Here is a 244,118-nt window from a genome sequence, read left to right as displayed (position 1 = left end):
ATGAATGGGTATTTCAAACCACGACTCAAACCATATTATCTCTCAGAACCATCACTACTAGTCCAGTAGATATGTGAAAAAGATGCTCGAATCTGGCAGAAAGTGTGAAATTTGGCATACAGGGGTATTTTTGGGCGCTGATTTCAAAAATTGCCGGCCCCAAGCGATTTGACCGTCGGGTCGGCCGCCATTTTGAAATCCAAGATGGCCGCCATGATAAATCATTACATGTGTAAATGTCAATTTCTTGAGTTTTACATGACATGTGACACTGAAATTTGGCATATAGGGGTATTTTGAAGCACTGATTTCAAATATTGCCGGCCCCCAGCAATTTGACCATTTGGTCGGCGGCAAAATGGCCGCCATCTTGAAATCAAAGATGGCCGCCATGATATAGTATTGCAATCATTTTCTCGAGTTTTATATGAACTGCGGTATTGAAATTTGGCATATAGGCTTAATTTGGGGTGCTGATTTCAAATATTGCCGGCCCCAAGTGATTTAACCATCGCGTCGGCCGCCATTTTGAAATCCAAGATGGCCGACCTGAGAAATCATTAATGTCAATTTCTTGAGTTTTACATGACGTGTGACACCGAAATTTGGCATACAGGGGTATTTTTGGGCGCTGATTTCAGAAATTGCCAGCCCCAAGCGATTTGACCATCGGGTCGGCCGCCATTTTGAAATCCAAGATGGCCGCCATGATAAATCATTAAATGTCAATTTCTTGAGTTTTACATGACATGTGACACTGAAATTTGGCATATAGGGGTATTTTGAAGCACTGATTTCAAATATTGCCGGCCCCCAGCAATTTGACCGTCGGGTCGGCCGCCATTTTGAAATCCAAGATGGCCGCCATGATAAATCATTACATTTGTAAATGTCAATTTCTTGAGTTTTACATGACATGTGACACTGAAATTTGGCATATAGGGGTATTTTGAAGCACTGATTTCAAATATTGCCGGCCACCAGCAATTTGACCATTTGGTCGGCGGCAAAATGGCCGCCATCTTGAAATCAAAGATGGCCGCCATGATATAGTATTGCAATCATTTTCTCGAGTTTTATATGAACTGCGGTATTGAAATTTGGCATATAGGCTTAATTTGGGGTGCTGATTTCAAATATTGCCGGCCCCAAGTGATTTAACCATCGCGTCGGCCGCCATTTTGAAATCCAAGATGGCCGACCTGAGAAATCATTAATGTCAATTTCTTGAGTTTTACATGACGTGTGACACTGAAATTTGGCATACAGGGGTATTTTTGGGCGCTGATTTCAAAAATTGCCAGCCCCAAGCGATTTGACCATCGGGTCGGCCGCCATTTTGAAATCCAAGATGGCCGCCATGATAAATTATTAAATGTCAATTTCTTGAGTTTTACATGACATGTGACACTGAAATTTGGCATATAGGGGTATTTTGAAGCACTGATTTCAAATATTGCCGGCCCCCAGCAACTTGACCATTTGGTCGGCGGCAAAATGGCCGCCATCTTGAAATCAAAGATGGCCGCCATGATATATTATTGCAATCATATTCTCCAGTTTTATATGAACTGCGGTATTGAAATTTGGCATATAGGCTTGGGTGCTGATTTCAAATATTGCCGGCCCCAAGTGATTTGACCATCGCGTCGGCCGCCATTTTGAAATCCAAGATGGCCGACCTGAGAAATCATTAATGTCAATTTCTTGAGTTTTACATGACGTGTGACACTGAAATTTGGCAAATAGGGGTATTTTGAGGCACTGATTTCAAATATTGCCGGCCCCCAGCAATTTGACCTCCAGGTCAGCGGCAAAACGGCCGCCATCTTAAAATCCAAGATGGCCGCCATGAAATATCGTTGCAATAATTTTCTCTAGTTTTGTATGAGCTTTGGTATTGAAATTTAGCATATACAGTGTAGGTGTAGTTTAGGGCACTTATTTCAAATAGTCTTACCACCAGGTCAGCCGCCATCTTGAAATCTAAGATGGCCGCCATGAAAATAACTAAAAATAATTTTCTTTGAAATTTTGCTCTGAACTTTGGCAAATAGAGTACCTATTTTTGGGTGCTGATTTCAAATATTGCCAGCCACAAGTGATCTGACCATCAGTTCAGCGGCAAGATGGCTGCCATGAAAAACCATATCAAAATAATTTTCTTGGATTTTACATTATATATGACACCAAACTTTGGCATACTGAAGTACGTGGCACTGGTTTTTGCCACCAGCAATGTAACCACCGGGTTTCGGCAAAATGACCGCCATGAATTAAAAGCAATGATAATTGTTTTGAGTTTTTTATGAACTCTGGCTCTGAAAGTTGTCATATAGGCATATATTTAGGCACTGATTATTGTCAGACCCCTGTTTGGTTGCCATTTTGAAATACAAGATGGCCGCCATGAAAGATAATTCGCCCAAGTCTTACGTATGGCCTTTAACACTTTAAATTTGGAGAAAAACTAGATCTTTGCATCCTTGATCAATGAAAAAAAACACAATAAATAGATGCTATTTTGAATTCCAATATGGTTACCAAGTTTGAATGATGTACAACATTATGGCACTGAAAACAAATCCAACACAACCACATCTTTGTCCGTTGCAAGGATTATAATACTTTGGCACCCTTAATTGCTGATATAGATGTTACGTAAGTATGAAGCACCATGAATACACAAACCAGCTAGCTTCTTCTGCAGTTACACATTTGAAGTGGCTTTGGTTGAATAATAACCATCCGGAACAATCCTTTTCTGTTGAGAGGCTGTAAATTATTTCTTTCAGTTTTATATGATCTGCAGTATTGCACTTTGACATATCGACGGAGTGCGGGGTGCTTATTTCAAACATTGCTGGCCCTCAGCGATCTGATCCCTGAGTCAGAAGCAAAATGTCAGCCATCTTGAAATCCAAGATGGCTGCCATTAAAAAAGATCATTGAAAATAAATCACTTTATCTAGTATCACGTAATGTATTATTTTAAAATTTGGCATCTAGGGATATTGAAATTGCCCCCAGTAATCTGTCCAATAGATATGCTGCAAAATGGCCACCATCTTGAAATCTAGAGAGGATAGACTGTCATGAAAATTCATTAAAATCATTTTCTTGGTTTTAAATAATTTGAGGCACTGCATTTTTGACATACAGGCAGGATTTTGGCCTGCTGGTTTCAGAATATTGCTCCATTAATTGTGATATTTTGTTACAAATCGACATGAAGAAAACTGCTCCAGACTTGAAGTACTGATGGTTATATAGTGGTATGATGATGATGATGATGAATTAATATCAATGATGGATGATAATAATACATATTTTATTGTTCAAAATAGAATTCAGTAACAGAAATGCTCCGAAAATTTATTTTGCCCATACCCTGTAGATCGTGAGCCCGGCAGCAACTTAGCAGCGCCACATCGGACATTGCTCTATCCCTTAAAAAGGGAAGTTCACCCCGGAGAAAAGTTTGTTGTAAAAACACAAGAAAATATGATATAAGAAATCCATCTAAGATATCAGAATTTTAAGTTTTTGATTTGTGACGTCATATACTGTACGAGCAGCTGCCCCATTATGTTGTGTGATATAAAATGCATAAATGGTTCATCATGGGTATTTTTTTTCTTTCTGGAGTGGGTGTGAAATCATTTGTTTGTTGATATACCGAGGGTTCAATAAAAAACATTTTCATTTTTTGAGGAGGCTACATTTCATTGATTTTTTGCCTAGCAAATAAATGATTGATAGCAATAATAAATGGATTACCATCAGTTATACCATACATTAATTCCGATTCGTGCTATCATATTGTACTTATTTTCCCCCACAATAATCAATATTTAGAACTAAGCTAGGTAATCATGTCCTTTGTGTCATGATGGGTCATATGGGAATTTAAAATGGCAGATAAAGTGTGTTATGTGTTATATGTTCATTATCTATCCATATTTGAAATTAACATACAATACAAGTTTTTGCTTCATACCAATTTACAGTGTCACAGGTAATGTAGAATTCAGGAAAACATTTTTGAAAGATATTTCGTAGTAGCCATCTTAGATTTCAAAGTGGCGGTCATTTTCAGCTGACCCGGTGGATCAATCACTGGGGCAGCAATATTCTAAAACCAACAGGCCAAAACCTGCCTGTATGTCTAAAATGCAGTGCCTCAAATTATTTAAAACTCAAGAAAATTATTTTAATGAATTTTCATGACAGTCGATCCTCTCTAGATTTCAAGATGGTGGCCATTTTGCAGCATATCTATTGGACAGATTACTGGGGGGAAATTTCAATACCCCCAAGATGCCAAATTTCAAAATAATACCTACGTTATAATTATGATACTTGATTTTTTTTATGGCAGCCATCTTGGATTTCAAGATGGCTGCCATTTTGCAGCTGAGGTATCACGGGCCTAAAACATATCCCATAGACTCGTGTGTTAAAGAGGCGCTCAAAAAAAAAATAAGGATGAAATTCAAGAATTAAATGTTTACTACCTGTCCAGTGGATAGGATATATGTCTGACATTCCATATCTGACCAGAAAAGGGTACCTCGACCAGCTCATTTTAAAAATAAATCGGCATTTATGAAGACTACACCTGACAGGATCAAATTCCTCACTTGAGGCAGTAAAATGGCAATACTTCTCCCGCCAGAATAAAAATAGTTCCAAAGTGGTGATATATCTTCCCAGTTTGAAAAAAGGAAGTTCAGTAAAGATACCCTCCCTAGAATAAGAGTTAGATTATCAATCATTTTCATTCATTTTTGTCAATCAGCAATATCAACATTTAAAATTTAAAATTAAATGGGTTGGCTCGAATGAATATTTTTGGCCGGTATAACCCTGACTCAGGGGATCAGATCGCTGAGGGCCAGCAATATTTGAAATAAGCTCCCCACACTACTTCTATATGTCAAAGTGCAATACCGCAGATCATATAAAACTCAACGAAATAATTGCAATATTTCTAAGGCAGCCAGCTTCGAATTCAAGATGTGGGCCATTTTTCCGCCGACCAATTGTCAGATTGCTTGGAGCAAGCAATTTTTTAAATGAACTCACCCAGATACCGATATACTACAAATTTCAGGGGCACATATTATGTAAAATTCAAGAAAATGAATTCAATGATTTTTCATGGCGGCCATTTTGGATTTTAAATGGCGGCTGACCCGATGGTCAAATCGCTTGAGGCCGGCTATATTTGAAATCAGCACCCCGATTTAAGCCTATATGCCAAATTTCAGTGTCACATATCATGTAAAACTCAAGAAAATGACATTTAACGATTTTTCATGGCGGCCATCTTTGATTTCGAAATGGCGGCCCTTTAGCTACTGACCAAGTGGTCAAATTGCTGGGGGCCGGCAATATTTGAAATCAGTGCCTAAAAATACCCCAACATACCAAATTTCAGTGTCACATGTCATGTAAAACTCAAGAAAATTACATTAATGATTTCTCATGGCGGCCATCTTTGATTAAAAATGGCGGCCGATGCAATGTTCAAATCACTTGGAGCCGGCAATATTTGAAATCAGCACCCCAAATTAAGCCTATATGCCAAATTTCAGTGTCACATATCATGTAAAACTCAAGAAAATTACATTTAATGATTTTTCATGGCGGCCATCTTAGATTTCAAAATGGCGGCCATTTAGCCGCTGACCAAGTGGTAAATTTGCTGGGGGCCGGTAATATTTGAAATCAGTGCCTAAATATACCCCAACATACCAAATTTCAGTGTCACACGTCATGTAAAACTCAAGAAAATGACATTAATGATTTCAAAATGGCGGCCATCTTGGATTTCAAAATGGCGGCCGACGCGATGGTCAAATCACTTGGGGCCGGCAATATTTGAAATCAGCACCCCAAATTAAGCCTTTATGCCAAATGTCAATACCGCAGTTCATATAAAACTCGAGAAAATGATTGCAATAATATATTATGGCGGCCATCTTTGATTTCAAGATGGCGGCCATTTTGCCGCCGACCAAATGGTCAAATTGCTGATGGAAGGTAATATTTGAAATCAGTGCCTCAAAATACCCCTATATGCCAAATTTCAGTGTCACATGCCATGTAAAACTTAAGAAATTGACATTTAATGATATTTCATGGCGGCCATCTTGGATTTCAAAATGGCGGCCGACCCGATGGTCAAATCGCTTGGGGCCGGCAATTTTTTAAATCAGCGCCCAAAAATACCACCGCATGCAAAATTTCACACTTTCTGCCAGATCCGAGCTTCTTGGCCATTTTTTGTCACATAACCGCTCCACTATACAGAAGCAGGGGCTTGATTTGAATGGAGTTTCATGATCTGATGGCATGATCTTAACAAGCATGGTATCATTTTAAAAGAATTAAAAGATCTTTTGAATGATATAAAATATGCATTGTGTAAACTTGGGAGTTGGGAGAAATTAATGGCCAAAGTCAGATTTCCAAACTTTTTTTTGCTCGTTTTGCAGCTTTTCAATTCAGACCTCATCCAACACTTTTGAATCCTACTCTTTTTGTGATGGCATGATCATAACAAGCATGGTATCATTTTAAAGAAAATTAAATGATCTTTTGAATGATATAAAATATGCATTGTGTAAAATTGGGACTTGGGAGAAATTAATGGCCAAACACAGATTTCCAAACTTTTTTTGAGGGGTTTATATATATATATATATATATACAACAAAAAAAGTAAGTCCCCCCTTAAACAAACATCAATAATTTCCGAACCAATGCGAGTTTTTAATATATTTTTACATGAGCTTGTAGGTAATTTTATAAGCTACCCTCTGAGTAAACGTTATGGACGTATTTCACTTCACGCTTCAGTGAGCACCGTCAGAAGGCAAAAATGTCACTTTTCAAAAGTCACAAGCCAAATATCATGACTTTGATTCCATTTTATTGGAACTAATTTTACATTCTCATCATAAAAAATAGTCAGAAGGCTTGTAAAAGGTACTCTCTAAAAGACGATACAACTTGTTTGGCTAAATTTCACGGTTGAATAAACACAAGTCCAAATTTGCTCTAATTGGATTTTTTACACATTTATATCAATAAAAATGATAGAATATGATGACAGTTATTTTTGGAAGAATTTCTTCAACAATATTCATTGTTTCACGGTTCAATGGACATTTATTGAAAACAAAAAAATACGATTTTCAAATATCATAGGCAAGTATTGGTTCATTTTGGGAACTGATCTTTTATCAACTTTTTCGTTATGTTCATGACCGATTAACATGCTTCAATGATTCAAACGCGTTTAATTAAATATCCACGCTTGAATGAACATGTGGAATGCGATTAGCTCTTTTTTACGTTATTGGAAAAAATGCAATTTGTTACTATGGATATCTGTCACAAACCTCCTTGCATAGTTCATTTGATTTGATTTTTATGAAAATCCCGATGTTTAATGCATCAGTGAGCACACAATATTCGACAATTATGCAAATGAGAAGAAAGTTCAAGGCCTTGGCCCCACTCTGTGTCGTATCGAATGGTTATTTTGGTGTGCGCGCCTTTTGGATAGTGTTACTCTGAAGCCATGTACGAAGTTTCATGAAATAACTATTGGCAGAAGTAACAAAAAACCGTCCATGAAACAAACCCTCATTTAATATTTGTTAAAATTTTGACTTCGTCTCTCATAGACTTGTGTACATTACGGGTGCACATGTTTAAAGGAGAATGAAACCCTTGAAACTAGCTGAATCCATATCAAAGAGAAAAATCAAAGAAACATATTGTTGAAAGTTTGAGGAAGATTGAATGAATAATAAGAAAGTTATGAGCATTTGAATATTGAGATCACTAGTGCCATGTAGATCCTCCCATCGGCAATGCGACCAAGATCTGTGATATCACACACGTACAACTCCCTCATTACTTTAGTACTTATTTCACTTATATTCTCACTTTTATAGAGTCTATCACAAGGTTATGTGTTTTCTTTATGAAATGACAAGTACAGAGGTTTCACAACATTATATCATTGATGAATCGTTTGTCATATGATCAGAATGAGCAAAAAGAGATGTTTTGGGGTATATTTTCAGTGTCCGAATGGGAGAGTTGTACGTGTGTGACATCACAGATCTTGGTCGCATTGCCAATGGGAGGATCTCCATAGCATTAGTGATCTCGACATTCAAATGCTCATAACTCTTTTATTGCTAGTCCTATTTTACTCAAAGTTTTGTTGATCTTATTCTTTGATTTTTCTGCTTTCACAAAAGCTAACTTGCTCCAAGAGTTTCATTCTCCTTTAAGAATAAGTAACCCCTTATTCAATATAGTGGAACTTTTTTTCACGGCTGTCTTTAGCAATGTCATTTGGTAGTAATGTTTATCAACCTATGGGCAGAATTCTGTGCAAAAATGAAATCGATTTGTTTATTTATGGATGAGTGAGCACGCATCAAAGTGGGAAAATGTGTATTTTCAATGTCACAGACTCATTTTAAACGGTAATAAAGTGAATATTGGGGGCAAATTCGGTTTCAAATTGCTATTGTTTTTATCATCCATCATTTCTATCACCACACACTTTCCGAACTTTAAACATTTTCATGGTTGAGCGAGCACATTCGAAAACTTAGGAATGGATGCTCTTTATACTGCATAAATGTATTCTTTTCCTAACAATTCCTCATGATCAGTTTAATCTATGGCCTCAGTGGTTGGTCCAGAATTAAAAAATGGGGGAGGGGCCTATAATCGGGGGAGCCACCAACATTTTCAAATTTTAACATGATCTAACAAGTTGTAGAGGATACTACCATAAACCCCTATGATGATACGTCACAATACAGGGGCCGGGGAAGGGTTTTCAAAGTGGGGGGGGGGAGGCTGGCCATGCAAAAAAATCACAATCGTATGGTCATTTTTACATTTGTACATGCTTTTGGAAAAAAGTGGGGGGGGGGGACTGAAGCTCCCCGCACAGCCCCCCCCCCCCCCCCGCTTCCGCGGCCCCTGCAATACATTGCGCTCACTCAACCATGAACATTATGATATCAAAATTGTGTGTGGAGTGGCTAAATGATGGATAGTAAAACAGCATAACACCATAAAATTCCCCTAAAGACAACATTTGCCCAACTTTGTATTTGCACAATCTGAAAAACGACTCTTGTGACTTTAAAAATTGTCATTTTTAATTCAATCTTTAATTACTCATGCATGACTCAACCGATCAATCTTATTTTTTCCCAGGAGTTGCTTAATGAGTGTAGAAAACCACCTACGGAATATAATATCTCAAAATAATTCCGTTCAAAAGTTACAGCAGTTTGATTTAGGGGGGACTTACTTTTTTTGTTGTGTATATATATATATATATATATATATATATATATATATATATATATATTCTGTATTGCTTACTCTGTAGCAAATGCCCAGATGTAACATACATTGGAGAAACCAGTACTAAATTTAGGACAGGATTCAATAATCACAGGTCTACTATCCGACAACACCGTGATGGTTTCCCGGTAGCTGAGCACTTCAACAGAGACAATCACTCAGTGATTTTGAGATCAGTGATCTTAAAATAGTTCTTTTCGGAGGAGGTTATAAGTCCGCAGAAGAAAGGAAACTCGCTGAGCTTCGAGCCATTATTCACAGCCGAAGTTTTCAGTATGGCCTAAACAAGGACTTGTCTTGGCTGGACAAATACAATTTTTATAAATAATTTCAGGAATTTCTCATAGGTTTATTATTATTATTATTGCTCTACTCTCCTCCATACACATTAACAGTTTATTTCAAGATAGAGTGATTTGGGAGGTCATTGTCACCTCTTTTTGTCGTAGTTTATTTTCTTGATACATAAGCCTTTATCCATTCTATTCTTGCACTTTCATGATTGTGGTGGTGTCATAAGTGATTGCGACATAACAATGATGTCCTCACGCGATAATTTGAACTTCAAAATAAACTGTTGGAACTAAGTACAATGCATTACCACTGTGCCTCATTAATATATATATATATATATATATATATAGCATTAGATGTGAAGATGCCGATGATTGTGCAAGTGCCCAATGCCATATATAAAGCAGAGCATAATCATACCTGTTGAATGCCCTGCTACAGGTTTCACACCCGAACTTGAGGCGAACTTCAGGCAGACTCTGCCTGAAGATCGCCTCAAGTTCAGGCGTGAAACCGCCGGCAGCAAACGTTTAACAGGTATATATATATATATATATATATATATATATATATATATATATGTATATATATATATATATATAAATGCATGTATGTGTGTTGCTTGGGTGTGTGTATTTAAATGCATGTAATTACGAAATAAAAAAGTGAAATTACTCCCACCTTTTGGTTTCATACTGATATTCATTTATATATATATATATATATATATATATAAATATACACACACAAACACACACACATACACCCTCACCCTCACACATACACACCCTCACACACACACACACATATATATATATGCAGCAATGGAGATACACACCTGAAAGTTGACCCTGAGTCAACCGACTTGAAGTCAATTTACTCAGAGTCATGTTCAGGACTTTTTTTGAGCTCGGAGAGTGTACTACGGGCGGCAATGGAGTGCTTTCACGATGGGAAACACAGTTGGGGGGTGTGATCGCTTATTAGAACAGCCACTACGTACATTCATAGACATGTTGTGTGTTCTGCGGAGCGAGAGCTGATTTTGTGAAATAGTGTAGTCTTATTCCAGGAACGAATAAATAACTATAAAAAAAAGAGTAAAATTTTGATTTTTTTTTTTTTTTGAATAATATGGTTCCAAGATTAATCAACAAAATATTTGTTCATTCAATTCAATTTGGATTACATCCAATTAAGTGTACTGAGGCCTAGATTAGTAGGGTTTCCAGGGCTGCAGTTGGGGGGGCAGTTGATATTTGAATTAACAATAAAAATGAAAACAAAGGTAGATCGACTTGATCTCGTGGTATACATAACATATCATAGATCCTGTCCATGTCTCAATTTTTTTTTTGGGGGGGGTGCAGTTGATATATTAATATAGCATAATACTCAGTATTATGATTATATTTCTTGATATAATGGACTAAAAGTGATGGAATGTTTTTGTACGGTGACTGGAGGTCACTCTCTGTAGTATTCACTTAACTTGATGTTGTTATGCCTCACTTCATGGATTTTCATGTTGAGATAACATTACCTCATCCCATACCCTGTCTATGACTTTTTTTTCAGCGGGGGGGGGGGATTGATATGATGATTTTGCATAAAACTGTTAATAAAACAACCTCAGTCGTGTGATTATATTCCTTCATGTAACTGACTAAAAGTGATGACATGTTTTTTAATTACATGACTTGAGGGTTTTGTGGGTAGTATTAACTTTACTTAAAGTTTTGGGTCACTTTATGGTTTTCATGTGTGTACATTGTCTAGAGACATTTAATTTATCCCGGCATGTCCGACATCCACGTATCATACCTACTCATTCTATTTTTTCCCATTTATTCATTTATTTATTTATTTATTTTTTATTTGGGGGGGGGGTTGATATTTAAAGACGCACATTCCTCGCCAGTAGTTCTGCAGCATGGAGACTTAACGCAGCAATGCCCACGCGATTTCGTGCGAATGGGACTGTGTGTTGTTATGACTCTCTTTGTGGATTTTCAGGACTAGATAACATTACCTTATATCCCTTAATATAATCAACTCAAATAGAATATATGTTTTAGTTTGCTGACTTGAGGTCAATAATGGTGGTATTCATCTAATACCTGAGGTTGTTATGACTCTCTTTGTGGATTTTCAGGAATAGATAACATTACGTTCTTCCCATATCCTGTCCATATCTTAATATAATATTTTTTTTTTTTTTGGGGGGGTGGAGCAGTTGGTATCTTACTTTAGCGTGAAACTGACCTAAAATATATAAAGTATCTAAAGTAAGATATCCCTCATTACAATCGACTCAAAGTGATGATATGTTTTAGTTTGCTGACTTGAGGGCAATAATGGTGGTATTCATCTTACCTGAAGTTGTTATGACTCTGTGGATTTTCAGGAATAGATAACATTACCTTATATCCCTTAATATAATCGACTCAAAGTGATGATATATTTTACTTAGCTGACTTGAGGTCCATAATGGTGGTATTCATCTTACCTGAAGTTGTTATGACTCTGTGGATTTTCAGGAATAGATAACATTACCTTATATCCCTTAATATAATCGACTCAAAGTGATGATATATTTTACTTAGCTGACTTGAGGTCCATAATGGTGGTATTCATCTTACCTCAAGTTGTTATGACTCTCTTTGTGGGTTTTCAGGAATAGATGACATTACGCTATTCCCATATCCTGTCCATATCTTAATATAATAGTTTTTTTTTGGGGGGTGGAGCAGTTGGTATCTTACTTTAGCGTGAAACTGACCTAAAATATATGAAGTATATAACGTAATATATCCCTCATTAAAATCGACTCAAAGTGATGATATGTTTTAGTTTGCGGACTTCAGGTCAATAATGGTGGTATTCATCTTACCTCAAGTTGTTATGACTCTCTTTGAGAATTTTTTTAGCGTTGCGGGGTGATGTGTATCGAAATCTGACATAGTTACCATATAGATCTAGATCTAGTATTTTAATTATGTTGAAAAATGTACAATTCAATGTCAATAGATCTACCAAGAATTGCCTCATCCGGCCTAGATCTACATTTTCAACTTGACAAATCAAATCAAATCAAATTAATCGACATTTTCATACATGCGCGCGCGCACGCACACACACACATACACACACAAACCTTTTGAAGAAAATATGGGGGATGGGCGGGGGGGGGGATGGGGGAACAGCAGCGCGCCCCACAAAGACACAAACCCTACCAGAAGTAGGCCTACGCCACTGTCAGTACACTTTATTGGATGTCAAAATTGACGAATCTTGGAAAATAAGCGTCGAACCATAATATCACACCACAGTTTGAACAACAAAAACAAAACCAAACAATTTTAGAGCATTGTTATAATTATTATTTTACTTATTTATTTATTCCTGGAATAAGACTACACAATTACTCAAAATCGGTTCTCGCTCCGCAGAGTACGCAGTAGGTCTATGCACGTACGTATAGTGGCTGTTCTAATAAGCGACCACAACCCCACATTAATCGATCTGCGTGGATCATTACAATGACAAATCTAGACTCATTATTTTGTTATTAACAAGCAATAACTCAAACCAGTTGAACAGTTATCAAGAAAACAGACAACATGTCAGAAAAATCAACTGAAAGAAACTGCAATCGTGATATAGCACTCCGTTGCCGCCCGCAGTACACTCTCTGAGCTCGAAACAATTCTAAGTCCTGAACATGACTCTGAGTAAATTGACTTCAAGTCGGTTGACTCAGGGTTAACTTTCAGGTGTGTATCTCCATTGCTGCATATATATACACAACAAAAAAAGTAAGTCCCCCCTAAATCAAATTGCTGTAACTTTTGAACGGAATTATTTTGAGATATGATATTTCGTAGGTAATTTTCTACATTCATTAAGCAACTTCTAGGGAAAAATGAGATTGATCGGTTGAGTCATGCATGAGTAATTAAAGATTGAATTCCATTTTTAAAAGTCACAAGAGTCGTTTTTCAGATTTTGCAAATACAAAGTTGGGCAAAAGTTGTTGTTAGGTGAATTTGATGATAATAATGCTGTTTTACTATCCATCATTTAGCCACTCCACACACAATTTTGATATCGTATGTTCATGGTTGAGTGAGCACAATATTGCAGGGGCCGAAGAAGCGGGGTGGGGGCTGGGGCCCTCCCCCGCACTTTTTTCCAAAAGCATGTACAAAAATGTGAAAATGTCATGGTCAGCCCCCCCCCCCCCAACTTTTGGCTAAGCCCCTCCCGCACACTTTGAAAACCGTTCCGCGGCCCCTGTATGGTGACGTATCATCATAGGGGTCTTTGGTAGTATCCTCTACAACTTGTTAGGTCATATTAAAATTTGAAAATGTTGGTGGCTCCCCCGATTATAGGCCCCTCCCCCATTTTTTAATTCTGGATCCACCCCTGATTTGTCCATAAATTAACCTGATCATGAGAAATTGTCAGAAAAAGAATACATTTATGCAGTATGAAGAGTATTCATTCCTAAGTTTTCGAATGTGCTCGCTCAACCATGAAAATGTTAAAAGTTCGGAAAGTGTGTGGTGATAGAAATGATGGATGATAAAAACAACAGCAATCAAAGTCACATTTGAAACCGAATTGTCCCCAATATTCACCTTATTACCCTTTAAAATGAGTCTGTGACATTGAAAATACAAATTTTCCCACTTTGATGCGTGCTCACTCATCCATAAATAAACAAATCGATTTCATTTTTGCACAGAATTCTGCCCATAGGTTGATAAACATTACTGCCAAATTATACTGTTAAAGACAGCCTTGAAAAAAAGTTCCTCCATATTGAATAAGGGGTTACTTATTCTTAAACATATGCACCCATAATGTACACAAGTCTATGAGAGAGGAAGTCATGATTTTAACAAATATGAAATAAGAGTTTGTTTCATGGACGGTTTTTGTTACTTCTGCCAACAGTTATTTAATGAAACTTCGCACATGGCTTCAGAGTAACACTATCCAAAAGGCACGCACACCAAAATAACAATTCTATACGGCACAGAGTGGGGCCAAGGCCTTGAACTTTCTTCTCATTTGCATAATTGTCGAATATTGTGTGCTCACTGATGCATTAAACATCGGGATTTTCATAAAAATCAAATCAAATGAACCATGCAAGGACGTTTGTGACAGATATCCATAGTTACAAATTGCATTTTTTCCAATAACGTAAAAAAGAGCTAATCACATTCCACATGTTCATTCAAGCGTGAATGTTTAATTAAACGCCTTTGAATCATTGAAGCATGTTAATTGGTCATGAACATAACGAAAAAGTTGATAAAAGATCAGTTTCAGTTACCTGAATGAAACAATACTTGCCTATGATATTTGAAAATCGTATTTTTTGTTTTCAATAAATGTTCATTGAACCGTGAAACGATGAATATTGTTGAAGATACTCTTCCCAAAAATAACTGTCATAATATTCTATCATTTTTATCGATAAAAATGTGTAAAAAATCCAATTATAGCAAATTCGGACTTGTGTTTATTCAACCGTGAAATTTAGCCCAAAAAATTGTATCGTCTTTTAGAAAGTACCTTTTACAAGCCTTCTGACTATTTTTCATGATGAGAATGTGGAATCAGTTCCAATAAAATGGATTCAATGTCATGATATTTGGCTTGTGACTTTTGAAATGTTACATTTTTGCCTTCTGACGGTGCTCACTGAAGTATGACGTAAAATACGCCCATAACATTTACTCAGATGGTAGCTTAAAAAATTACCTACACGCTCATGTAAAAATATATCAAAAACTCGCATTGGTTCGGAAATTATTGATGTTTGCTCAAGGGGGGACTTACTTTTTTGTTGTGTATATATATATATATGTATATATATATATATGTATATATATATATATATATATATATATATATATATATATATATATATATATGAGATCAATAGTATGGAGAGGGCCATAGCAAGGTCAATACCCGTCTTCATCAAGCTTTCGGGCACATGCCCTTCATTAGGATCTAAACCAATATATAAAATACAAAATATAGGCCTACTAATAACAATGGTAAATACAATGCAATGCAATATATAATGGAGATAAGTAATTATAGTCCATAAATAATAATCAATTATACATGCAAGGTAATGGTAAGTCAATACGTACGAAGTATAGAATATATAGTTACCGTAGGGTCCGTAAGTATAGTGTGTTGTTGACAGTAAAGTTAAGTGTGAAGTGAGGTCAGGTGTGCAGGGGTGAGTTCATTAAAGGGTGACGGGGGTCGTTTATTGGTCGGCGTTTATACCACGTGGTCTTAATGTTTTGAGTTTGTGTATCCAATGAGATTCCCTTTTCATGATGGTGTCGTGTTTCTTGTTTTTTACTATTTCGATGGCAGTGATGTTAATGTTGTGTACTGTATGCCCGGGAAGGTTAAAATGTATGGTGTATGGGAGGGTTTTGCTGTTAGGTTTGTTTTTGTCTCACCTGCATAGCAGAGTGAGACTATAGGCGCCGCTTTTCCGACGGCGGCGGCGGCGGCGACGGCGACGACGGCGGCGGCGGCGGCGGCGTCAACACCAAATCTTAACCTGAGGTTAAGTTTTTGAAATGACAGCATAACTTAAAAAGTATATGGACCTAGTTCATGAAACTTGGCCATAAGGTTAATCAAGTATTACTGAACATCCTGCCTGAGTTTCATATCACATGACCAAGGTCAAAGGTCATTTAGGGTCAATGAACTTAGACCATGTTGGGGGAATCAACATCAAAATCTTAACCTAAGGTTAAGTTTTTGAAATGTCATCATAACTTAGAAAATATATGGACCTAGTTCATGAAACTTATACATAAGGTTAATCAAGTATCACTGAACATCCTACATGAGTTTCACGTCACATGACCAAGGTCAAAGGTCATTTAGGGTCAATGAACTTTGGCCGAATTGGGGGTATCTGTTGAATTACCATCATAACTTTGAAAGTTTATGGATCTGATTCATGAAACTTGGACATAATAGTAATCAAGTATTACTGAACATCCTGTGCAAGTTTCAGGTCACATGATCAAGGTCAAAGGTCATTTAGGGTCAATGAACTTTGGCCAAATTGGGGTATTTGTTGAATTACAGCCATAAATTTGAAAGTGTGTTGGTCTAGTTCATAAAACTTGGACATAATAGTAATCAAGTATCACTGAACATCCTGTGCGAGTTTCAGGTCACATGATCAAGGTCAAAGGTCATGTAAGGTCAAAGAACTTTGGCCACGTTGGGGGTATTTGTTGAATTGCCATCATATCTCTATAAGTGTATTGGTCTAGTTCATAAAACGTGGAAATAAGAGTAACCAAGTATCACTGAACATCTTGTGCGAGTTATAGTAGTTTTCAAAATCAGCACTGCTGCTATATTGAATCGCGTGATGCAGGTGAGACGGCCAGAGGCATTCCACTTGTTATTGTAATTGGTTACTTATGATCTAGTGTTATTTAGTCGTGTGTATAGTGTTGTTTCAGTCTTTCCGACGTATTGCATGTTGCATTTAGTGCATGTTAGGAGGTAGATGACCCATGAGGATTTGCAGTTTATGTGATCGCGTATGTTGAATTTTTGTCCAGTGACTGAACTTGTGAATGTCGTTGTTTCTTGGATGTGATGGTGGAGTGAACATTTTTTTTCCTTTGCATTTGTAGAACCCTAGCTCTGGTGTTGACATGTCTGTGATAAAGGTGCATGTCGTGTCACTGGTGTTATGATTATGTGTTTGATTGTTTCTGTTGTGATTTTCTGTTTCCATTTGTGGTGATTTAGCGTTTACTAGTAAGTCGCGTAGTGATCTACTTCGGCGGAAGGATGTCATCGGGGCTCTGTGAAAGATGGTTTGCAGTGTGTCACTCTGTTCGATGAGTGGAGTTGATCTGCCTGTGATTGTTTGGATGAAAAGTAGACTTTCAGGTACATCTTTCTTTTTAATTCGTTGAGGTCTGCTTGTAGTTGAAAGTGGTCGATCTGTGATGGTGTTGGGCAAAAGGAAAGGCCTTTTGAGAGAAGAGAGATTTCAGCATCTGACAGGTTGTGGTCTGACAAGTTTACCCAGGTAACAATACAGCGTTGGACCAACGTTGGATCAACGTTGGGAATTTTTTTCCCAACGTTGCCTCAACGTTGGCAGGCCAACGTTGCATCATCGATAGAAGTGCACGCGCATACATCGTCAGACCAACAACATTTCCAACGTTAGTTCAACGTTGTCCAGCAACAATGTTTCAACGTTGTCTGGCAACGTTGATCCAATGTTGGCTAAATAGACAAATACAACATTGCTACAACGTTGGTAAGCAACGTTGTATCATCGATAGAAGTGCACGTCCATACATCGTCAGACCAACAACATTTCCAACGTCAGTTCAACGTTGTCCACCATCAATGCTCCAACGTTGGTATAATGTCGGCTGAGTCATCAATAACAGCGTTGCTGCAACGTTGATGGGCAACGTTGAAGCAGCGATGGACGTGCACTTGCATACATCGTCAGTCCAACTATGTTTACAACGTTGGTTCAACGCTGTCCAGCAACAATGCTCCAACGTTGTCTGGCAACATTGCTCCAACATTGTTACAACGTTGTCACAACGTTGCTCCAACATTGCTCCAACGTTATTCCAACGTATGGCAGTAATTAACAAAACATTAATTGGTTTCAAGGTGAAGTCCACCATTACAACTCTACACTCAAATCTTTATCATCATATGTCTTATCCTATCCTAAAATCCTACATCCTAATCCTATATCCTATTCCTATCATGCTACACCTATCCACTGTAACCTGTCATTGACTCCTATATATAGAGCAACTTTGCTATACTTGGCAGAATACAGTTAATATCATTTTCCACACTTAACCTTGAATATTTCACTTAGAATAATATGTTTTGATTATATATGATATGGTAATGGAGCCACATACTTTTCTGAAACTTTTCATGGTGGAAATATTGAATAAACATAAATACTCTAATTATTATAGCAATATTACCTAAAATTTTGGTCATTTACTGATGTAATGAATATTCATGAGTGCATAATCATTGTCCAGATGAGGCAGGTATGGCAGCGTTGGTCCAATGTTGGTCCAACGTTGGGTGACGTTGATCCAACGTTGGTATAATGTTGGTCCAATGTTGATGGAAAGTTGATTCAACTTTAGTCCAATGTTAGTCCAACGTTGGCGTAAACGTTGATTCAATGTTTGTCAAATATCGGTTAAATGTTGTTGTAACGTTGATTCTTTGTTGGTCTAATTCTAAACAAATCCAACGATGCGCCATCTCCATCAAACAGTTTTCAACACTGTGCCATCATCATCTGTAATCTGTTCATGATTCTATCAAAAAACATTACAACTATTATTACAGCTATTCATTTCTTTTCATTCTTTCTGTTACAAGTCTCTTCACATAATTAAGAGAAATCAAGATAATTACGTGTGATATTTATTGAGGCCTTTGTAGCATTCAAACTTTTTTGACATCCTCTTTTTCTCAAACAAGACTAATACCAAAAAAACATATGCATATGTAATAAAAATTAAGATGTATTACATTTTCTTGCGAGTTGCAATCTCTGTTTCTGTCTACAATTGTTTAATGACTCGGTATGCAATGCCAATTGCAACGTCAGTAATCATCACAAAAACTCACATGTGTAATTGCAGTCTCTCAGTATTTACAAAATCAAAAAAGGAGGTCGCGTAACTTGGCCTCACTCAGAGTAACGTAGCTACTGCCTACTGTAACTAAAGAGTGCCTCTTTTTTGTTAAGATAGAAGTCAACTGATATCTCAATATGCATGGCCATGGCCTAGTCTCGCTCGTGCCATAACTATTAAATGATATTTCAGCGTCAAGTGTAGCATGCCTCACATAGCAACTACAGATTTGACTGCAGTTGGAAAACACTCGGTCCAGGCTAGGCCAGGCAGGACCGACCAAGTCAATTCAAGGCAGCGTATAATAAATAAGGCAGGAATGCCAGGTAGCAAGTCATTTGGGTGATTTCAAGTACGGTGTACGGTGTTGAGTGCGTGAAAGGGCTGCTGAACTGAGCTCCAACACCAAGCGTAATATTATTTTTCATTGAAATGTATTAAAACTCTAATGATTTGCTCTCATCTTAAATGTAAAAGATAATTTTACGGAGATGGTTCGTCGTGTTCGCCCCCTGTTCGTAATAGCTACAGTTCATCAACACCAACACTGAACTTTAAATCACGATTCTCCCAATCCCTGGGGTACGTCGGTGTTGCTGAATGGGGAAATTGCTTGTACATCATCAACACCATGCAGCCACAGTGCAGTGTTGGGTTCAGCAGATGACAATCAACACCAGCCTTCAACACAAACTGCCGGAAATACACCATATTTTCCGAGGTCAATCTTAACACCAGCCTGATTCAAGTACGGTGTTGTCACAACACCAACACTAACCCAGGGAGCTCCGGCCCGCTCAGCGGGCCGGAGCCCAGGGGCTTACCGTGTAATTCACCATACCCACGGTAGTAGCGTGAAGTATGGTCTAAATAATTATCCGGATAAATAGTTAAAACAGAAATTAAGCACTTACCACGATTATATGGATGAAGGTCTAACGATTGGCAGCTTCCTGACATCGAGGTCTCAATCGGCCATTTTGTTTTGAATTCTGAAAGAGCTACCGCGACAGAACTTTTCGTTTTTTTAGGTTCCAGTCTGTGCCTCGATGTCAGGAAGCTGCCACTCGTTAGACCTTCATCCATATAATCGTGGTAAGTGCTTAATTTCTGTTTTAACTATTTATTCGGATAATTATTTAATATTTAGACCATACTTCACGCTACTACCGTGGGTATGGTGAATTACACGGTAAGCCCCTGGGCTCCGGCCCGCGCAGCGGGCCGGAGCTCCCTGGGTTACACTCACACGTATTGCCAGGTTAGTATTAGTATACTGCCCTTACAAAAAATTCCTGCAGTACTTTAGTGGTACTCTGTTGTACCTGTGTGATACTTCTGTCATACACGACGGTACCTCAGAATTACCACAGGACTTCTGTGGTATCACTCTGTGATAGTTCTGTCATACTTCTGTGGTACAGGAAAATATGAGAATTTCCTGCAATACCTTAATGGTACTCTATCGTACCTGTGTGATACTTCTGTTGTACAAAATTGTATATAGAATTACAACAGGACTTCTGTGGTATCACTCTGTGATAGTTCTGTCATACTTCTGTGGTACAGGAAAATATGAAAATTTCATGCAATACCTTAATGGTACTCTGTCGTACCTGTGTGATACTGCTGTTGTACAAAACTGTATATAGAATTACAACAGGACTTCTGTGGTATCACTCTGTGATAGTTCTGTCATACTTCTGTGGTACATAAAAATATGAAAATTTCATGCAATACCTTAATGGTACTCTGTCGTACCTGTGTGATACTTCTGTTGTACAAAACTGTATAAGGAATTACTACAGGACTCCTGTGGTATCACTCTGTGATAGTTCTACTTCTGTGGTACATAAAAATATGAAAATTTCATGCAATACCTTAATGGTACTCTGTCGTACCTGTGTAATACTTCTGTTGTACATAACTGTATACAATATCACTCTGTGATAGTTATGTCGTACTTCTGTTGTACATGAAAATTCTAAAATATCCTGCAGTACTTCTATGACAACCCTGCGATACTTCTGTTGTATATGAAAATTTTTTTAATTTCCTGCAGTACTCCTATTACTAAGCACTTCTATGGGAACCCTGTGATACTTCTGTGGTACATGAACATTTTGAAATTTCCTGCAGTACTCGATCCTATTAAAGACACTTCTATGAAAACCCTGTGATACTTCTGTGGTAAATGAAAATTTTGAAATTTCCTGCAGGACTCAATATAGGCACTTCTAAAATTCTATGGCAACCCCAGTGCTATACTTTCAAAATTTCCTGCGGTACTTCTCATGCAGCCACCCCAGAAATATGACTGAAACTGTATCACAGACGCTACTGGTTTATTTTCTGTGGTACAGTACATGAAAAAATTAGTTTCCTTCAGTACTTGTATGGAAGCCCTGTTTGTACCACAGACTAATTTTTTTATTTCCAGTGAGGGATTTATCTTTTTTTCAGTTTCGGGAGAGGTCAGTAGCGTATTGAGTCTTATATTTTTAGAAGGCCATATGGCTTAAAAGGGCACCATTCATTTTAAAAAGTACAATTTTTTATATGAAAATTTAATTTTGTGATAGCTAGATTGTGACATATAGGCCCTATTTCAAAATTATATTTCACCCTGTCCCATTGTGTAGGTCTATATCAGCGAGGGGGGGGGGTTATGCCTACTGAGACTCAGAGGTTTTAAGTTTGATAGCTTCTATTTCTACGAGAAAGGGTACTATACGTACTAGATCAAAACTAGGAGCAAAGCGCGAACTGAAAAATGCGAAAAATTATCGACCCCAAAATAGGCAACTTATATTTTGAGGACTATTGTTCGTTTTCAGGGTTATTTCTTTTTCATGCGCTCTTTTAAATTTCAATTATCATTTTTGTTTTGTTTGTTCGCCACTTATTTTTCATAAAAAACAGGATGAATAATAAAAAAATGACTATATTTAAAAGGGTACGTGTTGAAATATACAGGACACACCTAACACTCTTAGAGCTTAATGGTTGTGAGGAAGCCGGGTTGAATTTCAAAGAGATATTGTAATGAATAAAAATATAAGCATGAACGTATTATTCTACTTCATCCATCTCTTTCTAACAATACAAGAAAATAATTGAAGGGGAGGTCAACGCTAGAGATAATCAATAAATAGAGTAAAATTCACAAAACAAAATGCTTAAAATTTATTCAAAATCGGATGACAAATAACGAAGTTAAGTTGAATTTTAAGGATTTGCAATATTCCCATGAAACAGTTTTATTTAGGCATGTCTCATGAATATTCATTAGGTGGGCTGATGATGTCATATCCCATGTTCTTTTGTACAATATATGAAATTAGATTTATTCAACATATTTCTACCAAGAACTTAAACAATTGGAATGACGACTAATTAACCGCATTAGTTATTTAATGCAGCAACTTTACAATGGGGACACATTATTTACACATGTATTGAAAAAATAGATAATCATAATTTCATATCTAACATTAAAAAAGAAAAATGGGAATGTCACATCATCAGCCCACCAAATGAATATTCATGACGATGTGCACACTATCTGTTTTCACAAAATATTGATAAACAATTAACATAAGAAAGTTCAGCGTTGAATGTTGATTAAAAAATAAATCTCAGTTAAAATGCTATCTAAGATTTTGTTTTACACGTTTCATAACCAAGTTTTAATGCGATTCTGGCCCCTTAAAGTTTTTATTGCGAGAAAATACATTTTTCCAAGTTTCCCATCTATTTTTTTATTTATTTTTTTTTAGTAAAAAGGACCTATTTTCTTACAAATATATTATTATAAATAAAATTACTTCAATATTTGTTCTCCTATTCACAATATTTTTTACAGGTGGAATAGGATAAACTAAAAATAGGATATTTAATTTCCATTTTAAGGCCTATTTTTTGCTTTATATCCCCGGTTTATATCTTTGCCACCTTGCAATATGTTAGCCAGGCTGGTTTATATCTATTTCTTTTTAAATCAAATAAATTTGGATATTTTCAATCTATTTTTATGATGCGAAGCTATATATAGTTTGTAAATATGTTTTTTAATTGCAAGAACAATCTTGTATCTCTGTTCACATATGATGGCAGTTTATTTTGCTTCTTTTTTTCTAATTTGTATGAAGTTTGTATCTATATATTTTCAAACTATTTTCCATCCTTAAAGTGTCACAACCGATATCATATTATTTTTTACCTCGTTGGCAAAGTTATTATCTTTTCTTATGTTTCGCTTCAAAATGGTATCTTTATATTTGCTTGTCTTGCTCCTCCACCCCTTATCAAAATACCCTGCCGGCACTTGATCTAAGATTATTTTCTTTTACTACTTGAACCTTATAAAGGGATCTTTCCTTCGATCGCAAGAAAGGATAAAATGTGTGTTTTTGAAAAGAAATAAAATTAAAAATACATAGGATTGGAGCTGTGATTTTCCTCATTGCTTTCTTTGTCATCCTACTTGCATACTAGTAGGCCTATATAACATATTTTCAGTAAAATTGTGAGACATGTTTTTAAATCCTATCCTTATATTAAAAAAAAGAATAAAGAGAAAGAAAAAAATTAAAAGACATAGAAAAGAAAAAGAAAGGAAGAAGAAATAAATATTTGAATTTTACTTTATTCAATTCCTTTACGTTAATAATATGATATATAAATGATGGCGAAAATAGTCAAATTGTCTGGTTGCCAAGTAAAAAGTAAGACCCCCCCCCCCCCCCTCCGAGCTCCCCGTACAAACGCACGGACTGTACCGTATACGTGTTTCCGGTTCCGCCATTTGAAAAAAAACGTTCGTAACTGCTCAGCTGAACCCGAAGCTTGATGAAGAAGGCCGTCAATATTTCAACAAAAACTAACAGAATATGGATCAGATTCGGACAACGACTTCTTAAGACATTCACACAACAGGCTAAACAGTAAGTTAGATCAATTTTTCGTAGTTTGGCGCGGCATGCACTTAAATTTCTTCGACTTTTTAATCATTACCGTACGGCCACTGCACTGCCGTTGTTCCCGATCGCTTATCGGGTGGGGGCTGATCTGCGGTGTGCGCGGCCGGGGACGGCCAACGGCTGGCTAAGTTAGTAGTATATTGATGGCGGCGGTGAGGATGTTTGTATTGTCATGATTGTAGCCAGGTCAGGGGTGGGCGCTAATGCAGTTTCGCACCGGCCGATTAATACCAGCATACCTCATCACCAATATTTGTTCCCAAATGTCATGACAAGTCTCTCAGTCACATTTGAAGTCAATATATCCACCACTTTTCAAAATATCGTGATCGGGAATGGCTGTAGGCCTAGCCAGGCGGCTTCTAGAGAGTGAAAATCATTTACTAACGTAACTTCGTAAGGTCACTCTCATATGAAGCCAGGGATCCTTTCTCATATACCCACACAGAGGAAGCCAAAACTTGAAACTTTCACCCCCGGCCCCGAGATTTCTACTTTCCTTCTAAAAGATCTAGCCTAACGTTAGACCTAAATCATGTACATGGGATAAAACTTAATTTCCAACATTTCTACGCTCTCGTCGTTATTTTTGAAGAAGAAATTCATTCCAAAAAATGCGAAAAATATCATGATTAGACGGAAGAGACTTGCCCAATGTTTACGCCGCCATCTTGTTTTCTATTGTTCTTCGCCAACGTTACAGACGCGAACTTCGAGACCATGAACTCGATCTGATATTCTGAGTGACAGAGGTGGGATTTTATGGGGGTGGGGAATATAAAATTCATGCAACATCTTGATTTTTAAAAAGAATTAAAACTAATATTCTTACTTTACACAAAGTTTCATTTAGTTCCATGCTTTTATCAGTCTCAAAATTGGTGATTTAGAGCCAACATGAAGTTCCTCACACATATTTATAATTCGCTGCCGATTTCAAAACATTGCATGCGGATGCAATATTCGCGAGATACCGGGCCTGGTCTGACCCGACCGACCTCACACGCATGCGATGTATTGAATATTGATACGTGTGAGAAACTTCATGTTGGCTCTAAATCATCAATTTTGAGACGGATAGAGGCATGGAGAAGAACTGAAACTTTGTGTGCAGGAAGAATATTAGTTTTAATTTTTTTAAAGAGCGTGATGTTGCATGAATTTGATATCCCCCCCCCCCCCCATAAGATCCCACTTTTTGTCACTCGGAATATCAGATCGGCAGATCCAGTTCACGGTCTCAAAGTTTGGGTAGGTGGAGCGTAGTGTAGCAATAGTGAAGTGGAGTGGAGCCTGCACAAACTTCACTCGAGGTAGGCAATCCCACAAATTTAAAAGAGGTTTCTATAAAATCAAGTCCGGCCTTCTATGAACATGACAAACTTACGAAAAGATGTGAAGTCAATTCACCCTAAATATCATCAATATCCCTCAAATAGCTTCATTTAAGCACTAATTTCTCTTCCGGTTGATAAAATATGGATCCGTCTTTAATTTCCAAAATTGTTCGTCTAACTAGCTAAAGGACGCATGTTTTATCTACATATTAAAGACACTACATAGAAAAGACTAGGCACAAAGACTATTATACATGTAAATCGATGCAAAGCATTACGCGATGTCGGCAAAGTGCCCAATCTTCTTATTGTAAAGACTTTAGCGACAATAACAGACTGTGAGTAAGGTTAAAATGCTCCTCTACTTTTAATGTTTTCATTAGTGCTGTTGTCGGGAACAAAAATCCATGTCGACATGTCGCTTAAAAATTAATCCCGACATCGACAATGTCGACATGAAAAAGGGACCGTAATTTAGCCTGGGCTCCCTAACATAAAAAAAACGCATTCGATCGTGGAACAACACTCTCAATCAAATATATTCACCTTGACACGAGTGATATCCCCACACTAGATCTATATAATACAGGCTCAGTTCGGGAATTGAGCTTCCAAAATCACTGATTTAATCCACATTTTTTTTCTGGAGAATCAAGTTTTTGTACCAGGATCCGGTTTCGAAAGCATTGCTCAATAACACTCGTAGCCAATTTGAGAATCACCAATTACAACAGTGATCATTGCTGCAAACGCAAGCTCCTCAATTTGACAATGAAAAGTAATGAAAATCGACCGATAATTTCAGTATCACTTCCGCGGCGATCCGTGCAACGATCTCCAAACGAATGAAGGGAAGTTTTCTGTGACTTCGTGATATGAAGTAAGCGCTCAATTGCGGCAGTCACAACTTTGACAAAAACACGTGTTCGCTGCTGCTCACGTTTATGTGAAAAGTAATGCATTGAGGAGCAACGTATTATCAAGCACGGTGAATAGCGCGCAATGGGTACATATTTCCGTGGATGGGTACGGTGAATGCTACTCTCGCTATAACGGGATATCGAGGGCGGCTCGATCGGGCAGGCCGGCCCTGCACTGACGTATTTCTACTGCCGCACAGCTCGCAGATATTCTTTTTTCATTTAATGCGCTGCTAAGCTGAATAAACCTTTTAATTGCGCCAATTACTGTGGATAAATGCTTCTAACTTTTCAGCTAATCTTTACACTCGTGATTATAGGCTAGACCCCTTTTTATTTTATGTTTACATGTCGATGTGGGTGCGTGCATGTCGACATGTCGGAATTTTGAAAATCCTTCGTATGTCGACATCAATGTCGATATGAGGCCTATCGACAACAGCACTAGTTTTCATTGATTTTATGTTGAATATTATTAAAGAATATGACTCTTTGCACCTGAATTGTAACACTGAAATATGGAAATGAAGAAGTTTTATCATGTATTTTTATTACATCATGTATTTGTATTAACCTGCAAATAAAATTTTACTATGTCACTCAAATTCATTTCATTTCATTAAAGATTCAAAGAGGGATCTCTGGATGATCGAGCAGCAAGTCCAGCATTATGTGGGAAAGATACTACAGGTGTACACAGAAAAGGCCATGTTCTTGTACAAGACACGGTTGGAGTTCATAAAAGGTGATTATATAGGCATTCACTTCAGTAGATATTATAAAAATTTTACAAAATTAAGCAGATTGTATTCATGCAGTGGCATACAGTGTAATCCTTGTTAGAAGATGTAGATTTATTCTTCATTGTTTTATTAAAGAGTTTCAATATGTGCTTATGACAATTTGTTTGCATTATAAATTGTTTGTCACTCTTCGGCTTAGTTTGCTTTTATAAGCAAGAATATGCTAAGAGAGATAGCCGCAAGGACCTCATTATCCGATAGATATGTACTTGTGAAAAGAGATCTAGATGGGGGCAAAACACCTTATTTCTTGTATTTTTATGTTGTTCATGTTATCGTAATGGTATGTGTTTTTTTTTCTACAGATTAAGCTGCCTCGTGCTATACAGACTTGGATAAAAACAAGCTGTCCAATGAATGGTGACTACTCAAGAGGAGCCAGAAAGTCAACTAAAGCCAGGGTATTTTGGGAGTTGATATGGCCGGGGAAGGGGGGAGGGGGGGTTTCCAGGGCCCCCCCCCCTTCCTTGAGATCTTGACCGCACAATCGCGTCTAACATTGGCACATGGGTTGTCTAGGGCATAATTTACAAAATTAAATTGTAAATTATTTCACGCAAATTGTTAGTAAGTGATAATACTAATTTATGCGTAATTAGAATACAAAATCATACTTTTTCCTCTATTGCATTGACTTTGTACACAAAATCACGTTTTTGAGCAATTTTTGGTATGACATGTACTTACATAATGTCACGTTATTACAGAACCACGTACCGGGTGACACAAGATTGGTCTCAAAAGATGCACAAGACTAGAAAGAGGCATGTTTTAAAAAAATTGTGCGACAGCATGGTCGCAAAATTTTTGGAAGGGGGGGGGGGTCAAATTGGTCCAATTTAACTAAGGGTTAATAACTGGGAGGCTGTTAGCTGCCTTTTTACTTTCAAGTCTTGCACATCTTTTGAGACCAAATTTGTGATGCCTGGGTACGCTGTTCCGAAATTTCGCAACATTTTTATGTATTAAACCAACACAAATACTGTTTCTTGCTAAAAATTCACAATTAGTATACCAGTAATATACATTTATCAAGTCAAATTATTTAATTACATTTATAATCATAAAAGCTTTGATAAAGTATTAAAAAAAACAAAGAGTTGTATGTAGGCCTGGGACTTTCGGGTTTTTTCTCTTCGGGTACCCGTGGTAATTTTCGGGTGGGTACCTGAAAATCATGTCACTTGAAATATGACTGGTGGAAACACCCCATAGGTGACGTCATCAAGCCAATGCGATGCAAGCCAATTTATGAATGAAAATATAGTAAGCATGCGCATTGCAAGCCTCCCGTGCCCCACGCAGTATTCCATCGAAACAAGTTTCAATACTCTGTCACCTCGTACCAAAATCGACCTAGAATTCCACTTTCCTATATATCATATGAATTATAAAAGGTTTTCTCACCGATACTGCACAGGTAAGCAAATTTTTATTCTTGCTTTTCCGTCAAAATCTTACGAAGTAGCATCGATATTACATCGTGTTCGTGAGTTTGTATCGCTACGTGAACAAAGTCAATTGATTTCCGGGTTTCGGAGCGTCAAATGCGCCAGCCAATCACGATCGTGTTCCCATTTTCGGTTTATGATGAACTAAAAATGGTAACAAGAACGTGATTGGCTGGTGCTTCGTAGGTCGATTTTGGTATGAGGTGACAGAGTATTGCAGACTTGTTTTGACGTAATACTGCGTGGGGCTGAGGCTTGCAATGCGCATGCTTACTATATTTTCATTCATAAATTGGTTTGCGTCGCAGTACCTGGATGACGTCACTGCGCTGCAAAAGAAACATGGCGATGATTGAACGATCTCGGTCACATCATCATCACTTGAAAACTTGTATATTTATGGATATTTAGAGGGTAATTGGTGAAATTCAAAATGAGGCTTGTGTACTTTTGTAATGAGTTACAATCATGTCTTACACTACGCAATACAAATCAAATACATGTACATTATACTGGTGAGCAATTTTCGGGTATCGGGTATTGATTTTTCTACTCGGGTACCCGGGTTTTAGTCCCAGCCCTAGTTGTATGAAAATTTTCAAAAATAATGAAAGGTAAAAGAAAACAAGATTACAATGTCCATTGCAAGGGGGCTAGTCTAGCTATTCAGGATAATTGGGATTTTATTCAGTTTTTAATTGACATAACATTATGACAAGATCCCTCCAGTTAGTGTATAAACAGCACATGGCCATGATTGAAATTCATATAACATTAAAGTATGCAAACCAGGCAGCTACATGTACATGTAGGACTCACTGCTTGTCAATTCTATTGTCTGCCAGGGTCAAGTGACATACAGTGCACATGTATAACATGTGTGAAAGTACATAAGAAAATCAGCTTTTTATTTTTGTACTGTAACATTGGGTGAACTGGTGATCACTTTGGATATGATGCTCTTCATATTGGTTTATTTTATGTATATGAATTTTTGGATAATCATTAAGAATTAAAGCCATTTACTTAATATATGGAAGCATAAGCCCATCAAAGAACAGAATTATGTCATGTACAGCTAATTCATTTTGCGTGATATTACAATTGTAATTGTTTACTTGAGCAAGTAATTTGAATTGCTGCATGACCTAAACAATGACATGTTCCAATTCGAATAGTAACATGACCTAAAGAAGAGTTACTCCACCTCGATTGAGAGTGCTTATGTTAAATAATTGATGTTGCTACTTCAAATAATTGAGGTCAATCAAATTGGTCATAATTATTCAAGTCAATTTTGAGCTATATGTCATAATTAATTAGGTCATATACTAATTGAAATTACTAAATGACTCGAGTAGGTATGAATTCACATTGCCACATGACCTTAATTATTTTATGTAGCAACATCAAGTATTGAACGTCATTTAGTTATCAATTATGACATGTAGCAAATCAAATTACATGCCGCAATTTCGTGTTTATGATGGGCTCATGCTTACATTCATATATAACCCTTCAATACGTAGTTGGAGCAATTCTTAGACAAGAAGACTGTGTAAAATGATATGCCTATTCAATGTCAAAAAGGTTAATGTCTCAATAGATTTGATCTACGTTTTGGCAAAGTAATCTTATGTAAATATTTTTTCTAACCTATGGTGAACGTTCTAAATCATGTGAAATTCATTCAAAAATATCTTTTAGTATTTATGGACTTAAGTGAATTCTGAGCAAAATGAAGTGATTATGATTACGTTCATGTACTTTAAGTTTATACTGGTGATCAACACATCATGATTTCATCCCTTACTGTATGTGCACCATGCATTATCTGTACATGCAGAAGTGGTTATCCATTGTTTCATAACATGGTTGAGTAAAGGATGTTCTGCTTTTAGTATTAAGCCAATCGGGTGTTGACAAGAAGGGGAAAATGCAATTGCTCAGCTATTACAGTTTTTTTTGCAACCATAATACTGGTTAAGCCTTGGTTACATTCGCCGGCTCGTGGCCTTACGTCGAGTCAAAATTAACAGTCTTAATCATCCTTGTACCAGCTACTACCAGCTACACGTGGGTGGTTTGTACAGGAATACCTAAAACTGCTGATTTTGTCTCGCCGTAAGGCAACCGGTCAAGGAATGTGACCAAGGTATTAATAATAATCGCTTATTGTTGTGTTAGAGGGAAGGATTCTGGGTCGAATCTAGCTTTCTTTATGTGATCTCAAAATGGCAGCAATGTATGAATAGTGAAAGTAGTTCATGTGGCATCTCAATGTTCATGGATATAAATCTTTGTACATGTCTTATCCTAAAGATGAAATGTTACTGCATTATTCTAGCAGTCATTTATGATATCAAAGATGTTCTATACTGTGCATAGTACAGCTCATACATAATAAAGGTATGTGAATATGCTTTTAACGTCTTTGCAAATTTGTGGGTTTTTTCACGCCTCTTTTCATTAGTCAAGATGTCAAAGTTGTTGTGCTGGATCACAGGAAATTCTTACAAACTACTACGCCTAACAAACCAGTGCAGGACGGTGTCGTGAGAAAATCGCACAGACTACTACAGGACAATACCATAGGATTGTCACAGGAAATCAACAAGAATACCCCTGCAGGATTACCACAGTAAAGTATCACAAGAAGGCTGCAGGATGAGACCAATAATGCCACAGAAGATATCAAAGATCAGTATCACAGGAATACCACAGGACAGTACTGCAGGAATTGTCCTGCGGTAAGGTCTCTTGGTATTCCTGCAGTACTGTCCTGTAGTACTGTTCTGTAGTACTTTCCTGTGATACTGGTCTGCGGAATTCCTAAAGTACTGTCCTGTCATACTGTCCTGTGATACTATTTATCACCACAGGATAGTATCACAGGACAGTACTACAGGAATACCAGACCAGTATCACAGGACAGTACTACAGGAATACCAGACCAGTATCACAGGACAGTACTACAGGAATACCAGACCAGTATCACAGGACAGTACTACAGGAATACCAGACCAGTATCACAGGACAGTACTACAGGAATACCAGACCAGTATCACAGGACAGTATTACAGGACACAGTACCAGAAGCCTGCGGTACTCCTGTAGTACTGTCCTGCGATACTGTTCTGTAGTACTTCCCTGTGATACTGGTCTGCGGTATTCCTGTAGTACTGTCCTGTCATACTGTCCTGTCATACTATCCTGTCATACTGTCCTGTCATACTATCATGTGATACTATCCTGTGATACTATCCTGTGATACTGTCCTGTAGTACTAATAGTAGTGTGGTAGTGGTTGTAGCGGTTGTAGCGGTTGTGGTGATCGTGTCCTGTCATACTTCCTGCCATACTTATGCGGTTATTACCACAGGAAGTATCACAGGACACGGGCCTGTTGTACTCCTGTTGTACATTTCTGTAGTACCGTCCCAAATTACGTGCACGTAATTCCTGCAGTACTTTCCTGCGATACTTCCTGCAGTACATATCACAGAGTACTACAGGAATTTTTTGTAAGGGTGGGTTACACCAACACCAGATTTCAACACTGTACGTACTTGAATTTTGAAAATCATCCAATGACTGTTGCCTTGCCATTGGTATCGCATACTCGTTCCCACTCACACGTATTGCGAGGTTAGTATTAGTCACTCACACAAGCTAATTACGAGGTTAGTTAGTAATTTAGTATGTTATACTGTGCAGTGACTGGTGTTAAGTACTACTTTACTACTACTTACAGTACACGAATATACTTGCGTCGGACTGTACGCACACAGAAGCTGACTCCGGGATCTTTCGGAGGGGATCAATGGTTGCAGTTACCGATTATCTGCAAGTGCAAAGAAAATTCAACTGTAGATTGTAGGTCCTAAATATACAGCTTATAAGTACTGTTCCAGATCACTAGATATTCTGGAATTTACTTATCTATATCCACTATCCAGTCCAAATTCTGCCAGATTCTTCAAGTTCAAAATTGAAGGAAGCAGACTACACAGACATGACAGAAGGAGTCCGACGTCGCGACTAATTCTGCGCATCAGAATAGTATGGTATTTTTAAATAGGCACATTTGATGCTTGTATTTCCTTCTTCAATTTCTTCTAGTTATGTGACGGTAGGCCTATGACATATCTCGTACTTACTGTGAAAGGCCTTGCCAGCTGCAAAGGATCGACGAGGGCGTTTCTGGAAATTCTGGTCTTGAACTACATTTTTTTTCTTGTTTTTCTTCTTTATTTTCTATATTAATCGACACATTTGCATCCCCAGGTGCATGCAGCCTCTCTATTCTACCCCATCTTTATTTTTGTTTTCCCCTTAGACTTAGTTTTAGTTCCTCTTTCCCTTCCCATTATTTTCCTTCTCTCTCGATTTCTTTTCCCCTTATTGCTGGGGGATACCAAGGGTGACATGGATAGACAAGCAAACTTACTTGATCGACCCCCCCCCCCTTGGCCCCATTGGAAATTATGCCAGTAGTCTTGTCTTGTCTTGGGTTAAGTCGGCATATGCAGACTTGCTGTACTCCGCCAACTTTATCAATTATCAATTCTCCAATGAACCAGTTTCTAACGTTCTCAACACTGTGTATATTATGCCAGGATATTATGTTGACTGTCAAACAAATATCCAACAAACTATAGTTTCCAACATTGTGTCAATGTTAACTGTCCAATAAACTATTCCAATTACGCTGTCCACGTTGTGCCATTGTCCGTTGTTCAACAACTCTCCATCAAACTAGTTTCCAACTTTGTCAACGTTGTGCCATTGTCGACTGTCCAACAAATCTCCAAGAAAATAGTTTCCAACGTTGTTCCTTTGTCGGTTGTTCAGCAACTCTCCATCGAACTAGTTTCCGACGTAGTCAACGCTGTGCCTTTGTTGGCTGTTCAACACCTATCCAATCAAACACGCGTTTCCAACGTTGTGACGTTGTTGGCTGTCCAACAAATCTCCAACACACTAGTTTCCAATGTTGTGCCATTGTCTGTTGTTCAACAACTTTCCAACGTTGCCAACGTTGTGTCATCGTCGACTATCCTACTGATCTCCAATCTACCAGTTTCCAACGTTGTGCCAGTGTCAGTTGTTCAACAACTTTCCATCTAACTAGTTTCCAGCTTTATCAACGTTGTGTCATTGTATACTATCTAACTAATCTCCAATCTACCAGTTTCCAACGTTGTGCCATCGTCGACTATCCAACAAATCTCCATCGAACTAGTTTCTAGCTTTGACAACGTTGTGCCATAGTTGGTTGTTCATAACAACTTTCCATCGAACTAGTTTCCAACGTTGCCAACCTTGTGTCATCGTTGACTATCCAACTAATCTCCAACCTACTAATTTCCATCGTTGTGCCATTGTCGACTGTCCAACAACTCTCCAACTAACAAGTTTCCAACGTTGCCAACGTCGTGTCATTGTTGATTGTTCAACAACTTTCCAGCGAACTAGTTTCCAACGTTGCCAACGTTGTGTCTTTGCTGGCTGTCAACAACTATCCAATCAAACGTGTCTCCAACGTTGTGACATTGTCGACTGTCCAACAACTCTCCAACTTACTAGTCTCCAACGTTGTGCCATTGTCGACCGTCCAACAAATCTCCAACAAACTAGTTTCCAACTTTGTCAACGTTGTGCCATTGTCGGTTGTTCAACAACTTTCCAGCGAACTAGTTTCCAACGTTGCCAACGTTGTGTCTTTGCTGGCTGTCAACAACTATCCAATCAAACGTGTCTCCAACGTTGTGACATTGTCGACTGTCCAACAACTCTCCAACTTACTAGTTTCCAACGTTGTGCCATTGTCGACCGTCCAACAAATCTCCAACAAACTAGTTTCCAACTTTGTCAACGTTGTGCCATTGTCGGTTGTTCAACAACTTTCCAGCGAACTAGTTTCCAACGTTGCCAACGTTGTGCCTTTGCTGGCTGTTCAACAACTATCCAATCAAACGTGTTTCCAACGTTGTGACATTGTCGACTGTCCAACAACTCTCCGACTAACAAGTTTCCAACGTTGCCAACGTCGTGTCATTGTTGATTGTCCATCATCTTTCCATCAAACTAGTTTCCAACGTCGATTCAACGTTAATCCATCAAGTTTTCCCAACGTCCAACGACTTTCAAGTTTCCAACGTGGAGCCAACGTTGGCTTGTTACCTGGGTATTATCGTTGAGGGTTGACTCTGGTCTTCTTTTGAAGATGACGCATGGCTGGAGGCTGTATTGTTTATGTGTTGTCTTCTCCGTGTTTTGTATTTCTTTCTGTTGTATCTTCTGTTGACCTTTTGTTTCGTGTTGTGATTAGTCGTCTTTTGTCCAACTTTATAGCTTCCAATTAAGTTCTTGATGTCTTTACAAAGAGTTTCCGCTTGAGTTTCCGTTCCTTGTAAGTGTTAAGATCTTTGAACTTTCTCTCGATCTTGTCTTTAATAGAGTTCATTAGTATGGGCGGCCAAAAGGGCCAAAATTAACAGTTCGAGAAATATATATACACTCTTAAAAATAAACTAAAATGAAGAAATATTATATCTAAAAATAAAGAAATTTCAGAAATAAGGACAAACACAAAAACAAGACAATCTCAAAAAATAATAAGTGATAAAAAAATACAGAAATATCCATATAATTGAACACAATCACATAAATATATGTTCATATACAGAAAAAGAGAAAGTTTGAGAAACGTAAAGACATCCACAGAATTAAATACAACTTCAGAAATATAGACAACCGCAGAAATAAAGACAACTTGAGGAAAAATAGACTCCACAGAAATAAAGACATTTTCAGAAATATAGACAGCCAGAGAAATAAAGACAACCTCATAAATATAGACAACCTCAGAACTAAAGAAAACTTCAGAGACCTAAAAACTACAACAGAAATAAAGGCAACTTCGGAAATAGAGATATATCTGCGGGGATATCTGCGGAAATATAAGAAAAACGTACCACATAATTAAAGAAAACTTCGAAATTAAAAGAAATGCAGACATGAGGACAAACACAGAATTAAGCAAAGCTTCGGAGATAAAGATAACTGCAGAAATTAGGACATCTACAGAATTAAAGAAGGCTGTGTAGATACAGATAACCGGAGATACAAGGACAAACACGGAATTATAAAGAAAGCTTTGGAAATAATTCTATCTACGGAGTTAAAGAAAACGGCAAAAATAAGGTCAAAAACTCAAACAAACTGACAATAAAAGGACAAGAGAGGGCGTGCAGATACAGATAACCGGAGAAACAATACAACCACGGAATCGTAAACTGAAAGCTTCAGAAATAAGGACAACTACGGAGTTAGAGAAAACAGCAGAAATAAGGTCAAAAACTCAAACAAACTGACAATAAAAGGACAAGAGAGGGCGTGAATAAAAGCAGCACTTCTGATCGTCGATCACGCCGTCGCGTCCTGCGCCAGCAACCCTGCACTAGTCAGCACTGGTGCTACTGCTATCACGCCCCGCTGACCGCTGCCGGTTCCGCCTAGCTAGCCTAGCCTGTTCGACCGTTCGCGTTACACTTGCTGCTACAAATCTTCCTCGAGCTAATATGGAGTTACGAATCAACGATAATATAAGAATACGTGTTGCGGCACTTATATCGTATGTAGAAGCTGATGCAGGCAGCATTTGTTTCGATTCCATTCAGTACAAACTCGATAGCCTTTTCAAAGATGTATTGGAATATCGTGACTACATGATAAATTTTGATGGCGTGTCATCGGCATTGCTCCGTTCCAAACAAATCTTTGACAAGGCTGTGGATGCAGCTGTTGATAGACCAGATGCAAGGTCCATGTATCAACCTGAAACAACTTCAGCTGAAGGTGGTGTAGGGAGGCCTAAATTCCTGATATCAGCGGATCAACTCCGTTTCTTTGCAGGTAGGTCTAACGTTAGACCCCTACCCCTTAAATTCAAGACATTAATTAACCTCAATAATGTGGGCCTATCTAACTAAGACTGGGTATGATGGGGGGACCTAAAGCTACGCACTTTGTTTTCAAACAATAAAAACTATCCCAATTTTAATATTTCAACAAATATCTTTCACTAATTTGTGGCAAACATTCTAAAGATCATTAACCAAGAAGAAAATATCGCAAAACTCACTAATACGAAAATCCCGCCGTGTTTTCCGAACACCTCTTGATTTCGCCATGTTCGCCACCCGATGTAGAAGGGGTCCTAAAGCTACGCACTCGATTTATCATGCAAAAAAATAGTATTTCCTGTGCCTCAATTTCTAAAATATATTCATATTATCATAGGATAAAATGAAATTTAAGCGAATATAACTCCAAAATTCCGAAACAGTTATTGGTTTTCTCTGCATTTAGAGATTTACTGCAGCCTCTGTAGAAAAAATTGAATACATGTAGGAATCGTTCGTCACTCTGCAGTCACAGTTCCACACACAGAGTGCGCATTTGCCATAAAAACTGCGTGCGCGATGAGTGGTGCGTAGCTTTAGGACCCGCGCAGCTTTAGGACCCCCTACCATACATACACTACATGTTAACAAGTACTAACATTTCATTAGACCTGTACTATAGTATTACTAAGCAGGCCCCCCCCCACTTTTTTCCAAAACCATGATGTACAAAAACGTAAAAATGACCATACGATTGTGATTTTTGGCATAGTCAGCCCCCCCACTTTGAAAACCGTTCCGCGGCCCCTTCTACGACTACATGTATTAACTATTATCATGATTATGTAAATCTAAGACTAGTCTAAGCCTAGATCTAGGTCATTGTGGGTACCACTTACCAGTACTTGTAACTTTTTTAGTTGTACTGTGTAACCACCTTTTCATGTGTACTGAAAGAAACTTAGCACTACACACTGACACAACACATAGTAAAAACGAGTGTTATATAAATATGATTATTGTCACAAAAACAAAAAATCTCATCCATGAATTAGATCTAGATCTTGTGTCTTTTATTATTATCTTGCCTTGGCTGTCGGGTTGTTTTTTTATTCACAAGAACGCTCAAATTTTGAATTCTGAGCACATTCTTGCATGGCCCTCTAGCCTAAAGTATAATGGAATTGGTAAAAACCCACTCAAGGGTCCATTACATGCCATCGCGCACAGAAAAATCAAGCCATAGAAGTCGTGTGTTGTGGACGCCAGAAGTGGCGTCGCAGCACATGCGACCCACTAGTTAGAAATTCACTGCCAAATGCTGTTCTTTGTGCGAGGTTAATACTAATACTAACCTCGCACTGGTGTGAGTGGTTTAAACCAAGTCAATACACTAGTAGAGGGCCTCACAAAAATATGCTCAAAATTTAAGATCTTAGGCTTAGGCTTAGCTATCTTGGTGAATAAAAAACAACACAACACCCAAGATATAAATGAAAGCAGATCATTCATGTTTTTTTTGTTACAGTAATCATATTTTTTTTTTTTAGTATTGCCTTGGTTGTGTGCTGCCTACTGTAGTTTCTGTACACACAGGGTATTAGTATTACTAGAGCAGCACAAGGTTATTCATAACCTTGTGCATTAATTGTATGAGTGGTAGGTACCATTTTTCGTATGGGAGCATGGTTAGAAATAGAAGTATATCATATTCAGTAGGCCTATCACTATATTCTGTCATCACAACATTGACCAATTATCTGCAGCGCTAGTGTGCTTTCGCACCGGACGATGATAACCTGAATTTCATCCACACGGAGCATCGGAAACTGCTGCATTTTTACTTTGATCTCACTGTCGTCGTAACTGCCAAGTTCTCGGTAAGACTTCGCCAATTTGCCCTTAGCTGAAGGTTTCGATATGGACTGAAGTGTGTGTGTGTGTGATTTGAGTTTATACAGACGTGTACCAATCAGCTATGATTATTTACGTCTGGGACCAACCTTTAACGTCACCATTCGATAGACGTGACCAGGGCTCAAACCTCGAACCTCTGCATCAAATCGTAACTTTCCCAGCAATGCAGTTTGGATTAAAGGCACACGCCACAATGCCCAGTTAGCTAGGAGAGTTAGTTAGCTACCAGAATTTATAAGAAAGAACATGCGGGGCAATGCACAGGTGGACACCGCCGCATGTTCTTACTTAATTGTGGTAGCTACTTCAGTCCATATTGAAATACTGTCTAGTACAGCGAAAGCTAAGTCTTACCAAGAACTTGGAGTTACGACGGCGTTTAGATCGAAGTCGAAATGCAGCGGTTTCTGATGCGTGATGTGGATGAAATTCAGGTACATGTAATATGCCATATTCACCATTTCTCATCAATCCATATTATATGGATTGATGAGAAATGGTGAATAAATGTGGACTAAAATTGAGCTAAAATAAAAAGTAAATTAGTTCTCTATCATCGTCCAGTGCGAAAGCACACTAGCACCTTATCTGCCTCTAGTTAAGTTACTCATACAATCACAATGCACAAGGTTATGATATAACCTTGTGCTGCTTGACCACCCTGTGTGTAATTCAATTTGTCTGCATACATGAGTTCTTCCAACCCAATTTTCTCTGGTTTCCATCCACCTTTAAAATACATTGAAAATTTGTGATTGCATACATGCCCAAGAATTCTTCATTTTTATCAATTATTTCCTTTTTGTTTTTTATAATACTTTGCAGGAGACTTGCACTGTAATGTGAAAGACATTTCCAAATGTTTTAACGTCAGTGAAAGGACCATAAAAAGGCGTCTCCAGGAACATGGCATCTCCTTGAGGAGTCTATATAGTCGAATTGATGATAATGAACTAGATGAGAAGGTTGAATTCATCTTGCAGAATATGCCTATGGCAGGTGAGTTGGACTCAAGAATGAACCATCAATATTGGAGGTTGCATGTTCAATAGGCCAAATGAATGCATGATGGAGGTACCATAAGCTACACATTGTGTTTTCAAAGGCTAAAAAGTCAAACAATTCAGTATTCTATTCAAAGTTTATTCCTTTTATTAAATGCCATACAATAGTTGATTATGCAACTGTGTCATTTTTAATGAGCTAATGGTTTTACTGAACAAAGAGATAAAAAGATTATCTGAATATATTATTTGTCATAAGCTGGAAAAGTACAAGGGATGTGTTGACAGGCTCACCCAAGCTGCTGCGCAGACATGGTTACCGTCTAATTTTGCATTACTCGCAAGGCCAGATCTAGAGTTGTGGGGGGGGGGGCGATGTAAGCAAGGGATCGCTACAGTGGGCATGCCCGTAACTAGGGGGGGGTTCGAATGAACCCGCCCGCTTTTGAGCAGGGTCCGCTTGAAAACGTTTTTGCTTGTCAGGATTTTTTTTGTTAGGATTGAAAAAGGAGAGAAAACCTTTGTTTTGTTTGTTTTTTGCTTGTCAGAATTGAAAAAGGAGAGAAATTTTTTTTTTGCTTGTCAGGAAATTTTCCAAGTTTCCCTCCATGAAATCCTGGATCCGTGGCTGCCTATCCCGCTCAGTTGTTTAACTCCCTCAAAAAGGTCCACTAACTATTGCCAACTTTGAACCTCCCCATAAAAATCCTAGTTACGGCCTGATGGGGGGGGGGGGGGGAGGAAGAGGGTGGAGCTTTTGCATTTTTCAACATAAAATGATGCACTGCTTAGTGTATACACCCTTTACCCTCCCCAATTCTGATGTGGCTTGAGTTGTTTATCAAATTATGAAGAATGTTATTACAGTTATTAGCTGAAATCCAAATATAAAACTGGTATATGAAAAATTTTGTCAAACTCAAAGGTGCACAGACACAGCTCCCCCATCACCCAATAATACTGTTTTTATTTTTGGTTTAAGGATACAAAACTGTTGATGGATATCTCATATCCCAACATGTGAGAGTACAAAGACAAAGGATTCGAGATAGTCTGCATAGATTAGATCCACAGAGGCAAGAATTAAGATCCTTAACTGCTGTACGTCGTAGACATTACTCTGTTCAATCACCATTATCTCTTTGGCATATAGATGGTCACCATAAACTGATAAGGTGAGGATATTTATCATGGTAGATGTACTAACCACAATTTCTGTTTCATTATATTTACTTTGAAATTGACACTTCATGAATAAAAGAGGAGGAATTTTCCATGGGGAGGGGGGGGATTTGAAAAATGTACTTTGAGTTTTGCAGGAGCTAAATTAAGATGTGCACTAATTCAAAATGTGGGGTATGTTGCCTACATGTACATGTATTATAAGATCCTATTTCACCTCTGTACATGTAGTGAGCCCAAACATTCAAAAATGATTATTTTATTCTTAACTTTATATGATTACATTTTAGATTACATTACATCTATTTTATTTCTTTGAACTTCACACTTAGATGGCGATTTGTAACTCATGGTGCTGTGGATGGCTATAGTCGTGCCATTGTGTATCTTCGCAGCTCAGTGAACAACAGAGCTTCTACTGTGTTACAGCTCTTCAGAGACGCAGTTGTGAAGTGGGGATTACCTTCCAGAGTGCGTTCAGATCATGGAGGTGAGAACTTTGAGGTGGCCACGTACATGCTTGAGCACCCACTTCGGGGACCTGGCAGAGGATCCTTCATCACTGGGAGAAGTGTCCATAATTCCAGAATTGAGCGCCTTTGGCGGGACCTCCATGCACAAGTTACAAGTGGGTTTTACAACCTATTTAGGAGCTTTGAGAACCGGGGTATCTTAAATGTTGACAATGAGCTACATTTATATTGTCTCCATGTTGTATTCCTGCCACGAATCAATCACTGCCTGCAATGTTTTGTTGAAATGTGGAACAATCATAAGTTGAGAACAGCTAACAACCGAACGCCATTACAGATGATGGTATTGGGACTCCACTTCAACAGAGGAAGCACACTCAGCAATGAGCATTTTGACAACTTATGTGAGGTATGTACATGTAATGTGTTGGATGTTGAATAAATAGAGCAAGCTTTGTAAGAAATAATGCATGTTGTAGTGTATTCTAATAGAGCAAACTAAAATACTGTGATGGGGCATTAACATGGCTATTAAAGGTACATTCAGAGCATTTGAAGGAAAGAAACTGTTCCATGTTCTGTACACTGCCCTACTTTTACAAAATGAAGCAAGTGGCATGACATTGAAATCTAAGTTCTGATATTTCCATATTTCATGTAGTTGGCTCCTCTTCCTGGTCAAATTTTACCCATAAACACTCATTCTGCGAAAAGATGTATGTTAGGTAAAACATGATGACTTTCCATAGACATCAGTGTTAATGACAGACACATTTTACTCATTTACTGCAAATATCACTTTTGTCACTTGCTTCCTTTTTGTTAAAGTAGGGCATTACAGTTCCTCTATATTCCATTCAAAGTACATGTATGACCTAAAAAGGGTACCCAAAATACAACAACATTGCAACTGAAATAATTCCACCTGCATTCTACTGGAGACTATATATAACAACATATCAAAATCGAAGGTGTGGAAGGAACAGTGCTATTAAAGTTTACATGAATTCAAAATGGCTGCTAGTCAAGACTCAAGACCATCTTCCTTGTATGTCGTACAACTGAGACTTTATGGTCTTTATACCACTTTTTTCTGATCATGAAAGATATTTTTCACTTGTTTTTATAAGAATGGAGTTTTCTGTCCCTAATTACGGAAGCTAATTTGAAAGTGATTATCAATTATATTTATAAGTATAAATGATCTCTATTGTAGGTTGGAATAAGGTTAAAGCCAGATTAACACAGTCATTAGAAAAGAAGATAGTTTTGACCGAATAAAAAGATATGTTGTTCTCATGAACACTCATTTTGACTTGTGAGGTTTATTCATGTACAATGTATTTCAAGTGATAAAAGTCTCAGTTATTTACATAGTCATTGGTGTAGCTAGATTGAGGGGAAGGGTCCATCCCTCCTTCCAATTTTTGTATATATATATATATATATATAATATATATATATATATATATATATATATATATATATATCAATAAACCCTTTCACCGTTACAGGCACAGTCATCAACAAGTTATTTCATGTTCTGCCCAAGTTCCCCCTTTCCTTATAATCCAGTATCCTCACACAGCACTATATCTCTTGTGAAACCCAAGTCCTTTTAATCTTAGAAGTTAGAAAATAATTTTCACTACTCAAGTGCACTCGACATTCCTACTACCCTATTCCAATCCCCAGTCACGTATTTTGCATTCATGATTCCTTCCAATGTGGATGTTAAAAGGAATTACTTTTTTTAAAGCAGTTTTCATTCTGACCAACCATGATGTTTGAAATCAAATTTTGCATGAGTAGGATTACACCATTTTGCCTCTCTTACCTTTCCTTTCTCACTGCTCATCCTAAATCAATCAGATTAATCAAATTCAGGTTAATCAAACTGAAAGAAAATACCAACACCTAACACTTAACCCCTTTGTGTTGGCACCCCCCCCCCCCAAGATGTTTGCATACATTACATACTACTTTCAGGTTACATGTATATTGTGTAAATGATTGATTTTGGAGAAAATACCTGACATCAGTTTAAAAAATGCAAGTTTAAATGCATTGCTATTTTGTTTAAAGGGGGGGGGGGGGGGGTGGGGGGAGTTAAGCCCAAATCAAATACATGTACCTTCACCCTGCAAACATGAGTATTGACACCTAAATAAAGTCTTTATAAGTCTCAGATCCATACAGGCAAAAATTTGTTGGTTCATCTGAATGTGGGTCTTAGCACTTATTTTTTGGTTTTACAGTTGGAAGAAAGGAGGTGTGAAAGAGGTTCGTAATTAGTATAAGAGATAAGATGAGATACTTTAAATACTATCTCCCATTTCTTGAAATAGTTACATGTACATGTGGTTATGACTTATAACCACATGTGCATTATATCAGTGACATATAATGAGTATACAGACTTACATGAATAGTCTCCAGATTAATTATTTGCACGAATTACGTTATCTATACCAGTCTCATTCACATGTTTGGTGTCTAGAGCTAAGGTTTAGTGTTAGCCATCTCAGCTATGAAATTAAGAAGTTTGTCCTTATTGTTCCCTATATAACTGTGAAATTGCCTATTTTATCAAGATTTTGCATTTATGATGTTTTATTTCCAGGAAGAAGCAGCACATTATGGCATTGACCCAGACCTTGGTCACTTCGTAGCAGAAACTGGTGAAGCTGTGCAAATACCGGATACGCAATGCCCTATTCCACTATCTGAAGATCAGATGAGCTACCTCCATGAACAGTTGAGATGTGCGGATGAAGAGGACTCAAGTGGTGTCTTTAGTGACCGAGCATACCTTCGAGGTCTTGATGTTCTTGAAGGCTTTAATGAGGATTTCATAGAGTAAAGTTGTTAGCTCGCTTAGAATGCCTGTTACAGAATTCATGTAATATATTAAAACCCTATATAGCCGGGGGAGGGGGGGGGGGGCTAAGTCAGCCTCCACTCGACATTTTTTTGCGATAAGTCTGTGACGCAAAAAACTTGCGCCACAAGGTTTCATGACTATTTTTTCAAGTCTCAACTTTTGAGACCGAATTCGCAATGCCCGGCTACGCGTTTACAAAGGTTACGCATCATTTTACCAGTGCATGTTGGACTAAAAATTGCTCAGACATATGATTTCGTGTACAAACCCGATGTAAATTCTGTTTTTAGCCAAAATTTACAAAAGTATAAATATTTTTACATTCACTGGTTAAAAGCCATTAAAAATCAATGCTTTCTTATGATCGGAATCCTATTAAAAGAACAATGAAAAACAAAGTAAAAAAAAAGAGAGAATACATAGAAAAAATAAAAACGATAAAAGACATAATAGAAATTTGATGTCCCAATTTTTTTTCATTTATACATTTGATGAAAATAAAAAAAAGAGGGTCTAGACAAAAAAATAATATAATTTTTTGACAATCATTCAGGGATCTGCAGCACAAAAAATCATACTTAGGCATAAATCAGCATAATTAATTAGTTGAAAATAAATTTGAGTACATTTGGTAAAATTAAGGATACAATCTTGCAGATTACGTTGATGGTGATGCGCTTGCAGATTTTCGTCGCGATTTGGCCGAGATCAGAGGGGGGTGGCCAAAAAAGCCCCCCCCCCCCTGGCTATGCTATAACTGGGGGGCTTCCAAAGAACAATAAAAGCACTTTCAATGGATGATGCAATGAGCCAGATGCATTGCTATGTCGGTGCGTAAACTATCTTTTGTTAGGCATACTTGGAGCCCCCCAGTTACAAATTAAAAAAACAGCACCCAAACCAAATTTGTCTATATATGGATAAAAGAGAGGAAATAAATTAATGCTGGAATGTGACAGGCCATGGGCAAAGTTTGAAAAAAAAACATTATTTTTATTTCCATCTCACCCCAAAGAGCCCACAATTTGTTTGTGCAATACATGAAGGTGTAAACTTTGGGAAAACCAGATTGTAGTACTTCAGTGTTACATTTATGAATGGATGTAGCGAATTCACCTTTCTTAGATTTCTCCAAGTCTACTATGGCATTTTATGCCAGTATAGTGCAAGTAATGCAATTTGTATGAAATATCTCTTATACTTAGATCTGATGTAGAATCACCAAGTTATGAAGTTTTGTTGCAAATTGACGATAACTGGGACATAAAGTAGACATAATTATCTAGTAACTCTCCCGTTTGTTTTGTCTTAAAATTATAATTAACTATTTTTGTATGAAAAAAAAGTAGAATAATACTTGTACATTTTCATACAGTGAATCTTTTTTATTACCACCCCATCATGTATAAAATTCATCAATTGTGTCATTGAAGGAGAATGAAACCCCAAACTTGTATGCACTGTAATATAAGCAGAAAAACTTAGAAGCATATCACTAAAGATTTGAGGAAAAACAAATAATGAATAAAAAAGTAATGAACCTAAAAGAACTACAAGAAATTGGCAACATAGTCATAAGTTATTGAGATGCTATTATGTTTTTGTGCTCTCTTTATTTATACATGTAGGTAATAACTAACAAAATTATCAGATTTTGGTTTTTAAACAAAGAATATTGAATTGAGATACTTCTATAAAACTTCATTGCCTTATACATTATAAGATGTACATACATGCTGATTTTCTGAACTATCAGCCTCTACTGCCTGAAGTCTGGGGTGGGGTTGGAGGGGAGCAGAGGTGAGTGGAATGTTATTTTCAAAATTGATGACTGATAACAATACGGTTTCTTGTGTATTACATAACTGCACTATACTCTATAAGGATCCATTAACTTGGTTTGTGCGTATTACTAATCAGCAAAATTAAGGTCTCTATGGTATTATTAAATGCATCTTAAAGACATTGGTTATTGTACAATGCTACTTAGCTCTTTGTACTCAAGTCAATTGACACTGAAATGTACCATGGCATGGCAGCTGTGACATCAAAATGGTTACACAAAATATTGGTGCTCAACTTTGATACGCGCTCAGCGCTAGCAACGCAGTACAGGGGATCAACTTCTTGATTTCGAACCCCGAATTTGGTGTTTTTTGCACATTATAACAAATTTCTCATACTTCCGAAACATCGTACAATACAAATAGCAAGTATTCTTGTCTGTGCAATGGTACAGATTTTGCATTTGGTGAAAGACTTAACAGCCATTCAACCCAGCTGCGCTTCGTTGAATGGAAGGGCGCTCTTTAACCTCATGCAAAATCTTGTACCATCGCACTCATGTCTATTTGCTCTTTGTAGAACATTGCACAGGCTCAGGTTAATATATTTCTTAACTTTGATATGTGTTGCACATTGTATTGTTCTGATGCATTATAAGACACCCAAGAATACAAAAGAATTAGAAGTTCGTGGAGTTTCTTTTACAAAATCTTTGACAAAATCACTATTTGATTAAAAGTCTGGCTGATTTTTGTCTCGCCTGCATAGCAGAGCGAGACTATAGGCGCCGCTTTTCCGACGGCGGCGGCGGCGTCAACATCAAATCTTAACCTAAGGTTAAGTTTTTGAAATGACATCATAACTTAGAAAGTATATAGACCTAGTTCATGAAACTTGGAAATAAGGTTAATCAAGTATTACTAAACATCCTGCCTGAGTTTCAGGTCACATGACCAAGGTCAAAGGTCATTTAGGGTCAATGAACTTTGGCCGTGTTGGGGGTATTTGTTGAATTACCATCCTAACTCTGAAGTTTATGGATCTATTTCATAAAACTTGGGATATAAGAGTAATCAAGTATCACTGAACATCCCCTGTGAGTTTCAGGTCAGTTAAGGTCAATAAACTTAGGCCATGTTGGGGTAATTGTTGAATTGCCATTATAACTTTGAAAATTTATGGATAGAGTGAATGAAATGTGGACATAGGTGTAGTTGACAAGTCTTAAAGGAAAATGAAACCCTTGAAACCAGCTGAATCCATATCAAAGAGAAAAATCAAAGAAACATATTGTTGAAAGTTTGAATGAATAATAAGAAAGTTATGAGCATTTGAATATTGAGATCACTAATGCCATGTAGATCCTCCCATTGGCAATGCGACCAAGATCTGTGATGTCACACACGTACAACTCCCTCATTACTTTAGTACTTATTTCACTTATATTCTCACTTTTATAGTCTATCACAATGTGAGGTGTTCATTTTATGAGAGGACGAGTACAGAGGTTTCACAACATTATATCATTGATGAATCGTTTGTCATATGATTAGAATGAGCAAAAAGAGATGTTTTGGGGTATATTTTCAGTGTCCAAATGGGGAGAGTTGTTCATCTGTGACAACATAGATCTTGGTCGCATTGCCAATGGGAGGATCACCATAGCATTAGTGATCTCAACATTCAAATGCTCATAACTCTTCTATTGCTAGTCCTATTTTACTCAAACTTTTTTTGATCTTATTCTTTGATTTTTCTGCTTTCACAAAAGCTAACTTGCTCCAAGAGTTTCATTCTCCTTTAAGTCACCGTTCAAATTTGAAAATTTATGGATAGAGTGAATGAAATGTGGACATGGGTGTAGTTGACAAGTCTTAAGTCACCGTTCAAATGTCATCTATGGTCAATGAACGTGGTATTATGTCATTATATGAATGGTGTTTTTGTGAATGATTATTTTATAGTAGTTTTCAAAGTTAGTACTGCTGCTATATTAAATCGCGTAATGCAGGCGAGACTGCCAGAGGCGTTCCACTTGTTATTCTGATGCATCCATCTTTGGGGATAAAAGGGGATGGTCATTCACATTCATGTATTTTTACTCTTTTGAAGCACTTAATGATGGTTTTGGGGTCATGGCTTCATTTTGGTACCATATCGCATAGACAACATTTGGATCTGTGCACCTCATATATTTGGAAATGAAAATAATGATTAACAATGTCTTTAGGTATATATACAATTACTCTTCTTTCTTCTTCAGATCTGAATTTGTTGGGAAACTTTCAGTTTAATGCACAAGGGTTAATAAAGAGGAATGGTTAAAAGAAAAATCCCATACACCACTCATCTATTATGGCTGTTTGCAGGCCTGACATTGCTAGTGACTGTATTGACCTGGGGTGTGGGAGATAGTTATCTTTACTTTATATTTTTTAAATCTGTACATGTAGTACCAAATATATGTGGTATTTTTTATGCTGGACCAGACAAGAGACAGTGTATGGGCGTGGGAAAACCCCACTTATGCCATCATGTAGGATGAGCAGGAGAGAACAAACAATTGTAGGGCTTTGGCACAAATGGTTCCTTTATAAATTGACGTCGGTGCATTGAACTGTGTTTCCCATTGAATATGATATCAAAGAAAGTATGAAAAGTTACAATTTTGTCTTTTTAACAGCGAATTCCAAGGTGTATCATATCTGATATCAAATTCTGTTTTGAGAACTTGGTAATATGGTATAGGAAACCAACCAAATCACTCCCACACTATCCCCTAGTATAATGAACATTTTATGTTTAAATGGTACCTACTATACGGACATGGAACCCTTTTATATATATCGGGAAAACTTATTGTTGTAGTTTGGTATCAAATAAAATAACTGAAAATGGAATGGTTTTGTGGGGAATGAGTTTCTCTAAGCTGCATTGAATACCCGATAGGGCAGGACAATAAAGAATTATCTTGTCTTCACTATTCTTATAAATGTTGATCATTTGTAATTATTACTTTGTCTCAACTTGTTCCATCTCAGTCTGTCATATAGCACTTAATTGCTTCAAATGCTTTTTCATGCCTACGCCAACCGAAGGTGGATGCTGGAGGCATTATATTTTTGGGTTGTCCGTCCCACTTTCGTTCTCGCGATAACTAAAAAACGGTCAACCGGTCAGCTTCAAACTTGGCTCGAGGATACATATCTGGGTGACGATCCGCTGATTTGTTTTGGGGGTCTCAAGGTCAATAAAATACATAAAAATAGACTGTTCTTGCGATTAACTCAAAACCATTTGACAGATCAACTTCAAACTTGGCTTATGTGCTCATTAACAGGTGACAATCTGATTAGATTTTGGAGTCAAAGGTCAAGGTCAGAATTCAATAAAATGCATAAAGATAGATCATGCTCCTGATTACTCAAAAACCCTTTGACGGATCAACTTCAAACTTGGCCCGAGGGTACTCATCTGGGTGAGAATGATCTGATCAGATTTCGGGGTCTCAAGATCAAAGTTCAAGCTAATAGAATTCAATGAAATTCATAAGAAATAGATTGTTTTCAGGATAACTCCAAAACCATTTGACAGATCAACTTCAAACTTAATTGGCTCATGATATGCATATACAAGTGACAATGATCCGAGTAGATTTTGGGGTCTCAAGGTCACAGGGTTTAATCAAGTTTATATGTTTGCTTTTTGGGAGAAACAGTTATCTGACTAGATTTTGAAGTCTCAAGATGAAAGGTCATTTTTTTGGGGGAAATAGAAACTAGGAAATATATTTCTGGTCTGACAGTGGCGGAGGCATTCATTTTGACTGTGCGCGGTCAAAGATTCTTCTAGTTATGCTTGGTGGTTGTACATAACACCATAGAATTACAAACTGATTAGATTGTGATGTATGTAGGTCAAAGGGGTCAAATCATGTAATTGCAGGTAATATCTTTATTAGCACAATATCTCAAGAATTGTGCGAGGTGTAAAAATCAAACTCAATGCCAATATGTATCCAATAGAAGATAAGTCAATAAGACATTTCATGTTTTAACCATGTTACGGCTGTTCGAAAAAAGACGTGGAAAACCACAAGGGTTTGGGGGGGGTAAGCGCATTTTATAGCAAGCAGGTAAATGAGTGTGTGACGTAAGTGTTGTGTCATTGCCATTCATTTTGGTAAAACGGGAAAAATATGCATATATACTTATTAGGTCAAAGAGGTCAGTATGTGACCTTACATTATTATTTATAGTTTATCACAATATTTCAAGAAGAGTTTGAACCATGAACTTGAATTTAGGGAGGCATATAGGAGATGTACTCGCATTCATCTTGTTCTCAAATTATGAGCCAACAAATAATTTCACAAAACTTAATGAGATGTTCTTCACATGGTTTAATGCATACTCGCCTCTTACAAAACTAGGAAGGCAAAACAATAATGTGACTCAAGAAGAATTCAGAGTTACAGTTTATTACCAAATCAACTGATGTGATACAAAACTACAAATAACGCATGTACAAGGCTGTTGTTCTTACATTATCAGCCAACAAATACTTTCACAAAACTTAATGAGATGTTCTTCACATGGTTTAATGCATACTCGCCTCTTACAAAACTAGGAAGGCAAAACCATATTGTGACTCAAGAAGAATTCAGAGTTACAGTTTATTACCAAATCAACTGATGTGATACAAAACTACAAATAACGCATGTACAAGGCTGTTGTTCTTACATTATCAGCCAACAAATACTTTCACAAAACTTAATGAGATGTTCTTCACATGGTTTAATGCATACTCGCCTCTTACAAAACTAGGAAGGCAAAACCATATTGTGACTCAAGAAGAATTCAGAGTTACAGTTTATTACCAAATCAACTGATGTGATACAAAACTACAAATAACGCATGTACAAGGCTGTTGTTCTTACATTATCAGCCAACAAATACTTTCACAAAACTTAATGAGATGTTCTTCACATGGTTTAATGCATACTCGCCTCTTACAAAACTAGGAAGGCAAAACTATATTGTGACTCAAGAAGAATTCAGAGTTACAGTTTATTACCAAATCAACTGATGTAATACAAATAACGCATGTACAAGGCTGTTGTTCTTACATTAAGAGCCAACAAATACTTTCACAAAACTTAATGAGATGTTCTTCACATGGTTTAATGCATACTTGCCTCTTACCAAATCAACTGATGTGATACCAAAACATATCCAAAGTGACAAAGAATGAGATATTTAGAACTAATGAATGTTACGCTATGTATGATTGCAAAAGTCTCCCTTACAAGTTTCATCAAAAAAACAATGAGGTGACAAAGAGGTAAAAAAAAAACAAATACAACATAAAACATTTAAAATACAATAAATAACAAATCTTTTTTGATACCATTTTTTTTTCAAGTACAGTGGAAACTCGGTATAAAGAGATCCCCCCTGCTTCCGCTGCCTATGATTCCTGCTATAACAAGATTTTGATGGTCCCAAGGACCTCGTTATACCAAGCCTCCACTGTATATGTAAATTTGCTGCGAATACTAACAGAGTGTCTAGACAAAAAATAAGCATATTTGGAGCTTTATTTACTCATGCTTGAATTATGTATCCTATGAATGGCATCAAATGGAAGAAGAGGAGCCAAGCTTTACAAATATGTATCAAATATCAAACATAATTGTGACTAAGGTATGATTAAACATCAATAAATCTTGGCTTCGTTTTTTCTGGGAAGCATTTTACAGAGTGTCCCCCCAAAAAACGATACACTTTTTAAATGGCCCCCTAAATAAAATTCTTTATATCGAATTTTGGGGAAATTTTTATATATATATGGATAGCTAAAAAAAAAGTCAGAAAATGTTTTATGCTTGAGTGAGCACTGCCCATTATTGTAAAAGACATGAAAATTAGGTGGGCTATCCACTTAGGGATTAGTGAAAAGATATACTCTTTAGAAATTGTTTTTTGTCTTGACGAGTTCATGATAAATCACAATGGATATGGCAGGCCAGGGTTTGTACAGTGAATGACCTTGATTACTTGGTTGTCAACTGTTAATGTGCAAGATCTTGCATCCTTGCACTGTATATTTTTAGGCATTTGAAGAGACACATAATATATAACACAAGTATATGGCACACTCATAACTGAATACTATTGGAGTAAAATGGCAATACATATACATAGAATACAAGGTAAAGATAAAAATTAAGGATATGTCACACACTTTTTATGGTATTAAGCCTTTGAAACTTAATATTGCTGCTTATTGAATTTTTGGCAAAAATGGCACTTTTGAGGTGCATTTGCACAGGACTGATCATTGTACATTTCCATGTACACAACAAAATCTCAAGCTCACCAATCGGACCTGCAAGTGTACGTTGACTTGATTCAAACTAATCAAGGATACCACCAGAGCAAAGGGTCGATTGAAGGAGAGTGAAATATAGTTTACAGCAGTCTTGATGAAAGTGACAAAGAATTTGTGTCATTTTGCATTCTCCCACTATATTTACTATTTTCAACTATTTAAAATATTTAGTCCTTGATACAGTATTGATAAACACAGGTAATGAGATATTTGGTTGCATAATAAACACACAAGAATATTTCAGAAATGACAGAGGTAGGTACAGAGGTAGGTACAAGATGGAAATAGATCTGAGATCACAAAATAGCCTGACCTTTTGAATTAAATCAGGGGTGTGAGTGATCACAAATAAAAAGATCTGAAAAAAGCTGAAGAGTATTGAAAAAGTCTGAAATAGAAAGAGCTCCCATACTTTTTGTAATGAATGAGTCAGACATTATGGTGGTGTCATGTATTGATGACCCATTACATAACCCTTAACCCCACCGCATTGTTTTCAACTTTGAAACAAAAAGTACTTTTTTTTAGAGGGAAAAATACAAATTTCAGCCAAAAATGTAAAAAAGGGTGTGAAAAAGATAAGTGTTTTTTACACACACACACTTCTTTACATATAATAATACATAAGAACATTGTCAGTCCAGGTATGGATCTTCATTCTTGTCACAGTCTTTTACATGATGGATACATAAGAAATGTGTGGATGCGAAATTATCGCATTAAGTTCGGACTGGGGTAAGTTTAGCCAGCAAACATGGGGCAAGTTGAGCCATGGTAATTATTTTGGTAATGTAAATAAAAACACAATCAAACCTTAAAAAGCCATCGATATGCAGGCAGAATAGAGCAAATGCACATGACAGTTCTTTTACTTTTACAGAATGTTAATATTTTTAGAGAATTAGTAAGTGAAAAGACTTTAAATAAAAAACTGACATGCTGGTTCTTCCCGCATACATTTTGTACACAGTTTTTGTGGCTCAACTTACCCTCGAAGGTGGCACAACTTACCCCATAGATGGGGCAAGTTGTGCCACTTGACATCATTTTTTTCAAAGGTCACAACGACTTTCAGAGTGGGGGTAGAAAGTCGTATATAGGTGAAAAAGATTTCCCAAGAATCATATCTAAAGGCAAGGTACTTATTTCTATCATATTATTAGTCATATCAATTCTATCATGCAAAATGCAAAAAGTGTCACAACTTACCCCGCCTTCCCCTACCTATAGACAGACGTACCCAAGAACTTCCCCGCCCCAAAAGATCCACATGTAACCATCTGGAGGCATAACAAAATCTTTTTTACAAATTAGGTTTCATAAAACTGTACTGTATTACTATGTTTAGTAATACATGTCTATCAAAATATATTTCCAGGCAAGAAAACAGCCAATCTTTGGCAAAATTGCAACAGAACAATGAGTTATCAACATGGAATGTTTTGGCAGCATCTATAATCCCTACTTGGGGAGGGGATTTTTTTAGGGGCTTTCTTCGGACTGGATTTTGATGGTGCAAGGATTAATCCTTTCCAAAAAACTCATCAGGGAAGGATGCGCAAAATAGCGAAAAGAAAACATTCCTAGAGGGTAGAGATTGTGTGTGATTCCGAGGAATAGGAAGATGCAATTCATGAGAGCAGGTGGATGCCCCGATGCCCACTGTTGACATGTCCTGTCTGACAAACGCTACACTCAGTGGCGGTTGCCACCCACACACTGGTTTGTTGGACAATCCAGTTACAAATCTCACGATATGTTCGAGTGTCAATATTTCTTCCTCCTCTTTTCCATTGGCGTGTTGATTGCCCGCTGTAAGAAGAAAAGTGTTAAATTGTGTAAATCAACCAAAGTTTGAGAAATATGGATTGGGCAATTCCATGCCAGAACATGAAAAAATGCTGAAAATTGAGATTCATTAGCACTCTTCCTTAATTCTTTAGTTATAGCCAGGTATCTAAAATGTTGGGAAAGTTACGTTTTTTCGCCCATATAATTAGATTTTTGCCATTTTCGGGTCACTCTCGGTGAAATTCATTTTTTTTTATTATTCATTTTTGGGAATTTCTTGTAATAAAATAGCCTTAAATCTTTAGAAAATGTGTATCTCCTCATTCAATGTTACAAGTCAGTGACTAAGGTTGTCATAAGTGTCTGTACACCAATTAGAAAATAATCCCACTCTATATAAGAATATTATAACCGATTTTCGAAAATTGGAAAAGGGCAATGTCCTTACAACATGGAAAAAATACAAAAGTTTTCATCGTAACTTTACCAATGAGATTATACTACAGAATTTATGTAGACCTACACTTAAAAAGATAAAATTGTTACCCCCCCCCCCTGCTTATTGTTACGAAATACGAGAAATATCAATGGTCTGGTGCCATATTTCATGAGGCCGGAGCCGCAGATATTTGCCCATATTTCATGAACAAGCAGGGAGTACACAAATATTGACTGCTCATGAGGATGCTCGGTGGAAATTTCACTCTCTGATGTGCTTTTCATACCAGCCCTTCGAGGCCTTGGCCAAGAGGTGATATAAGGGCTGGTGTGAAAAGCACTGAGGGAATGATGTTCTCAACATCCGAATATAGAGCAGTCGATGTTTGTTTTATATACTTCATCAATAATGTTGCAGCTAAAAATTCTAACATCTAGTCTAGACCATAAATAGTTATCTAGACCTTGACCATATCTAGTATAAAGAAAAGTCTTCTACATGCACTGTGTGTGGAGGGGTTTCATCTTAGGTGCAAGGGTTTCTGTCCAAGGGTTTTGCCCTACTATCCACAGGTTTCACCATACTATCATTTGAACTACTTTTCAATGGATAGAAAGTAAAAACCCTCAGATAATCATAGGTGGATCTACACCTGGTCACATGATGTACTTTTGACCAATCCGTGATAAGAATCTTAATATGAGGTATATAATAACTAATAGTATTCACTTTATTCCCTTCAGCAGAATATCCAAAGAACCCAAGTAAATTTCATTCAAGTGTATTTTTTTATCCAATGCAGAACATGAATGTCCATTGATGGTTTGGGGTCTCAAGGAAATCAATAACAATGAAAGATAAAAAAAAATAATTGGAAAGGCCATTGTGATTTATGGACATTTATATGGTTAAATATGACACAAATCAAGGAATTAAACCTAAATATTGTCACAATATGAAAACCCTTGTGCTTTTGGACATGCCTCTTCTATAATTACGGCAAAAAATAACAGGGAAGAGGGTTCTTCAATATCTTTTTTTTTCTTCGAATACTTTTGGAAGTTTTAAAAGATCAACTCTCATAGATGTATCTGTCAAACTGTAATACATCTGTTTCCCGTTTATCCCTAACTGAACTGGGCTATTTGAGCTTTTTATGACGGAAATCTGGGACAAGAAGGAAATTTGGCATGTGTTTACTGCTTATGTTACAAATGATCATTAATACAATTTATATCTTAAAAATATCTAGAATTTTTAGTGAATAATTTCGCATAGTAAGCTTTCTTACAGTATTTTCTTCACAAGAAGTTTAGTAAACTCTACTGTTCTGACTTACAAATTAAAAGCCGCAATAAAAAAGTTTGTGGTTGGTCTCTGACAGATTATTTTGGTGTAATATAAGCCTATGTTACAGACTGACCCAATCTAGAATCATCGCTTATTTACCTTCAACCTCCCTGATAAAGCGGATGAAGTGGCCATAAACTATCTCTTCTTGCTGTCTGACGTTGCTGCCTTCTTCTGAAAAATTTGGGACAAAAGAATCCACCAGCTCTTGGGACTCTAGCACCCTAGGCTCTTCACTGAATTCTAATAGTTCCCTACATTTGGGAAATTTCCTAATAAGCTGTTAAAATCAAACAAACAAGAAGACATCAATATAAAAGCTGTGATTATTTCTAATCCTAATAATTCTAAAGCCCAAATTGAGTTTTAGGAAACAAGAAAAAATAACCCAATTAAGACAATTTGTGCAATTGCATCTCCTGAGGAAAAAAGGGAACTAAATCACTGTGATCCGCATGTCTCTCCCCCTGATATAACTGATTAGGGGGGTATGCAAGTGGACCACTACACCAGGGTTTCTCCCTACTCTTCATTCATTTGCCTGGGTGAACTCGAACCCCAAAAGACGCTTTACCGACTGAGCGAACTCGCTCCCAGAAATATAAGGCTAAATATCAACATAACTGCTCTTTCAATTTTCAAGGTGCTGTTCAAATTATTCAATATAAAACTAGATTAATCTTTGAGTGCGCGCAGATGAAATGAATGCCTCCGCCATTGCCAGACCACAGATATATGGCCTAGTTTTCTATTTTCATAAACATCATTACCTACTACACTTTGACCTTGATCTTTCACTTTGACATTGATCTTGCAACTCCCAAATCTAATCATATAATTGTTAATCATTAGAGTATACATGAGACAAGTTTGAATTTGACCTGTTACATTATTTTTCAGTAATATTGCATGAACATTTTAAGGTATTTAGTCAAACTCTGTGACCTTGATCTTTGACCTCAAGATTCCCCAAATCAAGTCAATTCATCATCACTTGTGTAGTCATACATGCACCAAATTTGAAGTTGATCTGTCAAATTACTTTTCAGTTATAGTGAGAACAAGTCATTTTGAGGTATTATATTGTATTTTGCGACCTTATAAATTCAACCTTGAGACCAATAGTCCTATCAATTCATTCTCACTCTGATATGCTAACGTGAGGCATGTTTCCCTTGTTCTTCTTTCACGCTTTCTTTTTTCCCAATTCTAATGACTCTTTCATGCTTTCTTTGTTCCCAATTCTAATGACTCAACAAATTAGCATTTTTTCCCTTCTTTTTTTCCTACATATATTAGACATCTACATGAAGATCGTTGTAATTGTACCATATTGTAAATACATTCTATTATATTAATACAGAAATGAAAAAAAAAGTTTGAAGCTGATTTGTTTGACAGTTCTGCACTTATTGCAAGGAACAAGCCATTTTTATGTATTTTATTGAATTCTGTGACCTTTATCTTTGATATTACCCCAAAATCTAGACATATGATAGCATTGTCACTTGTATATGCACACATGAGCCGAGTTTGATCCATAAGAGGGTTTTGGACTTATCGCAAAAATGGCCCTTTTTTATATATTTCATTGAATTCTGTGACCTTGGGAATCCTAAAATTCATCGTCATCCAAATTTGTATACTCAAGCAAAGTTTAAAGTTGATCTGTTGAATGGTTGTTGAGTTATCACGAGACCAGCCCGTTTATATGTATTTTATTGAATTGTGTGACCTTCACCTTTCACCATGGGAACCCAAAAACTAATCAGCTCATTCTCATCCCGATATTTATACCATTACCAAGTTTGAAGTTGATCCATTGAATAGTTTTTGAGTTATCGCAAGAACGAAAGCGGGATGGACTACATGAGAACATAGTGCCTCCGGCAACCATCTTTGGTGGGCGGAGGCATAAAAAATACATAAGTGCAATAAAATGAAGACTTACTTCCAGAATCCCTGTCTTCTGCATCCCTTCAAGCAGCTGTTGTTCACTCTGAGTAGTGCATGATCCTTCCACTAGCCGGTTAACCAGTTCCTTTGCCAGGACATTTGGTTTTGGGCCATCTTGCATAATGCATTGACCTGCAGTAATATACACAGTAACCAAAAGGCTGTTATGAATAACTGCTTTCATTCTTCACGTAAAATGAGTGTTAAATAACAGTTTTAGCAATACATACGGCCTCCTGGATTTGAAGCATAAAGTAGAGTAACAAGATGCATTGCATGTTTATTATGTGTAGGCCATGCAGGCTACTTTATATCTAAAATACTTAGAGGATAATTAAGGAATGTAAACAAACCTCAGGACCAAGTACAATTCGAAAATCCAGCTTCGAGAATGAAAACTGAGTACTTAAGACATTTGAGCTTCTTTTCCAGCACATTTTGTAAGTTAATTTCATGATATTTTATACCCTCAATGTTCTCAGTGGGTTGCTTCTGACCAATAGTGGATAGAGACTAGCATTTTCTACTACTACTACTATGGGTTGAGCATGCTTACATAGAAATTATAATTTTTAAAATGAGAAACCTAATAATTAAAACTAAGTGTACAAAAAGAAATGGGAAACTTCTCTCCCAATGTTTCAATAATAACCACATCATGGTACTATTGCCCATGGGAAGATCTCCATATCATTTATTGCTCCCATATTCAAGAAATTTATATCAATCTCATTTGTCTGATTTTTCTGAAGCGTTCATTCCTATGTCTCTTACATTTTTGCATTCATTCAATTATCTCTGAAGGGTTAATCCCATAGCATACATGTAAGTTTCATACACTGAACTTACCTATTACTATCCCAGCTGCCAGGAAAGCCTTATTGACACACATGCCTGCGTAATCCTCAATGAGGATCCTTCCCTCGTAAGGTATGGTGAGGCGTTCATACACAGCATTGAGGGCCAAACGCAGGAATTCTTTCCTGATGCCACCCAGATCTTGCCCTCTTTCCCCCATGAATCGTACTTCTAACGGGAGGCGTGGCTTGTAGCCTGTAGCCGTGAACTCATCCAAGACCCCCTGAAACACATCCATCCTGGAGATTACAATTTTATACGTATCCCCCTGCATAGCTGCATCTGTTGATGCAAGGTCTGATGGCAGATTCAACCTCCTGCCCTTGATGAAATCCTCCCTGAAATACTGCACCAGCTGTGCTACACTCGTGTCCTCAGACCTGGTGGGGGAATAAAAGGATACATAATAAATATGTATAAATACAATATCAACATTCAATTTGTTTTGTACTTATTAAGCAAATAAAACACTGGAACTTCATGCTATTCAATAATGCGATAGCCATGATAATGTATCTCACCCGGTTGGAGTGCAATCATTCTTTTTTACCTCATGTGACCTTTGGCCTACATACGTGACCTTTGACTTCAAATAACATTGACATCCCTATAGAGCATCTACCACAAACGGGCAAATAGTCAGAAAATCATTCAAGTATCATATGCATATGCATTGAGGATGGATGGATGGACGCCTTAAGTCTCCTTCCACCTCTGTGACTCGACAAAAATCAAGGAATCTCGTCCTGCACCTTGTTTGAAAAAAATGCTTCGTTGACCTGATTAAAAGGTGTCTCACATCTTTCCTGTGTGTCACCCCACCTATTTTTTTCTGTGGGCGGAGGCATAAAAAATAGATGGATTCTTGACTACGCAGTCAGAATTGATGCCCAGAAACATTGCCAGATCTGAAAAATATATCACACATTCACGTTTAGCTTTCATAAATGTTGAAATCTGATTAGATAATTGTCACTCCCACATGCATACACGAGTCATGAGTTTGACGTTTATTTGTCAATTGGTTCTATGTTTAAAGGAAAACAAGCCATTTACATGAATACAATAACTTCTATAACCTTCGACCTTTGACCTTGTGACCCCCAAATCTAATTGTATTGTCACTCGCATACATATATACACAAATGACACAACTTTGAAGTCCATCTCTCAAATGGTTCTAAGGTATCGCCATAGGGAAAACGGGACAGACAGACAGACAACCTGAAAATATAATGCCTCCAGCACCCACGTTCGGAGGGCAGAGGCATAAAAAGCTTTTGAAGTGGCATTGCCCAAAACTTTGGAGCACTGATTACAAAACAGAATTAGAGGAGGGGTGTGCGAGGCCTCAATGCCCCCTCATAATTTTAGGATTACAATGGAGGTCTATTCATAGAAATGAACTGTTAACCTGTTTATGAAAATAGGTCCATCATTCGAGCAATTTTAGAATCCATAATAGCAACCATGAAGGGGCATAAAGTGATTTCATCTAGCATCTGGAATGGAATGGTCTGGTAAGCCAAAAACTCATACTGAAAACTTACGATCTCTCTTTCACTTTGGAAAGAATGTGTTCAAGCTCCGGATGTTCTTCATTCTGTGATGGAGATAATAAAAATGATAATTTATAGAGGTGGTTGATTCGTAGGCTTTTTCATATTTTGCTCATGGAAACAACCAATATGATAAACATTTCATAATCAAGTTGAGCTGGTTTCTCTCAGTTTGTAAGTCCATAACCAGAGCTCATGATTCGCTTCAATCATGTCAACTTGTCAACTAATAGGACTTTTTCACAAATTCTACAACAAAACTCTTTGAATTATGGCATGAAAATGAAATTTGCAAAAATTGCTTTGAAAATAATTTATGAGCAAGAAATATCGAGAAGTGCTGAAGTATATGTGGGAATGTGTGTGTGTTTGTTTGTGTGTCATTTCATGCATCGTTAAGTGGGAGAATATTTTACCAGTGGGTATAATATTGTATTGTTAGTGTAAGCCTTGTGCAATGTCAACATAAAAATAGGTATACAAATTTTCAAGCTTCTCAATTCCATGGATCAATAATAGATATAACTAGTTTGCAGCTACAGGGCATCAACAGATATCTGTCAAATGCTTGCTTTTGATTGGTTGATGCATGCTGTGGTTTCGGCAGATTCAGCTTTCAGTTGCATTGTACACTTTTGTATACACTAATGCACTTTGCATCCACGGTTACTTTTTACAATTTCTCCTCTTGCTATTCTCTGACCAGCACATCACAGATTCATTACAGAACACCATACCCACAAAAATCTTCCAAATTAACCATTATCTATATCAATGTTCATTTAAGTCAGATTTGTACGAGGCTCATAATGCCTGTAGAATTTCCATTTATTCAATGTGTGAGAAAAGAACAGGATAAATTGAAATGCCTAGCTTAAAGGGCAAGTCCACCCAAAGTTGAATTGAATAAAAAGAGAAAAATTTAACAAGCATAATATACAGACTATATCAAATTTTGCAGTTGTCAATAAGGGAGCTATTTATTGAATCATAGTATATTGCAGAAATGAATTCCCCACATGTTAAGGGAGGAATCAAACCTTTTTGAAAAATGTAATATAGAAAAAATTCAGATATTTCATATTTCATATAATAAAATATAAAATAAATAGCGAGTGGATGACCTCATCGGTCTGCTCATTTGCATACTGACCTTGCGTGGAAGCTCATTTAAAATCCCAGCTGGCAGCTCATCATCTGATGATGGTTCACTTTGTACTAGTATAGCCTGAAAAATGAATACATATGCATTTAGTATTTGTGGTAAGTGTAATTTGCAGACTAAATTAAATTATAAGGGCAAGTATTCCCCAATTCAAAACTCTTTAAAAATGTTTTTATCTTTTATTTTTAAATTAAATATGAATAGTGAAAACATAATCAGCTTGGTTTAAAGCGTCAGTATGAAAAGTTGACCATGAGATGACCTGTAAAACACTAAATATTTTGCATAATGATTTATTTGAGTTGGCAGCAAAAGTATGCAATATCTTTTCCAGTTTCCAACATCAAATTGGACATTATGACCAATGAATAAGGCAGAGAAATGCAAATGTTCTTGCACAAACAATAAACTGCAGGCCTCCACACCAGCAGGTGCCTGGCAAACATTACCTCCCAAATTTACAAAATAAAAAATGTTTTATACGGGGTGTTAAAAAAAAACACTTGACAAATCTGTCACTATTACAATTCAAAATATATAAAAGATTTGTTCAGATTGATGGATGCCCAATATTTTCATTTATCATGTGCCACTTGCGAGACAACTTTTCATTCACGCTTGGCAAACACTGATCATTTTTGTCCACAGTGTGAGAAATGACTTGCGCCAAATTGCAAGAAGAGGGACATTTAAACCAGCAGTTTGAATAAGCACTCCATTCAAATAAATTACTCTTTGGCATAAATTTATGATTATCTATGATAGACCAGTACCTTTGTGGATTTTTTTAAAAATCAGAATTCTAATGATTGCATTGTTTTATGCATGCGTGAGAATTAACAACGTTTAATTACTCTTCAAGATCTTGTTTAAGCAAAGTATCCAGATGCACATCAAATCCACATGCCATTCATCCAGTCAAGAAGAAATGTCCCAAATTAATACATCTTCGATTATTCAATCAATCAATTAATTAATCTATCAACAATCAAACCATTAATACCAATACATCAACCAACAAATTGGTCAGTCATTCAACCATTTAGTCAGTCAGTTAATCAGGTAGTAAGTTCAATCTACAATCAATAAATCAGTTAATTAATCAAGTGCTTAATCCATTAATAAGTAAATCAACCAGTCAATCTACTCTAAGTATTCAATCAATTTCTCAATCAGTCAGTGTATCCATTACTCAACCAGTGGCAGATCCAGAGGGGAAACCTTCCCCCCCCCCCCCCCCCCCCCCCCCCGTGGCAGCTAAAAAAAGAGTAATTTACTTTGAATGGAAGTGCTCATTGAGATTGCTGGTTTAAGTTTCCCACGTATTTTAATTTGGCACAAGTCATTTTTCACACTCTAGGCAAAATCAATAGACATTCGCCCAAGCGTGTTGTTTTGTTTGTGGCACTTGATAGATAAGACTAGTGGGCATCTCTCAATATGAAAATTTTTTTTAATATATTTTGGAATGTAATTGTGACAATTTTTTTGGGAAGTGTTGACAGGTTTTTTTTTTTTCACCCTGTATACAGAAACCAAAGAAAGGGTGAACCACACCCACGTTTAAAAAAATAAAGTGTGGAGCCCTAACAAAGTCTAGTCAAGGCAGAATCCAGCCAATCATACATTCAACAGAATAACATTTTTTGATTAATTTGAGGTAAACTGTCAAATTTAACTCTCACAACCTACATTTGTTGTTGTGTGGTTAACGCAATATTAATTATCTTTTATCTTTTATCAAATAAATATCTAAAGTTATTTTGAGGCAGATTTAAAGTTTATCTTATAACATCTAAAATCAACTCTAGGGAAGATGATCAGTAATGCCTGGTTTACATTTTCCCCGGGTGCAATGCAGATAAAAATGGTCTACAATTTGCCTTGCAATTTTAAGGACATCTTATTGGCTACTGGCTATGGCATATGCGTTTACACTGTCTACGGGCATTGTGCCATTTCTTGTATAGGCCCCTCCAGGGCAAGCCAGTGCAAATCTGTACAGAGGCTACGCAGAAACGCTGTAGGGTTGCCATGGGATGACTGCGCAATATCCATGCAAATGGGAGCCGCACGGAATACGAGATACGGGCTGGACACAGGCTTCGTTAAAGCATTGCAGGCCAAATGTAAACTAAGCATTTTAATTATATCCCTGGAAAGATTGAAATACATGTATCCTGCACAATCCACTAAATTTTCAAATAATAACCGAAGCATTTGTATACCAACCGAAGATACATCACTGTCTGATAATACAAGCGGCTCATCACAGCCTGTGGTTTCCTCCTGTGATAACACAAAAATTAAGGGAATTACATAAAATATGGACAAATTTATCATGTGGCTCATTCTTATTGAAACCCACAATAAATTGGGAAGAAATTACACAAATTGGAAATTAAGTAATCAGTACTCATATAATGCAATATATTTTGTTAGAGCTTTCAAATCCACTATCGTGGAGGAAACTGACCTAAATTAAATCAGAAAAAGGGATAAGGAATAAGCATATTCTGCTCAGGTAGTATTTTTTTCTTTCAGAGTCCATTTTTATACACAATATACAGTCAATTCTTACCTTTAAAAATTGGTTACTAGAGTTCCTATTAAAAGAGCCAATTGCTTTGAATTTTCCCCCATACTCATGATAAAGGTCCAACCAAATAGATCAAAGCAGCAACCACACTGGACGGTTTGTTCTTCAAAATGTAATTGAACTGAGCAAGCCAGGAAATTGATTCTAATAGGTTTAAGAATCTCATAGTCTTGGACTGTGTAACCAGAATATCCTCTTCCATGTAGTGCAGAAGTATAATAACAGTACATAAATTCATATCAGGTTTATTAAAACTTGACCTTTTACCTATGTCCTCATCTGACCTTGCCGATTTGATACATCACCATTGCAAAGTCAAGGAGTGAGCAAAGTAAGGGCACCAATTACCTTCTTGCACTATGGCACATAGTACAGTACAAACAAATAGAACATTTATAATACACTGAGCTAAGAGACAAACAAAACCTTGAACCAAGTTAAAGATCTGTTCAAAACAGTAGAGGTTATTTTGTTAGAATTTTCACGCAAACTTACCAAGTTCTTGCATGTCTCGTTGTGCTGTCTCATTTCCGATGTCAGGAATATGGCCCCACAAAGGACGCACGGAAGCATATCATCATTGGCTGGAGGGGTGTTCTCCTCAAGCAAAATGTTTTTCTGCATCGGCCTGATGTATATTTTCTGTGTGCTCAGAAGTTGTAAATCCTCAGCAGAGCAGGGGCCTACGTGGACTACCTCTAAGACCGTCCTTGACCTTGTCTTAAGGGTCATTAATTCAAACCCAAATTTTAGCTCTTCCTTTTGATAAGCACTGTTTCAAAGAAGATGAAATATAGAAATATAATGAATCAAATGGCATACATATTGTCTCGCCTGCAATAGACAACTACTTGTTATGGTACTGTATTAAGAGGGAAACAAAATCATACACATCAATACCATGCAGGTGGCTAGTATTTTTTTATTCATCAAAATTATCTTGCACATTTATGCTTTAACTGAGACTTCTTTGCAAGTCTCAAAGGATTTGGACATACAGCCCTGAAAAAAAAGTATTAGACCAACTCCTTTTAAAGGCTTGTATCAGTAAAAGAACTTTCAGAAGTATTCATAATAGCTAACTTTTGATAAATATATGAATACTACAATAAATCTTTATTCTTTCTATCAACTGGCCTCCTGGACAATTACATCCAGGGTAATTACCCCTAGGACAATTCTTACCAGGACAAGTTCTCTGGAAGGACAATTACAGCAAATACACCCCAAAAGAATGGACGGTTTAAAACAACTGACAAAAGAGAAATGTCCTTATGGGTAATTGTCCTAGGAATATTTCCTAGAGATAGGGGTGGTGGAATACCAGTAAATGTTCTGGCAGTAAGAGTCTCAAGAGTAAATATTGTCCGGGTATGTCTGATCATCTGGATGGGAAATGTTCTCTCCTGTAGAGCCAGTTTATTCAGTTCTTCATATCAAACTTGTTACTTTGATGAAAGCAGGTACCCCTCTTGGTCTGCTGTCCACAATGGGTTCATATTTTGTCCTTAACACAGCCTATTCATTTTGAAATATTCCTTTGTTTGATGACTATATTACATGTACTATTGCCTTCAATATCTATGTCCTGAAAACAGTCCCCAATAGAATTGACAGTAGGGCCATAATGAGCAGGCCAAATTACTCTGAAAAATGATATATGTAACATTGACTAATCATTCTCTAGGACATTTATGATCTGTTAGGTGGTCAAAAATTATTTTTTCATGGGAAAATGAACCGAGGGGATAATATTCCAGCGAAATCTGGCTGGGGCAATTATACCCAGGTATTGCTGTCCTAGAAGTGAATGTCCTGGGGTATTTCACAGGTTAGGTGTAAAAATGGCAGAGGTAAAATGGCAGAGGTAAAAATGGCAGAGGTAAAAATGGCATGGGTAAAAATGGCACTTAGTTTATATGCTGCAAATTATCTGAAGGCTCTTTAGTATAAGTAGAGAATAATGGAATGAAAGTACTAGTCTCTGCTGTAAAATTGTTTGTCAATCATCATGAATGTTTAGCCTTTGATTAAATCCTTTCCAAATGGAGAATAGCATTGTAAAAAAAATCACCTTAAGATCTTCTCGTTAACATGGTGAGCATCCCCTTCTTTATCGAACTTGACAACCTTCTCCCCCAAGTTGTTGTTTTTTAAGATCGCCTTTTCCTCTTTTGTGGGGACGTCTTCCTGATTACAATCAGGAAGACATATTAAAATCCTGCTGAAAGTACTTATCTTCCCTGTAAAGAGGTGAATTGTAAAATGAAACATTACAAGGACATTCACACAAAAGAATTAAGAATTTTTTGACAAGAATCATTCTGGTCCATAACGAAACATGGATTTTTATTTTCGTGCACTGAGTGAAAAAAGAAAGAGAAGTTTTTTTAACAAGTGACCTGTAACCTTAAGGCTCAAAGGAACCCCAAATTTAATTCAAATGATCACAACTTCCTCAGTTGCCAATTTGAAATTTACATAGTCTTAGTGATCTCATTTTTAAAACAGCCACAACTTTCTTATTCCTGGTCCAAATTCTTCCACACTTTCAGCAATCTGTTTTTCCTATTCTTTTTTTTAATAATCTTGACCATGGTTGAATTCCGTTTTAAAGCTGCCTCTAGTTATTCCAGAAGAAAAAAATCATTACAGACAATCGATGCCACCTTTGGTGGTAGAGGCATGAAAACATGCCGTCTTACTTCTCAATAAAAGCATAAAATGTAAATATACACAATACATCAATACTTGTAGTTGATGTACACAGAAATGTCCTTCTGTTATTATTTCAAATTGAATTACAACTTGATGGATTCTGGACTGCACGCAGTCAAAATTAATGCCTTTGCCTTCACAAGATCTGAAATATATTGCACATTTTGCATTTTCACAAACTTTAATTGGAGAATGCGATCAAATAGTTATCACTTTATGACAAGGGGTAAAACAATATGCACATTGGTCATGCAATTGGTAACTAGATGAATCTTCGACCGAACACGGTCAAAATGTATGCCTCCGCCACTGCCAGACCAGAGCTCCGTAACACAAAGGTTTGCGATGGATTGCTAATATGAAATAACACTCCTGATTGATTACCGTTTAGTGTTTTGAACAAAATGTGCATACCACAATGATTGTGATTGGCTATTGCCATTTAGCGATGGATTACAAAACTTTGTGTTAGGGAGCCAAGAAATATATTTCCTAGTTTCTATTTCCATAATGAAAAAACACTAAACCCTTGATCTTGTTTGATCTTGTGACTTCAAAATCTAGTCACATAACTGTTTCTCCAAAAAAGCAGACATATGAACTCGATTGAACCCTGTGATCTTGAGATTTGACCGTGAGACCCCAAAATCTACTCAGATAATTGTCACTTGTATATGCACACATGAACCAAGTTTGAATTTGATCCGTCGAATGGTTTTGGAGTTATCGCGAGAACGGTCTATTTTTATGTATTTTATTGAATTCTATGACCTTGACCTTTGACCTTGATACCCCAAAAACTAATCAGCTCATCGTCACATAGATATGTATCCTCGAGCCAAGATTAGTTGACCGGTTTTTTAGTTATCGTGAGAACGAAAGTGGGATGGACGGACGACCCGAAAACATAATGCCTCCGGCAGCCACCTTCAGTGGGCGGAGGCATAAAAATGACTGTAGAGACCACTGCCCCCAAATCTAATGAAATAATTTCCACTCCAGTACATATACATGGCCAAGTTTGACTTTCATAATAGTTCTCAAGATATTGTGCAAAGAAGCCATTTACATTCTAAAAGGACTTCTTGAAATTCGACCTTTGACCTTGTGACAAAAACATGTAATCAGATCATTCTCAGGAGGTAAAATGTACCAGGTTTGAACTTGAATCGAAAGATGGTTTTTCAGCTTATTCAAGAAAAGGCTGTGAACTTTAACCTTTGAATCCCAGGGGATGACAATCCCTCCCATAAACATTCTTGAGCCAAGTTTGAAATTGATTTGTCAATTGGTTCTTACGTTATCATAGGAACGAGCCATTTCACCTATGTGACCTTTATGATCCTTCATCTTTCACCTCGTGACCCACAAATGTAATCACGTCATTGTCCCTCCAATATACATACATGAACCAAGTTTTAAAAATGAGACATTCAACGGTTATTAAGTTATGGAGAGTACTAAAACAGACGGACCATAAAAACATAATGCCTTAGATGGGCAGAGGCATAAAATACATCAAAACCTTTAAATATCCTTTAGAAAAAAATGTTGAGTTTAACCATGATCACATTTTAAAATTCAATCTACTTTTTACTATTATTATTTAATTTGAATACAAATTTTCAAAGGATTCCTCATATATTTTGCACTGATGATTCATACTTACTTTTTTTGGGTAGGTGTACTTGTTGGGAAGCACGGGATGCATACTGAAAGAGATAAGTATTTTTTTTTTCTTAACCAAACAACAAGAATTTTCCCCAAGTTTTACATTTTACATACACAAACCAATTGGTATATTTTCCATTAACTAAATTTCTTCCTTTTAATCTATTACACAAAATACAAAATAAAAGGCACTTCAAAATGACACCCGAAGCCCAATTTAATGGGGTTTTTGTAACTGAAATATTACAGGAGAATTAACCCCAGACAGAGGTATAAATATACTTCACAAAATGTCACTTGTGTTCAACTTTTCCATGTGCACCTTGTAATGAAATAGTCAGAATGCAGTTCCCATTTATCTAAGCTGGTGCGGTGACAGGCAGGCCCGAATATGTGTTTTTTATTCATCAAAATTAGATTACTTGAAAAGATATTTCAGAAACTTTCATTTTCATAACTTATGTAAATATATTTTCAGTCATGAATAAAGATTAATTTCATGACAAATTAAACTTTCAAATAATGCATGAACATGTATAAATAAAATGTCATAGCATAAGTGGACTATTTGTATTATTGGGTCACGAATCTGAAAAGATTAGTCATACAATCTTCTTATGCCACCAAATGTAACACTTTTAGAGCTTATATAGCAAAGGGGTTATGTATTTTTCTTCAGGTTACTTACATAAGTCAAAAAGTTGCCAATTTAGACGTTACACCACTAATCTGAAAGAGCCATATTCAACAATGTCACTCCATTTAGGCATTGTGCATTGCATCAGCTTTATACGGCGCTTCCCAGAAAGAAAGGTTACTCAACTTTAACGAATCAGTGTGGACAAATAATTTGCAATGAAATTAATATCTAGTCTTTATCTTTTCAATACCATGGTTATGCTTCAAGTGTCACACATCACTGAACGTCATTGCCTCCTTATTTTTTTTTTTTGGGGGGGGGGAGGATTGCAGCTGGTACATTTTGGTTTTTTATTTACTGGAGATTCTTTGAAGAGAAAATAAAATGCTTCATTTGTTGCTAGGATAGGTCTCATTTGGTGACCTTATTGGCCAGAAAGAATCTCTGGGCATTCATAAGTTGACACGTGGTAAAACTGACAGAGATGAGTATGTTAGCTATCTTAGAAAGGCATCTCATTATATGTTATAAAATCGCTTTTGTCAATTGACTTTATAGACAATTATGCAATTTCCTTCCTTACCAATGAAAAGCTAAACTCTTCATTGTAACATGGCATTAACATGTATTTCCAGTTTACAAATAAATGATGCTCCTGCAATGATTCATTAAGGTTGGCTAACCTTTTTTTTATGAAATGTACATGTGAGCAGATAAAGTTAATGAAAAAATGAGTATTCTCGTGCTGTTTATATAACAAATCCAGTCCAGGGGCCCGTTGCATAAAAGTTACCATTATGGTAACTTTCATGGAAACCTTGATTTTGATTGCTTAGTGATCAGCATTACTATGGTAGTTACCATTGGATGGCAAAGTTACCATAATAGTAACTTTTATGCAAAGGGGCCCAGGGCTTTATTCTATCAAAAGCCACAAAAGTCACCGAATCTGATGCTTCTTTAATTGAACATAATGGCCCTCTCAAATACCACTACTTGGTCATGGACACTTTTGTGCCCTTTCTATATCTCCCGAGGGGGGGGGACCACTTACATTGAAGAGTGGATACCATGCGCGACCAAAAAAACACGTAAAAAGGATGTCTTTTTCAAGATTGAGCACGTTAAGTACCGTTACGTAGCGTGATAAGGGTGTCAAAAACACTAAAATAATGAATAAAGGGTATCTATTTTCGCTAGGAAAGCTACGTGTTCAGGGTCAAATTTGCGAGGGTGTAAAAAATTAAGACTAAAATGTCTTATAAATGATGTACTTTTGCCCCAATAGAGTCTACACTACGTGTTTAGAGAACAATTTGCGCGATATGTGGGAGGTGGGGCTGTACCAAACCCAATGATGTGGGTGAAGGTAAAACCGACGACCGACATATCGTTGTACCTGTTTAGGGGTCAGTTCAAGGAACTTGCCAAGAGTATCGTTTTGTTTCCAATACTTGTTAAGGGTAGTGTTTCACACGCCAATACTTGTTAAGGGGTGCATTTTCAGAAAATGGAAAATACGTGTTTAGGGTGCTTTTCGAGACCCCATGGTCGCTCATGGTATCCACTCATCAATGGAAGTGCCCCCCCCCCCCCCGGCTAGATCTTCATACATGTACATGAGCTGTAATAAACGAATGTGTCTGGAGAAAAGTGGCTTTGTCCTGCAAATTATGAAATTATAGACTTGCTGCCGAAAATAGTCAAATTTGAATTGAAAAATTAAGTTATAAAACATATGTGTAGTAAGTATAAATGTCAATAACAAAATAATTTACCCGAAAGAGACGACTATGTTCTTGCAGCGACGATTGCCTGTAAGTGAAAATAAAAAAAATAGTGAAACTGCATTTAGTATGTGATAGTAAAAAACATTAAAAAAATGGAAATATAATGAAAAGGTAAACTGACAATTCTTAAAAACCAACTACAATGGTTTTCAAATATCCGTTATTCTAACAGAACTGCATTCAGTATTCATTACTGTGCAATTCCATTCGTAAGTGCAAGATTGTACTTTCCTAGACTTTGTATTATTGTGACAAAAAGAGAAATTACAAAAATTACTTTATAATTGAAAATTTTTCCATACTTTCGTCGACTGCGGAGAACTACCACAATATAAGAACAGAGATTGTGATGATATAGTCATAAAATGAGATTTCTTAAAATTTGAATAGCATAAAATCCAGAGTTCTGATTGGCTGAATGGGGTTTCAAAATAAGCAAGCGCAGATAACTTGAAGGGATTACCACACAGGGAGTGTGACCTTGGAGGGGCCCCAGCATGGAAACATCAGGGATTTGTGGGCGTGTGTGGTCTCTTAACCAGTCAGAGTACAGTATTCTTGTTTGAAAGCTGCTAAATGTACTTGGTCTATATAAAGTGTGATCTTGACTCGATTAAACCACAACTGCTTTCAAAACTTGTATCATCTTAAAGCATATATTCTCAGCTTTGTCATGATACAAAAATTATTTCAGCCCAAACAAAAATAAACTGTTAAATAACAACTTTTTTCAGGTAGAAATAATTTTTTTGTATCACATTTTTTATCCGAAATGTCAACAACATTTACATAGAATTTTTAAGATTAAAGTCAATGGCAGCAGAGAATGATACTTCTCCTTTAAATAGATACCCAAGACATTAAATTTGACAAAGATTTGGAGCAGCAATGACAGAACTGAAGAGGCGTTTTGATTCGCACTCAGCTCAATAAGTATGCAGAACCTGCATACATCACGCATATCACTTTGATGAAAGACTACTTCTTGAGAACCTGCCTACTGACAGGGTGTATACTCATGAATCTACTAACAAGTTACATTGTTTATTTAAATAATAAATAATTACTTATCTACCTTCGAGATGTGGAATTCCTTCCTTCACTAGGTGAAGCTTGGAGCTGGATCTGGATCTCTGAAGGGGTCCTATTGCTGTACAAAAGTTGTGTGCAAAAAAATCATATTCCTAATAGTTAAAAAAACATTTTAATCTATTAATCTATTATACACTTCTATTGCATTTACAATGAAAGGCAGTAAATAAGTAACAGGTTAGCTCTTTCTCTCTTTCTAATACCCCAGCTTGTTTTTCACTGGCTTCTAGAGCCCTTCCAGTATCTAGTAGTTTCTGCAAGTTCAGACCCAGAGGGGGGGGGGGGAAACCTCAATTTTTATTTTTTGAGGGGGGGGGGGTAAGCCACAGCCACCTTCAAAACAGGGGTTGAAGGAACGTTGGATGAAAGGTCGTGTGGTCTTGTTGTTCAAGGAAACACTATTATTTCAGCAAATAATGTCCAAAATGAAAATCTATTCTTATCAAATTAATTCATGATGGAAGGTGCAATGGTCTAACCAAGATAGGCCTACAAACATTTTTGGCAAGCACTGTCTTGCTCTGCCTGGACCATCTTCTATAGATGGGATTTTCAATCAAAATTCAAGTTACAAGATCCTCTTTTGTTGGAAATGGGCCCACCAGAACAGATGCAATTAAAGTAATGCTTCTATAGCTAGCAGGGTTGCTTAATCCCTCCAACTCAAATTGACAATCATCCCAATTAACGTTTTCTTTAAAGTTAAATTTTTGGCCTTTTATTATTCCTCAATTACTTTCAAGAGTTTTGATTGACAGCAGTAATTCACGTGCCCGCCTTTCAAAATGCGTCCTCGTCGCGCGGCTGGATACTTCTGCAACATTTAGCTTATAAAATTAAACAAGAGCCCCAGGGGGCTTTACGCTCACCTGAGCTGAAGGATAAATTCATATTTAATGCAAGCTCTCTGAAGTCTAACTAGAAAAAACGCCCTAAACCTCAACTATTCTGTTTCTAGATCTGGAGAAGAAGATGTTGAAAATCTACAGTGTTTTGCCCCTTGGGGGCCTTCCCCCTGGGCCCCCCTTGGGACCATGGGTACCATTTGCACAACTTTGGATTCCCCACCCATAAGGTTGATTCCTACCCCATTTGGTTGAAATCCGATTACCCGTTCTGGAGCCGAAGATAAAATACCCTCTTTTCCCTGAAGTTCCCCACCCCCAATTTTTTTTCAACAATTAAAGAAGAAGCATTTTATGTGAATTTATAAAAATATGCATAAATCAATTTTGCATAAATTAGCATAAAAATTGTTCTAGTCAAAATTTAAAAATTCTGTGTAAAAGTTTCGTGAACCTCATGAAGCTCTACCAGAATCCAGATGGAAGCAAAAAATTCAAAATCGGTCAACAAATTATAGTGTAAGGGGGTTAATAGTATAGTTAAGCAGAAGACATCACGCACCCAAGCGACACAAGTCACATGACACATCGGCGGGAGGAACCACAACACAATACATATACAGTATACACGCCATTAACATCACTCCATACTCAACCCCCGAGAGGTACAGACGTCCTGAGAGCTGTGCATAACAAGAATAAGGTAAGGCTTTCTCCCGGTGTGAAGTTTATACGTGTATAGTGAGTGTATTATTATTTATGTTATCGGCCCACCTCTTTACTGGCGACGAGGATTAAAGCAATTTTTATTTTATTTTCGGCAAAACATTTTCTTTACTTCGCCACAGCCAACGCCGTTGCAGAATCTGCGTTGGCCGTGGCCGAATATAAAAAAGCCGCCGCCATCTTGAAAATTTTTGGCTTTTTATTAATTTGAGCTGTTTGACTCTGTTTCGTCCATAATATTAAATAAAACAAAAAGTAACATATTATTTTAGTTTGAGGTTTTATTTTTTGGTGGAAAAAGTTTGATTTTTAGTTCCGTAAATATACTCTTATTTTTTTACCGATCGGCACTGCCGTGCTGGCCTTGAAGGAATTCAGCGGCTAGCTCGACAGGAGCTAATCGGATTTTTTTGGACAAAACATTATACGTTGTACTGTTAGGGTAAATATCCACTCATTTTGTTGACCATATATTTAAATCTTCCCTCGTTAGGATATATTTTTGTGGCCACCGAGTGCGATTAACTTTGATTAAATTTTGAATGCGTTTGACTGTGTTTACTGATGTGGTGTGAATGGATTGCTGAATATTATTGATGTTGTGAGTTGATTATTTTATTACAAGCCTGAATTTGCTTTTCTCCTTTGACCGCCGCGCTGCTGCTGCTGCTGTTAGTATTTTTTTTTGTAATTATATTTCTGGGTGTTTTTGGAGAAAACACCAGAAATTTGCTGCTGCTGCTGCTGTTAATTGTTAGGAATTTATTATTTTTGGTCACGTCTCAGGAGATAAGGAAATTCAGTCTTGTATTAATTATTTTGTTGTTGCTGCTGCTGCTGTATTGAATATTTTGCTGCTGTTGCTGTGCTGTTGTATTGTTGCTGCTGCTGCTGTATTGAATATTTTGTTGTTTATTGCTGCTGCCGTTGTGTAATTGAATTGTTGCTGCTGCTGACATTTGTATTAAATTCATATTCAATCAATTAATTATAAATTGTATAATTAAATAAATTTTGTATATATTTAGATAAATTGTACTTGTAAATATTAACTTTTGTTCAAAAAACAGAAAAAAAAAAATAAATAAATAATAAGAATTTATTTATTTGAAATTATTTCTATATATTTTTCATATCTTTCTTTGAACAAGTGAGCGTTCGATTGTTTGTATTTTTTCTTTTCTTTCCTAAGAATTAAATCATACAGGAATTTTATTTTTTAGGCAAGGTAGCCTCTGGATTTTAATTTGATTACATTCTCAGGATATTGTGAGGTTAGTTCTGTTAATTCTCTTTCATTTTTTTTTTCAAAAAGTTAATTTTGTCCCAAATTTATTTTGATTTTATCCGCAAGACAAAGTAGTCTGCAGGATAATTTTTGGTTAATTACAGTTCAATTTTGGAATTTAATTTTTGTTTCTGATTAATTTCTACATCAAGATGGCGAGCAACATACCAAGAATAAAAATCAACTTGTGTTCGTCTGAGGAATTGATGAGTCTGCCCGGAGTGGGTATGGCCACCGCCAACCGCATTCTACATGCGAGGGAGGCGGCCGACCTTACTCCGGATACATTCTTGTCGATACCTCATATACCGAAGGCGGAACTGTTAGTTTACGCCTTTGATTATGAGCCAACAACAACGGCTCATAATGTGGACCGCAGAGAAGTGCGCTCCGAAGGAGACGAGCCTTCTACGAGCGTTCCGCTTATTCCGTCTAAGGAGCCCCCCGTAAGCCAGGCGTTTGAGGCTTGGCCACAGCACACCCATGCACATAGCGCACAGGGGGCTGTAGGCCAATCTTCTCAGACACAGGCCGGGGAGGCCCCCTCATTTTTCACAGGGGGGAGGCCAGGTGGCGCTTTTACTCAGCAGCCTTCGGCCTCTCCAGAAGATAGGGCTAAGTCCCTCTGGGCTAATCAATTTGGGTTTTCAGGATGGAACGATGGCCTGTTCCCACCACAGGGTCCCCACCAAGTTACCCCACCAGGATCCCAGTTCCAATGTGGTCCTCGTGCCCAGGTAGCTACCCCACCAGGACCCCAGTTCCAATTTGGTCCTCATGCCCAAGTAGATTTGCATGGTCAGGCTCCCGGTACTCAGGGTGGCCGACCAGCAATGTTCAATCAGACAACCCAGACACCTCCACATAGCTATCCACAGGCCGTTCCACACTTTACACAAGCACAGTACGAGGAAATGTATGGCGTGATGTTTAGGATGATGCAGATGATGCCATTCGGAGGAACTGGACAGCCAGCTCCTCCATACTGCAACCCTGCTGCCGCCTACGGTGGGTATTGCCCACCATGGGCTGGAGGCAGATATCCGCCACACTATCCTAACACTGTGGCCCCGCAAACCTCTCCCCAAGGACCATGTGACTTGCAATATAGGGGTAGCAACCCTGTGTATCAAGGCGCTGGACCTCAAGGAGATGGACAGGGAGGCCCAGTATACAGTGAACATAGAGACACCACAAGGCCATCAGTAAGCCCTGGATACAGGGGGCTGTCAACAAGAAATCAGCCGCCCCGCGTCACCAGACTTACTTCGGCCTCAAGACCTGTGGTACCGGAGTATGACGACAGAAGGCCCCCTTCTAGACCAACCTCTTTGCCGAAGACTATTTCGTTCGACGGCAAAGGAAGTTGGGCGGCCTTCTATTCAAAGTTCCAACTATACACCGAAAGACACGGCATGTCTGATGCAGACAAGAAATATCAGCTGTGTCTGGCGTTGGAGGCCGAAGCTAGTAAGTTCATGGCTCTCATTCAGGAGAGCAACCCAAATATCGCCTTCTCTGACTTGGTTACCAAGTTGGAGAAGCGGTTCGCTCTCCAGGATGAGCCGGAAGTTACTCGGATGCAATTTCAATCGGCTTTTCAACGCTCGGATGAAGACATCATCAAGTGGGCAGATAGGCTTATGACCCTTGCAGGTCAGGCCTTTGTAGGCCTTCCCGACAAGTTCGTTCAAGAACTTGTAGTGGCAAGGTTCTGCCAAGGTGCCCAAGACAAAGATGCAGGGCATCATGTCCTGACTTCTCGGCCTGGGACCTTAGATGAAGCCATGACTAAGTACAAATGGTTTCAGTTTACCCAGAAGACCATGCATACGCATGGCCCTAGGTCGAGAAAAGAGGTAAGGCAGCTCTCGATGGGAGATGGCGATAGTGACCTAAGGGTGCAAAAGTTGTCTCCCCCAGAGGCTGCCAAGAAGGGAAATTCTAGCCTTGAGGCTAGACTAAGTGCTCTGGAAGCCCAAAATGCAGTATGGGCATCCAAGATGGATTCGATGGTCGCTGCGATCACGGATCTATCTAGAAGCACAAAGGAACTCTTGTCGGTGTCGGGAGGCCGGTCGAGGTACCCCTCAGACCGTACACCTGACAGGCAGAAATACACCTCCGGCCGAGTTCCTGGTACCCCGGACAGACCAAAGTATACCTATGGTCGGGCTCCAGGTACGCCAGACAGGCCGAGGTTTAACTCAAATTTGACACCAGATCGGTCAGTAGGAGGCCGAAGGCCATTTTTTGGCCCTTCGCCAACTACAACTGATCGTCAGCGAAACTTCACAGGCTGTTTCAACTGTGGGGAAGAAGGCCATTTCAGCAGGGCCTGCCCCATGGGAAGATCGCCTGTGAACAGTAGACAAGTAAGGGCTGTAACCTTCGAGGAGGAGGGAAATGGACAGGGATCGGCGGAGATGGGGAGTCCCCGATCCGATCAGAGATCCCCTCCCCCGCCATCCCCATTCCATTAAAGGGCAGCCTAATGCCACAAGACCGTGGGAACCAACGGGCACCGGACTCACAAGCAAGCCCAGGGAGCCCGAAATTCTCTAAGGTAACTGAGCACCCTTGGAGGAATCCGCCATGGCCACCAGACATTTCTGGTGATGTTAAAGATCAAGAGGTTGAAGAAGTCATCTGTAGAATTGTGTCTACTTCAACATTGAGTGTTGAGTTGGCAGTTAGCAAGGAGCCCATTACATCCGTTTTGGACACTGCGGCAGCTGTCACCATTATATCTGATAGGCTTTTCCATCGCCTCCAGCCTCGGCCGCCGATCCTTAAGCGTGTAGTTCTTAAGGGGGCTGGCCGAGACATGACAATGGACGGCATTGTGATAGGACCTATCAAGCTCCAGCTGGGTAACCAAATACTCAACGAGGAGATTCACGTAGCTCCGATAGCAGATGAGATGTTGTTTGGCGTTGATCTGTTAAGAAAACACAATGCCAATATTAGCATTCCAAATGCTATCCTAACTTTGAACGGTGAAAACCTACCAATAATCCAACGCGAAGATTCGGGGAGTACGGCAGAGGTGTGTGTAGATAAGGGCGTCTGTGTTCCTCCGTGTTCGGTTCGAAGGGTTAAGTGTTCGGTGGCACTTAATTCTAGCCCATTCCTGGTGGAACCTTTGCCTTTCCTACCCATACCTGTTCTTATACCCCGGAGCCTTCATGAAAGTAAGAAAGATACAGAAGTTTTCCTGATAAATTCCTCTGATATGACCTACAAGTTACGAAGGGGTGATATGATTGGGAAAGCTTATCAAGTCTCGGTGATAGAACCTGAAATAGAACCCTCAGAGGATGTCACAGTTAGGAGTATTAACACTGTAAAAGCTTCGGACTCAGACATACCTCCTCACCTTCTGGACCTTTGGGGCCGCTCTAATGAGGGGCTGGCCCCAGAGGAACAGGAGGAGTTGAGAGGGCTGCTACTAAAATATCAATCAGTGTTCGCAAAAGATGAGTTTGACCTTGGTGGTTTCAACGAGGTAACTCATAGCATAGACACGGGTGATGCGAGGCCCATAAAACAAAAGATGAGGCGGACCCCCCTGAATTTCATTCAGGAGGAGCAGGCACATCTCGACAAGATGCTCGCCGCTGGAGTTATCCAGCCGTCTATGTCTGAATGGGCATCGCCCCCTGTGTTAGTGAGGAAAAAGGATGGAGGAGTCCGATGGTGCATTGATTACCGCAAGTTAAACAATGTCACCAAAAAGGACGTCTACCCCTTACCATGTATTGAAGAATGCCTTGATACTTTAGCAGGCAACAAGTGGTTTTCCAAACTTGATGCCAACGCAGCTTATTGGCAAATCAAGGTAAACGAAGCAGATAGGGACAAAACAGCCTTCGTTACAAAACATGGGCTGTATGAGTTCGTCCGCATGGGATTTGGCCTGTGCAATGCACCGGCCACCTTCCAACGTGTGATGAACTTAGTCCTGAGAGGTCTCACATGGGACGTGGCTCTTGCATTCTTGGATGATATCCTGGTATTGGGTAAATCATTTCCAGACCACATCAAGAATCTAGAGGCAGTCCTGAGGCGTTTCAAGGACTACAGACTCAAATTGAAACCCAAGAAGTGTGCCTTGTTTCAACGAAAGGTGGAGTTCTTGGGTAGGGAAGTGGATGCTACAGGCTTGCATCTACCAGAAGAAAACATCCAAAGGGTAGTGGATTGGCCCACTCCTACTTCCACTAAAGAAGTAGAGCAGTTTTTAGGGTTGGCCAACTATCACAGGGTGTTTATGAAAGATTATGCACGGGTGGCTGGGCCATTGTATGAGCTTACAGGCAATCATGCTTTCAGTTGGACAGAGTTTCATCAGGAGGCATTCGAACAAATCAAAGCTCTATTAACCTCAGCCCCTGTGCTCACACTTCCAAACGCACATGACCCGTTCATCCTAGATACGGATGCGTCTAGCACAGCGATTGGAGCAGAGCTGCTACAGGTTCAAAATGGTGAGGAGAAGGTCATAGCTTATGGCAGCTTGTCTCTTTCTCCTCAACAAAGGAACTATTGTGTCACTCGCCGCGAGCTCTTAGCGTTGGTGTTATTTTGCAGACAGTATAGGCATTACCTTTTAGGTAGGCCATTTACTGTCAGAACGGATCATGGCAGCCTAACATGGCTGCTCAACTTCAAAACGCCGACAGGACAGCTGTCTCGCTGGCTGGAGGAGTTAGGGCAGTACAATATGAAAATCGAACACCGGCCCGGTAGGCGCCACTCTAATGCAGATTCTCTTTCGCGCATTCCTGATACAGAATCAGTGTGTGAAGGGTATGAGCATGGTGTGCGACTACAGGATTTGCCGTGTGGTGGGTGTTCATATTGTACCAAGAGACACAAAGAATGGGCACACTTTGTCGACTGTGTCGATGATGTTGTGCCATTAAGTCAAAGCCAAAGGGTCTCGAATGTGGCTGTTGAAGAAACTTTCCCTGTCACGCACATGGAAATATTGTTCAACAAGGCCAACTCATTTGAGATCCGAAGTATCTCAGTTGACCCAACTGAGGTGGCAGAGGAACCGCCTTCTGACAATTTAGTCAAGCAAGAGCAAGAAAAAAACCAGGTTCTCGTGCCCCTCCGTGAGTGGTTAACCAACAAGAAAGAACTGGATGAAGGGACTCTGTTTCTCCTCCCGCCAGAGGGAAAGTTCTTGTGGACGAACAGAGAACTCTTCTACTTCAAAGAAGGAGTTATCTGGATGAAGAAGGATGTAGGTGATGTTATAGTGATTCCAGAATCACTACGGCATGACATCATTCGGCTGAATCATGACCCTCCTTCAGCAGGGCATGCTGGAATCAATCGCACTCGGGCTAAGCTAAAGTCCAAGTATTATTGGTATCGCATGTCAGAAGATATTCGCATTTACATAGCCAGGTGTGCAACTTGCAATCAGAACAAGAAAGCGACCCGCCCTGGGAGGCATCCTATGAAAAGTTTTCATGCGAGCGCCCCCATGGAACGTGTCCATCTTGACTTCATGGGCCCACTACCAAAGACAACAAATGGTAATGAAAACATCCTGGTTATGGTAGATCAATTTACTAAATGGGTGGAATGCGTACCTTTGCCTTCCCAAACCGCAGAGATGACAGCTCATGCAGCAGTGAGCAGTTTTTTCTGCCGGTTTGGATATCCATTTCAAATCTTCACGGATCAGGGCAGAAATTTTGAGAGTACACTTTTCAAGGACATGTGCCGTGTCCTTGATATTCACAAGTCAAAAACGACCGCATTCCGCCCCCAAGCAAATTCTCAAGTTGAGAGGGCGAATAGGACCGTGATGGATGCAGTGCGATGCTACGTCTCAAAGTCACAAAGGGACTGGGACAGGCATCTCCAGCAGATCGCAGGTGCTATCCGCTCCTCTGTAAATCGTACAACTGGATTTACCCCTAACAAGCTAATGCTGGGTCGGGAGGTTAATCTACCCTCTGATCTCGTATTCTCTGTTCCTCAACCCGCTCAAGAGCAGACCAAAGAAGAATATGTGGCCGAGTTGACTTGTGCAATGCGTAATGCTCATATTTCAGCTAGGGCTGCAATCAAATCTGCTCAGCGCAAGATGAAACGAGACTACGATATCAAACAATACACTCGGGAATTCGAGGTAAATGATCGTGTCTACATTAGAGACACGGCCTGTGCCAAGGGGAAATCTCGTAAGTTAAACCCCCCTTGGAAAGGGCCGGCGATCATCGTAGAGAAGAGGTCCCCATATCTTTACAGAGTGGCCTTCAGAAAAACAATAGCCACTTACAATCACGACCGCTTGAAAAAGTGTACGGATCAGAGTAAGGCGGTTATTGAGACTCCTGGCAAAGACAAACTATATTGTTTTTGCCGGAAGCCTGATGATGGCTCTCTGATGATATGTTGCGACGAATGCAATGAATGGTACCACGGAGCGTGCGTTGGTATCACAGAGACGGAAGGATTAGAAAACGTGAAATGGTTTTGCCCCCCCTGTACTAAGAGGAGGTAGAATATTTAGAAACAAATGTGTCGTCTATTATTATGCATGTACTATGATAAGTCGTCTAATAACCACGTTTATATTTCTTTTCCTTCCCCAAATTCTCTCCCCCTCCCCCCATTTGTGCATCATTCTTCTCTTCCCATACAGAGAGAAAATGGAGAGAGAGGAAATCCTGCTACCACCGGGGGTGGAGTTAACCGACATAGAGGTAGACGTTGGTTCGGCCCCAGAGGAGGCCCTTCCTGAGCCCCCCTCTGAAGCCGAACCAACAAAAATTGAATGTATGCAGCAGGCCTCGGAGACCCGTTCCGAGGATCCGCCTCCTGCACCAGCAGGGGCAGATGCTCGGAAGAAAGAGTTCTCTGAGGCCGAGCTTGCTAAAAAAAAACGTGAGCTTAATAGGCGTAGAAAAGAACGGGCCAAGCGTGCCAAAAAGACAAAAAAGCTGGCGCAAGGCCCGCTTCCGGGAACAAATGCCGGTCCCTCGACCAGTGGAGGCCTTACGGTTGGGGTTGGTCGTGGCCGTGGACTACTGTCCACTTGGCCTAGACCACCCCATCCAGTGGAGTGTTCCTCCATTGGAAGAGGGCGGGGAATCACCCCAAAAATGTTAGAGGAAGCTTTGGGGGAGAGCCCACGGCCACTGCGTGCATTCGATGCACACTTTCATCCCGATCGGATAAAAATAAGAAAAGGAAAAACTGAACTTCAGGGACAGCCTCTACACCCGGTCGAGGTAGTCGGAGGGGTATGGAACTTCTGTGATCCAGTAAGATACTCCGCCCCCGGCTTCCTCGACAGGGTATTCGATGAACTCCCTGAAGGCTACGCAGTGGCGGTGGGCATCCACCCGAAGCAGGCCTATGGCCTGAAGCGTTACTATCTTGAGGCGCTGCGATCGGCTCTCGCCGACCCGAGAGTCAGAGGCCTGTCGGAGTTGGGCCTCGATTGGTCCACGGATGACTCCGAGTGGGGGGCACAGGAGCAGCTTTTTGAGCAGCTCCTAGGGCTCTCCACCGGAAGAGTCCTGGTACTCCATCTCCGGGGGGCCAATGGCTCTCGTCCCGGCAATGAGCCGATCCCTCGTGCTGTGCACAAGCTGGCGCGCGACGCGATTCGCCGACGGTGTCCGGCCGCTCAGCGCATCCATTTGCACTGTTTCATGGGTTCGCCGGACATCGTCGACGAATGGACGTCAGCGTTCCGTTATGCGTACTTTGGTGTCACGGGCAGTGCCTCTTACTACAATGGAGCGAATGCCAAGCTTAAGAGGCTTGGCATTCGGTCCATTCCAGGAAATCGTCTTCTGATCGAGACAGACGCCCCCTACCTGCCCGTCCGCCCTCGCCACGGCTGGCAAACAGAAGCCTTTATCGGCGATGTCGGGCAGGTGGTGGCGTCTATCCGAGGGGTTCCTCTACCAGAGTTCCTCGATCAGACGACGATTAACGCCAGGGAGCTGTATTGCCTCAAATAAAGGGGCAATGCTGCTCCCTTGCACCTGTCTCTGCCTTTTACCTTAATTGTAAGACTGTTTTATATACAAAAGTTGTATTTTATATGTGTTTATTATGCTTTATATATGTAATACGGAAAATAGACGCCTATGATTTACAATTCTTATTGAGTTATGCTTTTTGTTGAAATTAGAAAATTAGATCAGATAAGTAATAATATATATATATGTATGTATCGATTTGAATATTTGCTTACTTTTTTACTTAGATACATAAACAAGGCAGAGACAAGGTAAGAATATGTTTTATGATTGATAGTGATGTATAATGTATATTGATGTATTTATGTTATATCTATGTCATGAACAAATAAGAAAAAAAAATAAGAAAAAGAAAAAAGATCACAAAGAAAAGAAAAAAAAGATCTCAAAAGAAAATAAAAAGATTACAGAAGAAAAGAAAAAGAAAAAAGATCTCAAAAGAAAAAGAAAACAAAAGAAGAAAAGAAAGAAAAAAGATCAAAGAATACGAAAAAAGGAAAGAAAAAGATATGATCAAGAAAAAAAAAAAAAGGAAAAACAAATGTACGTTGATGTATATTTTATGATTTTATGTTAAGTTGGGTTATTCCTTATGTTAAGTATTAAGTTATGCTAAGTTATATTGGAAATAGGCCCCCCAATTTTTTTAGGGTGGGGGGAAGTATAGTGTAAGGGGGTTAATAGTATAGTTAAGCAGAAGACATCACGCACCCAAGCGACACAAGTCACATGACACATCGGCGGGAGGAACCACAACACAATACATATACAGTATACACGCCATTAACATCACTCCATACTCAACCCCCGAGAGGTACAGACGTCCTGAGAGCTGTGCATAACAAGAATAAGGTAAGGCTTTCTCCCGGTGTGAAGTTTATACGTGTATAGTGAGTGTATTATTATTTATGTTATCGGCCCACCTCTTTAAAATAAAGAAACATTTTTTGTGAATTTTGAAAAATGCGCATAAATTAGCATATTTAATGAATTTCAAAATTTCGCGTCCGTAAAGTTGGGGAAGTACAATAAGAAACAAGGTGGCGGCAAATCTCTTCCGTCTTTTCACAATATTTTTTCAGTTTTTATGAATTCTTGTTTAAAAATAACAACGAGAGCGTAGAAATGTCGGAAATGAAGTTTTATCCCATGTACATCATGATTTAGAGCTAGATCTTTTAGAACTTAGAAGGAAAGTAGAAATCTCGGGGGCGAAAGTTTCAGGGTTTTTTGCGGTACACGCAGATGAATAGGGAGGACTCCCTGGCTTCGTTTAGAGTAAGCCTACGTTAGTAAATGATTTTTACTCTCAAGAAGCCGCCTGGCTAGTAGTAGTACAGACCATGACAGACACAACTAACCTCGCATGCTTGTGTGAGTGGGCATGCACATACGGTACATTGCGCATTGTACGAGTGCCTACGCTACTGCCTAGACCATTTTTTGGTGCACAAATGGTTATTTGCCTGAAATGTAACGTTTATTGCATTTCAATATATTTAAGCATGCCACATTTGAAGTCATTACTTACTTGCGTACTTGACCTGGTCCTGGTGTGTTGGCGTTGTTGGATGCGATGCCAATCATGGTACTACTACTAGTACTAGTACTAGTACTAGTACTAGGGGCCGGGCCTCGAGGCCCAGATCCAGTGCCGGTGGCAGCGGTGGTAGTTGCCCTACGCCCTTGGGTGATTGCCAGCGGTGCAAGCCGGGACCTGTCAATACACGGCCTCGGCAAGGACTCAGCAGGTGTCGTCGTCGACGTCGACGGCTGCATGCTATTCAAAACTGAATGCAAAGCCCCAATCAGGTCCCTTGCTGTTTCCTCCGTGATTGACCCCCTAGCCGACATGATGACTTGAGTTGATCGACGACAGCTCGACAGTGCAGCAGCAGCTAGTTGAATTGCACGCCTTAATTCGCGCGTTGCACGTGGATGGCCGGCCTGGTGGTGGCGCATGGCGCAACTTAACTCTGAGCATAATACTAAGCCCTCTCCTGTCCTTTTATTGTCAGTTTGTTTGGGTTTTTGACCTTATTTCTGCCGTTTTCTCTATTTCCGAAGCTTTCTTTACGATTCCGCGGTTGTCCTTGTTTCTCCGGTTATCTAGTATCTGCACGCCCTCTCCTGTCCTTTTATTGTCAGTTTGTTTGAGTTTTTGACCTTATTTTTGCCGTTTTCTCTAACTCCGTAGTTGGCCTTATTTCCAAAGCTTTCTTAACAATTCCGTGTTTGTCCTTGTATTTCCGGTTATCTGTACATCTACTCAGCCTCCTTTAATTCTGTAGTTGTCCTAATTTCTGCAGTTATCTTAATATCTCTGAAGCTTTGCTTAATTCTGTGTTTGCCTCGTGTCTGCATTTCTTTTAATTTCAAAGTTTTCTTTAATTATGTGGTACGTTTTTCTTATATTTCCGCAGTTATCTCTATTTCCGAAGTTGCCTTTATTTCTGTTGTAAGTTTTCTTTAGTTAATCTGAGGTTGTCTATATTTCTGAGGTTGTCTTTATTACTCTGGCTGTCTATATTTCTGAAAATGTCTTTATTTATGTGGAGTCTATTTTTCCTCAAGTTGTCTTTATTTCTGCGGTTGTCTATATTTCTGAAGTTGTATTTAATTCTGTGGATGTCTTTACATTTCTCAAACTTTCTCTATTTCTGTATGAACCTATATTTCTGCGATTGTGTTCAATTATATGGATATCTCTTTATTTTTTTATCATTTATTATTTTTTGAGATTGTCTTGTTTTTGTGTTTGTCCTTATTTCTGCGCTTATCTTTAATTCTGTCGATTTCTATATTTTTTGTTATCTTTATTTCTAAAATTTCTTTATTTCTAGATATATTTCTGCATTTTAGTTAATTTTCAAGAGTGTATATATATTTCTCGAACTGTTAATTTTGGCCCTTTTGGCCGCCCATACATTAGACCGTGATAGTGATGTGGGGAAGTACTATCAAAAAGTTGGCTTTTCAAGTGAGCGATTTCCTTTTCTTTTCCAAGGATCTGATCGGTTACGTTGTTGATTGTCATGTCCCGGAGTTCACAAGAGGCTTTCCATAGAGCTATGGTCCATTGACGATTGAAGGCATCGTTGCACTTGAAGGATTGCGTTTTGTCCAGTAAAAGACCTTTTGGAACAATACCTTTGTCTTTGTATATTGAAAGGTATTTTAAGTGTCCTCGAAGACGAGGACAACTGTCAACAACACACTGTACTTACGGACCCTACGGTAACTATATATTCTATACTTCGTACGTATTGACTTACCATTACCTTGCATGTATAATTGATTATTATTTATGACCTATAATTACTTATCTCCGTTATATATTGCATTGCATTGTATTTACCATTGTTATTAGTAGGCCTATATTTTGTATTTTATATATTGGTTTAGATCCTGATGAAGGGCATGTGCCCGAAAGCTTGATGAAGACGGGTATTGACCTTGCTACGGCCGTCTCCATACTATTGATCTCAGATATAATTATAAAGGAGACCCGTACACGTACATCGCCAAGATTGATCACATTTATATATATATATATATATATATATATATATATATATATATATATATATATATATATATATATATGTATGTATATATATAAATGAAGGTCCTGCGTCGGTTGTGGTAGTATAAAGCAAAATACAAGGTGAATAAAACAACCGTAGATAGAAAAGTTGATCAAATTTTCGACAATAGGGATTTTCCTGATACCAAAAACTCATTTGGCGGGGGGTTTCTGAATTTCAAAAAGAAAATCACATGCCTAAAAAGTTCAATATCAGCACTTTTATTTGATACCTTAATCACAAAAAATTACCAAGAAGTAAACAAGTTATGTTCCCTCAAAACAATGCTTGTATTTCCATAATTTTATTAAATAAACGTGTTTTCACCGGTTTCCCACAGAAGCTATCGCATGGTTAACAAAAGACTTATCCATGGCTGATTGTCAACAAAACGGAGTGTCGAGTGAGTTTGAACGCTAGCCTGTAAAAACCTCTTCATGTTATGAAATTATTGAAATTCAAGCCTTATGTCAAATAACCAGAACTTTGTTATTTCTAGACCATTTTCTGTAATTGAGGTATCAAATTAAAGAGCAGATATTGAATTTATTTAAAATATGATTTTCTTTTTGAAACCCAGATACAGCCCGCAAAATGACTTTTTGGTATCCCCTCTTCAAATTGTTTTTGCTCACTGACGCGTGAATGAGAATTAATCTAAATAATTTCAGATGAAAGAGGGGATTCTAAGCTTGACAATGGTAGGTCATTTGTCTATTTTATTTGTGATTAAGTTATGATAAATCATCGATAAATCTAGGTTTCGTTTTTTGTTGGACGCACTGTATATATATATATATATATATATATATATATATATATATATGGTATAGTGTCGAAAATCTGTCTATCTGACGGTCAATCGGATCGGGGTCGCCCTAGCCACTAACCCGTCTCTGTGGTCTAGTGGTTAAGGCACCGGCGTTCAAAGCTGGGGGCCCGGGTTCGATTCCCGGCAGAGACATTTTTTCGGCATCAACAATTTTTCCAAAGGGTAGATAGCTCTGGGGAACCTTGATTTAAGCTACGCCTACCATTGTTCTCTTCGTCCATTTCTTTACAATATATATATATATATATATATATATATATATATATATATATATATATACATATAAAAACTTTATCTTCAGCATTATTTTGTTATATACATATATCTATATGTGTGTGTGTGTGTAATATGTGTGTATATATGTGTGTGTATACTACCAAGAAATTAAAACTGTATGGCTCTTGTGCAATTGTAAAGAGTGTTGATGTGTACAGCATAAGGGGTAGAGACTACTTAATTTAGCTTTCATGCTGTGAAAATGAGAAGAGAATATCTAATCAAACACGCTTTTTTTTTTATTCGATATAGAACGAATTTTCAGTGTTATGGTGTCTTAGTGGAGGTCTTTTTTTAATTGTTGTTGGGGTAAACACTCCATGGAAAACAAATGTATGTTCTTTTATAAAGTATGTCATGACATGGGAATCATTCATTGAACAAGAAAAAATGTTATATTCATTTTACAGGAATGGCATTGCAGTGAAGATCACTATGGCATACCTGAAATTCTGCCAATTATAGAATTGTGACGATGCTGTCGATGGTGATTCTATTAATGACAGCATTAAAAACAATGTCAGTGTTAATAGTAATAAAAAAACACTTCTAAATGCAAATCAAGAACTATTTATGAAACAGCAATAAGGGTGATCATATTAATAATGATGATGACAATAATAATAATCACTTATAAATAAAAATGGTAAAAATAATCATTATTACTATCATGTTAAAATTCTCACCTTTCTCAGCAGCACGCTGAAGCTTCAATCTTTTGTCGTAGTTGCTGCACTTCTGCTCAGACCACCAATCTTTTAACATTTGATGGCTATCGAACAGGTATGTCCTATTTTGGTCGATTACATTTTCTATCCAAACTGTTATCTGAGATGAACCAAAATATTTGATTGCCAGACGATACCAACTGGTCTTATCGTAGTTCTCCATGACATCGATCAGAATTGAGCAATGTCGTGATGTCAAGTCTGGTATTAGCAGCTCCTTTATTTCATTCTCATCCAGTTCAGATTTCTTGCAATCAGGTACTGAAGGGAATGAAGAACGACCTAATCAATATTTTTAATTAAGGTATTCGTCTATTTGCTGAAAGAAATCAGGTAGTAAAGAAGTTATCTTTTTATGAAATTTTGTCTCTTCTTACCATCACTTAATCCCATCAATGTTTTGGATATTACTAGGCGTAACTAGCTATTTCTTAATATTATTGTTAAATGTCTGGGACAGGGAGGCGAAAGGCGAACTGAATCACATGCAAGTCTGCATCACAAAAGCTCGCGCTTCGCGTTCGCATTGGATATTTCGCGAAATACGCATCTCATTTTTTCTTGACTCTCAAACCTGGTTGCTTTGGTCTTCTCTTTTCTAATAATTTTATTGTTGATCTTTGATTTCCAAAACCTATCGGTCATTGCAAGATCAGCTGCTCTCTGTCAATTTAAAAGCCTTCCAACTTATCTAAAAGACTGTAGATCAGCAGAACATCTCAAGGCCAGTTTGAAAACTAAAACTCATTGAATGGCCAAACGGTGAAGTGTAATGTTAGGTTTTTGTGTAATCCATTGTAAGCACAGCGCCTTGAGCACCGTTAATAGGGCGAATGTATTTTTATATTATTAATATTCAGAATTATTTTTTGGTGATAAGGCCTACACTGCCAAAACGCCGGTGTTGACTTAACACCGGCCCATAATCTATATATGTCCACACCAGAGAAGTATTGAAACAACACCCAACTTGGAATCAAACCGATGCCGTTTTAATACTAATTGGTGTTGTTTAAACACCTTTCTGGTGTTAGACCAAAATGAAACTGGTGTTGTTTAACACTTCTCTGGTGTGAACATATATAGATTCCGGGCGTTTGCAGCATAAAAGCAAACGTCCACAGAATTTCAACTTGAGATTCGATCTTGCATGATATCATTATTGCCGTATGAAATGTTTTTTTTTTAATAATTAAAAAATAAAACAAATTAAATAACGCTTAAATGTACTTCAATTCCCCTCACCCCCTCCCCATTCGAGCGTTTGATCAGGGAAAAAATATATGACATTCTGCCCCATGTGTCAAGGGTGGATTTGAACACATGAACTTGTGATCGACGCTTTACTGAGCCAATTAATTGGATCACTTTCATATCCATTGTATTTTAGGTAGGCCTTTATTGTACACCCTAAGTACAGTCGTTTCCTTACTTCGGAAAAAATCTAAATTGCTTGGTGTGTAGTTGATTGCCTCAAGTGCCAGGCTTAACATCACTTCTTGATTTCCATGATTGTTGGTATCCCTCCATTGCATCAATAAAGTCATCACGTTTTTGATGACACCTTTCTCTTTGTCCTTCCTTTCTTCAAGGGGTTTATGCACCACTCCAAGTCCCTGGAGGAGTGCGATGATATTCTCAGTGTTGGCAGTACTGTGCCACAGTGTGTGTTCTAGGTCCTCTAATGTTATAGCTCGTGTAGATTCAGAGTAGTCTAAACAATGAGAATCACATTCATATTACATCATTTCCCCTAGATAATCTAAAAAAAAATTTTACGTTAATTTCAGTACAATCAGTATGCAAGATTACAAGACCAATGTTATAAATTGTTGCAAATAAAAAATATATATATATTTGGAGGTAAGCCGGCTGTTTAAATTGGCCGTTTTGGCAATTATAAGTTTAGGAACTACATGGATGCCAGCTTAAGGTAAGGTTTTGAACAACTTCTTAGTCGGTCTGTTAAAAACAAACTTTCAGCAAATACTACTTCGTGGAATTGATCGGAAGAATTTATCAATGAATGGAATATCAAAAAAGAGGAAATTATAAAACATATTTTTGGGGGTGTCTGTTTTAACCTTACCTCTTAATTTGCCAACTACTGAATTTAAGCCAGCTTTGCTACATGCCTCTAGACAGGCTTCTTTCTGGGAGTTCCCAACGTAATTAGCTTTCCAGTCACAAAACCTGTCGTAATAATTTCCATTAGTGTCTGTTGGTGTCTTTGAACAGGTTCTGCTTCCACTGGTCGACAGTGAAATTTCTTGCATCAGACTTTTAAGAGCCTCTTCAAATTTGGCATCTTTGATGCCTTTTTTGGTACCAAACTCCACCAATTTCCACAGCTCAATGTATGAAATAAGATCTATAGGTGGGTGTAAAGTGAGGAAATTATATTCAAGCTGCTTCAGACATTTCTCTCCACAAATTATTTCAATAGGCACATGTGCAATATTGAATTGAAATCTTAGAGCACTTTCAAAGCAACAAAAGTATTTACTTTTCATTTTAAAGATCAATTTTTGGTTACCTGCCCAATTGATATTGTGAATATAAAACTACTTCTTCATATTGTGTTTTTTTTTTCTATTTCAGCCTCAGCAATTGAGGCAAACTAAAGTAACATTATGGAAAGTCTAATGCGGGATCAACTGTATTTCCGCCATATTCACAACTTTACAAAAAAAATCATAATTTCATTTGGTTTGGAATTCTATTAAATACCCTCGATCAGGGTTAGCATTTTTTCAACCCTTTTGTATCCAATTTGACAGTCTGTATTTCATTCACATTCTGTTTCAATCAACTTAAAACTCAATAACTATTGTTATATGACATAGAACTATGTACAGTACACCTGTAAATAGTTCATATAAAAAATATTTTTTTAAAAAAATCTTACCATGTCTTTGGGGATTATAGACCATAACCATGGTTGGGACCTTGTCGTATTTTCCTATAAAGAAAAACAGATTTAAAAAAAGATTCAGTACTACAGACAACTAGTCGCTTCCCAACATCACTGATGTTCATTTCTTTCATCTAAATTATTTTAAATCTAAGGCACTGGTGTTCCAATGATTTATTCCGTTCATAAGCAATTTAATCACTTTTTAAAATAATTATCGACTTTCTATTGAAAATAATGTCTTTGGTGATGAAGAAAAAATTGAAATAAAAAAACATTACTTACGTTTATTCCGTCTCTTTACCACATATACTGTGATGACAACACTTGTGACTACAAGTAATAGTATAATTGCTGAAATATAAGATAAAGTTAATTGAAATAACCAGTATTAACATTTCTATGTATGTTGTTTTATAAGCTATACATTTACGCAATTTCTATATTACCTGAAACATAAATGAAGTTATGTATGAAACACATTCTTTAAAATGTTCCAAATAAATCTTAATCTGTGCTTCGTGCAATAAAATATGTTGATTGCAAGATGTTTCAGTAATAACATGTTAATCAGGAAGTAGCCTAGATAGGTCTCTTTGGATTTTGCCACTCCTTCACACCCCATTCATTACCCTATGTATTTTTTCATAATTTGTACAATATTAATTATTTACTCCATTACTATGGAATCATTTTGGTTGATTTGATTTGATCTCGATGTATTGTATCTTGTATGTTTTATTTTTAGAGATGTGAAATAAATGAATTTGAATTTGAATAGCTTCTTTATACAGTGCGTCCCAAAAAAAAACTATACACTTTTGAAATGGCTGCCAAATAAAAAATATAACATTTTGGGGGAAAAGACTTACATATATGGAAAGCCAATAAAGTCAACTTTCAAATGACACCAAAAAATTGGAAAACTGTTCATGCTTGAGCGAGCACTGCCCACTGAAACAAAGGGTATGAAAATTAGGGTGGGCTGGAATTAGCCTTCCAATTTATGACAGTTTTTAAGAGGCAAATCCTTTCGGACTTGCAAAGTTAAGGGCGTTGTGATAAATTAATGATCAACCGTGACCAGTTTTGGTTACTTATGCAAATTTTATAAATTATTAAATTGAACTTTAATGCATGAGTGAACACAAATTACACTTTTGGGGCTGCATTTCAACTTTATCATGTGGATCTCAGCAGTGTGTTCATGATGGGAGTCGGGAGAATAGGGGATGAGATAGGACTTAAGTGGGAGAAGTAGGTTGATGGAATAAGGGTCAACAGAACATTCAGCCCCCACCCCCTCTCTCTTTCCCGCCCTCCCCTCCTGTTGAGAGACTGATGGCTATTGTCATGTACGCGTGAAGTCCAGAGCGGAATGTTGATTTAATGATTAATTCTGAATTGGGGCATCAACTTTTTCCTTTCAATCATTTCATCAACAATTTATCAGTAAATCAACTCTTTCAATGTGCAACGTGATCAATCAAACATTCATTTTTTTTTTCAATAAATTATTTCATTAATCATCATAATCATTAAATTTCTTGGTAATAATTCAATAAAAAAAAGTGACCATCAGCCATCGGTCACTTGGCAGCTTAGTTTTGAATAGGCTACAATCCAGGAAGTGAGACAGAGAGGGGGGCTGGGAAATGGAGGTGGAGAGGGGAGGGTACATAATTATGACTTTTAATTTGTAAAAGGACAAAAAGAAGAGGAATGCCCTTTTAACCAAGTCTTGGCATATCTCGCCCTCTTGCTTGTAACAGGTACCATCACATTACTCTGACTCTCACGAACACACTTCTGAGGTCCACAAGATGAATATGCTACACTAAAATTTCAATTCCTGTTCACTCATGCATTAAATTTCAATTTAGTAACTCGTGAAATTTGCCTAAGAAACCAAAACTTATCTCACTCATTAATTTAGCTTAGCAAGTTCGCAAGGACTAACCACTCAAAAAAACTGTAAGGCTAATTCCTGCCCAGCCTAGCCGAGCTTAGTGTCCGAGGAGGAGAGAAGCGGGGGGGGGTTGAGATGGAGGGAGGGGTTGCTTAATGTTCTGTTGACCTTTATCCCATCAACGTACTTCACCCACCTAAGTCATATTACCCCCTCTTCTCCTGACTTTCATAAACACATTGTTGAGATCCACATGATAAAGACAAAATGCTGCACTAAAAATTGCAATTCACGATCACTCATGCATTAAATTTCAATGTAATAAATTCAATTTAATAACGCATTAAATTTTCAAAAACAACAAACTGATCACAACTGATCTTTAATTCACCAAATAACCCTCAACTTTGCAAGTACCAAACAAAAAACCTGAAAGAAATTGGAAGGCTAATTCCGGCCCACCCTAATTTTCATACCCTTTGTTTCAGTGGGCAGTGCTCGCTCAAGCATGAATAGTTTTCCAACTTTTTGGTGTCACTTGAAAGTTGACTTTATTGGCTTTCCATATCTATGAGTTATTTCCCCCAAAGTGCTATATTTTTTATTTGGCAGCCATTTCAAAAGTGTATATTTTTTTTTGGGACGCACTGTATATATTCTAGACTCTTCAGATTTGGAAATTTACATGCATTTCTATGAGTTTATATTGTCTACCTTATTCCTAGATATTTCTTCCAATTTATTTTCAATTTGACTGTTAAAACTGTTAGACCGTAAGATGAGGCAATTCAGGAAAGGCTTATGAAAATTGATACTCCTCTGACTGTTTTATTTGTGTTGTCTGTGTTGTTGATATTGTTGGGTGTGCGAGTGTGTGCAAATGTGCATGTATGGAAGTGTGTGTGTGTGTATGTGGGTGGGTGCGTACATGTGTGTGTTGATGTTCATTGAGCGTGTATTCCCTCCCTCACCCAACACACATATTTTTTAAATCGTTTTCCTTCATGTTTGCCAGGATAGTCCATTGGTCAGTAGCTTTAACCCTAAAAAGACTGGGGGGCTGATTCAGCCCCCCCCCCCTCAACATTTTTCGCGATAAATCTGCCGCGCGAAATTTTTTGACCACGTCACTCGCTGACTTTTTACTTTCAGGTCTTGCGCCACTTTTGAGACCTAAATTGTGACCCCCGGGTACGCGGTTCCGAAATTACACAACATTTCGTAAGTGCATGCAGACCCAAAATTACTAAAAAACGTGAATTTGTGTACAAATCCAATGCAATGGTGTTTTTAGCCAAAATTCATAAATGTATCATTATTTTTACTTTTACTGCTTAAAATCAATTAATTTTATCTTTTTTATGGTCAAAATAAAGTCCCTGACGATTTCCATTGAAAAAAACAATAGAAAACAAAAAGTCGAAAAACAAAGAAATACATAAGAAATTTAGAAAACAATAGAATACATAAGAAAATAAATGTGATGTTGAAAATTTTGAAAAATAAATTTGATCAGATGCCTATCTAGAGTATGTGAAACAAAAATTAGCATTTTAGGGGCATTATTTTATTAATTAGAGCAAACTTATGATTTTACGCATAAATTAGCATAATTAATGAGCAATGAGATTTTTCGCAGAATTTGATATTATAGTTTTGTAGATAATGCCATGGGTAACGCGCATGCCAATTTTCGTCGCGATCGCGCGATCGACGGCCGAGATCATAAGGGGGGCTGAATCAGCCCCCCCCCCCCCCCCAGTCTTCTTAGGCGTCGAAATAGCCCAGTCTATTTAGGGTTAAGAGTGCAAATTGTAAGTATTCATTTCAAGTGTAGCTGGATCCAATAGTCAAAGACCAAGTACCAAGCTTTAATCGCCTCCCAACATTTCACTATGTATGCCCCGAACATAAACTAACATGCCGTTAGTGAACGTATACCAACATGCTGATTTAGAAATGTTGATTTATACCTGTTATCTCACGTTGACCTCATGTTCTTTTTAAACATTTGTATTTGTTATGCACCATGCAGTGAAAGGCAAAGATCTTGTAAGGGATAATGAATTTTCGATTCAAGTCAATGTGTCAGATGTGATGATGATAAAGCGCATCTGTGCCAATCATGTGTGCCACTGATGATGATTGAGCGTTTTTGTGTGTGGGTGATTGAGCATGTGGTGTGTGTGAGGGAGGATTGTGGGTAATGTGTGAGGTATGTGGGTGATTGGGCGAGTTTTTGTGTGATGGTGCTTGAGCATACATGTGTGGGAACTGATGATGACTGTGTGTGTGTGGTGATGGGTATTGAGCATATATATGTGTGAGATATGGTGATGACTGAGCGCGCGCGTGTGTGTAATGTTGACTTAACATATGTGTGTGTGAGTGAGGGTGGCGGATAATGTGTGGGGTACGGTATGTCGGTGATTGAGCGCATTTTTGTCTGATGGTGATTTTACAAAATGCATGGGATATGGTGATGATTGAGCGTGTGTGTGTGTGTGTGTGTGTGTGTGTGATGGTGATTGAGCATATATGTGTGGGAAATGGTGGTGATTGAGCGTGTGTGTGTGTGTGTGTGTGTGATGGTGATTGAGCATATGTGTGGGAAATGGTGGTGATTGAGCGTGTGTGTGTGTGATGGTGATTGAGCGTGTGGTATGTGTGACTGAGGGTGGCGGATAATGTGTGGGGTATGTGGGTGTTTCTGCGTGTGTGGTATGGTTATTGCGCCTGCATGATGGTTATGGAACGTGGGTGAGGTATGTGGGTAATTGAGCGTGTGTGTGAATGTGATAAAGCGTGTGTGGGACTGTGATAAAGCGTGTGTGGGTGATATAATAAACGTGTGTGTGACTTTGATAGAGCGTATGTGGTGATTGAGCATGTGTGGGATCTGACGATGCATGTGTGAGCGTGTGTATGTAGTGATTGAGTGTGTGATGTGCGAGATTGAGGGTGGCGGATGTGTGGAGGTATGAGAGTGCATGGGATGGTGATAGAGCTTGTGTGGGTGATTGAATATGCGGGGTGGTAAGTGAACTTTTTTGCAATGATGATGATGAGCAATATTTGCGCTTGCATGATGGTGATGGAGGTTGAGAGTGGTATGTTGCTGATGACGGTGATAGGGGGTGCTTGGGATGGTTATTGTGTGTGTGATGGTGATTGAATATGTGTATAGAGATAATTGAGCTTGCGGTATATGCATGATGATCTATTTGAGGGTGTGTGATGGTCGTTTGGCGTGCGTTTGACGGTGATTGAATATGATTGTGGTGTGGTTGTTTGATGATGATGAGCATGTGCAGGATGGGTGATTGAAAATGAGGACCGAGTGTGGGTGGCGTGTAATGTGTGAGCATTTGTGTAGTGAACGGATGTGTGTTGGGTGTGATGATGACTGAGCGTGTACATAATTATGGGATGTGATGTCGATGAATCGTGTGGCGATGATTGCGCGTGTGCGTTTGGTATGATTGTAATTGGGTGTGCGCGCTGCGAGAGGTAAGACAGTGAAATAGTGGATGAAGTGAGATGGCGACAGAGTGTATGGAGATGTGATTATGGTTACGTGTTTGGGGTGTGATGGCGATTTATTGTGTGTGAGGTGAGATAGAGCGTGGAATGTTGGAGTCTGAGGGTGCGTGTATTTGTGCACAGGACGTTTTATCCGGCAAGTCTTGGTTTTTCCAGCAGTTACAATAGGAACTGTGTCAGCCATTCAAATCAAGGAAAATTGTCAGAGCTGACAACTTGTCGGACAAAAATTTTGATGAAGCGCTCCCCAGTTCGAGAATGATCTTTTGCTTCTCCCTATACCCCCCCCCCCCCCTTTAATAGTATGACGTCACGGATTTACACCAATGGCAATGATTGAATAAAAAGGATCCAATACCTGGAGTTTGTACAGCCCACAATTGATGAGCTTTAAAGTTTTATCCTGGCTTCGAAGTATTGGGTCTATAAACAGGCGCGCTCATCCGCACTATACCCCCTTTTCCAACGTAAAAGGATTTGGCTTTATCTGTTAACTCACTCAGATTAGCAATTCATTAATTTTATTATAGAATTACACATTCCTTTATTACGATTACTCTCTGATGCAGTATCAATTGTATTCATTATCAATCAATCAATCTATCAATAAGTAATAATTATAAAGATGCAATATCTTGTTTCCCTTGGTAATCAATGGTCATTGATCGTACGGAATGGCTGTAGACAATAAGCTCTGGAACATGCAACTAGAACATAAAACATTGACATTACCTAATTCATTGAAACTGCCATCATTCCCTTTATATACTAATGAATGAGTTAATAAATATTTATACATGCAGGCCCTACACATTAAATTCTTAGCTCATACTTACGGACAACAATTGTTATTATAACTAGATTCTGTTGACCATCCCGAATCAGGTGAACTGTCACTGTTCGGTCTTCGGCTTCCCCGACCATTCCTGATGCAACACATTCGAAGATAGTTTGGATTGTTCCATTTGTTGCTATCGTGATAACTTTATTTCTTGTACCATCCGTGTTGTTCCACACAGTTGTTTCCAGGGAATCAATTCTCGTTGTTCCGTGCCTGAAGTACAGATCAATATCTGGGTAGTACTTCTTAACTTCACAAGTTAATATGGTTTCAGCTTCTATGCGCAGAGTACAAGATGAAATATGTTGTTGTCCTTCTGGACACTCTTTGATCGAAGGAAACGGCTCCAGAGGATAAGCTTTCGAAATGCAATGAGAAACATGAATTACAGGTAAAGAACACAGGAGATTTGTTTAGTCGTTTTCGACTTAGGATGACCCCATGGACAAACTTTCCATAATTATACTGCACGATCCTGAGCTAGCATGTGCATTTCTCGAAAAGATTTATAATGTCAAGAGCTACTCTGTCCAACGCAGGCCTATTTCTTTGGCTTCCTATTTTCCTTTTCCCATGTACTTTTCTGTTCTTTTTTTCTCTCTCTCTGTAATTGTGGGTGGGGGTTTGGATGTGTGTGTTTATGTGCAGGATGATTCTAGTGTGCTACGAATATCAATTTTGGTGTGAGTGTTGATGATACTAGCTGATGTACTAGTTTGCTTTAATTCCCCCTTCTCTTGTGTCATTCTGATATTCAGATTTTTATTCTCTGTACCCTATGTCAAATGTTCATGAAAAGTTTTTGGATTTATGTTCATGTATGTGTGTGGGTGTGTTGATTAAGTGTGTGCATGGGTGTATAATGTCAATATACTTTGTTTCATTGTATGAAGAAACTCAATGCAAAACGTGGTGCAACGATAATATGTTGTCTTTTTTTTCTGCAAATCTTTCAATATTACTCATATATATTATAAGTAACATAGAGGGTCGGGGCTGAGTTAATTATATGTATGTATTTATGTTTTTAAGGTATTTCATTCCATCATTATTTGCTTCTTTTTTTGTAGATATTTTTGTATTTTGTTAATGATATAAAATGAAGATTTGTCCCCAAAAAGTGTGTGTATACATGCATATATGTACATTTTTTTCGTATTGTTATTATTATCCATCTTATTATTTCATTTCCATCGCCTTCATTCTTTTCTCCACTTGGCAAATCATAGCCCTTTCATTATCAGGATTATAGTCATCCCTCCTCTTCCTTGAATGTTTCCCTGGCTTAACATATCCCTTTCCATGTCAGAAGACAGTGAACAAAACTTATTCTGGAATACTTACCAAAGACATGGAGTCTTGTAGTATTCTGAAATACATGGCCTGTGTCGTAGTCCGTCACCTGACAGGTGTAGCTACCATCATGAAGGATTTTCACATTATTGACGACCAAAGAATTATCCTTGGTAATGTCGAAAAAACCTCCAAGATGTCCACTTCTCTTGAAGGCATGGTGCGACGTTTCCACTGTGATTAATGTATCGTTTGAACCCTTAACCCAGGAGACCTTCCGGTGGCGAATGTCTATCTGACAAGGTATTACACAGATGGCACCCTTCTGAACTGATACGCTATCTTTCGTCTTGACTGGAGTATCTGATCATAAAGAAAACGAGATCAGACGTAAATTGTAATGCATGTATACTTGAGTCAAGTCTTGAATAATCGTATTGAATTGCCACAAAAGAACAAAGCAATTAAAAAAATAATTCCACATCAGAAGTTCCAACTATGGTGCGTTGGAATGTACACCAGAAGACGAAACAAATAAGGAGAAAAAGAAGATGATGATTTATATGATGGGAAGGAGAAAAGGAAGAAGATGAAAAAGAAGAAGAGAGAAGAAGAAGAAGATGAAGAAAAGGATGAAGATGATGATGATGATGATGATGATGATGATGATGATGATGATGAAGAAGAAGAACCAGAACAAAGGGAATAAGACAAAAAAATAACAAGACTTTAATGTAAGAACTTACTGATTATCGTTACATCAGTAAAATTGTAAATAAGAATTCCCTTATAGTTGGAAACTCTACAGATGTAGCGCCCGGCGTCACTTTCTGTAACTTCTTTGAAGACCAGAGAGTAGTTATCATCTATATCGCAGCTTCCATCCTCATATCTCGGGCCAAACAGGTCACCGTAACTCAAGAGTATCACGGATGGGGATTTTGCAGGATCAGTCCCTTTTTTCCAGAAGACAGCGTTCGGCTCTCCTCTGAACGCACACCTCAGGATCCCAGTTGTTCCGTTGACAAGTGTCTTCTTGACCTCAGTATAAACAACATCATCAGGAACATTTTGAGAGTATCCTGCAAATACAATACCAGAGAAAGAAATAAAGTAATCACAGCGCATGGAACTTTGATTATGAAAATATATATTCCATTACTTTATTTAATGAAATATTTTGAATAGTTTGTATTTGAAAGTGGTGATATTGAGAAATCACAGGATTGTCTGAAATATACAACTGAGCAGTCATTTATTTTCAGTGAACAGGAAGATTTGCTCGTAACTGGTACTATGGTTAAAGGTGAGAATGGTTTATTAACAAGGATCCAACCACCATACTCATAATTCTTAATCTGAGAATTAAAATATTTGCATGCATTTTATATTCAAAAGAGCATCTGGCTTTTTATACAACTGTCCCAAATTATGCTTGTAATTCTCACTAATGTCCAAGATGATGAGTATTGATTGTATACTGTTACTGTTCTAACACCAACAACAACAAAAACTACTTAATTTACCAGCTTACCACATATAGAGAAAACAACGAGGGCAATTCCGACAAAAAAAGTTGTTTTCACATCCATGATTGTTAGTTTTTACGACCTTGTATGGTAGAATCGTACATCCTATTAGACTCACTTTGCATGTAGTTAACACTAACATGATGTGATATGGCAAAATAAATATTTACTAAGCATTATAAGTAAATCATTAACAAGAAAATCGTTCTGATCGATCTCATAAATCATGCTGTGCGTTTGATACAATTCATTTTCGGTTTATATATGTATATATATATATATACAGTGCGTATCAAAAAAACGGGACAGATTTCAAAAGTCTATGAAATTTTGTTTCAGATTATATTGTTTATATTTTGGTGTTAATAGGTGCTCTGAAGTCTTATCTTTCAAATGCAATTAAAAAAAATAGTTTCGTTCATGCTTGAGCGAACACGGAATGTTTTTGTCTGGGGTTAAAATGGAGGCTTGCGCCAAAATGGCATAAATTGATAAATATGATGATCAGACTTCTTGCTAATCAGCAAACTTCCTCTTAAAACTTTTCATTTTTTTTACCATAATTTTCGAATTATGCGGTCAAAATTCATTTTCAAATCTGTTTATTTGCTTGAATTGTTCTGTTGTTGTTTATTTTTAATATGTTCTCTTTTAGCTTTTTCAATCGAAGTATGGGAGAGCGTGTATCTTTATTTCTTCAAATCCTTTGTGTGCTACAAAGGCTATGGTGCCTTTAAACAGTGGCATACAGATGGGCAGGGCTCGGGGGTGCTCCCCCCAAATAAAAGAAACCATGACCAAGAAAAAAAAGTGGAAAGGAAATAAAAGGAAAAATAGATAGTGAAATATTGTTTATTTTCTGAATATTATGTCAAAATCTATCACAAAATTGGATGTTTTAATAAAAAAGTGGAAATTTTTGCTTGCTCGCTTTGCTCGCTCACAACTTTTTAATGCATTTTATCCAATCTGCCATATCTAGCTCCTTCAAAATTGACTCAATACCCCATTACCATTGAAATAAATGAATCCTTTCATATTTGTCCTGTCAAGCACATAACTTGGTCAAGGAATCAATAAACCCTTGAAAAGAGGATTCATGTCTTTTATAAAAAGGTACCATAACATAATCCTTTTCACGTAATAAAAGGATTTGAACAATTACAAGTTCTCCCAATTAATAATGCAAATGTTCTTGCTCGGGTTGACAAAAAGTCTTCTTTTCTTACTTATGAAGGAAAATTCAAAGTTAAAAGAAATTTAAATTAAAAAAAATGATTTAAGTAAATAAATAAATTTGTAAATGAAATTTGACAGCATAATTCGAAAATCATTGCAAAGATAATGAAAAGGTAAAGAAGAAGTCTGCTGATTAAGAAGTCTGATCATCAAATTTCAAATTTCTTACATTTTGGCGCAAGCTTTTTTTTTAACCCCCCAAAAAACGTTCCGTGTTCACTCAAGCATGAACAAAATTTATTTTTTTAATAGCATTTCAAAGATAAGATTTTAGAGCATCTATTAACATCAAAATTTAGATATCATAATTTGAAACAAATTTTTTATAGACTTTTCAAAACTGTCCCGTTTTTTTTATACGCACTGTATATATATATACCCAAAAAAAATCATGATAATAAGTCTCCCTTAAACAAACATCCATAATTTCTGAACCACATGGAGTTTTTAATATATTTTAACATGAGCGTGTATGTAATTTTATAAATACCCTCTGAGTGAATGTTGCGGACGTATTTTATGGCATGCTTCAGTGAGCACCTCCAGAAGTCAAAATTGTCACTGTTTGAAAGTCACAAGCCAAATATCATGACTTTTATTCCATTTTATTGGAACGAATTCCACATTCTCATCATAACAAAAACCGTTAGACGGTTTGTAAAAGGTACTGTCTCAGATATGATAAAACTCTTTTGCTAAATTTCACAGCTGAATGAGCACAAGTCAAAATTTGCTAGAATTGGACCTTTGCACATTCTTATCGAAAAAAAAATGATCGAATATGATGAGTTATTTTGGGAAGAGATCTTCAACAATATTCATCATTTCACGGCTCAATGACCATTTAATGAAAATACGATTTTCAAATGTCAAAGGCAAGTATTTTTTTTTCATTTTGGGAACTTAAACTATCTTATCAATTTTTCTCGTTATGTTCATGACCAATTATCATGCTTCAATGATCGAAAGGCGTGTAATTAAAAATACACGCTTGAATGAACATGTGGAATGTGAATAGTTCTTTTTAATGTTGATGGGAAAAATGCAATTGCTAACTATGAATATCTATCACAATTCTTTTGCATATTTCTTTTGATTTGATTATTAAAATCCCGATGTCTAATGCTTCAGTGAGCACACAATATTAAAAAATAATGCAAATGAAAAGAATGTTCAAGGCCTTGGCCCACTCTGTGTGCGCGCCTTTTGGATAGTGCCACCCTGAAGCTATGTGCGAAGCTTCATTAAAAAACTGTTGGCAGAAGTAACAAAAACCGTCCATGAAACAAACCCTAATTTCAATTTTGTTAAATTTTTTATTTCCTTTTTTTTATAGACAGTGTGTACACTATGGGTGCATATGTTTAAGAATAAGTAACTCCTTATTCAATATGGTGGAACTTTTTTTCAAAGCTGTCTTTTGCAATGTCATATGGCAGTAATTTTTATGAACCTATGTGCAGAAATGAAATCGATTTGTTTATATCGATGACTGAGCACGCATCAAAGGGGGAAATTGCATTTTTAGTGTCACGTACTCATTTTAAGGGTTTATTAAAAGAATAATGGGGCAAATTCAGTTACAAATGTGACTTAATAACAACACACTTTCATTCATGGTTGAGCGAGCACACTTAAAAAATTGGGAATTAATACTCTTTACACTACATATAGTTATGCATTCTTTTCCTTTCAATTTCTCAGGATCAGTTGGATTTATGGACAAATCAGTGGTGGATCCAGATTTTGAAAATGGGGAGGGGACCGAGAAAATGGGGGAGGGGCGCCAGGAACATTTGTCAATATAACATGTTTTTTAGTTATAAAGGATACTACCAATAACCCCGATAATGATATGTCACAATAAAATGTGCTCACTCAACCATGAACATACGTTATCAAAATTTTGTGTGGTGTGGCTAAATCATGGAAAGTGAAACGGCATTAGCACCATAGAACTCACCCAAAAAACAACTTTGTACTTACACAATCCAAAAAAACGACTATTGTGACTTTAAAAAATATGTCATTGTTAATTCAATCTTTGATTACTCATGCATGACTCAACCGATCAATCTCATTTCTCCCAGGAGTTGCTGAATGAGTCTAGAAAAATACCCACGAAATGTGGTATCTCAACCCCCAGCTCCCACATCTGCACGCCAGTCGGGGGGAGGGGCTTGTCCTTAAGGCTGAAGTTTTAAGTGTCTTATAGCTTTATTTCTACATCAAGACTAGGTACTACGTGCACTAGATCAATCATGCGATCGCGATCTAAAGCTTTTTTTTATGAACTGAAGATAAGCCATTTTTAGGACTCTTGTTGGTTTCAATCTCCTTTTATGCACTATGTTGAATTTCAATTCTCATTTATCATGTTTGTTCTCCACTTATTTCATATTATAATCCGGGATAAAGAATACTAATGAAGTGACATTTAGAAGGGTGGTAAAATAAATGGTGCACTCCCTATGCGATTAGTTATTGGGAGGGGTAAATTATTATGTTTTTCTATATTTTCCAGGACTTTTTTTGATATTTCCATCCATCTTTTTCTAAAAGCTTCTGAAATGAATGCCATCGGTTTCATTCAATTGTTTTTAAAAAGTTGTATTTTCATATTATGTCCATTTCACGACTAAATTAATTTGACAAATTTTTGAGGCAGGGTAAGAATTAAGGTTAATTAGTGAATGATTTGATAGTTGGCATTCCACAAAAGTCTGATCTTGAAGTTAACCCAGATTTCACTAAACCAGTGCTATTCAAATACCACTCCATGTGTTTAATCACTGACTTGAAGTGTTCATTAACGTATCATGTTAATTGTTGACGCACAAATAAATATTGATATATCTATAGAAACGATAATCGACAAGATTAATAGTCTCAATATTCATGTCGACTTTACAATTGCGTACTTTGGAGTATGGACCACAGAATTCATGAGGGAATCGGTCCTAGTATATCAGTTGAAGGGACCATTTTTCTTTTTGTATGTTATGTTTTCGTAATCTATAGATCCGTCCGTCATTCAAGTCCAATTTTACTCAACATTGGGATTACCAATGGAGGTTTCAGCCCCTCCCCTCTACTACTTGTAACTTGCTTGTTTCAATGAAACATGTATTGGTCACCCCCAACCCCCCCCCCCCCCCCGAACAGAAAAGGAAATGGACGGGTGGAAAAACAAATAAATAAACGAACGTGCAAACAAACAAGTAAATATCAACACAAGATCCATATACCTGCATGCTCCTACTTGTGCAGCCTCCTACCCCCACATACACACACTTACTTTCTCTTACCAGAGCTTACCCCCATCTAACCCCACCCCTCTCCAAAACGCACATATTAACCTAGTCTGTCACACCTATTCAGCTTCCCCCCTCCTCTATCTCTCTTTCTTCTTCTTCCTCTTCTTCCTTCTTCTCCTCCTTCTCCTCCTCCTCCTCCTTGTTCTTTTTTTCTTCTTCTTCTGCTCCTCCTTCTCCTCTTTCTTCTTCTCCTCTTCCTTTTTTCTTCTCCTTCTTGTACTTTTTTTCTTCTTCTTCTCCTCCTTTTTGTCTCGCCTGCATAGCAGAGCGAGACTATAGGCGCCGCTTTTCCGACGGCGACGGCGGCGGCGGCGGCGGCGGCGTCAACATCAAATCTTAACCTAAGGTTAAGTTTTTGAAATTACATCATAACTTAGAAAGTATATAGACCTAGTTCATGAAACTTGGACATAAGCTTAATCAAGTATTACTGAATATCCTGCCTGAGTTTCAGGTCACATGACCAAGGTCAAATGTCATTTAGGGTCAATGAACTTAGACCATGTTGGGAGAATTATTTTCAAAATCTTAACCGAAGGTTAAGTTTTTGAAATGACATCATAACTTAGAAAGTATATGGACCTAGTTCATGAAACTTGGGCATAAGGTTAATCAAGTATTAGTGAACATCCTGCCTGAGTTTCAGGTCACGTGACCAAGGTCAAAGGTCATTTAGGGTCAATGAACTTTGGCCAAGTTGGGGGTATTTGTTGAATTACCATCATAACTTTGAAAATTTATGGATCTAGTTCATGAAACTTGGACATTAGGTTAATCAAGTACCACTGAATATCCTGTGCGAGTTTCAGGTCACATCACCATGGTCAATGGTCATTTAAGGTCAATGAACTTTGGCCGTGTTGGGGATATTTGTTAAATTACCATCCTAACTCTGAAAGTTTATGGATCTAGTTCATAAAACTTGGACATAAGAGTAATCAAGTATCACTGAGCATCCTGTACGAGTTTCAGGTCACATGACCATGGTCAAAGGTCATTAAAGGTCAATGAACTTTGGCCGTGTTAGGGGTATTTGTTGAATTACCATCCTAACTCTGACAGTTTATGGATCTAGTTCATACAACTTGGGATATAAGAGTAATCAAGTATCACTGAACATCCCCTGTGAGTTTCAGGTCACAAAACCAAGGTCAAAGGTCAGTTAAGGTCAATAAACTTAGGCCATGTTGGGGTAATTGTTGAATTGCCATCATAACTTTGAAACTTTATGGATAGAGTGAATGAAATGTGGACATGGGTGTAGTTGACAAGTCTTAAGTCACCGTTCAAATGTCATTTATGGTCAATGAACGTGGTATTATGTCATTATATGAATGGTGTTTTTGTGAATGATTATTTAATAGTAGTTTTCAAAGTTAGCACTGCTGTTATATTAAATCGCGTAATGCAGGCGAGACTGCCAGAGGCGTTCCACCTGTTCTTCTTCTTCTTCTAATCCTCCTCCCTCTTCTTCTCCTCGTCCTTCTTTTTCTTCTTCTCATCCTTCTCCTTTTCTTCTCCTCCTCCTTTTTCTTCTTCTTTTTCTCCTCCTTCTTCTTCTCATTCATCTCCTTCTCTCTCCTCTCCCACTCCACCTTTCTCTCTTTTGCTATCTATCATCCTTACTGTCCACCTTCCCATTTTCTTCTCCAACTAACATTGATTCTCATAAGATCATGTCTTGTTACAATCCATGTCTTATTAATGAACATTATTTAGATTAAACAAAACACAAGCTACATGAAAAGTAGAAGTAGTTTTGTTAAAATTTATTTTGAAACATTCTGTGGCAAAACTTATTTACAATCCTATATCAAAAAGCTTTTGGCACAATAAAATGCAAGATAAAATTGGTACATTTGGCAAATATAAGTACCCTTATCAAGAATAGCAGCTGCATGGTCAAAGTGACATTGACGAATGAGATTCACTAACATGTATAAACAGACTGAAAACATGGAATTGACTTGGTAAATATAACATCAGATGGAACGCAGTTGTAAATTCATTTTGAATACACATTTCCATTACAGATTATTCCTAATATGATAAAAATTGACAAAGTATAGCACTATATTAGATTTTTTTCCCATTAATTTTCATTAATTTTCCAAATTAAAAAAAAATATTTCAAACATATTTTGCAAATATAAAATTGTCAGTTCTTTCAACCACTCACATGAAAATGAATGTTAGACTTCTTTATTTCATTCAAGAATCATTTGTGTAACCATGATGCCTTATAAATTTAAAGTAAAGGCACTATGTGTCTGGTGTCAAGAGATGGTAAAATTGATTGCCATAAAGTAGTACAAGGAATACCATAAACTAGCCATCAGCATCAATTTTAAGCTTAATCACATCCAGGCAATTGGCAAATTTCTGCAAAAAATAAATCTGATAATCTACCGATGGACCACTATATATAGCATCAAAATAGGAATGATCTGTAAAAAGCATTCAAGCACCGAATAAAACATATAAAATAAATGAACTCATTTAATCATGAAAGCTATAAATGGCAAAAAATAGAACATTAACATTCTTACATTTGGCATTGTGAACAAAATAAAGCAAGCATGGTATAAAAGCAAACATTAGTGTTGATGCTTGTCCGTTATATAAGCAGACTGGACTGTACAGCCCAAGCCTGCAGCGTATTTTTCCCCACTTCCGATATGAGCTAACATTGTTTTGGAGGCTTTGAATCAGACTATACAAATCTCGGCTTTGCCTTTTTATTAGAGTCTTTCTTCAATTTATAATAAAGAAAGAGAACTGTAAAATATAATTGTTAAAGGCGAAACTCAAACCTGTATTCAATGGTCTTGACTGCAATAAACTCATAATAGTGCATCGTTTGATTTTAACACTTGCACCACACCAGTCAAGCTGATCGATGCGTTGGAAAAAACGCTATATCCTGGGTCACTGAATATTCATGAGGCGTAGTCTAACTAAATAATAAACAAACCCTATTTGATGGGTACCTTGTTAATTAGCCCTAATCCAGGGTTCCCACAGAAATTTGAAAACAGAATTCCATGACTTTTCCATGACTAAATTGCTGCTTTCCATGACTTCCCGTGACGTGGTGGGAGTTATGTAGCATTTGGGATGTCACAAAACTGGGAAAAATGGAAATCATTAACATCAATTAAAATAGCAGGTATTATCACAGAGTATTAGAGTTGCGAGACACGACAAACTGGAAAGCTGCCATAGCCAAGAGGTAAATGCAATTCCATGACTTTTCACAAATTTTCCAAATTCCCTGACTTTCAATGACCACAAATTTTTCCAGGATTTTCCAAAATTGTTCATTACTGTAGGAACCCTGTTATCGTATTTGGGGAAGAAAAATATGCGACCGGGCAGGCAGGCCACCTAATCACAAAGCCTATACAGTTGCAATTAAAACTAATTTACAAGTACAAATAATCCGAGGCCCTGATGCATATACAGCTGCAATCAAATTCAAATTAAAAGATAAAAAATAATTTGATTTTCAACCAATCAAAAGCTGGCATTTGGGAATTTGGAATGATTTCATTCAGTTGGATGTTCAACGCATCTGCTCGTGCAACAGGCTTCCAGTATTGAAGGAATACAACAAATACATATTTTCATCTTTTATTTAATACTTTAAAAAAGGCAAAGTCTCCACATGAGTATATATGTCTATGTAAATGGTAAAAATGGTTTCTCAGCATTGTTATACTATTCACAAGTTCATTAGTATGCAATATAATGTTAGAATAACAGAATACAAACAATGATATGATTTTCAGACGTATTAGTACAAAGCTTTAAACATTAAATGTATGTACATTCAAAATAGACTTTACAACACTAAAGATTTAGGCACTTTTGATTATCATGTTCTGAGATACAAACAATAAAATTCTTCCAAATGCTTTTTACATATATACTAGGGGACCATTTCACACAGCTTTTTTCTTTCAAGTTACGAATGACTGTACGCACGACTGGTGACCATCCCTTTTGGTGATGTAACCTTATGGAGACGATATAGCACCCAGAGCATGTTCCAGTCATACCTAAAGTGCATGTTACTTTACAAGCAGCTTTATGAAACACCCACCAGGGGCACGTCTCACAAAGATTAAGTATGATTGAGAGTCGCACTTAAATGCTGACGCGTAATAATAATAATCCGCTTTTATATAGCGCTTAATACATCGGAACGACATGTCTAAGCGCTTTACAGATATATTATTACCCCGGTCATCAGATTTAAAGGAGAATGAAACCCTTGAAACTAGCTGAATCCATATCAAAGAGAAAAATCAAAGAAACATATTGTTGAAAGTTTGAGGAAGATTGAATGAATAATAAAAAAGTTATGAGCATTTGAATATTGAGATCACTAGTGCCATGTAGATCCTCCCATCGGCAATGCGACCAAGATCTGTGATATCACACACGTACAACTCCCTCATTACTTTAGTACTTATTTCACTTATATTCTCACTTTTATAGAGTCTATCACAAGGTTATGTGTTTTCTTTATGAGATGACAAGTACAGAGGTTTCACAACATTATATCATTGATGAATCGTTTGTCATATGATTAAAATGAGCAAAAAGAGATGTTTTGGGGTATATTTTCAGTGTCCGAATGGGAGAGTTGTACGTGTGTGACATCACAGATCTTGGTCGCATTGCCAATGGGGGGATCTCCATAGCATTAGTGATCTCGACATTCAAATGCTCATAACTCTTTTATTGCTAGTCCTATTTTACTCAAAGTTATCTTATTCTTTGATTTTTCTGCTTTCACAAAAGCTAACTTGCTCCAAGAGTTTCATTCTCCTTTAATCAGTCTTTCCCGCACACAATGTGTGCACATCCTCCACTCCCTTGGGAGTGTTCCAGTCAGTCGCCGGTGAGGCGCACACAGTACTGGACAAGCTACAATGACTTTCACATCCTACCGGGTACCCATTTAGCACCTGGGTCGAGAGTGGCAAAGTGTGGATTAACGCCTTGCCAAAGAACGCCAGACCGTGGTGGGATTCGAACACATGACGCTCTGTTTACAAGGCGAGAGTCAGAACCACTACACCACAGCTCCTCCGCGTACATGATATGCAACGAGCAATCTTATTGATCAATACGCAGTAATGCACGTCTTCTTGGCATGATCTGACCAATGCGGTCGTGCCTTTTATACCGCCCGCAACTACGCATTTAAGTGCGACTCTAAGTCATACATAATCTTTGTGAAACACCCCCCTGATGTTAATAGGACCGTTCCCCATTTCAAAAAGCAGAAGGGGCAAGCTGTGAAGTTTTTGCTTTCATTCAATGTTAATGTCCATTCTCCCTTGGAAAGTGGTCAGTCTGTGTATTGTTTTCAAACTGTTTCAAATTTGCTCTCTTTATTCTTTTAAAGTATAATGTGGGCCCCGGGGAAGTTAGCTTGTGAGAAAGAAGAAAAACTCAGAGATAAATCAATTAAAAGTTTGAGAAAAATTGAACAAATAAAAGAGCCATGAAAGAATGTTACCACGAAGGATATGGACGTCCTCACATTGGCATGTGTTACGTCACATTTGTACAACTCCCTGATTACTTTACTACATTCAATACCTAACAAGCCTATCCAAGATTTTTTTTGTGAGCGGACATGTTACAGAGATTCCATCAAATAAACAAAGGGCAGAGAGTTTGCACTATCATAGAATGAACAACAAGTGGAATGCCTCTGGCCGTCTCACCTGCATCACGCGATTCAATATAGCAGCAGTGCTGATTTTGAAAACTACTATAACTCGCACAAGATGTTCAGTGATACTTGGTTACTCTTATTTCCACGTTTTATGAACTAGACCAATACACTTATAGAGATATGATGGCAATTCAACAAATACCCCCAACGTGGCCAAAGTTCTTTGACCTTACATGACCTTTGACCTTGATCATGTGACCTGAAACTCGCACAGGATGTTCAGTGATACTTGATTACTATTATGTCCAAGTTTTATGAACTAGACCAACACACTTTCAAATTTATGGCTGTAATTCAACAAATACCCCAATTTGGCCAAAGTTCATTGACCCTAAATGACCTTTGACCTTGATCATGTGACCTGAAACTTGCACAGGATGTTCAGTAATACTTGATTACTATTATGTCCAAGTTTCATGAATCAGATCCATAAACTTTCAAAGTTATGATGGCAATTCAACAAATACCCCCAACGTGGCCAAAGTTCTTTGACCTTACATGACCTTTGACCTTGATCATGTGACCTGAAACTCGCACAGGATGTTCAGTGATACTTGATTACTATTATGTCCAAGTTTTATGAACTAGACCAACACACTTTCAAATTTATGGCTGTAATTCAACAAATACCCCAATTTGGCCAAAGTTCATTGACCCTAAATGACCTTTGACCTTGGTCATGTGACGTGAAACTCATGCAGGATGTTCAGTGATACTTGATTAACCTTATGTATAAGTTTCATGAACTAGGTCCATATATTTTCTAAGTTATGATGACATTTCAAAAACTTAACCTTAGGTTAAGATTTGGTGTTGACGCCGCCGCCGCCGTCGCCGCCGCCGTCGGAAAAGCGGCGCCTATAGTCTCACTCTGCTATGCAGGTGAGACAAAAATGAATGTTTTGAAGAATATTTTCAGAGTACAAAGGGGAGAGGTGTACTTCTGTGACATCACAAGTTTTGGTCGCATTACCAATGGGAGGGTCTCCGTTGCATTACTGATTTAAACATTAAAATGCTCATGATGCTCTTATTGTTTGTCCCATTGATCTTATAGTTTCATTAATTATATTCTTTGATTTTTTTTCTGTTTTGATAACTCGATCTAAGGGTTTTCATCCTCATTAAATTGGCAACATTCATCCTTTTACCATGCCCCATAGCATTAAACATTCAAAACACTTTACATCAGCAAATAGTATTTGTTCCCTGCCATAATGACATCTGCGCAGTGGTGTGGAGTGGGATAGCCTCACTTTCTTCCAACACTGCATTAAAAGAACAAAGGAAAATGGGAGAGAAATTCTAAATGTTATGGATATAGATATTCTCTCCTTAGTTCCATTCCATGCATTTCAGGTTTGAAATATAATTTCATGATGAAATTGTGATATGAATAATTTATTAGATCTAAACCTTTTTTTACTTTTTATTTCCATTTGGTGTTCTGGTCACATCCATCAGGACCCGATGTGATCAATCATATCGACTCAATAATGATTTCTCTTTTCTATCACGTAACACCATTGCTCTTGGCAGGTCTAGACTCATGCAATAAGGAGCTTTAGAATCAGCGAATGAGAACGGTGCACCAGTCGACTAATCGTGCATGTCAACATCATCAACTGCCAATGTTCACTACATATACAATTATTTCAGATTTTGCTGACTCTATGCGTACATATGCATACATCCACAGAAAGTAAACATGAAGCAGTATGATAGTGAGCTGGCCAGGAACCGGGAGGATACAGCGTACCATCACATCACAAGCCTTGAACACACTTGCTCTTCCACATTGCTTTAATTAATTTTCACATATATTTTAGGAGATATGCCAATATACATTTCAGAGTTGAAACAACAATTTCAAATATGATAAAAAGAATCCATCGTTCAACTCACATTAATTTTGTGAAATGCCACTGAAAACCGGTGTTTTTGGGGGAAGGATTCCATAAGAATCGATCTTCAGGCTGAGCCTGAACAGTTGTAATAATGTCACTTGCGTGCACGTCGACCTTGATTATTAGAGAACCGCAGAATGAAGGTAGTAGGTTTCTCAATTCTGATAGTCGTCAAAGGCGAGAACGCGACACATGCGCATTGCCTTAAAATGGTGTTGTCTAGTACCAGTTCACTCTTTTCACATACATTTTTTTTTATTCCTTAATATCCCTCTATCATCATAAATCCTTCCATTCCGCTTTCTCGTATACTATATCTCAAGCAAATTTTGAAACTTCTGCAATTACTTATAGTCTTTACAATTAGTTGAAAATATTCTGTTTATTTAAATTAACCCCCAAAGTATTAATGATTGTATATTTTTTTGTGCTTTGTATATTTGTACAATTCTATTTTGATACTGATATGTTTTATATTGTTTTTATGTAAAAGTTCTGTACAATTCAGCTCTTGCTGCGAACAGTCTTGAAATAAAATACCATTATTATTATTATATCTCTTACCTTTCTAGGAAGTCCTTGACACTACGGTACCCATGATGCTTAGCAAGATGAATAAGGATCCCTGTTGCATGGCGACCCTGTTTCTTGCGACAGAAGCTGCAGTTACAATTTCCTCTGCATGGTGGGCAAGTCCAATTCTGTAAATCAAACAAAGAAAAAATTAAAACATGGTAGTACAAGATTCTTACCTATTAAGGGTAGTTGCAGACGGTTATTAATAATTTACATGTAGGTCTATATTGATTGTTCATGTGCATCAATTCAATATTGTTATGATGTATTGTACTTTTCATCTTTGTGTATACTTATTGTTAAAGCCATTGGAAACCAAATTTCTTTGTACCGGTATGCATACATTGACCAATAAAAGAATCTTGAATCTTGAAAACAAGGCATTTTTTTTTAATAGGTGTCTTATTTCCAAGCAACACGATTTTTCAAATGGTGTCACAACAAAACTAGATGGATTTTCAACTTCAAACTTGAACTTTATATCAGAAATATATGACTCCCTTTCATTCTTGTGGAAACCGCATCATTGATATGGGTATATTTCTATGTCTTGATTTGAAATAAATTGTTTATGGTGGAATAAACAAAACAAAATAGATGTTTTACATGTAGGGTATTTTGGTATCGAAGAATGAATACTTATGAATACTTTATGTTCAATTTTGAAGTCCATGAACAATCAAAGTGTCACTAAACCATTTCTTTGAGTTTGTTAGGTAACTAGATTGCTATAAGACCAGCATTTTCATAATGGTTTCAGTTTGTAGAACTTCTGGTAAAGTATTTAAATCTTGACAGGAAAAAAATTTGAACAAAGTTATACAAAGGCATACCGAACTCTCAAATATTTGTTTACAATTGTGTTCATTTGGAGTAAGATCATTTAATATTTGTGCTTTGAATACTATCCTTATATCCCGCTTTCACATCCACAAAATGAAGATGAATGATGAACGAAAGTTTCATCACCTTTAAAGGGTACGTAGAAAGACATTCTGATGTTGAAAGGTATATTTTGTGGGAAAAAAATGTGAGAAATTTCTAAGGAAACGAAGGTTATATATGAATTGTTTTATGATTTAGTCATCGTTAGTGCTCTTTCATTCCTACATGTAACATAATATTGTAAATCATGACCAAAATATATAAAAGAATATGTGTAAGAGAATTGTATTCCTTAATATTTTTCATTTATAATGACATAAAGGTCCTTGTTGTTCTATGGAAAACAATAAAGAAAAAAGGCCATCCTTTTTTATTTGAAATTGGTTTTTGCTTACCGCATCTAGCAGCGCCTCTCTTGCATCCTCTCCGTAGCGATTCCTCAGGCAAGGTCCACAGAATTGACCTCTGACCCCAAAACAGGTTGCAGAGCGACAGATTGTCTTCATGTCGTTGGTCTTCTGACGACACTGATGGCAGGTGCTACCCTGAAAGTGGAAAAAAGGAAATTAATCATTTTCACTGTTTACTTCAATCACTGATAAATGCATAATATTAAGAACTTACATCAAACTAAAAGAACCAAGAACAAAAGAACATGGACAACAGAGCATTCCTTGCTGCTTTAGATTTTATAGCCAGTAGTTTGTGAAAGTAGTCCCTGAAAATGAAAAATAAAATTTTGCCTGCAACCACCCCTTCCAATGTGGTCGAGTACACACAGGATGACAATAACCATATCCAGCAATCAAAGAAGTTGAATGAACTTTAAAGAATGGATATAAATCAGATATACCAAGCAGTTCTATTGGACGGATTAGTGGGAATTATTCATCCTCGGATGAACAGGCAATATTTCTAATTTTGCTCAGAGGAAATAGTAACTCCCTGTCCATTCTTGGTTAAATAATTCCCAACTTTTCTTTCTAATAGCCTGGTATATTTTGTGTACTTATGAAAATAATATCTCCTGGCTACTCTTTACTGCATTGCTTTGTCAGGGAATTTTAGCAGCTTAAAACAACGGTCAACAAAAATCACTGGAACGTCTCTTCAAAATTTTGACTTACATAGACTGAGTCATATCTCTTATCCTTCACAGAGTCTGCAACCATTTTGAGTTCTTCCTCTGTGATGTCATCAGGGTGACGCGGTGCATCATGGGTAGGGGCACGTCTCTTTTTGGTAGGCGTCGGCAACTCATATTCCCCGTCGCTGTCTCCATCATCAACCTTCCCAGCATTCTCCTCCTCTAAAGGAAGCTCATCCTGTATTAAAATCAATTATCATAATACTACTGAAGAATTGTGTCATATTACAGACAATGAAGGCCTTAAGAACTTGTCTTTAACAGAGAGAAAATTGAAGAGAAATGTACAGTCTGCAGTCATTATCAAAAGAGTAAGAAGGTACAGATTCAAAAGTGGCGCCAATACTTGTAGAGAGGGTCTGGAGCAGAGGTTAAGAAACAGCATGATGATGATGATGTTGGAGATGATGAAGATGGTGGTGGTGATGAATATGATGATGATGATGTCGTTGATAATCATGTTTTTTATGATTTTGTTATTGTTGATGATGAATGTTGATGGTGATGATGATGGTGATGATGATATTGTTGATGTTGATGATGGTGGTAATGATGATGGTGATGAATACGATGATTATGATGGTGGCGATGATGATGGTGATAGTGATGATGATGATTTTGTTGATGATAACGAGGATGATGATGATGCCGCTGTTGATGAAGATAATGATGAATATCACCATTTCTCTGTGAAAAACATCGAATGATCTCCAAAATCGAATGATATTGCAATAGAGACACAAAGTGAGTATGTCACAGAACCAAAATTCTGTGACATACATTTATAAGACTTACCTCAAAGATTTCAAACTCATCTCCTCTGCTCTCTACATCAGATTCACCATCAGAAAGATGACGTTTACGACTTGCTGGTGATGGCCCAAACTTGATGACTAGTTTCTGTGGTAAGACAAAACAGCAACTCAATTAGTTCAAAGAAATAAAATCTATTTATCACCATCCAGAATTGAAATCCTTGTGACACAGTAACAAGTTCCCAAGCAAACTTTGAAATCTCTCAAGGTGAAACTTGCAAAAAAAAACTGACTTGACTTTGACATAGATTTACACAGATATAACAGTCTATTTTTTTTTATGTTCATATATTTGGAAAGAATTACAATTGCTCAGAGCCTCGACTAGTGCAAATAAATCATCTACCTGACTCATAAGCATCATTTGGGCCTTAAATTTAGACTTTTTTCTGGCAAGGCCAATTTTCCATAAGGTAAAACTCAGTATTCCAGCATATAAATGAGAAAATAATTCAAGAACCAGTACATAAAGACCATCTGTTCATAAAGTCCACCTGCTCATAAAAAAAATTTCTTGTTTACCTTTGGTTATATTCTAATACAGGTTTCATTGAATTACAGGAACCAGTCCAGAAAGACCACGCAAATAAAGACAACTCTTCTTGCCTCCATGGGGTAGTCTTTATACACTGGTTTCACTATAGCCTTGCACATACCTGACCAGGCATCATGGGAAATACATCATCTCCCTCCTCTTCTCTCTTCCTCTGTATTCTTGAGGATGACCTTGTCCTGCTGCTGGGTGAATCCTTGGAGGGGGTGTACCTGGCATGACGTGAAGGATTCCTTCTCAACGGGCTCATCCTGTGAATGTCCAAGGATCGCTTGGATTTGACTGGCTTGGGAGACTTCTGCAAGAAGACACACAAGTAGGATTTTAAAAAAGAGAGGAATATTGATTAAAACAAGCTATTTCACATATAATTACCTCCAGAGTTTGAGCGGAATTATCCAGCCTTTCCTAAGGGAAATGCATATCTCGGTGCCATATTAGAAAAAACAGGTAGGCTACTATACTTCTGCAACTTACATCTTGATGGCTTTATTCTCTTTATAATGTATATGGCAATATGAAATTAGTCAAAATCAATGATGTTTAACATAATATACACAATATGACAATTCCCATCTTTCTTATTCATGGAGGTAATACCTGTAAAAAGGAGGAAATGACAGAAAAATGACATTGTTGCTAATTTGAAGAATAAAAGTTCATCACAGGTTATCATTTTTTTTTTCTTGTGAATTGGTAAAGAGCCCCATAAGACCTACCTTGGGTACTGGTGCTTGTCTGAACATGGGCAAGTCAGGAAGACCGGGCATGTCCTTGATCTCTGCAAGCAATTTGGTAAGCTAATGAGAAAACACACCAATCAAGCCATGAAATATCATCACAAAATTAATTCCAACATTTTATGAATCATTTAAAATGGGTTTGAGAAATATCAAGTACCTGTAACACATAAAGGTTAGCGATTAATCGTACACTTGATTTTCAAAATAAATTTGTAGTCCATGCAATCAATCATTAAAAAATGTTCTCTAGTGATAGCTACTAAAGCTTTGTAAAAAATTAATACGTATGTGCCCCTCTGACCCTTCTTAGAAAGCATTGCAACTGATTTAAATCGGTCTCGACTGCCCGAGTTTAGATCAATTTCAAATTCTAATCTGAATCAATTGCAAAGTTCTCTATAAAATAGTAATATTATAATACTCACATAACAAAGAATATTGAAGATAATTATAAGTGGCTTGTTATGTTGAGGTAATCATTAGGATCTTTCTCTCTATCTTGTATTTTCTTCCATAAGCTTGGATATCTAAGCTCGTTGTTTCATGAAAATGATGGAGACTATAATGGAGATAACAGGTACTTTGTAGGTTTTGCAGAGTTGTATGAAGGCTGTGTAAGATCACCATTAAACAACATATAGATCCATCTCTTATCTACATCTCAGCATACCCCAAATTTTAAACTTCTTTCCATTTCTTTCATTTTTTTGGGAGGGGTTAAGGTACCGGTAGTTTATCATTACATTCACATGGATGGGGAGAGGTAAAATTAAGTTCTTACCATTTCTTGGTTCTCTTTGATATTCTTCCGTCTCCTTTCCTCATAAGTCTCCTCATCGATGTCCTCGCCAGCGAAGAGATCTTCCGTGAACATGGCAGATAAACCCGTGTCATTCTGAAAGTACATAGATAGGGGAGTAGGGGTTTAAGTCTTAACCACTTACAGGTTACATGTGGGGGAGAGTGGGGGAAGTGAAGCCCTAGGGTAAATTCATGTAAGGCCCTCAGTTAGTTTTTCGCTCACTGCTCAAATATCACAGGTAAAGTGATCGCTGTGTGATATTTGAGATAGATCCTTGGCACAGAGTTTGAGCATTGACAATAATAATGACTATTTATATTCAAAATTAAATGAATAATAATTTTTATCTATAAAATTGTTCTTTAAAACGGCATTTTGTAACATCGCTCATCGAAGCTAAGTCATAAACGAAGTGGTTCAAAGGTCAAGCCTATTGTATTTTTGGTGTTTATGAAAGGATAGAGGGATCTACACGAGATCGGTCTGGTAAGAAACCTCTAATTTTTCATATTTTTACTACGAGATTTTTCACACCTTCATACGCAATGGGCGTATGAAGGTGTAGGCCTATACTCTTCTAGATAAATAAAATCCTAGCCTTGAGGACTCTGTGATATTTTAAATATTTTTACACATACTTTTACATCACGGAGCCTTCAAATGGTTGCCATGCATAAGCGAGACTTGTCAACAAGGATGGATTTCCCTAGATTCCTAGGAAATCCATATTTATAGAGTGAAATTGGTTTGTTTCTCTTGATTTTATTTAAAAATATGTTCGTATAAATATGAAAAGTGAGAGGTTTCTTACCAGACCGATCTCGTGTAGATCCCTCGATCCATTTGCAAACACCGCAAATAGGCTTGACCCTTGAACCGCTTCGTTATGACCAAGCTTCGATATGTAGGGTTAGGGTAAGGCGTGTGAAGGTTCATAGTAGTCTTGAGGACTCCATGATGTTTTTTTTTTATATTTTGACATACACTTCTTCATCATTGAGTCTTGAACCCCCCGGCCATATATGTATAAGAGACCCATGTAAACAGAGATGGATTTCCCTAGGAATTCCATAGTTAGAGGGTGAAATCGGTTTGAAGGGTCGAATTTTATTTATCTATGAACCTTGATGCACCTAATGCATATAAAGTAATAAAAATTATTTCATTATATATGGTAAAAATTAGACGTTTCTTACCAGACCGATCTCCTGCAGATCCCTAGATCCGTTTGTCAACAAAGCAAATACAATACAGCCTGACCCTTGAACCGCTTCGTTATGACGTACATCCGATTAGCGATGCCGTTTTGAAGAACAATTTATAGATAAAAATTATTATTTCACAAATACTTAAATTTAATACGTGATTACAAATAATTAATAATAGTATGCTAATTATTTATAATCACGTATTAAATTTTAGTATTTGTAAAATAATAATTTTTATCTATAAATTGTTCTTCAAAACGGCATCGCTAATCGGATGTACGTCATAACGAAGCGGTTCAAGGGTCAGGCTGTATTGTATTTGTTTTGTTGACAAACGGAGGATCTGCAGGAGATTGGTCTGGTAAAAGTGGCACTGGTAAGAAACGTCTAATTTTTACCATTTATAATGAAATAATTTTTATCCCTTTATATGCATTAGACGCATCAAGGTTCATATATAAATTAAATTGGACCCGACAAACCGATTTCACCCTTTATGGATTTCCTAAGGAAATCCATCTTTGTTTACATGGGTCTCTTATTATACATATATGGCCGGGGATTCAAGACTCCATGATGAAGAAGTATATGTCAAAATATTAAAACAAAACATCATCATGGAGTCCTCAAGACTAGGTTCATAGATAAATTAAATCAAGAGAAACAAACCGATTTCACCCTCTAAATATGGATTTCCTAGGGAAATCCATCCTTGTTGACAAGTCTCGCTTATGGCTATGCATATATGGCAACCATTTCAATGCTCTGTGATGTAAAAGTAGGCCTAGACCTTTGTTAGATCTATATATGTAAAATATTTTTAAATATTATCATCACAGAGTCCTCAAGGCTAATAAAAAATAAATTCCAACATTATTTAACAATTAACAAATTTAGATTCTAAGCGATTTAGTTCTAAAGATGGATTTCCTACTTCCTAGGAAAATCCATCCGTGTTTACATGTCTTGCTTAGCCTTAGGCATGTATGCCTAGGCTAAGGCTAAGCAGTATGCCAGCGTGTGAGGCTCCGTCAGTCCGTGATGTAAAACTAAAAGTAGATCTAGGCCCCTATAGAAGTATAGTCTAGACTAAGTCTTAGATAGTTAGATCTAGGGCCTATAGGCCTATGTAAAAATATTAAGAAATATCATCAGCAGATCAGAGTCCTCAACTTCTCAAGCTGGCTAACTTATTATTGCCCCAAAATTTGTGCTATTTTTCAGAAAAAAAATCAGCCTATTTAATAATGCCGACAGTGACAATTCTCTAGTGCACACTTTTGGCAGTTTGGGCAAAAATGAATAAAGAAGATCGGCCTAACTTAATCATCTTCAGAAGTTCAGGTATTGTCACTAAGACAAGTAGGCCTAGACTACTAATAGTATAATATAGGCCTAGGCCTAGGGCCTATGTCTATGTCAGGTGTTCCAATTTTCGTATTCTGTTTTAAGTACTAAAGTAGGAACATGAGCCCGAAGCCGAAGGCTACCCTAAATTACTAATTTAGGCCGGGCCTAAAGTTAAACGAAAGGTCTCGACTACGCTGAAAATTTGATTAGCCGCGGACTGAGTAGTAACTAGTATCGTACATGGATGCGGGTCGAGCCCGGCGGCGCAGGCAGAGAAGAGCAACCGCACTCAGGGGTCTCAGCTCAATGACTCAGCTGCACCATTTCATTCACATACTCACCACACGTTTTGCACAAGATTACAAGTTTATTATAACAAATAAGATAATTTACCATATAATTGACTTTTATAAATGTGTTTACCTTCTTATTTGGTGCCATCGTCCCTTGAACACTCAAGAGCACAAGAAAATGAGAAAATTGTGGCTAAATTTATCATGGAAAATGTGATCAGTGAAATGCCAGTGACAGTTCTGTTGACATATATAGCATAGCAAGAATAGCTCATTAAAATTCGCGGGGCTTTAAACATTTCGCGGGAAACTGGACTTCCGGAATGTGTCATTGCGTCATTTGAGGGAAGACATGGGTTTTATTATCAATTATTAAATATACATATTCCTTTAAAAAGCATACAGATAATATATATTTTTAGAGTATCATTTTTAGATATCATTTCGTGTTTAAATGCGTATGTATATGGCTAAAATTACGGACACATGTACGAGATATTCGTACATAGCCCTCAATATATAATGGACTATTCCAACCATGAAAAGGGGAGGGGACCGACGCGTCGAGATGCGCCTAGCCTGGATCTAGGGGCCCCGACTTTGCAAGATGAAAGGTTTATAACCACGTGGGGTTGGGTGGAGCTCGGGCTTGACAGGAAAATATAGAGGGCCTAGAGGGGTATCCTATTGGATATACTAGGACTGTGTATATGGATAATGTTTACCATTCCCTTACTTCTAAAATAATGAAGAAAATACAGGTCGTCATCCCAAAAGAAAGGTGTTTACTTCATGGCCTGATAGACGGAGCTTTATATCCAATAAGGTTATACGTTATTTCGTATCGCTCGAGTTTGTTTCTCATGTCCAATATTTTTACTATGTCTTTCCCATTTAATGGATGGATGATCGAATAAATAAATAAAAAACAAACAAAAATCCCCCTTCTCTCACCACAAGTGTATCTCACACTATACGATCCCCGATTCAAATCTCTCTCTCCATCCACCTCCGTCATTATCTGCCCCCCCTCTCCATCTCTCCCCAATCCCTCTTCTTCCTCCCCCCCCCCCCCTTTATATCTTTCCTCTCCTATCTGATGGCATTTTCTCTCCTTACTATCCCCCCTTTCACTAATTTGACAGATGAATATTACATGGATCTATTTTTAAAGTACGCCTACTTATATTGAAAATCCCCCTACCCCCCCCCCCCCCCAAATAAAAAGGGGGGATAAAATACACATGCATTTACAACAGCATTCACAACCACCAAAAGAAATATTATTTTCGGTAGATTTATTTCAACAAGCAATAATAGTAATACATAATATGTGCATCCACATAGTAAACAGGCATGCATTTTTTTTATTTCTTTAGTTGATGTAAATAATGCAGAAATTAGCATTGTCTCTCTGTTTAACCTCTATCATCTTATCAACATATGTACATATAATACATGGCAAAAACGGTCAAACATTGAACACTTCCCTATTCTCTATGAATAGGCAACATTGGAAAACAGATAAATCATCGATACTAATATCTATATTACAATAATAGAGTGATGTAGTTCATAATGTTGAGATAAGAATGGAAATTCAAATGATTTGGCCAGCTTGTTTGGCGAAACTACAAATAAGTCGCTTAGTCTTGTACCCTCTGAACATCGTAATAATTTCACTCAATCAGCCTACAGGAAGTGCCTTTTTGCAGTATCTCTCTATCCTGAAAGCTAGCAAACACACACGGAATATGATTATGAAGAGAAAATTGAGTAAAATAAAAGGTTTTCATTCCCAGTACAGGTTGCGGTGCCCTCCCTGGATAAACCAGCTCATCAGTACATAATCTAAATTGGCAATGCAATGAAAACAAAGTCACTGTTTAACCCTATCTAGGCCGGGGTATTTTGGGAGTTCATATGGCCGGGGGGGGGGGGGGCCTCCCAGGCCCCCCCCCCCCCCTTGAGATCTCGGCCGTCGACCGCGCCGAAAATTAACACCCAGGTTTTCTGGGACATAATCTACAAAATTGTATAGTAATTCATTTCATGCGAATTGTTATTAAGTAATTATGCTAATTTATGTGCAATTATCTCGTTTTCTACGAGTTTTCTACGTTCGATTCGCAGACTTACCATTAGTATGCAAAATCATACTTTTTCCTTTAACTCCATAAATAAAGCTCCAAATGTTCTAATTTTTGGCATAGAAACTCTTTGTGGTGTTCTTAGCAAGTTTACATGAAAAAAATTGTGATATCAGATCAATTTCTTATGTATTATATTGTTTTTTGCAATTTCTTATGTATTTCTTTGTTTTTTGGACTCTTTGTTTTTCATTGTTTTTTCAATGAAATTCATTGGGGACTCTTCTAAGATCATAAACAGCATAAAATACATACATTTAGACCAGCAAAACTAAAAATAATCATACATATATGATTTTTGGTTGAAAATACAATTTACCTTGACTTTGTACACAAAATCACGTTTTTGAGCAATTTTTGGTCCGACATGCACTTACATAACGTCGCGTAATTTCAGAACCGCGTACCCGGGTGACGCAAAACTGGTCTCAAAAGTTGCGCAAGACTTGAAAGTAAAAAGTCAGTGAGCAGCGCGGTCAAAAAAATTCTGCGCGGCGAAAATATCGCGCGACTTGTTGAGGAGGGGGCCTCGGAGTCCCCCCCCCCCCCTAGATAGGGTTAAATATTTGAATTGGCAATTTTTCAATAAATTTTGCTATCTTTTTTTTTATTGTTACCATTTCCAATAAAGTTTGAGATGCCCTCCCTACATGAACCAGCTAATCATTACATGAGCTAAATTGGCAACACAATAAAAACAAAATCTAGAGCTGTTTAGAAATATGAATTGGCAATTTATCATTAATTTTGATACCATCATTCATTGTGACTCAGTTTATATCCATATCTTATGATTTTGGTGTACAGTATGCAAATGAAGAGAAAAATGATTGTTGCCAATTTGAGGAACAAAGCATATTAATGTTGATATTATGATAGCCGTGTTGCTCTATGGTTTAAACTTAAAATATGCATTTATCCTAATAGACACTCCTTGAGGTGGCCAATCAGCAGAGGTTTTATGTAACATTTCTGCAAAATGCCTCAACTACATACTGGTATACCAAGCCGTCTGTCACTGTCGAGTTCGAAATACACAAAAAATATCAAATTTACAAGCTGTCATAAATAATTTGATTGTTTACTGCGACATAATACACTTTTGCCCGTATTCTGAAGTCCAATTTACCTTAGGCCATGCTCTAACTCTGTGCTAAAATTATGGAAAGCCAAAAATATAAAAAGTAGCCAAAAATATCAAAATTGCATTTACATTGAATGTGTCTTAACTTGTGTCTTTCCTCATGTTTCCATGATGACGAGTACTATTTCAGAATTCATTCCCAGTAAATTATGAATGATTTGGGTTTTCAAATGAGCTGACAAATCGAACTTGTAAAGAAATTACGGTATTAGAGATACCAATCACAATTGGCTTCCCATACTTCAACCACAACTTTGGACCAGATTTTAAATAAACCAGAGTTCAGAGTACGGGCCTTTACAGCCAAAGCTCAAACACTGGTAAGCAGCCATTCAGATGGCTTAGAAAGAGCACTGGATAAATGGCAAACAATCTTAAATCCCTGCACCACCTTTAATATACATGTACGTATGCAGGACAAATGTGGACTCATTGGCCCGTATCCTGAAGTTTGATTTAAATTAGGCCACTGCCGTTAATTGTGGTCAAAATTACGGGCAGCTTACAATGTCAAAATTTTTTGTTTCTTATGTCTACTGTGCTTTTTCGTCATACTATTATGATGAAGGAAACTATTTGTTATCATTTCCAGACCTTTACGAATGATTGGAGAGTCAAATTAGCTTATAAATCGAACTTGAACTGTTACATGTTTATGACACAATTGGCTCTCCATAGTTTAACCACAACTTTAGACCAGAGTTTAATGACCTTTATTCGAGCATCATGTGAGTTAATTGATTGAACGTGTACTAATAGCATTTGTGCCCCATTGGCTATCCATAGTTTTAGACGAGAGTTTAAATCAAACCAAAGTTCAGAATACGGGCCACTGCATTCCTTTCAAACTAATCCACTCCCTTTGTTTTCTAGCATTGTCCTGCAAAAACTGTAATGTAAAATAAAAAAATCATCTCATTACTACCAATACAACCAAAAAGTACAATCAAAACAATGTGTAACAGTTATCAACAAAGAGCACTGGTACTATACACTAATTCAAAATTTACAGATAAATTGTCCCCGCATAGTGGGGAGATATACAAAATATTTTAAAAATTTCAAAAATGGTTCAGGTTTTTTCTTCACAATGGTACATTAATGCACTTCAAGACATAGACAAACCAACATACAATAATTTCACACTTGTTTACTTTCATGCATAATAAATAAATAAAGTTAACAGGTAATCGAAGACAGGAAAGCAAAAATTGAGCCATAAAATAATAAATATTTCATTCTTATAAAGTGCATAATCTGTATATAAATTATCAGTTTCCAAAAGGAATTAGCTATTTTTAACCTGGCATTAGCCTAGCAAGCCTTTTATAGTGCACAAGCAAACTTATGCCAGGTATTCAAAGGCTTATACCTCCTAGGTTGAATGCAGCACAAACGTGATTGACTAATTGAAGGAAATTATGCCATGGCTGGGATTCAAACCCACAAACCTGTTTAAAAGTCAGGACACTAATCCACTGGGCCACAATCCAAACTCTAAAAAAAAAAAAAGCTATAGTTCACACTGGTTGATGTCACAATTTGTTACTTTTTCTCTTGGGATGGTTCATAGAAACCGATGCCAAATTAAATGAAAAAAAATTACAATCTGAAAATGGGTAGCCATGGTTATAGCTTTACGTTAATAATCATACAATGGATTGTGAAGATTAAATTTGAACTGAAAGACATGATTTAAAGCTGTCATTAATTAACATCAACTGGATTTACAAATTAAAAGAACTGTTTCACTTCCAATTTTGTATGTTTGTTCCCGGGGGAGTGTTTCATAAGAGGACTCACAAAAGTACACTTTGTGTGACAATTACCATGGCAACTGTGCTTCTCAGCCTATCAAAAAAGAAGTTTGTTGAGAAATGGATCCGTCACCCTGGATGTGTTCTCTCTTAAACATCTAAAAAATTATATCAATAGCGCATCTGCAACAGTCGACGAGGACTTGGCCAAAATCAGAAAAAGCTGAAGATTGCGCCCAGGATCGGATATTCAACACTTCCCCTTTATTTGTCATCCAATCGTTTATAATTCTACATTTTAATTATTTTCATGGATAAATGAAAATGTTCATGAACAAATAAGAATATAACAGTTTAGATCTTTCTTGGCAATTTGGGAACCTTTGCTCAAAATATACATTCATAGAACATCCCTTCTTATAAATACACTCATTACACTACATTTTCAAAATTTATTTCAGATGTCACATCGATCCCAGAACAATATGTATACGGACAATCCCATGTAACAGGCATGACATTGCCCATAAATACTTTGAGAAATGCTAGGATAGTTATTTGGATTCTCTGCAAGTGACAGGAAAGCAACAGGGAATTTAAAGGTTCCAAACATTACATCTTTAGATGTTTCCATCACATTCTACAGGAATACAAAAGTGTATATCGGTTTCCTAGTGTGAAACACAACATTCTAGGTCAGATAGTTCACCTTTGATGAATAGGATTGTCAATTGTACAAATGAAGTATCTATCAAAATAAGAATACATTGAATAAATTGCATTCCGTGACTTAGACTTGGAGCCTGATACATTTCTTCCCATTGGCTAAATAGGTTGAACGGACCAATTACATAGCTGCCAACCATTAAAGACCAGAAATCAGAATAAATGAAGTAAAAAGGAGGAATCTTTATGGAGGAGGTCCAAAATTGTAATTAATCTGCTAAAATAGGATTCGAAGCCTTAAAAAAATAAAATAAATAAAGCCGAGAGAAAAAGTCACAGGAACAAATATTTTGGCAACAGTTCCCCCACCAAGAAATAAAAAGGTACAGCAAACACCAAGTTAAAAAGGTGAAGCACACACATTTTAATAATTGTCTATGCCTTAGGAATAAGAATAATAATAGAAATATTTGTACTAATACATCTCTAACGCATCACATATATAGCACACCACATAACTGATAGATAGATCTCTGATGAGATATTCAATGTTTACATTCACTGTTACATTTGCAGTGTTTTCAAACTATAAATTCAATTAAAAATCCTCATAAAAAATAAGATTTACATCACAAATTGAAAGAAACCTCTTGGTAACAACACTATGGCTTTACACATAATACATGAAATTATGATATGTAGCTATGCTGTATCCCGTTTTTTTCAGACCATCCCCTCTTATAATATGATTTCTTATAATCACAGAATTCACTGCTACTTCCATCACATTGTAAACCTAATCAGAATGGCCTTTAATGATGCTTGACCTATGCCATATGCCAAGGAGGAACAATTAAACAAAGTTGCCTGCTTTGTCATCTACCTGTACCAGAGTGTTAGTTTAATCATGGACCTATTACGAATGGACATTCAACGAATCCCCTCCTTTGACACAAAGACCGTCGCCGCTAATCCTTTTATAAACAGAGCGCTGGCAGCTGACACCCATCAAGCCGGTCGTAAAAAACGCTCTCACCATGCTCTCACTGATGGACAGCGGAAATCAATTGTACGCTGCTCCTACACATTGCGATGTTGTTCGTTCACTTTATCAACAGCAACGCACAGCAGCGAACATTAGCGCTATGAAAATGATAGCAGAAACAAGAAAACAGGCGTGCATAAACGTATTTTTTACGTACATCGCTAACAACCGGAAATGAAATGCATTGACATCACCTTGCAGATCCGTATATCTATGGCAAAAAAGCACTTGAAATTCGACGAAAAAATCTGCTGAAAAACGTTAAAATTTCATCTTTTTCGGACAGTATTGATGTCGATAGTAGCGCTTACCTTCGGTCAGAAGTTAATTTTCATTTGGGCATAAAATTCCACAGGATTGATGAAATTTAACAGGATTTTTTTTTGATGGACAGACGACAATCGCACATTATAGACAGCCTAAAATAATGTACTGAAAAACCGGATATGAATTGCGCATTGCATTCTAGGTAATGTAGGGACTTTCCCTTTTGGCAATCGGGGCTAAAACATGACCGCCTTTGGTCGAAAGAGGGCCAGTGATCGATCGGTGACGATCAATGGGCGAAAGGAGCTTGTGTAAACAATCGCCCCGGGCGGTGGTCGTAAAAACCGCGTAAAGAGAAAGTTAAGGGTTAGACAGCGATTTTGACAGCTGGAAACAGGTGGTGGTCATAAAATACTCTCGTTGAATGTCCATTCGTAATAGGTCCATGGTTTAATGAAAATAGCACATTATCATAATCTGATCATTTGATATTTTTGTTTTGATTTCCATTCATATAGATTTCTCTTTTATTATCAAGATGTGGAAAATACACCAAAATAGAGTAATTTCTTCTAATAGTAAACCCTTGAAACTTGAAAGCGCAGCTCCACCCCCTAGTACATGTACATGCATGAACAATCACAGCAAACAGATCAAACACAGACACAAATGGCCCAAAGACACATGAAAAAAAGTTGTTAAATTCAAAGAAGAAATTGGATAATGCTATTGTTTCATTTTTTTCTGTTGTTGAAATTAATTCAATTGTAAACTATATTTTATTTCAATTTTATCTAAACTAAAGGGAGGTGGGAATCATGATCATTTATTAAACTTTCTTCACAGCTTGATTTGAATACAGTATGAAACTGTAAACAACACAAGCAGATTGTATAGACAATATTAAAAGAGCTCAGACATGGCAAGTGATTTAGTCAGCCATTTCGGCTCAAGCAATTTACTTCCCTAACAAGCACTGTCTCATTGACAGCTCCTTGATGACCAACAATCGATGCAATAGGAACTTGAAAGAATGTGATCTTAAATGAGTTATCTTTCTGTTAAGTTTTCAGTCTTATCCTACTAAATTGCCAGTCTTGATGGAATTCAGTCCACAGACAAACGTATACATGGGACTACATAAATATCAAGCATGACAGGCCATTCTAACATTCGCAACAAACTCTTGTCACTTAGCTAGAAGTTGGACGATTGAGGAGCCAACACCTTTTATAATTATTCTTTGATGTTTTGCCACAACATAAGAAGAAACTAATAATCAACCTTATACCAGAACTCGACTTCTTTAAAAAAGAATGTTGCAAGCTTTGCAAGCCACAGCAAAGGGATATGACGAACACGTGGCAGGAAAGGGTGCATGATGACATAATGCTGCGATGTACAGACCATGCAGAATACTGTGCGTCTTCCATGGCATCATCCAGGCTCCAGAGGGCAGGCTTCATGCATTCAGAGGTTGGCACACTGGAATGGGTCCCCGTTCTAAAGCACCTCATCATCGGCTGGATTGTGTTGGCAACCACATGCATAAATAATAAACAAGGGAGAAAACAAGAGCATTGGGTGAGTACATGTACATGTGTGGGAATGGTGAGGGGCTCTAATGCCACATAAATTCAGGGCTCCGTCTTACAAAGAGTTACGATTTGATCCAATCGACCTCAACTGTATGGAAATCCAACAATGCCATCATTTTCTATCTCAAGGAAATTTGCTTTATGTCCATTGTAAACAAAGAGAAGCACACTGAATTTTCAAGAAAACAATTATACATTTATCTATAATATATTTTGAACACATGCATTTTAGATGTTGAGGTTGCAGGCTTTCCATAGTTGTGGTTGATTAGATCAATCGCCACTCGTTGTAAGACCAGGCCCATGTCCTAGACCCATGCAGTACTAATTTGGCATCAATATCCCTGGCAAAGTGTGCCTGTGTGTATATCGGCATGATTGTAGAATGATGAATGATTCATATCTAGATTTCAATTGATATCAATGAATCACAAATTGTAGAGATTTCAAGGAGTTCTTTTCCCTTTTAAATAATTTCTTTTTTCTACAAATAATATGCATAGATATTAGCCATCAAGGCACAGAAAACTTCTTTTTTGGCAATAGATATCGAGTGCACAGGATTCGGACACTTTCCAACTAGCAGAGAAATAAGATTGGTACGGAATCGATGGGGGGGGGATTTTCTTTTGAGCAAGTGTTGTGCTATTTTCTTTGCAATGATAAAAGGTGGACAAATATGTACATAACCAAATTTCAATAGGTTTCATTACTTGGAAACATCTAGTGCATAGTTTTTGGCATCCTGAACATGCATGGTTTTTCTGTACATTTCAGCACAGCAAACAGTCAAGTTACAAAAACAAATGAAAATAGGGAAAGCCAAGCTATTAATTTGTACATACATACATTCATGTACTATGCATGTTCATATTATAGCACTTCACTCCAGCATGTCTGTGCCCAAAATAAAAGTGTAGACCCAAAAATTCTTGGTTTATAACCAGATCATACACAGCACATACTCAAAACAGTTTTTTTTTATTACTTCTGGCAGTCATTTAATCGTCAGTCTAAAGCGTTTTGACTTTTGACTTTTGGCCCAGCCAAATAAGATGATTTTTACGGACAAATAGCAGCACATCTAAAGAACTGCTCTTCGTATAAATTAGGTTAACTCTCAAGGAAAATCAGAATTCCAACTCTATTTTCTTATTCAACTCTACTAGATAACATATTTTCAAATTTTGCAGTGATTTCACGCAGAAAGGGCTGGTCAAAATGTGCAATCAACCATACCAATCAACTGTACAATTTTTCGCTAATCATTTATAAGCACCTCGGAATGGGGGTGGGGGTTAAAAAGTAAAATTGCGTTTCAATATGAATGAGAAATGGATCTCTAAAAATTACTACATCACAAAGTTAAGACAAAATCATTGGTTGGGTGATTTCAAATTAAATTGTGAAACATGGTACAGATGGAGGAACAATTTACTACCAATCAAAGCACATTTCAAATGTGGCTGCGGGTCAGATTAGCATCCCCCTATAGATGTTGAGATATAAATAGCATTACTACCATTCTTGTGAACCCACTTTTGGTATTTGGTGGGAGGTTGAGAAGCATGATAAGCACTCTCAACACCCAGCACCAAAAAAAGCAATTAAAATCACCAATGAAGAGACAATATCTATGATTGCACCTGATGGTTATCTTTTAAATGGCGAAGCAGTGCCCTATGTAGGGTGAAAGACTGTCCACAAACGTCACAGTTAAAGGGTCTCATACCTGTATGCACTATTTGATGATCTCTAAGATGACTAGCTGCGATGTACTTCTTGTCACACTGGTCGCACTCAAAGGGCCTCTCTCTCTCCGCATCGTGGATGGACAGGTGCCGCTTCAGGTCGTGCTTCCGGGCGAACCTCTTATCGCAGTACGGACACTTGTTGGGCCTCTCCTCCGAGTGCTTCTGCATGTGGTGAGCCTTCAGGTGACTGCTTGTCAGGAACTTCTTCTCGCAGAGCTCGCACTGGTGCCGCCTTTCCCGCTCCGTGTGGGTCACCATGTGCCGCTTGAGATTGCTATTCTTGCGGAACTCCTTGAAGCATATATCACACTGATACCTAACCCCATCCTCTTGGTCCTCAGTTCGGTTCTCTTGCGTGTCCTCTTGCTCCCGTTGCCGTTCCGCGTGCTTCTCCCGGTGCTTTTCTCGATACTTTTCCCGATGCTTCTGCTTGTTGTGCTGTTTGAGCTGTTTCTTGTGGACAAACACCATGGAACATTCTATGCAGGTGTACACCTCCTCCCGGTGCTCGGCCATGTGCCGCTCCAAGGTACTTACGGTTGGGAACACTGTGGCGCACTGCTTGCATTGGAACGTGTGCTTCTCAAACAGGTGAAGCTGCAAGTCTTTCTTATTGAGGAATGTCTCTGAACAGTCGGTGCATTCGTAGCTGAGAGACCCCAGCGCTGAGACCATCGACACCGGAACCACCTCCGGAACAACCATCTCATCCTCTTCTACAGAGTTTACAGAATTGTTGGTTTCAATCATGCCATCTCCTACTCCATCCTCGACTCCAGCACTGCCTCCTCCTCCTCCATCTCTCTGGTGCATGACCTTGTGCCGCGTGACCTCGCTGGAACGTGCAAACGTCTTCCCACACACGTCACACGCAAACGGTTTGATACCAGCATGGGCCCGGAGATGCTGCCTAAGATGGCTGGCTGTCAGGAATCTCTTGTCACAGTGCTCGCACGAGTGCGGCCGGTCTCTGATGTTACTGTGGGTTAACAGATGACGTTTCAGATCAAACTTCCGCTTACAGCACTTTAGGCAAACAGCACACTGAAACTGGCCATTTTCGGTAATGATGATGTTCTCTTCGACCATCTGCTGCTGTTCTATGTTTGCTGTATCTAACAGGTCCACCCGGTTTACTAATGGATGCTTCAACTAAACAAAATATAAGGAAAAAAAGACGAGACATTCATTTTACAATTGATTCACAACAGGAATAAATTAAGAGCATGGTGAACTGCACACTTCTTCTACATTCTAAATAAACTAACTGAATTAAGTGTACATGAAATCGTTGTTCTAAATCACATATTAAACAAGGTGGTTCACAAATTACGAGTCTCGCCTGATTTTGCGATCAATGAAACATGCAAGATGGTCTTTAATTTAAGCTTTATAGGTATACAGTGTATGTGACAATACCTAATGATCATTTGTTCAAAGTTTAAACACATACCTTGACAGTGTCCCCCTTTTTATGGTGAGCATTTTTATGTCTGACTAGGTCCGTCTTCTTGACGTATTTCTTTGGGCATTCGTCACATCGATAGAAGAGGTCGGCGGTGCTGATGACGGTCTTGTTAGGGTCAATCTCCGGAGCACTTGTACCCAAACCTGCAGGGGAAAAAAGCATCACAAATCCAGGTGACTCTGCCCAATTTGAATCTCTTAGCAGCACAGAAATCTGTTTGACTTTGGTAAAATACATTGCTCCGCATAATCTAGGAGTTTCATATGAGTTAAGTATGACTTGCAGTCATGTATGTACATACGCACTTTTCAACAATTGATTCTTACGTAACATTGGGGGGCTGTTTCTCGTTAATATAAGGGTGAAAGTCCTGTTTTACCTCTCAAAATCATTTTTGTTAAGTTTGTGAAGGTTGGCATCTCTATATAATGTAGTGGGTCAGTGAATACATTTCTGGACTACATAACAAAAGGATGTGGAGGCCCATTGCATCAGCGTTAACTTACAGTGAATCCCTTATTTTGATTGGCTATTGAGCATTGTTACCATGGTAGTTACAATTCGATGGCAAAGTTACTATAACACCACCACCATTATAATTGTCATCATCATCAACACTATCATCATTATCATCACCATCAGCACTATCGACACCATCATCATCATCACCATCATCATCATCATTATCATCAACACTATCATCAACACTATCATCAACACTATCATCATCATCATCACCATCATCATCATTACCATCATCAGCAGCAGCAGCAGTATCATCATAATGATTTTCATAATCAATCATCATCATCACCATTATCATCACAATCACCATCATCAATATCACCATCATCAACAACACCATCACCACGATCATCACCACTCTCACAAATGATGCTATAACAACACTCAGAGTCTTATTCCATGTACCTGTGTTGATGACTACGCTGCTGGCATTGGCAATGAGGGGGGCGGTGCCTGTGCAGACATGTGACATGAGGTCGACGACCTCGTTGAACGCACTCCCACATGACATACAGCTGTAGGAGAGGACCTGTGTCTTGAGATGGTCTGGGAAGTTGGTGATCACAACCGTCAACGTCCTGAAGGGAATATGAATCGGATGATTGGATAGATAAGGGGAGGTTATACCAGGAACTGAAACTGAAACCGTGCTCATTGTCATTACCAATCCACAGTGAGACACAAATATTCTCTCTCTCTCTTTCTCGATCATTCGTTTGTTTTTCCTTCTCAATTTATTTTTCTTTTGTAAGTGCACATTATATTTATACTTCTTAATATTTAATTGTAATACATATTTGGAATTTGTTATAGGCCACCTATTGTGTAAACATTGTTACTACAATTCAGAATTTCTGCTATTGTAATAATGTTTTGTATTTTAACCATTTTATACAGTACTTTGTAAATCATTTTGTATCTGCTTGCTCGAGATTACGATGATGAATAAATACCATTATTATTATAAAGGTAATAATGACCAATAATGGAGAGCATTTATATCGTCCTGAAGACGATATAAATTGGATTATTAGTTAAGATTATAGAAGGTCATGCAAGGAAACCGTGCTACTATACACCAGCCATCCACTAAGAAATGCCAATGAAGTTCAATTTTACGCATAGTCTCTTTCAGTGGTATATCAACAGGAGTCATCCCCCTCAGGATCTAACACCTCGGTCACATTTGCTCTATGGCGAAAACAGCAGTTTCAACATTTTTTGTACCAGCTAAATAGGTGGTTTGAATAAAAATGAATAAAACGGCTGTTTTCGACTCGACGTACGGCCGCTGTAGAGCAAATAAATGTGACCGAGGTATTAGTCGTCGACTGCGCAAACGTGCCGAAAATCAGCAAGCATGTCGTCCATAGCATTATATACTGGGTAGTTATAGTTAATTTTGTGGAGAATTGTGAAATTCCCATGATCATGCAAATTTATAAATTCATGAAATGAGAATTCTGTTCTAAATCAAGAAATGTGCAAATATCAATATTTAGTCCATACACTCTTTAAGCCTTCTTAGGGGTGTTGCAATCAATCGCAAATATTCTGTTGCAATTTTACAATTGATTGATCACTTCTAGCTATTTCAAATCAGATTACACCCTTTGTTTCATGGAGCAGATTAGCAATCAATCGCAAATTTGCAATTAACTGCACGGCATATGCTTGATTTCGGGAACGAAAAATAGACTTGCAATTGATCGCAAGTTTCTTGCAATGCCCCATTAGTAAATAAACTATTTAAAGCAAATTGATGATTGATTTCCTGTTTTATGAAATTTCTCATGTGTTTCTATGTTCTTTCGACTTATTGTTAATATGTTTTTTCAATGAAAATGCCTACTTTGATAAAATTTAGCACAAAATATAAAAGGCTAAGGAATATTGACAACCACTGTAAGTGTGCCGATCAACGACATTGAAAGAAGTTTTTGCTCTGTTAATTCTGAACTGAATGTGAATCATCATCCATGGAGCGTTGTGGCCCAGTGGATTAGTCTCCGGACTTTGCAACAGAGGGTCGTGGGTTCAAATCCCAGCCATGGCGTAGTTTCCTTCAGCAAGATAATTATCCACATTGTGCTGCACTCAACCTAGGTGAGGTGAATGGGTACCTGGCAGGGATTTATTCCTTGACATGCCGAGCGCTGGAAGCTAGCTGCTTGAGCTACAGCCGAGGTAATAATATCCAAGTCCTTTGGAAGCGCATTGAGACGTTATTCATAATGTGTTATACGCTATACAAGAACTGACAATTATTATTATCCATGCTTGTTACTAAGGTTAACATATTCATGAGTCGACTATTTATGCAATTTACTTTACCTATACAGTTGGCACATAAGCAGAGCTGCCAACCTTGTGCAAGCAAAAAAAGGAATCATTATGGCCAAAAAAAGGAATTTCCAACAAAAAAAAGGAATGTGTTAAAACGAACCTTAAAACGACATGCGACAAACATCCAATGCAAAAAGTATGTATGCAGTGAACAATTAAAAAAAAGTTAATCTCTAGGCCTAGTCTGGGCTAAGTAACGGAGCGTTACAAATTGGACCCTTATTTTAATTAAGTCAGTAGCAGGGCTTGAATTAAGAATTGAGAGGGGCAAGGCCATTTTCAAATGGGCACTTTCAGCTTGGGGCAACCGGCAAAGTGGCCTTGGATGCCCCAAAATTTCAAGGGGTATCAAGGCCATTCTAAAGGACATGAAGGCCACTTTTATTCTAGTCAAATGGGCACCTAGGCAAATTTTTCTAAAAATGACAAGTAGGCCTTTCATTTTGTAGTGCAACCTACTCCGGCACTTATCAAAGTGAAGATCTGTCGAGAAAAAATTCTTTCAGGGGCACCAAAATCAGTTCTGGTGAACATTTTTAGGGCCCCATTTTTCTGGGGCTTCCTTTCCACTTCTAAAATAATTAATTGTTTTATGTTGAGTTTCCTGACAAAACTACCAAATTGTAGACTAAGAGAAATATAAAAAAAAAGTTGACATCAATTCAGACTTCTCTTCCCAAGTAACATTGTTTTTGCCAAACAGTACCCTTTAAAATTAAAGTGTCATAAAATGGAAGTGTACATGTAACATTCATAAATCAATCTAATCTAAAATTCAAATAGATCTATAGATAAGAAGTTGAAATCATTCCACAAAAGTCCCATCGTAAATCACTTCACGATGTGCACAGCTCAGCCTCAATCACACTGCACGCACACTCAATCATCCCCAGCAGTGACGGCACTATAGAGCAGACATCTAGGCCGCCAGAACCGGGGAAGAAATCTTCCCATTCCTGCTAAACTGAATGCTAAAGTGCCGACTTTTTTAATGAATTCCAAAGGCAGTAGGACATCTCTCTAGTATAAATCATGTGAAACTATCAATAAATGTTGAATATCACCCAGAATTATTACTTCAAGGGACAATGAAGAGCTTTCCAGGTCTTTTCAAAGCCGAATTCATCGTATTTGTTTGATACGATTACGAGTTGATGAAAATTAACCAGACAGTACCGTTATCCGAAGGGAATTGATATTAATCAATTCAAGAAAATAGCCTCAAAATTTCATTTCTTTATCACAACAATTAATTTTAAAGTATATGAAAAATATCTTTTGATGATTCAATCTTTAATATATATGATGAGTATTTTTGTAAAATTTTGCAAATGGAATTATAATTTCCCTCAAACCTCCAAATCCCCCTCCATTACAAATGGACTCTTCTCTTACTACATTTGGGAATTACCCTACCCAATTCATCGTACTCCTCGCTCTGCGCTGCAAGAACAAACGTTGGCTCGATCACCTGAAGAGTGTTGGCCCGTGCGTAAAGACAACGTATTAGCAGTAACGTTAGATCTAAATTCTGAAATCTGATTTTCGGATCGTTTTTTTGTACATAAAACATCACTTTATAGGAAAGAAATTACATGCAAATTTAAGATAAAATATATAAAATTCAGAAATATCGTACCTTAGACCGCAGTTACTGTTATTTCCTTTCAAATGATGATCAAAACATAATCATCCTCGATCCTTTCGTTTGTCATCGTAAGTTGCCATCTTGGATGACGTCATCATCCTTACAGACGTATTTACCAGTCGCTATACATCGCGATTCGTACCATGCATGCCGCTCGCATATTCAACTAACGTATATGTACGTGCACGCTATCAAATTATTAAAGTGCGTTGGAAAACCGGCCGGCGGGCGACTTTGCACGCGCAAATACCAGGCTCATCTCGGGCTCAACCACTGAACTAGAAATACGTATTTCTAGTTCAGTGGGCTCAACACGCACTCCACATACATACAATTATGTACACACATTATCAAAATTGTCAAAAAACGTAATTTGAAAAGAAAAACCATAATGCCGTAATTTGAATGAAAAAACGTAATGATTACGGCAAAAACGTAATGGTTGGCAGCTCTGCATAAGTGCAGTCGACTTACTGCCCATCTCAATGTACGAAGTGATTTTTATGGATGAAATATAAACCATGGTTTCAAATAACAGATTTCAAACGACCTCAGTGATTTGGGGGCCAGAGAGAGTCCTACCTTGAGGCCTCAACACTGTTGGGATCTCCTTCCACTGGTTCCTGCGTAGCTTGAACATGAAGAACCTTGGTTGAACCACCCATGTTATCTGATTGTTGATGAACCATCTCCTCTGGTTGATTCTCGTCGTCGGTATACATAGCAAATGTGTCAACCAACCCTAGAATTTATGCGAAAAATAATTTTTCAAATAAAAATATTTTGTTTTTATATAACGCTTAATACAACAGAAAGACATCGCTTAAGAAGCGCTTTACAGATATAGCTGTCTATGTAAAGAAAAGGTTCAAGAGCCATATTTCACTATTTAGATAGAATTCAAAGTAATTGTGGTGAATATATGACGGAAATGATGTGTGTGCACGTATTACCGCCGCCGCCATGCCCGACTTGAATACATAAAGACGTATCATAGTATAAAATAGCACACAAATGCTGTAGCCATATTTGAAGTAGTCATTTTTTTTACATTGAAGGCCCTCTTTGATATTCATGAAAGAAAACATTTTCGGAAATCATAGAGACAAGACAAATTTTCACAGAGCTGAAACCGTGTTGCGATTTTGTCTTTGAGTTTTCAAAAATGAAATGAGAAAGGAAAATCTTCGTGACAGAAACAGAAAAACGACTTGTCCATGTGTACCTTGATTGTCGATGCCCCCAAAGACCACAACACCACACTATTTTTCCACCTTTTCATACACATACCTGTTTGTTTATCTTGGCCAGAGCTTGGGTCTTCTATCATCATCTCTATAAAGGAAATAAGTACAAGGGTAACGGGATCATAAATTATAGGGTAAACAAATTTAGAGAGAAAAAAAAAAGAATTTCTTTCCAGGATTTAATATTTGTAAATGATTTTTAAAGATAAATGCCAGTCTGGGTAACAATTAACAAATCAGTTTGTATTGTATACAAACAAAAATTCTTGCCATCTGATTGGTTGAAAGGTGTTCAATATTTGTTTCATTCTTTACTGCATGCATATTTAAATTTTCCATCGCACAGTACGCTAGCGCTCCCTCAGTATAATCATGTGTATGATATGTCTACTTACCTTTTTATGTATGTGTGTGTTTGCGCGCATGAAGTTAGCGCAGATCAAACTGACTGTGCGCACTCGACTCAGATCCATGAAGCAATGCGCGTCATCACAAAAGAATTAAAGCAAAGGTCTGATGAGATGTCGATACATGGTGGAATCCAGCGTAGGCCGGCTAGCAATTATCAGAGAAAAAGAATTGCTGGAAATAGGCCTATCAAATCTTTTATCTATTTTATTCCTTTTTTACACTTTTAAAAACTTTTTAACTTATGAGTTATATAAAACAAATAATGAATGTAAATATTTGTGCAATGGAAAGAATATTCACATTCGATGAAAGATGAAAATATTCTTCCCATTGCACACATTCATTATTTGTATAGGCCTACAGAATCCAATCAAATAACCACCCAGGTATGATAAATATATGTGCCCTAGGATTCTGCAAGAAATTGTACATTGCTGAGAAATTAGCAAGACAAATTAGCAGACCGGGAAGGAACAAAGTAGCTAACAATGAGGATTGAGGAGAATGTTATTCAGAGGAGAATGTTATTCATAGGACAATGACAGTTGCATACCAGTGAATTCATTAACAAACCAATGAATGTCCATCCATCATACATGCATGTCCATGGTTTTACTCACGTTCTGGTGGTCTGATTTCAGCATAGACCGTCTGTGGAGCGTCTTCCCCGTCCTCCTGTTTGATATTCACCTGTTCCATGATTTGTTTCATTAGCTCAGAAGCTTGAAGAACAACTGTTTAAAAAAAATACAACAAATCAATTGACAACCAAATTCTGTATTAGGCATGCTTACTCAATAATTAATGATCAGAGCTGCCAAAGTCCACAAGAAAATTGCAGCATTTTAAAAGATGGAAATCAGGTCAGGACATCAGAATTTTCGAAGAAATACCAGAGGCACTAGCGTATCCAGCATCAACTATGACAAAGAAATGTATGGGGGCCCATGCAAAAGCATAATAGAGCCACTATTGTCCCCAGACAATTGGGCCCATGAAATTCTTTGTAGGATCTGATGCTGGATACGCGCCTGATAGGACAACACATAAAACTGAAACATCAATCAGTATTTTGCATGAATCCATCAGAAGTATTGTCATTCTTTTTCAGTACCAGAACTAATGAATGAAATCAGTAGACTTGGCTGCTTTGAGTTATGCATGCTTCTTTCATGTGAACCTGGGACAAGATGTCCCTCTCACCTGTTAGCAATGAATAAACCATCATACTTGGAATCCAATGTACGCATATGTTGTTGCTATGTCTGGCAAGGTTTCATGTTGTCTAGAACAACCTTTTGTTTGAAAAGTATGCATAAAATTTAACATGAACTTTACGTAGAGGTTTATTGAAATCACATTCATTCATAGCCTACAAGCACACATTCAAAAATGTGCATACTTTAAACAAGATGTTCTGGACACCCTGAAGACTTGTCATTGGATTGCCATCTTATCAGAACACCAGGTATTGCGGTTTAATTTTTTTTCCTACATGAAAAAAGGAATACTAGAATACATGAAGATCACTAAGAAAAATAACACATGAAATGAATCACTAACATGCCTTTCACAATAGACCTGGACTGACCGCACAGAAACGTTGTTAGCGCTAACAGAGGTCCTGTTACAACCGGTAATGTGGCAGCGATGCCCAATGTTACAACAATGCATTACTTACACATTGACATTCTGGAAGATGTGACTGGGCTTACTCTTAGCACTCTGTTAGGCTAACAACGTTTCTGTGCGGCCGGCACTATTTTATTTCATTTTATTATGCACACTTTTTTACCATAGGTAGATCCTGTCTAGATGAACGCATGCCAGATGCTTACTAGACATAACAAGAGACGTCTACACAAACTAAATTCTACATAATTTAGTTTTATCTACTATGTACACAGAATAAAGGGATAATACATTAGTACTGTAAATCAAGTTTTAATCACTTTCAGGACGAAATAACAATTATATTGGAGTACAGATTTTCATTTGCCTTAAATCAAAATGCACTAATCAGGGCTTATAGAGCAGAATAGTATGGCTTAGGCCCCATTTTATTGAAGGCAGAAAAAAAAGTTTAAGAGGAGAAAAAGTAGACAAAATAAAAGGAAGAAAGAAGAAAGAAGGAACAAAAGGGAAAGAAGAAAGAATAGAGGAGGTCCTTGGATCATAATGACCATTGGAAGGAGGGGCGCAAACTTACCCCCATTCTGCGCCATGACAGGTGCGACTGTTGTAATTGCCTCTGTGACCCCTCCATTAGCTTGGGCGAGTGTAGTAACCTCCTGTGTGATTATCTCCATCATCTCGGATGCCTGTAGAAGACCTATAAATAAAAAAAAAAACACTTAATTCTATTTATCTCAACAAAAATGAAATCGAAAAAAATGTACAATTGTTATCTAAAGGTCGGCACGAATAACAGACCCTGCTACATGTAGGCCTTTAGCGTAATTGAATGTAATTGTAATTAAAGAGCAGAAATGTAAATGTAATATAAACTCCATGAAGAGTTTTTTGGAAAATGAATATTAAACAAGACTAACAAAAAATAAACTCCATAAATAATATAGGCCTACATGTAATACCATAACAAAAATTAACTAAACATAGAAAAAAATCAAATCATATCTAACCTCTCTCCAAAAAAAAGCAAAGTAAAACAAAAAAAAGAAAATCTTCAGCCATGATCTAAAAAAAAAATGTATCTCAATGGATTCATTTGTTTGTGTTGACTACGAGTTTGAAATGCCCTTCAAAGAAAAGAGGAAATTTATACCACTAGTGAACAAAAGCTATGTAATATACAAAGTTTGAGGTGATTGCAGACATGCATGAAAAACAATCTTTCTAAGAAAAGAAGGAAGTGAATCCTCTGAATTGCAACAAAGTTTGCCATTTTTTTAAATTCTTTGCAGGAACAAAGTGAAAGTGAAACAGGAAAATAAACTTCGGTATAAATTTTACTCAAGTATTAAAAGCTATAAGGACACACATGTGCACAGTACATATTTACATGTAATAATTTGAATTAAATTATGAGAGTCAAGAAATTTCTGCAGCAATTCTGTTCTAGCGTGAACTTTGTTCACATGCTGATCCAGGAAGGCCTATTGACCACGTGTGCAAGTATCGCAAACTTCCTGTCTTTGTTGCAACAGGGAAGTTCACATTGTCATTACCAAAGACTGCTCGTTTCCTAATACACTATGCAAACTTCTGTTCACACGGCTGCCCAAATGAATTCAGAGTTTTCTTAATTTTCTCACATTTTGTGCACATACTTTGCACCTATTTACTACCCAACGTTCTAACACATGAGAAAGCCTGAGTGATTGAAGAGAAAGTATTGTGTATCATATGAACTTTCAGTGTATGTTGTATTGAGTTTCATCTGGCAAAGATCCAAACTACGGCAAATATATGCAAATTTCACTGAAAAATCTCACTGAATAAATTTCTTGACTGAATTTATACAGATTGCCAAAATCACAAGAAATTATTTTGAAAAGTTTATAAAGCCAGGCTAAATTAAATCCATTTGGATACTAGCAATAATACGACTGCCCCCTTCCCCCAGAGTTATCTTCATTCCCCTCTCTCTCTCTTTTACTATTTCCCCCATACAAACACATATTCCTTTCTTCCCTAATTCTCACTGTTTCTTTATTACCAATTTCCTGTCTCATCAAAATAGATTGATCCTCCTCACTTACAGCACTGAAATATGATTATCACTTTTCTATGAACCCTCTTAATCCTCAAATAGGGGGAGGGGGAGATATACATTTGTAGCAGCTTTCCTTACTTTATAGAAAAGCAATGCATCTCTATTTTACCATTCTTTAGCAACTCTCTCTAAATTTTATTCTAATGTACTATGAAATAGAAGTGTTTTTAAAAACTTCATTATTCAACTATTATGAAAGTATTGACAGGTATTTTATGCCTTTAATATGTCACTATTATACTACAGAAAAATGTTAAAAGAAAAATTAACTTACAACAACAAAAAATTACTATAAGGGAATAGGATAGGGTGAACAAGTTTTGGGGAAAAGTGTCTGTCCCCATCAGCTTTGGCAGAGTGAAGCATTCTACAGAAAACTAAATGAATTATTTTCATGCTCCTCCGTATTCATCCAACATTATAATTCTAAATCAAAATCTGTCCACTGGAAAGTAAAAGATATGTCAAAAATACTGACTACATATTTATTTTTGTTGTTACTGAACATTGTTATTAATATTATTTCAATTATTTATATTACTTTCATTATCTTCATCACCATCATCATCATCCACATCATTAGCATCATCATCATCACTATCATTATATTATCATTATCATTATATCATTATTATCATTATTATTATTATTATCACTATTTTTCCCCTTTTATTTTTAATGATGTACCTCCAAGATCAGATGTCTGGGATGCATCGACAACTGTGATGGTAGTTCCTGAAGGGACATCGGTGTTGACACCTTGCTTGATGTCTGCTGCTTCTACGCTCGCTGGGTTTACAATGGTCGCCATGGTGGATGAACCTGGTTGGTCTGTACTCACATCCGTTTCCATGGCGATTATGACCTGAATCAAACAGAAGTACAAGAGACATTGGTAACATTTACAGAGGTCTTAAAAATCCTATAACTTTGATCATGATGTGTGCTGTAATTACAATGTAGTATTGTTCATGAATATGAAAAAAAAACGACCGAGAAGAAAACAAAAAAATTTGAAGACACTCATGATGTCTCCAAGGGAAGGGATAACAACAGGAACACATGTATGTATCTTGAATTATTTTGAGACCTGTGTGATTTTTTTCAGGGCTTCTTTCTTACGACACAGGTAACTGGAACGTTACAACTCACTGAGCTCAGAGAGCATTTTTAAAGTCAAATCTCTCCCTTTGAGTAAAGATTTAAAGGAAACCAAAACCCTAGAAGAGAAGCAATCTTATTGGAAAGAGTAAAATGAGAGCAACAATTTAAAAAAAGTTTCATCAAAATCGGTTATAAAATAAGCAAGTTATGGACGTTTAAAAAGTCTTGTTGTACCATAGAGATGTATACTAGTAACGCTAGAGGGCGTACTTCGTCAAATCGCTGTGATTACGTGGAGACCGTCCGCCATTGCTCGATAGGTATTCGCAGCCTGCCATGCGCGTACAGTACCTATGGGGCATGTACACGGATGAGCACAGAACATGACAAATTGATGACATATGAGCACGAAAGCATATGGAAAAGCAAAATTGTAAATATTGCACTGGATTAAAGTTCAAATACAACAAAAATCTAGCAAAACTGAGGTCAAAAGGCCTATATAGGCCTATCTATAGCGCATAATATAGGCCGATACAGCTATAATACAGGCAAACGATTTAAAGTCCCAATTGTTTTTGCTTAGGTAAAATTTCGATACATTAATATGACTTCTATTTTCTAATGATTTGGAAGAGATGAATATCAAAAATAACATTTAGGCCTAGGTCCTGATAAATAAATTTAATGTGTTTTAATATGATTTGATGTACATTAACCTAAGAAAATTCATAGGCCATATCACAGTGTCTGATGCATCTGAGACGCTGCATCGAAAAAAAAAACCACGATTGTATTTTTATAGTTCATAGTTTCCTAATTACTATTATGCTGATTGCTAATAATTTATTTCTTCACTTTAGATAATTGTTATAATTCATTTTCCATATATATCTACACAATAGGGCCTATAATAACTCGATCCCTTTTCCCCATGTCTTACACGCTGATGTAAACCAACATCACAAAAACTCGCGAATCATAAAATGACTTTTTATTGATATTTGGAAATGATTTATGCATTGATTCAGTTAAAAATTGATGATTTAGATTTCCTTTGCTGGCAACCATCCCATCATATTTATAAATATGTATATAAAAGTATACTTTCTTACTTGCGATCAATGTATAGAAAAGTTTGTTGACAGCAAAATTTGCATATCAAATGCGCGCATGCAGTCGTACAATTTTGCAATGTACAGGAGGCCTAATGGGGGGTTGGATGTTTATGTACAGTGTTATTGCCTTGCAAACATTTTAAAACTTCGGAGAGTAAACAAATCACAATGCGCAAAACAATTTTACTTTGATTTTCTGGAAAGTATAGACTTGATTCTCCCCGGCTGAAAATATGCTGATCGGCAAACTGGCTGAAATATTTTGTTTATCGCCGTTGTTTCTGATCCTATAATGATTGGACCAATATCATGTGAACAAATCAAGGATAGAATAATAAGGAGAGGAAGAAGGGGGAGAAGGAGAGAAGAAAAGGGGCGGGATTATGATATATAATTTGTATTATACTATAAAGAATATTATTACTACTGCAAGAGTGTATAAAACTAATATCATGAAAGACATCAATGCAAACTTATCATAATTATGAAAACGGTTGCAAAATTGTGAGTACTAAAACCAAACATAATTATGAAACAATAATATTGCAAAAGTGACAATACTTGGAATAAGATATTAAAAATCCTAATTTAATCTCAAATTTGATACCTGCCTTGAAATTGTGTTAATTAACTGTGTCTGTGTCGCTTGAATAAATGAACTTTATGGCAAATATTTGTAAGCACTGGCACCGGCCTAACATATAAACAGATAAACACGCGTTTTGAATATCCAGTTTTGTTTTTCATTTTAAAAGTATAACTGAATTTGATTTTCTAGTTTTTTTCCTTTAATGTCGTTTGCTGGCCAATGGACCTGAGTTTGGTTATTCGATCAGTTTTTTTTAAATAAGATTTCCATGGATGAACAAAATTATTATATTATGTTACGGCGTCGCGGAATGATTTTGAAAGTGATCGGGTGTATAAAATCACAATCATTTATTATGTGTAATGTTCATTTTCATTTCAGGGAGGGGTCCGGTCGCGCCCCCTGTATTTTATTTTGATCAGTATGTTAAAGCGAATTTGCTTAGGTGTGTTTGTTATTTTAATTGCACATACGGCCCCTAAAAAGCGAATTAAAACAAATCTAACTTAAAGTGAAGGGAATTAAAACTGTCATTTTTGAAAAGTTTGAACAAATTAGGCTATATTCTCGACATTTTAAATCAATATTTTATTTTCGGGCCATATAGGCCTGCAGATTTTGGGGAATTTATTATGTTCCTATAAGAACAAAATCAGCACGTTCACCAAATAACACAAATTTCAACATTGATGGTGTAACGGGAGGCTCACCAAGAACAATAATGAGATGCCCTTTAATAGCGCATGTAGATCAAAACACTAACTTATACAGAATTATTGTACAACTTAATATATAAAAATGATAGGCCTATATTTCATACAAATTAAAGCAAGTTACATATCATGTAGGCCTATATAGAAATTACAAAATTATATCCAACATAAACATAGAATCAAAGGACGTATATGTGGGAAGGATGGAAGGAGGACGATGCAGTTAAAGGTAGGGAAATCCAGAGAAGGGCTAATTCACTGCAGTCTTTTGAATTAATTGTCAATCTTTCTATTAATGTCCGCTGTATGTTTTTATTTTTATATGATTGTTTATATGATAGTATATCAACATTGTTATCTATTACAGGCCTATAAACGGACAGGTAAATGCAAATTATTTAGAATTTCATCCCGAGAAATCAGGTTTTTAAAATGCCAAATTAATAGCATAATCCCCATGTAATCACTCTAATAGTGTATTGAGATGCAATTTGTCATTCATATTTTCGATTTTTATGAGGTTGTGTTCTTTTCTTCAAGATAAAGGCCGGAGACGGCACCCCTTTTCACAGCGTTACAACGCACGAGCTATGGGTACATCCGGGTACTTTTGCGAATCTATACCTATCGAGCAATGGCCGCCACGCTCCACACAATCACAGACGTTAAGTACGCGCGCCTATGGCGACTCCGCACTCTAGCGTAGTTAGTATACATCTCTATGTGTTGTACTTTCTATAGGGATCCTCAAATTGGCAAACGTGCTTCAAAATGGCTGATTTTGTGGACAACTCTCCACTTGTTTTGTACACAAATTTTCAGATTTTCCTTATTATCTTTCAAATTGCATATTGCCTCCATCTGAGCACAACGTCATGGGAAAATAAAATTCACAACACATATTTCAAGGTCAGGAGTAGATAATGTGAAATATGTAAAATAAAGGGGGAAATCTGAAAATGTGTGTAAAAAACAAATGGAGAGTTGTCCACAAAATCAGTGAATGGTTTGCAGTGTCAAGTCATGAATGACCAATGTACCTCCCAGGACCCCCCCCCCTCCAAAAAAAAATGAAATAAATAAGCAAATAAATATATAAATAAAGAAAATAAATAAATACATACATAAATTAATTTAAATAAATAAACAAATCAATAAATAAGTAAATAAATACATTAATAAATAAATGAATAAATAAATAAATACATAAATAAGCATTGTAGTTTGTCTATAATCACTTTGAAGAAACTTGGGCGACAACAGGATATTTTTGGTATTTCTAAGAGTAGGAGGGGGGGCAAGATATTTTCTCTTAATTGAATACATTTGTACATTAGCATGACATTTCTCTTTCAAGTAACGATCTTCCGTTTGTCCCCCCCCCCCCCCTCCTTTTTTTATTTCAATTTGCCACTATAATCTTAGGGAGGGAGGGCAGTCTTCCCAGCCCCACCCAGTTCCCCCCCCCCCCCCACCCGTCCTGTGCCACCACAATTCCTGAATCAAAGAACTAACTTTTCTTATGGCTTTGAATGCTCGATGTATTCATCTGACTCACCCCCCCCCCCCCCCCCAACCACCAAATTAGGGTTATTTTTTATAATATACTTTATGTACATGGTGTGTATTTATTTTGGTTTTTTTATTTTCATCGGGTGTTACTTATAGTCCATTTTGCCGTTAAAGTATTTACTTTGGTACAAAATCAAGTATCAACTAAAATATTTCTTACAGAATGTAATAAAGTAAATGAAATATCAAATTTAAAAAAATTACAAAATATACATGAATAAGTAAACAAATTTATAACGAATAACAATTGCAGATTGCCTGAACTTAGGCTGCTTGAAATATAACACTAACAGATCAAAAAGTTGAAAAACAATTAGAAATTAAAAAAAAAACTCAATTAGAATAGAAATCAAAATGCCAAACAAGAAAAAATAAACACCAAGTCCAAGAAGGCAAGAAAATCAAAGCTGCAAAGTCAAACTCAAAATTAATTGAAAATAAAATGAATGAAGATCATAATTGCCAGGCCCAGCCAGGCCAAGGATCTTCTTAAAATTTATATGTTACTGTTAGACATGGTAGCTAATTCAATTAAACCAGAATGATTATCAAGTTATCAAATGTCAGGGAACTCGATCTGGGGTAACCAGTCAGAAAGCTGAACAGCCCCAGTCGAGTCCCAAAACTTGCATGAGCTTGTTTACAAATACAAGTTTCCCACGGATCTCTTCAATTTCACTGCCTCGCTCGCACATTCATGCACAAGCCACACACGATCAACGTATACACACGCAGGCGAAACACACTCGCTCTATGCAAAATGCAGGGTTTACGTGCAGCTATGCAATATCGTGTACACGGCCGTGCCTCATCTTGCGGGGCGGTGGCACGCCAGAAATTGCAAAGAATCATGGCGCGCGGCCTGTACAAAACATATGGAACTTCCGAGCAGTCGTGTGTGCTGTACGACTCTACACTGATATAACACGTCGACGGACACGTCTCAAGAGCACCAAGATTTCACCCATTACCAACAGTCAATTCAACATGAAATCCCACTAATCACAATCGCACTTAATGTGAGTCTACGATAGTGTCACTGAAATATTAAATTATTTCTCTAAAAAGGAATATCGAGATAAATAGTTACCTGAAAAATACGGACACGTACGAACGCGTCAGCGGACACAGCCCCAATCTAATTTGCATTTACGTCATCAGATGGCGCTACATCCGCGGGACATTTAAATTTTACATTGGATCTCAAGTTGAAAATCATTCATGAAAAGGGCTTGTCAAATTCCCCAGCTAAACCACGAGATGGAGAAAAACATAACTTTTGGTGGATAAATAGATATTCAAATATTGCTATCTCCCTATAAAAATTGTATTTTCGATCAAAAAATAAGACAATGGAAAGGAGCCAAAAGGGATAAAAAAGGCAGGAGGAAATAGAAAAAAAAAAGTGATCAGAGACTATTGTTACTATTATTATTTTGAGGCCTATAAAAAAATCAAATCCTCTTGTAAGTATTTTTATAGGCATTACATGGTATAATGATTGAATGAATATGTTTTAGGTCGTATATTAAAGCGGTTAATAGTCCAAGCAGAATAACATTATGATGCACAGTGTTTGTTCTACGCCAACTTGAGATTAAAAAAAACAATAGGCCTCGACCCTATGAATAATAATTATAGTCAAGACCAGGGTCCCGTAACACAAAGGTTAGCGATTAATCGTACACTTGATTTTCATTATTGATTGATTGTACATTGTAGTCAATGGAATCAATCGTAGAAAAATGTTCTACGATCATTGCTAAGCTTTGTGTTACGGGCCCCAGGTCATGTAAAACCAACTCCTCTAACTGACTGGGTAAAGTTTGATAAACTTGAATTTCTTAAGAGCTGTTTCATTTCATCTCATTTATTCCCTCATTACATTCATTAATTCTTTCTCTTTCTCTTTCTCTTTCTCTTTCTCTTTCTCTTTCTCTTTCTCTTTCTCTTTCTCTTTCTCTTTCTCTTTCTCTTTCTCTTTCTCTTTCTCTTTCTCTTTCTCTTTCTCTTTCTCTTTCTTTCTTTCTTTCTTTCTTTCCATCTTTCTTTAGATTCTTTAGAAACTTAATATTTTCCAATTTTCGCGACTATGCAAGAAAAAATAAAATAGAAAAGGAAATTAAAAGAAGGGTAAAATGGCGACGGGATTATTTTCTGAATCATACATTTATGTCAAAGCCTACTAGTAACATCACAAAAATTTGATTTTTGTCTTAAAAGTATTTAAGAAATGAGGCAAGCAACGTGCGAGATCTATAGTGAAATGTCAGGCAAAGCATGCATGCCAATTGATGATCGATCGTTTGGGACTGCCCATAATCACGAGAGTTACTGTTTCAGTTTAAAACTTTTGATTGGCAAAAATCGAACGGGCATTACCCGATTTAACACTCTACTAAGGGCGTAACATGGGTTGGTGGTCAGGGGGGGGGGGGGGCAAGAGCCAAATTTTCCCGGTCATATCATGATATGAACAGGATTTTTTTTTTTTTTTTTTTTTTTTTTTAGGGCGAAGCTCAATGCGAGATAAGTTCAAAAAATTAGGGGTACAGCATGGTGCGCGTGGCAAAAACTTCCTTAATATAAGTCCCGAGACGAGCGAAGCGAGCGAGAAAAAAAAATCACCTTTTCATTACATTCTAACTTTAAGATTTATTTGACATGGTATGCAGAAAATAACATCATATCTTATATCTTCCTTTAATCCTTTTCCTTTCATTTCATTTTCTTTCATCTTTTCTTTTTTGTTCTCGGTTGTATCAATTTTGGGGGCCAGTGCTATGCGGATCGGGTCCGGGGCAATGACGGCACCAGGATTTTTAACCTAGAGGAGGGAGGCAAAAGAACATGGGGGGCTAATATTTGTTTTAATGTAGACCCTACTGACTTTAAAATGGATTTGTTAAGGACTAGTTGTTTGCATTGGGTCATGAAGATGATATCTCACTAAAATAATAAATAATGCGAGCGCGAAGCGCGAGCTGAAAATTTTTGAAATCCTTAGAGGATATAACTCAGTGGACGTTCTAAGCACTTTTTGTAATCATAACTGGATGACTATTGATGCGAGCGCACAGCGCTGGCTGAACATTTTTGATTTATGAAATTGCAATACGCAGGCCAATGTGTATCTCGCAAAAAACGAATAATGAAAACCCTAATCGCAAGAAGCATATTGAATTGAACATTGGATTTTTAAGCCCCATGTGAACAGACAAGTTTTCTTATCTCAGTCAACAATTACTGCGAGCGCGTAGCGCGAACGACAATTTTCATTTTATAATAATAATGACCTGAAATATTTATAAGCTGGGAACTAACAATGAATGGATGAGAAAAGTTTCAAAATTTAAAGAATGAGCTGTTTTGGAGTATTTTGCAGCTTTAGTAGGATGCTTATGACAACATTTACCCCGTGTCTCCCCTTATTGGTGCCGCCTCTGGTCTGGGGCGGAGCCCCGGAACCTCGTAAAATATTTAAACATTGCAGATGGCCACTTTTTTTATCAAATCGCGGGTACATGCACAACAGTTAAGGATAAAATACAAAATATTTTGAGGCAGCACAACGTAGCAATGTGGTAAAATTTGTAAAGTCGCCAGCGAGCAAAGCGAGCCAGAAAAATTGGCCTTTCTAAATTTGAAATTAAATTCTAATCGGATAGTACAGCTTTAAAATAATAGCCAACGTAAACATTAAGAGGCTTTTTACGTCAATCTAGCCAGCGTCAAGCTTTGATTCGGTATATAACTCGGGACATATATTATACTGTTTATTATACTGTAAGAATGCTTGTCTGTAAAATTGTATTTGATTTGTATTACTTTATATTACTTTGTATTATGTTTTGAATGGAAATGGAATAAAGAATTGAATTGAATATAATATAGGGGATATAACTAGCCCTTGCATGGCTAATAAGGATTTTTTGGGGGTCCTGATTGCGACCATTATTGCATGAAATTAAGCAAGCTTATTATAGACGCCATTCCGTTCTTTATATTTTTTAATCCTTGGCAGCCAGCTAGGTCGTGTTCTTAATTTCTTTTATTTTTGTCTTGTTCATTGGCTTCATTATTCTGATTTTTCAAAATTAGCTCTTGGCTCTTTCATTTCCCGTGTCTTTTTACCTCTTTCTCCATTTTGCTGCCATTCTTGCCCGTGCCATTGGAACATATCTTTTTATTCTATTATCTCTCTCTTGCTAATGATGCCAGTATTTCAGGATAAATTTGTACTTCCTCATATGTTTTTCTCTCCTTCCTTTTCCGACATTCCTTCCCGTTTTCCCTATTTGTTCTTTATTTCTTTCCCTTTTTTTCTCACTTTTTCACTTTCCCTTTCTTTTTTTCTTTCTGTCTTTATTTCTTTTTTTTTTCTTTCTTTCTTAGTTTCTTTATTTCTTTCTTTTTCCTTCCTTCTTTCTTTCATTCTTTCTTTCTTCATTTCTTTATTTCTTTCGAAGAGGGGCATTAATTTTAAGGTTTGTTTGTAAGAATTCACTAAGACCATACGTATTTCACTATATGCGAGCGCGAAGCGCGAGCTGAAAATTTTTATATTCAGACTATAAAGGGCCATTTATGAAGACTGTATACAGGAATTCATGAAGAGCAGACATATAGACCAATCCACTGATGCAAGCGGACTGGAAATGTTTTATATCCAGACCTTAAAAGGGGATCACTTTAACGCCGAGTAGTCATGAAAAGGAAGCATAAACTACGTATTAAATTAACTCAGAGTGCGAGTAAAATATTGGTTTGATAACGGGATGTTTTAAGATTATATATCTTATTAAACAGACAATGCGATCGAGCACCATGAATTATGACAGCCCCTTAGCAAATTATGTTTCATTAAGTTATGAAACAAATATTTATCATGTTCTATAATAATATAACATAATGTAGTACAATAATTTCTTCCCCCACTATATAGGCCTACACATTTATCTTTCTCCCCGGTCTTTCTCCCCCTTTTTTCCCTGTTTTTTTTTTGGGGGGGCGGCCGACTTGGGGGGGGGGGCACGTGTCCCTTCGTAGTTACGCCACTGAAACCTTTAAAGGGGAAAAAAATCAGTCAAAGTCAAAGAATGGGGGTTTTCTTTTCTAGAACCCTCTTTCCTCGGAAAACCCAGATAGTCAAAGCAAAGAAAAAAGTAATACACCTTAGAATGGGTGCCGTTTATTGGCTGAGTCCGTCTGGGGCCCCGGATCGGGGAATTACAGCGTTAAGTCAAAGAATTGGGGCCTTTTCTGGAACCCTTTGATCTCTCTCTGGAAAATAGTCAAAGTAAAAAATAAGCAATATGAAATTAATGGTTAGAATTAAATGCAAAGTAAAATCAAAGAAAAGTCAAAACAAAGAAAAAAGTTATACACACCCTAATTAGAATGGGTGCCATAGGCTGGGTTCATCTGGGGCCCCGGATCGGGGGGCTACAGTCGGGTCTACAGTATTTTTGAGCAAAAAATACACCAACCACCCATATTAAGAGCTCGATCACTTGCAAAAGGGTTATAGGTCAATTTTTCATCAAATTTGATTTTTATGTCTCAATTAATGTATAGATTAAAATTTGTAGTAACTCTATAAGATGATACCAAAGAAAAGTTGAAATTCCTATTAAAAAGTGAACTTAAATGGCAAAGAAAAATCACTTTTTTTCAAAAGGGTTTTGGTCCATTTCAGTTGAGTTGCAAAAGGGGTACGTTAGGTCCAATAAGATTTTTTGGAAAAGAATATCTTAAAAAATATGAAGACAGGTAGATTTCTCTTATACCCAATTTTATGTTCTCATGGTAGGGTATCACGAAAATTCAGTTTCGCACAAGAAAATTGCGATATGGGAGAATTAAAAAAATGATTTTCTTGGAGTGACCTAACCAAACTCTTCTCATTTGTCAGAAGGGGTTAGTACAGTGATTTTAGTCCATTTTTCATAAATTTTTATTGTTTTCTGTCTCTAATTTTTGTCACTCTGATGATACCCAGAAGGAAAACCAGTTCCACTGGACCAGTTAGACCAGTATAATTTTAACTGGTAACTCTGGAAATTGGAACATCGGTTTACTGGTCTAACTGGTCATACTGGTCCAGTTAAATTTTTACTGGTCCAGTTAAAAATTAAACTGGTCTTGAATTACTGGAATTTTGTACTGGTCTATTGTTGCTGGTGGTTGTTACTGGTCTCACTGGTCTTCATACTGGTTGGTTTCCAATTTCAGCTGGTATTTTCTACTGGTCTGACTGGTCCTCAAAGTGGTAAAACTGGTCCTCGTACTGGTCTTACTGGATCAATTATTACATGCATTTGGTTTGTTATATACCATGGTCAGTGAAATGTGATGGAAAAGATGGTTAGTAAATTAATCTTTCTGCTGTTATTTTAAATGTGATGTATGAAATTACACATTTTCATTGTGAATTAGTTCACCAATTATTTTGAAAGTTTTTAAACAACAATGAGTGCCATTGCAAGGATATCATAAATCCTGATTTTTCTTTTAAAAACAGGAAATATGCAAATGAGGTAAACCACGTGATCAGCATCATCAGAAATACTGGTATTACTGGTCTTGACCAGTTCAATTTCAAACAATGAATTACTTTAGACCAGTTGACTCTATCAGAGGAATATATCTTGCTTTGATCTTAATCATTTAAAAAAGGAAACAATGTTAATACTTAATAATTATGATAATATTAATAATAATAATTACAATATAAATAACAATGATAACAGTAATAAGAATGATAACAAAAATTAATGATCATAATAATCATAATAATTATGATAATTATAAAAAGAATGATGATAACAATGATAAATGATAACAGTAATAACTGTCTCTGAATTGCAAGATTCATTTTCCATAATCATATGATCTGACTTGAAATAAAGTCATTATTTATTTGACCAGTACAACACCAGTTTGATGAAAAACAATTTAACTGGTATTACTACTATGTTTGAACTGGTCTCCAGTTGATTTTTACTGGTCCAGTTAAAAATCAACTGGTCCAGTAAACATATACTGGAAACCAGTAAAAATCTACTGGAAACCATTTATTGGACCAGTAGCATCAGTTTGAGGAAGAACAATTTAACTGGTATTGCTTCAACTGGAATGCAGTTGTTGGAACTGGTCTCCAGTTGATTTTTACTGGTCCAGTTAAAAATCAACTGGCCCAGTAAAAATATACTGGAAACCAGTAAAAATATACTGGAAACCAGTAAAAATATACTGGAAACCAGTAAAAAAAAATACTGGTCTAACTGGTTTTTCCTTCTGGGTACCAAAGACAATTTGAAATTCAAATGAAAACGTGAATATGAAAGTGGCAAAGAAAAATCTCTTTTTTAATCAAAAGAGATTGGATTCATTTCAGTTTACTTGCAAAAGGGGTTAGGTCCACAATGATAATTTTAAAAAAAATATATATATAGGTCTTGAAAAAAATTGAAGACATGCAGGTAGATTTCTTTTATACCCAATTTTATGTTCTCATGATAGGGTAGTACATCATGACAATTAAGTTTCTCATAAGAATATTGGAATAAGTGAGAATAAAAAACATGGTTTTTCTCGGAATGGTCCAAAAGTGGACCGATAACGTCCTAATAAACCCCTTTTGCATCTAAACTCTTCATTGTAGATAGTCGACTAGACGTGCATTTTGCGTTGCGAAAATTGCGTCGCCGAATTTGAGTCAAAGCCGTGACATCGGAACCGGAAGCTGTGAATTTAAAGCCCTTTTTGACCGTAATACTTGAAAATATTAAGCGGGTACTTCTGCTAACTTGCTAGCGAAAACACAATTCCAGTTAATTTCCACTCGTATTGGTAAGTAGGAAGAAAATAAAGTCACAGTATGGTTCAATATCTCCGTACGTGTCTAATTGCTTTGTTCTTGGCGTCTTAAAAATTCTATGCAGTCCCACTTGTTGATATTTCTGTACTGTCTGTACATGTACGTTGAGTAACATTCTGCATTTAATTTTAAATTTGGTTTGTCACAATGCATGTGTTGTTGTTTCAATGATATGTCTAACGTTATGACGAAAATGCAAGGGCCATGCAAGGTACGATAGGGACCTTTAATTTTAAATAAGGTTACAAATGGACTTTTTGTGAGAAGTTGTAGAGTAAAATTCTGGGAGACTGGGGTAAAAATAAATGAAAAGAAAAAAAAATAAAGCAGGTACCAGTTTAGACAGCAGGCAGCCGTCTGTTTCGAGGAGTTTTTTAACATTTTTTTATTTTTTAAATTTCTCCTCATACACAGACGGCTCGCTATCGTGCAGCCACCATTAGGGGACTTACAATTAACCCTGTAAGTAAGAGCTCTGATCGGATCGGATGATCGGGGGCACATACTTATCCCTATGATCGGTATCGGTCGAAAATATCGGCAGTAAATATCGGATTTTGCTATTTGTTTATCAAGCACAATAAACAGACCCATATTGTCCTTAGCTGACCCCATGCATGCCAAGCACTACTCACATATCTATTCATCCCCTGGAAGTCTGGGTTTCACTGTCAAGCAAGGCAGTGATTTACGATTGTTCTACGCCGACATGACCCAGCTGGTTGGTATCACTACCAGCGTTAGAATGGATCTCCCGCCCTCACAGCGCGCCCATATAATGTTGTAAATTCGTCATCACAAGCCAAAGCCCGGCCGACCACTAGAGAGAGGGAGAGGGAGGGAGCATCGGAGCTCATCTAATAAATACGCCAACGCAGACACTCCCGATCCAATCCGCACAGAGAGTTGGAGAGAAGGTGTGAGAGAGAGATGGGGAGAGGGGACGGAGGGAGTAATGGAAGAAAAAAAGAGAGCAGAGAGTAAACCTCGTGGAATGATGCCAACTTTTATCTGTGGGTATTTAAAATTTGATTAGGCCTGACGGAAATGTAAGAAAAGTATGTTTTTTGTATGAAGTCATTGTTTCTTGTTGTTTGTTTTGTTGTTGCTCTTTTTTTCAACAAGCGTTGATCATGAAAATAGGAATGATTAAATGTTGAAGTAACAGCAAAATTGGGAAACAGAGTGTTGGAGCAGTTGTTTCGTTCAAAGCACCCTTTGCCCCCCCCCCCCAAAAAAAAAGGGTGAAAGTTAATTTTAGGCCTGGGACGATTGTCATTTTTACCATTCGATTATTTCCTGAAAAAATTAATTGAATGATTCGACTGTTCGTCAGGAATCACATCTTTTAAGTCACAATATTTATAGTGACCCCCCATGAAGAAATCCCCATCAAAGTCACATGTTTATCATAAATGAAAGTAGGCCCTTTCCCCCATTCTCCATGATTTTTATATCAAAAGAAATTACATGAAATGAGATTAAATCTTTCAGTTTATCATTCCAATGAAAATCTTTCCTAAATCAATGCTGGTACCCTGGTATTATGCATGCATCCCTCCAAGTGCCACACCCCTGCATATGAATGAATCAGCCCAGATCAGCCGAGTCCAAAGCCCAAAGACATCTTAGTATTTAACAACTCATTCATGAAGTATTCTTTGAGACTGACACACAGGTGGAGCATTTCACTTGAAAAAAATCATCCCTTGCCCACACCATGTCCCCATCCCCACTTGTGGCATTCCCCACGATGCTACACATGTATTTAAAAAAAATGTTTTGCAAAATATTTCATTTGAAATACCTTTCAAAATTACAAATTTTTATCACTTGAACCTACATGTATAACTGGGTCTATTTTTTAGACTAATCGAGAAAGTACTGGTGAAGGCGGCGCGTGATGGAATGTCGTTTTGATTGTATGAGCGGGATATAAAAAAGGTTGCATTGTTTTTAAATATGAAAGGAATTCTCCGGCTCCCACCCCCTATCTTTCTCTCTCTCTCTCTCTCTCTCCCTCACACACAGATGGGGGAGGGGTCAATTTATTTCTGAAGTCACAACCTTTCCTGATAAGGGAACCACTAGGCCTCTTCTTTGTTTCCCCAAAAGTTTCATTGGCTATCGAAGCCGAAGGTCCAATCAGCTCAAGTGAGCTGATTGTGTGTTTACTTTCTGTTTTGAGCATGCAGACAATGACTTATTTTGTGAATCGAGGGCCAGGTCGGGTGGGATTAACATTTTCGGAGCTCTTTCGTGTTGGTGTGTAACTGTGAATGTGATACAATCATTGATAATTTTTCAAAAATTACCTTGGTAACATCATTTTTAAACCTGTATCAAGTATTCAAAAACCGCTGTCATCATTGTTTTCTTGTCATTTTATTATTACTTGGGTATTCGATTTATCCCAACGTCATAATCGGGATCTGCCAAACATTCGATTAGTGTAAATTTTGCTAATTGATTGGCGATTGGCGGCACGCCATTCGATCAATCGATGTTTACTCCCATGCAGGCCTAAAAGTTATATTAACACAAGCGAAAAATAAAAGGCAAGAGAAAGTAAAAGATCGAAATTGACATTGGAGTTTTCACGCTTTGCGAGGAGATTGGTTGCTTCTGTTCCCAACTTTGGTAACAGATCATGTGTGTTGATGTTTCTGTGTGAAAATGTGGGATGATGGAAAAAAAATCAGGGGGAAAAACTCTTCATTCTGACCCTCTGACATGCGGGACCGTAAGTTGGAGCTAGCTCGTAAATTTTGGCGAAGCCCTGCCCTCCTTGCTTGGAATTGACCAATGAGAATCGTTCCCTCTAATTTCCATTCACGGCACTCAATGCTGATTGGATTTATCATCTGACAAGATCTCCTTTATATCACGAGCGTTGTTTACAAAACCACTGGAGTGTAATGCACACCAGTCGATTAGGGGGATTTTCTCAAGTGGATGTTTCCAAAATATTAAACAAGTCTCGTCCCTGGGGTCAAAGTTGTCAATGAAGGAGATGTGGGCAGGAAAGGGTGTTCATATTTGTTAGGGGTGCACCATTAGATATCCAGGGGAGGGGGCTGGAAGTTTGAAAAAAACTTGACTTGCTAAATGAGCAACATCAAAAAATTGACTCAACATCAGAGTTAAAAAAAAAACTTGGTCCACTGACAAATCATCTCAAAGGTGAAAAAAAAACCTTGTCTCAATGGGGAAAAAATGCTCAAAGAAAGGAAAAAAATTGCATGAACTCAAACTTCCAGCTTCCCCCCCCCCTGGTATCTGGTACGTCCCTTACGAAAGATGATTATTCAGGGATGTGTACCAGCCATGATCCTTCTACTTTTCTTTCCTATCATTTACTTTTATATTTTTCATCGCCATTATTGTCACCAACACAATGTTCATACCTACAGAAGTATTGTTTAACTCGAAAACTCATACTAGGTTTATGTATTAGTCGGGGGAAAAAAATCCCCTACTTGACCTATGAGACAAAAAATTGCAATGAATAAGCCCACTTTTATATGTCGACTAATAGTTGCCCAGTTCAATCAAAATAATAACAGATCAACATTGATACTCTATTAAAAAGCATGTAATTTTCGTTTCTTATAAGACGCACGAAAATAATTCAGTTCCAGCATGTATTGTTCTACGCACATCACTACCCTGTCCCCGGACCCCCTATTGCTACGATCTGGCATTATTTCAAAGTAACATAAACCGTTACTCTCATTCCTTTCAGCCCCCCCCCCCCGTTCTCTCTCCCCCTCGTACGGTACCCGTAGTCAGTCTCTCTCCCCCATCTCTCTCTCTCTCTCGAGCTCACTGAATCTTTGAATTCCCAGGTCATCATATCAGGACGGCCAGCATGGAGCTCCGCCTAGTACCTCGATGTGATGTTGCATGCGTACACGTGGTCTTTTTTTTTTTAGTCTTGTGTTTCCTCCGATCCTTCAGCGCTGTATTCATATCACAGTATCACACCCATGGCATGCACAACAATGGAAAGACGAAAATGTAAACATGCTTTTCATATTCTTAGACTGATTTAAAACATAAACATGCTTTCAAAACACATCCAAGTTTCCTTTTATTTTTTGAAATCATATTACAGAAAGTGAAATAACAAATTTTGAGAACGTGAAACAAAACAGAGAACATGATGGGCTCAGACTTTGGAGGTCGCGATAACATTCTTGTGCACGGTGGTGGAAGTAATTTACGAGCGTAGCCAGCCAACTGGCGCTAGCTGGGCAGAAAAAAAGTGAACTGTAAATCTTTTTTTTGTTTAGAAGAATGTGGAATGATTTGGGGCACGCGACTCCAATTAATCCGCGGTTTTCTGCATGGCAACAGGTATTTTTTTAAATCTCTATTTGTGGTAACCCCGGAGCAATTGATGACCTCAGTTAAGGACATCTAAGGACATCAAAACAACCATTTCTCTGTTGCAGTCATATCGGCTTGCGTTGCAGCAGTCGACCAAGAGCTAGCACAGCTAGCGCACAGCAACAATGGCCGACTAGCGCAGCCAACTTTGGCCCGGCGCGGTGAATTTCGCAACCGATCATGACGATACATTTGCTATGATCGGCGATCGGCATAAAACAACCGATCAGCAGTGATTAGATCGAGATCGGCCGCCGATCCGAGAATCGGTTACAGGGTTACTTACAATGCAAAATCCCCCCGTCGGGGCTCTTCAATTTTTGTCTTTAATGAATCAATTTTTTGAAAATTAACGCGACAGAAATGCAAATTGATATTCCCTCTTTGCATTAATTGCCAAAAAACGGGGAAAATCAAGTTAAAAGGAACAAAAACAGTGACTCACCTCGGCTGACGCGCAACTTCACTGCCCTGTTTTGTCCGAACTTAATACACATAAACATATGGCCATTGAGTCCCCTGTACAGATCGTGCTAGAACTTCGGTCTCTGTATTTGGTGAGTGAAGCCAACGGAGTTCAGCTGAACAACCAACATAACAGAGACCGAAGCTTTTGGTCTAGTACCGGTTCTACTACAAATAAATAATAAAACAGGAAGAAAGATCTAAGTAAGAAGACAGAAAAGGGTAAGAATGAAGCAGAAATAAAAATAATGAAAGGATCAGATCAGAAAATAATGAAAGAAAGAAAGAGTATGAAAGAATTAAACTAAGCAAGCAAAACAAAAAAGAACTTAAAAGAAAAAAAAAAGAATGAATAAAAGAAAGAAATAGAAATGTCAATGATAAAGTGAAGAAGAATAAAACTGAAGTAAAAATAAAGAAACTTAGGAAAACAGAAAAAAAAGAGGATAAAATGAAGGAATAAAGAACCGAAAAAAAGTTAGAAAAAAAAACAAATGAAAGAAGGTAAGAAAGAGAAAAGGAAGGAAAAAAAATGTAAAAAGTGAAGGAAGAGAGAACAAGGAAAATGAAACAAAGAATAAAGAGAGAAAAAACAAAGAGGGAAAATAAAAAAGCAGTAAAAATTAAGAATGAATGAAAAAAAACAAAAAACGAAAAGCATTAATGGAAAGAATAAAGAAAAAGATTTTTATAAATTAATAGAAGAAAGACAGAAAAAAGAAAGAGTATATAAAGAACGAAGGAGAAAAAAATGAGCGAAAGAAAGAAAAAGAAGAAATAAAGAAAGTAAATAAAACACTAAAGTGTCGGAAAGCAGAAATTTAAAAAAATGAGAGCGAATGAACAAAAAAAAAGAACCAAAGAATAAAAAATAGAAAAATAAAGGGGGGGATTTTAAAATTAAGGGAAGGAAGAAAGAAAGAAAAAGGGAAAAAACAAATATAAAGACAAAAGAATGAATGAAAGAAAAATAAGGAAGAAATAATAAGATTACAAAAAAATAAAGTGAAGGTAGAAAGAAAAAGGGAAAAAGAAAGAAAAGAAAAAGAGAGAAAAAGGGGAAATAAACAAGCAGAAATAAAGACTTAGTAAAAAAAAAATGAAAGGAAAAAAAGGGAAAAGGGAAAATAAAAAAGGAAGAAAGATTAAGAATAAATGAAACAAAGGAAAACCCCCAAACATTGGACGGTTCCAAATATTGGACGAAATGACTTCAACTACATGTACCTCCCAACAGGCCACAGTCTAACTTTACAGGGACCTGCACTGGTGGGAACCTTGTATGCAAGAGATACCGTGGTACATGAACATACCTGCTATTGAACTGCACACACAGTAGTTCCAGGTTCCAGTTGCTGCTCCAAAAGAATATTCCAGGGGTTAAATCGGGATAATTTTGACTTCCAAAGAATCTTATGTCTGATGTCCCTCTGCATGGACTCCAAAAGATCGATGACCAAGAAAAATATCGGAAGGGGGATGTTCGATCTATCACAAGAAAATCTGCATTTGGCCGCTGTGGGGGTTCCCCACACCCTTCCAAATATGGCACTCTCCCAAACATTGGACATATCAGCCGATTGAATTGGAAATGCGTGCTGTTGACGCGTGCGTGCTCGTTTTCAGAACGAAGTCGCGTGCGGCTGAGTAAAGATGTTCAATGTTTAGAGCCGAAAGAGGTCCGTTTGTTAAGTACCGGTAAATAGATATCATTTAGAGTCTACCTATTTCTATATCAAAATCATTGATAGTAATGATTAAAATCGGCATTTGCACAGCTGAAATAAGTTATTTTCTCAATAAGCAAACAATTATTTTGGGGTTTCAAACGCGATTTAAATCGCCAAAATTGATCGCAGCACAACTCTACGTGCCCGATATTTGGCAAAAAACAAGCTTCTGGTGAAATAATTTCCATTTACCATATTTTTTCAATTCTATTTTTTTTATGACATTAATATTCAACACTTGTACTACGGAAATACACATGATTTTTATTTGATTCAATGATTGTATTTTTGTTTTGGTCCAATTATGCTTAAGTGACACTTAAGTGTCCGATATTTGGGCACTTTACTCTAATAATACATGTAGTTGTATGCCAAATGGAATTTAAAATAATATTAATATTAATATGTTTTGATTTTCTGAATTGAAGGAAGATCCCGGCCCAGACATGCCAGCCACAGACAAAGACAGAGCTTCAATTCTGCCCTTGAGCTCAAGGAGGTGGCCCCAAAACAAAACACATTGCAAACTCCAAAGGCCAGGGACAGGGCCACGCAGAGCAGATGTTGAAAATGGAATTTGTTCATAAATAATTGCAGAATTTCTAGCTAAAATAGTCCATATTTTGTCTCATATGTTATGCAGTTTTTCACATTGATACCCACAATGTTGTAGAGAAATGGGTTGATGTCATATGAGAGAGAGAGAATCCTCTTAACATTAGTGGAGCAGTAAATGAAGGGGTAGGTGATGGCAGTTTGAAGGGAATCCTTTCCATTTTTTTTTTGCCGAAGGATGACTTTTCTCAATTTAAATCAATGGAATGCTGATTTCTAACCATTTCTTGTTTATCTAACAAGGTAGACTATTTTTTTTTTTTTTAAGTTGATCTCACATCTATCAATTCTTTACATTTTTTTTTTACAATATAGGCGTACATGTAGATCCATGTGTCTCTGACAGATTAAGATCAGTGTATGTCAGTGTTTTCGCCAAGATGAAGAGAGCTGAAGAGGAAATGGAGAGTGAATCGGACTCTGGGAAAAACAAGAACAAGAAGGCAAAGGTGGATGTTATCAAGTAAGCATTTCATGCCCCAAAATGGGTATTATTTATATTAATATTGGAATAAAGAGCATGATGCACATTTTTGTTTCCATTTTCTTTTAATAGTCCTGATCAACTTCATAAATCCTATTTTTCCTCCCCTCTGGTCTCAATATTTTCTTCCCTCTTTCCTTCTTCTTTCTATTTGTCTTGTATCGATGTTGTAATGAGTTGAATCTGATGCTAATATTGATAATAACAAGAGTATATAATGATGATAATATGATATTAATAATGATAATGATAGTGGTGAATACCGTTAGTGATGACAATGACGATGATGATCATTGTAATGACAAAGTTATGACATTTTCAATTATATGGGCAATACTTTTGTAAGAATTTGTTTCTTGTTTCAAAACATGTAAAAAATTTGTTGATGATTATATGGACAGTGATATATTTATTAATAATAATTCATCATGTTAAGTTGCTTTTACTGTTTTTTAAAGTGTTCTTTTGTTTATTTTAATGCAGCATATCCTCTCAGAATGTGATAACCCAGATGATGGACATTGCCCTCCCGTTATCCAATCTAAAGAAAATGCTGGGACAGAGACTACAGTGTAAACTAGATGAACATGAAATATACCTTCAAAACACAGCTACTGTAAGTATAGACCAGTTTGGTTTCAGAGCATTATAATTACGGGGATCCAAAAAAAAAAAAAACTTTCAATTTATATGTGGTGCGTCAGTTCTGTTGATATGTCAGGGCATAAATTATCTTAATCATTTTGTTGTGGGTAATGGTTTTATGGAAATCTCTTTCTTGTGGCTTTAACTATGTACAAGAGGAGATAATTTATGCATTGACGTAGTAACAGGCCTGATTCATTGCATAATTAATAGACTGATATTTTCCCCAGGAATGGCTGGCATGAGAAATGATGATAATTATGGTAATAATGTTAACAATAATCATTATCGTCATGTTAGTTATACAACACATGACATATAGGCCCGTATTCTAAAGTCTGGTTTAAATTAAACCCTGGTTTAAAGTTGTGGTTTAACTATAGAGAGCCAATTGGAGCACAAATCCCTTACAATGCACATTCAATTTATTAACTCATTTGACACCCAAATTGTTCATAATTGTCTGGGAATGGTAACTGAAGTATTTTTCTTCGTTATGAAAGCAAAATGAAACAAAATAGTAAACATAAGAAATATACAATATAAACAGAAATTTTGGATTTATGGCTTCCCATAATTTTAGCAATGAGTCAGACTGTGGTCTAAGTTAAACCTGACTTCAGAATACGGGCCATAGTATTTGACCCATCCACCTTGAACCTTGAAGAATAATCCCTTTCAGCAGCTTCAAAGCTATCCGGTATGAAATTATTCTGTGTATCAGTGCGAGGTGCCATGGTGAAGTAATTTGAAATTCCACTTATATACATTAAAAGTGAGTGTGCACCCTGCAAGCAGGTAAAAAATGCCTCTTGGTTTACAGCATAAGAGATGAATGGCAGTGCGGCCTCTCTAAATACAACTGGGTTTGTTCCTTTTACAACAGATCCTGGTGGGTGTTTCATAAAGCTGTTCGTAAGATACGAATGACTTTGCGCACGACTGGTTATCCTTTCATGTACTATGTGATATCCCTATGTAATTGAGTTATGACCTAATGACATGTTCCAGTCGAACAGCTTTATGAAACACCCACCTGGTCTACAAGTAAATTTGTTAAAATATTATTTTAAAGTTGAAATAAGACAGAAAAAAATGTATTTGCATCTACATGACTGTTTTTCAATTTTTAATTTTGTTTTTATATCTCTTCTGTATAGCTGATTGAGGATAAGAGTTTGTTGGAGCAAGGTATCTCAGCCGAGGGAGTGGTCCAGTTTAGTGTTCAGGTCATTTCTAATCAGGGTAAGTTCAATTGTAAGAAAACGTTTTAAAATTTTTTGAATGCACAGTGCTGGAAACGACAACTTGAGCGAAAGCAGGGGTAATTACAATAATGATTATAGTGATATCTTATTGAGCCCACACTCCGTCCAGAGATGCTTATGGCAGACCTGCCAACCTTCTACAACCCCAAAAAAGTATTTTTTGACAAAAAAGAGTATTTTTATAAATTTGTCTAAACATAACAATTGCCATTCTGTTGTAATGAGATCGGTGAAAAAAAGGTGATATTACTCTACTTGAAAACTTGATAATTCACCCTGTTAAACATGTGCTTGTAGGCAAGAATTCACTTGTTCTTTTCATGCAACAAGAATACTGGCCCTAAAGTGATTTTTACCGGTTTGGGACTGTCGGACCGGCGCTAGTGTCACGCGCTGTGTATAATACATACACCATGATCAGAAATTTAAAAATAAGTAACAAATCATACAAAAAAGTATTGGTGTATTTATAGTAAAAAAGAGGAACAAATACTCTAAAAAGGTAATGGTTGGCATGTCTGTCATGGTGCTAGTGCAGCAACAGTTCCCATATTTTACCTCGGATTAGAGAATTTCTATATGGGTGCTATATAATTGCCTATTCTTTATTATGATTTGGTTAGTGTAGGTGAGGGGGCACTGTTCGAAGGATTGTGTCATTAGCTTAGGTATTTTGCACCAGGAATATGAATTGTAAATTCCGTTAAAAGTATGTTATGAAACCCAAAATATATATATGTATTCTTTCTCCATATCAATATCATTATCACCATCGTCATGAAATCATTGTAATGGAGTTTGATAGTTGTTTTTTAAAAGTCTAGTTTGGGGACCAGTTTCATTTGGTTTGATATCAATTTGAAAAAGGCTATCATTCTCTAATCTTTACAGTTTGCCCACTCAAGCAACTGACATGCTCACAACACCTATGCTCATTTGTCACATTAACGTAAAGAGTGATACATGTAACAAGTTCAATGAAACTCTTCTCTTTGCCATCCCTTGAGACTCTTCCGAAATGCTCTAATCTCAAATATTTTCTCTTCTCTATTTCTAGGAGTGAAGCCTCGGTTAAACATCGTTGACATTGTGAAACCAATCATTGAAACTGTGGAGGTACCCATGATTGCAGAAGGTGAAGAAAAAAAAAATCTAATTTTTGTCCACGTTCTTCTGAAAGATCTCCATTAGGGAGATTCTGCCTGTCCCCCTTTATGTTGGGCCTTTCAATAATTGTCCATGTTTTCTAGCTCTTATGTAAAATCGTAATGCCCTCAAATGATCATGTCTTGGGCAGCTGATGAAGTGAATTGAAAGTTGAGGAACCTGTGGGTCGGACCTTCAGTTATTTTACGGAATTGCTTATATCTTTGATATTATAGAGAGTAGTCTGTTTTTGTGTGATAATAAAAGGAGGGGGGGGGGGGGTGTAAAAAGGGGTTGACACTTTTATGAAATTGCAAATTTCCTTAACTTTTATACATACGTTTTTTTTGTCATGAAATATCAAACCATACCAAATTGAAGGTGATATCATTCCCCATGCAATCTCCTTATGTACAGCATACTAGTGCAGTTTGTTGCTGCTTCATATTGCCACATGCAAAGTTTGGCAGAGTTGGGTGCAGACATGAGAAGATAGGTAACAGAAATGTTCCCTTTCATTTTCACTGATGTATTATGGGTATATACATGTACATAAGTATTTTTATGCATTTAAATTTTGCTAGTCTTGCCCTACTACCAAACCTGTGTTAGTAGTTTAATTTTGATAGACCAAGTCATTAATAGTGTTTGCTTTTTTTTTTTTTGGGGGGGGGGGAACTATTTATCCTTTTTGTCTAAACTGGTTGGATTTATTGCTATGTTCTGATTTTTTTTTCAATGCCTTTATAGTACCAGTCGAGAGCATGGATGATGACAGCCTGAAGCTGGTAGAGGGCGCTGTAGGGGACGAAGTAGAAGAAGAACAGGTGACGAGATGGATCGTTTGCAGTAACTATAGAGATGAACAGGATAAGTTCAATATCCCTTATGGTAAGAGATTTGGATTACAAACCTGTTATCAGGGGCCTGTCTTGCAAAGAGTTGCGATTGATCCGATCAATCGCAACTATGGAAATCCAGCAAAGTCAACATATAAAATGCATGTTTGTTCAAAAGATTTTCTAGATATGAATGTATATCCATAAATTCATTGATTTCTGGACAACTTGGTGTGTTCTCCATTGTTTACAAAGGACATTTCGCAAATTTCCTGCAGAAAAAATATGGCATTGATGGATTTCCATAGAGTTGATTGGATCAATGGTAACTCTTTGTAAGACGGCGCCCAGATCTGCCAATTGGTAGGCTTTTCTGGAAGCTTCGTGGTGTACCGGTTCTGACTCTGTCAGTTCGAATCCCACCATGGCTTAGTGTCCTTATGGCAAGGCGTCAATCTACACTTTGCCACTCTCCACCCAGGTGCTAACTGGGTACTGGTAGGAAACAACCGTCATTGTCCTTGGTTTAGGAAGTGTGCGCCAAACAGGCTGCTTAAAAAGCTATGAATCCAGTGACCGGGTAGTAATAATTGTGAAGCACTTTGAGCAGTTATAGATTGGTATTATCCAATTATTATTATTGTTATCCTATTTAGTAGGAATTTTGATGGGAAAGTGACACTAAATATAATTTTCCCCTCAAGAAATGGGATATTTATACTTGTAAGAATGATGATTTTTTTTTAAATGTTTTTCAAAATTTTAAAGAAAAATTTGATTTAAGGATTCAAAATAGGATAGGATAGAATCTGAGTCCCCAGTTTTCTGCAATAGGGATTTGGGAAGAATGCAGAGTTTACAGAATTTCCTGGAAAACACAATTTTTCAGGCCCCCTCAAAATTGAACAGTAAAAATACAGTGACAATCATAGCATTGGTAAGTTCTGTGGGCAATGGATTGTGGGATTGATTTCTACGATTGATTGTATAAATTTATTATTGTGGATGATCTCTTGCAAATCAGTCCCACGATCAATTGCTAGGTTTCATGTTTCAGGGCCGAGATCATGTTAAAAACTGTGACGCGACATTTGCTCCGGCGACAATTGAAACAATTGCTCCAGGCTGTATTTTGTCTGAGATACAAGGTTAGGGTTAGGGTTGCAATAGGGTTTTATGCAAGGTTTATGGTTAGGTTTAGGATAGGGTATAGTGGTAAATCAAGAGTTGAAGTTGGAAATTCCATTAGTGTGCAGAATTTACAGCGGAGCAATGGTCTCCGAAGCAAATGTCATGGAACCGTTAAATACATCACTGTTACGCTCTTTTTCCACTCATCTTTTCATTTTTTTAAATGTATAAATCTAGATCCACAACTATGGACTGAAGACCAAACATTACACTGGTTATTATGGGCAGCAGGAGAGTTCGCTACCGAATCTGCAGATCATGTTAAAAACATCATCATGACGGGGAATAAGATGTGCTGTCTTACGAAGAAAGAATTCTGCGATCTGTTCCCCAAAGAATCTGCCGATCTGTTCTGGACTCATCTAGAGCTTATGAGGAGTAGTGAGTTATTATTATTATTATTTATTCGGCAAATAATACAAAAAATACATTTCAGTATAAACAATACAAAATAAAAGATATCAACCATTGAAACACCAAGGGCAGAAAGATTTAACTGAATTACTGTGGCATGAAGCCTCCTGTTCCAATTCCAATGGTTGATTTTCAATATCTATTAAATACTAAACAATAATAAAGTATTCGCTAGAGGGTATTCATTTGTCTCGCAATCTACTATGGTCAACAATGAAATTTGTGATCACTCTCGCAAAAAGTGTTCACTAGCTTACAAGTTCACGAGCTTTCGAGTGCCGCTGCAACTCTTTATAAAGTGACGAAAATTATCTGATAACGTAGTCTATTTATACCAATCCTTTAATATAATAATAAAGTACTTGTAATATAAAGGGGTGTAGCATGCAACATGAGCGATCAAAAAATATTTGATATAGATAATATAAAACTATATGGATGAATTATGGGTAAAGATAAGTTATAACCGTACCTCCTCTACAGTTAAGAACATAAATTTTTAATTCAAGAGGGATATAGAAACCCAAAAGTTGAAACATTCTGCAATTGGACATTGGATTATTACTTTCCTTCCTTTAAAAGAGGGCAATGCCATATATTTATGTCCAACTTTCCCTTGCCCAATTTAATTCTAATAAAAAAAAAGAACTCAAGAAGTTTTTATTATGAATGGGAAAATTTGGGGAAAATTGCTCTGATATAATCACTTACAAAGTATTGTTTTGACATTCTCATCCCACTTTACGATATGCATGCTCATTATTTAGGAATGAAGCTTTAGTATATTAGTGGATATTGTCCATTCTCTCAATATCATGGGCCTTGGGCCACTTAGATATATCACTGGAGATGTGCTACCTATGTAAAAAAATACCCTTTGATGCATTTTGATTTGTCAAATATATGTATTGTCCTATCCAGTGCTTCAATCATAGATTTCTCCCAGATATTGATAGTCATACTCATAACATACCCATAATCAAGGAATCACACAAAAATCAGGACAAATATATTGTGGGGAACGATAGTTTGAATTGACTTTGAATGAGTTAGCTCCACAAATATAGCCTTTTCCATCAATATTTTCCTCTTTCGTAAAGAGATATCTTGACCCCCCCCCCCCCACTACCACCGGCACTCAAGTACCCTTTTTAAGCATTTTTGTGTTCATACATGTGTATACCAATATTGAGGCAGTCCCCCCCCCCCCCGTAAAGAGGTATTATTTATTTTATTACTTGCTTTGTGAGTCTTGACCCTCCCCCCCACCCACTACCACCGGCACTCAAGTACCCTCTTTAAGCATTTTTGTGGTCATACATGTGTATACCAATATTGAGGCAGTGCCCCCCCCCCCTTGAAAATGCTTACCCAATTTTTCTCTTTTTCCTTTCCTGTATATATACGCATATATGAATAAGTCGATTATATTTTCTTCATTTCCAAGGGGGATCCACACTTTACAAGCTTTGCTTTTTTAGTGGACCCCCCTCATTTCCATTTATGCTCAATATTATACTGTTTTTTGTTTTACGAAGTAAGAATGCTCATCTGTAAAATATATGAATAAGTCGATTATATTTTCTTCATTTCAAAGGGGGATCCACACTTTACAAGCTTTGTTTTTTAGTGGACCCCTCTCATTTCCATTTATGCTCAATATTATACTGTTTTTTGTTTTACGAAGTAAGAATGCTCATCTGTAAAATTGTACTTGATTTGTATTACTTTATATTACTTTGTATTATGTTTTGAATGGAAATGGAATAAAGAATTGAATTGAATCTTAGCATATAGATGTGTTCATTTTGTTTGATTTTCTTTTATTATTCAGCTGTTGATCAGTGTGGATCTACATCGATGGCTATTGCAGCGGAAGGTACGTTGAACCATCCTTTATATCTTTAAAGCTGAAATAATGTAGCAGCTAGCAATCCATGAGTTCATGAGAAAGTCTTGAAAATCAGTGATTGTCACCATTCCATTGTAGATCTCCATGTAGTTGCGATTGATCCGATCAATCACAACTATGGACGGCCAGCAACATCAACATCTAAAATGCATGTTTGTTCAAAATGTTTTTTTAGATACATGACGTAAATTACATAAATTCATTGTTTTAAGTAATGAATTACTTACTTGAGCATGCATGTACAGTGCTATTTCCATCTTTTACTAAGTCAAATTTATGCTGCTATGTCAGATAGATTCCTTTGGTTGAATAGATTTTGGAGGTAAGCCAAATAAATGACATCTTTAATCTTTGTGTTGGTCTTGATATTTATTCTGTGCTTCACTGATATGAGATTATGTTCATAGTGACCATATAATAGTGATGAGCATGCTCTGTCTAAAATCAATGTCACTGGTATTTTCACTCAGAATCTGTCACTGAAACGGTAAACGGTTCCCTTCCTGCCAAAACACCCGCATCAAAGCGCCCTCGTGCGGTATCGAGAAGTAGCAGTACAGACGACAAATTCTCACCTGGAAACAGGACAGGTAGGATCCCCTGTTCATATGGTTTCCAAATTTACATTTGTTTCACCATTATTGCTGTTATTATTAGTAGTAGTACTTTTATTGGTTTTAGTTGTAGTTGCTGTTTTATTTATTGTTTATCTATCTATCTATCTATCTATCTGTCTGTCTATCTATCTGCCTATCTTTCTATCTATCTATCTATCTTTCTATCTATCTATCTTTCTATCTATCTATCTTTCTGTTTATCTATCTATCTGTTTGTCTGTCTGTCTATCTATCTATCTTTCTATCTATCTATTTGTCTATCTATATATCTATCTGTCTGTCTGTCTGTCTGTCTGTCTGTCTGTCTGTCTGTCTGTCTGTCTGTCTGTCTATCTATCTATCTTTCTATCTATCTATCTATCTGCCTATCTTTCTATCTGTCTGCCTATTTTTCTATCTATCTATCTAAGACCAAGAATTATCAACACAATATAAATTCACCTCTGGAATGCCAGGGGCAGAAGCAGTTAACTGAATAACTGTGACAACAAACCTTCTGCACCACTTCCAGTGGTTATAAACATGGAATGATACATAGTACTTGATTTCAAAATATTTTTTAAAATCCTTGTAAAATCCATCTCGCAAAAGGATTATTATAACTCTGCCCTTTATAATGAATACATTAATTATTATTTCAATATAAGACTGCCCAGTTCATCACGATCTGAATGGCAAGTGAAGTGCTTTGGTGGGATGCGAACCCCCGACCTTGTGGTACAAAGTCCGGAGACAAATCCACTGAGCCATAACCCCCCTACATATGCATTCTGCTTTTAGGTATGTTTCAAAGTCCGGAGACTGATCCACAGAGCCGTGACATGTCTATGTACTTGTGCTTTTTCGTTTCTAGGTAACAATGGTCAGATTCAGCTGTGGCAGTTCTTATTAGAGCTGTTGACAGACAAGGACGCCATGGATTGCATCTCATGGGTTGGGGCCGACGGGGAGTTCAGACTCAACGATCCGGAGCGTGTCGCTCAGAAGTGGGGAGAGAGGAAGAACAAACCGTCCATGAACTATGAGAAGCTCAGCAGAGCATTAAGGTAAAAAAAAAGAGAGAGAGAATATTTATCTGGTGATGGTTATTTAGGGACCCCTCTGTAAAACATTGCTGTATGTTGTCTACACTGAGTAAGCCATCCATTTTTACTGATATGACGATCTTTGTATATACATATGGTTGTCGTTTTCTGTATTTGACAGAATATCAATACAATAAAATACGGTGGTAGACATTGATTATTGTGAAAGGCAGTTTATGTTTTTGTTCAGTTATTCATCAAGATGTATACGATTTTGCAGTAAATGTATCCCTCGTGTTGTTGGGGAGAGTCATGTCCTTCAAAAATGTCAGTTTTCTTTAATATCAAGATCATGGCTCGTCCCAGTTTCCAAAATGAACTCAGTAAGCCATCCACAATTCCAGAACCAGAATATGTATACACTTTTTTTGGGGAAAATACAGTTTTTTTGTCACAGAATACAGTTTTTCATTCCCAGGTTGGCAGGTCTGAACCTACCGCAGTGGAGCTGTCTTGAGTTACGGTTGCCCATTAGATTCTAACCTGGATTCAGCTCTACATTTACTTCCATTTCTGATGTCAAAATAATCCATCCGAAATGCTTATAGTTGGAAACAAATTCTGTAAGACTTATTTCAGATGTCTATGAATTTGCAATACCACATTTTCAAAATGATCATTTTCTTGCTTAATCACTACAGGTAGGCAGATCTACAATAAAGAGTACATTTTTAAATCAGTGGGTGTAAGAGAAGAGATAATACCATGTTGTACAACGCCTACTTAGCTTGTTGTACGCGAGCAAATGGGAGGCTGAATGTCAAACATTCGTACCGTTGCACACAAGACGTACCATCCAAAATGTACCGTTGCACGGCCTTAGGAGGTGACGTCACAATACGATTTAATTCATTGCGCAGTAAAAATGAAGGTGAAATACGCGTATAGCCTGCTGGCTAAATGCGCAATGCTGCCCAAGGACATGTGCGCTTGTGGGATTTTACTTTTCGCTTTCAATATTTTTGCTTCCTTTTCGTAGATTACTGCAGGGAATACTGTGGTTGTTGTTTTTTTTTTCGCTAAATTCCGAGGCGTTGTACAACACAAATAGCGAATATTCTTATTCGTGCAATGGTGCGAAATTTCGCATTCGGTGAAAGAAAGAGACGCTCTATTCAACTCGGCTCTCGCCTCGTTGAATAGAGCATCTTTCTTTCACCTCATGCAAAACCTCGCACCATCGCACTCATGCCTATTCGCTATTTGTATATTGTATGAGGGTATGTCTTCTCTCTTTCCCTCTCTAGATATTACTACGATGGTGACATGATAGCCAAGGTCCATGGTCAGAGGTTTGTCTACAAATTTGTCTGTGATCTTAGGAGCCTTATGGGATACTCGGCAGCAGAACTCAATAAACTAGTCAACGAATGTCGACAAACTAAGTTAAGTCATGCCAGCAGTGATGACCTGGTGCAAAACATTGTTACGATATCAACTGCATAGCAGTAGGAATGGTCTTTTGGTGAACTTTAATGGCTTTTTATCTGTGATCTTTGGAGCCTGAAGGATACTTGGCAGTGGAACTCATTAAACTAGTCAAGGATTGTCAACCAACCAACTAAGTCAAGTCATGCCAGCAGTGATGGCTTGGTGCAGAACACTGTGACGATATAAGCTGCATAGCAGTAGGAATGGTCTGCGAGACTCAATAAACTAGTCAAGGAATGTAGACAAACTAAGTCAAGTTATGCCAGCAGTAATGACCTGGTTCAGAACACTGACGATTTCAACTGCTTAGCAGTAGAAATGGTCTGCAGAACTCAATAAACTAGTCAAGAAATGTCGACAAAGTAAGTTAAGTCGTGCCAGCAGTGATGACCTGGTTCAGAACACTGACGATATCAACTGCATAGCAGTAGGAATGGTCTGCAGAACTAGGCGAGGAATGTCAACAACCTGAATTAAGGCATGCCAGTAGTGATGCCATGGCTTCGGACAATATGAGGATATCAACTGTTGAGCAGTAGGAGCTGTAGGAATGGTCTTTTGGTGAACCTATGGCTTTGGCACATCCTCGAGAGGACATTCAAGACTTCCCTCGAGAGCTGAATATCACATCACCAATGTCCTCATTATTTGCTTCGTCAAAAAATTGGAGAATGACAATCTCTCAGAACAGTGAAATGAGGGAATATGACATCATGGTGATAATTGCACTTTTCCGAAGCACATTGTAGCAATATTGAACTCTCTTCTTTCTCAACATGGCAGTGTTCATTTCCATCCAGAATTTCCCCTAGATAACCTTGTGTGAAATCCTTGCAGGAATGTAGGACAAACCTTATGACATGTTGATTGTTACATACTAGAATTTTGAGCCTCAATGCTATGTCATATTTGTCTGTCAGTCCAATACTGTGGACTGGATACCTCCAAAACTTTGGAGCCAGCATCAGTATTTTTTAGACAGCCATTGTGTGGTGTTGCAAATCTTGATTTGGGAACCGCTTATCTTGGCCTTCTCTCTATTACATGTAGGTACCTGATTGTAGGTCACATGGGTGATCCTTTCTTGTGGTAAATGATATTCACCATTAAATGTTTGTTGGTGATTATTTAGCGCATAAGAAAGGTTCACCAGTCGTTCTTTAAGTCGCTCCTAACCTACGAACAGCTTTATGAAACACCCACCCGCTCACTAGCAATACTCAGGATTGTGTTTTACAACGATGTTCATAAGGTACGCATAGCCTCTGTCCTACTTGTTGAAGGAGGCTGTTTCATAAGCTGTTTGTAAGTTATGTACATGTGTGACTTTACGCACGACTGGTGGCCCTCTCTCAAGATAAATTATATATTCTTAGCTGTCCGAGCACCTCAGAACATGTTCCAGTCGTGCGGAATGTCCATTGGTGTAAATTCAAGCAGTAAATCTATTGTTCGGGGGAGGGGGGGCAGGGGATGAACTATTGTGTCATCCCCCTTACTTGAATAGCATGATTTCATTAATTTACGCCCGTAGTAATGTCATCTGTAAGTAACTGTACAGGCAGATGTGTGAAACACCCACATGTGGCCCGTAACACAAAAATTAGCAATGATCGTAGAACATATTTCTACGATTGATTCCACTGACTACAATGTACAATCAATTGTAAAAATCAAGCGTGCAATCAATCGCTAACCTACGGGACCCTGGTTGCCCGTACTTGTGACATACCCAAGCTCCATGTTCCGAGTGGGAGTGAATCTCCTGCAGTCAAATAATTTTGAGATATCGTAAACTTTTCATTCAGATGCAAACATTAGTCGGATGTCATCTGGAGCTGGTGGAATTTGGTGGGTGTTTCATGAAGCTCATGACTTTACAAACGACAGGACCATGTTTTTAGGTGGTAACTTACATGAACATAGGGATTATCATGTTGGACAAGAAAGGGTCACCATTCCGTCCGTATAGGCACTCATGCAAACAGCTTTATGAAACACCCACCAGATGACTGTGAGTCTGATGTACCGATAACACTAAAGAAAGGGTCAGCAGCCATGCGTAAACTCATCCAGAATTTATGCACAGCTTGATAAGGAAACACCACCTAAATTTAGGTTATGATCCAGAAATTCCAGAATGGAAAAAAAACAACAGAACCTCTTTGTACACAGCATCAGGATGAATTTACCAGACAAAAGTCAGAAGTGAGTGAAAGTATTACACAGAATATGGTATTGATGTATAGCTATATAGAATTATGCTCTTCCTTCCTTCTTGCACAGCAATACCATTGTACTCATTCAGGTGGCAGATTTAATTGTTTATTCCATGTATAAAACTTTGTATTCGCTAGTGAACTATTGGACCAATAATTTATGTTGCTCAAAATGCTTATTATATTTGCATATCCTATTCACAAACTTGTGTGTTGTTTATATGTCTGGAAAAACCCAATTAAGTTGTCAACAAGCATTTAATACTTGCACAAATACCTTGAACTTTAAGACACTGGAGACACATTTCTTTTGGGGATAAAGATGACTTCTAAGTGACGTCATCTATTTCTCGGTTTAATAACGGGGATAATATAGAGTTAGACGACTCCTATCTCTCATTTTTATACTCGTGTCCCTTCTATCTTTCATTTTCTCCCTCTTTTTATTTTTTTTTCCTCATCAGGCCTTGAAAAAACTATTTGTCATGTTGCCCTCATACATGTAAGCCCAAAACCAGAAAGCAAATTCGATTTTCTTGTTATTTTTGTAATAACTTCACTCCTGCACTGCACAAAGAAAATCACATATGGGATGATTTATTTATGCAGTCAAACAGGTCAAAACACATAACTAAGTGCTTTTCCAGCCATTGAATACAAATTTAAACAGATATTTCACCCACATCTGGCATTTTCTCACAAAAACATTGCATTTGTATATTTTGGGTCTGCTAAAAGAAATAAAAGGAAAAAATAATAGCGACCCTGTTTTTTCAAATTTTAGTTGGTCGGATGAGAAAAACAACAATTTTTAAAGTCCTTATGGGGGGGGGGGGGGGTGACTGGAAAATTAAAGATGATAGCCAATTTGAGGATCAAAAGAAAGATTGATTTTGATCTTGTGAAAGTTGTGTACCTAAAGCGTTACTCAATTTTTTTTTCTGCCAGTGTGCTCTGGCGTTTTCTGAAGGTTCTTTGCCTTATCTCAATTTTTTATGAATATGCTTACATGTAATTTTGTTTTGTTCTACATGTATTACTCGGTGCATACAATTGTGTTTTTTTTTTTCATGAGAATGCACCATTTGCTACATGTATGAATTCAATTTGTACATTGCTTTTAAATTAATTATTTATACCAAATTAGAGCTGCGTGTAAATGATGGATTTCCTTGCGATTAGAAAATGCATAGAAAGTAATATTTGTATATATTACAATGTAATATAATGTAATAAAGTGTAATGTATCATTTCAACAAAATCAAATGGCTCGTGTGTTTCGTTATTATGAATGTTACAATTTGCTTGATACAAACTACTTAGGTATTCCACATCATGGTGTACAGTAGATAAACATAGGAGAGGTGAAATGAGATTCATGATAGAATCCTTCAACGAAAGATCTAAGAAGAAAATGAATTTCAGAAAATTTTTGAAGGGGAACCCAACCAAATTGAGTTGTTTGAAAATATGAAGAAAAGAGGAATATATTACTGAACAGAAGTGTGACGTCATCAATTTTTACTTTTTTGCATTTCGGCGTTTTTGATACCATATTTTGGGAGAGCATGATGAAATACACCCACAACCCAAATTTGGTGGGAATCGGTCCATGGGCTCAAAGCTATGAATTCATGAATACATAATTAGCCCCATTGAAGTCAGTGTATTATTGGCCTGGTTCCTAACATTTAAAACAAGGCCAATAATACACCGACTTCAACGGGGCTAAGTATGTATTCATGAGGTCATATCTCAGGCCCCCATGGACCGATTCCCACCAAATTTTGGTAGTGGGTGTCTTTCATCATGCCCTGCCGTGATATGGTATTAAAAATGCTGATATGCAAAAAATGTTTTTGCGACGTCGCTTCTGTGTACTCTATTAGAAAAGCAGAAAGACAAAAATATCTTCTTTTTCTGCTTTCACACAATCAACTTATTACCAAGATTATATTTTGCTTTAAATTCTCTCTGAAATTTTGAGCTTCATGTAACAGAAAATCAAAATTGATGGATTTGCTGCTTACTCTTTATATAGATTTTTTTTAATTGAAAAATGGAATGAAGATGTTCAGAAGAAAGTTCAGAATCAGTGCAGACTACTTTTATGAAATGTAATCATATTCCTGTCTTATAATTTTTTTTTTTTTGGGGGGGTGGGTTTTCTTTTTTTGCTTTATCTCGTTCACTAGGATCAAGAATCTTTTTTTTTTAATCAGGGATGTGAGAGTTCAGATTTTTAGCTGATTTCAGATTTTGTTTTGATTTTCAGCTTAATTTCAGCTCATTCTGGCTTTCCTCTGTACTAAAAGAATGGGGGCTCATTCTATTTCAGACTTTTTCAACACTTCAGCTTTTTTCAGATCTTTTGATTTGTGACCACTCACACCCCTCTTAAATCGAAGAAGACAAAAAGGGAAACTCAATATCTTGTCTCATTTATATGATTCTGTTTTATTTCAAAAGAATAACTCACATTATTCAATGCGAGGACCTGTACATATATAAATACTGAACAAAGATGAAAACATATCCAGTTTACAAAGATTCCATTTCAAAGACAATATATTTTTTTATATGCCTCAAGATGCTATAAAGAAAATAGTAAGTCGAACCTCCGCACTAAGTCGGTTAGTGTTTTCAATGTGTTATTTGTGTCCATATTAAACACATGGCAATACAATCATCTAGGCCAAAGCGTTGTACAGGTTACTCTACCTAAATCGGATCTTTTGGACCCACACAAATTTGTAAACTAAGAGGAGGTATATAACACATGCATACATGCATTTTGAAAAATCTGAGGTCCGTCTTACATAGAGTTGTGATTTATCCGATCAATGGCAACTATGGAAAGCCGGTGAAGTCAACATGTTTATAAAATACTTGTTTGCTCAAAATTTTTCCCTACATATGAATGTATATCCATGCATTAATTGATTTCTTGACAATTTGGTATGTTCTCCTTTGTTTACAAATGACATTTTGCAAATTTTCTGTATAAAAAATTATGACACAGATGGATTTCCATAGTTATGATTGATTGAATCAATTGAACTTTGTAAGACGGGCCCTGGTCTAAAATTATTTTAACTTTATAGGTGAAAATTTGACTTTGAGATTGACTTTGGCAACTTTACCAGGCATGTACTGTATTTCTACAAGTAGGTTGGAGATTTGGTGATTGATTACCTGACATAGCATTTTTTTTGGCACAAGAAGGAACTTGTAGCCTAAATAATATTACACAAATGGTTCTCATCTCCAATATTAATGGCCCAAAATCACAAAGGTGGTTTTCAAAACCATCGTTTGAACCCATGGTTATGCAGATTTCCTGTATAAATTACGCGTATTGACCGTGTAAATTAAAAAATGTCCAATGCTGATGCACACTTTTGTCACAGTGCGCCAAATTGACGCCTGTTGCTGTGGTTATCCATCCTATTTTATTCATGAGTCCACTGTTTTGACATTTGAATTAATGAGTCCACTCTTCAAACAGTGGACTCATCAATAAAATAGCATGGATGACCACAATAACATGCATCAATTTGGCACACTGACAAAAGCGCGCATCAACATTGGACATTTTTAATATACGCGATAAGCATAATTTATACAGGAAATCTGCATAAACCATGGGTTCAACTGATGGTTTTTAAAACCACCTTTGTGAATTCGGGCCAATAAGTCTGTAAAAAAGAAACTATTCTGATATATTCCATTACTTGTACAGTCATCCAGTTTTATACATGATAAATACATGTAGAGTAAATCCCTTTCCACTATTAGAGAATATGAATAGAATATGACATTTACTACTAATAATCTTTTATATACATATAATAATATATACAAACTGCATGTAATTACTATATTCAGAAGTAACAAAAATAATACAGGACGATCAGAACATACATATGGGTGATCCTGTCATATTTCCATTACATGAATAGTCTGCTATCTGCTTGTTACATAAAATTGAGTGTCTGGACTTTCAAACAAGGTATTTGACACTGTAATGTCATGAGAACTCAAGTTGTATTCTATTACTATGGCAAAAACCAGTTAAATTCTTGAATTGCTTAAGTCATAATAATCTTTGAATGAAAGTTGAACTGCATTGGTGAAACAATAAAAAAATTTAAACTTTTGATCCTAATAAATGCAAATAAAATTTGGCAAAAAGATTTACCTCCAAATTTTCGACTGTGCCCTTCAGCCCTTCAGTCTTCTGCAGGGATATGACCCGTGTGATCTTCACCGGAAGATCACCATAAAGTCCTGTGCGACGGGGGCCGATACAAACTTCAAAGAGTTTATGACCCAATTCTTCGCCGCAACGTCACTTCCGGTGAAGATCAGACAGGTTCATATCCCTGAAGTGTACAGTCAAAAATTTGGAGGCAAATCTTTTAGCCAAATTCCACTTGCATTAGGATCAAAAGTTTAAATATTTGGATCATGATAATCTTACAATCAGGTTTACCCGTGTAGTTAACCAATAAGCAAGATACGAACTGATCTGAACCACATTGATATTGTGGCAACGATTGTCTAATTTCCAACCATCAAATGGAAATGAGATTGACAGTAATATTACCGGTTACCAAACGTATTTCAGGGCCACCATACACACGTCTACAATACACAGCCATGGATTGTTTTCCTTCAGCAAGAAATTTACCCACATTGTGCTGCACTCAACCCAGGTGAGGTGAATGGGTACCAGCAGGAAATAATTCCTCAAAAAGCTATGCACAACGGAATCGGTAGACTAGCTTAGCCGGGGTAATGTAGGAGCGCCTTGAGCACCTAGCAAGGTGGATACGTGCGCTATACAAATCCAAAATTATTATTCATTATCATGAGCTGGGATTGTCCTCTTCAGGTTCTTTTATGGCATCGGTATCTTGTTCTTCTGATGGGTCTTCTGTTTCCTTCGTTGTCTCTTCTTCGCTGACATGATCTGCAACGACCAACATGAACAGAATCGACATGAGTCATACATAATTTCATACTCTGAAAGACAAACGGCTGAGTGAAATACTGCACAAGTACAGCAGACAGCCATCTTACTTGTGAATTTCAAGGGACATATGCAAGCAATTTTGCCTATGACCAGTTTTATACTGATGAAATATACAATCAATTGTGCCTGAAGTTCAAACTTGCATAAGTCAAACGATCGCCGAGGTCAGAAGTCTTAGGTAATCTTCTCTTTATAATATACAATCGGCTAAAAAGGGAGATATCATCTATGACAAGAAAGGGTCACCAGTCTCGCATAAAGTCATATTTTACTAACAGTGTACAAACAGCTTTATGAAATGACCCAAGGGCAGACCTGCCAACCTTCTAACAACAAAAAAAGTAATCTTAAAGGAAAAAATTATTTTTTGACAAAAAAAAAGAGTATTTAAAAAAATTTGTCTCAACGTAACATTCGCCAGCCTGTTGTAGTGAGATCAGTGAAAAAACATGGGAAATGACTCTTCTTGAAAACTTGTCAAAAATTCACCTTTTTACACATGTGCTCGTGGGCAAGAATTTACTTGTTCTTTTTAGTTTTTATGTAACAAGTTACTGGCCGGACAGTGAGTTTTATCGGTCTGGAACTGTCAGACCGGCGCTAGTGTCACGAGCGGTGTATAATACATACTCCATGATCCGAAATTTAAAAAAAAAAGTAACAAATCATACAAAAAAAGAATTGGTGTATTCATAGCAAAAAAGAGGAACAAATACTCCAAAAAGGGAATGGTTTGCATGTCTGCAAGGGGTGTTTCATAATAGTTGTCACTATCACTTGGTCCAACTGTCATTTAGTCTATTGCCCAGGTGATCTAATGGCTACTTCTTCTCCTTATTTATCTGCACTTATCACATGAAATATTAGTTCATGAACAGTTCATCTAACCATGTACATGTAGGCTATGTGGTGTTTGGCCAAGTGGATCACACGAAATGGGTATAACCAAACTGGAAATCAGGCAAAATGGTAAATGGGCTAAAGGGCAATTAGACCAGAATGGTTATTAGACGACCTGGGGGCCGTCCATAAAGCTATTTGTTTCAAGCAACTTTAAGAACGACTGGTGAACCTTTCTCGTGGTAAATGGTATACACCAAATGTTCATTGGTGATGATCATTTGGTGCGCAAGAAAGGTTCACCAGTCGTTCATAAAGTCGCTCGTAACTTATGAACGGCTTGATGTGGGATGAGGCCAGCGGAAAGTAGACAAAGCAGGAGGGGACCAAGTGGCAATGAAGTAATCCTTCAGTGGATGGAGTCATAAATACTGGGAAAATGTGGTAACAGGACACTTGCTCCTGCAACAATTGCACCAGGCTTTTTCTTTCATCTAAGATATCGAGTTAGGGTTGCAATAGGGTTTTATGCTAGGTTTAGGGTTAAGTTTAGGATAGGGTATAGTGTTAAATCCAGGGTTGAAGTTGGTCATTCCATCAGTGTGTGGAATTTACAGCGGGGCTATTGTCGCTGGAGCAAATCTCATGAAACCGAAAATGAACATACCACTTTGCTCTGTCTGTTCTTCAGCTGCTTCAGGAATCACATCAATCTTCATCTCTTCCTTTCCCTTTTTCTCATCTTCCATCTCCTCCACATCTTTGATCGGTTCTTCCTTCTGAGGTATGAGCAATCGTAGGGACTCGACGATGGAGGCAATATCAAGAGATCCGACATGTCCCTGACAATATAGAAAATGTGATAATGAAAGTTGTATCAATGATAATGACAATTACATCTATTCATTTACCTATTTACTGTTTATTTCTGATACCTATACAGGGAGACACAGTATCATTGAATGGGTAATCAGCATGATCTATGATGGTAATTGCCAAAGTTAAGATGGGGATGATGGTGGTGGTGGTGGTGGTGATGACGGTGGGGATGATGATGATGATAATGATGATGATGATAATGATGAAGGTGGTGGTGGTGATGATGATGATGATGGTGGTGTTGTTGATGATGATGATAATGGTGGTAGTGGTGGTGGTGGTGGTGGTGTTGATGATGATGATGATGGTGGTGGTGATGATGATGATGATGATGAGGATAAGATCATGATGATGATGATGAAGATGATGGCAATGATGATGCTGGTGCTGGTAGTGGTTGTTGATATGGTCATGGTGAGCAATGATGAAAATGATAATGATGATGATGATTATGACTATTACTATCATGATCATGATGTGGTATAAGCAGTAATGGTAATGTATTATCTCACCATCTTCTGTAATTCAATTGTAGATAGGCCAATGGTCTGAGCAATGACTGACAGTGGAAACAATGAGATCAGACATCTATTAAGAAACGGAACCATCTGACTGCTAGCGGCCTCACAGAATGAAATGAACTGATCCTGTTCTCGCTGGTTAAATGTACTCTCCTCCGCTCTAAAAAAAATAATGAAAGAAAAAATATGATACATCACTGTGACAGTCTCTCTATTTCATCAACGAGCTTACATAGCAAAACGTATCAGGAAGGAGATCTGCCAGCGGTTGGATAAACTCATTCACATATTCCTGACGGCAGTTTGAAATTACAAATGCCCACATAAATTTTGATTGCTTTTTTATCATGATCTCTACACATCCAGAATATTTGCAGCACCCACCCATCCCCCCTTTCTTCCTCCCTAAAACACCCAACAAAAAATGAACCCCAATAACCACATACATGAGTATAATAGTTCAAATGCGCAATCAAGATTATCAGATCATAATGATCAGTACGCAGTGCAAGAAATGCATTCTTTCTTGAAGTAATTTAAAAGTACAATAACTCCTACATATGAGAGGCAATGATAGCTTTGAAAATGGGGCTGAGCGATTGCTGCAGTGACTATGAAACATGGAGAGCAATAGCTACAGAAGCGCACAACCTAAATTCGTTTAGTCCTGTAAGTATCCTACAATTTTAAGTTAGCTATGTTTTTCAAAGACACCACTGAACTTGCCTATGAAAGGCCACGACAGTGTTAACAATGATGTTCAGCGATTGTTGTCGTGGTTGTAAACGTGGTGAGCTACAACTATAGAAGCGTACAACCCAAGATCACTTAGTATCCTACAATCCAAGATTAGCTATGTCTTTCAAACACACCATAAATCTTACCTATGAAAGGCAACGATAGCATTGACAATAGTGTTCAGCGATTGCTGCAGTGACTGCGAAACATGATGAGCGACAGCTACGGGAGCACACAGCCTAAGATCATTCAGTCCCGTTAGTATGCAATTGGTGTAAGCTGCTAGAGGCGGATGCTCCATGAGAGATGGTGGTGGAATGTTGGCTCCATCACTCTGTCAAGAAACAAAGAAATTTGATGATTGAGCTGATAGTTGTAGTTCAGATTTAGTGCAAAATGATGAATAAAAAAGAAATTGCTTGACAAAAGTGTCATAAAACCTTTCACAACATCAACATCTAAAATGCATGTTTATTCAAAATATTTTGTAGATATGATGTATATTGATATATTCATTGTTTGTTTCCTTGAAAATTCAGTGTGCTTCTCTTTCTTTAAAAATGACATGATGCAAATTTCCTGTAGAAAAGACTATGACATTGCTGGATTTCCATGCAGTTGAGGTTGATCAGATCAATCGTAACTCTTTGTTAGACAGGGCCCTGAGAGCAGGGTCAATGATAAGTACTAGTGACAAACCTGGTGTCCTGGGATAGACACTGATGACATAGCAAGGAAAGCTTGTGAAGCAACAGGTGTGTATGACTGCATATCTTGTTCAAACCTGACCAAAAAAAAAGAAGAAAAAAACATGGAAACAAAATTGTTTTATTCAAGAACGTTAGAGATTTTAATATAGCCTGAATGAAATATTTCATTTTTTGTATATTCCTGAGTTATTTCCATGAACTTCCAATACAGCAGAACAAAACTGGAAAAGAACCCAACTAAATATCTAAGATATTTGCTACTGCCATCATAATCTATTCTGTTTAATTTCAATTGACCCCAAAATATTTTCCATTCAGCTATCCAGGAGAGTATTTCATTATCACTTTCTGTCTCACACATTGTCTGATCAGGCTGTTTATATGTTAACTATCTGATAAAACAGGCTTTGTTTGGATAAAAAAAATATCCAAGAAGTCCTTAAAATTAGCTCCTTGAATATAAATCAATGTATTTGATTATTGTATTTTTTATTGTAATATTGCCCTTTAATTAAATGTATCAGTTGCAAATAACCTCTTGAAAATAATTTTGTCTGAATACAGATTCTTTCATGGCATGAAAATTAGATGTTTGTGTTGCACTATGAAATCAAATTGCAACATACCTCTCTGATGCTGTTTTCAAAGTTGCTAGAAAGCCGTGCAGCGTCGCTCTCTGGAAGATAGGAGCTAGGAGGCCTCTGAAGTCTGCACCTACCCGACTGAACGATAACCCAAAGTACATACACTGGCCAAGTAGGGAGTCTAATCGGTTACCGATGCCGTGTTCAAGGTCGACCTCAAGGGTGTGTAGGAACTGGGACACCTGGTTGTAATTGGAACAATTTAATCATTCAAGAAGTCCATAAAAAAATTTGGTTTTGGGCAATTGCCTTCATTTTATGTTTCTCATTGTGTATCTTCTTTGTATGCATTAGGTAAATTGATATTGTGAGCGCTTTGGGCCATTTGGGAAAAGCATGTTATAAATATTGGGTATTATTATTCTTCAAAGAGGAACAAGTTGGAATGCATCAGTTTATTTGTACAAATGCCAGTTGCGGTAACAATCTCAAAATGAGTTTAAACAGAATCCAATAAAATGACTACACAAATGTTTGTAAGATAAGAATATACAAAAAAAAATATGTGGCAAATGGCATTGGAAGAAAATGTGTAATTGCTGTAAAATGTGCAAAATAAGCATGGCATTCCATATGATGTCGGGTCTTATGCCAAGCAATATTACTACACTGTCCCACATATGCCTTTCTGTGTTAGTGATTTTCAGAGTGGTCAATTATCAGCAATGACTTCATGATTTCACAAAGTTGACATTAACGTACCAGATCCAGATCTAAGAATTTTAAAGATCAATGCTCAAAGGGCTTTTATTTTAAAAAAAATAGAAACAATGCTGATGAGCTACATAACAAAAACAAAAATCAAATTTCAAATTTGACAGTTGAAATAATATTCAATAGCCATTCCAATTTTGAAAGATTGTAAATCACTTTATGATAAACCCTAATCCTAATCTTTACACTACTCAAAACCAAAAACTATTACAATCCCGGCTCCAACCCTTTGCCCTCTTGAGATATGAAGACAGGAGCTAATGTCGCAGGAGCATGTGTCGTGTCACCCAAAAATATCTCACCTTTTCAACAACCCATCCTTGGAAGAGAGCTGCTTCATTGGTAATAGAATCGTGACTGGCCGATAAGATGGGGTCGTCATCGGAAAAGATGGCACGATACTGGGTTACGATGTCAAAGAGGTGTACTCTACTTGCTTCAATCACTTTTGTGATGTGCTGGTAAGCTGAGGAGAAAGAAAGTTTGAGTCTAGTGGTGAGTGAGTCTATGGCCCATATTCTGAAGTCGGGTTTAACTTAAACTTAGGTTAAAAGTTGTGGTTCAAGTATGGACAGCCAATTGTTACATAAATCACTAACAGTAGAGATATAATATTTCAGCTCATTTGGCTCTCAAATCATTCATAATTGTGTAGGAAGTATAAATAAATGATCGTCTTCACCATCGATAAATCAGGAAAGAGCACAGTAAACATAAGAAACATACAACTTAATAAAAATTTTGACACTTTGGCTTCCATAATTTTTACGCAGAGTTAGACAGTGGTCTAGGATAAACCTGACTTCAGAATACGGGACTATAGGTTGCAAATCCGAAGGTTCAGGGCAGTGGTGGATCCAGGGGGGCACATCCAGCCTGTGCCCCCCCCCCCTTTGAGAGCCATAATTAAATTTTTTAAGTAATGCCATTCTTACACAAGTGTGCCCTCCCCCCCTTTGAAAGTCACAGCAAATACATTTTCAATGGGAATATGTTGTTTATACACAGGTGAGGACCTTTTATATTTTTGCTTTTCAAATTTTACATGGATTAAAATGACCCTCAATTTTAGGTGAAAACCTTTTTTTTGTGCTTGTCAAATTTTCCTCGGGAAAATATCCCCCCCCCCCTTTTTGGAAAATCCTGGATCCGCCCCTGATCCAGGGTTCACATCTTGCCTCAGTTTCATGACATATTCTAATTGAATGCACGCCTGTGTGAAATACATAGGCACAAAAGATTTCATTCACCCAAAACAACAGATGTATGCAATTTGCTTTCTGACAATTGAAATGAAATCACTCCCACAAACAGAAGGAAATAATGCCTTGCTTTTTAAGTACACGCTGAATAGGCTTGAATGCATTTAATCATGGTCATTTAGGACAGTATAACACTCTATCCAGGTGACATATACTCAGCACCAAAATGATGCCAGGTGGGTGTTTCATAAAGCTGTTCATAAGTTGCGAACGACTTTAGAAATGACTGGTGATCCATTCTTTGGAACTATATCAACACGAATTTCATGTGTGACATCTACCAAACTATCAAACTATGAATTGGAACTATGATGTGGAGCGTCGTGGTGTAGCGGTTCTGACTCTCGCCTTGTAATCAGAGGGTCGTTAGTTTGAATCCCACCATGGCCTAGCGTCCTTTGGCAAGGCGTCAATCCACACTTTGCCACTCTCACCCAGGTGCTAATTGGGTACCGGAAGGAAACAACCATCGTCGTGGTTGGTTGGTTTAGCAAGTGTGCGCCTAACAGGCTGCTTGAAATGCTATGAATCCAGTGACCGGGTAATAATAATTGTGAAGCGCTTTGAGCAGTCGTAGATTGATAAAGCGCTATATAAATGCCAATTATTATTATTATGATTCTCTGACAACTCCCTTCTTTCTTTGTTTAAAACCTACCATCATCCGTTGGTAATGCTGATAGTATGCCCTGGAACCACGCATCCCTGGCCTGGAGAAATTTGATCCTAAGCTCCGCCTCCGTAAAGAGATCCATACGACGGAGGTAGCCAATCAGACGCAAGCATGCGGGAAGCTGGATGGCTGAACGCATCTGCTGGATTAGCTGGTTTAACATCAGCTGACTGGAGGAATGAACCTCTTCAACAATGTTCTGGAAGAGGATGAAAAGTAAGAACGGAAGATTGTTTTAAAAGTTTAGTTCGATTTATGGTATAAAAATCTAATATCGACAAAAGGAAAATGGTTGAAAGCAATCCTCAAAGTATTTATCATGCATCAGAATGCTTATTTAGAACAACAAAGTTTAATTATACTAATTAAGGATTGCTTGATATCGTATCCATTTCATTACAACCGGCTTTCCTGGTGTAGCTCAGACAGGAAACAACACTGGGACTACACTGGCATTTTTCAGTGATTTTTCTGATCTTCATTTCATCATTTCTCTGTAATGGTAAATTTTCCTGAAAAATCGTTTGGAAGATATCATTTATTTACAGTTTTCAAAATGCTGTGCATAAAGTTTTGTTCAATACTGTGAACATTTCACTTTCTGTTGTTACCAATACCACAGTTTATCTTTAAAACTTGTCTACATGTATGTGACTAGTCAATGTTTCAGGCAACACAAAACATTGTGGAAATTGCTAAGAAATGAAATCATGGTTACCTTTATAACCGGAATGCTAAATTAATGCTTCTTCTCCTACCGTTTGACGTATGCTGCCAGCTCTAACGCCTCACTAGTCAATGTTTCAGGCAACACAAACTTTGTATTAATTGTTAAGAAATGAAATCATGGTTACCTTTATAACATGTATGCTGGCATGCTTCTTCTCCAACCATTTGACGTATGCTGCCAGCTCTAAGGCCTCACTAGTCAATGTTTCAGGCAACACAAAACATTGTATAAATTGCTAAGAAATGAAATCATGGTTACCTTTATAACAGGTATGCTAGAATGCTTCTTCTCCAACCGTTTGACGTACGCTGCCAGCTCTAAGGCCTCACTAGTCAATGTTTCAGGCAACACAAACATTTTATAAATTGTTAAGAAATGAAATCATGGTTACCTTTATAACCGGAATGCTAGAATGCTTCTTCTCCGGCCTCACTAGTCAATGTTTCAGGCAACACAAACATTGTATTAATTGTTAAGAAATGAAATCATGGTTACCTTTATAACGGGTATGCTAGCATGCTTCTTCTCCAACCGTTTGACGTACGCTGCCAGCTCTAAGGCCTCACTAGTCAATGTTTCAGGCAACACAAACATTGTATAAATTGCTAAGAAATGAAATCATGGTTACCTTTATAACGGGTATGCTAGCATGCTTCTTCTCCAACCGTTTGACGTATGCTGCCAGCTCTAAGGCCTCACTATTCAATGTTTCAGGCAACACAAACATTGTATAAATTGCTAAGAAATGAAATCATAGTTACCTTTATAACAGGTATGCTAGCATGCTTCTTCTCCAACCGTTTGACGTACGCTGCCAGCTCTAAGGCCTCACTAGTCAATGTTTCAGGCAACACAAACATTGTATAAATTGTTAAGAAATGAAATCATGGTTACCTTTATAACAGGTATGCTAGCATGCTTCTTCTCCAACTGTTTGACGTACACTGCCAGCTCTAAGGCCTCACTAGTCAATGTTTCAGGCAACACAAACATTGTATAAATTGTTAAGAAATGAAATCATAGTCACCTTTATAACAGGTATGCTAGCATGCTTCTTCTCCAACTGTTTGACGTACACTGCCAGCTCTAAGGCCTCACTAGTCAATGTTTCAGGCAACACAAACATTGTATAAATTGTTAAGAAATGAAATCATAGTCACCTTTATAACAGGTATGCTAGCATGCTTCTTCTCCAACCGTTTGACGTATGCTGCCAGCTCTAAGGCCTCACTAGTCAATGTTTCAGGCAACACAAACATTGTATAAATTGCTAAGAAATGAAATCATAGTTACCTTTATAACAGGTATACTAGAATGCTTCTTCTCCAACCGTTTGACGTACACTGCCAGCTCTAAGGCCTCACTAGTCAATGTTTCAGGCAACACAAACATTGTATAAATTGTTAAGAAATGAAATCATAGTTACCTTTATAACTGGTATGCTAGAATGCTTCTTCTCCAACCGTTTGACGTACGCTGCCAGCTCTAAGGCCTCACTAGTCAATGTTTCAGGCAACACAAATATTGTATAAATTGCTAAGAAATGAAATCATGGTTACCTTTATAACAGGTATGCTAGCATGCTTCTTCTCCAACCGTTTGACGTACGCTGCCAGCTCTAAGGCCTCATCATAGTAAGCATTCCTCACGCAGGTATCCATGAGTTGAGGTATTTCAAGGATCTCCAGAAGTTGAGTGTGTTTGGAAAGCGTCAGCGAGTTCATTCTCCGGCTGAGAAATGGAATATCATTGAAAAAAACAATATATCTGTTTTTATCTACGAGTTGTGTCCTAGAAAAAAAGAGGTTTCCAGTTATATTTGTTTTCCAGCATAGACAGATTAATTATGATATTTTACTTACATTATAATAAAGTTTTTCTTTGTCATTTGATACCTACATGTAATATGAAATATATAAAAAGTAAACATCAATGAGTAAGAAAAGTATGAAATTTTTAAGTAAAAATCAAGATCAGTAGGAAAAATTGGTTTTTTAACCTTAACTTCCCTGGGATGTGGTATGCCTAGCAATTGAAATTGGAAACTTCTGCTAGAATGTCCCAAAGAGAGTGGAAAATGTGCATTCATTGTATCTAGGCACGCCAGGATGCAATGACCTGGTTAATAATATCTGTTAAGCGCTTTAATAGAGATAGTTTTCCAATGTATTAAACACTACATAAAAGCAGAATGTCATTATCATTGTTACCTCGAGCTGATCTGTTGGGCCTCCTTCAGGAACTGATTGCATCCTTCGCTGAAGTCTGGTAGTTTGTCCAATAGATTATTCAGGTGTTGCTCTACAACTGCAAACTGAAGAATAAATAAACAATCAAGATTATACACAGCCCTGAAATAAAACAACATGCAGCACACATTTGTTTCAGTCAAGATAAAGACGCGTACCATCCTCATCTCTCTCTACTCTTCCCTTTCTTTCCCTTACTTTTCATCATCGCCTTTTCCCCCAACTCCTTTTCTCTCTATACCTTTTAATAAGCTATTATAGTACGGCCTCTATAAAAAAGATACAGTGATCAGCTAATCGAGTGACATTTTGCATGTTTAGCAAATCAATCAAGTTGATATATTTTTAAGGGTCACATTTATAATTGCCTCATACTTAATATATATTTCTGAATGATTTGCAGGCTTGGCAAAATCTAATAACAAATCTTATCCGTCAGCTGATTATCTTGTTTCCATAAAATAAATCCATTCACATCAATCAACTGAACATTCATTCCTTCAGTCAGTCAGTCAGAAAGTCATTTCTAAGGATATACAGAATTTGCCACATTGCATGAAAATAAGTTTACCAGAAATCAGTAATAGACCTTCCATCTTCCATGACAATTATCATAAAAACAATAGAGATCACAGTTGTAAAACGTTTCATACTATATTTCTGAGATATCGACAGGTTTGGCAAAATCTAATTACAAAGGATGAGAAAAATCCAATCTTACATCTTCCACAATCTCCCTCGAGCAGTCAGCTGTTTCAATGAATGTCTTGTAGTTATCGAAAGCTAGTTCTTGAGTCTGCTGGAGAACCTGCGACCTGTCATCTGATAATCTCTCTGGCTCCCGAGCTGAGAAGTTGTCAAAAGATAACGACAAAAAAAATAACTTTGAAAAGTTTGATGAAAGGAATTGTTCTATAGATGTTTTATCTGTTTCATCTGATAGTTACCATCAGTGGCGGATCCAGGGGGGGGGGGGGGCACAGCCGGCCCGTGCCCCCCCTTTGAGAGGTACAATTAAAATTTGTAATGTTAAAATGCCATTAAAACAGAAGTGTGCCCCCCCTCCCCTTTTTGGAAGTGAAGACCTTTTTTTTTTTTTTTTGCTTGACAAATTTTCCCTCGGGGAATAGGTACCCCCCCTTTTGAAAATCATGGATCCGCCCCTGGTTACCATAATAAGGAGTAACAGTCAGAAGCCTGTGATTCTCAGTAAATAAAAATCAAGGAAAGGTGTAAGACGGCAAATGATTGGTGGGCAGTTAAAACATCATCATAATCTATTTTTATCTCAATTTCCTCATTTGATACGGATTGCCCATCTTTGTAGATTGAACTAGACTCGACTTTGAGTAATGAACTACTGCAGCTAACCTGAATCCTAAAAGGTGACAAATATTTGGAATCAATTTGTTTATGGATTAGTTATAAATTGATTACTTACATAATTTGTCCACTCCATATGAGCTCAGTTCTGTAAGGTATAGGGCAAAGTCTGGATTTTCCCTCCATGATTCTAAATAAACAAAACAGAAAAAAAAATGTTGGTGCCCATATTTTATCAAATAATCAAAAGCATTGCGCATATAGACCTCTCTAATGATTTTAGACAGAGTTATAAAACTACTGACGAGCTGAATAATAAGGTTGTGAATTTTAACAGCGCCACCATCGGAGACTCTGCCCTGCATGCCTGGAACAACATGCTTAACCACTGACTAGGCCAAGCCCGAGGCGAGGTAAGCCATTTTTGGCACTAATGCAGTTTCGAACCGGCTGACTTCGGCTTTGCTTCTTCTTCTGGAAACAGTACTACAGGCATTGACAGGCCACGTCTAGCGTCTGGTGTAATGTTGTACTGCTTCGAGCAAATTTCCCCACCAGAAATTGTCCACAAATGTCATGGCAAGACTCAGTCACATTTCGAGGCCAATAAACAATCTATGCCCATGACCACATACTGCACCGGCACCGCTTTTTAAAGTTTTCAATCCAAATATCCCGATCGGGAACGCAAACCGCTGTATTTCGTCACTCTAGGCGACACCGCAATACTTACCCGTGTTAATAAACTGGGACTCCACTCACGCGCATTTGGGCCGCCCTAGCTTAGAACTAAGCACTAATATCACTTTAAAAACTATATCTACAAGGTATGTATAATCTATTAACTACTTTAATAATGTTTAATCGGTACTCACCGGTTCTTTTGATGTATTTTCTCAAGAATTCCCACGGATTTGTCTCAAATCTTGCGACAAACCACGTCGCCATAGACAGCTGCATATTCTTTTTTATTTATAAATAAAGCGCCCCTTACGATAGTTGTTAACAACGCGGCCAAATCGTTAGGTTTTTTGCACTGTCTCCAAGGCTTTTTTATTTTGTTTTATTTTTTATTTTTTAATAAATATTTTGTTTAATAGCGATTTTTACGTCAAATATTAAATTTATATCACAAAATATTTTTTAATTGTAGAAATATATATAAAATCATGCAATAATTTATTCTATATATATTTTATAATAAAATTTATAATTGTTGCGGTCTTTAAAAAAAGATAGTCGATCGATCAGGTGATGACTACACGTATCACGTGATCTGAAAATCAGCTTCATACCGCTTTGATCGCACTCGACGGTGACCGGACTGACTGCCAAAAGAGATCGAAAAAGGACTCAAATGTAAGTTTCCCTTTATTTTATTAAATTTAAATTAAGAATAGGAATATATTTAATGGGCAATCTTTTAATAAATGATAAACAAACGAGGACAAAACTCATATTTTGGGAGTAATATCATACTTGGGTGCAGGAAACAGTACGGTTAGAAGTTCTAACCTGTTTTTAACGCATTGTCGCCTAGGCTATGACTTTATGAGGTCCATACATGCTAATAGTAATGTTTGGACCTCATTGGTACTAGGAGTGATTGGTACTAGGGTAGGAGTGTATTTCGTCTTCGATCTTTCTTAACATATCATTGTCCGACTGCTTCAGAATTTACACTAAAAACACGTTAGGTGTGTGAAGTTGGTATAACGTTTATTTACCTCGCGTCAGTGGCCTATCTATAACGACAACGTTAGACTTGAGGCCTCATTCCCTCAAATCATGTCAATCGAAAAATAATAGGCCTAGATCTCGAATTGACTCACACAAAATCCTACGAATGGGACAATGTTCAAATAGCTTACAAACATTACCGCGGAGTATCACGTAAATGGGGAAGTAAGCACCGTTTTTTCATCCATCTTATTCTTCATTTACATCGCATTGATTGAAAACAAAACCATAAAATACATTACCTGGAAAAGAATCCTTAAAAACAGCGGTCAAAATAGTTTCGTCTTCCACGTCCACAGTCACAGAAGATGCCATTTTCGTCTGCTGCCATCTGCGGCTGCTACATGGCTATATAATCTTCCCATCAAGTCTCAGATCACAATTTTTTTAAATTTAATTTTAAGGAATCAAACCTACAGTATTTAGGAATGATTGAAATGATCTGTTTCAAAAAAGGGAGGGGACAGGAATGGTAACACAGGTGTGATTTTTTTTTTAGAAATCAATTTCTTCTTTATTCATTTATTCATCATATCCATCCATCCATCCATTCATTCATTCATTCATATTCCATTCAGTCAATTCATCCCGATGCGTTTATGCCCAGGAGGGCCCTGCATCGTATACATCCAGATCCAGATCCATTCTTTCATTCACTCATGTACCGATCGACATTTCACTCATTGATTCTTTCATTCATTTGTAAATCTCTCGTCATATTCATTTGTCCACTTCTGTTTCATTTTGTTTTTCACTCCTATCATTTTGCTTGTCTAATATTTGAGAAAAATTGAATGAAAGAGATAGTTACGAGCATTTCACATGTGACATCACAAATATTTGTCGCATTGCCCATTGGAGAATCTTCATAGCATTTTTTAGTGATCGCAATATTCAAATGCTCATAACTTTCTCATTATTTGTCCGATTTTTCTCAAACTTGCTTTGATCTTTTTCTTTGCTTTTTCTGTTTCCATGAGGGAACTGATGTCACACACTCACTATCTCTTATTTGAAATATAAGAAATTTGATTTTTTTTTTCCCCCTGATTTTTTTCCCCTCACGATGTGAAATATATCATTCGATTCCTATCCCTGGCCCAAACTTGTGGAATTGCCACTGTTGATGTAACCTATTGTGATTCAATATAGTTTCCTTATTGTCAAATCTGCACTGGAATATGGAAATATCTTACATTTCAATCAATAAACTATAAAAGATTCATGTGTGAGACATCATTGACTCTCATTTGCACAATTTCTGATATGCATATATAAACCTGTTTTGTGAAAAATAAGTGAAACTTTAATATTTTTTTTTTACATCCGATTTTGATGAAATTTTCAGCATTACTCGTTTGAAATTCCTGTATTAACTTTTTGAGCACTGGGCCATGAAGTCCTGCGTGCTGAATGATTTTAGGGAGGAAACAATGCATTGTTTGCTTGAGCGTAAAATGCGAAGTTCCCTAATCAACTTTCGGACGGGGTGGACCTGACCTTTGAGTAAACTTTAAAACGTCATAACTGTTATCATTTCACATCCATTTTTGATGAAATTACATTCTCTATTTATTCAGATTAACTTTTGGGGGTTGAATTTCATTGAGGGGGAATTGGATTTTCTTGTCCAAAGGTTTGTTATTTATCATATGATCTGAGATCAACAGACTGACCAACTAAGAGTTTATACCAAACGATGGTTGGATAAAATAGTAATTGCATTAAGTTGATAGTACAGCAAGTCGATGCAAACTGGCTTGATATCCCCAAGTATCCTAGCATGGGTAAAGTCTAAAACGTATTCTTCTAGACGTCGTTCCTTCAATAAAAAGTCTTCTGAAGATAGAATAATGTACACAGTTTCGGTACATGTATACATCCATTTTGCTTCCCATGGACAGTGAAAAATAAAATCAACAAATTCCATGTCATAACTTTTCTAAATAACATATTTATTTCACATGGCAGCAAAGAAAATTCATTAAATTGATCTGGGGGCCCATTTCATAAAGAGTTCCAACTGTTGAAACTTTGCCATTACGGAAACTACCATAGTAACCTTGGTTTTGATTGGCTGCTGAGCCCTGTTGCCATGGTAGTTGCCATAATGGCAAAGTCACAACAGTTATAACTCTTTATGATGCAAAACCCAGGTATTGTTTTACATTTGCTCTAGACCATCCTCATATTCTTATCATCAGGGTGTGTAAATAAATAGGTTTGCATCCTGGCAATTGATAAGCATTCAAATGTATGATCAAAATCTGGGAACCATTACATGTTTCGCCTGTGATTCAATTTTCACAGACATATTTGCTCTCAGCCAATCAGATGCAGTTATTTCAGTAGCTTTTAACAGTTGTCAGTGGAAATCACTGACTCGATTCCTTCATGAAATGCTCCCTCGATTATACATTCTTTGAATGTACTAATTTTAGACAGGGCTGATGTTTAATACACGAAGCTGATTTCAAGTTATGCATAACTTTACACACAACTTATGACCAGGGTCCCGTCTTACAAAGAGTTACGATTGATCCAATCAACCATAACTGTATGGACTTCCATAACTGTCATAATTTTTCAAACAGGAAATCTGCACAAAGTCCTTTGTTAACAAAGAGGAGCAAACTGCATTGTCAAGACAACAATGAATGTATGATCATTATCTAGAAAACATTTTGAATAAACATGGCATTTTAGATGCTGGCGTTGTTGGCTTTCCATAGTTGTGGATGATCGGATCAATCGCAACTCTTTTTAAGATGAGACCCAGACGTACAAATGTACAGTAGGTGTAGGTATCTTCACACAAGAACTTCTATTAAAATCAAATAAATAATTATTACAAAAATATATCACACAATCATATTGCATATCACATAAAGAGCAACACACCAGAACAGCAATCATGTTAGAACGATATGTATACAAGGATGCCGTTGCTAGAAAAATAATTGTGCAATGATACCATTTCCTAGACATGACATCCTAAGGATGATGACCATGGATTTCTGAAAGAAAGAATGAAAAGAACACATTGTATATCTACACCTTTATAATTTTCTTAATTGCTTTCATTTCATTGAATTCAATCTGACGCACACTTTGCAACACTCTTAAACTGATATCAAATGTCACAATGCAAATATATATTGAGTCTTAGCTTAATTATTTCAAAATGCAATTTAACAAAACAAAACACATGTTAAACAGGTTGCACGTGTGAGAAAGGCCAAGTATTTCCCTCATCTTTATAAACAAAATTAGAAAGCAATAGTCATTTATAAAGATCTTAAAAGATGTCTGAATAAAGTACAACTTCCTGCATAGTAAAATACATACATAATCACAAATTCATGAAACAATATTGGCAAGCAATTACAAGCATATTTTATTGGGGGTGTCGTGGTCTAGTGGTTACGACTCTCGTCTTTCAATCAAAGGGACATGGGTTCCAATCCCAGCCGTGGCGTGTTTTCCTTCAGCAAGAAATTTACCCACATTGTGCTGCACTCGACCCGGGTAAAGTGAATGCGTACCCGGTAGGATTTATTCCTTGGATGCTTTAGCCCTATTTTATGGCAGCTCAGCTACAGCTGGGGTAATAATATGATACTAAGTATCAAGCGCAGTAGAGTATATGCTATTATAGTAGCTGCGCTTTATAAATGGACCATATTATTATTATTATGATTATTGACTGGTGGATACAACAAGAACGGATCAATAGTCTGAAGGTTTGATGAAATTGCAATCTCACAAGGCTGGTTCACCACTCCAAGAAGATTTTTTTTTTCTTTGGATTGGTAAAGTGTCAAAAATAAAGTCATGACCACCATGAGCTGAATCATAAGTGTCTTGGATAGAGGGATTGGTTTCACATACTCAAAGACAATTCGTTCTTAATGCAACAAATAACATCCATGTCCATCATCTTGGGTCATAAGTGTCCTTGATAAGGAATTGTTTCACTAACTTCAGAATGATTTTATTTTAACAATAATCACAACTGAAAGCTTTGCCCATCATGAATTTGGATCATAAGTGTCCTGGATAAGGGACTGTTTTCAAGATTTGTTCTTGATATTCCATCATGATCGTGGGTTACAAGTATCCAGGATATGGATTGTTTTCACCAACTTCATGACGATTTTACATTAACAATAGTTACAACTGAAAGCTTTTCCCATCATGAATTTGGATCATAAATGTCCTGGATAAGGGATTGTTTTCACCAACTCCAAAATGATCTGTTCATAATAAATATCACAGATAAAAGTTGTGACCATCATGATCTTGGATTGTAAGTGTCCTGGGATATAGAGGTTGTTTTCACCAACTCCAAGATGAATTGTTCTTTGACAAATGTCACAAATAATCGTCATGTCCATCATGAGCTTTGATCACAAGCGTGATGGAGACAGGACTTGTTCTCACCGACTCCGAGACGATCTGATTGGTCCTTTCACAGTCCGGTAGAATAGCTTGTTGGCCACGCCCACAACGAAGGAGAATAGACGTACTTGGAAGTCACTACGGAGCAAAATAATCAAAAAAAGAAATAGAAACGGATGGAATTTACAAAGCTTGTCCAATGTTCACAATTCTCCCTGATCATTCAAACACCAGGGGGGTGTTTCACAAAGATTTAAGAATGATTTACATGTAGAGTCGCACTTAAATGCCTCCTTGCATGCGGTATAAAAAGTAGGACCGCATTGGTCAGATCATGCCAAGAGGACACGCACTACTGCATATTAATCAATAAGATTGCGCGTTGCCTATCTTGTATGTGTCAGTATTTAAGTGCGACCTAAGTCATACTTAAATCTTTGTGAAACACCCCCCTGGGCCCATAACACAAAACCTAGTCTGCATGCACAGACCCTCGGTTTTCGCAATTCACATAATAGTGCATAATGCAGAGTCTGAAGTAGTGAGACTAGATTCACTATGTACTGTGGCTGGCTCTACCAAGGACACAGACAGAGAGTTTGGGGTCAAGTCATCACTCCAGACATGGTAAAAATTGGTTAGAGTGTCAAATATGTGTCTGTGCTTGCAGACTACACAAAACCAGTGATTATTAAAACGTACTGTTGATTTTAGAGTCTGTAGCCTTTTGAGTGTACATAATTAAGTGGGTTTTGCAGTGATGGTGATAAACAATCTAAAAAATTAGACCATCCAGTTTTAGACCAAGTTGTTTAGCAATGACAGTGATAGACAATCTAAAAATTAGACCATCCAATTTTAGGCTAAGTGGGTTTTACAATGGTGGTGTGAGACAATCTGAGAATTAGACAATGTCCTTTTTAATAGATCTAGTGGATACAAACAAAGTGCATATTCTATTTGATTTATTTACCATGGTTTTGGTGGAGGCTGAGCCTCATTGCCGCTGATGATGAAGAGAGGGAAGACGGTAGAGAACACACAGCCACTCACAAAGTAAGACTTGGGCAGTGATGTGATGACGGCCAGGGGTAATCCAAACCCTAAGAAGTACGGCCAGTTGGTCTCAATGTACGCTATCCTTGTGTGAACTTCCCAGCCTAGGAGAGAGAGGTTAAAGGTCAAATGGCAGATTTTTGTTATTCTGTGCTTGAAAATTCAAGCATCAATAAAAAATACTATTATCTAATCTAGGCAAATACATTAATCACAGACAGGTCAAGTCTCCTACAAGCATGAGACCAATCAGATGTAAGGATTTTCAATAGCTTATAACAGTTGTCAGTGAAAATACCCTGACAAATTACTTGAATTAAATTGAACTGGAATGTATTCAGAGTTGAGCTAAAACTGAACTAGAATGTATTTAGAGTCGAGCTAAATTGCATTGGAATGTATTCAAAGTTGAGCTTAATCGATTTGGAACGTATTCAGAGTTGAGCTAAAACTGACTAGAATGTATTCAGAGTTGAGCTAAATTGAACTGGGATGTATTCCTAGTTGAGCTTAATTGAATTAGAATGTATTCAGAGTTGAGCTTAATCGATTTAGAATGTATTCAGAGTTGAGCTAAATTGAATTAGAATGTATTCAGAGTTGAGCTAAATTGAACTGGGATGTATTCAGAGTTGAGCTTAATTGAACTGGAATGTATTCATAGTTGAGCTAAATTAAACTAGAATACTGAGCTAAATTGAACTGCAATGTATTCAGAGTTGAACTAACCTGAATTGGAATGAATTCAGAGTTGAGCTAAATTGAATTGGAACGTATTCAGAGTTGAGCTAAATTAAACTGGAATGCATTCAGATATGAGCTTAATTGAACTGGAAATTTTTGATAGTTGAACTAAATTAAACTAGAATACTGAGCTAAATTGAACTGCAATGTATTCAAAGTTGAACTAAATTGAATGGGAATGTATTCAGAGTTGTGCTAAATTGAATTAGAATGTATTCAGAGTTGTGCTAAATTAAATTGGAATGTATTCAGAGTTGAGCTAAATTGAATTGAAATGTATTCAGAGTGGAGCTATAAAACTCAATTGGAATGTATTCAGAGTTGAGCTAAATTGAACTGAACTGAACTTTACATGTATTTATCTGAACTGAGCTTACCCATATTAAACCACTTGTACTCAAATGCATATAGAGCATTGAGCAATGATAGATGAAACATACTCAAGAACTGGCTCACTCCTTTTATAGGTACTAAGCTCACCAACATACTCTAGGAGATAAAGAAAAAAATACACATTAAGACCAGTGTTCTAGCTGGAAACTTCTGAGTCGTGGTTGCGATTTCATGGCAATACATATTTTAAAGGTAAAGTTTGGTGAAAAAGAATGAAAATCATGTAGTAACTATCTGACATTGGCTAATCTTTAACATTTTATCAAATACAATTGAATACAAATGCTTATGGTAAATAATGAAAGTTAAACAAGATTAAAGGAGAATGAAACCTTTGGAACAAGATAGCTTGTGTGAAAACAGAAAAATCTAAGAAACAGATCAACAAAAGTTTTAGAAAAATCGGACAAATAATGAGAAATTTATGAGCATTTGAATATTGCGATCACAAATGCTATGGAGATCCTCAAATTGGCAATGTGACAAAGATGTGTGATGTCACTTGTGAACAACTCTCCCCATTACTTAAGTATATATTTCACTTGAATTGCCTCTTTTATCACATCTATCAATAGATCATGTGTTCTTTCTATAGGAGGGCATGTAATACAGATTTTCAAAGAATACATCATGGATAGAGTTTGTATCACCACAAGAAAAAGCAGAAAGAGAAATTTTGAGGGTATTTTATAGTCCATCAAAGGGAAAGTTGTTCACATGTGACATCACACATCATTGTCGCATTGCCAATGGGAAGATCTCCATAGCATTAGTGATTGCAATATTCAAATGCTCATAACTTTCTCATTATTTGTCAGATTTTTTTCAAACTTTCTTTGTTCTTATTCTTTAATTTTTCTGTTTCAACACAAGCCTACTTATTCCAAAGGTTTCATTCCCCTTTAAAGACCATATGGAAATTAACACAAGTACAAGTCTTCTTTGCAAGGAGTTGCGTTAGAAACACTTTTCATTTGAAATAAGCGGCGGTCAGGAACGGTTTTATGTTTATCAGGATGAGTGGTGGTCTAAAATCTTCTGTGTTGGTTTGACCCGACGACTTATAACACTGCTGAGCTCAGCATGCTGTCAAAATTTGCAATATTGCATTGCAGTTTACATTTAACAGGCATGATATTCCCCTCTGAAAAAAAATCTGAAAATAGCCAAGGGTCACTAAGTCAGCGACGAAGTCCGAGGCGGTTCCAAGCTCTTGCATAGTAAAGAAATCAAAAGTGATTTTTCAAGGTGAGTCTGCAAGATAGTTTTATCATTTGTTGTTTTTAGTTTTCCAGGGCACTTGCACGGGGGCATTTCAAAGGCAAATTTGCATTCCCTGATACCACTCACCTGTAATAGAAATAGTATCTGTATAAGCACACTGAAAAGAAGATCAGCTATGAGTCTGCTTAGGCTAGGTAGCTGGGGCCGACCTCTGGACTTTCTATAGGCAAGATCTGCTATATCCTAGAGAGATAGAAAGAGGGAGAGAGATGAAGAAAGAAAGATAGAGAAAGAATACCGGTAAGACAGGGTTTCAATCCCCTACTTCATGAACAAGTATTATTCAATTTGTAAATGAACAAGTACATGTATTCATCATTTTATATTTGCCTTATGAAAGGGATTGTGCAACATAGATGTATTCTTCAAAATGGTTTCTTATCAGGAATATCTGGCCCCTGGGTAGCAGGAATGGATTTTTACCTTATTGAGCCCTGGCCCATGGATAACCAATGTTGACTCTTTTCTTCTTTTCTGTCAATTTCAATCATACTAGTATACAATCATTTATTTTCTTGTAATATGGACCACATATTTTTAATGGCATTCTTCTACTACTACTACTACTACTACTACTACTACTACTACTACTACTACTACTACTACTACTACTACTACTACTACTTCTACTACTACTACTACTACTACTACTACTACTACTTCTACTACTATTACTACTTCTACTACGACTACTACTACTACTACTGCTGCTGCTACTACTACTACTACTATTACTACTACTTCTACTACTACTACTACTACTATCACTACTACTACTACTACTACTACTTCTACTACGAATACTACTACTACTACTACAGATAATATTACTATTGGTTGTGGTGCTGCTGCTGATGATGATAAACATCATTATCATCATAACAATAATACAAACAACGATGATAATAATGATAATATTAATAATGTAATATATGTTATTAAAGTGCACTGATGATTTGAGCATAAACAAACATGAATTACAAGTGCATTGTGCACAGTTCTAAATAAAAAAAAGATAAGATATATGCTGAGTGTTAGAAAATCATCTCTACGGGAGAAGAAAGATGGATTGTGGGAAAAGTTGATAAAGGGAATGCTTACCTGAAACCATAACGCACTGACAGCCTTACTTAGCAGGAAGAGGGGTAGAACCCAGAATGCACTGAACGTATATGACAGCATCGGCTTCATCCATGCCCATACAAAGTTCTCTGACCCCGCCGCACCTGTAGCAGGTCAAAGGTCATCAAAAAGATTACAATGAGAATAATGATGATAATATTGTGGTTATTAATAAAGTGCATGACACGGTAAATCTAAATTCACATACATTTTTTTATTGCATTCTTTTCGAAAATAAGCCCCTTGAATCCGAACTGGAAGGCATTATTAAGACCTTCAACCATGATAATGAACACACCCACAAATTCCACTAACATGTCCAAGACAAAATCTTATACAGATTAAATATGTTGGGAAATTTTTTCAAATGATGGAATTTCAAGTAACACAGAGACAGCATTTTACAAAGCATCATATTGTTGGTGGGCTGCTAAAACCTTGTATCAGCACAGAAAAATGTATATTTTTCAAGTTTTGACATACAAGCAACCACCTTCTTTTGCTTGCATTGGCGCACTGTTTTCAGACAATATGAGGTTGGCACCCAATAGCGTATGCAGGATTTTTGAAAAAGGTGGGTTTCAAGCTGAATGAAAAGTTGACAAGCAGAAAAAGAAAAAGGTTTTCAACAAAAATTGGAGGTTGTTACGTATCAAAAAAATTTGACAAGTCAAAAAAAAAAAAAAAAGGTTTTGAAAAAATTTGAGGGGGGGGATTTTGAACCCCTGGCTGTAACCACCTCCCTGCGTAATAATGATATTTTTTTTTTTATAATGGCCCATTGATGGTATCAGTGACATGTATTTCACTTAGCTCTAAACAACTGACATAGAGGTTTTTCAGTTCCTTGTTACAATGGTCTGTGAAAATCACTGCCAAAAATTTTGAGCAATGCTCAGGAGTACACAGATGACTGTGTTTTTATTACCTGCAATGAAATTAGTGATGTATTGTAGCAGAGGGGAACCAGCACATTATTAAATATGAGGCTCTGCATTATCATCTTATCAGTGATTTCATTTACAAATATGCTCTACAGTAACCAATAAGATTATAGTGTAGTAGGTTTCACAGTACACCATGTATCTTTCTTGTTGGTCCTGAAAAGGACCACCCAAACTCGACGTTTCGACAAGTGTGCCGAAGAAAGATACATGGTACGGTACAACCTACTACACTATTCTTCTTCGCCATGGAAACCTTCAGAAGTTAAATAAGATTATAAGTGTTTAAGTAGATTGAAAAAAACTGCCATTGAAAATCATTGCCAAATAATAATAACTGGATTTATAAAGCGCTTTTTGCCTGAGGATACAAAGCGCTGCTATTATTACCCCGGCTTTAGCTTGAGCTACCATCACCGGCGCTCAGTGCATGCAAGGAATTACTCCTGCCGGCCCCCATTCACCTCACCTGGGTCGAGTGCAGCACAATGTGGATAAATTTCTTGCTAAAGGAAAACATGCCATGGCTAGGATTCGAACCCATGACCCTCTGTTTCAAGGGCGAGAATCAGAACCACTAGACCACGACGCACCCACATATGATATGAGACTCTGCGATTCACAAATCAACTTATCAGTGATTTCAATTACAAATATGCTCTAAACCAATAAGATTGTAAAAATTTAAGTAGATTGGAAAAAGTTGCCACTGAAAATCACTGATAATTATACCTTTGTGTAATGCTCAAGATTCCCTCAGAACTACAGCGAACTGTGTTTTTCTTACCTGCAATGAAAGTAGTGACGTACTGTAGCAGGGGAAGCAAGACATTGTTAAAGACGACGAGACTCAGCCAGAACACACCTACGTTCAGGGCACAGCATTGGAGGATTCTATGCATTACCTTAGGTTCCCTGTGTGGAGATAAATTTACAAATGTAGTTAGGATAAATTGAAAACAAATAGCTATTTTTTCTAAGCTATTGCGCCATCTTGGGACAAGAGGTGAAGTTGTAAACATGCACCGAACAGGACAATGTGCTCAATAGAGGCTGATCAAGTTAATCAAGAAAATTGTGAAATTCTCCTTGCAGACGGTCTTATAATTTCCTTTCCATTTTGTTCAACACTGATTCCACCCCACTGAACTATATGTAGTTGACAATTGATTTCTAATGTATTTTTGTTATTGTATTCCAGGGCCTCCGAGAATAACAGTGTTTGAACCACTGACAGAGTCACCCTGGTAAAATAAGATGTAATAAATAAAATAAAAACACATTTTAATTTTATGTCAAAATGTTTATTTAAAGTAAAGTGAAATTTATTAGAGCCAAATTAATTATGATTCTTTAAGTATTTTTCTTTGGTGCAAAGGTTCTGAGAAAATTAAACTGGGCCCCCGTCAGAAACGGTGGGTGGTTTAATTAAACCTGGGTTTACTTAGACCACACTTTTATATTATAGATCTTACTCTTGTTTCTTCTCTCTCTGAGGCAGCGGCCTTCGCCTGGCTTCCATCATCTTCTCTTCTCTCTTCTTCCTCATCTCCTCCTGTATCTTCGCCATCTCGGCGTCGACTCGGAAGACAAAGAGAGAACCCACCACAGCATCACGCATGCCATGGCACACGTCAAGGAGTGTCACACGTAATATGTCGGTCATGCTCGGTCAGCTTTCATCATAATAATCAGATCTGAAAGTGAAACATTTCACGAAAGGTTTCTGAAAAATAATTAACGTAATGTAAAGTCAGGCTCCCCTAAGTTAGCCCTCATCGTTAGCATTTTTTTCTCCAAATGCATGCAAGCTACATGTAGGTCCTAACGTTAAGGACCTGGCCTGGGCCTCCACTTCAGTATAGATACTGAGACTATATAGGCTACCATTAGAGGGGGTAGATATCTAGTTCAATTTTCAAACAGAGAAAAGAAACAAGGACAACCCAGGATGATGACCAAGGCAATGGCATTGCCAATGGCAACGCCATCCCCCCCTCTGTTGCAAAAATACATGATTAGCCCTAAAGATTCAGTCTCTGTACTGTATTTGGCTGTTCCGTTACACTGTCTAAAGACGTGTCGAGGTCCCCGGGGCAAGCTGTTCCGCTGAACTGCGTTGGCTATACTCGACACCAATTGAATGATTGATACAATACATTATTTACATACATGTATGATAGTAAAATATCAGAAATTGTTAAATAAATCCCCAGAAATGACGGTTATTACTGTCTATACGATGATAACTTTAAGGTATGGTAGTTGCTGAATTGAACGCATGATGGTGAACAATATGATATTAAAAGTTCTAAAAAATGCAGGACAAGTAAAAACACAAAAGGAGCACACGATCAATCAGGCTAGGGGGCAGCTAGAGTACACCAAAAGCTTCGGTCTCTGTTTTGTTGTTCCGCTGAACTCCGTTGGCTCCACTCACCAATTACAGACAGTAGCCTATACAGTCTACAGTCCAGAGTGGCTTTAAATGGGTGTAGATTTGGCGGTTTCTCGCCAATTTGGCTTATTTTCACTGATGACGTAGCTGAAAAAAAATCCCCTTCGCCTCGATGTCAAATTTGGAAGATCGGACGCATGGAAGTTGGATTTGGCTCATGTGAAAGTCTAATGTTGTCTTTACCATCGTGACTGGCCCTGAAGGTATAAAGTTTTGACAGTTTTTACATTGTAAACCTATTTTAACAGCTTGTTCATACATTTTTCTTGGTGTGTGGTGAATATAAATCGAATCTAAAAATCCAATCATTTATTTTTTACATCCTCAAAATTGATTGTCAGAAATAGCAAACTGCTGCGAGAGTTGCGTGCTACGCGACCATCATGATGAGTGCAGTGTCGCCGGAGCGCATGGGTGCACCGGCTCAGAGGGGTTATGCTAGCAGTTTGTGCATCGCATTGATTGAATTATAATTTGCTTTTGAGATCTAGAGTCTACCTGTTTATATTTATATTATTAGTTATTACATCCTTTGATTAATATAAATATGCATATTACACAATTTTAGCTTGTTTTCAGTATTTTGTTGTAAGATAATTGGGATGTCATTTATATCATTTATTTAGGCAAACTTAGCCTGAGGTCACCCAAGAAAAAATAATGAAAAAATAATAATAAAAAATGATATAATTCTACATGTAGGTACAAATTCAATGGATGCCAAACAATAATAGTTGTCATAAATGTATGTAAATGATGTATAAATTGTTGAATGTTTCTTTAATAGTACTTCCATTCCTTATATTCATAGATCACATATCCATTATATTCCATGTTTCCTTAGCAGAAATCTCCATCAAAATATACCAAATCAGGATTTTTTTTTTGCAGCAGTGAGATTTGAATAGATAACTAATTAATTTTCTAATTGATAATTACTAATCAATACATTTATCAAATACTGCAATACTGAGATCTTTCTGAAAGTTTTATTTACATGTAGAAGATGTGTTGTTGCAGAAGTTCCTGTCAAAAAATTCCAAACAATAAGGAAATTGTATAAGTTTGTATGTGTTCGGTAATGAGTTTATGAACAATTAACATATCAATTTACTAATTGATAATTACTAATTGAATATTATATACATTGATCAATAAAGACAAATTTTGATATCCTTTCTCATCACCTGTTTTTACTCAGTTTTATAGAGTAAATTGAATAATTTGTATAATTTTGCAGGCCTTAAATTTCGTCATTTTTAGGGCAAGGCCAGTTTGGCCTTGAAATACCTATTTTTTTAGGGCACCAAGGCCAAAATCTTTTTCAAAGAAGGGCATCGAAGGCCATTTTTTTTCGGTATCCTTTCTTTTAGATGTCAAATGTACTTAATCTTGTACAGGGTGCTAAATAACCTTTTTTTATTTCTAAATAGTTGGAAAATACTTGCCTGAATATATATTTCACTTGCCCCCCAAAAATATTTCAAAACAAGATTTTACCGTTTAAAGGAACGAAGTGCTGTTCTATGGACATGAACCATTGCCTTTTTCCTCTTACATGAACTGATGTACCTTGTATTTGTAAAATTGTATTTTTTTCAAAGTGATTTTATTTTGCCGGCCATGACCGAAATTAGTGTGTTGATATGCTATGTGAATGATTTCCTCTCTCATATATTTTCATGTACTTTTGTGATCGTGGCACAAAATAAAAAAGGGAATCACTGAAAATAATGACAGAAAGAAATGAAGAAAGAAAAATATAAAGAAAGGAAAAAAGAAAGAAAAGGAAAGGAAGGGAGGGTGAACAAATGGGTGAAATAAATAATTTTCTTGTGCTCGATTGTCCATTATAGAAACATGTATTTACTTTGACATTTTACATTTTAATGTTCACATTTACTATTACCATGTATGCACCGCTTTGTTTGAATTACCGATAGACATTTCATGTTGTATGTTATTGATGTTTTTGAGAACGGTATATAATTTCTTCGCCTTCTTATTATCATTTTCTTCTTCTGTTATCTTCTCCGTTGTCCTTTTCTTCTCCTTCTCACTTTTCCCTTCTTCTTCTTCCTTTTTTCTTCTCCTCTCCTCTTAACCTTTCAATGATTCCTTTGTAATATTTCATTGATGCTTCTGTTTAGGTTAACATATTCTTTTCATATATATTGTTCGTTAAACACTGGTTTTAAAATGTTTACTATGTCAATTGTATATTATGTTCCACACGGCCCCAATGAAAATCAGTCTGTGAACTGTTTGGGCTTTTTAACCGTGTATAAATAAAATCAATCTATCTATCTATCTATCTAAGGAGACAAATAAAAGAGATGAATGGAGAAGAAAGAAAGAAAATGAAGGGGAAAAATTAAATAAAGAAAATGAAGGAAAAAAAGAAAAACAGTGAAAAGAAAGAAAGTTAGAATAAAAGAAGGATGGAATAAATAATAAAGGAAAGAAAAAAGGTTTCCTTCAATCTTTGAAATAAAGAAAAAAGGAAAGAAAAAGAAAGGAAGGGATGATGAATGAATGTTTGAAAGAAAAAAAGAGAGTAAGGAAAAAACGGAGGATGAATGAAAGAATGAAGGAAAGAAAAATGTTTCCTTCATTCTTTGAGAAAAAGAAAGAAGAAAAACAGGGAGGGAGGGAGGGAGGGAGGGAATAGCAAAAAGGAAAAAGAATGAAATAAAGGATGAAAGAGAGGAAGGAGAGAATGAAAAAAGAAAGAAAATAATGGAAGGAGAGAAAGAATCCCAGCCATGGCGTAATTTCCTTCAGCAAGGAATTCATCCACAGTGTGCTGCACTCGACCCAGGTGAGGTAAATGGTTACCGGCAGGAAGTAATTCCTCAAAAAGCTGTGTGCACCAAATAGGTAGCCTAGCTTAGCCGGGTAATAATAGCAGGGCCTGCTGGGAGAACAGTTTTCGGAACTGAAGTGGCTACCCTGGGTATTTAAATATACCTATATTATTATTATTATTATAAAGAACAAAAATAAAAGGGAGAGGAAGGGAAAAGGAAGCAAAGAAAATTTTAAGAAAAGAAAGAATGAAAGAAATGACATTAAAAAAGGAAAGTAAGAGAAAGAAGGAAAAAAAAAGATTTGAGATAAGATAGAACAAAAAAGGCAAACAGGAAGGATAGAAGGATGAAGAAAAAAGGATAGAAAAGAAAGAAAAATGAAAGAAAGCAATAAAGAGAGAAATGAAGAAACAATTAAAGAGGAAAAAATTCAAACTTCAAGCAAACAAAACAAAATCTAACAAAAATCGTACTGATAGTTTTTTTTTTTAAATATATTTAAAAAGTGTTAGAAAACTAAAATGTTTTAGAAACGAATAAAATTTCAAAGTGGAACATTGTCAAACTTAAAAATTAGGTGAAGCATCGCGGCATCACACCTACAAAGGCTAGGCATCTCTCTTCCCATTGTCGTTTCTTCTTGTTATCGATGCGAACACGACTCGTGTTCGCATAGATAACAAGAAGACTCAAAACAAAAGCTTAAACAACTAGACCGATCTCGTAATGAAAACTCAATAACTTGCTCCTCCGACTACATCACCAAATCATTAATCTGAGAATCCATATACATGTAATTATAAAAACTTGTTGGCAATGCGACAAAGATGTGTGATATCGCGTGGGAACAACTTTTCCACTGCTTTTGTATATATACACTGTACACAACAAAAAAAGTAAGTCCCCCCTTAATCAAATTGCTGTAACTTTTGAACGGAATTATTTTGAGATATGATATTCCGTAGGTAGTTTTCTACACTCATTAAGCAACTCCTGGGGAAAAATAAGATTGATCGGATAAGTCATGCATGAGTAATTAAAGATTGAATTAAAAATGACAATTTTTTAATGTCACAAGAGTCGTTTTTCAGATTGTGCAAAAAAAAGTTGGGCAAATGTTGTCTTTAGGTGAATTTTATGGTGTTATGCTGTTTTACTATCCATCATTTAGACACTCCACACACAATTTTGATATCATATGTTCATGGTTGAGTGAGCACAATGTATTGCAGGGGCCGCGGAAGCGGGGGGGGGGGCTGGGCGGGGAGCTTCCGTCCCCCCCCCCACTTTTTTCCAAAAGCATGTACAAAAATGTAAAAATGACCATACGATTGTGATTTTTTGCATGGTCAGCCCCCCCCCCCCCTGTATTGTGACGTATCATCATAGGGTTTATGGTAGTATCCTCTACATTTTGTTAGATCATGTTAAAATTTGAAAATATTGGTGGCTCCCCCGATTATAGGCCCCTCCCCCATTTAAAAATTCTGGACCCACCACTAATTTGTCCATAAATTAAACTGATCATGAGGAATTGTTAGGAAAAGAATACATTTATGCAGTATAAAGAGTATTCATTCCTAAGTTTTTGAATGTGCTCGCTCAACCATGAAAATGTTTAAAGTTCGGAAAGTGTGTGGTGGTGATAGACATGATGGATGATAAAAACAATAGCAATTAAAGTCTTATTTGAAACCGAATTTGCCCCAATATTCACTTTATTACCCTTTAAAATGAGTCTGTGACATTGAAAATACCAATTTTCCCACTTTGATGCATGCTCACTCATCCATAAATAAACAAATCGATTTCATTTTTGCACAGAATTCTGTCCATAGGTTGATTAACATTACTGCCAAATGATATTGCTAAAGACAGCGGTGAAAAAAAGTTCCACCATATTGAATAAGGGGTTACTTATTCTTAAACATGTGCAATCATAACGTACACAAGTCTATGAGAGAGGAAGTCAAAATTTTAACAAATATGAAATGAGGGTTTGTTTCATGGACGGTTTTGTTACTTCTGCCAATAGTTATTTCATGAAACTTCGTACACGGCTTCAGAGTAACACTATCCAAAAGGCGCGCACACCAAAATAACCATTCGATACGACACAGAGTGGGGCCAAGGCCTTGAACTTTCTTCTCATTTGCATAATTTTTTAATATTGTGTGCTCACTGATGCATTCAAACATCCGGATTTTCATAAAAATCAAATCAAATGAACTATGCAAGGTGGTTTGTGACAGATATCCACAGTAACAAAGTGCATTTTTTCCAATAACGTACAAAAGAGCTAATCGCATTCCACATGTTCATTCAAGTGTGGATATTTAATTGAAGGCCTTTGAATCATTGAAGCATGTTAATTGGTCATGAACATAACGAAAAAGTTGAGAAAAGATCCTTTTCAGTTCCCAAAATGAACCAATACTTGCCTATGATATTTGAAAATCGTATTTTTTGTTTTCAATAAATATTCATTGAACCGTGAAACGATGAATATTGTTGAAGAAACTCTTCCAAAAATAACTGTCATCATATTCTATAATTTTTCTTGATATAAATGTGTAAAAAATTTGGACTTGTGTTTATTCAACCGTGAAATTTAGCCAAAAAAATTGTATCGTCTTTTACAGAGTACCTTTTACAAGCCTTCTGACTATTTTTTATGATGAGAATGTGGAATTAGTTCAGTAAAATGGAATCAAAGTCATGATATTTCGCTTGTGACTTTTGAAAAATGACATTTTTGCCTTTTGACGGTGCTCACTGAAGCATGAAGTGAAATACGTCCATAACGTTAATACTCAGAGGGTAGCTTATAAAATTACCTACATGCTCATGTAAAAATATATTAAAAACTCGCATTGGTTCGGAAATTATTGATGTTTGTTTAAGGGGGGACTTACTTTTTTTGTTGTGTATATTTCACTTTACGCCTCTTTTATCACATCTATCAGTAGATCATTAAATTCTTTCTATAGGAAGGCTTGTAATACAGAATTTCAAAGAATATATTATGGATGAAGAGTTTGTATCACCATAAGAAAGCAAAAAGAGACATTTGGGGGGTATTTTTATAGTCCATCAAAGGGAAAGTTGTTCACAAGTGACATCACACATATCTGTCGCATTGCCAATAGGAGGATCTCCATAGCATTAGTGATCGCAATATTCAAATACTCATAACTTTCTACTTGTCCAATTTTTCTCAAACTTTCTTTGATCTTATTCTTTGATTTTCTCTTTCCACACAAGCCCACTTGTTCCAAGGGTTTCATTCCCCTTTAACTTGGTTTTTTTTCTCTCTCTTCTGTATTTTGGCTTGTGAAATATGGGAGAACATTGTAAACTTTAATCTTAGTTAAACTGAGTATGAGAAAGGGCATGACCAGTTTTGAAAAAAGGGCACGTCAGCCAGTCAGAAAAAAAGGGCATGGCCTTTTTGGCCGTGAATTGATCATTTTTTGTAAAGGCATCACGGCCAGTTATAGCCTGTACCACACTAATATCATCATGATAAGTTATGGAGCCATCTAGTTGTTGTAGTAAAAACTAAGGTTTAGGGGCATCGACGGCCTGGCCATCGATTAATTTATGCCCTAGCTGATTTTGTAAAAAACATTTTTTTGGTCACGGTCGGTCACACATTTTGAATGGTCGCAATGGTAAGACAATGGCAATAATTAAATCATATTTTTAATATTTAAAAAATCATTACTCTCTTAATATTTGGCCTAGAGTAATGGTTAATATACCATTTTAAATGTTTTTTTCAGCCCTTTCCAATGGACTAGGTTACAATGTAATCCCATGATTTTTATTTTTTTTGTCACATACCTAAGACAATGATCATATTATTATTAAGTTCAGATAAACCAGGGAAGTGGGAGTTGCTAGTCAGTAGAGGCGCACGGCCAATATTGGAGACTGTCTCCAATGTGGGAGATTATCTCCAATATCAGAGACTTTTGTAAAGAATTTGGGTATCCAATTTCAGAGACAGTCTCCAGTTTTGGAGACCAATTTCCTTTGTTTACATTTGCTGCAAAAGGATTACCTTGGCGGCAAATAAAAATGTAATAAGGAGATTCCTCATGAAAAATTACCCCTTTTCACCGTCTACTTTAAAAATTCACCATCTACTTTTGTTTTGATAAGGATTTTTGTTGTCAATCACACACAAAACAAATGGGCTTCTGACCTCAGTGAGACAAAATTTTGGGTGGAAAAAATCATGCTTTTGTTGGTGTTGTTTCTTTTGTCCTTTTGCAAAGCAAGTCTCCAATGTGGGAGATTGTCTCCCCTATTGGAGAGAGTGTCCCATATTTATTATTAGCCGTGCGCCTCTACTGCTAGTTGGGCGACAGCCGAAGTAAGTCACTATTTTTTCCTTTTAAATTTATCATTTTCCTGTTTTGTTAATGACAATGTTATTGTTCCATTTCAGGCCAAAACAGAATAAGTGGCCAAATTCGCTATTGTGCCCAAGCGCCATTAAAACTGCTCAGCCCAGTGAAAATTCTTATCGCTAGACGTGCGTAAGAGCATGTGCGACCGGTGTCACACATGACCGCACAATAACAAAGCTCAGTCAGCGGGATATCGGCGTTCAGTGAAGTGGCGTGTTAATGGGTATTTCAGCTGAATGCGAGAGAGGGGCGGGGATTAGGGATGGGGGGGGGGGGTGAAGGGGCACTAAAATATATGAAATCGGCGGGTTTTCAATAAAATACTATGTGCATCGTATTTTCGTTGTGTGTTTTCTGTATGATACATGGTGGGTAGATTTATTCCTCATTCATTCATTCCATCCAATTTATTCATCATACTATGCATTTCATTTCGTATTATATTACATAACACTGTTTTACTAACCTAATTTTTTCTGTCCTTGATGGGTATCGAACTCGAACCTTTTGATCTGCAGTCCAGCATCGTAGTCAGCACGCCACATGAGATGAGCTGACAGCCGAAACTGGTTTAGCGCTCAAGTCGTACGGAGGTTTCCCCGGCGGCAGTTAGCAGGCCAGGGAATCAACGATCAGTGATTTAATTCATTAGAAAATATATATATTTAAGAATCCAGGGGCTATAGATAATGGTACCAATAATTCCAAACAGGATTTTGTTATTTTTTTCACTTCGTTTATATTATCGCTATGTATTTTAACACGATGTGCGTTTACTATTGAGTATATTGAGTCACCTGAAATAACACCCGGAACATTTCTCTGTTTAGGCAACAGGGGGCCTAAACATGGAACAAAAAACTCACGCAGCTAGTTTGCACTTGATGTTCGTAGTCGGCGTGTAGGCCTAAAACTTTATTTTAACATATATATAGCTTCCTTTTTTTCATTCTAAACTCCCAAGTTATCCCCTCTACAGCAAACCTCATGTCGCTATCGGTCCGCCAATATACGATCTTCTCAGATATTTTCAAATAAATGTGGCATTTTGGTAGGCACGGCAAAATTGAAAAAAAAAGTATGCACAAGAAATTGTAAATAATTTCATATACTCACTTTTGCGTTATCCTTCTTGGTTATATATAAATGCCCCGTTATATTGAATTTTAACCTCCTTCACTCCTTCCGCCAAAATATTCCAAGTCAACAAATTTCCTCATTTTTTTTTCGCCCGGCAAGCTCATCAATCATCTCTCTCATTAAACCTTTCTTTCTTCACTCTAATCCTCTCAAACAATCCTCACTCTAATCCTCTGCGAAAAGTTGCGCCCTCCATGTCAATCGTGCCCCACTGACATTAAGATGTGTCTTGCCGCATCTCGCACATAATGCATAAACTTTTATGCATGATTTTATATATTCATGAACTTTCACTTTATGCTGTATTTTTATGTTGTTTCTTAATTTTCCTCCTTCGCGTTATTGCTTTATTCCATAATTGTTAAACTCTATATAGGGCATTTTATTATGTCCAACATTTTTGCGTATCTTTTCTACTCTTCCATCGTCACCCTATCATAAATGGATTTTGTCAATGTTAGCTTATTTTTATTTTTCCTCAAGAAAGAGCAAGACGAACTTTTAATGGTACAGATGTATATTTCAAAGGTGATTAGCTGCAAATATACGGAATAAAGGAAAAACATATGTTAAAACGCAATTAGAATTTTTTGATGGGCAAATTGATTAAGGTGCTAGTATAGTGACAAACTTCACTAAATACGGGATAAAGCTTATAGAGAAAACTTGGTGAGCATAGGGACGAATCAACCGAGATTCTAATAATTACTATTGACCGGAGGGCGGGAAAAGTGGTGTTCTGGGTTTGAAATGTCTGGCTGGGCGGGGGGTAGAGAGAATGGAAAAGTATATAAGGCAACAAAAATGGGAGGCATATTAGGGTGTTAGTATAAAATCTTCAACACAATACGTAAAAACCGATATAGTAAAGTTGAAACGCAATAATATATATATATATATTTTTTTTTTTGGGGGGGGGGGGGCATAATTATTTAGGTGCTAATAAAGAGTGACAATTAAGCTTCACCAAAATACGGAATAAAGTTATAAAGAAAAGTTTGTGGGCATAAAGTACTTAGTGATGATCGAGCCAAGATTCTCAATTCTCTATTGCTTTAGTCCGTATCAATTTGATGCAGTATAGAGTGACTGCATAAAAAATATACAGAATAAAGCAATACAGAAATGTTGGCATATTAAGGTGCTGGTATAAAGTGACAAACTTATCAAAATACGGAATAAAGCGATATAGAAAATTTTGAACACAATTTAATTTTCTGTGGGTATATTAAGGTGCTAGTATAGAGTGACAAACTTCATAAATATACGGAATAAATCAATATAGAAAAGTTGGTGGGCATATTAAGTTGCTAATATACAGGCCCAAATTTCTTGAAATATGGAATAAAGCAAGAGAGAAATGTTCTCATTTAATTGATTCCTCGAAAATTGAATATGTTATTTTTATACAATTGTTTTACTAGTGATGATTCTGATTTTAATGTTATTGATATCGAATTCATTCACTATTTGTATAGAACCTAAGTTACACTTTTATCTTTTTGTATATATTGTTATTTCATTTTAACAGGACCATGTTTAAAAACAGTGAATCTGAGCTTGTTATCCTGTATAAAGATATTTAAATAAATAAATAAATTTGTTATGTTTGTTTATAGTCTTCATTCTTTATGGTGTATATTGCTTTATTACGTGTCTCTGTGTCTTTTGTTTTCTTTTTTTCATCTGTTCATGATTTTATTTATTCATGAATTTTCACTTTATGCTGTATTTTTATGTTGTTTCTCAATTTTCCTCCTTCGCAATATTGCTTTATTCCGTAATTGTTAAACTCTATATAGGGCATTTTATTATGTCCAACATTTTTGCGTATCTTTTCTACTCTTCCATCGTCACCCTATCATAAATGGATTTTGTCAATGTTAGCTTATTTTTATTTTCCTCAAGAAAGAGCAAGACGAACTTTTAATGGTACAGATGTATATTTCAAAGGTGATTAGCTGCAAATATATGGAATAAAGGAAAAACATATGTTAAAACGCAATTTGAATTTTTTGATGGGCAAATTGATTAAGGTGCTAGTATAGTGACAAACTTCGCTAAATACGGGATAAAGCTTATAGAGAAAATTTGGTGAGCATAGGGACGAATCAACCGAGATTCTAATAATTACTATTGACCGGAGGGCGGGAAAAGTGGTGTTCTAGGTTTGAAATGTCTGGCTGGGCGGGGGGTAGAGCGAAGGAAAAGTATATAAGGCAACAAAAATGGGAGGCATATTCGGGTGTTAGTATAAAATCTTCAACAAAATACGTAAAAACCGATATAGTAAAGTTGAAACGCAATAATATATATTTTTTTTTTGGGGGGGGGGGCATAATTATTTAGGTGCTAATAAAGAGTGACAATTAAGCTTCACCAAAATACGGAATAAAGTTATAAAGAAAAGTTTGTGGGCATAAAGTACTAAGTGATGATCGAGCCAAGATTCTTAATTCTCTATTGCTTTAGTCCGTATCAATTTGATGCAGTATAGAGTGACTGCATAAAAAATATACAGAATAAAGCAATACAGAAATGTTGGCATATTAAGGTGCTGGTATAAAGTGACAAACTTATCAAAATACGGAATAAAGCGATATAGAAAATTTTGAACACAATTTAATTTTCTGTGGGTATATTAAGGTGCTAGTATAGAGTAACAAACTTCATAAATATACGGAATAAAGCAATATAGAAAAGTTAGTAGGCATATTAAGATGCTAGTATACAGGCCCAAATTTCTTGAAATATGGAATACAGCAAGAGAGAAATGTTCTCATTTAATTGATTCCTCAAAAATTGAATATGTTATTTTTATACAATTGTTTTACTAGTGATGATTCTGATTTTAATGTTATTGATATCGAATTCATTCACTATTTGTATAGAACCTAAGTTACACTTTTATCTTTTTGTATATATTGTTATTTCATTTTAACAGGACCATGTTTAAAAACAGTGAATCTGAGCTTGTTATCCTGTATAAAGATATTTAAATAAATAAATAAATTTGTTATGTTTGTTTATAGTCTTCATTCTTTATGGTGTATATTGCTTTATTACGTGTCTCTGTGTTTTTTTTCTTTTTTTCATCTGTTCATGATTTTATTTATTCATGAATTTTCACTTTATGCTGTATTTTTATGTTGTTTCTTAATTTTCCTCCTTCGCAATATTGCTTTATTCCGTAATTGTTAAACTCTATATAGGGCATCTTATTATGTCCAACATTTTTGCGTATCTTTTCTACTCTTCCATCGTCACTCTATCATAAATGGATTTTGTCAATGTTAGCTTATTTTTATTTTCCTCAAGAAAGAGCAAGACGAATTTTTAATGGTACAGATGTATATTCCAAAGGTGATTAGCTACAAAATACGGAATAAAGGAAAAACATATGTTAAAACGCAATTTGAATTTTTTGATGGGCAAATTGATTAAGGTGCTAGTATAGTGACAAACTTCACTAAATACGGGATAAAGCTTATAGAGAAAACTTGGTGAGCATAGGGACGAATCAACCGAGATTCTAATAATTACTATTGACCGGAGGGCGGGAAAAGTGGTGTTCTGGGTTTGAAATGTCTGGCTGGGCGGGGGGTAGAGCGAAGGAAAAGTAAGGCAACAAAAATGGGAGGCATATTAGGGTGTTAGTATAAAAACTTCAACAAAATACGTAAAAACCGATATAGTAAAGTTGAAACGCAATAATATATATATATATTTTTTTTTTGGGGGGGGGGCATAATTATTAAGGTGCTAATAAAGAGTGACAAGCTTTACCAAAATACGGAATAAAGAAAAGTTTGTGGGCATAAAGTACTAAGTGATGATCGAGCCAAGATTCTTAATTCTCTATTGCTTTAGTCCGTATTAATTTGATGCAGTATAGAGTGACTGAATACAAAATATACATAATAAAGCAATACAGAAATGTTGGCATATTAAGGTGCTGGTATAAAGTGACAAACTTATCAAAATACAGAATAAAGCGATATAGAAAATTTTGAACACAATTTAATATTCTGTGGGTATATTAAGGTGCTAGTATAAAGTGACAAACTTCATAAATATACGGAATAAAGCAATATATAAAAGTTGTTGGGCATATTAAGGTGCTAGTATAGAGTGACAAGCTTCATGAAAATACGGAATAAAGCAATATTGAAGAGTTGTTGGGCATATTAAGGTGCTAGTATAGAGTGATGAACAAGCCAAGATTCTAATAATTCGTGTTGGCCCGGAGGGCGAGAAAAGGGGTTTTCTTTTGGGGGTATATAAGCAGCGGACAGGGGGATTGAAATGTCTGAGGGGGGATAGAGCGAAAGAGAAAAGTAGGAAAAGCAAATTTTATTCAAAATTCTTTTGGGCATATTAAGGTGCTAGTATAGAGTGACAAGCTTTATGAAAATACGGAATAAAGCAATATTGAAGAGTTGTTGGGCATATTAAGGTGCTAGTATAGAGTGATGAACAAGCCAATATTCTAATAATTCGTGTTGGCCCGGAGGGCGAGAAAAGGGGTTTTCTTTTGGGGGTATATAAGCAGCGGACAGGGGGATTGAAATGTCTGAGGGGGGATAGAGCGAAAAGAGAAAAGTAGGAAAGCAAATTTTATTCAAAATTCTTTTGGGCATATTAAGGTGCTAGTATAGAGTGACAAGCTTCATGAAAATACGGAATAAAGCAATATTGAAAAGTTGTTGGGCATATTAAGGTGCTAGTATAGAGTGATGAACAAGCCAAGATTCTCATAATTCGTGTTGGCCCGGAGGGCGAGAAAAGGGGTTTTCTTTTGGGGGTATATAAGCAGCGGACAGGGGGATTGAAATGTCTGAGAGGGGATAGAGCGAAAAGAGAAAAGTAGGAAAGGCATATTTTATTCAAAATTCTTTTGGGCATATTAAGGTGCTAGTATAGAGTGACAAATTTCATGAAAATACGGAATAAAGCAATATATAAAAATTGTTGGGCATATTAAGGTGCTAGTATAGAGTGACAAGCTTCATGAAAATACAGAATAAAGCAATATTGAAAAGTTGTTGGGCATATCAAGGTGCTAGTATAGAGTGATGAACAAGCCAAGATTCTAATCATTCGTGTTGGCCCGGAGGGCGAGAAAAGGGGTTTTCTTTTGGGGGTATATAAGCAGCGGACAGGGGGATTGAAATGTCTGAGGGGGGATAGAGCGAAAAGAGAAAAGTAGGAAAAGCAAATTTTATTCAAAATTCTTTTGGGCATATTAAGGTGCTAGTGAGCATGATCGGTTAAGGGTTAGCATTGAGGTGAAAATTTTTTTTAAAGGTATTTCTATCAAATTTGCTTTTAAAATAATCTTTGATATCTCAGGTTAAAAAAAAACTTAGTTTCATGAAGATTGATGATTCCGAAAGTACCGGAATAGTCCATTTCATTCATGGGGGTGCTGTGACCTTTCATCACGGACGGACATTTCTACTCAAATTAAATTCACTCTAGTTTTATTGTTTTTAAAGTTACTCTAACTTGGTTTGGATGTTCTTGCACTCTGAACATTACTCTATTATCAGACATAAAGTAGGAGAAAAAAAATATCGGGAAGTAATTTTTTTTTGTAGGTGTTAACATTTTCATTTTGAAATTTCCGTCCGTGATGAAAAAAAAGATGAAAAGTTTTTTTATTCTTTATCGGAATAGAAATAAAAAATAAAAAGGTGTAGAGGTATCTCTCTAAACACTGTACATCATTTTAGTTGAACATAGCTGAAATCCATACATTTTATCCATATCATAAACTCAATCGAAAATGATCACGGACGGACATTAATTTCATCACGGACGGACAAAGTTAATTCACTCAAATTCAATTCACTCTAGTTTGATTGTTTTCAACGTTACTCCAATTTGTTTTGAATGGTCTTGCACTCTGAACATCAATCTATCATCAAACATAAATTAGTAGGAAAAAATATGGGAAATAAGCTTTTTTTGGTAGATGTTAACATTTCCATTTTAAGATTTCCGTCCGTGATGAAATTAATGTCCGTCCGTGATAATTTTTATTAGGATAATATCTATGGATTCAGCTTTTTATTCTTTATCAGAATAGAAACAGAAATAAAAGTGTGTAGAAGTATCTCACTAGACACTGTACATCATTTTATTTGAACATAGCTAAAATCCATACATTTTATGCATATCATAAATCAATCAAAAATGATCACGGACGGACATTAATTTCATCACGGACGGACGAGTGAGTATATAAGCAAATACTGTGGAATAATCCATGTATGCAAATGAGAAACTTTGCTGAGCAGATTATGAATTTAATTTTAGCTTCCATTTGCAGCGAAAAGTGGCTCTGAGAATTATTCAGAACTCAAATGGAATAAACCTACAACTCTTCACAATGTTTTGTGATATCTTTGTTTGGCTGTTATTGGGGCTATATTGTTGTCAGGAAAAATTGTTAAACATTGGAATGCAGATAGAGTTGAAAAGCTACATGTACATGTCTATGCCAAAAAAGCAGGAAATAAAATATGGCAAGAACAAGTCCAAAGCTGTAGATTTCATCAATTCAAGCTTGCAGAAAGTGATGGAAAAGAAGAAAGTAAAATGCAATGCATAATCTGATAAGCAGAAAAATCAATTTTTCCATGCACAAACCTATGGATTCACAATGCTTCTAACAGAATATGACATCACGGTCTTGAGGCTTGTGAAAAATACATGAATACCTTTTTTCAAAGTCCATTTTGGAGCTACGTAATTGCTTATCTGGTAAACTGTGAAAATGCATAAAGCTTGCACTGCAGTGTTTAGAAGTTTAATAAGCTTTGGATTGGTACATGTATATCAATTTCAATTTTGGATTCGGTCAGGGCCTAAATACATGAGGGCTGTTGATGTTATGGGGTGTCTCCACTTTGATATGTGCAAAAGATGAATTTGAAGAGAGCCTCTGACAAGTGTTGTGTCATACTTGATCCAACAAACAAGCATAAGGATCAGCAACCTGTCGATCTTTTCGATTTAGTTTTTGGACCTAAAAAAACATCTTTGCTCTTGGAAGAGTAATGCCTAAAAATCACCATGATCATAAAAATACTTGTATCAACATGATCATTGATCAACTAGATGTTGATTTGGAACCTACTAGTATTCTACAATTAATATTCTTTACATTCGATTTTTTACAAGAACTGTGTTAAGAGCAATCATATGACTCTAGATCAGCCATTCTCAATTAATTTTGTTGAAGCGCCAAATTTCTTGTTGAGAATCTGGACTGCTCCACTATCCAACACGCGAAGAGCGAAATATTGAGGTATGGGGTGGGGATGCAGGACCACCTGAAGAGCAGAAAACCTTTTAAATGGCCGAGAGGGATTCTCAATCAACAGAAGATATAAAAATACCAACATACTACACAATTTATTTGAAAAAAAAATGATAAGTGACTTGCTCAAATTAGTGTTAATTATTATGTTTCTGTATTAAAGTTTGTTCTTGATGAGGGTCGTGTTTAAAAAGCAAACCGGGTATGTTGATCAGTGGTAGAGCGTCAGCCTCATGAACGGGAGGCCGTGGGTTCGATCCCCAACAGAGTCATACAAAAATATATATAGGAATGGAACCTTCTGCCTTCTTGCTTGGCGCTCAGCATTTAGATTGGAGAAGGGTAGTAATAACATACATGGAAATGCAGGGCCCGCTGCAGTTCCCTAACCGAAATGGCTACTTTGAGTAAATGAAACGTAATTAGGTGGTCTGTCTATGACAGATCACCTCTTATGTTTGTCCGAATTTTCTTTCTTTATTTTTTATTATTTCTTATTTTTATTTCCTCCATTTCTTGTGGACAGCAAATCTCAGAAAGTTCATATTCAATAATCATCAAAATATCACCACATATCAACATCAATAAGACCTCAATTCTGCAAGAATCTTAATGTCATGACGTCATCATGACGTCATCTAGACGCCATTTTGTAAAATCACATTATCAATCATATCTCCATTATCAATTATCAAAAATCAATCAAATTCACATGACATAAACTTCAGATCAAGGGTCATCAGGTCATGTCATCAAAGGTCACCTGAAGGTCACGACGCGCGCGTACGCGCGCGTCAAAATTTTAAAATGCTAAAAATCACTTTTTGACCAAAACAGAGTACGTTTTAGGTCATTTTAAGCATTTCAAAAAATTGCGCGCGCAAACGTATGCGCGCGCGTTTCCGCGCGTAACGCCTCAATGCAACTCAGAAACACCGTTTTTTTTTATTTCATTGCATTGATCATATAATTTTGAGCAATTTGATACCTTGATCAACCTTCTACGACCATTAATAAGGAAATTAACACCCGTTAAAGTTTGCAGCACGTGTGCGCGCGAGCTCTCACTATAGGCCATATATGGGCAAAAACATGCCTATAGAAAATCCGCTGTAGCTCTTCAGAACGCATGGGGACCCCCAATTTTTTTTTCATATTTTGATAGAGTATGAACTAGAGATATAATTTCATGTCTCATTTGACCCTCAATTATATTATGACATCATCAAAATGGCGTCGGAATTTAAAAAATCCATTTTGCCTATTATGACGTCATTATAATTATGCAAATCTTGCTCTAACTCCGTGAATATTGGTCAATTTTCACCCAATTTTTGATATGTTGTAGCTTAGTTCTTACTCTTTCTGAGTTATTGCCTTTATTTTTCATTTTGATAGACAAATCATCCTCAAAAATTGCAAATAATAATGGCATGTCATTTTTACTCATTTTGCGTGTAATCTCTATGGGACATGACTTTTTCTCAAAACTAGATTCTACATTCTTCTATTTCGTAAGCCATATCTCCAATTTTTGTTGCTAGTTATCCCTGAGCTTTTAGTATGTTGTAGCTGAGATTCTAAGCTTTCGGTTGCGTTTCCTTCATTTTCCGATCAGATGTCGGGATCATGCCCGTAATTCACTTGCAAGATTGGATTTGAGATTCTGGTGTTTTGCTTACGTGTAAAGTCTATGGGAAATATTCTAGCTCAATCGGTTAGGCGTCAGACTTACTTCTCATTCCATCATGCAGGCAGGGGTTCGAGTCCGCGGGTGAACATGATTTTTTTTTTTTTTTTTTTTTAGCTATCTTGCCCACGATCAATTATAAGAATTCTAACAAATAATAGCTAAAATATTGCAAAATAAAACAGATTATAATTACTTTTTTATATCATATCTATTTATCTGTCTGTCTATCTACCTACATGACATATCTATCTCTCTGTCTAATATATATCTTTCTGTTTCAATACGTCCCTCTCTCTCTATCTATCCATATGTCTGTCTGTCTATCTACCTACATTGTATATCTATCTGTCTGTTTATCTCTCTCTCTCTCTCTCTGTCTAATATATATGTATCTATCTGTTTAGATATGTCTATCTATCTATCCATCCATCTGCCTGTCTCTATCTATCTATCTATCTATATATCTATCTATCTATCTGTCTGTCTGTCTCTCTATCTATCTATCTATCTGTCTGTCTATCTATCTATCTATCTATATGTCTGTCTCTCTATTCATCTATATGTCTGTCTCTCTATCTATCTCTGTCTCGATCTCTATCAATCTATATGTCTGTCTCTGTATCTATCTATATGTCTATCTATCTATCTATCTATCTATCTATATATCTATCTATATGTCTGTCTCTCTATCTATCTATATTTCTGTCTCTCTGTCTATCTATATGTTTGTCTATCTATATGTCTGTCTACCTATCCATGAAGCTATCACGAGAAGGAGAACCATCTTCCAATTTCTCTCTTAATCCTTTGTTATCGCTTCCTTCGGGCGAAGGAACGATATCTAACATCAATTGGCGAGCCGCCAGGCGAAAGTTAGAGCCCGCTTACATAACGCGATAGGACCACGCAGCATGAAGCTATTACGAGATAGCTCGTAATAGCTTCATGATATGTCTGTCTCTCTATCTATATATATGTCTGTCTATCTATCTGTCTATCTATCTATCTGTCTGTCTCTCTTTCTATCTATATGTTTATATATGTTTTATTAATATAACCACCAATCATCTCTCTATCTATCTATATATCTATATATCTATCAATCTATCTCTCTATCTATAAGTCTGTCTCTCTATCTATCTATATGTCTGTCTCTCTATCTATATGTCTGTCTCTCTATATCTATCTATATATGTCTATGTTTTATTAATATAACCACCTATAATTTATCTCTCCATCCATCACTCCATCCATCTAATATAATTATCTTTCTTGTATGTATCTGTTTGATTATGTAAATCTGTTTGTCTATCTATTTTTCAATCTAATATCTGTTTAAATATTTTTTTCCTGTTTATCTATCTATACGACAGACCACCTAATTCGTCCGCATGACGAATTAAAATCTAGTTTATTTTTATTTCTTATTTTTATTTCCTCCATTTCTTGTGGACAGCAAATCTCAGAAAGTTCATATTCAATAATCATCAAAATATCACCACATATCAACATCAATAAGACCTCAATTCTGCAAGAATCTTAATGTCATGACGTCATCATGACGTCATCTAGACGCCATTTTGTAAAATCACATTATCAATCATATCTCCATTATCAATTATCAAAAATAAATCAAATTCACATGACATAAACTTCAGATCAAGAGTCATCAAATCATGTCATCAAAGGTCACCTGAAGGTCACGACGCGCGCGTACGCGCGCGTCAAAATTTTAAAATGCTAAAAATCACTTTTTGACCAAAACAGAGTACGTTTTAGGTAATTTTAAGCATTTCAAAAAATTGCGCGCGCAAACGTATGCGCGCGCGTTTCCGCGCGTAACGCCTTGAATGCAACTCAGAAACACCGTTTTTTTTATTTCATTGCATTGATCATATAATTTTGAGCAATTTGATACCTTGATCAACCTTCTACGACCATTAATAAGGAAATTAACACCCGTTAAAGTTTGCAGCACGTGTGCGCGCGAGCTCTCACTATAGGCCATATATGGGCAAAAACATGCCTATAGAAAATCCGCTGTAGCTCTTCAGAACGCATGGGGACCCCCAATTTTTTTTTCATATTTTGATAGAGTATGAACTAGAGATATAATTTCATGTCTCATTTGACCCTCAATTATATTATGACGTCATCAAAATGGCGTCGGAATTCAAAAAATCCATTTTGCCTATTATGACGTCATTATAATTATGCAAATCTTGCTCTAACTCCGTGAATATTGGTCAATTTTCACCCAATTTTTGATATGTTGTAGCTTAGTTCTTACTCTTTCTGAGTTATTGCCTTTATTTTTCATTTTGATAAACAGATCATCCTCAAAAATTGCAAATAATAATGGCATGTCATTTTTACTCATTTTGCGTGTAATCTCTATGGGTCATGACTTTTTCTCAAAACTAGATTCTACATTCTTCTATTTCGTAAGCCATATCTCCAATTTTTGTTGCTAGTTATCCCTGAGCTTTTAGTATGTTGTAGCTGAGATTCTAAGCTTTCGGTTGCGTTTCCTTCATTTTCCGATCAGATGTCGGGATCATGCCCGTAATTCACTTGCAAGATTGGATTTGAGATTCTGGTGTTTTGCTTACGTGTTAAGTCTATGGGAAATATTCTAGCTCAATCGGTTAGGCGTCAGACTTACTTCTCATTCCATCATGCAGGCAGGGGTTCGAGTCCGCGGGTGAACATGATTTTTTTAGGTGGTCTGTCTATGACAGATCACCTCTTATGTTTGTCCGAATTTTCTTTCTTTATTTTTTATTAGGTGGTCTGTCTATGACAGATCACCTATTATGTTTGTCCGAATTTTCTTTCTTTATTATTTATTAGGTGGTCTGTCTATGACAGATCACCTATTATGTTTGTCCGAATTTTCTTTCTTTATTAGGTGGTCTGTCTATGACAGATCACCTTTTATGTTTGTCCGAATTTTCTTTCTTTATTTATTTATTTATTTATTTATTAGGTGGTCTGTCTATGACAGATCACCTCTTATGTTTGTCCGAATTTTCTTTCTTTATTTTTATTTATTTCTTATTTTTATTTCCTCCATTTCTTGTGGACAGCAAATCTCAGAAAGTTCATATTCAATAATCATCAAAATATCACCACATATCAATATCATTAAGACCTCAATTCTGCAAGAATCTTAATGTCATGACGTCATCATGACGTCATCTAGACGCCATTTTGTAAAATCACATTATCAATCATATCTCCATTATCAATTATCAAAAATCAATCAAATTCACATGACATAAACTTCAGATTAAGGGTCATCAGGTCATATTATCAAAGGTCACCTGTAGGTCACGACGCGCGCTTACGCGCGCGTCAAAATTTTAAAATGCTAAAAATCACTTTTTGACCAAAACAGAGTACGTTTTAGGTCATTTTAAGCATTTCAAAAAATTGCGCGCGCAAACGTATGCGCGCGCGTTTCCGCGCGTAACGCCTCAATGCAACTCAGAAACACCGTTTTTTTTTATATCATTGCATTGATCATATAATTTTGAGCAATTTGATACCTTGATCAACCTTCTACGACCATTAATAAGGAAATTAACACCCGTTAAAGTTTGCAGCACGTGTGCGCGCGAGCTCTCACTATAGGCCATATATGGGCAAAAACATGCCTATAGAAAATCCGCTGTAGCTCTTCAGAACGCATGGGGACCCCCAATTTTTTTTTCATATTTTGATAGAGTATGAACTAGAGATATAATTTCATGTCTCATTTGACCCTCAATTATATTATGACGTCATCAAAATGGCGTCGGAAGTCAAAAAATCCATTTTGCCTATTATGACGTCATTATAATTATGCAAATCTTGCTCTAACTCCGTGAATATTGGTCAATTTTCACCCAATTTTTGATATGTTGTAGCTTAGTTCTTACTCTTTCTGAGTTATTGCCTTTATTTTTCATTTTGATAGACAAATCATCCTCAAAAATTGCAAATAATAATGGCATGTCATTTTTACTCATTTTGCGTGTAATCTCTATGGGACATGACTTTTTCTCAAAACTAGATTCTACATTCTTCTATTTCGTAAGCCATATCTCCAATTTTTGTTGCTAGTTATCCCTGAGCTTTTAGTATGTTGTAGCTGAGATTCTAAGCTTTCGGCTGCGTCTCCTTCATTTTCCGATCAGATGTCGGGATCATGCCCGTAATTCACTTGCAAGATTGGATTTGAGATTCTGGTGTTTTGCTTACGTGTTAAGTCTATGGGAAATATTCTAGCTCAATCGGTTAGGCGTCAGACTTACTTCTCATTCCATCATGCAGGCAGGGGTTCGAGTCCGCGGGTGAACATGATTTTTTTTTTTTTTTTTTTTTTTTTTAGCTATCTTGCCCACGATCAATTATAAGAATTCTAACAAATAATAGCTAAAATATTGCAAAATAAAACAGATTATAATTACTTTTTTATATCATATCTATTTATCTGTCTGTCTATCTACCTACATGACATATCTATCTCTCTGTCTAATATATATCTTTCTGTTTGAATACGTCCCTCTCTCTCTATCTATCCATATGTCTGTCTGTCTATCTACCTACATTGTATATCTATCTGTCTGTTTATCTCTCTCTCTCTCTCTCTGTCTAATATATATGTATCTATCTGTTTAGATATGTCTATCTATCTATCCATCCATCTGCCTGTCTCTATCTATCTATCTATCTATATATCTATCTATCTATCTGTCTGTCTGTCTCTCTATCTATCTATCTATCTGTCTATCTATCTATCTATCTATCTATCTATATGTCTGTCTCTCTATTCATCTATATGTCTGTCTCTCTATCTATCTCTGTCTCGATCTCTATCAATCTATATGTCTGTCTCTGTATCTATCTATATGTCTATCTATCTATCTATCTATCTATCTATCTATCTATATATCTATCTATATGTCTGTCTCCCTATCTATCTATATTTCTGTCTCTCTGTCTATCTATATGTTTGTCTATCTATATGTCTGTCTATCTATCCATGAAGCTATCACGAGAAGGAGAACCATCTTCCAATTTCTCTCTTAATCCTTTGTTATCGCTTCCTTCGGGCGAAGGAACGATATCTAACATCGATCGGCGAGCCGCCAGGCGAAAGTTAGAGCCCGCTTACATAACGCGATAGGACCACGCAGCATGAAGCTATTACGAGATAGCTCGTAATAGCTTCATGATATGTCTGTCTCTCTATCTATATATATGTCTGTCTATCTATCTGTCTATCTATCTATCTGTCTGTCTCTCTTTCTATCTATATGTTTATATATGTTTTATTAATATAACCACCAATCATCTCTCTATCTATCTATATATCTATATATCTATCAATCTATCTCTCTATCTATAAGTCTGTCTCTCTATCTATCTATATGTATGTCTCTCTATCTATATGTCTGTCTCTCTATATCTATCTATATATGTCTATGTTTTATTAATATAACCACCTATAATTTATCTCTCCATCCATCACTCCATCCATCTAATATAATTATCTTTCTTGTATGTATCTGTTTGATTATGTAAATCTGTTTGTCTATCTATTTTTCAATCTAATATCTGTTTAAATATTTTTTTCCTGTTTATCTATCTATACGACAGACCACCTAATTCGTCCGCATGACGAATTAAAATCTAGTTTATTTTTATTTCTTATTTTTATTTCCTCCATTTCTTGTGGACAGCAAATCTCAGAAAGTTCATATTCAATAATCATCAAAATATCACCACATATCAACATCAATAAGACCTCAATTCTGCAAGAATCGTAATGTCATGACGTCATCATGACGTCATCTAGACGCCATTTTGTAAAATCACATTATCAATCATATCTCCATTATCAATTATCAAAAATAAATCAAATTCACATGACATAAACTTCAGATCAAGGGTCATCAGGTCATGTCATCAAAGGTCACCTGAAGGTCACGACGCGCGCGTACGCGCGCGTCAAAATTTTAAAATGCTCAAAATCACTTTTTGACCAAAACAGAGTACGTTTTAGGTCATTTTAAGCATTTCAAAAAATTGCGCGCGCAAACGTATGCGCGCGCGTTTCCGCGCGTAACGCCTTGAATGCAAGTCAGAAACACCGTTTTTTTTATTTCATTGCATTGATCATATAATTTTGAGCAATTTGATACCTTGATCAACCTTCTACGACCATTAATAAGGAAATTAACACCCGTTAAAGTTTGCAGCACGTGTGCGCGCGAGCTCTCACTATAGGCCATATATGGGCAAAAACATGCCTATAGAAAATCCGCTGTAGCTCTTCAGAACGCATGGGGACCCCCAATTTTTTTTTCATATTTTGATAGAGTATGAACTAGAGATATAATTTCATGTCTCATTTGACCCTCAAGTATATTATGACGTCATCAAAATGGCGTCGGAATTCAAAAAATCCATTTTGCCTATTATGACGTCATTATAATTATGCAAATCTTGCTCTAACTCCGTGAATATTGGTCAATTTTCACCCAATTTTTGATATGTTGTAGCTTAGTTCTTACTCTTTCTGAGTTATTGCCTTTATTTTTCATTTTGATAGACAAATCATCCTCAAAAATTGCAAATAATAATGGCATGTCATTTTTACTCATTTTGCGTGTAATCTCTATGGGAAATGACTTTTTCTCAAAACTGGATTTTACATTCCTCTATTTCGCGAGCCATATCTCCATTTCTGTTAGTCAGTTTTCTCTGAGCTTGGAGTATGTTGTAGCTGAGATTGTAAGCTATCGCAAGTGTGGTCTCCATTTTCCGATCAGATGCCGAGATCATGCCCGTATTTCGCTTTCAAAATTGGATTTGAGATTCTCGTGTTTTGCTTACGTGTAAAGTCTATGGGAAATATTCTAGCTCAATCGGTTAGGCGTCAGACTTGCTTCTCATTCCATCATGCGGGCAGGGGTTCGAGTCCGCGGGTGAACATGATTTTTTTTTTTTTTTTTTTTTTTTTAGCTATCTTGCCCACGATCAATTATAAGAATTCTAACAAATAATAGCTAAAATATTGCAAAATAAAACAGATTATAATTACTTTTTTATATCATATCTATTTATCTGTCTGTCTATCTACCTACATGACATATCTATCTCTCTGTCTAATATATATCTTTCTGTTTGAATACGTCCCTCTCTCTCTATCTATCCATATGTCTGTCTGTCTATCTACCTACATTGTATATCTATCTGTCTGTTTATCTCTCTCTCTCTCTCTCTCTGTCTAATATATATGTATCTATCTGTTTAGATATGTCTATCTATCTATCCATCCATCTGCCTGTCTCTATCTATATATCTATCTATCTATCTGTCTGTCTGTCTCTCTATCTATCTATCTATCTGTCTATCTATCTATCTATCTATCTATCTATCTATATGTCTGTCTCTCTATTCATCTATATGTCTGTCTCTCTATCTATCTCTGTCTCGATCTCTATCAATCTATATGTCTGTCTCTGTATCTATCTATATGTCTATCTATCTATCTATCTATCTATCTATATATCTATCTATATGTCTGTCTCTCTATCTATCTATATTTCTGTCTCTCTGTCTATCTATATGTTTGTCTATCTATATGTCTGTCTATCTATCCATGAAGCTATCACGAGAAGGAGAACCATCTTCCAATTTCTCTCTTAATCCTTTGTTATCGCTTCCTTCGGGCGAAGGAACGATATCTAACATCAATTGGCGAGCCGCCAGGCGAAAGTTAGAGCCCGCTTACATAACGCGATAGGACCACGCAGCATGAAGCTATTACGAGATAGCTCGTAATAGCTTCATGATATGTCTGTCTCTCTATCTATATATATGTCTGTCTATCTATCTGTCTATCTATCTATCTGTCTGTCTCTCTTTCTATCTATATGTTTATATATGTTTTATTAATATAACCACCAATCATCTCTCTATCTATCTATATATCTATATATCTATCAATCTATCTCTCTATCTATAAGTCTGTCTCTCTATCTATCTATATGTCTGTCTCTCTATCTATATGTCTGTCTCTCTATATCTATCTTTATATGTCTATGTTTTATTAATATAACCACCTATAATTTATCTCTCCATCCATCACTCCATCCATCTAATATAATTATCTTTCTTGTATGTATCCGTTTGATTATGTAAATCTGTTTGTCTATCTATTTTTCAATCTAATATCTGTTTAAATATTTTTTTCCTGTTTATCTATACGACAGACCACCTAATTCGTCCGCATGACGAATTAAAATCTAGTTATTTCTTATTTTTATTTCCTCCATTTCTTGTGGACAGCAAATCTCAGAAAGTCCATATTCAATAATCATCAAAATATCACCACATATCAACATCAATAAGACCTCAATTCTGCAAGAATCTTAATGTCATGACGTCATCATGACGTCATCTAGACGCCATTTTGTAAAATCACATTATCAATCATATCTCCATTATCAATTATCAAAAATCAATCAAATTCACATGACATAAACTTCAGATCAAGGGTCATCAGGTCATGTCATCAAAGGTCACCTGAAGGTCACGACGCGCGCGTACGCGCGCGTCAAAATTTTAAAATGCTAAAAATCACTTTTTGACCAAAACAGAGTACGTTTTAGGTCATTTTAAGCATTTCAAAAAATTGCGCGCGCAAACGTATGCGCGCGCGTTTCCGCGCGTAACGCCTCAATGCAACTCAGAAACACCGTTTTTTTTTATTTCATCGCATTTATCATATAATTTTGAGCAATTTGATACCTTGATCAACCTTCTACGACCATTAATAAGGAAATTAACACCCGTTAAAGTTTGCAGCACGTGTGCGCGCGAGCTCTCACTATAGGCCATATATGGGCAAAAACATGCCTATAGAAAATCCGCTGTAGCTCTTCAGAACGCATGGGGACCCCCAATTTTTTTTTCATATTTTGATAGAGTATGAACTAGAGATATAATTTCATGTCTCATTTGACCCTCAAGTATATTATGACGTCATCAAAATGGCGTCGGAATTCAAAAAATCCATTTTGCCTATTATGACGTCATTATAATTATGCAAATCTTGCTCTAACTCCGTGAATATTGGTCAATTTTCACCCAATTTTTGATATGTTGTAGCTTAGTTCTTACTCTTTCTGAGTTATTGCCTTTATTTTTCATTTTGATAGACAAATCATCCTCAAAAATTGCAAATAATAATGGCATGTCATTTTTACTCATTTTGCGTGTAATCTCTATGGGAAATGACTTTTTCTCAAAACTGGATTTTACATTCCTCTATTTCGCGAGCCATATCTCCATTTCTGTTAGTCAGTTTTCTCTGAGCTTGGAGTATGTTGTAGCTGAGATTGTAAGCTATCGCAAGTGTGGTCTCCATTTTCCGATCAGATGCCGAGATCATGCCCGTATTTCGCTTTCAAAATTGGATTTGAGATTCTCGTGTTTTGCTTACGTGTAAAGTCTATGGGAAATATTCTAGCTCAATCGGTTAGGCGTCAGACTTGCTTCTCATTCCATCATGCGGGCAGGGGTTCGAGTCCGCGGGTGAACATGATTTTTTTTTTTTTTTTTTTTTTTTTAGCTATCTTGCCCACGATCAATTATAAGAATTCTAACAAATAATAGCTAAAATATTGCAAAATAAAACAGATTATAATTACTTTTTTATATCATATCTATTTATCTGTCTGTCTATCTACCTACATGACATATCTATCTCTCTGTCTAATATATATCTTTCTGTTTGAATACGTCCCTCTCTCTCTATCTATCCATATGTCTGTCTGTCTATCTACCTACATTGTATATCTATCTGTCTGTTTATCTCTCTCTCTCTCTCTCTCTGTCTAATATATATGTATCTATCTGTTTAGATATGTCTATCTATCTATCCATCCATCTGCCTGTCTCTATCTATATATCTATCTATCTATCTGTCTGTCTGTCTCTCTATCTATCTATCTATCTGTCTATCTATCTATCTATCTATCTATCTATCTATATGTCTGTCTCTCTATTCATCTATATGTCTGTCTCTCTATCTATCTCTGTCTCGATCTCTATCAATCTATATGTCTGTCTCTGTATCTATCTATATGTCTATCTATCTATCTATCTATCTATCTATATATCTATCTATATGTCTGTCTCTCTATCTATCTATATTTCTGTCTCTCTGTCTATCTATATGTTTGTCTATCTATATGTCTGTCTATCTATCCATGAAGCTATCACGAGAAGGAGAACCATCTTCCAATTTCTCTCTTAATCCTTTGTTATCGCTTCCTTCGGGCGAAGGAACGATATCTAACATCAATTGGCGAGCCGCCAGGCGAAAGTTAGAGCCCGCTTACATAACGCGATAGGACCACGCAGCATGAAGCTATTACGAGATAGCTCGTAATAGCTTCATGATATGTCTGTCTCTCTATCTATATATATGTCTGTCTATCTATCTGTCTATCTATCTATCTGTCTGTCTCTCTTTCTATCTATATGTTTATATATGTTTTATTAATATAACCACCAATCATCTCTCTATCTATCTATATATCTATATATCTATCAATCTATCTCTCTATCTATAAGTCTGTCTCTCTATCTATCTATATGTCTGTCTCTCTATCTATATGTCTGTCTCTCTATATCTATCTTTATATGTCTATGTTTTATTAATATAACCACCTATAATTTATCTCTCCATCCATCACTCCATCCATCTAATATAATTATCTTTCTTGTATGTATCCGTTTGATTATGTAAATCTGTTTGTCTATCTATTTTTCAATCTAATATCTGTTTAAATATTTTTTTCCTGTTTATCTATACGACAGACCACCTAATTCGTCCGCATGACGAATTAAAATCTAGTTATTTCTTATTTTTATTTCCTCCATTTCTTGTGGACAGCAAATCTCAGAAAGTCCATATTCAATAATCATCAAAATATCACCACATATCAACATCAATAAGACCTCAATTCTGCAAGAATCTTAATGTCATGACGTCATCATGACGTCATCTAGACGCCATTTTGTAAAATCACATTATCAATCATATCTCCATTATCAATTATCAAAAATCAATCAAATTCACATGACATAAACTTCAGATCAAGGGTCATCAGGTCATGTCATCAAAGGTCACCTGAAGGTCACGACGCGCGCGTACGCGCGCGTCAAAATTTTAAAATGCTAAAAATCACTTTTTGACCAAAACAGAGTACGTTTTAGGTCATTTTAAGCATTTCAAAAAATTGCGCGCGCAAACGTATGCGCGCGCGTTTCCGCGCGTAACGCCTCAATGCAACTCAGAAACACCGTTTTTTTTTATTTCATCGCATTTATCATATAATTTTGAGCAATTTGATACCTTGATCAACCTTCTACGACCATTAATAAGGAAATTAACACCCGTTAAAGTTTGCAGCACGTGTGCGCGCGAGCTCTCACTATAGGCCATATATGGGCAAAAACATGCCTATAGAAAATCCGCTGTAGCTCTTCAGAACGCATGGGGACCCCCAATTTTTTTTTCATATTTTGATAGAGTATGAACTAGAGATATAATTTCATGTCTCATTTGACCCTCAATTATATTATGACGTCATCAAAATGGCGTCGGAATTCAAAAAATCCATTTTGCCTATTATGACGTCATTATAATTATGCAAATCTTGCTCTAACTCCGTGAATATTGGTCAATTTTCACCCAATTTTTGATATGTTGTAGCTTAGTTCTTACTCTTTCTGAGTTATTGCCTTTATTTTTCATTTTGATAGACAAATCATCCTCAAAAATTGCAAATAATAATAGCATGTCATTTTTACTCATTTTGCGTGTAATCTCTATGGGACATGACTTTTTCTCAAAACTAGATTCTACATTCTTCTATTTCGTAAGCCATATCTCCAATTTTTGTTGCTAGTTATCCCTGAGCTTTTAGTATGTTGTAGCTGAGATTCTAAGCTTTCGGTTGCGTTTCCTTCATTTTCCGATCAGATGTCGGGATCATGCCCGTAATTCACTTGCAAGATTGGATTTGAGATTCTGGTGTTTTGCTTACGTGTTAAGTCTATGGGAAATATTCTAGCTCAATCGGTTAGGCGTCAGACTTACTTCTCATTCCATCATGCAGGCAGGGGTTCGAGTCCGCGGGTGAACATGATTTTTTTTTTTTTTTTTTTTTTTTTAGCTATCTTGCCCACGATCAATTATAAGAATTCTAACAAATAATAGCTAAAATATTGCAAAATAAAACAGATTATAATTACTTTTTTATATCATATCTATTTATCTGTCTGTCTATCTACCTACATGACATATCTATCTCTCTGTCTAATATATATCTTTCTGTTTGAATACGTCCCTCTCTCTCTATCTATCCATATGTCTGTCTGTCTATCTACCTACATTGTATATCTATCTGTCTGTTTATCTCTCTCTCTCTCTCTCTGTCTAATATATATGTATCTATCTGTTTAGATATGTCTATCTATCTATCCATCCATCTGCCTGTCTCTATCTATCTATCTATCTATATATCTATCTATCTATCTGTCTGTCTGTCTCTCTATCTATCTATCTATCTGTCTATCTATCTATCTATCTATCTATATGTCTGTCTCTCTATTCATCTATATGTCTGTCTCTCTATCTATCTCTGTCTCGATCTCTATCAATCTATATGTCTGTCTCTGTATCTATCTATATGTCTATCTATCTATCTATCTATCTATCTATCTATATATCTATCTATATGTCTGTCTCTCTATCTATCTATATTTCTGTCTCTCTGTCTATCTATATGTTTGTCTATCTATATGTCTGTCTATCTATCCATGAAGCTATCACGAGAAGGAGAACCATCTTCCAATTTCTCTCTTAATCCTTTGTTATCGCTTCCTTCGGGCGAAGGAACGATATCTAACATCAATTGGCGAGCCGCCAGGCGAAAGTTAGAGCCCGCTTACATAACGCGATAGGACCACGCAGCATGAAGCTATTACGAGATAGCTCGTAATAGCTTCATGATATGTCTGTCTCTCTATCTATATATATGTCTGTCTATCTATCTGTCTATCTATCTATCTGTCTGTCTCTCTTTCTATCTATATGTTTATATATGTTTTATTAATATAACCACCAATCATCTCTCTATCTATCTATATATCTATATATCTATCAATCTATCTCTCTATCTATAAGTCTGTCTCTCTATCTATCTATATGTCTGTCTCTCTATCTATATGTCTGTCTCTCTATATCTATCTTTATATGTCTATGTTTTATTAATATAACCACCTATAATTTATCTCTCCATCCATCACTCCATCCATCTAATATAATTATCTTTCTTGTATGTATCTGTTTGATTATGTAAATCTGTTTGTCTATCTATTTTTCAATCTAATATCTGTTTAAATATTTTTTTCCTGTTTATCTATCTATACGACAGACCACCTAATTCGTCCGCATGACGAATTAAAATCTAGTTATGATTATTATTGTTATTATTAAAAGCACTGTTCACAAATCTATGTTCACATATTATGTACATAGTCTTTGTACCAATCGTAAATGAATACATCAAACAGATCATCCACAATAATAGGGGTTATCGAATGCTAGATTACACAAAATCAGAGGAAATCAAATAGCATTTATATTTAAAAAAGAGCTGAGTTTTTTATTCTCCCTTTGTAATTAAATGATCAAACCTCAATTCAAGATTAATAGTAGATCAACCTTTTATTTTCTAATGTTTTTTCTTTTTCTATACCGGCTCCCACGCGCCACTCCGGAAGTCTCGGTGCGCCACAAGTGGCGCGCGCGCCACCATTTGAGAATCCCTGCTCTAGATTATACTCTGCGTCTAGCATAGAAATCAAGTTGCTACATCTTAAATCAAGTTGTAGCAACTTGATTGAAGTTGTAGCAACTTGATTGTGCAACTAATACTGTTTAATAATTTCAAAATATGTACAAATCATCAATACAATAGCATTTGTTCCCCAAAAAAAGTATTAAGAACTTCTTACAGGGTACTTCCAATGTATTTTGATTGTGTCCGCCCGTGATGTCCGTCCGAGATGTCCGTCCGTGATGGAAAATATTTGCAATTCTCTCAGAAGTTTGATATTGGTTAAGAATTCAATATGCTGAACATAGAAGCTAACATACCTGAGTGTTAGTTGCATTAACAATTATTGGTCAATGTTAAGCTGTTTAGATAGAAACAATAAAAATGTACAAAAATTCTAAAAACCACATTTCTATCATGTCCGTCCGTGATATGGCACATTTAGTGGATACCTATGTTTGTAGGTAACCATGGCAACAAATTTTTTTCATCATTCAGCATACTTTGTCCTACCCTTCACTATAAAATACAAAGGAACCTTGTTCATCTTATTCCTAATTTGTTACAAGCCTTCAAAACTTTCAAAATCTATCAAATGTCCGTCCGTGATGAACCGATCACGCTCTAGTATAGAGTGACAAGCTTCATGAAAATACGGAGTAAAGCAATATATAAAAATTGTTGGGCATATTAAGGTGCTAGTATAGAGTGACAAGCTTCATGAAAATACAGAATAAAGCAATATTGAAAAGTTGTTGGGCATATTAAGGTGCTAGTATAGAGTGATGAACAAGCCAAGATTCTAATCATTCGTGTTGGCCCGGAGGGCGAGAAAAGGGGTTTTCTTTTGGGGGTATATAAGCAGCGGACAGGGGGATTGAAATGTCTGAGGGGGGATAGAGCGAAAAGAGAAAAGTAGGAAAAGCAAATTTTATTCAAAATTCTTTTGGGCATATTAAGGTGCTAGTATAGAGTGACAAACTTCATGAAAATACGGAATAAAGCAATATTGAAAAGTTGTTGGGCATATTAAGGTGCTAGTATAGAGTGATGAACAAGCCAAGATTCTAATAATTCGTGTTGGCCCGGAGGGCGAGAAAAGGGGTTTTCTTTTGGGGGTATATAAGCAGCGGACAGGGGGATTGAAATGTCTGAGGGGGGATAGAGCGAAAAGAGAAAAGTAGGAAAGCAAATTTTATTCAAAATTCTTTTGGGCATATTAAGGTGCTAGTATAGAGTGACAAGCTTCATGAAAATACAGAATAAAGCAATATTGAAAAATTGTTGGGCATATTAAGGTGCTAGTATAGAGTGACAAGCTTCATGAAAATACGGAATAAAGCAATATTGAAAAGTTGTTGGGCATATTAAGGTGCTAGTATATAGTGATGAACAAGCCAAGATTCTCATAATTCGTGTTGGCCCGGAGGGCGAGAAAAGGGGTTTTCTTTTGGGGGTATATAAGCAGCGGACAGGGGGATTGAAATGTCTGAGGGGGGATAGAGCGAAAAGAGAAAAGTAGGAAAGGCAAATTTGATTCAAAATTCTTTTGGGCATATTAAGGTGCTAGTATAGAGTGACAAATTTCCTGAAAATACGGATTTAAGCAATAGGGGCCTATAGAAAAGTTGTTTAAGTTCATGAAATACGCAATAAAAACGAATGTCGACCTTTAGAAATAGCACCAAAATACTTCACATCCCCGATCCCCTTTAAAAAAAAAGAACCTTGTTGAGAGTCGAACCACGAACGCTTAGATGCTTACGTATTGTGCACTGCGCCACGCTCACCTATTCACTCGTCGTAGTGAAATTAAGATTTATATATACCGCGAAGCACTGTACACGTGTGTTCATATGTGTGCGTTTTGCGCCCGTCCCGGATTTTTTACTTAGATGAGCGGTATTAATGGCGGCTGGGCATATTAGCTAATATGGCCGAATAAGTTAGGCCTAGAATTAAATTTATTTTAGGCCCTAAATCCTAATGTCAAATATATATTTTTTTTTGGTCCAGTTCTTTTTTAATGGAATTATGAAATAAAGACAAAATATTGAAAATTTTGCATTGTTAACCCCCAAATGGAGATGGCGGCTGCATGATCGCGAGCCGTCTATGTACAAGGAGAAACAAAAAAATGTTTAAAAAAACTCTTCGAAACAGACGGCTGCAGGCTGCGCTGCCAGCTGTCGAGGGAGTAGGGGCAGCATGCAGGCGCAGCCGCAGGTATGGAACTCGAACGGGATACCGCAGGCGTAGCACGCACTCGCGAGTCTGAACGAATTTTCCCCGCAAAACCAAAGCGCAAATTGAGGGCCCCCACTATTCAAAACAATTACTTGTTCGTGTAATTTTCCTCACATTCCGTACCTTAACTGAAAACATAACGGAGGGAAGTATCATCCTTGATATCATATCTCCACATATACAATAATTCACTTACCAAAGACTGCTAAAATTTGAGCAATTTTCCAAAATATTAACGATGTTTACATGCGAAACATTCGTCCAGCTCCTCCAGCTGATCTGATTAATCGCTGAATGAACAATTGAAGAGACAAGTTGTATACCGCCAGCTAGCGGCCGGCCAGCACGGTACCGGTACCAAAAACTTATTCAAAATAATAATATTTTTAAATATGCCTTTTAATAATTCACACACAATGACATAGAGATGTATACTAATTAGTATATATCTATATGTTCACACATAACTGATAACTTCATCACAAGTCCCCCCCCCCCCGGTTTCGAGAGAAGGGGGAAAAGATAACAATCGGATAACAATTCTTTTTGGGGGAGGGCAATTAAGCGAGTTCCCCCCGATGATGTGCCCCTAAAATTAAAAAATGATAATAATCAATAATTACTCAGTGACAAAATAAACAATGCCGTCACTTTTGAAAACGCGGTGTCTGTCTATGCCGCACTACCCCCCCCCCCTCAAAACATCGACGAGGATCACGACCGATCACGACCCATGCCTCCGCGAAAACACATTTTTGCTATACCCTTTAGTAGTACATTTCCTTCTAAGTTTATTTGCAAAATATGAATATTTTTCGTTGCTCTTGTACTCAATAAACTGAATAGTTTTTATGAATTATGATTCTTCACAGTGACTGAACTATATTTGTTTCATTCCCTAGAAATGTTTTAGACGCGGTAGGACAGTGGCGGCGAAACCGGAGCAGCTATAGGGGACACTTGCCCCATACCCTCCCAATGAAAAAATCAACGAAGGAGAAAATGCCCTTTTTCAAAATGAAATGTATGCCCTATTTCAAAATGAAATACCTTTTTTGAAGGGAAACGCAATAAATTTTAGGTTAAAAAAATCACACAAAAATTGGGTTCGCACTTCGCGCTCTTATCAATTATTGTTTACAGTAGGGTGCTTATCCTATTCATGGTAGCAAAAACTTAAGAATGTACAGATTCTAGGAAGTTGGACTTTGGCTCGGGTTGCACTCTCACATCAATTGTTGTTTATAGCAAGGTACTCATTCTGTTCCTGGTTACAAAAAAAATGCTTAGAATGTCCAAATTCAGGTTAAAATATCACAATATTTCAGCTCGCGCTTCGCGCTCACATTATTCGATTGGTGAAATATGTATCCTATCCATGAGTCACTAAATGCAATCCTTAACACGTTGATTTTCTGGTCAGTATATTAAAAAAATTCAGCTCGCGCTCCGCGCTTGCGTTATTCGTAATAGTTAGATACACATTTGTTTTCATGATTACAAAGCTCGGATCGAATGTTCAATTTCATGACTTAGATGTCCAAAAGTTTGAGCCCGCAATTCGCGCCCGCAACATCTCTCAAGGATGCCCTTTAACAGTAATTAGCCCATATCATTTACCCAAAACTCGAGTTTTACAACTTCAGATTTAATATTTTTTTCCAAACCACTTGCTCGCAACGCTCTCTCGCGGAAAACAATCAAGTAAAGCCTTAATCTATATCTTATCAATTAGAAATTACTTTAAAAAGACTTTGCTCAACTTAATTGCTAAAAACTCACAACTACATCACGCAAATGATAATTTCATGGTGAAATTATGATTGTGCAAAAATTCCCATTTTGACATAAAAGTGCCCCTTTTGGGGCTCTGCCACCCCCGCTCTATGAACACGGCTTTTATATTCCATTTATACACAAATTTGTGAAAGGGTAATCGGCTGATCCAGGGGACTGCAGCACCCCCCCCCCCCCCCACCGACCCTTATTGGCGGCTCAAAAAAGGTGAGGAGAAAAGAAAGAAGATGAATAAGGAAAGGAATAAATTTGAATGAAATAAGGGGAGGGGAATAATTGGAATAAAAAAAAGAAAGATTTCAGGTATATGTCATTGTATGAAAACGTTGCTTGCGCTTCGAGCTCTCAATACTGACTTTTTGAGAGAAATACCCTATTGAATCAATAGGGTAACATGAGGCTTAAAAATAATGAAAAAAAATTCTGCCCGATTCGGATTTTTATTGTTTTCTTTTAGCGATCGAGATACACAGATAAGGTCTTTGACACAGATGCACTCACTTAAAAAAAATCAGCTTGCGCTACGCACTCACATTACTTGATCCATGAGGTATGTATCATAATCATGAATCACTGCAAACAGTCCTTAAATAAAAAGCGTCTACGTCCGTATGATGTACGTCAGTATTTTGAAATATTTCAGCTCGTGCTTCCTATAGCTACTTGCATTAATAATTGTTTAGTTACATACGCATCTTGTTCATGATAACAAAAAAAAATGCTGAGAATATTCAATTTTCAGGTGTACTCATGTTCCAAACTTTGAGCTCGAGCTTTGATCGTGCACATTGATGTGCTTGAAATCAACAGTCTTTAGTTAGAACTGCCCCAAGGCTGTAAAAAACAGCAACAAATGCCTTTGTATCATCCCATTTAGATTATTGTAATGCTTTACTTGCTGGTTTACCTCAATCTAGTATAGCCCCCCTTCAAATAATTCAAAATACTGCAGCTAGATTGGTAACCCTCACTAAGAAATTTGAACATATCACCCCCTATTCTCTACTCCCTCCATTGGCTTCAGGTTCATAATAGAATTATTTTCAAGCTCCTTCTCCTTGTCTATAAAATCATCCATGGTCTTGCCCCATCCTACCTTCAAAATCTTATCTCTCTCTGTCACTCATCCTCTGCAACTCAACGTCTCCGATCTTCTTCTACTGCTCACCTTCGACTATCTCTAGGACCCCGCACTTTTACCCGTTATGGCGATCGTGCTTTTTCTGCTCTTGCCCCTAAACTCTGGAACAATCTCCCCATCTCCATCCGTAATGCATCCACTGTCGAATCTTTCAAAACACTCCTCAAATCTTACCTCATTAAGCAGTCCTCTTAATTCCATATCCTGTTCTCTTTCACTGTATTTTGCAACTTCTTTTTTCTCTTTCCAATGCGCTTAGAAACTGTTGTATTAAGCGCTATATAAATGTTAATTATTATTATTTATTATTAACAAATATAACAGCTTTTAGTGGCTAATTTGGGGAAATGTGGATGAAAATATTTTTGCCCACTTTGCTTAGGATCTCCCACTGTCACAAAATTCCTTCACGGTGCAACTTTGAACATTTTTGAAAACGTGGAACAGTAGGCCTATACTTTGCACTTCTCTTGAAGGTGCATTAAGCACCTTTAATAATTGGGGTGCAATTCTGCAACTTCTATGTGCTAATTTACACCTTTCAGAGAGGTACAAAGTTATCTTAAAGGTGCTCCCAGACATATCGATCAGGGCTCCGTTGTCATAAATTTTATTATAATAACAAAGTTGCAATAACAGTTTAAAAATACTGAAATCCTTCAATCTGATTGGTAGAAATTGTGCATTTATCATAGCCATATGAATCGGGACCCTGCTCCTTTGTTAAAGGTGCAAAGTTGACCCTATCTTTCGAAGTGTGTAGGCCTATAATCTTTGTTATTATAATCATTATGATAATCACCATCATCACTTTTCTTCTTATTATTATTATCAGGCCTATCAGCCATGGCCATTATCCATTAATAATAATTGGGCCTATTATCACTTCGGGCCGTACAACCTGGCACTTTTTCACATAGTACTGATTGGTCAATGACAATTAAAG

At 36.9% G+C, this 244,118-nt stretch overlaps 9 protein-coding genes and 2 long non-coding RNA genes across 13 annotated transcripts; 5 read left to right on the top strand and 6 right to left on the bottom strand.

The window, feature by feature from the left end:
• Positions 1 to 24,241: 24,241 nt before the first annotated feature.
• On the top strand, positions 24,242 to 31,364 carry LOC135155092 (uncharacterized). The gene is made up of 3 exons (XR_010294439.1): positions 24,242 to 24,388; positions 27,307 to 27,426; positions 27,790 to 31,364. It is a non-coding gene; the product is annotated as an uncharacterized LOC135155092 (long non-coding RNA).
• Positions 31,365 to 33,198: 1,834 nt separating this feature from the next.
• LOC135155091 (uncharacterized) lies at positions 33,199 to 45,024 on the top strand. Its single transcript, XM_064103707.1, has 5 exons — positions 33,199 to 36,855; positions 39,588 to 39,761; positions 40,749 to 40,941; positions 41,281 to 41,830; positions 44,045 to 45,024. Exons 1-5 carry the CDS (start codon positions 36,522 to 36,524, stop codon positions 44,282 to 44,284), a joined length of 1,491 nt encoding a protein of 496 aa, XP_063959777.1. The 5' UTR covers positions 33,199 to 36,521; the 3' UTR covers positions 44,285 to 45,024.
• A 5,455-nt stretch (positions 45,025 to 50,479) lies between these two features.
• Positions 50,480 to 72,166, bottom strand: LOC135155090 (uncharacterized). The gene is made up of 12 exons (XM_064103706.1): positions 72,095 to 72,166; positions 71,008 to 71,044; positions 68,588 to 68,630; positions 66,275 to 66,443; positions 64,696 to 64,972; positions 63,834 to 63,890; positions 61,590 to 61,664; positions 60,428 to 60,480; positions 58,869 to 59,257; positions 58,015 to 58,151; positions 56,163 to 56,343; positions 50,480 to 54,295 (listed from the first exon to the last, which is right to left on the bottom strand). The coding sequence occupies exons 5-12, from the start codon at positions 64,930 to 64,932 to the stop codon at positions 54,006 to 54,008; spliced, it is 1,419 nt and encodes a 472-aa protein (XP_063959776.1). The 5' UTR covers positions 64,933 to 64,972; positions 66,275 to 66,443; positions 68,588 to 68,630; positions 71,008 to 71,044; positions 72,095 to 72,166; the 3' UTR covers positions 50,480 to 54,005.
• A 1,329-nt stretch (positions 72,167 to 73,495) lies between these two features.
• On the top strand, positions 73,496 to 83,309 carry LOC129260259 (putative deoxyribonuclease TATDN2). 2 transcript variants are annotated; one of them, XM_064103703.1, is made up of 2 exons: positions 73,496 to 73,659; positions 81,641 to 83,309. In XM_064103703.1, exon 2 carries the CDS (start codon positions 81,648 to 81,650, stop codon positions 82,968 to 82,970), a length of 1,323 nt encoding a protein of 440 aa, XP_063959773.1. In that variant the 5' UTR covers positions 73,496 to 73,659; positions 81,641 to 81,647; the 3' UTR covers positions 82,971 to 83,309. The 2 variants fall into 2 exon arrangements, with proteins under 2 accessions (XP_063959773.1, XP_063959774.1); XM_064103704.1 differs by lacking the exon at positions 73,496 to 73,659 and adding an exon at positions 74,893 to 74,956.
• A 35-nt stretch (positions 83,310 to 83,344) lies between these two features.
• On the top strand, positions 83,345 to 92,206 carry LOC135155089 (uncharacterized). 2 transcript variants are annotated; one of them, XR_010294438.1, is made up of 3 exons: positions 83,345 to 83,843; positions 85,999 to 86,228; positions 88,385 to 92,206. It is a non-coding gene; the product is annotated as an uncharacterized LOC135155089 (long non-coding RNA). The 2 variants fall into 2 exon arrangements; XR_010294437.1 differs by having other exon boundaries at positions 88,382 to 92,206.
• Positions 87,746 to 100,595, bottom strand: LOC135155088 (uncharacterized). Its single transcript, XM_064103702.1, has 9 exons — positions 100,449 to 100,595; positions 99,661 to 99,996; positions 98,966 to 99,277; positions 97,617 to 97,979; positions 91,614 to 91,682; positions 91,323 to 91,376; positions 90,504 to 90,785; positions 89,847 to 90,128; positions 87,746 to 88,675 (listed from the first exon to the last, which is right to left on the bottom strand). Exons 1-9 carry the CDS (start codon positions 100,504 to 100,506, stop codon positions 88,314 to 88,316), a joined length of 2,118 nt encoding a protein of 705 aa, XP_063959772.1. The 5' UTR covers positions 100,507 to 100,595; the 3' UTR covers positions 87,746 to 88,313.
• Positions 100,596 to 111,848: 11,253 nt separating this feature from the next.
• On the bottom strand, positions 111,849 to 121,295 carry LOC129266747 (cell division cycle-associated protein 7-like). Its single transcript, XM_054904560.2, has 9 exons — positions 121,164 to 121,295; positions 118,162 to 118,275; positions 117,357 to 117,437; positions 116,741 to 116,935; positions 116,065 to 116,169; positions 115,250 to 115,447; positions 114,518 to 114,667; positions 113,226 to 113,362; positions 111,849 to 112,022 (listed from the first exon to the last, which is right to left on the bottom strand). Exons 1-9 carry the CDS (start codon positions 121,179 to 121,181, stop codon positions 112,007 to 112,009), a joined length of 1,014 nt encoding a protein of 337 aa, XP_054760535.2. The 5' UTR covers positions 121,182 to 121,295; the 3' UTR covers positions 111,849 to 112,006.
• A 2,953-nt stretch (positions 121,296 to 124,248) lies between these two features.
• LOC129266259 (zinc finger protein 431-like) lies at positions 124,249 to 149,062 on the bottom strand. The gene is made up of 10 exons (XM_054904099.2): positions 148,982 to 149,062; positions 143,483 to 143,660; positions 141,269 to 141,391; positions 139,680 to 139,793; positions 138,692 to 138,736; positions 137,984 to 138,143; positions 133,813 to 133,985; positions 132,868 to 133,025; positions 131,393 to 132,566; positions 124,249 to 129,585 (listed from the first exon to the last, which is right to left on the bottom strand). Exons 2-10 carry the CDS (start codon positions 143,646 to 143,648, stop codon positions 129,566 to 129,568), a joined length of 2,133 nt encoding a protein of 710 aa, XP_054760074.2. The 5' UTR covers positions 143,649 to 143,660; positions 148,982 to 149,062; the 3' UTR covers positions 124,249 to 129,565.
• Positions 149,063 to 155,594: 6,532 nt separating this feature from the next.
• Positions 155,595 to 177,492, top strand: LOC129266261 (GA-binding protein alpha chain-like). The gene is made up of 11 exons (XM_054904100.2): positions 155,595 to 155,745; positions 163,291 to 163,438; positions 163,943 to 164,075; positions 165,265 to 165,349; positions 166,430 to 166,507; positions 167,269 to 167,409; positions 168,726 to 168,929; positions 170,797 to 170,841; positions 171,345 to 171,464; positions 172,345 to 172,537; positions 173,824 to 177,492. The coding sequence occupies exons 2-11, from the start codon at positions 163,356 to 163,358 to the stop codon at positions 174,020 to 174,022; spliced, it is 1,281 nt and encodes a 426-aa protein (XP_054760075.2). The 5' UTR covers positions 155,595 to 155,745; positions 163,291 to 163,355; the 3' UTR covers positions 174,023 to 177,492.
• A 1,167-nt stretch (positions 177,493 to 178,659) lies between these two features.
• Positions 178,660 to 194,638, bottom strand: LOC129266262 (conserved oligomeric Golgi complex subunit 8-like). Its single transcript, XM_064103700.1, has 13 exons — positions 194,530 to 194,638; positions 192,666 to 192,737; positions 191,946 to 192,070; positions 191,186 to 191,289; positions 190,535 to 190,706; positions 188,231 to 188,444; positions 186,613 to 186,776; positions 185,579 to 185,778; positions 184,942 to 185,026; positions 184,389 to 184,576; positions 183,496 to 183,664; positions 182,772 to 182,946; positions 178,660 to 181,201 (listed from the first exon to the last, which is right to left on the bottom strand). Exons 1-13 carry the CDS (start codon positions 194,600 to 194,602, stop codon positions 181,098 to 181,100), a joined length of 1,845 nt encoding a protein of 614 aa, XP_063959770.1. The 5' UTR covers positions 194,603 to 194,638; the 3' UTR covers positions 178,660 to 181,097.
• A 1,583-nt stretch (positions 194,639 to 196,221) lies between these two features.
• LOC129266264 (etoposide-induced protein 2.4-like) lies at positions 196,222 to 205,947 on the bottom strand. The gene is made up of 7 exons (XM_064103699.1): positions 205,707 to 205,947; positions 205,019 to 205,146; positions 203,267 to 203,391; positions 202,232 to 202,348; positions 200,866 to 200,977; positions 199,662 to 199,848; positions 196,222 to 198,826 (listed from the first exon to the last, which is right to left on the bottom strand). The coding sequence occupies exons 1-7, from the start codon at positions 205,895 to 205,897 to the stop codon at positions 198,727 to 198,729; spliced, it is 960 nt and encodes a 319-aa protein (XP_063959769.1). The 5' UTR covers positions 205,898 to 205,947; the 3' UTR covers positions 196,222 to 198,726.
• Between the last annotated feature and the right edge of the window lie 38,171 nt (positions 205,948 to 244,118).

This window comes from Lytechinus pictus, chromosome 8 (genome assembly GCF_037042905.1).
Source record: "Lytechinus pictus isolate F3 Inbred chromosome 8, Lp3.0, whole genome shotgun sequence".
Lineage (NCBI taxonomy): Eukaryota > Metazoa > Echinodermata > Echinoidea > Temnopleuroida > Toxopneustidae > Lytechinus > Lytechinus pictus.
This window is presented reverse-complemented; position numbering and strand designations above follow the sequence as displayed.

What these genes read in the sequence shown, in the direction of transcription:
- LOC135155088 (XM_064103702.1), bottom strand. Translation starts at nt 100,506, where the DNA reads ATGGATGTGAAAACAACTTTTTTTGTCGGAATTGCCCTCGTTGTTTTC. An exon ending in TACAAGACTCCATGTCTTTG is followed by an intron (nt 97,980 to 98,965) that starts GTAAGTATTCCA and finishes GCATTTCGAAAG; the next exon opens with CTTATCCTCTGGAGCCGTTT. An exon ending in AGTAGTTGGCAAATTAAGAG is followed by an intron (nt 90,129 to 90,503) that starts GTAAGGTTAAAA and finishes CTCATTGTTTAG; the next exon opens with ACTACTCTGAATCTACACGA.
- LOC129266262 (XM_064103700.1), bottom strand. Translation starts at nt 194,602, where the DNA reads ATGGCATCTTCTGTGACTGTGGACGTGGAAGACGAAACTATTTTGACC. An exon ending in ATATGGAGTGGACAAATTAT is followed by an intron (nt 192,071 to 192,665) that starts GTAAGTAATCAA and finishes ACAACTTCTCAG; the next exon opens with CTCGGGAGCCAGAGAGATTA. An exon ending in AGCATTACCAACGGATGATG is followed by an intron (nt 186,777 to 188,230) that starts GTAGGTTTTAAA and finishes CTTTCTCCTCAG; the next exon opens with CTTACCAGCACATCACAAAA.
- LOC129266264 (XM_064103699.1), bottom strand. Translation starts at nt 205,897, where the DNA reads ATGACCGACATATTACGTGTGACACTCCTTGACGTGTGCCATGGCATG. An exon ending in TCAGTGCGTTATGGTTTCAG is followed by an intron (nt 202,349 to 203,266) that starts GTAAGCATTCCC and finishes CTATCTCTCTAG; the next exon opens with GATATAGCAGATCTTGCCTA. An exon ending in AGATACTATTTCTATTACAG is followed by an intron (nt 200,978 to 202,231) that starts GTGAGTGGTATC and finishes TTTATCTCCTAG; the next exon opens with AGTATGTTGGTGAGCTTAGT.
- LOC129266747 (XM_054904560.2), bottom strand. An exon ending in TCAAAGAGAACCAAGAAATG is followed by an intron (nt 117,438 to 118,161) that starts GTAAGAACTTAA and finishes TTTTCTCATTAG; the next exon opens with CTTACCAAATTGCTTGCAGA. An exon ending in GAGAGGCGCTGCTAGATGCG is followed by an intron (nt 113,363 to 114,517) that starts GTAAGCAAAAAC and finishes TTTGATTTACAG; the next exon opens with AATTGGACTTGCCCACCATG.
- LOC129260259 (XM_064103703.1), top strand. Translation starts at nt 81,648, where the DNA reads ATGGAGAGAGAGGAAATCCTGCTACCACCGGGGGTGGAGTTAACCGAC.
- LOC135155090 (XM_064103706.1), bottom strand. Translation starts at nt 64,932, where the DNA reads ATGACCCTTAAGACAAGGTCAAGGACGGTCTTAGAGGTAGTCCACGTA. An exon ending in TAAATGAGCTTCCACGCAAG is followed by an intron (nt 60,481 to 61,589) that starts GTCAGTATGCAA and finishes TCTCCATCACAG; the next exon opens with AATGAAGAACATCCGGAGCT. An exon ending in AGAAGACAGGGATTCTGGAA is followed by an intron (nt 56,344 to 58,014) that starts GTAAGTCTTCAT and finishes TGATTTTAACAG; the next exon opens with CTTATTAGGAAATTTCCCAA.
- LOC129266259 (XM_054904099.2), bottom strand. Translation starts at nt 143,648, where the DNA reads ATGGAAACGGATGTGAGTACAGACCAACCAGGTTCATCCACCATGGCG. An exon ending in AAAAGGGGGACACTGTCAAG is followed by an intron (nt 132,567 to 132,867) that starts GTATGTGTTTAA and finishes TATTTTGTTTAG; the next exon opens with TTGAAGCATCCATTAGTAAA. An exon ending in TCATCAAATAGTGCATACAG is followed by an intron (nt 129,586 to 131,392) that starts GTATGAGACCCT and finishes AACACAATCCAG; the next exon opens with CCGATGATGAGGTGCTTTAG.
- LOC129266261 (XM_054904100.2), top strand. Translation starts at nt 163,356, where the DNA reads ATGAAGAGAGCTGAAGAGGAAATGGAGAGTGAATCGGACTCTGGGAAA. An exon ending in ACCTTCAAAACACAGCTACT is followed by an intron (nt 164,076 to 165,264) that starts GTAAGTATAGAC and finishes TCTTCTGTATAG; the next exon opens with CTGATTGAGGATAAGAGTTT. An exon ending in TCAGGTCATTTCTAATCAGG is followed by an intron (nt 165,350 to 166,429) that starts GTAAGTTCAATT and finishes CTCTATTTCTAG; the next exon opens with GAGTGAAGCCTCGGTTAAAC.
- LOC135155091 (XM_064103707.1), top strand. Translation starts at nt 36,522, where the DNA reads ATGGAGTTACGAATCAACGATAATATAAGAATACGTGTTGCGGCACTT. An exon ending in TCAACTCCGTTTCTTTGCAG is followed by an intron (nt 36,856 to 39,587) that starts GTAGGTCTAACG and finishes AATACTTTGCAG; the next exon opens with GAGACTTGCACTGTAATGTG. An exon ending in GCAGAATATGCCTATGGCAG is followed by an intron (nt 39,762 to 40,748) that starts GTGAGTTGGACT and finishes TTTTGGTTTAAG; the next exon opens with GATACAAAACTGTTGATGGA.